Genomic DNA, 288,358 nt, shown 5'->3' with positions numbered 1-288,358 from the left:
AGTTTCCTACTCTCCTTTACAAATGTATGTACCTCCAAGGGTCTACTTCTTCAGTTGCAGCATTTTTAAAACAGCCTATGCTAGAACAACCATTTAGTCATGTCACAAAGCAGTCACTGGCTAAGCCAAGATCTGAACTCAGAAGGCCCAAATAAGAAATCTGTATTTAGTGTGTGTCTTTAATCAGCAGGTTCTCCAGCCTGAAAAGATAATACAGGCACAAGTAGTCAATCTGAAACTGACTGCACTGGAAGACCACAAATCTGTATTCTATACTGATATGGGAGATTATTACAAAAAATACAGTTTTTAGAAGTTGCTAATTTTAAAAGCTGGCTTTTGTTTGCTTTCTCTTTCAAATACCAAAGGACAGTCTTCCTAAACTCAACAGAAGTGGAACAGATTTAATCATGGTAGCAAATTGGAATGTATATTCTTTCTAAATCAGAAAATTCACAATGTTACTGATGGCATTTGAGACTTTGTTACTGCTTAGATTCTGTTGATATACACATGCTCATAGAGGCATGCATGCACATCACACACACAGAACTTGTATTCACATAGCATTAATCTTCAGTGTAGTAAGCACACTGGAACACATTACAGAGCAGTGTTGCTTTCCCAAGCCATGGTCCAGCTTTAAAAGGAACAAGCCATGATGAGCTGAACATGGTGTGCACCCAGAGATACCTTTGTTCCCTCTTCTAGATGCAACAGTGACAGCATTATAAAACAGATAGTTGCAGCAGAGATAGACCTGGGATAGCTCAAAGCCATCTTAAAGATGGCTTGCAGAGTTTTCTACCCCTTCTACCAAGAGGTCTCAGCAGTGGCCAGCAGCAGAATTATGAAGGGCCAGATCCATATTTCCCAGTATGCACACAGAAGAGGAGGCATATAATTGTTTGCTACAGTCATATATTGATTTATCCATAGGTATTTATAGGTTTTTCTAACCCAGAAGGTGCACCTTCATTCCTCCTGTCTAATATAGCAGCCACCTCCACCGGAACAAGACACAGCACAAATAGCAGCCCTTCTCGCAGTTAGGTGTGGTAAACATTAGGTGCAATAAGAAGTGCTGTTCACAGAGCTTTGTGCAGGTAAAGGTTCTTCATGATCTGTTCAAGTTTCCAGTTCAGGCTCTAGCTTAAAAAAAAGGTACTTTGTTTCACATGATGAAAGGTGCCCTACTTACTGAGAAGACAAGTTACTTTTTGCTCTTTTGATTTCCTGCCCGCCAGGATGTACAGATGGGCTTTTGTTTTGGTTTGGTTTTTTTTTTTTTTGCAGGGGGGGAGGGGGGGGGATAAAAAAGGACAGATGACACTGAAGTACAGAAGAGATTAACAAGGTCACTAGCTTGCACTCCTGGGTTCTGGTTGAAGGATTCCTGCCTCTTAAAACTGTGAGTAGCGAGAGATGACAGACTCATCACTCAATGAAAAGTGAGTTATGACTTTGCAGTATGAACTTACTTGGCTGCTTTCCATTGCCTTGGCTCTTCAGGATGTGAAGGCTCATGGGAAAGTGCTACTTCGATGTTTTGCTGAATTTTTCTGTGGAACATATTAGACATGAGGCGTATCAGATACAAGTTCAAAGCATCTGGGCTAAATTCACAGTTGGTATTGATGATTTTCTGCACTGCTTCAGGTGACATTTTAAGCAGGTTATTTAATGTGCTAATAAGCATATAACCAAGACTATCTGACTAGGAACAATAGGTCTTTCGTAAAAAGATGTAGAACATGGAGTCACACTAAACTTGACAGATATTAGGCTAAGATACACACAGAATTATCTAAGGACAATTGAGTAGTGTGCTAGCATCTTCATTATGCCAAGAAGACAACAGAAGTTGTGCTAATAATACAGAAATGTGGCAGGAGCTGCCAAAACATGTGTCATGTGAGCTGCAGGACGTCTTACATCTGACATGAAACTGGTCCTTGAACAGAGTAACTGCAATGCAATGTGGTGAAAAAACCCTTTACAAAACTGGCATGGAAAAGCACCATATTCGGGGGGGGGGGGAAGTTAATCCTGCAGTCTAGATGCTTTTTTGTCTTGTATTTTGTCATGCTATCTTTGCAAACAAAGGATTATGCTTACCTATATTCATATCCTATTGAGTATCAGAAAAAGGAAAGCAGATCATGCCAAGTAGTTTCTGGTTTGAAGAATAAAGAATAAATTTTCTTTAAGGCTTCAACCTCTAATTATAGCTGTGTCCCTTCTAGGGTTTAGCAAGTTTCTAGGGATAGAGAGAGAAATTCGGGCTTTTATGAGCTTTTGGTCTTGCAAAGACCTTCGTGGCATAATGCTGCTGGGCTCATGTCAGTCCATATAAACAGACGGAGATCAAAAAAATAAGGCAGATTTAATCTTCAGTTCAATTTGTGTCTTCCATAAACAAATTTGCAGTTTGCTGACAGAGACAAAACAACCTGCTCTCAAATCCCAACACCCTCTCAGTTCCTGGCTGACTCCTGATTCCTGTGCATCACGACCCAGAGACAGTAAGGAGAACTGACTCTCCTTACCTCCAAGAATCTATTCTGGGCTGGGATTTGTTTTCTTTTTTCCTGTCTAGGTGCCAACCTTATCATGTGAAGGGTTGGTCAGGATGCAGAGACATAATCCATGGATTCTATTGGGATGATGCAAGCAGGGAATCCTAGGGCACACCCTTCCAGCACCCTGCCATAGCCCTCCGGACCAGGCTGCCATCCACACAGGTCTCTCTCCTGCCAACTGTTATGCAGGAATGCTCACAGTATCCTTTGCTTTGGACACAGGTACCTTGGATGGTTAAGACAAGAAAGAAGCATCCTGGTTTGGTACAGCTGTTCACAGTTTGGCTATTTGCTTTATGCTCCATGCTATACTGCTGCTGCTATCATGGAAACATGACCTTCGTCAAATACATACTCTCTATATCTTAACAATTGCTACCTTGCAGGAAAAGCCAAGGAGTGTCAGTTAGTAAATCTGGTGATAGATGAGCAAGGAAAGAAGGAACCAGACTGTTCTGAACTTTAATGGCTGCAAAGGGCTAGGAAGTTCAGGAGGAGTATGGTCTGGGCATTAAAATAATCCTGCCTGATTCCCAAAAAACAGCAAATCTGTTGAGTAAAGGAGGTAACATTTTTAACTCTAATTTCTTCTGCCATAACCACATTTTAACAGCAAGCACAGCAGGCTTAACTATGAGGTCTGACAGAAATTTCCAGTTTTTGAAATCACAAGTTCCATTTTTAAAGCCTATATATTTCTTCACATTCAATGCCTGCTCGGAAAGCTCTATCACTGATATAGATTGCAGCTATACTGAATGGACTCAAGAGAGGTCTATGATTGGAAACAGCTCAGCCCCATCTTGTTCTTTGGCATACCTGCCCTTCTGGGAGGAAAGCTCTGAAATATTTTGTGCGGTGTAGGTGTTCCTAAGTTTTTTGCTATCGTTCCTTTTACTGAAGTTAGAGCACCAACTGCATCCACTGGAGCAAATTTGCTGGCTCCATTTCCATGGATCCCTGAGAGTTATTTTGCCTCATTTGATACTAAGCCTTCCTACCTCATGATTCAGGTAATAAAAGAACACTGGAACACATCACAGTTTACAAAAGAAAAAAAAAAAAAAAGCTAGAAAATGAAGCACTTTCTCTCCCATTCACTTCAAAATGAGAAAGACTGCTTTTAGAGGGTTGACACGGCTTGAAGCACACCTTATGACTGAGACTATACCTGGAAGGCTGTGGCAGTCACAGTCATGTAGAAGTAGTTAGTATAGGCTGTACCAACACAGACAAACTAAGTTTGTGTGCTTCAGATTGGCACATTTAGAAGGAAGAAAAGTATTCTGTACTTCAAAGAATGAGTAAGTTAATACGTCTATTTTGTGGTCTCATTAACTTTGAAAATAAAAGCTAACCTTTTCAGAAATTTATCAAAAGCATATTGTTTTCGTTAGGGTCAGATCTCTTCTGAGCTGCACGTAAACTCAGGGTAAATAGGAAGTCTCTTACTCACTCAGGTGATGGACAAGAACTTTGTCATGAGCATTAGCAAAACCAGCAAGAAACACGTCATAGTCCTAGTAAGCCATTGATGACCTCTAGCCCAAACACTGTAATTAAATGTATGAGTATGTCTCATTTTGCTGACTTTGTTGTGAATTAATTCAATGGGATTCCACAGAACTGTCTGTGAGAATCCACCAACGAAATGAATGTCAGCACAGATCATAAAGACTTAGCACAAAACACCCTAAAATAGCCCAAAGAAACATATGAATTCAATGACATTAAAGGACTGTATATCAAACACATTAGCAGGCATCCTGCTGCTGCGGCTTACAACTAACCCTTCTCTTCCCATTTGTAAAGTCTCATTAAAATACGTACTTCCTCATTTTTTCTGTGCCACAGGAACACAGGCCTAAAAGAGAACTTAATGTGGGACACTACAGGCCAAGTTCCGCTGACAACGTTAAAGTCAGTGATAAACCTCCCTTTGGCTTAGAGATGGAGAATTAGAAGCCCTAAAATAATATGAAATAATAATAGATCTCTCTAAAAACAACGGTGTTACTTCCAGTTGCAAAGCAGACAACTTCCAAGAGATTGGTTGATCTTGAAGTCAGAATATAGTGTTTAAACGTTTCTCTGTGTAACTGAAGCCTTAGACAGAACTGCTACATCTCTCGAGAACAGGGGGTTATATTTCTTTCTTCATCTGAAAGGTGATTTCATGCTTCAGGAAGTAAAGAAACTTTGTGCATTGACAAATGCAGATGCCTCCCATAATGATTGACACCAGAGGTCGTGCAAGTGGAGTTTCATTTCTATTCCCAGTAGATCATGCAGCCAAGCGAACGAACATCTCTTTAGGAATTAGAAAGTCAAAGTTTTGACAGCTCTGGCTTCCCCCCTTGAAATGGGTTCAGTTCAGAAGGCCTCCTTGAGGTCTGATCTGCTCCTCACAATTATCTTTTTTAATAGACAATATGAAAGCCAGTGAGACTTAAAGTGTACTGTCATATAGAGGCAAATTTCTTTCCCTGCAAAGGACATAAGTGGCAATGAAAGAAACTGACTATTACATACAGCAAGCAGCAAAACACTCTGTCATAAGGAAGTATTAATTTCATAGAGCTGTCAGAAAACTGTCTCTGTCCCAATCCTAAATGTACGTCTCAAAATGAGAGACCTTTTCCAGCTTATATCTGGAATAATAATACTGTTTGTGTAGAAGATAAGCGAAGTTGCTTTTGCAATTTGTGCTCTCTTACTAAAGAGGGAATTTTCCAGTACAATAGAAAAGCTATTGAGCTACAACCCAAATATTGTGACATATAGTAAAAACTGCAGCTCAGCATTTTCCCCTGCTGTGTATATTCAGACAGTTGCCTAAGTTCTTGAACTTAGGTATACAAAATGTAACACAGCATTGCAATATTAACAGGGTAACAATAATTAATCTGTTTTTTGCCTGATGGCAGGTTGATTTGGCCCATGCAGTCAAGTCTGTAAAATTTGAAGTAGAATATCTTTATGCTCACTTCTAGCCACACCAAGTCCAGCTGTGTCTTTGCTAGAACACTGCTCAATCAAGCCCATTATTGATCAATGGATTTTCTACTATAGTGCATGGAAGTTCCAGTGTGAAGTCCCCACATATGTACACTGACCTACTGGACAAATGGCTTTGTTTGCAAACCATTTTTTACAAAAGCCATCAGTGGCCCATTTGGCAGAATTTTCAGGAATCACCCTCTGCTATGCAAAATAGGAAAACTTTTCTCAAGGCACCACAATAAAACCTGATGCTTGCACTTAGCCTTTATTTGTTATTCATCTGTTTTCTTCAGTTCCTAAACTGTACAAATGCATTGCTTCTAACAAGGGATACCTTACTAGCTCTATGTTAAAGGCAACACTTTGTTGCAACTGCTACTGTAGAAAATTAGAAGCATGTTCTACACAACTATTTAATTCACTGAGTATCTTAGTATCATGTAGGAAAGTGTCCTGTTTTCAGCTGGGATAGAGTTAATTTTCGTCTTGGTAGCCGGTATGGGGCTCTGTTTTGAGTTTAGGATGAGAACAATATGTCGATGATACACTGATGCTTTGGTTCTTGCTAAGTAGTGCTAAGCTGTTGCTCAATAGGTGCTAAGTGGCGCTCACACTGGTCAAGGACTTTTCAGCTTCCCCTGCTCTGCCGGGGGCACGGGGGGCTGGGAGGGGGCACAGCCAGGGGGGTGCTGACCCAGACTGGCCCAAGGGCTATTCCATACCATATGACGTCATGCTCAGTATATAAGCTGAGGGAAGAAGAAGGAAGGGGGGACATTGGGCATGATGGCGTTTGTCTTCCCGAGTAACTGTTACGCGTGATGGAGCCCTGCTTTCCTGGGGATGGCTGAACACCTGCCTGCCGATGGGAAGTAGTGAATGAATTCCTTGTTTTGCTTTGTTTGCGTGCACGGTTTTTGCTTTGCCTATTTAACTGTTCTAATTTATTTTACTTCAATTATTAAACTGTTCTTATCTCAACCCACGAGTTTTCTCCCTTTTACCCTTCCGATTCTCTCCCCCATCTCACTGGTGGGGAGTGAGCGAGCGGCTGCGTGGTGCTTAGTTGCTGGCTGGGGTTAAACGACGACAGAAAGATTTGCCTTTTCTTCATTATAACTATTGTTTAAGTGAGAACGCAGACAAATCCATCCAATTTATAGCCTTTCTCTTCACTTTTTATTTGCATAGTCACTAACTTCTGTGCATTTTCCAACCCATGGAATATCACTGATAAGTTTTTGAAGTTATCACTGCTTAAATGATGGCAGTGTATTAGTGTATATAATAGAAACTTCTTATTTGATATGCAGCTGGTGATTGGGAAGAAAATATCAAAATGGTAATACCATAAACCAAGAAGAGTGTAGTGCCTGGAGAGAGACAGAGAAAGAAGGAATATCAACAGGAAGTCTAAACCCAAATAGAATAAAAATCAGCATTAAGCCTATAGCTTTCTGGGTGCAACAGAAAAATGACAGCAAGTATTAAAAAAAAAAAAAAAAATACAAGAAGAGCATAAGCATTCAAGCTTCATTGCCAAATATTAACTGACATGGGCTAGAAAATCTCCGTGTATAGGTTATCATAGTACTGTCCATCTCTCTGCAGCGTCTGGTCCCTGGCACTATCAGAGACAAGATAGCAGACTTGCTGTTTCCCTGAGCTCATCTGGCATTTTGGTGCCTTTTTCCTACATTCCTCATTTTTCAGCCAGCTTCAGCCAAAAGTATTTACTCAACCTTGACCAACGTGTGACGCTGATTACAAAGAGAAAGTCTACACAGAGAAAAGGGGGAGTTACTTAAAAAGAACATTCAAGTGACCAGACACTTAGCTAGTACACGATTCCTGATCTTACTCCACAGCTTAATTCACTACTCCTTCCTGACTGTCACTGTACTGGAGCTATGCAATGCAGCAAAGAAAACAATATACTGCACAATTCTGCTGGTGTCTCTCTCTGTAATTTCCAGGATTATATATTACATTATGGCAGGTAATGCTGACTGCTTTCAAAGATAATTCCTTGATGGCGAAGTCTGAGGAAACTGAGACTTTGACAGCAGGAAACCACCACAGCAAATATACATACAATATTCTCCAGCAGGAATTGTAAGCATTTAGTATGGCTGACTTGGGTAACTTCTTACCTAGTCTAATACATGTTACATCATCAACTCCAAAGTATTTTAACAAACAGGATTGAGACTCTTGCTATAGTGAAGTCTAGTCTGACTGAGAATTTGACCGAATACATGCAGAGGCAGATCATGGGGGATCAAGCTTCTCTTCCAGCTTTTCTGAACTTTTTAATGACCTGTCTTTGTAGCAGTGATTTTCCACATGAAAGGCACAATGTTTGGTGCTGTGTCCCTTGAAGCTTACCAAAGAAAACAAAATACGCACACAAACATGATGAGAGATACCTGAAGAAGGAAAAACAGGATTCCATAAAAATGAACCATCCTGGTTTTCATGCCTAACCTTTTCCATTCTTGAGTACAGCTTTGTTAAAGCATTTAAAAAATAATGAAGTCTGATAAATGGAGCTGTTGTTAGGATAGGACCACTACAGCATCTTTTGATAGTAACAAGCTATTAACATGTCAAAAATACGTTATGTTTAATTAATATATTCTTCAGACAGCTGAGGTCTAAATAGACCATATGTGCTGGTTTTGGCTGGGGTAGAGTTAATTTTCTTCATAGTAGCTAGCATGGAGCTATGTTTTGGAATTCTGCTGAAAACAGTGTTGATAAAGCAGGGATGTTTTAGTTACTGCTGAGCAGTGCTTACACAGAGGCAAGGCCTTTTCTGCTTCTCACCCCACCCCACCTGCAAGTGGGCTGGGGCTGCACAAGAAGCTGGGAGGGGACACAGCTGGGACAGCTGACCCCAGCTGACCAAGGGGATATCCCATACCATATGACGTCATGCTCAGCGTATAAAGCTGGGGGAAGAAGAAGGAAGGGGGGGACATTTGGAGTTATGGCATTTTGTCTTCCCAAGTAACCATTACATGTGATGGAGCCCTGCTTTCCTGGAGATGGCTGAACACCTGCCTGCCAGTGGGAAGTAATGAATGAATTCCTTGCTTTGCTTTGCTTGTGTGCACAGCTTTTGCTTTACTTATTAAACTGTCTTTATCTCAACTCATGAGTTTTCTCACTTTAACTCTTCCAGTTCTCTCCCCCATCCCACCAGGGCAGGGGAGTGAGCGAGCGGCTGTGGGGAACTTAGCTGCCGGCTGGGGTTAAACCACAACACTGTAGGGGAATAACAATACCATAAATACTATACTTGTACTGTAACTTAGACCAAAAATGTTTCTATGACTAGGAGTAACACAATACAGTCCTTCATCTTCCTCTCATTCCTCCACTTTCAAGGCAATAAAAATTAAGGAACTTCCAAACATAATCACTCCATCCTCACAGAGGCTCATACAAAACAACAAAGTAAGTCCTGCCTACCTATGAATGTGTGAGATAAAGTTTAAAACCTCACAACATGACTAGGCATTCAGAGGAACGGAAGTCTTAGAGGCTGTCACCAATGCCCTAATATCATAGGCTGCAAGAAAATGGTGAGAACGGGCTGAGATACCAGGTCTCAGGAGTCGCCTGGAGTTCAGAGTGCTCCTGAGCACTCACTGGGATACGGCATGGACACAGTCATCCAAAGAAACATGAGATTATAAGACACTTAGGTTGTTTCAAAAATTTTTTCCAAGTCAAGGAATTCTAAGGTGTGGAATCTGTCCTATACTTCAGACTCTCTAGATTTGATTTGGACTATTTCAAGCTAACTAGAACGTACACAAAATCTGGACAGTACTTCACAAGCATCAAGTAGCGTATGTCCAGATAAATCCATTCATGTACACATTTCCAGTACACCTTCATGAAGAATAAGACAAACACATAACTACACAGCACCACCGCTAATGAAAAATACCCCATCCCCCTTTCAAAACTTTCAGACCTCTTTCCTTGATTTGAGGAAATAATACCATCATTGCACTGATGCTGCTAAAAGATAAGCGAAAATACGTTTGAAAACTGTGAAGGTTCGCATTTGATTCTGCTGTCAATAATTTGCTGCAACTTTTTGGGAGACAGCCTGGACATGAAGTCAGACAAACACTATCTCTTTGCAGCCTTAGAAAGCACAAAGCATTTCAACACTACACTTGTAAAAATTTCCTTTAGCAAAAAGATGTTCACAGAGCCTTACAGGATCAAGACCTTCAAATCAGACTATCAAACAATGTGAGTGTAAGCTATTTGGTACTTTTAGCACTAATCAAAAGAAATGACTTACGAACAGTCCAAGCACAGCACTTATAGCCATAGCTAAGGGAAGTATTTTCAGTAACAGCATTCACTGTGCGAGCCACGAAGAGCCAATCCAACACCAGAGACAATCAGATCTTTATTCAGAGACCACTAAACAAGCCCTGCTCAGGGTCCCAGCCTTTTACAACAGAATTCAAATTGGATCTTTCTTCAGAGTATCAAATAGTTATTCAGTACTTCTACTTATGCAGACAGACAAACACATGTATGTATATCTTCTACACTTTTGTTTTTAGGAAGGACAGTGGTGAATGAAAGGAACAAAGCACAAATACAAGGAAACAAAATGGCTCTATAAAACACCCCACAGGAAAAAAAAAATGACCGGGATTAACACACAGGGAACTGAATAGCTCACCAAATCATCAGTCTGCGTTGTGGCTGAAAACCCTGTGTCTGAACAATAAAAACAGTAAATATTATTTATGTGTATAATATTGATCCTTTCATCCTGTTAAATCCTAAAGCACCTCACAAGCACTAGGCACAGAAATCCATGGATTGCAACAGCCATTGAAACAAAGCAATAATTCTCAATAGCTTAAGGCATTACTAAAACAAGAAAATACCACATTATCAATTCTGGAAATTGACAAAAGCACCAAGAAAAGGATTCGGTAGAAATCAGCTAAAAACTTTGTAACAGTGATAGCATTTTTTTTCCTTTTCCTTCCTTCATGTTTCTCTTTTTTGTTACTCGCTAATAGTCTTCAGTAAGATTCAAAATCAGACTCTCTTCCTTTGGTTTTTCCAGGGCACGAACAGAGAACATGATTGATGTCCTAATCACTTGCTTATAGCAAAATACTAACCTTCTGTATTGCTAATTTTGATCTGAGATGGAAAAAATCCAAATTATTAACACTTTCCTTTCCTTTTTCTTATTGTCCTATTAAAGATATTTCAGATTCCATGTCAGAGGAAGGAAGAAAGGAGATATGAAAGAAAGTGCTAGTTCATTAAAAAACCCTATCCTAAGCCATATTCTCCCTATAGTTCAGGAAAGGTGAACTTCTGTCAATCACTACAGGGGACTATAGGAGGAAAAAAAAAAAAGAAAAAAACAAAAAGAGCTAGATTTGAAGGAGTGCACCATAGCGTTGCTCCTGTCAGTGCTCTTCTTTCCTTTCCTTCTACTTTCTCTGTGTTTTACATTTTCATGGCCATCAAGAGGAAGGCAGGTCTTAAGGGGGCTGGTGGAGTACCTCAGCAGAGTGAAACAGAAGCTCAGGTCCCTGCCACCAGCTTCTACCCAAAACTATTTACCTCTGTGAGAAAAGACTCAGAAAAAGAGGGAAGGAAAAAAAAATTAAAAATTTAAGTGATGCAACAAAACAAAAAGAAGAATCAAAGGTGGATCTTGCTCTTTCTCATACTAAAATGAGAAATAGAGGTGTCCAAGCAACTTGGCCTTTCAAACCTTCCAAATACCTTAAACTTGCAAGTTAGCTAGTTATTGTTAAAACTAGCAACAAGGTTGAGGAAAGAATTCCCTTGTGTAATAGGGAATAATAGGACTTCTGCAAAAAAGCCCACACCAACTGCAAAGACTGAAGGAGCAATACCATGTTCATCAGGCTATCAGCTACCTAGCTTTACACAAAAGCATTTAGGCAGGTCCTTCCAGGCAAAAACATCCTCCAGGGAATTGTACAGATTTCCTTCCAAACTCTGTAGAAGCCCTTCAGCTGAAAATGAAAATGTTTTGGAGTTGTAAAATGCTTTAAGCTTTGACAGGGAAAATCAGCATAGAAGAGTATGCCAGCATCTGTCACTCATTCAGTGTAATGGTGCCATATGCTAAAGGAGGCCAGCAAAGCTACAGATTCATTAAGAAAGAAGGAACTTATGACAGCAGGAACCTATGTCAATAATTAGGTTGTTACTCACCAATCCTGTGCTCAAAGGCATGGAAGCCATTTTGTTTTTCTTGTAAGAGGCTACAGTTGCATTTTACGTATGGTTTCTATATCCCACAGCTTTCACAGCCTAGGGCAGATCAGTTTTAAGACACTGAAAATCCATGTTTTTCCAACAAGCCCATCATACATGAAAGACAAGAGCACGCAGAGCCATCTGGACATATATGAGATTTTAGACACAGAGGTCCACTCTTGACCCAGACTTACTCTGGGTTCAGGAAGACATATATTTACTGTCAATTTACGTGCTGTGCTCTCTTGCACATACACAGAAATTAATTACATCAGCAAGGAAATAGGTTTAGTAGTGGGTAGTCTCCCAGTGCCTGGACATATCTGAACTACACTGAATCAGAGTGACTCAATGAATCTTCAAACTCTTCCATATGCTAAGCAGTGAGCTTTATATTTAGGGTACTCTGCGAGGTAACTGGCTGTTCCTCCTGCTGGAGATGACCCAGTGTCATACAGAATACAGAAACATTCACTCAGGCAGAGCACAAAATGTTTCCCCTGATTAGTAAATAAACTGTGCTCCCAGGAGAGGAGAGACATACATTCAAGCCTGACAGACAAAAGAAAGAGGTTAAAATCTAACGTCTGGATAAGTTAGGGCTATGACCCCTTATCTAGAAAGGGGCTCTGTTACCTTCTCTGACAAACTACTGCAAATTTAGTTACAACATAATATATTTACTCCCTGATTACAGTGCTGACTAGTGTGTAGTCTTGGGATGGCCAAAATCACATAATCAACAAATTCCAAGCCATTTTGCTTGTCTCTATAATTTTCTACATTTGGCAGGCATCCATTTTTCAATATGATGGGATGCCCCTCAAAGACTAAAGAAGTGAATGGAAGAAGAAAAACCCTTCCACCTATTTAATCCTTTGATTTTATCTTTTTTTCTCTCCCATAGTCTTTAGGAAAGAACACAGACTAAAGAGGAAAGCAGCAATAGCCACAGGCAAGTACATGTCCCCATATTTTTGCAGGGTGGAAGATGATTGGGGGACTGTAGAAGTTAGCTATGGAATATACCCACCTGCCAAAATCCAGGTCAGCTCCTTCTCCCTGAATAGTTTTGCAGTCTGCACGTAGGAAGCTTTTAGCTGAACTTCATCCATGTTTTGTGCATTTCCAAGCTCACATACCCACCCATCTGGAGAGGCAATTCTAAGGGTAGAGCTGGGGAATGCCATCACAAGAAACTAGTCCTTTTTTTTTTTTTTTTTTGTATGACTGAACTGCTGAGAATCTGAAACACACTTTTATTGCAGCAAAGTGAAACCTAGTGACAGACGGTAATAATCACTTAAAAATAAATCTCCTTTATGCAACCAGCTTTTACATTCATTGAATAAATCATTAAATCTACAATATATTTGCGTGTGTTGTGCATTGCAGAAGCAGCACTGCAGGGTATTTTTCTTAAAAAGCTAATGTTCACTTACCTATCGTTACCACTAGATATAATGGGTAAAGTCTTAGTCCTTACAAAGTCAATGACAAAACTCCACTCCTCCTTCAGTTAGGACTGGGATTTCACCCCAAAAAAACTACCCAGCATAGATAATATTCAATTAAAAGTATACATTAAAATACCTCAAACTCTGAAGAGGTGCAGCTCATGAACTGATCATTGTGACTAAAGCTGTAAAATGGACCAACATAGACAAATGTAAACATACCAAGTTTGTATACCTCTTTGTATCACCTGTGACTACCTATGACATTGCATATGCATCTTGGTATGACAAACCCTCTTGCAACATATTCAACTCTACAGTACTAGGAGTGTGGGGAGGAAGTCAATGTATTTGAATTTATTTATCCAGTTCAGACTTAGGAATCAGCAATCTTAAGTAAAGAATCTTTATATATGAATTAATGGAATAATCCTGAAGATACATACACTTCTCTGGAAACTAGGTCTGGCTAAAATATAGCACATTTCATCAACCAATCATAAATCGCTCTACAAAAATGGGAATAATTTTCTTTATTTTGCAGGTGGCAACACTGCAGCTTACAAAGGCAGTTGCAGAGAAGCAATAGGACAAAAGCCTTTTCTGACTCCCTTTCTGCTCGGCCACATGATGTTCAATAATCATATACTCCTAGAAGTGGACATTTACAGCAGGACTGTCATGGACTGAGGCCATCTTCTTTCCTTTACACACAGTAAAAACAAGTTAACAGAAACAGAAATAGACTAAAGAAGTAAAAGATAAGGCATCTAATCAAGATACTACTGTAATTAATGTTTTCCGTATCCTCCTCTTAGTCCCTATACAATTTCCTGGAGGTTATGGAAAGTAACAGAGATTAGAAAATGTTGCATCTTAAAATATTAGTAATTAAGGTCATTATTACCTCATTATTTAAAAACCAAGTTATACTGGGACTTCTTAAAGTAGAAAAGTTTCATGATCTTCTCCCACAGAGGGAACCCTCACTTAAAGCTGAAAAAACACTACTATTATTACCACTATTACTTTCCACTGCAAATAGTGAGAGAGTCTGATATCACGAGGACTTACGTGATGATTCAGTTTCCTAAATAAACTCCTGCTAAATTTGTACTTTACTAGCCCACTCTCAGGAGCAAATACCTGTAACCAAGCACTCTAAAAGTATCATTATAGGTAGCATGTTGATCGTTGTCATATGAAAGCAATCCGTACAAAGCCAAAATGGGATACTCCTGAGGCAAAGAGTAAAGTGTCTTTAGACTCCAACTCTTTGGGACAAGGACTATCTTGTTTGTTTCAGTGTTTGTTCAAGTCTTCAACAGGGAAGTCTGCTAAGTACCTCTGTCAGTGGATAATGTCACAACAACCAATAAAGAAGGCAAAAGGAGGAGATAAGAAAATATTTCACTAAGTGCAAGAAAACCTCTATGTAGTGTGATCCCTTACATCAGTTTTCATCCTCTCAGAGGAAGAGATGAAAGGCCCAATACCTGAGACATTTCAAGGCAGCATACATAAAGCACTAGAAAGGTACAAGGCAGGGAATAAGTCAGTGTGGAAGGGACTTAGTCCACCCTGCTAGATACACATTTCTATTAATTCAAGGTTTCTATGATCATTACATATGTTAAAAAATGAGAAATGAAAATTAAAAAAAAAAGAAAAAATCCCGATTCCAAATGATATTTTAGTTCTAACATTGGGCCCATCACTACAGTACCTTTATTCTCCTTTCATCTGTGTTCAACACACAACTGCTAAGTATTTCTAAAAAAGGGTGTACTGTGAAAACAGCTAAGAGGCTGTGGCTGACTGAAGAACCAGACCATAAGCACAACACTTGCAGGAGGGAAGAAGGGGGAAGAAAGCAAAATAACAAAACGTAAAGCCTTGGACTAGTTCATTTTGATTGAGGTAAGGAATCAAAACAATAAGGACTTAATCCAAACCTCTTTAAGCAGGAAACAGCATTGAAAATCCCTGTAAAATTAATTTGAGTCAGATGAGTATTGCTTTAAAAATTCCTTTCCTGTATTTGTAAGGACAGGCCCTGCTAGAAGCAAAAGTGAATAGGTAATTCCAAATTTCTTTTTAACTTCAGAAAGTTTCAGCTCGTATCCATTTTGGAGACTGGAGACTCCAGTTTTAGAGCTAGAGTTGGATCTGTTTCTCATTTTGTCCTTATTTCTCCACCTAACCAAAGAAGAATGTCCAGATCACATCACGTCCAAGATTTTTTGCACATCTTCCAAAGCAAACAGTCTTCCACTGTCTTCATGTCCATGATCCTGTGCACATTTTCCAAAGCAAAACATTTTTCAAAGCAAAGCTTCCTCCTCATTCTGGAGGTACAATTAGATGCAGAACTCTGGAAGTATGGTGTTCACAAAGTCAGATGATGAGCACAAGACTGGAATGATACTGTGCTTACCCTAAGCAACTCACTGGACATCAGAAGAGGAGGACAGCTATCCCCGCCCCACAGTCATTGCAAGAAAATAGCTTTTGAAGGTAATTCTCCTTCCTATTAGCCACAAAACTGCTACCAAGGCCACATATGTGCAGACATATACTTCAGAAACACACATTCAACAACCACACATCCTTATCCAAGATGATGGAAATGCTCATTTTCTCATGAATAGGACCTGTAAATTACCCTGATTGCTGATACCACAGTCACTCCTGACAATATATTTTAAAAAAAATTAAAAATACAAAGTCTAAGGATAAGATGAAAGTGAAAAGGAAACAGTCTGTTCCCACAGACCAGAGCCCAGCAAGAAGATGATGAAGCCAACTGAAACACGAAAAGAAAATATACTCAGCAAAACTGATGAAGCAAAAGCCAGGGTAAAGCAGTTTTTTGCAGAAACTCAAAGCCTGTCAATCCCTAATGATATATGTATGTGCAAGCATTTACAAACACTTCACATTTCACATTGTCCTACATCTACACAGGAATGATTGCAACACAAGCAACATGCATCTCAAACCACCAGTAAACCACTAAAGGCAGCATTACCAAACCTGGTGTCACACACAGGTTTTCTTTCCTTCCTGAAGCCTCTCTCCTTCCTTACCCTTTGCTTTTGCTAACCCTGTTGTGGCGTACATCACTCATTTAATCAGGCAACAGGGCTCAAATGTATAGGGCAATGTATCTTTACTATCAAAACAGGTGAAGGAAACAAAAATAAAAGGTATAATATTCTGGAAGAAAATCTCCAATTACCATTCCCTTGAAAACAGAAGCAGGGGGAAATATCTTTAAAAACATGGCAGAGAAAATTGCCAGGTAGTTACTTTTCCTTAATTCTATGGAATTACACACATCTATGGCTCTCTAGTACTGTGTTTGAAACAGTTCATTGGCAAGAGGGTCACAATACTCTGTCAAAGATTATTCTCACATCACAAGGTTTCCTGCATATTTTACAAAGAAGATACACTGTGCTGCTTCCAGGGGCCTGCAGGAACCGCATAGTCACTTCAAAAACCGTTTGTAAAAAACAATTATATCCTGTAAGCACCCAGTAGCTAAATTTCTAACTCAGCCTCCTGGCACTATTATGTACCTTTTTCAAAAAATAAAAATAAAAAATCAATAGGGCATATTCTAAGGAGGCGCATATTCTGTTGTGAGATCTAGTTTATTTCAAAGTCTCCAGTATGAGGTCAAAACAGCAAAGTATTTAAAACAAAAGAGAATGACAGATAGGACCCTGGACTAGACCATGAGACTGTCAATTCTGCTGCCCCACCTCTGGCATTAACCAACTCACAGTGCTCCAATAAAGGGGAAAACATACCAAAACAATACTCATAAAGCACCTATAGAATAGCATAATGATAGAGATGCAATGAGGAAAAATTCTTTCCTGACCTCTGTGGCAAAGCAGCTTATATTCTCAAGTATTACATTTGATAGACTTTTTCTAGCTTGCATAACCACAAATTGCATTATTGTCCATAAAAATACTCTGAATGTATAATGGAAAATCCTATAGCAATTCCTAAAATAATGGGGGTTCAGCAGAGGCTTAATGGTATTTCAAAAGTATTTCTATGTAAATAGAGATGAGAGTACTTTATATTTAATGAGCTTGCTGCATGGCTTGTTAGCTATATTTTTTTCTTAATTAAAGGTGCAATCCTGCAAAGTGCTACACACTGACCTCAGACTAGCAAAACCTGTTCAGCATATTCTTAATCCTAACTAGTTAACAAATTCTTATGTATGTTTAGTGCAGCCAGGCCAGAAAGATCAGCACCACACAGGGCTGGACCCTAGGAAACTGGTTTGGCCTACTGAGTTTGTTTCTGCACAGCTTAAAGCAAAGCCTTGCAAGAAAAGGCCCAATTCATAGGAGACAGAACAAATGCCTATGGAAATATAAATAAAATGCAAGCGTCATACCATGTTGATGGTTTTTAAGTATATATCACATCAAAAAGGATGTTCTCCTCCAAAAATTCATCAGACAAAATCGCCACAACTGAAAAAGGCTCACAAGAGTCTTTGAGGCAAGGAGGTCATCAGAGTGCACAAGAGCCCAAGGCACTGGTTAGCAGTTACTCAACCATAGCTAATAAAAGATTAGGCATGTATATGAATTTAGCCAGACTGTAGGTACCTTCATTCAAATCTGTAGCGTAAAACTCACTGACCTTCTCCTTAAACCCTATAGCTGTTCTTTCTTACTTCAGATCTGCCCACATGGAGGACGGCCTCCACGTAAGCAGAAGAGAGTGCCTGGGCACTCATTATACAGATCACACTAGACAAGCATCAGATGAACAGTTTGGAGACTATGCCATAGGATTTCTTTTTCCCTCCCAAATACTTTCTAACTATAAAGCTACAGAAGCACATTCTCCTTTGTGCTTCTTCCCTTCCTACTGTTCTTCTTCATCGAGAGGGTGAAGAACACCCTTTTCCACCTCAGCAGAAAAAGCCTCATTTGAAGGAGCTTCCCTAAGGGTGAAAGAAGAGGGTTGGAGCTCTGCTAGGCTGTTATGGGCAGTAAGTATGGGTAGCCCTTTCCTTAAGTTTACAGTGTGGCAGCAATTGGGATTTAAAAGGCACGAGCAAGTCCTGCTCAGTTGTCTGAAAGGTTTATTCTTCAGACATATGATGAAGAAAAGGTTTCAGGTGAAGAACCCCAGGTGGACAGCAATGCCATCCTGCAGAGCAAGGCTCACTGCGTACTCATCTTTAGGATCTCACAGTGAGTGTCTAATGCTCCTCGGCACTGTGAAGGAAACCTCTCACAGGTCCAAAGGTCAGGCACCTTGAGTGATCTCACTCAAGGGTAGGAATTTACAGACTTCTTTTTTCTTCTTTAAATTGCTAATTGTTGGGAACATTTACAGCTGGCTCTAAATAAGCACAGAAGGCAAATGGCATTGCAAGCTGTGTGTTTGTCTTTGCACTGCAGAGGAGCAATGAGCAGACTGGCAAGTTTTTCCTAAGTGATCTTGAAATGGAATAACATTGATGCCACATGCATTATGCAGAAATGGATGGATTGATTAGTGGATCACACAATTCCAAAGACCCATTATACAGCTTTCTTTAAATAATTAAGCACAAGAAAATGTACTACTCTTGCAAAGCTAACCAGGATCACCTCGCTACTTAGAAGACTCGCTGTGTACTTCATTGCTAAAGAAAAAGCTAAGCAGGTTCTCACTAACTTGGGCATTGCCCTCAGTTTCATGGGCACTGTCATATTCCTTTAGGCGCATCCTCATATAGCATTGACAAGCGTTGGCTTCCCAGTGCCATGACTTTGTTCAGTGGGGCCTCTTTGCTTTCTCACAGATTTCGCAGCAATTCATTTGCTAGTGTGAGCAGGGAGTGCAACTGATTTGTTTTTCTAAGCATTTCCCAAAGATTCAGGGTTAGGTTTTGTGCTTTATTTCTTGGCAATAGCACTGCACATCAAAAAAAACCCAAGCAGTTGACAACAGAGAAAATATTTCAATTTGATATATTTTTTTTAACCAGAACTGACCATCAAGCCATGAGGAGTTATGTTCAAATTCAGCTGTTTAGATAATGTCCTTTTCATATCAATTTTGCTAAAAGGTTCAAGCATTGCCAAGTTTTAATAAGGGTATGTAGTAGCCCAAGGAATTGAATTATTTAAAGCTTAAAAGACAGAGCCTTTAACCAGCACCTTTCTGACGCCACTAGGTTTAAGGAAACCAGTACACATGAAAGAGTGACCCTGCTTGTCACTTCAGCAACATTTTTATGAAGGCATAAAAATGAACGGCACATTCTGTATCTTCCTAAAAGCTATTTAGAGGTAGACTAAATAAGTATTGCCATTTTTAAAGATAATCCTTCAGAAACACACACTGTATTTAGAAAAAATTCATCAAGCTATAAAAGTACAAGAACAATGAATCACCTGCATTTCACTAACCAACAAGTCTTTTAACAATCTCAAAGTACAACAGAAAAAAAATTACACGGGTACACCTTACATCTAAAGTGACTAATCTGACCTCTGTTAGCTAAGAAGATTTGGAGGGATTTAAAAGATTTTCTGTATTTTGGAAGATATATGTCAATGTTGAGAAGAGTTGGCTTCTGTGTTTTGCTTATATTTCTCAATTAGCTTTTTATGAACTTATTGTATATCAATGTATTTCAGTTTCTCATCACCTCCTAATCAGATTGCTATCTTGTCACCTGATACAGAAAGAAAATACCGGGAGAAATCCATAGTCAGAGCAAAGGGTCAGGTAGGGGTCAGCCCTGCATAAGTGATATATCTGTATTATTCATATCATGGCATGAGATCAACTTCAAGCAATGAATCTGAAGAGTCAAAAAACCGACTCATAAGGGAACAAGGATTTGATTTAATACAGCCAAGCAAGTTGTATTAATTGCTTAAATAACTACAACTGGCTGAAGTTTGCAATTTCCCATTACTATTTTGAATTTCAAGGAAAAAAGGCCAAATAAATTGTTTTGATGTTTTTGGCCAACATACTGTCTCTTTTTCATCCAGCTCTATAGAATATGATATTTAAATGACAGCTGCTCTTTTTCCTTTCTTCTAACAAACCAAGTGCAAAGATATACGTGGCTGGAGTCTGCATAGGTCACCCTTTCCTCTGGGGATTTTTATGCATGTTTAATAACCTGCAAGTAAACTATTTCCCATGGTTGGGGAGCATACAAAGGACACTTCTAAGGTTTCACCCTTCCATCAGCACCTATTTTCATGAAGCATGTATGAACTTAAATACCTTGGACATGTCCACCTCTCCATCAAATGTGGCTGAAATCAATCCCTAGGTTCAAAAGTTATGACACAAGGTGTTCATCTCTCACACACACACTCAGAACGGGACTTTAATCTCATTTCCTTAAGGATACACTGAAGACCGAACTTAAAATTACATTGCATGTATAACACCTGAGTACATCAGCCACAGGAGACTCTTGAGACTTGATGGAGGTTTTCTGTAGCACTACTGAAACAGCTTTTCCCAAACACAGTTGTACTAAAAGCATTTTCATTACTAACCCAGAGCAATCTGTTGTTAATATGCACTGCTGCAAGGAGACAACTTCCTAAGGGATTGAATTTAACTGTAATGGCAACACACCCGTGAGAAAGCAAGCTGAAGACTATCTCACAAGTTGCTTCACTGAATCATTTCCAGGATGTTCTTTTAATCTAGTTTTGGAGTCTTTTATGAAGGAGAAAGCTCTTCTCAACAGCAAGAAAATAAATATAACCCCACCTCTGCCTTCCCGCATTGCCTCACCAGTGACAACAAAACAGAGTAGCCACAGGCCATCGTTATGTTATGTTTACTTTTACAGAATGACATCACTGCAAACTGGAGATACACAGCGCTGAATCGATATCTCCTCCTTTTCTTTTTTAAAATTTTGTCTCATATTTGCACACATAATTACACCATCCACTTTAACAGATGTTTTGCTCCTGTAATCTGTGTGAGTTCTTGTTGTTCAGCAGGAGAACAAGGGACAGAGCACCCTCACCGTGTCACAGCAGGATCAGGTTCAGAGTGAAATTAAATTTGCCCATTATCCTTCCACTCCCTCCTGTGCTATGATGCATGTGCTCATTTCCTCAATGCAAAAGGCAGCTCTCCCTGCGTGGAAATCAATTTGATTGTAGGACTTTACAGACCTGTGCTGGAGGACTTAAACTTTTTACAGATTTTTACTCCAGAAGCATAAGCCAAGTCAAATTTCCCTTCTGTTTGCCTTCTGCTTAACCCTTAGTGTTTGCCTGCATACAGATGTGCCGATTTCCAGCTGAAGAAACTTCAGCTCAAGACTGCTCATGCTGCCAGAGGCTCAGTATGTGACAGTAGTAATTCTGACATATTTGAAAGCTTATGTTTCTTTATTTCAAAATGAATTTTTATTTAGAAAATTGTTAATTATAGCAAAAAAAGAACAACTCAAGACTTAACAATAAAATCTTGGAATGGAAACAAAACATTCGGTTGAGCAGAAGCAATTGCTTCATTACTATTTCCAGTTTAAGAAGAACAACAACAAAACCTCCAGTTTTGTTTTTTGTCCTGTGTACAGCCAAAATTTTTTTCAGGATGCCAGCATTTTTCCCAGAACACGAAAATGGTTTCCCATCCTCTCTGAAACACCACCTCTCCTGCATGCTCAAAGTTAAGCAGGTGCATGAAGCTCATTGATTTCCGCATGACCTGAGCACAGGTAGAATGCCTTGATGAAATGCATCCAAAATGCGTTTTCACAAGAATCCTGTGATTATGGAGTACACAGGCTAAATCACAATGAAATGACTGATGAACAAGTTAGCCACCAGCTTTACAAAGAAAACCAAAAGGTCAGTGTAAATTCCAGAGGTCTTTTATAAGCTGTAATTAATTATGTGTTATTTGATTCTAGTTACTTTCGAGAAACTAAATGCTACAGTGCCCATAATCACGCATTTCATATGTCGTTCACCTTTTAATTAAACTGGTCCTCTTGTAAGGTTATTGTTTTCCGCCCTGTGATCTCAGCTCCTCTACTCTCAAACTGGCGACCTCACACGTTGCTCTGTTCAGCTATATACAGGGAAAAGACGATGCCACTTAGAAAAGCATATTTGGTGTTTTGACATTGGATGAAAACCCAGTGTTTGGAAACTCCATTTCAGAGGGAACAGAGTCCCAGGCGTGGACAACTTCAACTGAAGTTTTTCAGCCAGCTCTAATACAAAATGCAGCTGGCTGGACTTCTCCTTTGCTGTCAGCAGGAACTCAAAATCTGAGCTGACAGAAACCTGTCAGGCAAATGAAAGCGAAAGGCACAGAGTTTAAGCCCATTCACCTCAGTGGTTCATGGAATAAATTTGGATAAGACAACACAACTAGCAACTTGTTGTGAGTAGTTACCTTTTGAAATCACTGTAGGCAGTCATATACATAGCCGGTTCACAGCCTAAAAAGCTCTTAGCCAGATATTCCTATCCTACTGTATCCATCACAATTGTTATTTGTGTTGTCACCAATTGAAATGAGACCATGATTCAGGCCAACCATTGTGGTGTTTGCTATCAGAATATCATCTCAATGACACCAAATAACCTGACTTAAGAGTGCAAGTCTTTTCTTTCCTTACATGTTTAAATAAAGAAAAGTCCCCACTGGAGAGCAGGAGGATGATGAAAACATGGGAGAGCTGAATGATCGCTTATATGTACAAAGAAATGTTTGAAGTCAAGGAGGTGTTAGATATGGGAGGCTTGATATTAATTTTATACTAGTAAAGGATATTGTTTCGTGTTTTAAACAGCAGTGATCTTTAATATTAGCAGGGAGTTTCCAGGCAGATGACAGATGGAATAAGTCTGTGCAGTGGGGTGCTACTTAGAATTTGGGGAGTGTGCCATGTCCAGTAACTACCAAAATCCACCTGTTTTATTTCCTGCTGCAAACTGGCCTCACAGGTGAACAGATCATCTTTCTCTGCAAGACTCCTTGACAGCACCTAAAGGTCATGTAGTGCTGAAGTCTGTGCAGCTCAGGCCTAGTTACAATTTTAAGACACTTTATTCAGCTGTTTCAAATGTTCATACCAGAGGAGAAAATCCAGTTTGCTGGTAGAGGCCCATTATAGCTAAGGAGAAAAATAGCATTGTGGGAACAGTGCCAGAAGAGGAGATTGGTGCTTATACAGATTTGGCCTGAGAACGTCAAGTAGCTTCTCTCACCTCCCCATCTATAATGCTGAAATGAGTGTTACCAGAATTAAAGGGATGCTGTGAAGCTAAATCCGCACAGGTTCTAAAGCACTTAGAGGACTTCAGCTGGAAGGCATGACAGAAATGAAACACTTTTTTATTATTTTTCTCACTCACTCAAAGAAATATCTGAGAGGAAAGCCAACCTTTTACAGAACTTATAAAAATATGAGAAACCTGACTCATTTCCCATTCAGGTCAAAAGGAGTGTTTTCCACTGGCTGCCATGTGAGCAAGATTTGGACTAAAAGGCCTATAACAATTCCTTATAAACAAGGTCCCTAACGAACCTTACAAATAGATGGCTGCTATTTGCCTTGGCTTTCACCCATCTCTCACCATGGAGACAAGAAGAGGAAGAAGATAATGAATCTGTCCAGAGATAAATGTCTGCATACTAATTTATTTTCCTTTGCTAACACTGAGAGCAAGAATGATTGGTAATTTTGTGGACTGAATTTTGTGGGTTCCTGAAGTAGAATCAGAAAGACAACACACCACAGGCCCATCTCTGTCTACAAAGAAGCTCCTCAGCTCAGAGATGAACACTTCAAATCACTTCTCTACAGTATCTTCAAGTACCATACTTCCACCTCACGGTACTTAATTGTTTTAACTCACTTTAGCTGATTTCAGAAGTCTGGTGAACTAGAGGGTGTGTTTACATTTCAGATGCAAGTTTATTTCCCAAACATTGTTCTGCCAGCACTGGAAACAGAAGCCCTGCTTTCTGGAAGTAGGCCAGCCTCTCAGTACTTCAACTCCATTCACAAAGTGCTAAAGGAGGTTCAGCCACTGCATATATTTGCTTTGAATAGCTTTGCTGCTTTTTCAGCTGAGAAAGACTTTACATGGTTCGAGTATATATCAAATTAACATACTCTGCATTGTCCTGAAAAGATACCCCTGCCCTGTCACACACATTGTTCTGCATTATCTAGGGAGTTTTTCTGCCTGAAGAAATATTTGTGCCTCCTACTTAGCTCCTACTTTAGCTAATACTAAAAATACCACTAGTTGTTACAATGGTATTAATTATTCCCTCTTCACCTCCATCACTCACCTACCAACACGACAAAGAAGCATCTCAGCATGGAATGCACATTGCCTATGCAGAATGGGATCCTCAAGGGTCCTCCAAACACCTTCTGGCATAAAAATGTCAGAACAGCTAGCCTGGATCACACCAAAAGCCCACCTAGCTCAGTTCCCTGAGTCAGTGTGGGGGAAAGGTGACAGCACGCAGGGATGGTCCAGCCAGGGGCACCGCCTGTCAGGAAAGCACTCGCAGCAGAGTAACCAGCTGGGATCAATCAATCATCTCTGGGAGGAGCAGCAGAGCCAAAGCTGGAGATGGAGGTAAATGAGTTGGGACATTTACGTGCTGCAGGACGAGGACCCCATGCCAACATGCTGGCACTTAGTGGGAACAGTCCTGAGAAGTGCTCCTTGTCCTAGAAAACAACAGTCACTGGGGTACTGACCCAGCAGCTACAGGCAACATGGCAGGGGAGAAGTACAGCCTCTGCCTCCTGGGTGAAGACAAGCAGCACTAGCCCTCTACAGAAAATGTGGAGGTGATCAGGACCAGTGCCAGCTCATGAAACCCAAAGACTTTCCACCACTTTTACATTCCCTCCTTTCCTCTCCTTTTACCTTGCTTGGGTGCAATCATATCACTCAGTGTTGCTCACATAATATTTTTGCCAAATAATTACAAGTTTTAAAAGAGTCACTAATAGCAGGCAGCTTAGAAAGAGGATAAAACCAGGGTAAGCATGTGATGGTGTTTCCATGGAATACTTCCCAGCCTTGAAAAAGCAGCAGCTCGACAGCAGAGTCTCTGAGCTTAAGAGCCCTCAATGGATATGCTTTCTTTCATGAATTTACCTAGCCTCTTCTCAGTCTGGTGCAGGTACCTAAATACATTTTAGAGTAAGTCTGTGTGACTAGTCATGATACATGGAGGCTAAGTGACACTTTTAAAAAAAAAAAAAAAATTCCTCTCTGCACCCAGAACTATGCAAAATGTCCCACTCAGGTCTCCCTTCATCAGGGTAAACCACATGGAGACCTCTAATATCACAGCAGGCAGAGACAGCCACTCACTGGGATATCACTACACAACACAGTGTGGCTATACCCACAGGTTGGATCCCTTCTCCAGCTTCTATGATTCTCTGTAGCAACCTAATTTTTACTTCAATTTGAGGTAAGACATACAGGAATGCTTTCAATGTTAAGGAAAAAACTCTGAAACAAAACCAAAATATCTGATTAAAAATGTTTCAAGGTTTGAGCTGCATTCTGGTTTTCCTATACTTAGCTATAAATTAAGTCTGCCTGTGAATTTTGCTACTTTAATGGTTCATGACTACACAATGTGTGTCTTGAATGTAGGGGAGAGAAAAGGATTAGTGATGAAAAGGAAAACACACATAACATTTTTCAGTGTCTTAAGTTTTAATCACCAGGAAACGAAAAATAAATGAGCTATGGGCATTGTATAATTGCAATAAATTTTGAGAAATGAGTAGTGTCCAGAGAAACCCAATTAAGTTTAATAATTTTGTGCATTAGGGACTGGGAGGATGGGGGGAGGGGGATAAATCTAACAAGTTACTGATGAATATAAAGTTTTCAACTGCAGAAAACAATGTTTAAATTAATATGACACACAGTGATACTTCTGGCTGCCTTTCTAATTGATTCTTCTTGTTAAATCAAGAGGAACTTGTGCACAATAAGCAGATTGCTGAGAGGCTATCCCCTACACAGAGATAACAGTTAACTTTAGCCAGGCACACAGTGGCTTATACATAAAAGAACAGTCTCTTTTTTAATTTAGTGGGACTTTGCTCATGGGTTTTCTAGTTTAAGGCCGTAACAGCAAGCAAAGACCAAGGGATCACAGTACTCTCCAAAACTCATAGCCACCAAAAGATGTAACCACTATTTGGCTCACACACATTACTTTTCCCTCCAAATGAAACCTGGAGCAAATGCCTATGATGCAATAAAAGGAGAAAGTCAGGTACTTTTTTTCTATTTGCTGATTAATTCTTATACACATAACAGTAAGTATCAAGCCAACAAAAAGAGTGGCTTACATTAAAGCATTATCCAAGCCGTTGCTAAATGTGAAGTATTTGATTTCATCAGGTTCCACATCAGAGCCTTGATTTTCAAATCACTTCTGGACTGAAAACCCAACTATGAAGGCAAGAGAGGAGCCTGGATGTATAAAACAATATGATCCCCTTACATGGAGACAGATAAGGAACTTCTGACCTCCATTCTACAAAGTTTGTCTTTGGTATTAAAATGAGCAAGTCCAATTGGCTAATTCTTTTAGCGAGTCTCCTAGCTCTCCAGAGTTTATTTTTTATTATTAAAGAAAAAAAGTAAAACTTCCGTCTTTTGGAATTCCAATAAAACAAAAGCAGAGTGTAACAATTCAGAGGTGTCAAGAACACTTCTGGAATATCACTCAGAAACAAACTGCCCTGTTCAACTCAGTGAGGTGTCCAGTGATGATAAATTATATGTCAGCACTCGTGATCATTTCATTCCGTGTACAGCAAAGGAAAGGAAATGCAGGTATCATGAGACCAGAACTGACAATCAGGAAATCTTGTGAAGTTTTATCATTCTATCTGCCCTGTTTACTGTCCCTAGTAACACAAATTGTCACTGAATACAAAACAGAAGATCATTTGCTGTAGTGTTATTTTGGAAAGCAACATCGACATTTGATTTTACCCTGGGCAAGCTCAGGAGCTTGGCAGAGCTCAAGGATATGGCACCTTCACAGACAAGAACCATGTTTGTGGGCACAGAAAACTACACAAAGATATTTTGAACATCTGTAGTATATAGCTGGTGCTACATCTCATTTCAGCAACTCAGGCAGAAATTCTTGGTGTAGGGGAATACACCTTGGAAAAGATTCCTCTCCTCCCCTTGCTCGACTTGCAAAGAATTTCCCATCTATAGCATGCATTTTGTCCTTCTTGGAATACTTTACTTTTTTCTAACATGTTTGTTTGAAGATAACACCACTAAGAAGAAAATTAACTCTGTCCCAGCTGAAACCAGGACAGTACACTAGTGAATTATGATCAAAAGTATATAAACAGAGGAAATAATTGGCTTTTTTTCCACTTTACAGAAGAAACAGCTGAGACCACCCTTTCAGCATATGGTATAGTATGCTACTCATCTCACCTTGCAGCTCATAGAACCTTGTATAGATCACTTTTTTAGCAGAATTTCACCAATAAATCACTGCAAATCATTAAGTTAATTACTCTTCTAAGAGAGATTAATGTGCAAGTTACTAGACCAAACCTGTAACTCAAACTGGCCTACTTCAAGAGTTACCAACAATCTGAAAAAAACTACTTATGGCAATATAGAGAAATCCAGAGTCAAACTCCAACAATTTCTGTCACAATGAGAAACTGGAAAGTTGAAGGCCCAGGAAGTAGAACACTTTCTTGGTGGTAAACCATTACATTTCGGTGCAACCCACAGGCCTCCCAAGCCACAGTCTCAACCCACATTGAATGTTGTCCCCTGACATCAGAGTTGCAGAAGAAATGAGCTCACCCCTTCAAAACCTGGAAGCGTTGCTCTCTTAACAAAGCAGGAGAGGCTCGTTCTTTTAGCCATGACTGGTCAAAGTTGCATCCCTGTCAACCCTGTAATAAACTGAATTTCATCAGTTCAGGTCCTTGCATACTCCTGCTGCTTCTTGATTAAAAGCTTGTCAAAAGGTTTTACAAGCAAAATTAATTTCAAAAACTGTTAAAAGGGGTGTAAGACAGGTTGTGAGGCAGTGCAGCTGCTCCAACCACTGGAAAAGAGGTCATGAATTTTTCCTGACCTAGGTGGGAAATATCTCTAGACCCAAGGGTGATAGTAATTAAAATAGAAGAGAGAATGTGTCTTTTAAAGATGAAGATTCCTTTTCACATCTCAGAGAACATGATGATTTATTTCTGCTTACCTGTTTATGAAATGCTCCAGGCAAAGCAATCATCATAAAAAAAATTAAAAATCAAAAAATAAAAAGTATGTTGATGGTGGTATCCAAACAAAACATTCACTGACTTAGAAGAAATAAACAGGAATCTTTATAAGAAAAATCAGGTAAGTGCTATTTTTATCCTTCCACTGAATTGTGCTTTACATGTAATGTTGGCAATGAAGTCCACATTGCTAAACTCTATATCCAAGTCATGTCCTTTTTCTGCATTTACATCAGAGAAACAGAAACTGTTAAGTATCTTAGTATCTAGGTATTCAAGACCTGTGAGTTCAGACTGCATGTAGGTGTTATTTTAAGCAAAATTGTATATTAGGAAGCTTATATCATTATAGCTAATTAAAAATAAGATTTTTGAAAGACTATAGGTGTCTCTTCATGTGTGGCAGGGTCCAGACCTGAGAAGAAAGAGGATGTCTGGTCAGTATAGGACACTAACAATGGGAAGAAGAGACAAGAGGAGCCAATTTCTTTATGGTGGAGCATGGACAAGGTATGCTGTGTTTTATCTTAGCTAAAATTAGAGACATTACCTTAACTATTCTCTTCTTTACTTTTATGGTCTGTAGTAATTATTTGGCATACAGGACAAACTTCATTTTTGCATGCAAGTTCAAACATAAAACAAGAGGGGAAGTTCCCCGTTGTTCAGCAAATTCTCTGCTTCCTATAGTTGTTCAGTGCTGGATTTTAATTGTGCAAGTTACAGTATCTTAACCATTTTTCACTTCACCTTTTATTTTATAGCTTCTGTTATGTGTTAAGGAAAATGTTCCTTTCACTGAAGTAGCAGCATACCAGCAGCTCCTGAAACTGCAAGATAAGAATTCTCACCTGACTACTCATAACAAATGAGACATGCCTTGCAGAATTCACCCATTTTATTCCAGGAAGAGAAAATGTGTGCACTGGGAGACAGAAACAGAAATGAGGAATGCTGGGTGACCTTGGGCAAGTCACTTCACTTCTTTGTTTCTCTTTGCTGTTGTTTTCCTTGCTAACTTTGGTCTATCTTGTCCAATTAAAGAAATCTGAAGCAGGAGTGCTCTTTGCATTGTCAGCATATCTAGTCAATAAGGTGCAGACCTCACTTGGATACAATACTAATAAGTAATAATCATGACAACAATTTACAAGTGATACCCTACATGTCTAATACTCTAGCTAAGAAGTGTTTCAATAACTTATTAAAGTACATGTGTAAGTTCACCTTTACAATGGGAAACTGATCTTAACTCTTGTCAGCTTTAATAGAACTTAAAGGCTTAGATTTTCACCCTGATGATTTCTCCTGGAAGGCTGTTGCAGAAGTCTGCTGCTCCATTGGTCTGAGAAAAACTCTTCTAATTACAAACCCAAATGCACTCTCAGACAACTCTCATCCTCTGCTCTTATGCCAGCAAGGTCTTCTCCTCTAGTGTTCATGCCTGTGCTGTACTTAGAGAGACAAATCACAGCTCTTCCAGGCCTATATTTTACTAGTGAAAGAGGCCAAACTCTGCTCTGAGTTACATGTTAAGCCTCCATTAGAACCTCTGCTTTGAGCTCTAATCCATCACCCATGCAATTATTATAACCTAATTCTGGACTTAAGCTCCTATTAAACTGAGTCAAAAACCTTTTAGTTCTGTATGGCCAGACTGGCAGGGTCTCCATACACTTCTCCCAAAAATAGAAGAAAGGGAACTGTATCCTTGCTCCTGAAATCCATTGCTCAGTGCTGTCCTTACCTGCCAGCACCCAGCACCCATCCCAGGAAGGGAGTAGAGAGAACAAGCTCCCCTTTCAGGATATGCTCTCTTCCTTGCAGCTTGGGATTGTCTGCATATATCTCATAGAATGTCCTGAGTTAGAAGGGACCCACAAGGATCATCGAGTCCAACTCCTGTCCCTGCATAGGACAACGCCAGAATTCACACCATATGTCTGAGGGCGTTGTCCAAATGCTTCTTGAATATTTTCAGGCTTGGCGCCGTGACTACCTCCCACTGGAGCCTGTTCCAGTGCTCCACCACCCTCTGGGTGAAGAACCTTTTCCTAATGTCCAACCTAAACCTCCCCTGGCATATCTTCCTGCCCTTCCCTCAGGTTCTACCATTGGTCATCAGGGAGAAGAGATCAGCGCTTGCCCCTCCTCCTTCCCTTGTGAGGAAGCTGTAGGCCGCAATGAGGTCTGCCCTCAGTCTCCTCTTCTCCAGGCTGAACAGACCAAGTGACTTCAGCCACTCCTTGTACAGCTTCCCCTCTAAACCCTTCACCATCTTCGTGACTCTCCTCTGAACACTCTCTAGTAGCTTTGTATCCTTTTTACACTGTGGCACCCAAAACTGCACGCAGTATTCAAGACGAGGCCACACCAGTGCAGAGTAGAGCGGGACAATCACCTCCCCCGACTGGCTAGCAGTACAGTGCTTGATGCACCCCAGGACACGGTTGGCCCTCTTGGCTGCCAGGGCACACTGTTGGCTCATGTTCAACTTGCCTGCATAACTATGTTTAACTGGGTCTAGGGTACAGAAGTTGTTGGGACTAGTGGCATAAAAAAAGCACAAAGAGCCAAGAAAGAAACTTCAGTTTAAAAGAAAATACTCTAATATGTTATATATTTGTAGTAGGAAGGATGACTTTCAAATGCCCATTGAAGGAAATGTATAATAAGATCTTTTCTTTCTCTATCCTTTCTATTGACAGCATATCACTTTCAAACATCCTAATTTTGTTGGGTGAAAATGTATGCCCTCTTTAATACAGATAAGTCATTTGCCATACATAAGCCTTGTTAATTTAGGATTAATGTTGCTGAAGTAATTAAAATGACCTTATGCTAAACACATGACTATAGCTTCGTACTGAAGTCCTACTGGTTATCTGTAGGGCTAACTTCAGTCCAGTGGTATTAACAGTTGGCTTGGCTGTAGCTTTATAGATTCAGAGGTCTCCAAGACCAACTTTAAAATAAAGGTCCCCGTTAAATCTTCCAAAGACAAATGAATGTCAGTCAGTTCTTCCCAGCCGCTAACTGTGAGAAGTACAAACTCTTTAGTAAGGCTTGAAGAGTCAAAGATCATGGACAGAAACCAAAGATGCAGAAATCGTGGTATGTTCCCCTCTAATTTCAACAGCCACCAAAAAAAGGTAAACAGAAATGAGTCAGTGGGTGGGAAAGGGACACTGAAATTGCTATCAGATAGGTATTGTCACATGCATTACTTTTGAATTTGGTATGAACTTCTTTGTCTCTAAACAAAAGCTCAGAATAACTGTCCACTATACTGAAGAACAGCACTTTCAGTATGAGAGAGAATTGTTTAGCAAGCAACTGCTGCCAGATTAATAATTTATCAAGTTACAAACTATGGTTATTTTCATATTGTTTCTCTATTAAAAAAAATCTACTGGGAAATTTACATAAAAAGAAACTTCATAGGAAACCAAATGCTACTGCATGGGCAAGGATATAAAATACAAAAGGTTGTTTTTTTCCATAACACTTTGGGTTGGTGGTCATTTAAAATGCTTTTCATGCACACAGCCAAAGATCAAAGTATTAATGGAGACAATTACAGAGCACAACTTGAGAGCACCATAGCAATCAGTTGCTAAGGCTAGAAAGTTTATTGTAAAATAGTGTTTACACCAATAAAGCCCTACTGATTTTCATATTGCAAATTATTTTGACCTCCCAGGCTACTACCTAGGATTACTGTATCTTCCCCTAGGAACAGGATCACTGTTTCAAAGAATTTCCTCTTGAAGATACAAACATCAGCTTTGTCCACTTTTGCAGCTGACACAAAGAAGTCCATTCAATAAAATAGTTCCTTTATTTGCATATGGGTTCCAAAGACCTTGTTCAAAAACAGCTCATAGTCTAATAAGAGTCATCTGCTTCTCTCCTGTTCATTAAATCTGTATTTATTCACTGCATACAGCACCTTTGTTCACCTTCTTGATGTCAACAAAGCTAAAGAGGGATGGACCGACCTCAAAAAGAGGCTACATTATTATAAATTTCAAAGCAGGGATATTTCAAAGACTATTGCCTAGGTTCACTTCTGATACAAATTCCAGACATTCACGTTGAATTTTGTAAGACGCTGCTATTAAGTCAAAACCAAGTTCAAAAGAAGCATCCCGTTATTTGATATGTATGCTATTTCTGATACAGGAGTCATTATTAAAAGAACTGTACCCAGCAATGCACTACAGAACAAGAACCAGCATTGTACAGTTTTGCAATTAAAAGGAAAAGGGGTTTCATCTTTTCCAGCAGTTGCCTGTATAGATCAAGGGAAACAGGTATCTGAGTTATGGGATACTGAGTATCTAGCACCTGACTGGCTGACTGGCTACAGAAATGGAGATGAAACCAGAATAAATCCTAGCTGCACAGAGTTCACTGCTTAGAAGAATGACATTTTTGCAAAGCACATTTTTGTATATACACATTGCAGCATCTATCAAAATAGTGCCGTCAAGTAGAGATATCCTCTTCACGCATGCACACACACACCCCCTGCACAATCCAGAGCCGCTGCTTATGGCACGAACTGACTGCTGCCCCAGGCCCAGAGCAAAACAAAACAACCTTGCTCCAGTGAGCCATTTCTGATCTGTACTTGAAATTCTCTGGCCAGGTTTTACAGCCATCCATTGCACTGCACTAACACAATCCTTAAACTGTAACAATCATTCCTAGTCCCCTTCAAATTCTTTACTAATACAGACATAATTAAACTGCTGTAACAAAGACACAGGCTTCTTTCTCACTTACAAATTGCCCTGAAGTATCTTGCAAAAATTGCTGCCCACAGAGAACACTACACTTGCTTTTCTTTTTTGTTTTTCCCCTCCACCATCTGACTTTAACACACAGGACATGTAACAATGCCTGGGGCATCATCCCTGACTTTGTGAGTCTCCAGGCAAGCTCCAGCCTCTGTGGTTGTGTTACAGGTGAGAGATGAGCAATAATAAAGGAACATTACAGTGTAGAACCTATGGGGATTTTGCGAAGAGATCAAGTAAATAACTTTCGTCAGAAGCTTTAGAATGAAAAAAACCTCCCTACTAAGCTTCATCTCATCAGATTTCAGGCTTGAATAAAATGTTCATAGTGAAACCAAAGCCTCCCCAAAGCCCATCTGGGTTTGCAGATTTGCTACAAAGTCATAACTCAGCCGAGACTGGTTGAAAGCCCAAAAGTATTTGAAAACACTTGGATGCACTTTCAAAGGACCCTGAGCTGATGGATGAGTTTGTGTCTAAATTTTGGTGAAACTTAGATATGTATGGTTTGAGCTGTTCAAAGATGGTAGTGAAATTACTTGATATACACTTGCACATCATTGTACCAAATATATTTGTACAGCTGTAAGGCCTTAAAGGTGGATATCGCTGGTAACATGAGGGTGAATTGCTTGCAATGAATATTTCTTCATATTTTCCTGTTAAGTATATTAATTTTTATCTTTATTGTAGTGTCACATAAGAAGTCACAGGTCAGGATCCTATTATTTTAGGCACTGCAAAAGCACCGATGTTCCTGCCTCACATCATTTATAATTTAAGTTGTGGAAGAACAGGATGTCTTTTAGAGTAAGTGATGCTGAATAAGTGGGCGTTTCGATAGTTCTCCATTAGGTCAGAAACTGCTATTGCAAACCTGCTCAACATGGATCAGTGTCTTATAAATGAGAGTGTTTGGGGGTTTTTAATTTGCATTGGAAAGCTTACAGTGTAAACAGATCTTTGTATGTTTTGCTCTTTTCTGCTTACAAAGCTTTGTTAAACAGTGTTCTGATTGCCCAATGCAAAAAGAGTTTTTAAAAATGTATATAAGTAGAATTCATTTTGAAAAAGAAGTGGTGAGGGTTTGGGGGTTCCGCCCCCCCCCCCCCCCCCTTTTGCTTGTCTGGCCTTATGATTTTTAAGGAGTTTGAAATCAAACTTCAACATACAACATTGCCTACTGAATACAGGCTCATCTTTAATGAGATGAATGTGCTGACAACAACATAACTTCCCTTGACAGAAATAGGTGTGCAACAAATCCCTAGAAATCATACTGCAAATACATCCCTAAAAATCCTTCAGATTTCCTAAAGCAGAGTGGAAACTAGAGATACACTTAAAATCCCAAAAGTAATGTGTATTGTCAGCAAACAGGCTAAACTGCTGCTTCATGGGTAATGCAGGTAAAGTGCCCTCAAAATGACTGCACCAGCAGCAAAAAAGTAGCAATTTTTATGACTTATGTCACATCACATCAAAACAGGTCAGATGATGCATTTTGTGGGGTTGTTTCACATATGACCCTACAAAAATCATATGTCAAATGATGGATAAGATGATTTCTCAGGAGGCAGTATGCTCCAGGTAAAGTCAGGATTAAAGCGAAGGGCCATCTTCAACAAAGTAAGAAATATGTGACAGGACGAGATACCTTTTTCATTCCTCAGTCAAGCATGCCACTATGTCAATAAACGGTCTAAAATGACACAAAATAACAGGAGTAATCAGAAGAGTCATCAAAACAGAAAATACCTGTCCTTTTTTCTCATTTTGGCTTGGAGTGGAAATAAGACCAAATCAAAGAAAATTTTGTCTAAATATTACTAGACCATTGTAGATGGTAGATGTAGATCTAGAACAGCCTATGGTTACACCCTTTACACCAAACTCTGCAATACGAGTAGGGCAAAGTTTGTAGGAAGCTGGTCCATTTTCATTAGACAAATATAATTTGTAAAGAACATACAAGTTTCAGGATACAAGCCTTCTTCAGTGATTCAGACCTCCATCCAACTTTCACTCCCTTTTAGGCCCTAGAGCATCATGCCCTTCAAAAGTACACTTCAGACTGAGTCAGTAAAGTTTAGAGGCATACAAAACCTTCACATTTAAAACACTGAACAAGAAATAGTGGCCTTTTTATTCAGGCTATGACCTGACAACAAAAACCTGGGCTGTTTTAACTACCAAAGCCATGCAAGTTAAATTCATTATTGTTCTAAAAATTAGCATCTCTCTCCATTTCAGTACACAAGGGCAATATTCTCTTCTAGTTCTGTGAACCAACAGCTAACTATCTCCCTGCAAGTGCAAACAACAAACTCTTTTAGGTGGATAAAACTGTGTTTTCATACAAGGGAACGCAAGCATAAATCTAATGTCTGAGAAAAGCCAATTCAACCTAATAAAACACTGAAGGAACAAGGGCTGCAGTTTAAATAAGTGGTCCTCACTCAGTCATTGCAATATACTCTGTCATCATTCACTCTAACATGATGGTGTTGCCAAGATGAAGCACCATCTTACCAGCAATTACCTCTGTTATAGGGTCAAACCATTTAGAACCTCTTACAGTTTCCCATCTTTAAGGTACCACAATTTAAGACTAGATTTTTAACACAGATAATAGACCTGCACAGGATCCAAGAGACTGAAAATCCTCCTTCACATCCTTTCCATGGGTCAGCAGCTGAGGAGGAGAGGTTGACAGGGGCAGGGGAAAGGCACACCCTGGATTATATATATCCTTTCACTAGACATTAAGGGGCACATTCACATTTGGGGTTGTGACAGGACATTCGTCATCCTGCTCCTTCTGGAGCCAAAGGACAGCCAATAATTGCTAGTAAAAGGGGTATCTTAGAGCACAAGGAGCCACCGCTCAAGGTGCAGGTGATACGTGTCCGCTTATTCAAGGTATGATCTAACCCACAGTATTCACTCTAGTCCTATTTACCTTCCAGAACGACACAGGTGATTCTTGCTCAAGTCTGCAGAAAACTACATGCCATACCACTAATGCCTTACAACAGTAGTGTTGGCAACAGTATCAGTTGTGGGATGCTTGTAAATGCAATGCTGGTTATCAACTCAGAGTAAGCAAAAAGAAATTAATCATATATCATACACACACACACGTGCGCACGCACACACAGAGCCCTGTGATTACAATGACGTGTATTGGACAGATGTGTTTGTTTCCCCAAAGGAGATAGATAGTAACACAAGACAGTTATTAAAACCACAGAAGAGCCAATTATCTTTTTATTACTTTCTATACAAAGGCCTTTTCTGTTGTTCTACCAGGTCCGTTTCATCTGAATGCACATGGAAACCGAAAATACTTACCTGCCCCTCAATGTCAAGGTGAATTTAATCAGAAAACTAATTGCTTTCACTTTTCTGTTATAAACTCTTCAATTTGCTGTAGAGATTACCAGGGTGAAAATTTTCTGCCAGCAGTGAAATCCAAAAGGAAACCGTCTGTGTTGTTTCTTGGAAGAAAATTGTCTTTAGAAAAATCCCGTTTCTTTGCTAGAGTATCAAGGAGAGATATGGTTGAAGAAAGAGATGTATAGCTTTTCAGATTAATCATTATGATGAATGAGAGAAAAGCTGAAGGCTATAGAAGATCTCCATAGTCTATCACTTAATATCCAATAATTACACCAGTAGCTGCCATCTTCACTGTTTCTATGTAGATTCTCTCCCTGCCAACTGTGGCCCCCAAAGAACTGACGTATAATAACCAGCTCTCTGCTCACAAGTCTTAAACTGCTGGCAGCTGCAAGAAACATGAATTACAACCAAAATACCATATTGAACTATTTCCAAACACCTTAGCCACCCATAGAATATTCACTGTTTAACAAATAAGTAAGAATTGCTGAAAACAAATCTTTGAAGTGAAATACTGATTTTTTTTTTTTTTTTTTTAACCTTAGAGTCAGCATTTGATACAGCCTTAGAAAAATGCACTCATGTCATGGTATCTCACGATTTCTTTTGATGCGTTATCACATCTTTATGGGGTGGTGCTGGTTTCAGTCATGAAATGCAGATTTGGAACACAGTGTTGTTTCTGCTTTGGGAAAGGATTTGAGATGACATTTGAAGAAAAGCACAGAAGTCTATAATGCTGCATTCAAACATATGATTTTTCACAGCGCTATAACTTCCTTGAAGTATTTTTTTCCTAAATCATTTTGTTACATACCATGTGGAAGATGGCGATCATTAAACTGTGTTAAGGAAACCCACACAGCTTGTAGGGCCTGTCACTACACGTCTCTGAAAGAGTTAGGAGCCCCAGATCTCACATCAGCAGTTCCACTGGACACTAAATAACAAGAGCATGTCTCACCGTGCATCTAGCATACCAGTGATTCAGAAGCGACAATCACACCACATCATAGACTGACGTTTCATAAACCAAACACTGGATTTCACCCAGAGAAGCCACTGTTAAACCCCTGATTCATGTTTACTTTCTAGGAGGAGGATTCCCAGCACCTTCTACAGCAGCATGCTCTAATGGTTAATCACTTTGGCTGTTAAATAAAACCTGCATCTTGTTTGTAATAAATCTGGACTTAACATCAGTTCAAAGAAAGGGAAATAAGAGACAGTGCCAAGACACTTGTGAGGAAAGCAAACAAGCAAGAGGCAATCTGGCTGCCCTGGCAGAATCTATTTTTCTTATGTTAAAAACAGAGAATTAGAGGTAATTCAGCTGCAGCATTATCCAATTGCAATGGCAAGATGAGGATGGTTTATGAACATCCATTGTACCAGATCTAAGTGGTCACGCTATTCAGGGAGAAATGAAAATTTGAATTGAGTAGGGTCCAGGAAGTCAAGTGCAGGAATAAGTAGAACTGAGAGCTAACTTAATGCAAGCTCCAACCTAATGAAAAGACAGATAACTGGAGGTAATGAAGAGACTACCAGTGGCAGGAACAAAAGGTTACACAGGCACATAAAAGGACTGTTTCTGTACTTTGTTGAATGTGAGTTCCACGGTGCTCAAAAACACCGGCAGCAACAAGGTAAATCACAACCCTGATGCCCAAGGAGCTCTCAGACTTGTAAGTCACACACACAGACTGTCACACAGAGAACTCAAATGGCTCCAGCTGACTTGCAGAAAAAGCAACAATGAAAAAAGCAACACACATTGTTAACAGACTGAAGGAGGACTATTTTTAGTATCAGTAATCCCTACTGACCACCTGCCTACACGTTGTCAGCTGACAATGTTCCATGCCTGCACAGAAGCAGAGTATCCTGTAGGGAGAAGACAAAAACAAATACTGGAAATGAATAAATAAATAAATAAGCAAACAAACAGATCGGAAAGCTGATAAAACACAAACAAAATGCGTGCAACAGACAAGGAAGGGAAAACATGAACAGGGGAAAGAACTAACACAGGAGCATTTTGCCAGCACAGAGAAAGCAAAATCTGTCAGAAAGAAAGAAGCAATGTTGCAAAAGCAGGAAAATCAGGATTTATAAAGGATGCCGAAGTAGAGGCACTGTTAAAGCCAAAGTGGAGCTGTTAAATGAACAGTCTCTACCTACATCCTTGCACAGAGATAGCCACTGACAAGCTGTGAGCAGCAAAGGGTTCCAGGACACTTGAAATAGTTTTACAAGGATAAAGCCTCCTATAGTCCTTAAAGAAGTGGAATTACCCATTCAATTTGTTGACAGAGGAAAAGGAGGAGTTCTCTAACAATGAGAGTGGCTTAGGGGAACAATCATGGAACCACCTGGAAACTCAAAGGAGGGCTTATTTGTTACCAAAATAGAGACCTCATTGCCATCTCATCTGAAGAAATTACTGTGAATGACAGGCTAGAAGCTCACATAGAGACATCTTTTAGTTACAAAGGACTTATGAGACTATATTTATAGCCCGATTTTGAGCATCTCTCAGAAAGCTACTGCCAGAAATGGTCTCATTATGCCACTGCCAAACAGGCGCACAACAGGGGAGCTACTACCCAGAGTCTCAAACTTAAGTACATGCAAAAGACAGCAGGTCTTCAGAGAACAGATGGGGGGAAAATGACAGGAATAGGAGCACAATTTAGAGTTTAGGTCCCTGTGAAGCTAACAGAAAGACTACTCATTTATTTCAATGGACTTTGGATCAGGCCCCTCACTTGTGAAGAGCTTTGAAGTTGAAAAGTGTTAGATGAGCCCTCAGAATTCTTATTAACAAAAAAACGTGGCTAAAGAGATCTGTAAGAGTGTCTTTTTAATTTGCTTGAAAAGGTCAGAAGACCGAGAAGAATGTCAGCACATAGGAGGTGATTTAATGGGATTTGAGGGGAACACTTCAGACACAAAGTGTGGATAACACATGAAAAAGGAGTTGAGCATTTGTTAGAAGAGTTTGTGTACTATAGACTCATCAGGACTATCTAAGAACTGATAAAAAAGCAGATGACGCTAAATCAGGGTGTTTTTCTAACTTATGAATGCCCTGAATGTTTGCTACCTTATCATAAATCAGGGTAAAACATTTTATGTAATTTCTTTGGCAGAAATGCTGGTTTAACAAACTTTTACTACCCTATCTGCCCCATCAGTTCCTTGACATCCCAACATCAGTCATATGTTATGCAAGCAATTTTTTCCCATGTGGGGTGAAAGCTACTGCCTGAGGTTTACAGACATTAATATTGGGAGGGCCTCCCTGTAATCCTTTAGCACCATCCTTCATACCTTATGACCAGTGGAATAATGCACACTCCAACCAGGTTAGTTATTAAAGAAATACAATAACAGAATTTGCAGCTGAAGCATAGATTAGCATCTTTCAAACTGTACATGCAGTAGGAAGAAATGGGTATAAACAAATACAGATATCTAAATAGCCAACAGCAGTTAACATCTCATGGTCTGGAAAATATGTTTCTCATCTCAGTGAAAGGATACTTACACCTAGTCAAACCTCTATTATGCCTATGCTACCTTTGAAGAAGTAAATAAAAATCACCAGGTCTCTGGGTTAGGTAAACCAAATTAGATTCCAGAACAGAAGGTCACTCCTACTATCTCACTACCTCAAACTGGTACCCTGTTGATGTCAGCTAATGCATTTTAGTTCTCCCTTGCAACCAGCAAGAAGTTCAGACACAAGTCATGCCAGCTGGCAAGCAGTAACTTCTTAAGCTAAGGCAAGGAAATAACTTGTGACTGTGCATTCCCTTACAATGAAATCCATTTTACTATTATAGATAAACCTTCAAACACAGAACAACTATTCACCAAATACGTCTGTCTTCCAGAATTTATTATTCCCCTGAGGAATGCCGAAGCTTTCAAGAAGTCTAGGGAGTTTGTGAGAACTGGCGACATGGCTATGTTTCAGTTATACCACAAATCATGCTGTAAGCAGACTGAAAGTTAACAGAAGTTAACCAGGTAGGTCTTCTGACATAGTAGCTGCATTATAACAGACTCCAATGGGTAAAGGCAACTCAAGCGTGGAGCTCACTTTATTTGAGTTTTGTGGAATGGGGAGATATTCAGCAAAGCAAACCAAGATGGGTAGAAGGTTAAATACGTAGAAGGCTTACAGATTGAAATACAACTCTACAGGCAAATCTAAGCATTGCTGCCTGCCAAACCTTGCTCCATAGGTGAGCTGCTGCAAAAAAAATGATGTTTACCTCTACACAAATCTCTGCTGAATGTTCCCATATGGTACTTACTGAGTGAGAAGTGACAAAAGTGATGGGTAACTTGCACAGCACCTTCTTCAAGGGTCTCTCTGCAGTCTGGAGTTAATTGCATATCCTGCAGATACGCTTCATGGTTTTAGAAATTTTTTTTTTTTTTTGCCTTTTTTAATAAAAAGAAAGCAATTAGGGCTGCAATCACACTATGTTTTCATTTCAGCTAATTTATCTAAGTTAAATTAGCTGTTATGCAGTTGAATAGGAAATAACATTGACACCATAAAAAGTGCAAAATAACTACAGAATGTTGGATGATAATGGTAGAAAGCAGTTTCTGTGGGCCTGGAATTTATAGTCACTAAAACAGAGTGAAATAGCAACTGACTAACTAAAATGTGTCAGCAAATCACCGACTAGGTAACTTCCCATTGTTCTATTTACCATGGCTGAGTGGAATTAACTGTGGTGGCACTATTCATTTATAATCAGCATGCCATATTTATTATACATAAAGCCTTGCCAAACATTCTGCCTTGCAAAAACAGAACAGATGCTCTTTTGAGGCTAAAAATGAAAAGATGAGGAAAACCAACCTCTTCCTAGAGGTGAGGAGATGTTAGCTGCAGGCCTGACATTACAGAATGGATATTTTTGATACATGGGGGTTTTTTTGATACACTTATTTTCATATATGTAGTCACAGAATCCAGAAGGAGAAAGAGTTTAAGTTCAAACAGAACTCTTAGCCTAAAAAACAAAACAAAACAAAAACAACAACAAACAAACAAAACAAACAAACAAACAACCAGAAAACATTAATACCATTCTCTCTCATTAGGCTGTCAATGTAGCACAAGGTGCCAAGTACACTTGCAGGGTGCTAGAATAACTCTTGACAAGGCACATTTCTGGACCTCTTTGGTGTCACCTTTCCAAAGATTTCTGCTCCTTCCAGTTTCTCCCTACTCTTCAGCAGTACTCTTCAGTACTCCTCCTGGGCTCATGCTCCAACATACATTCAGCAGTCCTAGACACATGGGGAGACTGAGACAACTAAAAGTGCTGTAAATCAATTTCTCTTATAGCAAAGAAGCCAAGACAGTACAGATGAGCCAGTAATAGAGTCTTTCTGTGCCTTATCACAACGAGAGACCTTACAAGATTTTAACTGTAGTCAAAGAAAGCTTTAAAAGATGGAGGCTATCACACACCTTCTGATGTAAATTTCTTGTTTTGGAGTTATTCTAGCCACAACAGTACTTTCCTATAAATCAGCAACTCTTTCCTCCCACAATGTCTGGTCCCTTCAAGTGCTCTCTTACAGATTTCTCTGGTGACATGGGTGTGACTAAAAAAGTCAGTAGATCAACAAATTCTGCAGCTAGTATTCATTATTTAATCACAAAAGCAGAGAACATGGCTTCCTCAAATAGACAAGAACATGTCACAATAAGAAAACTTCATTTGCTGTGACGGCTTACAATAGTGGAGAATACTGTTTAAGGAAAGGAAGCAAGGACCAAATGGGCTCTCATGTAGTCAATTGTAAACCTCTCATTTGCAAAGCCATTGCAGAAATAGATTTGTGCTGGGAAGACCAAACCTGGAGACAGCACTACATTTGCAGTGCCTTTTCTTGTGAGCGGATATAAAAGTGTCTGTAACATCTGTGCTTTCACTAGCATGTGAACAGGAGTGCCTTAGAGCAAGCAGACAATGGAGTTTGGCCACCAAACACCCAGAAATATGTCAAACAACAGGATGAGACCTTGCTTGCCCTCTACTTCTCAGACAGAATTGCAGGGCAGACTGGCAGGAGCTCACTTCTTAAATTTTCAAAGCAGTATCTCCATATTTCCTCCTATGTTCATTCCCACTGTAAGTGCTCCCTGTAAGATGCTACCAGACCATCTCACTGATCTGAGTTTGGTGAAGTGATCAGAATAGTCTCTTCAAACCTTTAACGGCAGGAAGGGGATAAATTCAAGAGATGCTGAGGTCCCTCCCTAGTGACTGCAGCCTAGAGGGAAGGTGGTAAATGGAAAACAATGGGAACTATTTACAACAGACATCCCACACACAGCCCCACCTCCTGCTGCTGAGAGAGTAAGAAGTTCAGGCCCAATAACTAGGCTTTTCCAGCCCTCACCGCTGAGGGGGTCAGCAAGGTTTCCTCCCAGTCAGTGCCAATGAAGGTTAGACAATGTACTCAGGTGAAATATTTCAAAATATTTCCCCGCATGTATGCTCAAAGCCACAAAAAAATTTCTAGGCACATACCAGGATGTTCATTCATAATAGTACTTGCCTTCTGATAAACTAAATATCCTAACCACAGTACTGGGCCTCATCACATCCACAGTACACAGACATGAGCTGGGTACCATACACCCTGTTCAAAGTTATTATCTCCTCACCTAAAAGTTGAAAACAAGCCAGAGAAATGCCTTTTACACCCCTAACTTCACCACAGCAATGGACTCACACTGTTTACTTCCAGACAGAGTTTGGATGAGTCTCAGTGGGCTTACTGTTTATAGAGAAAATGGCAAAGTTCAGAAGGTTCCTCATCCCCCAGACATTTATAATTATCCTGTTTTCTGCAGTTTGGTCAGATGAGGGATGAATGTTAGTTCTTTCCATCAGTTCTATTTTCATCCTAGCATCATTTTTTGGCAGTGAAATATGTCAAAATTGGAAACCATCCTGTGTCAAATGACATCTAATTTGCCCTAAACAAAGAAGAGAACTTGTTCACCTTTCCCACTTGCTTCTGCACATCTTGTCCTTACAAAGCGTCAAGAGCAGAGAGTTGTGCCCACTTATATTAGCTGAGAACCCAGCCCAAAAGATATACCTCGTTACCTCTCTTTTCACCTGAGCATTGAGCCAAACCTGAGCTGTCATCCACATCCAAAAAAGAAGCAGATGCTGGAGACAAGACCCTGTTTTCATGCAATCTTGCCTTTTTTTTTTTTTTTTCTTCTTCTTTTTCTTTTTTCTTTTAAACAAGGAAGGAATAACACCCCATTTTCTTGCAAGAAGAATGTATCCCATCTTATTTCTCAAAGGCATATTCCCAATGGTGGTAATGCTTGTTGTGACCATCTCCTCAGCTTTTCTGGTCCTGCTTTTTTCTCTCAAAATATGCCTCTCATGTCCAGCACTCCAGTCTCTCAGTTTGCTCTATTAATCCAAGGAAATGCCTCAATCCAGCCAGACTAACTTCTTTGCTGTGCTTTACCATTTTATGCTTTTGGCAGCAGCCTCTATTGTTTCAACCCTCACTAAATAAAGATGTTTTTAACTGCTCCCTCATTTAGCTTGAATGGAATTTCAGTTGTTATGCCCACCAGTTTGAAAGAGGCTCACAGCAATATTCACATTTATTAGCTGGAACCAATAACAAACTAAACACTTGTCATTTTGCATTGCCGCTCTGATCCTATTTTCTTTTTTCCTCAAAGAAGCTATTAAAAAAAAAATCAGATGCTAGAAAGAAAAGTTCAGTAATGGCTCATGAATAGCGATGTTTTTATTATAGGAGAGGTTTGAGGGGTTTTGGGTTTTCCCACACACACACGCACACCTTTTCTTATTGTCACTGAAATGGTTGACGGCTTTTTCCATTGTATTGATTTATTTTTTTATTCATTTCTCAGATGTCTATCAGAAGGCATCTGGGATGCTGCCAAAACACCAAAGAAAATTGGCCAAGAAAGAATAACAAGAAAAGAAGAAAAATAAAAAGTAAAAAAAAGCAAGATCCCCAGAAAAGGCCAAATATTGGAGCGCACAAGATCCAAAACAATTCCCTGCTCTACCACAGACCTCTTGATTGTGTATAGGCACGTCACATCAATCTACCGATTTTGTCATTCCATGGATATCACTCATTCCTTTTTACCACACAATCTGCCTTCCACAAGAAAGAAACCAAAATTCTTGGGAAAGGAAATGTAGAGAGCTTACCCACCCAGGGTTCAGTAGGAAATACCACATATCTTTCTTTTGAGTCTGCCCCACAGTCACTACATCAAAACGGAAAAGTTTGGCATTTGTATCCTAATTTTGATAACTAATTTTCCCTTTCTATAACAACTCTGTGCTGATGGAAAAGCAGGGGCAGGGTGGGAAGGGGAACACATCTTCCTGGAATTCAAAGCAAAATGAAAAACTCAAATAACTAAGGTAAAGGTGGATTTTTAAAATTCTTCATTGATCTCACACATTCCAGTAAAATAGTGTTTCTTTAATTGACAGCATTTCCTTTCTTTCTTTTTCTTTCTCTTTTTTTTCATCTGTGAAGTTGGCAGAACTGGGAATAGTTCTCCTGAATGACTGTCCAAATGCCTTCCAGAAGTATTTAGAGCAAGAAATACTATAGATTAATCTGTTTTGTTTAGTTAGGCATGAGAGGAATATTCCTAGCTTGATGTATTATATTTGTTCTCAGTGGAAAAGAGGCTGCTCCTGGAAATGGTAAACGAAATGCTTGTTTTCTTAGGAACCAAAGCCACATATAGCCCTACTAATCTGTTGGAAGTACATATTGTGCCCCAGCTGCTACTCTATGGCTCCTGAGGAAACAAGAAGCATACTAGGAAATGAAAGAGTAGTCAAAATAAAAAATAAACATTCTTCCTGAGGTATACAGTGTATTTAGGTAACACACATAATTATACAAATGCGAAGATGAGGAAAGCCCAGGGACAAGAATAGGCCAACAGCGTGGGATAATTCATAGCCAGTGGCCTGAGGGATGTGTGGAACATAGAAAAAGAGTTCAATAAAAAATATGATTTACAGACCTCATCTTTCAAATGCCAGCATTCCCTTCTGACCATGAAAAGCTGTGTGTGTGCACTCTCCCATGCACTGAAAGAGCCTGCGCTTGCACGTATTAGCATCTGTGCATGAACCAGCACTTGCTCCTTAAAATAGGATTAGATCTTGCACCATCAGAATTTACAGGTCCCAACATGTTCCTTTGATACAAATGAGATTCACATCACATATGCACAATACACTATGGAAAGCAACCACTTTGTTCCAGCAAAGACAAGACAAAAATGCAGGTTCTTTTGTATGTATACCTATGTGGACTCTTGCACAGAGCTTGAAAAGAGGTCTGGGTAAAAGTTTGCCAGCAAATATGCAAAATTATAATTCCTTTAAGCATAAGCATTTTCAGTCCATGCTGAAAAATGACAATGGAAGTGTTAATACTATCCTGTTTATAGCCAAGTCTCACTGTCTTAGGTTTTTCTAAGGGACCTATTACACTGGTATCTAAGTACCAGCAATGAAAACACCATTCTCAAATAATGTGAACAATTTTAAAGCCAATTTTCTTGTCAGTTCTATACAGAGCCAGTGTTCTTCTATAGAGCCCATAGAAAAAGAAATTTTTAAAAAAGCATGGAATTTATACTGTGCAAAAGGACTCTTGCCTCCTGCACACAAAAGGAGGCCAGCTCATATCTCAATGGCCAGTAAGCGAGTCTAGAAGGAGGAAAAAAAAAATGTAAAAGTAAAACTAAAAAAAAAAAAAAATCTCAATTCATATCTGCTGCATTTCTGCAGAAGGTGAGGGGTTTACCCCAAGTAATAGATAATTCTGTCCACTGTCCTTGCCTGATAGACAAGAATAAGTTCCCAAATAGAAAGTGCTACTAGAAGCACTTATCCCTGTCTAACTCCCCAGTTCACCGCACATCAACAGAAGCCATTCAGAGTGTCACCAAAAAGCCAGACCAAACCTGTAGCAATTTTACTGTTCCTCCCTGAGGAAAATACCACAGTTCTTCAAGCAACACTATGGTCTCACTATCAGGTTACAGTACATAAATTGCTGCATTTATGAGATTACCAGTCAAAGGTGTGGTCATTCCAAATTTCAACCCTGGACTGCCTTGCAAAGGATGGACCATTGGCCATCCATGAAGTGAAAGAAGAGGCAAGAAGTCCTCACAGGAAAATACAGACTCATGAAACCTTATCAGAGTTAGGCTGAGCTGGCTCTGACATTAAAATTGCCAATTCTGCAACTTTCAAGCTTTATTTTGGGTCTCAAACAAAAACTGAACTGGATGTCTTTACAAGGTATTATTCACTTTAGTCCCCACTAGGACATCCTGAGGACTTTTCTCTGATCACTCCAACTGCGGCTCTCTCTAACCTGTCACAGTTTTTAATTTAAAGGAATGTATTTTGAACTCATTGTGTCTGGAAACATCTGACATAGATTAAGCCATAACACAGCCTGCCAGCTGGCTAGAAAAGATCAAACCAACCCGGTGACATAATCTTAGCACCTGTTGCCATGGGACTCTAGTCACAAAAAAGCATGAGTGAAATCACTCAACATGCTTCATTTCTCTGAACTTGCACTCTGGCAAGAGGCAGCTAAATCACATGCTGGGAATCTGATCAGTCACCCTCCAGACCTGGACAGGGCCCCACAGAAGTCAGTGAGACACTACAAAGGCCCTCAGGCCCTGCCTTTCAAACTGAACATGCTCCAGGATGAAGGCAGCCATCCTACTGTTTACAATAATACCATATAGGCTTCAAAAGAACGGTGGTCTGACGTTAGCAGGCTCTGGAAACATGAGCTCATCTATCATTATGGCCATTAGGCTGAAGACACCTGGCTGAGAGGCAGCAGGGGAAAGGAGGCAAACACAAAAAGAGGGAAAAAACTGTATGAAGATTATCATTAGTACACAGAGGAACCAATATTTTAAGGTGTTTTGTCATGTGTCTGAGGTATAGAACAGCTGCTTAGCTAATAGCATTATACAGGTTCCTGACAGAAAAGAGCATTAGCAATATTATAGTGTAGGAAAGATAAGAATTATGGGCTGCATATTTTTTCCCAAAGACTAATATAATGAAAAGGGTTCTGCTGAAGCCACTAAGGCACCCTTCAAATCACATATATTATAAATCAGCAAAGCCCTGAGGCATCATGTTTATATAGACACTTAAATTTAAAATAAAAATACTCAATCTTCGTTTCTGAGTAGAGATTCAATTACTTTGAGCTTTAGAGTCTGAATAATATGAAGCATAAAACTAAGTTTTGTCCCCAAGGTATCTCTCACTTGTGGACCATTTAAATCACCTACTTGCATGAAGCAGACAAACAAATTAAGCCAAAAAAGCAACAAAATTAGTCTTTTATCTGTGAAATCTGATACAAACTGTGAAATAGAGAAACACGAAAAAAGCACTTGGGGTATGAAGCATCATGAAGCCCTCATCATCCGTACTTCTACCTTTTCCCTAATTCTATAAAGCTCTCCACAGAAAGGCAGGAAATATTTTATTACTGCAACTATTTGACAAGCTGGTCTTAATACCCTCTCACTGCCTAGGTGAATCACTGCCAGACTAGAGCATAATGAAATTTCAAACATAATGCAATAGAGGTTATTACGATGACAGCTAGAAAGTTCATTGAGACTGTTCTGTAACTGCAAGTTCTTTTTTTCCTATTCTTTTTTTTTTCTTCTTCTTTTCCTTTTTTAATCAAATTAGAGATTGGCCACTAAAACCTTGATTCTACAGCTGAGAAGAGGAGCACGCAGTGCTCCTACCACCTCAGATTAGCTCAGCTGAGTTCAGCAGAGTCCAGCACAGAAAAGCGCACCAAGAGCAAGTTAAAGGAAAGAAGCCAAAGGATCTGAACTTCCCTAAAAGTCTAGGTTTGCAGATCTGGGGGTTCCTCCAGTCCCTGTCGTATGCTGCTATATCAGCATGGTGTAAATCCAATTGCTTCCTTACCCAGCGCTTTTACAGCAAATGTTCAACTACTGCATTGTCAACTGAGGTAATTCTGCTACACTTGCATAAGTAACTTTTGTAGCTGTTATTGGAGGGAGAGGAAGATGGTAGAACTTTTTTCATGAGTAACTTTGAACCACGTAAAATCCACTACCCAGGCTCCTAAATTTCAACAAGGCTTCCACAAACATTAGAATAAAGCCAGATCACCATGGAAGGAGCCAAATTTATGGGTTTGAAAGGGTTCTCAGAGGCAGACTGATACCTGCCTGTTCCACAACCAAATGCAGATTCACTTACCTGAGTACAATAGCATCCAATGTCACTTTACACATCTCTGCCCATTACATTAGATACCCCCCTAGATTGTTGAAGGCTTATTTTTCTTGGCCAGCCAATTCCCTTTCATTCCGCAACTACTTTTTAAAGCTTTTCTATTTCTACATTATCAAAATAATTTCCTCACTGGAACCGACAGAAATAAAAATCCTGAAAGTAACTGCCTTTTCATCAAACCACACAAGACAAAATAATTGCAGCCCAAAGTTTCCAGCAAGATAGATATTCAACACATACAGGCTGTAAGGTTGAGCAACGCAGTTGTTCTCACCACTCCTCAAGTTTTGCAAGCATGGGGCAAACCTGTGTACAACATTACCTCTGCATGTCTGTGCTGTAAATGTTCCAACATACCTGTGTGCTCATTCCATAGACATTACAAAATCCAAGTCTGGTCTGGCATATGCTGAAGTCAAGAACCCTCAACAGCACTAGAGAATGCTGGACTGGGCCCAACACATATAAACAAATTTTTATATGTTTATAATGTTTATATAACAAATGTTTACCCTCTAGGTAAAATTAGTTCCTGGGGATTTCAGGTAGGGCAAAGTAATAAAAAAGCAATGGACAGTTCTGCCAGGACGGACTTGCAGGCACTGCCCAAGACCGCCAGTCTGGTCATTTCAGGAGCTGCCAAGCAGGCTCAGGTAAATCCAAACAAATATTGGTTGCCTGTGACCTGAGGCAGGAAATCTGCGCAAGACTTTGTTCTTGAGCATAAGTCAACAGTTTTCCAACCAACTTCTTGCACTATACCGGTACACTGCAATGATTGGAAAGGAACTTTCTTAAAAGTCTCTGTGCAGCGCTCTCCAGCTATAAAGGATTCTGCTAACAGTCCTCTGAGGCTAGCTGAATGTCACTTTATACTGCTTCAGAGGTGCAAAGCAGCCTTATCTGGACCAAAAGCATGGCCTTCAGGTTTCCACAGATAAAAGGCCAGAGCACTAAACCACTCTGTCTTGCCAGCCACTATAAAGAGCCATTTAATTTAACCAAACTCATTTAAAACAGAGATTGATAAAGAACAGGACCAGATTATTTAATAACAAAAATGAAACTACTCCTCTGGGTTGGATGACACTCCAACATGCTTGCAAGAGAGAGAAATGGTAAAATGTTTAATAAAATTTACAGCATTTCATTCAGGTAAAAGTTAGAGGATGCTCAATTTATGGGTGATGTTTGGCTCAGAGCAGCAATAAAAGTCAGGTCAATAAGTGAGTCTTTTCCCTAGCTTGGAAAAAATATTCTTACTAAACAAAGTATCACCATAAACCACATACAGGCAGAAGAAGGAGCCCCCTGATAGAAAGGCACCCACTGAAAAAACAGCAAAAGGTGGCTTTCTTTCAGATAGCTGGAAAATGTCAAAGCAAATCAAATTACTTATGTGATGTCTGTAAATAAAATATTGTCCTGGAAAATATGGACACTGAGTTGGAAGTAAGTCAGGAAGTCATTCCCTGGCAAAGAAGCTGGTCTTTTTAATTAAACACACTTAGCATGGTCATCAGCAAGCATGCAAGTCTAATTTGATTAAATGGAATGCTTCAAACTTAGGAAAATCCTGGAACAAGGAAATAGTAGCAAAAAAAGTAAATGAGCTTTAGAAAAGTGTTGAGAGCTTGTTGCAGAGTAGCCATGGAGATCTGTCTGTCTAATGGGGGAGAAAGGAGGTGTAGAGGACTTTAATGCAGAACTCATCACTGGAGCACGCTTATCTTTTATGCTTCTCAAACAATTTCTAACAAGGCACTGAAAAAGCCTGAGTGAATTGTAGTTAATACTTCAGTTAATACGGAAGAAAAACTTCTGCAAACTTAAATGGCAGCAATGTGAGCCCCAAGTCCTTTGGATTCTGTGTTATGGTTTGCTCTTTATCATGCTAGCAGCAGAATTACATTTAGGTCCCACACTGTATGAGGGACTGAATGTAACCGCAGTAAGAAATAGTCCTTTGGCCTGGAGAGGCGACAAACTAGAGCTAGAGGGGAAAAACCGGTGTGAAAGATAGGATTTGCCCTATTTTACAATTGAAAACCATGGCACAGACAGATCAAATGAGTCGTCCAGGGTCACATGTACTCTGTGGTATAACCAGAAGTGAAATCCCAGTCTCCTCAGTTTCATGCCAGTGCTTTAGCCTTAGACTATCATTTCACTGCTAAGAAATACAAAAGAATCAAGCCCTGCCATATCCCAGCAGTAAGCTAAAGCATCCCATTCATGTGACAGAGAGGCAAACTGAGGGAAAGGAGAACTAAAGGTAATGAAATCTGTCAGAAGTTCATTTGTTTTGAAAGGCAGGTCACTGATTTAGGTGGTTAACTCAGGAACCCACTCAAAAACTCTTAATCCCAGAACTCACTCTCAGTGCACTCTTATTACTGCAGTGTTTTGTAGTGCTGCTGTACAACCCCACTGTATGTTTTTTAATTACACCATCACTCTCTGCAGACATTCCCCTGGTTCCTAGGGCAGAATTACTTGAAACTTATTTAGTAAATACCCAATGCCAAGGAATAATCTATTCCATTTGAGCTGGAAGCAGAATAGCCAAATAGGAACATGACTCAAGGCTCCTCTGACTAAAGAGAAAGAGAACAAGGACATGGAGAAAACCACAACATGAAACTTTCTGGTTCACCTGTACCAAACACAAAACTAATTTATGAAACAGGTTGGTTGTAAAGATTTTATGCCAAGTGCTAGCAGCACTTTATTAGGGTCAGGCTGCAAGAGCAGTTATAATGAAGATGGGGAACAGTCCAAACAAGCATTTGGATAGCTGGGTAGTTACTGCTTTCCCTTCTGCCTAGAACCCAGATATAATTGTCCTGAAATGCACATGTGTGGAGGCACAGGTCCAAATTCATGTGTTCTTCCTCCCTGAGGTCATAACCATGCCAGACACCACATCCCTTGTACTACTGTATTTATCAAAAACATTCTTCCATAACAAAAAATGTCAGTTAAGTTTTTGGGCTTGGATTTTTTTTTTTTAAGCACCACAGAGTAAATAATGAGAATAACAAGAATGAACACAGTACAAACATTGAGCTGGATAGACCATTGCCTGGCAGCAAGCACAGTATGAGAGAAGCCTCCCTGGCTCTCTGGGAACTACCCTGAGGTTTGTTTGCATCAGCCTGCAATTTTGTATGCGTGCCCCAAGTCCTGCAGTTCTCAAGAAATTGCCACTGATAATTGCTGATTTATGACCATAGCCTTTGATGAACAGGTTCACTAGGCAAAGAAGATTTACTGTATGTTTCCTGCTTAGGGTATTTTTATTTTTAAGAAATCAAAGTAAAAGGAGGATATGGTTGAATTACAATCAGCCACCATACAGAACAATATCATTCTCTATCTGGTTTGCCTCATGCTGTTATCCAGTGGACTTCACAGCATACTGAACAGTCCCTCAATGTCATTAGGGCAAGTTGTGGTAGAAATTGAATACTTAGTTGCAATTTGGCAGGTGAAATATTGAGATTCCTGAAGAAAACAATGCAGCAAAACTGCGGCACTAAATACCAACTGCCATCTGAGGTAAAGACAATGTAAAGTCTGCCAGTTACAGCTGAGACGTAAGGTGCTTTATGAGAAGTCTGAATTCACATTGATTTGTCTTAGGATGATGATGCATGGTTTTTTTTATTTTAGTGATGCCATTAAATACAATCCCAAAGCAACACACCAGAATACAGCAAACAATCAGTTCACAGGTACCAGGTCTGGCTCTCTTTGTCCTAAAATGTCAGGAATCAAAAAAGGATATTAACTTTGGTTTAATAGGGATCCCAGACATGACACAATGAAGCTGTTGCTTGCAGATGTATTTTCTGAAGAGAAACAACAGAAAAGCTTTATATATAATGACCTCCTTCACTATTAATCCCCTTGCATTCACAAAATAAGTCTGAGTCTGCGAAAAAACAGAAGATGCCCCACTTACCCTAAACTTGAACCTGAAGCAAGCAGGATGTTCCTACTCAATACAGCCACCACCCCTGAAAACTTTCCAACTGATTACATTTGTACTCTGGGAAACACGAAGGAACAAACCACAATAGGCAGCTAAGCTAGAGAAAAATTACCAGTGATAAAATACGACAGGTGATCACTCTAATGGTCCAAGCTCTCTTGGCTACCACTTCTCTTCCGTTGTTCAAAACCACAGGAAGATTTATTAAGGAGGAAAGGAAGCTGTAACACCAAGTCCTTGAAAGGCAAAGATGAGCCAGTGGAAGAGATTTGGTGAAATAATCAGAAAGAAAGGGAAATAGAAATATCTAGGTGGGGAAAAGAGAGAGAAAATTTTCACTTGAGTATCAGCTTTTCCATTTAACACCACTAGAATGTAGAGATGTAAAAATCACTGATTTCTTAAAAATTGTCCACAGCTTGAGCGTCCCATGTCAAATCTAACAGTTGTTTCCTGCACACAGAGTCAGTGATGGTGAGATCGCTCCATAGTTACTCAGAGCCAAGGTGTCAGAGACTGCTGCTTTGTTCCACCCGCATGCATCGTGCATTGTACAAACTGGCTCCAAATGGTTCAGACCTGAGGTAGGTAAGAGATGTTTCCCAAAAGTGGAAAAGAAAGAACCACTTCTATGCACTTAACATCTAAATAACCTCGGGTTCAAGCAAACCATCTCATCTGGATTCAAGGACACTAGTTTAGAATAAAGCTTTCTACAGTCCTCATATTCTATTTATAAAGAAGGGAGCTTGTGAAGTTAGCTTTCTCTGAGATATAGGTTAAGAGTTGAATATAAATTCAAAACTACTCATTTTTTCACTTCCCTTTTTTGGTGTAAGACTATCAGAGCATCTAACACTTCAATACGGAAAATCTGTTTCATTTTGATATATTTCAGTATAGATTCAGAAATTAATATTTAAGCATAGAAGTTAGACAACACAACCGAAACCACAAATTCAAAATGAGTTAAAATCAGTACTTCAATTAAAGCTATTTTATTTGAATAACTATTCCAGTATTGTCATAATAAGAAGTGGTAGAACTGATCTTACACTTATTTTTTTAATTTCCAAACTGCAGGAAATCTTGATATTTCAGCTTTTCATTTCACATTGGAATTTTGTTCTGAAATAACAGAAGTTCCAATAAAAGAGAAGCTCTTATTCCTGAATAGACTGGATTCACTTTTTCTTGGGTAAGTAACATGCGCACAATTATTATGTTGTTCTGCTTTTCCAAAGACCATTTCTGACATCAGGTGTACATTATTATACAGCCACCCTCAGGATTTTGCCTTGACACAGAGGGATCCCTGAGCTAACTCAATTAGCACAACCTTGTGAAAAAGTACTCATTAAATATCACAAGACAAATATGGGCAGCAGAACTTTGCAAACAGTGCTTACCCACCCTCAGACATGGAACAGACTAGAAATATCCATAATGAAAGAGAAGACACTGAGAATAAGGTTGGATTTGTATATACATGTGCCATTCTTGCATTTCAGAGCTCCACTGTAAATACAGAACTCAAAGCCATGTAGGTGGCTACTGTTTTTCTGGTAAGTTGACTCACTCTTGTGTCAACATTTCCAGAAAAGACCTCAACTCTATGTTAATAAACTGCCACTGTGTATGAAGACATATTGCATCAATGCCACAAAAAGGTAATTTCATTAAAGAACACACTGAAAGACAAACCTAAATGATCAAGCATTTTCTATTAGTTATAACCAATTGAAAATATGTATCAGGTTTTATTTTCTGGAGATTATTTATTTAATTTAGTAATTTGATGGCTGGATTTTTGCTACCGTCCATTATGTAGTATATTCCTTTGTGATAAGCTTGTAATAAGTTATTTACAATCAGAAAAGAACTCTCAACTCTGGAATTTCAGAAAGCTGTCTTGATCCTTTAATCCAGCTGACTTCTCCATGTCGTAAAGTTCTCTTTACCAGATGAACTCTGACAACACTCCCTATGGATTTTATTTATTCCTTTCTGCTGGGGAAAGGGTCACCCAAGCAAGACCCTCCACTTACTCCTCATGACATACAGGGAAGAGGAGGTTCTGTGATACTAGGGAATGCAATGGCCAAATCCCAGAGTAGGAGATTTCCACAAAGCCTTATGAAACACATGAGCAATGACTATTCTTACCCTGCAACTCACACACACAACAAATAATACCTTATTCATTGAGTAGTGCTACCTGGTTCATGGTTCCACATGTAAAATAAAGCATCGTGCAGGCAGGTAGTGGCTCATCAGCATAGAGCAACCTGACATTTTAGGAGCAGATTTCTAAAGAGAAGCAGGAAAATCAACCTCCAGAAGGCAACCTGTCTTTATGATTAAAAACAAATCTTGGTCAGTATTTGTGTCTGTATCACATCAACTAAAAGAACCGTGTCTGCGTAGAGAACTGCCTACAAGTGCTGCAGTTTAATCATCTCAAAAAAACCACAGGTCAAAACATGCCTGGTTAAGTAAAGTGGGGCAAAACATCCAATATCCTTCACCCATTTCCTTTGGTCAGTTCTGGAAACAAATCAGCAGCAAGAGCTATAACATCCACATGCCACTTCCTCTCTCCCAGGTTTCACTGTCAGCTCCCCTGACCACACAAAGACCCACCACATTATGTACATACATCTATTTAAGTCTATCTTTGGAAATAATAAACTAGAACTCAGTTGATTAGTTTGTTCCTCACAAACACCATAATTAGGCTAAGACATATTTCCTGGCTTTGACAGATGAAGTACATGGCATGTCTGAAAGCGATAGTTACAAAACAATCATGATCACAGTTTACAAAAACTCCCTCTGAGGAAAATGACATTGACGGCTACCAAATGAAAACGATACAGGCCTGATTTGTCTCTCAGCTGGAAACATTTAACAGGAGAAGTGAGTGGATTTTTAACTAGAGTCTCCATTTGTGGCGAACAGGAGACACTAGATATAGACACATATAACACATATAACACTAGATCAGGAAGACAACATACCAAAAGCTACTGGTGCAAAGCAGTGATACAGTAACAAAAAAAAAAAAAAACAGAAGACAAATAAACAACCCCTCCCCGCAGATGATATATTAAGAGTATGGTAGGTTTCAAATTCCTTTACAGAATTCATAAAAATAAATCCTTTCAAGAAAACTTGCCCACTACTTCCCATATTTCCATAAGGGAACAGTCTCTTTGTGCATACGGGTTTGGAATGGAGACAGAATTTCTTCATTATTTTGAGATTAAGAAAACATAAGGGTCCATTTATAAGTTTTGTGGAATAATTAACATAAACTTGCTAAGTAAGTTTGTCATATTGTAAATACTACTACCCAGTGATTTTTTTTCTCTAGTTTTGCCAAGACAGCACAAGAATATCTGAGAGTCAAATAATGAAGATTTCCACTGGAAGCCAGTGAGCCTTGGGCCAGGGACCTGCATCCACGACATGGGCAGACCTTGGCCCCATGTTCAGGGAGCGGAAGACAGCACTGCTCTGCTGTCCTTACATGAGGTACATACACGTCTCAGGGCAAACGCTGATAACTCTACAGGAAAATGTACATACTAATGTGTGTTGAGACAAAAGCTTAAATGGATTATGGACTTCAGGACAACAGTCTCGTATTGACTTCTCTCTAACACAAGGTCCTGCTTCTCTGCCTGATAGATTTATCCTCTGGTGTTGACAGGGTTGGTCCCTCTTTCTAGTGACTACACAGTTAGTAAGTCAATAGGCTGATCTGTTTAAGGAAAATTAAGTAAAGTATCATAAGCAGGAATAATTTGGAAGGAAAAAATTCTTCATCTTCCAAAACAATGGCAGTGCTTCAGCTAACCATGTGAGATAGGAATGACAAAGGGCAAAACCATCCAAAGAAAAGTTGTGCATGCACCAGATGTCATTCTGCAGAATACCCACTCATCCTTTTTATTTAAGAAGCTCAAAGAAGCTATTGATTATCAATGTATCAAGAGCATTTTCTTTACATTTAAAAATCAAATGAAAATCGGGCCTAAAACATGAAGCCTTCCAGGTTGTAGGCTGCCATTCTCATCCTCTTGCTTCCAAAGACATTTACTCTCAGCTAAATATTAAATTATTGGGATTTAAGTATCAAGCCAAGCCGCAACATAGAAGTGCTAAAAGCAGTGAGCTGAAAGCGTTTTCTCTGCTCCTGAAGGATTGGAAAATGTTGTTGCATGCCATTTCAAGCCATTTCCCAGAAACATGTTGTGATCTTGTCCACCAGATCCATTCTCTTCCACACCTTGTTCCCTTTCATACAACTGCTAAGCCTCCTAACATGCTTTTTGACAGTACCTTTTTTGTTGTTTTTAAACACACATTTCATTTACCATCCTTAGTGTAATACCCTGCTTAGGTGGGTAGACCTGTAAAACTTTCATAGGCATCAGAGCATGTGCACTTAGCTCCCTTGGAAGCCTAGCTAAATTGAGCTAAGCCCCAGGGACCTTCAAGGAGTTCAAGAAAACACAGCTCTTAACTAACGAAAATCTAGATTCACAAAAGGTATTTAAGTGCATGCTAGAATTATTAAAAAGCACCTTGTCTCCTATTTAAAGTTCAGTGACTGCTTGGACACTTCTCGTTAATCATACAGTGTACCTCAGTGAGGCAATTTCCTCCCTTCAGGTCCAGAAGCAGAAAGCACCCTGGTGCCAAGCACAGCTATGCTAGAGCAAGGTTAAATGTCCAGCCAGACACATCTGTGAAAGATGCCCTTACTCACCTCGAGGAACGATTGCTCGTGGATACAGTGCCAGTGCAGGTACAGAAGCAAGGTGCTCGCCAGTGTAAAAACACTCACAGCCTCGTTCCTGGTGCTGGCTGCAAAGCCCCAGGGGACTGGCTGAGGCCACCAGCACGTACAGAGTGTCAGACTAAGGTCAGCATTGCGGGAGACTTGACTCAGCCTTTGGTGAAAGAGTGGCCTGTTAATTCCTGCTGAAGGCTGCTAAAGGTCACCGACACAAGACTTCTGCTTTAAACGTCTCACAGAGCAAAGGGTATCTTGTTGCCTCATTCAGTGCCCACAAGGCCCAGAGATCACAGTGAGCAAAGCCGACACACAAACAGGCAGGCAGCTGGTTTCAACTTTACACTAACTGTGGGGACCATCACTAGTGATTAAATCGCATAGCTTCATTTCTAAGGATGACTAAGGACTGGACAACAAATTTTGAGTTGGGAAACACTGACCAGTACTAAACAAGACTGAAAAAGAAGCATTTGAAATAACAAAAATGAGACAAAGACACAAGCAGTCTCAACCTGGGAAGGCAGAGAGTTTAGCAATCTGACAGAAAAATACAGACATTACTTCCTTCTCTCAGTAGGAAAATAATACTCTTTTTAAATATGCCCCAGAATTGCTGCTTTAAAATCCTCAAATAACCATAGTTAAAATGTTCCTCTCCAAAGATCTGTCATTGAGCAAGGCAAAATTGTTCCTGCTCAGGTTAGGAGACAAGAAAAAAGAAAAAAGAAAAAAAGAAAAACGAAAGATAAATTACCAAAAAAAGATAAATTACCAAAAGAGGAAGTTAGCTTTTCAGATTAGATACAAATCTATCCAAAAGCCCATTTATACCAGAGAGTAGATGTGTAGGGGGAAAGGTAAGCATGGAGTGAAACAGCCCCACTCACCTTGCATCCTGCACATAGTACAGATGATAGAAATACAACCCTGGAAACATCTACATACTCACTTTTGCCATTAATAAAATCTTATTGACCCTTTTTTCTACAGTCAGTCTACAGATATAAGGAGAGCTCATAATACTGCTTATCTTCATATTACATATACACTTTATTGTATATAAACCTTTGATCAGAATCAGGAAGAAAAACAAACAGCAGAGCCAGGCAGTAACACACAGGAAAGACAGACAGTAATAGTATGTGAGCAGCGGCAGAGTCCCAAGCCTAGCCCACCTGACTTGCATCTAAGCAATGCACCTGGGCAGTGCCGAACAGGCCTGGGATTTAGGATTTATGCAGGTCTAGAAGGAACGTGAGGAAAAAGGAAACTGTAAGGAACTCTCCCAAACCTCTAGTATCCTGCGTGAGATTTAACAGCAAATCACAAGCCTTCAGCTCAAGGAAAAAGCAACCAAACTTATGCTACTATCATCTTTCATACGCTCACATCATAGACACACTTTTGTGAGACTGAGCCTGTAAATTCCACAGGAGCCAGGAGCATCCTTCCTATCCTCTTACGGCTGGGCCACAGAAGAAAAGTCTGGCCTCAGAGCACCACCATTGATTGCAGTGCTTTGAACAGAGGCCAGTCTGACCAGGTGATCCAGTCAAGGGACTGACACTTCTGCTATGCCCAACACCCGCCCCCCAAATCACATCAAGTCAACTTCAGGTGCAGTGGTTTGCACCTTCAGAGACTGGAAAACCATACACACATTCTGAACTCTTAGAAATTCAGACTACAACCATTGCAATCTGAAGGCACAACCCACCACACTTATTCACATAAGCAAACCCTTACTTCCAGAGCTTGCCTCAAAGGGGTTAACCTTCTGTATGACAGAAGAAGACAGGCCCGAGTCTTAGATCATGCACAGCCCTAGCTGAGACAGCTTTTAATTTCTCAAGTGTCACAAGGGTGAAAAGAAACATCCCTTTCATGCAGACAAGAAGCAGAAGGTTATAAACTGTTCTGTTATACAACTACAATCAACACGCATCAGATGTGTGAAGCAGAGTGGCACTTCACATAACAATTAGCCCAATGGTGATTGCAAATATTGCGATTGCCAGAAACAGGAACAATAGTGAGTCAGAGCTTCTACTGCTGTGTATTGGCAGCTGGCACTCTCAGTGCAAACCGACAGACGTAATGATATGCTCTCAAACTTTTAGCTGTGAGCGGCAGTCACTCTTACTTCCTTTAGGGTTTTTACCTATTCAGGGCCATGGAGTTGCTGGCTCGTCAGATACACATGCCACCAAGCTCTGCTGAGAGACAGGAAGGATATCCAGGTACGTGATGCTACCTGGATCTCCCACAGTACAAGTCAGAACCCCACCAGAGTGAATTTAAGAGTATAAGGACTGTTTATAAGTGGATGTGACTGCCACAGAACAGACAAGAGAAACACACTATGGATTAAATCCTGCCACCGTTCCTAGTGCCAGCACTAAATACGTGCTCCACTGGGGATAAGGCTAACCTTCAGGCTTTTTTTAATCTCTCCCAGGTTTCTGCCTGCTAAAGAGGAAAATTCTCTCCTGCTGTGAGATTATATTAAGGAAAAGATCTTCTCTAGTCTCTTCCTTTGCCCCCTGAACACCAATGGGACAGAGAGGAAGGCTGAGGCACAGATCAGGAAATCTTTGGTCTGTTATTCCATTCCATTTTGTAAGTTCCTCTTGTTGCAGAGTTACTTTTCAGTCCTCGAAACTGATAAATAGCCCCATATGAAGGCCTAGATTTGCAGAAGCACTGAGCATCCACAATTTGGATCAGATATTTGAAAACAATAGTTTTGATAGCCTTGTCAAAACGTTGCAGCCCATTACCAGATTTCATTAATGAGCTTGGTCTGTAGGTTCTTGTGTCACGCATTCTGCTTCAGTTGAACCAATGATTTTACCTCCCAAACAAAATTCCTCTTCCTCCTCCCCTACCCTCTCCATGTGGAAGGTTCCTTACTGAAAGGAGCTTTGAATATCAAGATCTCACACTAAGTCCTGAACCTGAATCTGCAGGTGAACCTGAAAATATTTGGACCCTGACACTTTACAGAATGGTATGAAAGTGGTCAACCAGAAACAGGCAGTGTTAGCAAGAGAGCGCTGGCCCATTTGCTATTTTTCATTCTTTCTGTCCTTCAGCCTCAACATGAAATTTTTTGTTTCTTTCCTCTCCTTCCACTTCCCCACATTAGCAGAGAACTACACATTTCAAGACCAGATGGGCATTTAGTGCAACCACTGATTTCAAGGAAGCTAGCGTGACTTGCTAGCTGGTACAACGTGTTTTACACCCTCTTTTTAAGTATCTGGCACACCAGGGAGTGCTCAATGCTGGGAATCTGATTCACTAAGACACTGCTTCTGATTTGAGAGAAAGGAACAATGACAACCTTGTGAGAAGATTTTGTTTCTTTATCTTCTGTTTATGTGCTTTCCACAAAGGGAAGAGCCGAGCCTTGCGTTCTCAGACTGTGCAAGGCTAATGACTGCCACTGACTTGCATTATTCAACAGGAAGTACACCATTAGATTCTTATGTTCAGTTTGGTGTTCGCATCAGCATCGGGTTATCATAAAATATAATTATGTGAAGTTGTAAATGTGTGCTCATCTTTTCTTGACTGAAAACTGAGGGCAACACTAGCATTTCAGAATAAGGGTCAGAGCTCTCTAACAAAGCACAGAAAAATTTCTGCTTAAGCAAGTTCCCAGGGCATGTTCCCATGTGGTGGGAGCCAAAAAAATATCTATAACACCTGATAGAAAAGGACTGCAAAAGGCTACCTTTGAGTATTGAGGAACAGCAGAGTAGCACACAATATGACAAACACGGCAGCAATACAGGTATTTCCTAGCAAGTGAGTGCAAGGACAAGACAAGGAAGGAGCCTTTGCCCTTTACAAACCACCCTGGGCCAGATGCCAATGCCCCATCCAATGCCTTGTCATCCAGCTCCTCTCAGTAATCCTCAGCTCACATCATAGTTTTGTCTGTCAGGTTGTCCACCTGTAAAATGGGTGACACAGTGACACTGCTCCTGTTTGTTTGAAAACACTGTGGGTCTGACTACTGAAAGGTGAAGATGAAAGTGAGGCCTTAGCAGCTCATCACAGGTCTGGGTTTTATGGGTCTGGCCAGAGAGCCTCCCTGCCGTCAGGCACGACTCTGATTGCATCTCCTTGCTGTATGTTATCCTCCCTGAAAATAAAGCAGCATCTACCTCCCCCTTGTGGTCCACTGTAAAGAGCACCCCAGCAACACAGGTTACTAGGACAATCTGGTCCTCCTGCGTCTCATTCCCCACCAAAGGCCACCTAATCATATCAGCATTGCCATAAACTGGTTAGGCTCCAAAGAACTGTGCTTGCAAGAGTACATCTCCCTTTGGCTCACTGTCTCCTTGTCATGCGTTGCCCTGCTGAAGTGCTATGAAGGGGCAGATAAAGCTGTGCCACATAGTGCTGATGGCTTTAACACAGCATAGTCCTATGCTAATGGCTTCCTATAGGTCTAATTCATTAAAATAAATTGTCACATAGAGTCTTTATTATAAGGCTCCTATCCCAGAATAAATAAAGAGAACTTGAGACTAAAAGAGTGGAGCTTCAGAGAGCAAGCCTCTCCCCAGGGAAATCACATCCGAGGTCCAACAAGAGACCCTACTGATTTTCTCAGTGCACTCAGGCAGTGACCGCAGACCCAGCCATCAGTGTAGACTGAATTGCTCATCATTCCAGCCTTCACACCAGGACACCCTGCAAAGCCTGCAGGAAGCTGTTGATTGCTATGAAACCATTGGGACTTTCGTCAATTTGTAGCAAAGATTTCTGCTTATCAAGTGCAGAAACACGACAGGGACAAGAAGGGAAAGAGGAGAAGACTGGAGATATGTAATGTCCTTCAACTCCATTGCTAGGAAATAGCCCTATTCAGGAATTATTAAGGGGCTATTACAGGACTGAGACGGCTCATTAACCAAAGGTGCATTGGTCTGAGTCTCCTTTCTCCTCAGATCTCCTTTCCAAGTTATTCTATTTGTCCACTTGTTGAAAAGCAACACAGCTCTCTCTTCATCCCCTGTTAATGGTGGGTCCATGTTCCCCTTAGAGACTGCAGTCACTCAAAAAGGAACAGCAAAAAGCTTCAGGAATGCTCCTGTCTGTATTCTAGTGCTGGCATTATTGAATTAAAAATGAAGGGTTTCCCCTCACCCCCATCCCAAAGAGCTTTTTAAAGGTAGTCCCACAAAGGCAGATGGATAATGTGGAAGTATATTTTCCTTTCTGTGCTGTCTGGAGCATTATGTTTCATAAAGTAGTAGATACAGGATCTTTTTTTGAAGGACTGTAAAGAATTCTGTTGCTACTTTTTTACCTTGCTTTTCAGATGGCTTTTTAGCCTATAACTACCCCTGTACTGTTGGCACTATACCTCTCCAGATACGTAAGCTAGTTTAAAGGCAGCTTAGATGACATCTACACTACTGTAGCAGTATTATCATAAGACACAGAAGACATTTTTAAATTACCTTCATGCTTTCCCATACCAGGGCAGCTATTTATAAAGACACCCTGAAATTAAATCAGTCTAAGGATCTCCCAAATAAAAGGCTTCAGAAAAGAAAGTAGCAGTAACTACGTTTTCTCTTTTCAGTGCAAATGGCCACTGTTATGGATAAAGCATCATCCAGGAGAACCACACTACACCTGTCCTTGCTTTCTTTCATTTACAGATGCAGATATTCTTGTAATATGAAGGCATAGATGTTCCTATACAATTTTCATGCAGATGATGTCCCTCAAAAAACCAAAGAAGCCTTCTCCCAAAGACACCTGAAATAAAATCTGAGAGGAACATATATTGTACTGTAAATACATTTTCTTTTAGGTACACAATGGCTACAGGCCTCCCAGAACAGACCTGCATTTCATCTAGTCTGTCAGCCAATTTTTTACATGCAAGAACATGACTCCATATCTGGGACCAAACCATTTCCATTTTTGCTTTGATAAATTCCTTCTGCCTTTAACCAGGATGAAAATTAAGCACAGGAGTAATTACAGCCACACATGATTATTCTCATAATTACTAACATGTAGACAGAGGAACCAACCCATGGTTTATTAAAACCAAAGCAAAAAAGTCTGTGTTCATTTCAGTGGAATCAGAACTAGCTCGGTTATCATATTTAGACAGCAAGTCTCAAAATTCCAAAACAAAAAACCTTCTACTTATTTTCTGTCAGTTCCCAAATCATCTCCAACATTATTCTATGGACAGCAAATCAAAATGGATACTATGAAAGTTTCCATTTTAAGTGCTTTTACAGAAGGCTGGATTCTTCCCTCTAATTAATACATTCACCACAGGTAGAACAGTCACTGGTGTTCAGGGGTGCATGGAAACACATCATCAGCTGCTCTGAGATCTAGAAAGGCTTAGCTCAGGATCTGAAAAATCCTAGGGAGGGTCTTGAGGTTTATAAGAAATTTGTCCAACTTGCCATCGCATGCCAAGAATAGAAAGGAACAAAATATGAAATAGAAACACTGCCCCTTGGGATTCAGAACACATCTACCCGCCTCCATGATTCTGAGATATAGGTGAATAAGCACAGCTAATAAGAGGATATAAGCGAGGAAGCTTCCTCTCCATATACATCATTTACGCAGCATGTTCCCACCAACGTGTCGCTCTGCGGATTCCATGCAGTCAGAGCTTGTAAGCACCTCCTCATGAAAGACTCCATCTCCTAATAATGACTAATAAAGCTCCTGAAGGCCATCTCCCATCAACCAGGCTGCTAAATCCAGACCTGACTACAGCATTTAAGCGCATTTCACGTAAATAGCAATAGCAGAAACCCAATGAGATGCATCTCCCGTTTTTCTTTCTTTTGAGGATAAAAACTTTGTGGGAATGAAGTCTTAGCAAAACCTAGTATAAAATCCTGCCCCCAATGAGGCAATGGGCGTTTTGCCATCAGCTTGCACTGGGGAACTGCCACGATCTCATTTCTACTGCCTGACTCCAAGCACAGTGAAATCAGTGGGAGCCCTCCTGCTTATTCCAGTGTGTACAGCCTGAAGTCCCTAACAATTTGCTTTTTATTAATTGCCTTGTAGAGGCATGTTTGAGTTCACCTCTGAATAGCATGCAATAAGCTGCAGAAGTCCTATTCTTCTAGCAAAGATCTCCAAGGCTATTTAAAGAATGTTCTCTGATTTTTTTATTGTTGTTGCAAATTCCAGAAAAGAAGAGAGCTTAATAAAGACTATGTTTAAAATCCATATTTGCTCTTCACTATAAGAAACATTGAAAAAAAAATAAGAGTTCTTCAACATCTTTGGTTAAGAAAAATTGGACCGATTTTTTTTTTCTTTTCACCCAGGTCATTAAAGTATATTAAACTGATTTTATTTTGTTGGGCCAAATTCCAGAAAGGACTTATTATTTAGATTGCTTTAAAATTTTCTCAGGCTTTGAATATTTAACATAGTTGAAAGTATTCTTTTTTGTGACCTATACCGCTCTCTTGCTGCCTTCGGTGTAAGTTTACTAATCATTTTGTAACTAAGACATTGGGCATTCGTAGATTCTGCAAGCTTAATGCCCCAGTCTCGATTCAGAAAATCTCGAAGTAAACAACTTCAAGAAAACCCTGATGTCAAAGTATACACTTATAGAGTTCTCACAGAGAAGAAAATTATTTTCTTACTTAGCTCTTTATGAGATGAAGTCTTGCTATAGATATTGATGGATGTGTCGAGAACACTGCAGTAAGCATCCATTTTTCACTTACAGTGTTGGTTTCTGAGTGAAAAATTGAAAAAAGTTGAGATAATAGTTAGGCAAAAGCCTGTTGACCACCTATAACATTGCCTATAGACCCACTAACAGGAAGAAACCCCAGTAGTATTTTAATCAGTTATATGATTAAATATGCAAAGCAGACATCCTCATCAATTCAGTAAAGAATGGCAAAATGGATGATAAGAGAGCATAGACACCAGTCTATTTTTCTATTACTCCAGCTTTTCTTTTTAAAACAGATAGGACAGACCAACTGATTAAAATCCCTTTAATTTCCTCATCTTTTAATGGCAATTAAACTTCTCTAACATGAAGGGAACATAGGGAAAGGCACAAAGCAACAATGCAATACTAATTACCTAGCAAGGGAACAAGATGATAATGATTAACCATGAAATTTTTTATCTAGAATAAAAGGATTTTGAACGAAGGAGAATTTTGATTGGCCTCTGTGTGTGTGGCTTATTGATACAGACTGAAGGAGTCCTGCCCCAGCCACCCTGGGTATAGAGATGCTGTCATGGTACTGTTGCACAATTCTAGCTTTTCACAAAACAGAATTCCTATTTTCTGGTTGGTTGTGCATTTGATCTGCATAATCACCCCACAGCTATGCAAAGCTCCATGCTCTGAGCAGCTGACAGCAACATTTAATCCAAGGTCAGCGATTTCCTTTAATTATCGTAATTTTATTTCCTTTTTTTCAATCAGCCATACACTCTGCATGGCTCTCTGCTCTCCCTGCTGGAACAGATATGTTTCCCCAGCTTACTTAAAACAAAATCTAAAAACCCTACGACAACCCTGGGCAAAACTCTTCAGCAAATGACCCTAACTGTCCACAAGGTGCACAGGAGAAGTAAACGCACATACAAAAGAGGAAGACTTCAGCCAAACAGTTTTCACATGGTTATCCTTCCTGCCTTGTCTACCAGCATTCCCTGTTTACAGGCTTTATGGAGTTGACACAGAGAACTGAGAGCCAGGCTGCCTACTGCTGCAGAAGTTACTGAAGCAAAGAGGAACCCTCTAAGGTTTCCTTCTTCTTTCCTCCAAAACTGTCCTTAATAGAGAAAAGCACTTGAGCGGTTGCTATTCTAGAAGGTCTGCTTCTCTTAAACTCACAGATTATAGAGTTCTCCCTTAAGAGCCATTCTCCCCCCATAGCAGCCAGAAGCCTTCCCAAGCAAATGGATAACATCTCATCATACCTTCCCCATTGCTGTGATATCCTTCCCACTTTATCACTGGCAGGTTCCCGCCTGAGAGGTGACAGCAGATGGGACCTAGAGGGAGGTAAATGCATTTTCCAGCTGTATTACCTCCCATGTGGGCTCCCATTTGGAGACCCCAACACAGCCAGAGATGGGTGCTGTGAGAAGCAGCTCCCTTGTGCTCTACATAGAAAACGTCAGGGCTCCTGCGGAGGGGCACCATGCTGGGACAGGCAGAAGGAGAGAGTTTTCTCTCTTAGAGTTTATTCAACCCAGCATACACTTATTATTTCCTCAACAGGAAGCCCCTTCCAGTTATCATTATAATAATGCATGTCTCCATGGATACATAGCTTCCTTTATAATAATTCACCCATGAAAAGGCAAGAAAAACAGACAGTAGAGAAAGCACTGAGCTCTCTTATTTTTGTTTCAGTCTCAGTGAATAGGAATTCACTTCATGTTTTAGGAGTCATTAGGAGCCTAAAGACTGTAGCAGCTTTTAAAAAATTGGCCACTTAAATCTGAGTTGCAGTGATGTTACTGGTGAGACTGAGTAAAGATGGCCCTGCATAGGAATGAGCGAGTCCCTTCACAGAGTTAACCATGCAGCAAACACAATGAGAAAAATCAAAAAGGTCCACCTTGCAATCATAGCTCATGGGGCAATGCACTTATTCTGTCCAAGTACCCCTACGTTTCTCCATCTGGCAGGGATCCCAGTGCTGGAAGCAGATGGTGTTTCAGTACCCCACAGGGCAGCAAACGCATGTTCAGCTAAGACAGGTAGCTGAGGCAGCCTGACACCATCTTCCTTCTTTCTCCCAAATCCAAAGCCAGATAAGAAATAGCTGTGAATAACATGAAGCAACTCAAAATCTACTTAAATTTGCACTGGCTGCTACAGAGTCAGAGGGCTGACCAGCCAACAAACCTGCTAGGGAAAGAAAGCCAATAATCCAGGAGAATCCATGCCTCCAGATGATGGATTTTTAAAATGCCTCCAGAACCATTCTCTCACTCTGTCCCTGCAATAAACTCTAGATTTCTTGACTTGAGAGGGAAGATCCAACCCTTTTTCAGATTCTAATTAACCGAGCCCATCTTCTAATACATAACAAATATTCTCTCACTGCGACTCTTCTAACCAGATTTTACAGCACAAGCGCTTTGAAGTGGAAACCCTGTGAAAAACTAAAGGAGCATGATGTAAAATAATGTTATTTTATGTGAGGCAGTAGTTTCACATACACTTTAAGTTGGCTTAAGCTAGGACAAGCACCGGAAGAGGCAGTTCTGCCTTCCCCCCAGGTTCCAGTTGTTTGTTCCCAGCTCCACTCCTTCATCGTGCTGACAAGTATCTGTGTGGCGTGTGGGGAAGTAGATCAGGGAACTTATCTGAATGAAAACAATGTAGTTTACCAAAGAGGGCAATTTTGGAATGGGAAAAAGTAGCTAGGGGCATAGGGAGGGTTGAACTGCTGCTCTTGGCAGTCATGTGTGCTTATGCTGGCTCAAAGTGCATGTGAAACTACACTTACTATCATTTAGACAATTAATGGCATCGTTACAGGAATGCTAGCTCTTGGGCAAAACCCCTCTGTCCTGACTGTTCCCCCATTGAATTAGTGCAACACAGTTATTGACTGAAAACTATTCTGAAACATGCAGGTTCTTGAATGGTGCAAACCCTATGGAGAATTCAGGACCAGAAAGTGATGACAAGAAGGAAGGCACTATATCACATGGATAATTCTTTAACTAGGGTCAGTAAAAAACTTTTAGCTGAAGGAAACAGATGAGCTTTGTGTCTACGTGCGTATGTAGGGCTGGGTGCAATACATTCAGCTGGGTGGGCTGCAAAGTTTCTTCTGTGTCACAAGAGCAGGAATTAACGTGGTGGTTACAGCCTCTCTGCTAAGCCTGTTTGCAAATTCATGTGATCTAGCTACACACTTCCACAGCAGTAAAGCAAAGATCTGTGCAAATGAAAGATCAGCTTCCAACAAAAGCCTGAGCAGAGCTAATGAGGGCTTTGATCCTACAATTGGATCCATGCAAACATGCTCCATCCATGCCCAGAGGTCTGTTACGCACAAAAGCAGCTGGACTTTCACCACAGGCAACCACTACAAGAGCTTGGGCTTCATCCAAATAGCCATCAGGAATCTCCATGGGTGTATGCTAGGGAAAGAGTTTTTCTCGTCTTAATTGATATATTTAGGTTAGTTTCTCAAACAGGGAAAACCAGGCAGGAATCAAAATACCAAGTTTTCCAATCCCAGTAAAGAAGGAAATGTGCACTACTGAAAACAACCTGCACAGAACTGGAGCAAGGAGACAGGGCAAGGATGGAGACTTGGTTTTTGTTGATTTCTCTTAATTTTCTCTTATTTAGCTAAACCAATATTAAGTGTTGTACAGCTGCTATCCATTCCCTTCAAATTTCAAATTCAAATATTACCAGAAGTGAGGGTTCAACAGATTTCAGAGAATGCTATTTGGACATGGACATGTCAAATTGAAACAATGTAGAAAATAACTTTATCTGAACCCATGCATCTTTGAATGTGAAGACTAACTTTCAAAAGAATGAAATCACAGGGCAAAGCTTTATGGGGGTATATGCAACTAAATCAAACACAAGGCAGCAGTAGAAACGGATGGAAAAAATATTGATGGGACAAGGAAAATTACTTAAGCACCATGGTTAAATTTCAGGAGCATCAATAGTATGATGCCTATAAATAACATAACTGGGTTTCTTTAAATGCAACTTTAGACCTGTCTACAGTGTCTCTGGAATTTGAATGACATGACATAATCAAAGCAGCACACTCCAATTTGTTCCCCGGTTAGTTGCTTTAGAAAACTCAGAACATAATATATTTACCAGCAAAATAGCAAGAGTAAACAGCTTAGTTAACTCAGACTCATTTATCTTTTAATTAATTCTAAGGAAAAAGTAATTGTTTGCTGGTTTTCATTTCAGTTATTAAGATTTTTATTGTCAAAAAGTTCTTTTATACATATGAAAATATACCTGGACATTTATCTAGTATATTGTTATAATATTCAAATTAATAATAAAGTAAACATTATAATAAAAGCAAGACAACTTAGTGCCTGGAAAACCTTATGCTTTGTTTTTGACAGAGTTAAACTAGTGATGACAATTCATATTGTTTCTAATTTGCCTGACAATATTTTGTATATTGTCAAAGACCTAAAATAAGCCTAAGGAAAGGGAAGAAAAAGTATGACCTGAATACACCCTGCATTTAAAAACACAGATAAGCAACTGGAAACTTAAAGATATTTTTCTGAAGTAAGAGACAAAACAAAACCCAGTTGTGCAAAGCACAACGTTGTTTATATTTAAAAAAACCCCAAACAACAACAGGGGGGGGAAAAAAAAAAATCCAAACCCAAAAAACAGAAGAATCAGCCCTGTTTCACGTAGACTGGCTACAGCTTACAGTTTGACACCCAGCATTTTATTTTGCCATTATTTCTTAGATTTAGAGATTAAAATACCTATTTTGATGATCAAGTCCATAAGAAGACGAGCAAAAAGACATGGAGATTTTCTCTGACCCAAATCCCAGACAGTATCAATGACAAATAGACACTTCTGAATGTCTGTATAGAAACATCTATAAAATGAGCTAGCAGTTTTATTCTTGTTCCTCATTTAGAAGTCTCTGCATGATCAAAGCCATCCAGTGTTACTGGCATTAATTGGCATCTGTCTCAACAGAGAAGATGAGGATCGAAGTCCAAGACTGAACAGTCCTTACTGTCCTTTTGAGTTGATTTTATTGTTTCAGAGCCAAGGCACGTTGATAGCATCACCAGCACCATTACCTGCTGTACCACATTCTGTGGTTAAATGGAAGAGAATACAGTTTTTCAGCTTGGCCTTCTTCGTAACTCCTTGCTAGAGAAGAGAGGGGAGAGGAAATGCAAGAGAGAAAGAGCTTTTTCAAATTGTGTGACTCCTGAAAACTTGGTAGAAGGCTTGCTAACAACCAATGTTTCTGTGCTGAGTATCTCAACACTGTATGCTTTTTTGCCCCTCTGATGGTTCTGCAGCAGCAATTAGCTATCAAGCATTTCTGAGCTGCACCAGCCTCACTGCTAAAAAATGTAAAAACAAAAGACTGGACAGAAAAAGCTATGTACGTTTTAAGTTCAGTTAGATATCTGAAGAAGATGTTTACCAAATAGCAAAGATGTACTAGGAGAAACATTTAATTTTAGGTGTATCAAAAGCATTTTATCAACTAAGGGGAAACTGGAAGTACATTCTAGTAACATGGTACAGACACAGTATTTTACAGAGCGCTGTTTACTGAACACTCTCTTATATAAGAGGCTGATACAGTCTGAGACTGCTACATGATAAAGTCTCTTATGCAAGATGCTGATGGTCTAAATAAATTATCCAGGTTAGAAGCTAAACTTTGGAATCCAGCAAGGTATCTAATGAGCTACTGGCTCCCTGGGTGACTGGAACACCAATAGGGGAAAAAAAGAACAAAAAGTCAGGAACGTAAAAGAAATCGGCACAAACCAAGAGTGAAAAGCCAAAAAAATTCTTATGGAACTCTGAAACCATCTCTCCCACACAAAAAGAACCATTTCCCATGGACACCTTGTAACAGCCCTAATACAGTTGGAGATTATTAGCACCACAGTAATAACACACTGCCTACAGCTGCTATCCTTCATTCCCAAGGACCTAAAGCAGCCTCATTTATTACAGAATTTTCACGGAAATAAGAATAGATCCAAGCCTGCTGCAATCAATGGAAATACTTCCAAGAGCTCAAGAGGGCTTTGAATCAGGCTTATATTTCACAGCAAGTCCAGGCCTTTGCTTTACCAGATTCACTAATCCAGTTTCTGACTGACTTATAAAATATTCCTCTAGAGCAAACCGAAACTCACCTAAATTAAAAGACAACGAAAACTTTGGAAGTAAAAAGAAGCTGTTCTGTTACAGTGTGCCATTTACCAAGGGAAATCACCACCACAGGATATATCTCTGGCTCTATACCTATACCCCCAGGGAGAGACTGTGCAGGGGCACAGCACTCGCACCCTGGCTGCTGCCCGCGGGCTGGCTGGTAGCAGCACGGAGACTGGCGCAGGTGGGACACTACCACAAGGTACCTCCCGGCCTCAGGACATCACGCACTCCAAAGGGTGCGCACGACCACACCGACTGCTGCACTTGCAGTCTCATGATCTGGAGTGTAAAAGCCTGGCGTCGGGGCTTCCCTCGGCCGTGCAGACACAGCCACCGAGGTAAGAATTTATACTGAAGAGTTAAACTGTGTATAATACTACTTAGAAAACCTCTTATGGTTTTAGATAGGAGAAAAAAACCTGATTTTGTTTACTGGAAAGAATCACTTAGCAAACTCTGGAATATGGATTGAATGCTTACAGATGTAAAAATTTCCCCCAGAATTTATTCTTGCAGGATAACCACAAATTGGTTTCCTCCATATCCCATTGCCACACCAAATATTGCTCACTACAGAGTAACCTCCTGCTTTGCTTACAGCTCGAGGGGAAAAAAAAAACAAAAACAAAAACAACCAACAAACACAAACAGACTCCTTTTGGTACACTGCAAACACAAACTTGTGCTTGGGAAACAACAATTCTCATCCTTCTAAGCTTTGCACAGCTACAGTTACTTTCACTGTTTTTCTCTATCATATGGATTTTTTTTTTTTCTTTTTACAACATTAAAACATCCTAGTGTTCCAGCCCAAGAAACACAATAATGAACACAACTCTTGTTTCCAAAGACAGGAGGTTTCCAAAGTCAGCACCCTCGTTGTCATCTCGGGTGCTATCTTTTGCATTTCAAAATTATACAGTAAACAAACTTCTGCTGGACTTAAATGCTTATTTTCAACCACTCCAATATGTAGGACTAAACAGCATAATCTCTTATTAGTATGCAGACGTATCCTATGCTTTTAAGACAAAGATCCCTCTCATAAATTGAATTAGAGCAAAATGTTTACCCAAAACAAACACATGGTATACTTTAGATATCAATATCCTTGTACTTACTTAAGAAAAACAATACTTTACAACATCAGTAATAAGCTCAATGCTTCACTGTGCAGTGACCTTATTTCTTTCTAGTCAATACAATCAACATAAAATTCTGTGTGCAAGAATAACGCAAGATGGGCAAGCATTTGATCTCCAAAGTTGTATGTTGTGACAGCAATCCTACAGTTGGTTGGAAAAAATTCTGTGTACAACGGTGTTTTCCTTCTTATTACTCAAAAGCTATTATGGCACTTTCTTACACGCGTGGATATTCAACATAGGTAGAGTGATCTCCTTAGCCAAAGCACAGAAAAAGCTACAGGAAAGAAAAAGAAATGCTGTGATCTGCAGAAAGCATTTTCATAGCTCCAGTGCCAAACTTGGCTAGTAACTATTATCCACAGACTCTTTTGGAGGAGTGTATTCTTCCTTTTCCCTCATAAGTTGCATTACAAAAGAAATATTTCTTTGATAGCATTAGTGATAACGAAATGCCAGCCTGATGCTGCATCCTGGGTGAGGAGAATAGGCCAGCTTTTGTGGGGGCTGACACAATACTGCCAAATGCTTTTGGGCCACTTTGAAGAAGGGCCAGTTGGGGCTAACTTGAATGTATTCAGAAAACAAAACAAAACTTTATTTTCAGTTTGTATCCTTTCCTCTCAAACATCTTCATTCACTGCTTGGCTTGGAACACCAGCAATGCAGGGCAGGACTGCATGAAGGCAGCATCTATAAAAGAAAACTTATTACTAGTTACGTATTACTAATGTGATAACCAAGGGGTACAACTTCGCGCTGCACAGGGCTGTTCAAATTGTATTATAAAGGACCTCTTTAAGAGGTAAGAGACAAGTCTTGGCTCTCCCTCTCACTGCCTGGGCTGATGGCATCTGGAGACCACCAAGGACTTTTAGATCTCTCTGGTTTATACCCACCACCATTCTTTTAAAAAAAAAAATCTTTAATATTTCTGAGAGCAAATAAGCTTTTTGCAACAGACCGAAATGCCTTGGTATCTTCTAGGACCTGGAAGCATGGTGAAGAGCAAAGAGCTAGATGGAAACAGCAGGCAGGTGAAGAACTAAGGGATCTCACCCCTTCTGCACTCTAGAAACAAATTCTATTGTGCACAGCTCTTCCTAGTTCCCTGCTGCTCTGCATGTTGTCTTCCTCCAAGAATGACAACCTTACAACCACGTGAGCAGCACACAGATGGCTTGTCCAGATAGGTTCTCACGTCCACTCACAAGAACTCCCCCAACACAGATTAAGGGTCATGTTCAACATTCATTCACATCAGTGAAACTCCATTGATTTTGGGTGAGTGGAGAAATTTGTTCATATAACAACTTTACACCCAAGATCAAGGCAACTATAAACAGACTGCCTGGGTATCTGATTAATGGTAGGCACCATCTGATCTTAATTAAGAGTCAATCTGTTAACTCTATGGATTGAGAGGCTTACCTCCTTCCCTTGGTTTGACATATGCACCATATGGTTCATTTTCCAACTGGGAAACCTGCTCTATAAACCGATAGCAGTTCTCCCAGGTGAAATACTGTGTTTACAATTCTATGACATAACACAGCTAAATTACTTACATGATCAAACACTGAATATGGAGAAAGCTTTCCATCTATTTTCAGGTATGCACAGCCTATTTTATCAATTTCACATTATCTTTTTCAGCAGACATTTGAATCTGTTAACCTGCTCACCAGTGTTGCTAAACAGAGACAGAATAAGAAGTTTCCCCATCCCCTTCCTTTCTAAATACTAAAACATAGGTAAACAAGCTCAGGATTGAATTAAGTCTGGAAAGTCATTGTATTGCAAAGTTCTCATCACTGTTTAGATGAAAACAGAAGGTTTATGAAACATCCCCATCATTTTTCTTGCTGAATACAAAGCATTGTCTCATTTTAGGCATCCATATTTATTTAGTCTCTCTGTATCAGCACAGGAGACAGGTTGTTTCCTCTAAAAGACAGCCTGGAACTAGTTTTTATCCATTGACTTCAGCTGCGTTTAGTTCTGGGGCCCCCAACATAAGAAGGACATGGACCTGTTGGTGCAAGTCCAGAGGAGGGCTACAAAGGTGATCAGAGGGCTGGGGCACCTCTCCTATGAAAAGACAGGCTGAGAGAGTTGGGGTTGTTCAGCCTGGAGAAGAGAAGGCTGCGGGGAGACCTTATAGCAGCCTTCCAGCACCTGAAGGGGGCCTACAAGAAAGCTGGAGAGGGACTTTTTACAAGGGAGCATAGTGATAGGACAAGGGATAATGGCTACAAACTGAAAGAAGGTAGATTTACATTAGATATAAAGGAAGAAATTCTTCACTATGAGGGTGGTGAGGCACTGGAACAGGTTGTCCAGAGAAGTTGTGCGTGCCGCATCCCTGGAAGTGTTGAAGGCCAGACTGGATGGGGCTTTAAGCAACCTGGTCTAGTGGAAGGTGTCCCTGGCCACAGCATGGGGGTTGGAACTAGATGATCTTTAAGGTCCCTTCCAACCCAAACCATCCTATGATTCTATGACTTTACAGTACGGAAATTAAATGGCTAAAGTTAGCGTGCTACCTGAATCACTCCTTCTCTCACTTACCATAAATTACATCTGTGTGAACACTGTATGTTTCTTTAATAACTGAACTTTTTTAAAATAACAAATTATTTTCAAAGGGATCAAAATCGATGAAGTAGCTGTCCAGAGATTTAAAATGTCAATGCCACCCCAAATAGGAATGCTTTTTGGTTAGAGCTGCTCAATGTTTGAAATTCAAAATGGTAACACAATTTCTGAACTTTAAGAAGTTTACAAAATGGCAAAACTCTCTTACCATCCCCCCCACATTAAGAAGTGTGTATTTGCATATACATACTTTTTAACATATTTCAACATGGTGAATTCTGCACATTGAAAGGAGAAAGGGAAACATTACTTCCAGAACAATGTACTTGTCTGTCTTTCTGATCACTGCTACCACGATTCCTGCACTAGAAATTTCCATTCTGGCTATGACAGAGGTAAGTTCCATCTTCATCTCTGTACTAGTACTGTTACAGAGATTGTTAATTAGAGAATAATTTGCAATATGGATGTTTCTCTCCAGAAACTGCATGGAAACAATAAAACATTTAATTCAAGTTAATGAGCACTTGACAGAGTACAATAATTTTGGCTACTTACAGAAATATCACTACTCAATGTAAGGAAGAGCAGCGGGATCTCTCTCTAGAGCACCCAACCCTTCACATACATGTGAAACCTCAAGGTGAATTTGTCAAACAGGCTAGAAGGAGTTAGAACTGGCATTCCTGACTACTGTATAGATATTTAGTATATTTAAGGACCTCCTACCTCAAGTGACAAATTATCAGTACACTCCCTCTCCCCTGTCTAGCATGGAGGCAGAGACACTGCAGCCAGCATTTGCCAGATGAACTGTGTTATTTCACATTACTGAGGGGGTTTGTGTTCAAATGATAAACTGTGCTCCGTGACATTTTCTGTCATGGTCTTTGCACTAAACTGAGCTCTGAAGAAATCAGCTCAGCAGTAGCATTTGGAAGAGGGTAAGTTGCACAGAGAACAAAGACACAAATTACAGCTGAAAAGCTTCTATCTGTAAGTACCTGTGTATATCTGCAAAGCTGCAGAAAAGTTGACCAAGAGCAGCAAGAACTCTTTCACCAGCTGCCTCAAAAGAGGAGGCACCAGGATGCCTTACCTATAAACCAGTGTTATGGGGGTGTGCAAATGAGGGAGTACTGAGAGAGAAGGAAAAAATATTTTTAAAGTTCTGCCTTCCTTTTGTACAAGCTTCCTGCACTACCTGTAGTTTCATCACATGCCTTTTTCTAACCGTCTTTCAGTGATATTCCTTAATTACACAGCACAGTAATGAAATACACTCAAAATCAGTCAGAAATCTGCAACGCAAATAGACTGTGTACAGCACATGGGGAGAAGGGAATCGGCTCAGCTCATACTATTCAAACAAAAAACCACGCATTTCCAAGAGCTCTACCACTGCCAGGCTGCAGCACAGCAAGGTTTTCAAGTTAAATCATTGCATAATATGATGGTAATGAGTTTCTCAGCAATCATTATGTCTCTGTCAGATGGTAATATAATGGAGTATTTGTCTCTGTTCTTGGTGCGCTCAGAGAATATGCAGATATGCCAGTCCTCATTATATCTTGATAGAAACAAAACCCATTAGCACAGGTGCTATACGTTTTAATGAGGGAGACATGTAGAAACTAATCCAGGTCAATTATAATGAAATGGTTACACCTAGCTGAAACTGATAAAAATCTAATTACGTCCATATCAATGGACTGTTTCATAGATGCATGGTGTTGATCTGCTCATGGTAGGAGTGTATAATGGGCTTTCAACTAAATGACTCTAGGTAATTGGTAGGTAAGGAATGATGTTTGTATGGTAGGTGCTGTTTTTCAAGTGTATATCGATATGTAATGGAAAATTAATCCTTTGGGAACAAATGTTTTTAAACTGTTTTGTTTCTTACAGTCAAAAAGGAGAGGCTTCCAAGAAAAAGACAAATATTCTGTTGATAAGTTATAATGGAAAGAGTTTGCAGCTTTATACACGTCACTGATCCTTAAAGGTAAGAGTCACAACTGAAATCATAATTACAATTTTCAGCACCAGATCAGAGAAACCTAGAGATACTCAGACATCAACGTATTCACTCCTTTCAAACTGTACTATAAAAAAATGTAGCGAATGACTATATTTGGCCCATTGTTTCAAACTATCCCGCCATGCCAGGCTTACCCAGGGCTTGTCCATCCCAAGCCACATTTGGGACAGAGTGGAGGGTGGTTAGCTGTTAAATACAAGATAGGGAAAGTGTGCTCACCCCAGGCAGGGAGGATACAGGACAACAAGTTTCTAAACTAGCATCAACCCATTCATGACACTCACCACGTGGTCAGGAACCCCAAATTTAAACTTAAGAAGAGATTCAGCCTGCCCTCAGTAGACATCACTGTCATTAGCATGAGGCTTGCCTGACTATATTTTCATAGCTCTGTCTTAGCAAGCCCTGCAATCTGCTAGGCCATTATCTGCTTAAGACTACAAGGCTGGGACGATAAATGTCTCCAGGCTAAGCAGTAGTCTGCTTGATGTTAGCCTCCATGAGCAGTAATCAGAATATGTTTTGTCTTGAATAGGCCATGTGGAGAGGTGAAATGGCTGCCTAATTTTTTTTTTCTTTTTTTATGACTTACATCCTGAAAGGAAATACAAGCTCTGCTAGGAGACTGCTCCAAATGAACTCCAGATGAAATCTCCAACTGGCCCTAATTCCCACTGACTTCAGTGGGTGCTTTGAACAGGCACAAAGAATGAGAGTCTGATAGCTCTAAGCTTGAAAACGTATTCACATATGGCTGCCCCATTTGTTCCTAACTCACTGAAAGCAATAGAATTGCTTCCATGTTATACACGTGTGTAAGCATTTTTCCAGATCACAGACATAAAGCAGTAGATAAAAATAGTTGTAGAGCCTCATAACTTTGACAATTGTCTGTACTAGATGATTCACAGAATTACGTTCCTCCAGTCATCCATTTATGTACTTCCTTTACCTGCTTTAATCCTTTGCTTCTTATTGCCTAAAGAGAAGTTGCTTTAAATTTGTATTTTCAGCTCTTTTACCAGCTATGCTTCATAGAGTTACAATGTTAAAAAAATATTTACTCTTTCCATTTAGCGTACAAACCTATGCCTGATACCAAGTGGCACCAGATTTATTTCTGCCATTTGTATAGCATCTAAATACATGCCCTTTCCTTCTGTGGCGTAACTGGCAGTTTACTAAGAGGGCCTTCAAGGTTTCTCCAGGCACGCTATGTACTATTTCCCTAAAGGATATTGACAGGGAAAAGAATTGCAATCAAGTTTACATATTTCTTTGGAAATGGGTTATTTAAAATTCAAATTCACATTAAATAATAATAATTGTTGGAGTAGTAAAAATTCTCTTTTGCATAAGGGAATGTCATGGTTTAGCCCCAGCTGGCAACTAACTACCAGACAGCCACTCGCTCAATCCCTGCCCCAGTGGGATGGGGGAGAGAATCAGAAGAGTAAAAGTGAGAAAACTGGTGGGTTGAGATAAAGGCAGTTTAATAAGTAAAGCAAAAGCTGTGCGCACAAGCAAAGCAAAGCAAGGAATTCATTCACTACTTCCCATTGGCAGGCAGGTGTTCAGCCATCTCCAGAAAAGCAGGGCTCCATCACATGTAACAGTTACTTGGGAAGACAAACGCCGTGACTCCGAATGTCCCCCCTTCCTTCTTCTTCCCCCAGCTTTATACGCTGAGCATGATGTCATATGGTATTGGATATCCTTTTGGTCAGTCGGGGTCAGCTGTCCCAGCTGTGTCCCCTCACAACTTCTCGTGTGCCTGGCAGAGTATGGGAAGCTGTAAAGTCCTTGACTAGTGTAAGCACTACTTAGCAACAGCTAAAACATCAGTGTATCAGCACTGTTTTCTGCACAAATCCAAAACATAGCCTCATACTAGCTTCCTTGAAGAAAATTATCCCAGGCAAAACCAGCACAGGGAATTTGCTAGACAGGGATTTAAAAGTCATTTTTCAAAGTGGCTACAAATAATAGTTTCAAAGAAGCATGTTTATTTTCTCATATACTAGATTTCTTGTTTTCTTGCACTGAAATCTTACAGCTTGTTTTTTGAAAACCTGTCTTCATCTCAGAAGACCTGTCCTCTTTTCACTCAGCAAGTGTGCTCACAGCTTAGTGCAGTACTAACTTAAAGATACCCAAAGCAGCTCTATGCCAGCTGTGCAGTCAAACAGAGCAGTGGGCCACAAGTATCATGTCCAGAATAGGAAACAGCCTGAGCACACTGTGTTTGGTCCTTTCCATCATTGCAAGTGCAAGTCTCACTTCAGGTGGCTATGCTGTTCTGAAGCCTAATTCATTCAGCATTAGCACATCACCCTGTATGTGCTCTACTTCATGGTCAAGGAGACACAAAGTTATTGGGGAGGGTATGGAGGCTTTAGCTGCACTCATTTCACAGTCCCTCGATGCACTGCTAGCAATGTGCACATTCTCAGCAGCCAAGCTGGTCTCAGTGCATCAAATGTGAAAATTGCAGAGAAGCTCAGCTACTGCAGCAGGGAATCTACCCTGAGCTTTTTCACATGATGCAACAAGAGATCAAGAATAGTGGAGTAGAAAGACTGAGGGGAATAACCACAGAGATGAAGAGACATCCAACACTACCGAGTGATTCAATAGCAGAGCCAGCATTTAAATGGTTGCTCTATTTGCAACCAAAGACAAAAGAGGTGTTCCCCAGCACGTGGGGAGTTCTAATCCCATATAGAAACCAACTGTTTGACCAAGAACTTGTCATGTAGCATCTCTGAGCCAAATTCTTCTTGCTTTCAAGTGTTATACAGGGGCCATATTACAGGGGCAACAGGGCAATTAAATCTTAGTTGTGCTGAACATGAACATGTTGCCATTTGGGTGTCCATCAAACAACCATCATATGTCAGCAGAAAATTATGAAAATCACAACATACAGTAAACAAATTCCTCTCTCTCCTCTGAAATATTAACCTTCATTTACTCAGTCGTAATCACAGTAGTAACAATCCTCTTTCTGTGTCTCTGTCTTTCAACCTCCTAAAACTGCCAGAAAAAGACAAAAGCAGACTTTTTGCATCAGTTGAACAGGTAGCCAAATTCCTGCCATAATATGAACATGAAAAAAAATTATTGTATAAGACTTCATGTTGTCTACAGCAGAGAAAGCTATAGGTGAGACAAAAGTGAAGCCATGTTTGCTGCTTATATATGCTCGTTTGCTACTTATATATTCTCTCAAATTAACAAGAGATAATCTGTGGATAGTCTACTGCCTATTATATTGGTTTGCAATTTAAAATCAGATCTGGGGCTTTGCATGTCACTGGCTGAGATAAGATCAGGTCATTACATAATACCTGAAAGCCTTTGTAGAGCTGGATCTGTAGTGGCAAGCTTAGAGCAACACTGATAAATAAATCACTTCTAGATTTCAACAATCAGTAAATAGCCTTACAGATTTACTCAATGCCTTATTTTCTCCAGTCCAGTCAACCCATATATTAATTACAAGAGGCTCTTGTCTTTTTCACTCTTATTATTTATTTTAAAAAGCTTATTTAGAAGTTATCAAGAATCCATACACACTTATTCACCAGTGTAATTGCCTGGAAACTTTTCAGCCTTTCTGGTGTGCCATTTCTCACCTTGAAAGGGACGTTTGCATTGAGAGTTGAAAACAATTTTAAAACTCAAGGCTGAGAACACCCTGGATTGCTATTACTCATCTTTACCAAGCACTGACAGTTTTAAACCTCCTGAGTACTGAGATAGCTATGTAATTTCCTAAGGGAGTCAACTATTGTGCGACACCATTGTTTTCATGTGATAGCACTTTCAAATCATTAGTCCACAGAATTCTATACATATCTGTAAACAGGTATGATTTATAGCTTGTAGGATGGAAAAATCAGACTTAAAATATTACACTTTAACGAAAAAAATTGTACTAAAAAGCCCCTCTGGATTTCTGAGGAAAATGCATCATCACTTCACTATTTACATTGGGATAGCACAGACGAGGGATGAATAAAAACCCCATTGTGGTGGGCAGTATGTAAAAACAGAAAATGACAGTTCTTTCACAAAGAGCTTAAGCTCTACACTTAAAAAATATCTATTTGAGACATCACAAGGGACTGATAAGGCAAAAATCAAAGTATAACTAATTATTATATAAAAAATAAAATTGGATCCACAACCTTTTTTTTTTTTTTCTTTAAAGAAAACTAAATGGAAATAATCTGCTCTACCACATTTCAAAAAAAAAAAAAAAAAAGATATTACAAACAAAATAAGCTCCCTGTAGCCACCAAGGCTGGATCCACATGTGATTTGGGACAACGTTTTCCAAACTTTGGAAAAGGATAACAGATTTGGTGTGCCAAATCAAGAGAATACAATCAGGCACAGACATCAGACAATAAAATTTGTTTTAAGGGGCCCAATAGCCTTTCTAACAAAATAGGCTAAAACAAATCAAGAATAAACATGAGACTTCAGAACTGCATCACTGTAATTAATAAGGGGTAACTAATAAACAAAAGTTCTCAAGGAGCCACACTGCAAGCATAAAACAGAAATGCCAAGAGGTAATTCTGGAGGACAAACTAAACTCAACACTGCCTAAATCCTGCCAATATTTACTCAGGAGATGTTGAAAGGCCTGCTCCATTGAGATCTCAATTAATTTAACTAGATTATTATAATCCATCCTGCTTAAGTTATCCTTCACTTTTAAACCATCAGTTCTATCCCTAGAGTTTTCAAAGGCCCAAACCTGTATGGCACCCAGTGGAAGGCAGCTCTGTCGTAGGAACTCTAGATAGGATTACCATTGATAACTGACAGCAAGCACTAAGAAGCTTAGAATGAAGCATCACAACTTTTCTCATCTCTTTCATTTTCATATATGTACCACACAAATACTCCCATATAGTGTAGGAACACAATTAACTTAATTAATGCTACTTTGTCTACTTAACACTGCACTCAGTATGTGTAAGTATTCATCATTTTCTGGACAAATCTTTTCAAATTATATCTATCTGTCTTTGATAAACGCATCTCAGTCCGAAAATATTTTTTTATCTACAGCAAATTCATACTCTCAAAATACTCACTATCTTTAATCACAGTGATCTGCCTCCCCATCATTGTAGCAGGATCCATAAAAATATAGGTTTGTAGTAGGAACCATAAAAATATATGGTTTGGTATTAAGTTGACATGAAATGCAATGCTTGTAAAGTTGAGAACATCCCAACTGCACCCCACCAAAAAAGTTGCAATTCACTTTGTTTCTGGTTGAACTGAAAAAAAAAAAAAAAAATCACTTAGATTTTTACTATTTTTAAAGTTTGAAAATAACATTTTCAAAAGAACAACCATTGTATTGTTTTCTGAAAACAAAACAACTTCATGAAATTCGAATGAACTAATGAAATGCTTTGATGTTGGTGGCTCTGTATTTCTCACCAGTTTCTGCTGACATTTGGACCAGTTTTTACCTTGTGCGGTAGAACTTTATCCCCAAATATTTTAACATGTACCATAAATACATGGAGTGGGTGAACTCTGACTTTATACAGGACACAGTGGTGTTGTGATACCACATCTGAAACCTGACTGAGACAAGTACTGAAATGTACAGGGTCATAACCTTAAAGTTATCAAGTGGACATTCGTAGACTACTTTAAAGGAGTAGAGCTTCAGAAAAATACTACGTTATCCCATATCAATAACAAAACTCTTCAGGAAGAATACTTACCATACTCGAGACATCAGTGATAAGAAACTGAGCCATGGCGTATTCTGCTAAAAACAGTGACCTTATCCAAAAATTAATTTGTCTAAAGGACAGAAAGAGAGTATATGTATAAGGCTTAATCTGTCAAACCTCCATCAGTCTTTTTCCTCTTTATCCTACATAAAGCAGCAGACGAAAAAATATTCCCCTCTGCTGATGTAATAAAAGTGATTGTGTTTCACATCAAAAACATTTATTTACTGCATGGATTAAAGGATTAAATTGTATAGGAGTACTTTGTCCAACATTTTGTGCTTGTGCTAGAATTCAGCTGCCCTTAATCTCCATACCATTGACACAGTATATTGATAAAATGGTTTTCCCGTTATGGCTCGTTTGTTTGTGATGTATACAGAATTAAAGTAACAAAAATAAGATTCCTAGGTCATTTTCTCCAATGAGGTTAACTGCTCAGCCAGCTTTATTAACATGCCATGTATCTTCTGCCCAAGAATTCCTCCTTTCTTGCAGAGAAGATAATGGGAACACATTCCTACTGAACGTGTATGTTTGTAGGACACTTAAAGGCAGTCGTATAAAAGGAAGGAGCAAGGGCTCCTGTTCCCAGCTGTGGTACAGTGAAGTGAAACAAAGCCGTTAATGTCTTGACCAGCAATCTATGGCTAAATCAACTTTCTGTATGTTTCTTCTCTGCCCTTTTGAGATGTTCAGCGAGACGTAGGGGTGTTCAGAGTGCATGGTGGAAACCCTCACCCACTAGCTGCATGCATTCACACACCACAGGGAAGCTACGGCTGTGTTAACATATCTCAGAGCAGAGCCACATGGCGATACTAGCTTCAGTTCTGAAAGCATTACAGCCAAATTGCCCTGTTGCTTTGCCTTAGCTGATAAGCTCTACCCTTCATCAGGTTGAATTAGGTTGGGCAGTTCATCCGGTTGACAATGTTACATTGCTTCTGAGTCTGGAGGCAGCTCACGGATCTCATGCCGTGTTGTTCAAGGCAAAACAGATGTGCTGTAGTTTATAGACACCAAGATGGTTCATCTAGGTATGAATGGCCGTTATCTAGAAGGCCAGTTAAAAATGAGTAAACAGTCAAAATCACTGCTGAAAGAGCAAAAAGCCACCTGGAAACAAACTGTGCCACAACAAAACCCCAAATGTCTCCTTACCTAGGCCAGTGGCTATAGACTAAGATACACTGCTTCTAACCTCCTGCAAAAGACTCACTTTTCTGCCACACCTATTGACACACTAAAGCTCTGTTCTCCCACAGCTAAACATCTATTCTGCTTTCTGTATTTGGCTTCAAGGCAGGCTAAATCTTAGAAACATACCTAAAAAGGAAAAAGTTTAGAGATATCCATTCATAGACAAGAAGAATGAATTTAATTTTGATTGCTCACTGACTACAAAATATATTCTTCCTTCAAATTGTTCAGAAATTCATTTCTGAATGGAGTTTGAGTGAAATGAATCTACACCGAGAGTCAAGTAAACTAGGTTCAGAGTACTAATACCAATCAACAAGACCACTGTGACAATTTCCATGAGATCATGATACTTCCTAAGTTAAATGATCAGATGTTTTCTGTGCAAGGAGATTCAGGCACATCCCATGCAATGACCTATTATTCCTGCATCCCATCCCATATTAAAAATAAAGGGACCTATAACCAAACATATTGTATTCTCTGTTAGAGAAAGTACTGCTCCTTTGTTGGAAGAAGTTTGTGCATAGCCATGATAGGGTTTAGAACAGAGTTTCCAAATTTAAGAAGGCTGAGCTGAGCTGCCCTTGAGGAAGGCACAAAATTCCACTATTGTTGTGGAACCTTCTTGTGCCCCATCTCCAATAACAAGCCCTGTGACATATTCCACTTGTGGGAAATGCAAGTAAGATTTTAATATTATCGACCCTCCATTGTCTCTACACTCATTCCCCGTAATACACATCCATGCATCTGTGTTCACAACAAAATCTACGGCCTGGGTAAACTGTCCATGGCTGACAAGAATCAACTGCATGCCTCTTGCTCTTCTTTCACAAACAGGGACACAGTTCACAATGCTGACACCTAAAAAAACATCCATGACTGACCTTGGTGTTAGCAACCAGTTACAGAAGATGAAGCACTTTTCACTTCAGATCTATTGTGTCAGGCTTTCTGCAAATTCAGGCAGACATCACTGCATCAGGTTATATTTATCACACAGTGACAGTTGCCCTAAGAAAATACAGCTAAAAATGCCCACCTTTTTTTCCTCCTCTAATAAGAGGAGGTCATCCACATATCTTCTTTTCCCAGTAAGTTTCCAGTTCTCTGCAGCTTTTGCTTCAAGAATTGTTGACTTAGTGTAAGCAAATATGGTAAGCTAATGTAGTATTATTGCCTAATGATCATGAAAGAGGAAAATAAATTAAGAAGTGTCCCAATCACACTTTTATCAATCTTTTTATATTTTACAGGGCATGTGTTGGTGTGTTGCTGCTGTTGTTTAGGATTATGATGCCTTTAAGGTTTATTTTGTATCTTCAGGCTTCTGCTCTTTTGTGATTAAATGCATAAAAGCAAGTGGAATAATAATTATGTAATTTATGTTCATACACTTCCTCCCACTGGCATGCTGCTTCTTGACTGAAATTGTATTTGATTCATGAACAGCTACCTATTAAAGATGGCAGGGACAGATACTGCAAATCCCTAAGAGCAATCATGAAATAATGTTTCAGCGACACCACTGATGTCAGGTCCATTTGCACATTTTTATCACTGATTCATGTTCTGTAATCTACTGCTTCAACTGACAGCATTTATCCCTGCTAGTTTTGAATAATATTAAAACCATGTAGAGAGGTGAATCACACAACTCTAAGTGTGTAGTTCTTACCATTGATTCAGGCAAAATAGGAATATAATTGTTAACCAAATCTACAAATAGAGAGAGAAAAATTTTGCAACTAAGGCAATTAACTTGTGTGTTTGTGTTGCCTTCCACTCCAGGAAAAGTGCAATACCTCAAAAGTGCTACACTAACATGTATAAATTAAATGGGAAGAATTCTGCTAAAGGTAAAAGAGGCAACATTTCTTTACTATGTCTGCATCTAGCTCCCGGGTGATGAAACTAACCACAGCTGAATAGCAACATATTATTTACATAGCAAGGACACTTAAAGATGTGGTCACGCTTTGGGCCTCTCATTGTGCCAAGCACTGTTCAAGCTTTTCCCTTCATGGAAAAGGCAAAAGAGTGACAGGGAAATCAAAAGCAGACAGGAGTGAAGTAACTTGACCAACATGACAAAGTGAGTCAATGGCAGAATAAGAAACAGAAAATGGATCTTGAAATTTTCCAGCCTGTGCCCTAGCTAGTGGACATCAGAGTTTCTCTCGAGTCCTCAGATGTAGGCATTGTAAACTAAGTTATAATTCTTTCAGCTGCATTCCTCTAAGAATGACCTGCAGTCAATGGATAATACCAATTCTTCATCTACACTTAATTCTCCATAAATACAAGGGAGAATTTTAAGGCTGAGATCTGACAAAGCTACTTCGTTCTTTAGCAAATTCATGACTATTCTTTGCCTAAACGACATTTAAAAGGGAGAGAAACACTGAGAAGTTGAAGGTAACATTTCTCTTGCAAAGGAAATATATCTGTGCTATATCTGTGCTTTGTCTAACTGGAATCTGGAATGGTTATGTCATTAAGTAAATTGCGTGTAAGTTGCTCTTAACAAAACCCCTGAAATCTATGGTTCTCTTATTTTACAAAGACAGGACTGAAAATTGGTGAAAATCCTCTTCTCAAGCATTGCTTATCATGCTGCAATAAATACCAAGAGCTACACAAACACAGCCTAGCCAAGTATCCAGTCTTACTCAGCCACAGCCTAAAAAGTTACAAAAAGTTTTCCAGAATAAAACTTTCAGTTAAGAAATGGGGTTTTAGACACTAAATTCAGTTAAACTGACATTAAATCAGCCCCAGTAAAGAACAACTATTGCATCAATCTATGAATGTATTTCATGAAGAAGGCACGTCTGGGATTAAAAACACAGTTACCAAAGCTGAGATCTCGTTCCAGGTGGATTTGCAAAAAAGAGTGCAAAAAATGAAGGTGTGTGCCCTTGTATGTAACTATTACTACAGCAAAGCACCATTTTAAGGACTTCATTCAGGTCACAGAAAAGAACTGATGAATTGCATAGTGCACGTAACTCCTAAAAAATACGTCCGAATGAAAGCTAACCTGGACTTACTGGGTAACTTGCCCTGCATGAGTAATAGCCTGTTCTGAGACCTGAACACAGAGTTCATATCTGTACTGAACCATCCCACAGCTCTACAGCATCACATCTGTCACAAAAAGAATGAAACAAGCATTTTTGTGTTTTCAATAGTTACCTCATTCACAACATACCGGCTTAGTGAAACAGCCAAAGTGGAGACAAGCAAGTCATCATTTCACCCCAGACTTATTTTCTTGCAAAGCTGTGAAAGGCTCAGGAAGATTGAGTCTTTCTCCAAAATCACCGGACCAAAACCAGGTAGCAGATGGTCAGAGGAAGGGTCGCCACTATTTCAGTCCCCTAGGGTCTCTGTTTATTAAGTTTTTCGTTTTAGATCCATTTCCAGAATACAAAAGATCACAATGCATATTTTGACAGGCCTATTAAGAGGTTTTGCTGAAAGAACTATCAGAGCTATGGAAGACTGGACTAGTCTGCATGATAATTCTTGTGCTATACTGTCTTTAATTTACAGGTTAAGGATTAAATTATTGCCCAACTGCAGTCAATTAAGGACCTCTCATGAGCAGTACATCATGTCCTGAATGTTTCCCATTCAGTATCTATAGCTACACTCAGCAATTAAGACTACGTCTTTGCAGCAGGGATGGTTTAAGTTACCTATTGTCAGACTGGTTCCTCTATAACTCATCTAGTTCATCTGAATGCCATGTAATTCTGAAGCAGGGCTGTGGGATTCTGTGCAAGTGAAGCTCTGTGCCAACTGACACCCTAGAATTAGCTAGCTTGAATTGAGAGTGCCACCACAAGGGAAGGTGGGGTCCCTTAAAGGAGAATCTTGATTCCGGGCAACATTCAAATTCAAGTTAAGAGAGCACTCAAGATGAGCTATTTGCACAGAGAAACAGGTAAATCCTTTACCAAGGTATCATTCATACATTTCTGCATGCATTCTCGTCTACAGAGAAAACGACTGCAGTTACGAACCACACCCAGCAATACGCAGTAACTGCTTTCTAGAAAGACAGAATCACATACATCCACCCAAAACTTCCACCAAGAGTTCATATGCAATACTAAAAAAATACTATTTTCTCTCCAGAAATTTCCAAAGGCTAAAGCAAGAGCAACGCCATCTCACACAGGATGCATCTAGCTACACATCTGGAAATCAGATACAGCCTGCAAGGCAGATTCGTCTGACCCCACTTACTTTTTTTATTGTTATCTTGCCATCTCCTATGTATCTGTGCATGTCCATACATTTAGTCTGTGCTAGCTGTTGCCAAGCATGTGTAGTAAAAAGGAGAAGAGGGTAAAAGGGCCTTGGGAGATCACAGAATTTTGGACAATATGTCCCACAAAACGGTCTCAAAACTCATTTAATCCCAAGAAAATTGAGTTTGGATCGCCCAGATTGCAGTACCTTAACAAGAAAGATAAGAAGATTATTTTAACTGAGAGCAGCATTTTTCATCCACGGACTACAAAGCAAATGTTTTACAACCCCCTCCCTGCCCCCACCCCAAAGTATCAGAAGTATCAAGTCTTTTTTTTCCCCCCACTTACTTCATACTGGAGACCCCCAGTCCTCCACAGAATCTCAGAAAGAAAGATAGACACTAGTCCCTTCGCACGCTCAAGCTAAAAAAAAAATAAAAAAGTATCATAGAGTATATTGCATGAGATGTTAAAAAATAGCTTTTACAATAATGCAGGCACTTAATTTACAGAATTTTAATATGGCATCTTTCTCTACTTGATAACTGCTATTTTTTTATGACAGAAAGGAATGGGGACAGCTATTACACAATGAAAAAACATTTCAGTGACACCACCAGACCTCAGTTAAAAGTTCTGTGCCACTTGTATTGCTTCAAGGGACGGTTAAGCAATACTGATCCACTGTAAAGTGGTTTATGAATTGCTACTGATGAGAACTCTTGCTAAATAAGCAGAATAGATTCTTTAATGGCAATTTTTTACAAACCACAGCAAGGAGTGGAGCGAGACAATAATTAATGTGTTGGTACCAAGAGAAACAAAGAGCCTGCAAAGGTCTCTGTGCTTTCCCAGATAACAGACTGAGAAAGCTTCTTTAATATGGCTGGTACTGTAACGGTTCATGGAGGCTGGACTGGGGGAAAGCAGTGGTTGATTGATTAAGGTAAAATTCTGACAGCATCTTAGAGCCTGGATATTCTTTCCTAAAAAAAAAAAAATAAAATTAGGCTGCAGGCAGCAAACAAGGCCTGGTACTAGGGTGTAGGGCACATGAATTTTAAAATCCAAAGCTAATATCACTTCTAAATATAATATATGTCTATACCATGTTCCAGAGCACAAAAATCAGATGGATTGGAAAAGGGCTTTTATTGGCACTTCATTATGACAGCTGGTTTCTGGGACAGTTAGGAGTTTTCTTCTGAGAAATCCAACCGGCACCGATTAAACGGCAAGGTATGTATTCATACAAAGTGCTAAAGATGTTCGCACTGTTGAACACAACAAGAAATAAACAGCTTCTGCCTTCGTACATGCAAAAGACTACACTGCCAAAATACAGGACAGGGGAGAAAGCAACCACACTAGTTATTTCTCCTCCCTTGGAAATGCAGACATAGCAGAATGTCGCGAACCACCTGAAAATTTGCCATGACTGCAGAGTTCGCACCTCAGGACTAGACAAGGTCAGGACAAGTTTTACAGCTCACTCAAGAAAGATTTTCCAAGAGCCACATGCAGTGCTTCAGTGGAGTCAGAGGGAAAAGCATCACCTAATGAGGAAAAAAAAAAAAAAAAAATATATATATATATAGTAACTGCTTTTTGTAGCACCAAAATCTCCCTTAACAAGCTTTCATGACAATGTCTTCAAAGTCCTGGCTGTACGAGATCCAGCCATCAGAGTAAATTACCACAGCTAAAAACATTTGCCAGGCTGCTTACTGTCATCAGCAGAACAGTCTGGACTGGGGGAATTTCACTCAATTTAGTTTATTGCCAATTAACATAAAACTTTAATTACTGACTCAGGTATTGAAGGGGGGAAAAAAAAAAAAAAAAACCAAATCAAAACCAAAAAACAATGAAAGAAACCCTCAGGGAAGCACCTTTCTCCCCCTTTCGCCAGGCTCAGCTTCAGTCTGCCATCGCTCCTCCCTGCTTCCTAGCCACCGGTTCCCTCATTTTTGCAGTGGGTTCCACTCGGTGCCTCCCAGTCCCGTGGGTAAGGGCACGGGCAGCACATAATGGTGCCTTTCAGCCACTCCTTGCTTCTTTCTCTTCTCCTCCACAAGTCTTCACTTCTTACTGCTCCTCTGCTCTGCATGGATCACCCGTAGCTGGGGTCCCTCACGGCTGCCGCTTTCTCTCAGGCACAGGTGCGGCGCCAGGTGCTCCCTGAGGGGCTGCAGGTTCCCGAACCGGCTGGAACCGGCCGGGACCGGCACGGGGCCGTTTGCAGCCTCCTCCCCACAGGACTCTGCTCCAGCCCCTGCTGCCCAGACCCTGGCATTGGCGCCCAGTACACTTAGAGCTGTGGTGTTTTCCGTGGGGTAACTGAAAGAAATAAAAGATTTCTTAAAGTAAAACATTAGATTATAACAGCAAAGGGAGAAGTTTGAAAGCAGAGAGGGGATGCAACATGGCTGACACAGAAACAGCATTTGCTCTGCTCTTCTCTTGAAACTCTCAGGGAAAGGCAATGCTAATTTAGAGCAAATGAAAAGGCCACAGTCAAGAGATGAAATTCTATGTTAACAATTTCACAGACCTTTTTCTCCCCCCTGCATTTCAGCACCTTGAGTCCTCCTTTAAAAGAAATCCCACGTAGCACTACCATTTGACTAACATCCTAGAGTGAGCCCTGAGTGCCTGCACACATGGACGCTGAGGACCCTGACACATCCAGTGAACGATGATAAATCGCATGAGACACCACTTGTTTCACATGTGCTCTCCTGAACCTCTTAAATGTGAAATGCACCCACACTGAGCTGATTAAAAGCTCCTGTGAGTTTGAATTCTTCTCCCTGAATAGGTTTCTACACCACAAAAGAACATTTCATACATCATATTTGAAACAGATCAGAGCCTTAAAAGCAACTTTATTCTACTGCCATTACGAAACAGAGCTTTCATTGTCTGCTGCTGAAATGCTTTGAGTCATCTTCTTCCAGTAATAACTAATCTCTCGCTCGCTCTCTTTGTATCTGACAATTCACGGACAGCCCAATTACAGGAGAGGAAAGCGGCATACCAGTTTCAGAGGGTGGACTCAAACACCCAACTAATGTTAAATGATTTTGTTTTGGAGTATAATTCACTTCAGCAAATGAATTCTGATAACCTACTTCAAGAGCAGACTGTAATAAATGGTTAAATTGCAGCAGCATCGTCTAATAAAGACAGAGCCAAACAAGACTACAAAAATCAGGAGACTGAAAGAATACAGTATCATTTGAGAAACGTGAAAACTACTTATTCTCCATGAAAAATCCACAGCTCACATTTTTGTCTACCATTTTCATGCCAAATCTGCTTCTTAGTTCCTAATATTTCTGTCACTTGAGCAACCTACCATAAAGCCCACTTCACACCAACATGGGTATGTGTGCAGAAGTCTACCGACATGTGTATCTCTATGCATTTCATACAGACTTAAAATATGGCTGGCACAACTTTGGTGTCAAGGACTTGTCACTAGTTAGCCCCCATGAAGATCTAGCCAAATCTGTCCAGGAGTCTACGGGGGGAAGAAAGAAAAAAAAAGGAAAAAAAAAAAAACACAACACACAAAAACCACCAAACAAAAACAAACAAACAAACAAAAAAACACAACAGGAGGAATTTTAAGAATGGCATAATGCCCATGCACACAATTTCAGAGACAATTTTAAATTTGATCTCTCTTAATTCTCAAGCATTTGATTTTACAGAGTAATAATATGGGCTTTTTTGTGTAACATCTAATCTGAGGAGAAAAACCTTAAAGGGAACACTTAGAGTGAACTGACAATTAATGTATTTCACTTTCAAGTATCTGGTCAGCAAGATGTATATTGAGCATATATCTGAACTAATGAGACCGAGGGAACTGTTATCTACAATCATAAAAATTAAATGAAGCTAAGATACATGCCATGTGTTCTTGAAGATAATCAGGAACTTCATATACTGTACTATGTCAAACCACTTACCTGCTAATGGACAGTTGCTGATCATACAAGATATGTCAGAAGATCTCCTCCAGACTCTGAAGAATGCTCATGTATAACTGAAAGCTTTCAGGAGTTACCTCCTTGGAGCCAGTGGTAAAACTCTGGGTTAAGACTGTGTAAGCCTTCTCACAAAACAAGGTAAATCCATAGAACGTATTCATTAACACCATCAGGGACCTCACTAAAATAACTCTTTTCCCTATTAGCACTGCTCCCCCACGCCCCACGTTTTCTATTAGGAGTATAGTTGAATAAATAAGAGAGATGCCACAAATCTAAGAAGAACAAAGTTTGTCTCTTTTAACTTACACTCTCATTTTTCCATTATGATTTACATCATGAATAGAAAAGTGGCTGAATTATCTGATGATTTCCTTTCAAGGAATGTTGTCATCTCTCAGAATCAGACATATCTAAGACGTGCAAATGATTAAGGAAAAAATACTGCAGCTCTTCTCATGCATCATGTGCCGTATTTCACAGCTACAAATGTTACAATCGTCAATACAAGGAAGCCAACAATTCCCTTCAAGTCATGAAAGCACTAAGCTTAGTTGTGAATGACTGCATGTAGGGTATGTTGTGACACATGCGGGAAGTGTTATGTTCTATAAGAAGAAAGTTCAGATTCTTCTTGCCAACATGATTTTGATAAGGAAGCAATTCTTTGCCAAAAAAAAAAAAAGTTTGTTTTCCAAATCCTGATATAGTCCTTACCACTCATGTATTTGAGCTTCCACTTGTATATACTGGCATACAGCATGACTCAATCTATCATCCTCTCTTCAATATATAAGGAGCATGCAAACCAAGTATGGGAATAAAGGGGCCACGCTTTATTCATCATACAAGGAAACAGAGCCATAGTCTAGAACAAAAAGTATCTGGTGAGAAGTAATAAACTCTTCCTCCCAACTGAATCCCACAGCAAATCCTTTGATCCATGTAAGAACTGTTAAGCAGAAAGGCTTGATCCCCTTGATGCAAATACCTGCATCTCAAGTCCACAAACTGACCTGCTTTACCTGGCTATAGTTCAGGGTCAACCAGTTGGTTACCACTCTTTTTCAAACTTTTGAGGGCTGAATGCTTACCACCTGTTTCTGCTGGACCTTATCTGCTACTGACTCTTCTGGACCCAGGGAAGAAGTAGGCAGACACCTAGGAAAGTCATGACTTGCTTGATGAGAGTCGCTTTGCTCTTGCTAAGGTCCTCAAACCAAATACTGGAAAAGGCAGTAATGATTCAGCTAGGAAAAGCTGTGGATCATCTCGCCTAGGAAAGAACTGAAAAGAAACTTGCATGGGAAAACCTCTAAGTGAAATAATTTCAGAGAAACATATAATGCATTACAGTTGCAATTTAAGCTAGCAAACAAGTATTTCCAATTTGTTTTTTATCCCAAAACTTCTAGGATTAGATTATTACAACTCCTACACAGAATAAGCTAAATTTATCGCTGTTCCTTAATGTTGCGTTGTTTTTTAGAACAAAAATGGAACATTCATTTATTTTCCAGGCTTTTTCTCTAAAAATAAAACATTTTTCCATAAATTCTTTATTGCACATTTAATTTCATTTACGAGAGCTAAGGGTAAATCTTTCCTTTTCATTTACAAGTCAATATCTTAATTTCCATTTTCAAAATTGCATTTTACTTTTTCTGCTCTATTATAGTTATATCTCAAAGGGAAAAAAATGCATTTAAGTTTCAGTACGAGGTATCTTAATTTCTAATACTAGATGAGCTTGTTACTAGTCAAAAAGTAATGAACAGGCACAAATTCATAAATTAACCTAGCAAAACTATACATTTTCCTATATACTATGTTTCATTGGCACATACTGTAACATTTTTGCATAACTAACATATAGCAAAATATTCTGTACTAACCACCAAAGGCTTCATGCCCAGTACAACACTGGAATATCCCACCTGAAAGGTAATTAAGACTGAGCAAATAACTGATACATGAAGTCTGTCTGACACAACAAAGTGATGCCTCCCAGCCAAACATACAGTAAAAACCTATTTAACACAGCCTTCAAATGGGTTTAAACTAATCAGCTTAACAATTTTGCGTTCATATTACAGTCATAGATGCAAACTCTGTCTGTGCGTGTATTTATATATACACACATAGCACTTTCTGTCCATCAGCCTCGCTTCTCTCTGCCCCAGGTTCAGTGCTGCTTACGGTGTTAGCAGAACTGTCGTATAAGATGAACAGCAGAGAGGGACATGTACCCCTGCGTAACGCTGATGTTCAAGTCCACATCAATTGACTGGTTCTGCTAACGGCTGCAAAGATGAAAGAACAGGTCTTTTTGCAACTCTATAAAAGACCTATGGAAAGCACGTTACTTTGTTTTTAAATAATGACTTGACTACAGCCATACCTACTGCAAGCCTTGATCTGCAGGTAACCAATGAGTTAGATGTTGTTCATCTATTAGCTTGCAGGTGAGCTCGCCCACCCAGGAAAAGTCATCAGATTGGCTTTTAGAAATTCCCCTTGTCTCACAGACAGTACACTACTGAATGGTGGTGATTAACTTCAATTATGTCTCTCATGTTATCCTGAAATCTGTAGAGAACCTGTTGACTGCTTATAATAATAATTAAAAAAAAAAAAAAAAAGAAAAAAAGACAAACCCATCCTTTGCTCTAGCAATCAAGACCATCTTTGTTTCTGTGGGAGTAGCAGAAATCCCCTAATAGAGTCCATCTGCAGATATAATCTTGACCTCTGAGCAATTACTAAAAGCTGAATTTCTTGTAGACATGAAATACGACTCTTCTGTTTAAAGAAAGACTTTTAGAAAACAGATGGTTAACACATTAATTGACTGGCTAGGAAGAAAGACTGTATATTAAATGAAGGAATTCTTGTCATATACATAGTTCCTATTTGCAGCTCTTCTGTAAACAAATTCAATACCACACATGAGAACATCACATCCATGTCTCATTAATACAGTCATCACCCTTTAACATACAGGCTGTTTTCGTTTATTAAAGATTACACCTGCTTTGGGGTCTTTTCTATTTAGTCCATAGTATAATATTAAAAATATTCTAAATAAAATGAATACCATAGAGAGTTTTACAAAATATTTATTTTGAAAAAATCACTCTGTACAAATTTAACATTCTCAACACCAAAGTTTTATAAAAATGCTAACATAACAGAAAGACAAGTGAAACATTAAACTGATCTTTTCTTAAATTACAAAGAAACAGATTCATTCTAAAGAAGCTATTTTAATTCTAAACATTAAAAAAAGAGAACTTTATAAGATTTTACTTTTTTTATCTATTACAGCCAAACACATGTATCAAAGGATGACTTTTTCCATCCTTTTTATAAACTTCCCCTCCCCCAAACACCGTCCACAACTAAACCAAATATTCTAAATGGTTTACACTTTTACTGTACATAGCTTGTGCTCCAAGAAAAGCTAGCACAATTTGATCATCATTTCCTCAGTGCCTAACAAAAAGTCGCCTCTATACATTTGGTACAAAATTCTCTGTACAAACCAACTTTGCTCATGTAAATTTGAAGCAAACTTAAAGGAAGAGTATTTATTGGTGCCTTCAAATTGGTATAATGAAGGGACAGTGATTAAGTAAAATTCCACAAAGTAAAATTCAGTAACTGGGAATACTGTCTTTTTTTTTTTTTTTAATAATTACTATTGTATAAAAAAATTTATATACTGCAGGTTATTAGGAATGGCAGACCCTAAGTCTAACAGTGCTAATTTTATAGTCCACATCATAAAATAAGATTTTTCTGTACATTATTTAAGTTTCCTCTCTTCATTTTAAGCTACTTGTGAAAGCTGTTGTTGCATATTCAACAACCTTTCTTAAACAGGAGGAAATGTCCCTTCATGAAATTAAAAACAGTAAATTGTCATATTACTGTAAACACGATTAAAATGAAGACTGACAAAATGCAGTGACAGGTAAGCCATGGTCTGGACAGCTTTTTTCACATTTTCTTAACACAGTATATGGCTCACACCACAAACAGCAGCAAAAAAAGCTATTGAAAATTTCAAGTTACAGCCAGGGATGCCAGGCAGGATCCATACGACAGAGATTATCCAAGCTATTTGCAGCTGCTACCAGAGTGTTGACTTTGCTTTCTCCTCCTTCAAACTGAGCAAGATTATGAAGTCGAGTCATGATAGCAGTAACAGCTTTTTGAACTAGTGAAACCAGCTGCTGGCTATCCATATTTTCGGGTTGCCCAGCTGCTGAGAGTGGAGAGGAAGTATCCTCTTGTGTTTTTTTGTGCCATGCAATTATTTCATCCCGTAGCACAGTTTTTAGGATGCCATCAACCTATATGAAGGAGAAAAGTCAGACTATTATATTTAATCCAAAGAACCATCAGGGATTATAGAACTGTTATTAGATTTTAGTCAACGGCATTTTAACACTTTTGGTCCCTCATTGCAATCTCAGTCTTTTCAAGATGAGTGTGGCTTCCAGCTGTCTTTACTATTTCCTCTCAAGGTGTTTCTTTTCATAAAAAGCTTTCATTATGAAAACACAATACAATGACTCCTACAGAAAGGAAAAATCACATAAACTACAACATATATTAAGATCTTCAAACACAAATAGTCATGTGTATTCTATTTTTAAATGACTCCACTAAATTTATGACTTTTCCCACACACATGCTACATACACAGAAGTCTCGTTCAAAGATCAAGAGTGCTTTGCAAAGCTGGGGGTTTTTTTGCACAATGATTATGCTCTCAGGGAATACTGTTTTCTGTCAAACAGGGAAAGAATGCTGACTGCAACATACATACATATGTGTATTATATATATATATATGTATGTATATACTTATGTATATATAGGCCAGTTGTATCCTTGGATGGAAAAAAAAAAAATGTCTGCAACAAATAGTTTCCTGTTTTTTCTCATCACTGAGTTGAGTTACTAACATTAATCTGCCAACTCCAACTGTCTTGAGCTTCTAAAACAAGCTTTTAGGTATGCAGTCTGAGTCAAATTCACTGTTTGCACATAACAAATAAAACATTTTACAGCACCCATAGGTATTAGGCCAACATATACAAACACAGGTTAAATATATTTCATGGACATTTGTAAAAAAGATAAATGCAGAAAATGTTAAAAGCATTCCTCTGAAGTCCAAAAGACAAATAATCTAAAGCTGTAATTGCCACATGCCTGAACTGAACTGGGCACCCATTGCTCCAAAAAGAATAAATGGGCACCTGTGGTCTGATCTTCAAGAAATTATAGAATCACAGAATACATCATGTTGGAAGGGACCCAATAAGGACCATCAAGTCCAACTCCTTGCTCCTCACAGGACTACCTAAAACTAAACCGTATGACTAAGAGCGTTGTCCAGATGCTCCTTGAACTCTGACAGGCTTGGTGCCGTGACCACTTCCCTGGGGAGCCTGTTCCAGTGACCGACCACCCTCTCAGTGAAGAACCTTTTCATAATGTCCAGTCTGAACTTCCCCTGACACAGCTTCATTCCATTTTCTCGTGTCCTATCGCTGGTCACCAGAGAAGAAATCAGCACCTCTCCCTCCGCTGCCCCCTTTGAGGAAGTTGTGGACTGCGATGACCTCACCCCTCAGTCTCCTCTTCCCTAAGCTGAACAAACCAAGTGACCTCAGCCACTTCTCCTGAGTCTTGCCCTCAAGACCTTTCACTATCTTGGTTGCCCTCCTCTGCACACACTCTAATAGTTTGATGTCCTTCTTATACTGAGGCGCCCAAAACTGCACACAGTACTCAAGGTAGGTCCGCACCAAATCGATGTGGCAAGTCTAAATGGCCATACATCATTCAGATGTTGAAATTACAGGGTAAGTCTGCAAATTCGTTTGCACATATAGACATTGCTTTGTAAGGTAAGATGATGAATTATTAAAAAAATATTCTAACACAGCTTTCTGTACTATAGATAAAGGAAAAATCACTTGAGGATAATTTTCCATCTTTTAAAAAGTAACTAGCTCACACCATAGCTACAGTACGTTCTGTGCAATGTCTTTCTGGTGCAAATTGCTTGCCTAAGTGAAAGATGCCTCATTTTTGGAAAGCATTAGAATTTAAAAGGAAGTTAGACAATTTCTTTAGAAAACTACACCCTGCTAAGAGCTAGAATCCATCAAAGTAATAGTATATCTTTAGCATTCTGTTCCACTAACAAAGGGCCAAGACACATTTCTATTCACAGATTATTATGAAGATTCTAAATGATGTTGCATTTGTCATTTTACTATTTACCACAGCCAGAATTTGTAGAGATTTATGAGGCTAGAGCACTGAAACAATCAGCCTGAATTAACATGTCTGGACAAAAAATTAAATTAAGGATAGAATTACACCTATCTTCCTCCTATTCTTTCCAAAAAGGCAAACTGCAAACATTTCAGCTGGCCTTTGTGATGACCTTAGGGTAAGATTTAAAAACAAATAAGGACTGTTCAGTTTCTACCTTAACCAAGAAAGTGCTGTTTATTTTAAAAATTGCCAAATACAACATCAACCTTTCAAAAGCTATACAAACCTTAAAGTTTGGCTGTGCAAAGCAGCGAGCTACTGCAATCATAGATGCAGTCAGTGGACCAGACACCCCAATGGTGGTAAGAAATTCAGAAATGTTTGGTGTAAGCCGGAATGGAACTGGACGATTGGCATCCAAATCTCCAGTAGCATCATTAATGTCAAAGCGAAAGTAAGCTACATTTAGCTTGCCAGTATCCTGGATGTAAAAGCAAGATGGACAAAAGCAATTAAAGGAACAGATTTTCACTGATGAAACCAAAAGAAGTTGGATTTTTGTTTACTGTTAATAGTCAGAGTACCAATAATACTCCAGTAGCTTTTCACTCTTTCAGTCAAACAGTTCTTGAGAAAAAAAAAGTTAAAGGCATGCACAAAGTCAGGTATGTATTTCTCTCAAAATGTGTGTCCAAACCCCCTTACTAAATACACATTATTGTAATATCAAACTTAAGGAATAGATTCTTCTGTAGCATGGTCTATAGGAGTCATACAGATAGATAGATCTCTGTTCTCTATGCATCCCACCGCTCGGTAAGCATTCTCTATGCATTGTTCACTCTGGGCAAGCATCAGAATGCTTATCTAGAGGGATTAAAGAATCTTAATTGCCATACAGAGTATAGCCTTCCATGCATTAAAATGGCATTAAGACTTTAAGATATACCACCTTTGCTCTTCTAAGGTAGCAAGCCTCATTTTAAATGTTGGGTTAAAACAGAAAAATCACTATTAATAGGAGTTGTAGCTTGACATGATAGCAATGCTGAAAAGAGAATAATATTTGAAAAAGGGTATTCCCCTTTAAGAAAATGGAGCTCTAAATTTCTTTTTATAAATCTGTTTGACATAGAGGTATATTCAAAGCAATATATTTGAAGGAGGACTAAAAAGAGAGACTTATCAGTCATTTACATGAACAGTTCCAATATCTAAGAACAATGTTACAGACAAAGTTCTAAATTCTCACCACAGAAGGTAGAGTTGATGTCCACAGGGACTGCAGTTTAAATTACTATCTACATGATGTGCAATCACATATAAATGAAAAGCCTACTGAAATGCACTGTTAATTATATATGTTGAATTACCGTTTTGACTCATTTCAAAAGTACAGTCCAAATTTCCATTTGATGAAAGATGACAGCATGCATCTGGAGCAAACTAAAGCATACCTGGGCAATCTGCAGCATTTCGGGGTTGAGTCTATTTAAATGAAAGATGAATTCTGCAAAGCCAATTAAGGCTAACTGAATAGTGAACATCTTTCGAAATGTCCAGTAATCCGTAGCATTGGGGAATGTATGTAAAGCCCACTCCTTAAGCATACTGCGTGGCACCATGTTACTCTGTACTTCTTTAAGTATATCTCTGAGAACCTACGTATGAAAAATATTAGTTGAAAGAGATCATTTTTAATACACTTCTTAGCAACCGACAAATATGCCAAAAGCAACTACCGAACTTCTCTCCACTGCTGTATCCCATTTCAGGAAAAACATCCTGAACTTGGACGCTTTCAATCCAACGCCATTTCCTGACTTCTTTGTCAAAACACACATAATATTTTGTTAGCCCATTCTCTGCATAGCAAGAAAATATTCTTTATCTGAAAAGACTAAATTTTTAATAGAACTATATAAGCATGAGGACTGCAACCAGGCATGTCAGAAAACCTGAGGCTGCAGTTACATAACCTGATGTGAAGTATCTTCTATTCAAGACCTTCAAGAAAATTGGAAGTGAGCTAAAGAGACATTCAACTCACGATGCTGCACTTCCTTATGGGAAACTAACAGAACATACATACTTCACTATTTTCTAGCTTCAGTGCAAGCTGCATATGCATTTTGCAGCAACAAAATAAAATCCTTCATTTTAAGCATAATTGCAAGATTTGAAATTATACATAGGACCTACAAAGCATGCAACCTAAAGATGCCTCTCTGCATGAGTTCTTCATATACAGGATAAAAGGTGAAGGATTTTTATTACATAAGATAGGGAAAGACCCTGGGTAAAGTAATTTGTTACATGTATTATTACAGCAAAATTACCTCAAAAATACAAAAAGATAAAAGCTGAGAGCTGTATTCAACTGCTTCTGTAAGTGAACACTGTGCAGTGTTTTTTTCCCTAGATGTAAACATTTGCAAGCTACCAAAATATTTAATTACTGTAGCATATACTAGCCTAATTAATTAGAAAAAGAAATAAAGTTAGGATCTGTTCTATTACACCAGAAAGCATGATAGTCATACTGACTCCAATTAAATGGCTGTTAAAGAGTTTCATAACCTGAAGGAAAAATTCCCAAAATAGAAACAGATGTTACGTAACACTTCATTTTATTTTGTAACAAAGAAAGCCTGAAAAGATAGTTTTTCTAAATTATGTCTGTGATAGATGTATACCGTTGATTTTCTAATAGCTATATTTGAAATGGGACTGGCATTTTACATAAGAATTTGCATTAACCTTAAGATAAGAAACATAAAATAATCTTATTTATCAAAATTGGATTTTTGATGGAGGTTACAGAGAGAGGGAGCTTTGTTCTTTCTGAGTACTATCATTTATTAGGGTGAGAAACTCAACTGTTTCTATTCGAATTAGATGAAATTAATCCACTGGCAATTTTAGGAGATACATTAGAAGAACATGAGGATGGCTGCATCACATACCATGCTGTAACTGCTTATGTAAATTAGGAATGCCACTTCCCATGCTATCAATTAATTAGTTTCAAAGCACTATACAAAAGGGCCAAAAAAGCAATCAACACCTCGTCTGTTTTCAGCTGCAGTTACTCAAAACAACCTAGAGTAAAACCAATACAGCTTTTTTGAAGCTTTCCAAGATAATCTAAAATACCAAAGAGATATAAGAGTTCCCAAGAATACATTAAGCAAAAACAAAATAAACCCTCAAAATCAAAACACCACCTCTGCAAAATATATCTGTTTCACATCTAATGAGAGGTGAAGAGTCGGGGCGGGGGGGGGGGGGGATTGGACACAGTAGAGTTCTCAAGAAAAGCCCTTGATTAGAATTCATTATATATTCTAATACCTGATGGCTAGCTTGGGTCCCCCGTGCTTGGACCGTTGCCAGTCTGTCATAGTAACGAGAAATAGGGTTGTCATGCTCAATGCCTTTCTTGGCACAGCGCTGCTTGTAGATCTCCACCAGGGAAAGAGAAGAGGGATTGTCTTCAACCAAACGCATCTGTGGAGAAACCGCTACAACACGGGGGACTAGGAGAAGGGTGAGAGAGGATGGGGGCGGGGAGGGGCGGGGGGGCAGAGAAAGCAAAACAAAAATGAAACAGTTAATCCATAACCCAAATATTAAGAGAAGAATTAGCATGCAAGTATCAGCCCTTAAAACACAACTGTCATAATCAACTGAAGTGTATCAAGAGAAAATTTTTATTACTACACTGATACTAATTCACAAGCTCAGTTAAAAAGAAACTATGATAGCAGATTTTATCTTAACAGAAACATCAACTATATTAGCAAAAAAAATTGAGCACTCGTTATTTTTCATACTTTACTTGCAGAAAAGAGGGTAATACTTTTTTCAGATGCAAATGGGCTCATAATATCTGATTACATGACACTGGCATTATGTCAATAAAAATTACTCTGAAGAACAAAACTACTAAACTCAATAGGGCATTTAAAGTGATTCAGAAAAACCGGAGGAAAAAAATCTGAACATAGTTGAGGAATAGGGGTTTAAATGACGCTATCTGAAAATAACATAGGGAAGATGCAGCAAAATATGCAATAACACGAAAACTTAAGCCACTGAGCTTTTCCTTGATGAACAGTAAACTTGCAAAAACCCTATTTGCAGTTTCATAGTGCTCAACAGACGTATCATCCTACTGAGTCTTATGTGTATCCCCACCTACATCAAGACAGACAAGGCCTCTTCCATAGCTAGCTTTTCCAGTGACACTGTTTGTACTGTCTGACAGCAACCTCCAGTTACCACCAAAACTGTTCCCTCATTATTTCCCTCAGACACTATAATAACCTCAGAAATATAGGGAAAAGTTATTTAAATGCATTTAAATTGTTTCATGTAATTTCTTCAATCTTAAAGAAGAAAATGCATTCTGCAGAAGGGGTGTTAATAAGCTATTTCTTCTGGTCTGCTTCCATTAATCTCTGGCAGCAGAGAAATGAATGTTCTTTAGGTTTTTTCAAATAGCATCAAACCAGAAGGTACAGAATTATTTCCAAAACCACTGTAGTTTAAAAACAGCTCTTTGAAGGAAAACATGTTACTTTACTAATCATATTATACAGAGAATATATTTCTGTGTCAGTGGCCTTGTTTATCATCTCTTTCAAGGCTTTATCTACTGCATTTCCGTTATGTTGGCCTCAGAGTGATGCAAAATTGTCTTCACATATGTAGAGATACTATATTTACCCTTTGTTATATCAAATTCTTTGGCTTGTACATTTTGGTCTTTTTAAAGTTAGAACTCAAATATGCATTCCTAGCTCTCTAAGTGCAACTTGCATCATCTGGCTACCCCGAGCTCATGACAGCAACTTCATGTCAACAGATACTATTAGCCCAAAAAGGAGGACTGATAAGACCACGCTTTTTAAAAATCAGATCTCAGCACTTTTTAAAAGGACAACAGCAAAGTAGCAGCTTTGTCTTAGTGTCTTTGATTAAAGTTTGCCTTATCCAGAATATATTTCCTGCTCACCAACCAAGGATTATTAGAACTGACTAATGCAATGTACAGAACTCATTTATATGACGTTAGTAAGTGATGCATTGACCTTCTGAAATGAAAAGTATTTAACATTAATATGAAGTAGCTATACAGCTGTAAGCTGGAACTTGCCAACAGCCTTAGTATCTGGAAAACGCAAGAGTTTTTCTAAAGCATTTACATTAGTATTTGAATCACAAGCAGATCAAATATGTTGCCAGGAGAGACTGATATTCTGTGTTTCTCATTCCATGAATGAATTACTTATAATCAACACGTGAAAAAGCCAAATGCACGAGGAAAGAGAAAGAATTAAGACTGTGTGTTCAGCCTTCATTCACTGTTTCTGTTTTGAAATGCCTAAATATGTGACCTTTTTATTAAGTGAGTATTTTGGCAATTTATACACATAAATCATACTGGAACCCCCCCTTAACTCTCCTCATTAAGGCCTCCTTTCCATTATGTTTGTTAATTCTGTAATGTTTAAGCATTGCTAGATCCTGCTGTTGACAAAGTGCACTCTCCAAACCAAGTAACCTTTTATAGAATCACAGAAGTACGCTCAACAGAAGTCCTGCATCCAATACCTAGATTATGAATGGATTCTATTTGGCAACAACTAAGCAGTCAGTATATATTCCTGAAAACATCACCATGGTTATATAAAGTTACTTCAAAAATTACGAAGATATGTTCTCATATCAGAGAATTCAGAAAATATATATCAAATTCAAAGCTCTAAAAAAAAAAAAAAAAAAAAAAGGTCTTCTTCCGTGTTATGTGGAAGAGGTAAAAAATTCAATATATTCATATATTGCAACATGGGGAGAAAAAGTTCCGTTCTGTCCCTCCCCAACTGTCTCTAAATGCTTGTTCTGAAGTACATGTGTACATGTATCCATTTCCATAGCAACAGAGCCAACGGTCATGCCTCTGCCTTATATATGTTATTCACAACTGAATTTTATACCATAAATGATGCATGTAAGTTCTTCTAAAACACCCTACATCACATGCAATCAACCTTACTTCTTCAGAGGGGTGCTATAATGCCAGAAAAGACTAATCACCTAGACAGATGTGAATTTACCTTCTGAATATTCAAAAACTTCAGTATCAGTGATTAGTAGCTGTCAAAACTTTAGCAATTATAATCTTTGAGTATAACACATATTTAAAAATAATATAAAATCTCTCTTTTCAGTACCTGTAAAAAACAAATGTCTTTTTGTGGTTTCCTTCCTTTTCTCTAAGCAGGGGTTCAAAAGGCGAAGAAGTTGTAATACCCGCTCTTCTCTACGAGACTCTGTCAAGCAAGCATCATTCATTACCAGGTATGGGTAAATCTTTCCATTATGGCCTCGGATATAGAGTCTTCTAGCTGCAGTATTGTGTTTCTGAACTATCTCCACTCTGGGCATAAACCTATCAGGAAGAAAGGGATATTAAAGCACCTGAGCTAATCTCCTCTGATATTAAATCAGGATTTACAAAAGAAAAAAAAAAAACAAAAACAAAACAAAAAACCCAAAAAAACAAACAAACAAAACAAAACCACCAAAAGCCACCAAAGAAATAAGGCAGTGCAACTATATTACAAGGTACAAATCTATTATCCAGCTAGTCCATGGTTCCTATTTTGTAGTCAAAAAGCTCTCCTGTTTGATTTTGTTTGTTTGTTTTTAAGAAAATACAGTTCTTAAGCAAAATTAATCCTTAGATCAGACCTTTATCACTATTTTGAAGAACAGTACCTCTATTGACTACAACAGAAGAACCGATCTCAACTTTTATCAGCGTAAAAGAAAACAAAATATACTCTTCATCTAACAGTACAGTTGCTTAGTGAGGCAATGTAAAATTACCGAAGGAGGATACAATAAAAAAATAAAGGTGTTATACCAAAGTATGACTCTATATATATCATTTAAATATATGAAATGTACATAACATCTACTTCTGCAGAGTGGACAGATGGAGGAGGTTTTAATTTTCTTCTCCATTTTCAGAATTACAACTACCAAAGGGTATTTTTAGGTTACCTTGCTATCTTGATGTAATAATGTGTTGGCTTTGGCATAAGGAATTCTCCAGGTATCTCTACTTCTGCAGTTTGAGCTGAAAAATTACTTAGAAAGCGGCACTTCTCCTCTATGAGGAAGAACTTTGGAAGCTGTTTAGTTTTTGCCTCCAGAATTTTGATCCATTTCTTCAGTTTAGATATAAGATTGTGAAGTTTCATTGACCCTGGCACACTGAAGTCAAAGTCTAAAAGAAAAAAAACAAACACAACATATACACATACATCCTCAGCATTTCAAAGTCTATATAGCGTATTTAACTATCAAGTGTCTGAAGTTTGCGTTTTCGAAAAGGTTCTTTCAGCCACATGTCCTCAAGCAAAATACCTTAAAGAGTCCCACATACAGCACGCATACCTGTTATGTAGAAAAGCCTCACACTGGTCTTGAATACTATAGTAAAATGGAAAGCTACTACAATCAGCAACTCACACAAAAAAAGGAAAGCATACTACCAAGCAAGACCAGCAGAGAAACATGGCTATGAACCCTAAACACAAAGGAAAACTAGCAGGTTAGACAAACACAGAAAAGACACAAGAATCATTAAGGAAGAGTCAGAGCATAACTGGTATAGGATCATACGACAGCCATAACACAACAGTAGATGCTGGAGGAGAACAAATCATAGAATTCAATAGTGCAAACTGAACACACGTGTAGAGCCGTACTGCCTTTAAAAGGCAAGGTTGAATATTTCATCTCTATAGAAAATCTTTTACTAAAGTCCTAAAATTACGTATAACTTACACTTGTCAGAATCTGCTACCTCTTTTGCGTACACAGCTCTAAAATATTCTTTATTATTAAGTAAACAACAAACTTCCCAAGATTTTCCTGGTTTACAGTCATACAAACATTAGAAAAAACATACTATGAAAATTTTAAATACTGTTTCTGTATTTTACTGTCTATATACTGCAACCAGACAGACTGCGTAGAAAGCAAGCAGTAATAAACCAATTGATTAGATTAGATCAGATCATTTAGTGAAAGAGGAAAAGTAAGCTTATTTTACACTCTACACTATAATTTTCTGCCTGTTTCATTAGAAGTGATTTATTTCTTTAAAATCAGTGGACGCTTTTTACTTTTAAAAGGGATGAGAGAGCCTCAACTGAAGATACAATGTAGAATCTGTGAGCAACTTCAGGACAAGTAGTAAAATTGCTATTACTATTATTCTCCTATTCTGAGCTGCAAGAAAATTCTCTTTATTCTTTCCTGGCTTAGATAACAATTGCATGCCACCACAGGAAGAACAGATATGACAGCCTAAGCAAAAAAGACAATATTATGCGAACAGACTGCTCTTTGCTTTGCAACATAACAATATTGCAGCATGGAACTCTCTCCTCTAGCCCACATGCAAGTGAAGTAAGAACTTTCTCAAGGTCAAGACATGGTCTTCAATACACTATGCAGATAATTCTGTAACAGGAATCACTGCAATATCAACCATTTCCTCGGCCAACACCAATGCCATCTTCTCAACACTGCTTTCACTACAGTTTCAGAACACAGCAAATAAACAAATAAATAAATGTGTTTGAATTTCCCAAAAGAGAGAAAATGAATAAACCACATACACAAATGAAATTATGGTCCAGCACTTCAGTACCACAACAATGACAGATTAAACACAAACGGATAAGAAGATAAACTGTCCTCTCTGTAAACCTCATTAGTTATGGTATCCCAAATTGTACAAGTGAACTAACAGACTGGAATTTTTAAAAAGCATTTCTATCACAGAGTCTAAGAGACACCCTTTTAAGTTCAACATGTTACAAGTGAAAAAGCAACAGAAAGAAACAGAGAATGTCGATTCAGTATTTCTGAGATTTACAGCCAAAGCAGAACAAACAGAATCTTCATTATGGTTCAACACAACAGAAAAATAACAGTCTCAAAAACGAGTTTGAATCTTATTGCAGAATCTACATTTCAGTATGTTACATACACACAATATTTTCCTAAGCTGACAAAAAACAAAACCAAAACAAAACAATCATGAGTGCTGCTCAGAGGGGAAATTAATTTGACCACATAAATATCCTACAAGCATCTATCTGCAAGTATGCTAATAGTGAATTAAGTACATGCACACAACTATTACTGCATATAAAAGTTTTTCTCAAGCACAATTAAAACCACTGAAAACTCTGATTACCCACAAGATTTACTCCTACAGACAAGGTTAGAACATTTGTTTTTTTTAGCCAGAAGAGTTCACAGAATTCTATAAATACACTCTTGTTCTCCAAGTTCTCTTCTTTACATGTACAGGATACTATTACTAAATAAACCAAAGCAATCTAGGATTCCCTTCATTTTGCTATTCTGTTACTTAAACAAAATATCAGAGAACACATAACCCAACATATTGCTTTGTGTATCCACAATATACTGATATGCTAAAAGCTTTCAGTGGAAGCCTTAAGTCTACTAGTCCAAAACAGAGCAAAGAAACAACACATTCAAAATGCTTTCCACTTCTATCAGAAAAAAGTCTATAATGAAAAATACAGTTTCGTATTTATGGATGTTAGAAATTAGTGTAACTCTGTAATATTCCCTTTTCTTTTTCTACCTGGTATGGGCAGTGCATCTATTGCAGTATCACTGTAAAACACTCTTATTATAATCCCAAGCCTACCCTCTAGTGAGCAGTGGGAGTAAATAATTTCATGAAGAGTGACAAAATCATTGAATCATTTATCTCCTGAATCCCCGAAGTGCAAGAAAGTATCCCCCAAATTGCAACTAGTTTTTGTGCTAATGTGAATCACTAAAGTAGTAAAAATATGCATCAATATATATTCCTTACAAAAAAAAGTCATTCAGTTCACCACAAGAATAGCTCTAGTTTGTTGAAATGCCTATTTTAGAATTTTTGTTGTTTTGTTTCCCAGCAGCAGATGGAAAAAACAGAGAGTTCAATTAGTCTTTTTGCTCATGTCACAGAGAGCCCATCTGAGAAGAAAAATCACTTCAGCTGGAAGAAAGAGAAATACAAGACCAGACATTATTTGTGTACAAAGTCTCTCTGCTTTGCAGACATCTTAATCTATATAAATAGTATTTTTGTTTCAAACAAATCCACTTTTTCATTACTTACTACTGGAGAACATCTTTCTCAAGCTAACACACACTGGTCTAAAATACCTTACTACTTACACCATCTTTTCCTAAACAGAGTAGGAAGTTTATGCCCTCATCTTTAATGGAAATATTCACAGAAGACTGTGATACAGACTGCAACTGAAGAAGAACAGAACTGCTCTCCGTTCTCAATGTTGCTAAAGATTTTACAGTGTCATACAGGTATTTCAAACACACACGTTCATTCAAAGTCTTGAATGCCTCAAAAATTGCTACCTGAATCCATCCAACCCAGCACGATTGGCAAGTTCTTGCTGCTCTCAAGGAAAGGACAAACAGGGGCCACAATCTTCCTGCCAGTGAGACAGACCTAAAAAATCCTGATGGTTCTTAACACAACTAGATAACGCTTCATACTTTTTGAGTGAGGGCTGTACCATCAGTTCTCATGAAGCAACACAAAAAAAGAATACACTTGAGTTAGCAAAATTAGAGTACCAAACCCCCTGTCCCCCCAAGACCTTTGACCTACAGAACATTAACATGGAATTAAAAAACAAGCAAAGAAAACCCCTCCAAACTAAGACTTAACAGCTAAAAAAACTCTGGCAGAAAATAGTTCTAACCAGTTAAAAGTAACAGACGATTAATGCTTTTACAGTAAGCAATAGTTCATTTGCAAGCTTTTAAAGATTATTCTCACCATAGACAAAGCCTGATTACACTTGAACTTCATGACCCAAGGACCTTCAACTAAAGAGCCAGGACACCCGTCATGTAAGATGTCACTTAGGACTGAAACGAAAGCTTAGCTTCACAGAGCAGTTCAAATCCTTTATACATATGATACTGAAGAAGATCCAAGCATTCTCCAAGAGAGAGAAGAGCCATCTTGCTTTTGAAGTTATTATTCAGTCACTTATATACTCTGTACTTTCCCAAGATCTCTTTTTAATCTCACAAGAACTTTTGGAAAGCACCAACAAACATGAAAAATCTCAGTAACAGGTAAGCAGAAATATGAAGCAGAACTTCTGGTTTATCACTCAGCTCCAGAAAGCCAAGACTGCAAAGACCAGATCAAGGTCAAATACGATGCTAACTCCAATCTCTTGATCTGGATTTTCTGGATAACATCCTGTTATCTACAAATTTGAATGGAAGTAAAGAAAAGAGCTACCCAAGCGATGCTATGCTCACTCTTGATAAAATAAAAAACCAAATTCTTAAAAAGGTTGAAAAACAATAACAGAGCTCTTCCCCCTGCCCTCTCCCCACACTTCAGAGAAACACTAGGACTTCAAGAAGCTTCCTTCTGATTAGAGTTTCCATTCGCAGCAGAGAATTCATTGTGCTAGGTGCCAAAACTCTCAAGAAAATTATCTTGCCCTTTAAGGGTATATTTTGGAAATTTCCATTCGTATTCAGCCTCAGTGGAGAGATGGTTGCAGAAAGAAGCAGGATCCAAACTCTAAACTATCCTCTGCCCACAAAAGAACAATTGAGGCAGTTTTTCTCCTGCTTTCACTGCTGAGAGAGCTCTCAAAGGGAGCATTTCTCAGCATTTGCCTGTTCTTTGATGTCAAAGGTTTAGCAGAAAAGGAGGGAAGGAACAAAGAACAGATGGTCAAACAACTATGCATTTGAAGTTCCAGGAAAAAAAAAAATTCAAAGGAAAACTTGGTTTTAAAAATATATATATTAGGATGGAAAAAGATGACCTATCAAAGCTCCAAGGGTCCAGATGGCTGCAGACAAAGTATTTAGAATGTAAGAAATGGTGTGAGAGTCCCCAGCGGCTCCAAACTGGCATCAAGATGCAACTCAGACATTGGTGGAAGAGATTATGCAACCAAACATAGTTGAAAGTGTCTATAAAACATAGCTGTCAACATTAATCTGGAAATAGCTGAAGAAAATAGTTTACTCCAAGACATCTCCTCAGCTTGGATACTTTTGAAATGGAAGGCAACCACTGTAATTATCTGTCCATCATCTAAATGCAACTGGTACTGAGAACAGAAAAACAAACAAACATGAACGTTCTAGTGGGACAAAAGGACACAGTAGATATGACTTACAAACGGTTTCTCATAATGTTAGAACAGCCTTTGCTGTCTTTAGTATAGTAATTACAATCCTATTATTTGTGTACATTTTACTGTTACTGCAAAATTAATAAAAAACTTATTTTCATTTTCTGCATAATGAATTAAATTACAAAAATGCATAAGTATATCGATCAGTTTAATTTCTTCTGTTTTCACACACTTCATTTGTGAATTAAAACACTGAATTTATTAGATTAAAATAAAATCAAATCTAGTACTAAGCAAAATAATTATTTTAATCCTGTAGACATTCATGTTTAATCATACTTGAAAAATAAAACATGAACTCTTCAACAAAAAAATACACAAAGTAATTACTTATTATTAAACTGAAGTCTACTAAGAAACACTTCACATTTTATGACTTCACATGATTTTTATGTCCAGGCCTATGTTGTTGTTCTTTGTTTTATATGTTGCTCCATATAATTCTTTATAAATTATATGATTAGACAGCAAACCTGAAAACATTAAATGTCATTTACATATCATAAAGACATGCAAAAAATACACAACAGCATATAAAAACTGAAAATCCTCTCCATTCTTTATTTTAACTAAAAACTGTAACTGAATTGTAATTAAACTTTCTTAATTTTTTCTCTAGAAATGTGCATTTAGTTTAGATTTTGCAGACTTGAGTCAGGTGTTGTATTTAGTTTTCCTTTACACCTTCTGAAACATCAGATAAAAAAATGACTATACTACTATTGCAATGTAAAGACATATAAACCATTAAAATTAAAAACAAGTCTAAACTTGTATTATATGTATTTTTTTTTCACCTGTAAGCTTCCGTCAAAGACACACAAAATGTGTCTACTTCCATTCCTCTGCCTAGTACACTTTATCCATTAAAAATGTAATCATATGGTTCAGGGCTTTCATTGTCTGCTGTCATGCAACTGTTGTGCCTCAAAAAGGACATCATGCAATACATAGCGTGCACAAGATATACAGGTCATATCTACAACCGAGTTACTTTCACAAGATTCCCATCAGTTCACTTATTTTCATAACATTATCAATAAAATGCTTGAAAAAACACCACAACTCTACTTGTCAGACTCTGTAAATGCTCAGTAGCTGTGTTGACCTCAAATAATTTTGAGTTAAGGCAACTTTATGTAACTTAGAATTGTAAGAAGAGTAACTTTTCAATGCAAGATTCGCTTTTGCAGAGGAACCAGCATGATGTGGAAAGGGCAAGTTTTGTAAATCATTATAAAAGCTAAGATGATACAGAATGTATACAGAAAAGTAGATTCAGAAAAAGATGAAAACCCAGGTTGTCACAAAAATTCTTTCCAGCTTGAACAGCTAATAAGTTTGAATTCTTCTGTTAAAAAAACACCATCTATATTTAATTATTCATTTTCATCTCATTCTACAGTTATCTTTAAGGAGAAGCTGATGTAGTTTAGATGGGAATTTATGCAAAACTCAAAATCCTGGCAATCGAAAACACTGCATGCCAATCAATGTCACCTTCTGTCATATATAGCTGCATGGCCTTAACACTTTTCACCAAATATATCAAAACCACACTCTATTGTACACAAGCTTTTCTTAGAATTTTAAATCAACATCATATACTCAAACATGTAATTCCACTGATAAAGAGAAAATGAATGAAGCAAAAAAAGCTACTTCCCTTAAGTATCTTTTTTATTAGATCTGGTTAAAGTTATTGATTCAATTTACCTAACAGTGATGTAAATTTATGTAATAGGATTTTTATAATCTAATTATCCAAAACACTAAAGTAATCTTACTCATCAGAAGTAGGCTATTTTGAAAGACTTCATACAATATTGTCAGTTCGGAGTTCTGGGTCGAAAATTTCATTAAATTCTGGCATCACCATAAAATAGAGATCATTATTGTCCCTCATCTATAGCAGGTAGTTCTATGCAAATTGCAAAAATATTATAGTGATGTAAACTGATTAATCTTTAAACACATATGTGATTTGACCAAAGTTTTAGGTAACAAAAAATACAACAAATATACTCATTCTCTAAGTTGAGGTCTGTTTTTCACTTGAATTATCCTTATTACTCCACAGAAGACTGGAACAAACTATTACAGGTTTTTTTGAATGACAGAAAGGTGCTGTTTTCTATATTTCCTTCTCAGGAAAAATACTGGAAGAAGAATAAAAAAGCAGAATGCCCTCACAATTGAACTTTAGGGGGGAAATTTTTCCAGCGATTAAAAGTAACATTTAAAAAAACATTTTAAACATTTACCTGTTGTAAATTGCCCTTTTAACTTCTGGAACACAGGATCTTGAGCTGTTGCCTGTGCTCTCCTAGCTAGTGACTCTGAGGCTGCACTAGAAAACATGGTGGACACATTAGAGACATTCTCAAGACCTACTCCAAAAGTGCTGACTAACTTCTTGACAAAATTTAGTGTATGAGGAGTGATTTTGGCATCTGAAACGGCTCCACTTTTCTCAAAGGCAACTGAATAGCACTTCGCCAAGCCCTGCTGAAGTTGTCTAAGAACCTAAGGATTAAAAATAAGACAAAATAGTTAGCAAGATTAGGCCTTCTGATTTGAAACTAAGTACTTATTCCCACACTGCATTTTATGTAGTAAAGTTATCCTCTCAGAAACATTTACTTAAAACTATATTTTTCAATTGCATCAGAGGGTTAATCAGAACAACAGCACTGATTCTTATTAGCACTGCAAATGAACAAACTGAGCAGTGGAAATGCATCAAAGAGTACTCCTTGTTCTTTCAACAGCAGCTAAGTTTTAGATTTTGTATTTTGTGATATATTAGAAAATTATGTGATATGAGGAATCCTTCAAACAAACACTGTGCTAGGTAGACAGAATAGCCTGACACTTTGAGACGCAAATAAAAGTGGAGTGGCATGTCCATCTGCTCTCTGTTATAATTCAAACTTTGGACAATAATCACCACATGTCACAGACCACCAGATGAAGAAGGAAACTGGTATCTGTGAAACTTAATGTAAGAATATAAATTTTCAGTTAGCACAAGCAACAACTTAAATCCTAGAGGCATTTACCACGTTAATAATTTTGGGAAACCTCTGTATTGCTTCCAGAAATAACCAAGCTCCTTAAAACTCCAATCAGAACAATCACTTCTACAAATATATCAGTTTACTAATCAAAACAAATAGCTATGTTTTAATGTTTAAAAATAATTCTAGATAAATATTTTGCAGCTAACTTTTCCTTAGATGATACATACATATGAAGGTGTATTAAAGTCAAATACCTCTTCATGCCAATTCTCTCTGAACCAGACCATCTGATCTACAATGCCTTCCAGAGAAGACAAAAGTGTTGGATGTAATTCTCGCTGCATATGCATAATTCTGCTGCATCGCCACATTGGTGCAGTGGCTCTGATTGGCCCAGGATCTGAGGCAGAGTGGGACTGATTTCCAACTGAACTTGGCTGTTGTTGCCCAGAATCTGGAAAGCAGAAAATAAAAAAAATTTAAAAAAAAAAAAAAAAAAATCACCTTTCATAAACTTGATACATGCCTGCATGAAATAAGTTGTTCCAAGAATTTGCTTTATATTTGCATTTTAATTATTAAGTATTAATCATGTATTACCTATTGAATTCCAGAAAATTTGATTTTTAGAAAGAAAATGGTTTTTAGAAAGAAAACTCTGTTCCAAATGCTGTTCAATGGTACAGACTCCCAAATTTAGAGCAATACAAACACTCTTCAAAAACACACAGGAGGTGTAGCCTTAGCTTTTATACTTCAAGAGCATTTTTTGGTAGTAACTGGCATTGTTTCATATAGGACCAAGTTATTTAAATTTGGGGATTTTGCTCCCCTCCCTTTAGGGGAGATCTCTCACATAACTGAAGAATAAACATGCTGGTGCCAACAACACACAAATTGTCATAGAGCGTATCTTTTAGTACAACTCATCTCTTGCATTACAACTACATCAGTCAGTGATTAAGCAGAGAGTTTTGCTTTATCAGATGACCCCTCACTACTTCACACAACCCACCGACAGAGCAGTAGTTTGTGGCATAACCTATAGGAAAATATTTTACTGGTTATCACTAAATGGGTATGTGGCAATACAAAGAATTTGGCACAGAAACTTTGGTCTCTGGATATGAATGTAGTGGATGGTGTGTGGGCATCTTCTCCTCCTCCAAAGGAGCACCCAAAGAAAAATAAGACATTATTTAATTAGTGCCCTTCAAAATTTTGTGCAGAAATTCAGTGAACCAATTCCCAAGTGAAAAGGGCAATTAAATAAACAATGCACTTTGTAACAAAGAATACAGAACAGAAGGGAGGGTTCTTCAAGTAGCTCTCCTGGGATTCCCAGGAAATTATGAGGGACAAAACAACAATTAAATTCTGTGGAATCGTTTGACATAACAATTCTAAATAGGATTTGTTCATGGAAAAAAAGATGTTGTGCAAGTTGCTTAATGTTCTCCCCACCTCCTAAACATTTCTTCAAAGCTAAAATTTATTTTGTGTAAACTTAGATGCTCATTTTACTTGAAAATTCACCATAAGAAGTTATTATAGAGATGTTAAAGTACAGATTATTCAAAGAAAGCAGTTTACCTCACTTGACTTACATGAACTCATGTTTTGTTAAATTATTCTTAAGAGTCATTTGAAAGGAAACTGAATGTCTTGTGGTTCATGCTTCCAATCAAAATTATACTAGAACATCTTAGAAAACTATGACACTCTTCTGTATTTGTAATCCAAGAATTTTCTACCTCTCCACTAATTTTTAGAGATAAAAATCCAGTTAAGAACACATGATTCTCAATAATTAAGGTGACATAAGAATGAAGGAAATTAAACTCTTCTTGGTGAATATTTTATTCAAGAAAATTCAAGACAGCTCAAGCCATCTGTAGATTTAACTTCACAGAAACAAATGAATGAAAGTAAAGTTTACCAAGAGTTTTCTTCCTTAGCCTTGATAAGTTGGTATGTTTTCTAAAGAATCTATTTTCCCAGTAAAATCAGGTAAAACTCAAAATAATAGCTAATTTACAAAGAGCTGAAACAATTTGATAATTTTCAAGCTCACCGCTTTTGTAGCGCTCTCGTTGTTCTATCTTCAAGGTCAAATAAAGAGTCCTGATAGGGAAGTAGACAGCTTGGGGATAGACTCTTCCCACCTATTTGGAGATACACATATACACATTTCTCAGTTAAGGAAAACTGACTATAGGTCAGATCAACACCTACAGATTCTCTTTGTAAATGAGTGCAATTCAGTAATAATCAGCTCCTTGTTTTAAATAACAGCTTATGGAAAACTAGGAAATTAAAGCTTTTTCCAGTAACAGAAACACAAAGAGGATGAAATGATAACTCCCTACACACACTGTTAAGGCATTGCCTAATTAGGGCTTCCAGATCATATTGCCTAATAAACCTGAAGACAGCATAATGCCAGAGTACCAGCTGGGCCAGTTCAAAGATCTTACTCATGTACATAATGGAAGAAAAACAGACATAATGACAGCAGTTAGTCTTTAAATTAGGCCACAATTCCCTGTGAGCCCCATGATACTTGATAAGAAGGCCCATTAGAGAGTAACTTTACTCCACCTAATTGTGGCACTTAATGTAAGGGGATACCAATTTCACCCAAAAATAAATAAGATTTTATGGCTTTCATGAGAAAAAAAAAAAAAAAAAAAAAAAAAAAAAAGCTCAAGAGATATTAACATTCAGCATCCCCTTTAAAATCTGTAAATCTCAGTATCTATTAAAGGAAGGAAAGAATGTGTCTAAGTACTACCCACAATAGAGCACATCTTAAGACATGATTAGAGGCTTCTCCAGCCACAATTTTACTAAATCATGTATTCTTCCTCCATCCAAATGGGTATGGTAAGTGGTAGAAGTTTTGCAATGGCATTTAACTGTTCAGTAATATGATATTTATGGCAGATTACTAACCTGACGCACATATGCTTCATGCTATAATTCAAGAGTAAATTATCTGAAGACAATTGTAAGGTTTAGGTTCTAGTACTTCTGCAAACTTAAGAGTTTTAAATTAGTGACATAGAAAATTTGGTATTTTTTTATTTTCTATTCCCTCTATGGACCTGGAGTTTAAAGGTAAGATAAACAAAAATATTTGTGATATTTATGAGCCTAAGCTCCAACTACATTAGGACTTCGGAGTAGGCACTCAATTCTAAAAGTTTTACACACAATAAAAAGTGTCTACAACTCATTGAAGTAAGTTTTTTCCTGTCTGCTGTCAGAAGACAGCTGAGCACACTGGTGTTGCAAGACAATACCAACCTGTATGCATCAGAAATTTTGCCTTAACTACTTTGCTTCCTTAAGCTGCTTGGGTGCATGGTCTCTTCAAAGTTTCATTTTATTTTTATGGAGAGAGAGGGAAGGAAACATATGTATACATATGCACACACATACTTATCTAGATTTATGTACACAAGTATAATGCACACGCAAACACACATGGACATAGTGTCTCTCTACAAAAATACATGTTCTCAGAGCTTTGAAAGAGCAAAGATAAGGGATAGTATAAGAGGAGCTGGGTATCATAGAACCACAGAATATCCTGAGTTGGAAGGGACCCACATGGACTATCAAGTCCATATCTCAAAAAATCAAGAGTGAAGGGAAGGAAAGAAGAAGAATACTGTGAGGAATTCAGCACAACAGCTGTCTTTTGCCAGTTTTCAGGAACAGTGGAGCACTGCAGACAGAAGCAGCCGGAGGTACAGGCTAATGTGAGAGCTTCGTACATTCACCTGTACGTTAACAGGACTTGACAAGTGTTTTACATTAACCTGAATGAACAAACATCGAATGCTTCCAGGTTGTGTGCATGCTAAAACAGAGCTGAAGTTAGACCATGAACAGTTAACATCTCTGAAAACACGATGTTTGAACCCTGTTCGCACTAAGCCATAACAAAACAGTATCTAAAAACACATTAACAGAAAGAAGTCACTTATTCTCCCTTAGTCTACAGACATGCTTAAACCAACCTCATACTGAGAAACAGGTATATGTTCTATTCTTAGAATCTGCTTCAGAGCAGACAGCAATAGGCAGTAAAATCTTAAAATCCCAAAGCAAAATTAATCAAAACTCATATCTGTCAGTTCAAAGGTACAAATCCAGGAAGGCAGTTTCTTCATCAAATTCCCTAAACCTTATCCTTATTTGTCTAATCATTTGTCATGCTAAACTTCAAGTGAGAATTTACAAAGCCCTGGTAAAGATTTCTGGTGGTGACAGACAGAGCCTTGTTTTTTAAAATCAAGTCTAATAAAAAGCAAAGCACTAATGAAATAGTTTGCCCTTTAGTCACTAAAGCTAACAATTCTTTATGCCTACTGCTTCGTTACAAGCATTTAAATATGTATTTCTAAATGTGTTCTATAATGTTCACAAAAATGTAATAAATAGAATTCCAGAGCAAAAGCTATAATGCCTCATGCACATATGGCATACAATTTTACTGGATTTAATCTCATTAAGTAACACTCACTTTGAAATTTAAAATATTCTACTTATAGAGAGAAATTAACATTTTTTAACTCATCAACAGTTGCAAAAAATAGCATTTTTAAAGCTTAGCGTTTTCTTAATTGGCTTTGAAAAATATTTGTATCTCATCTTGAAAACGGATTACAGACAATAAAGAATTAGTGATCACCTTTTCTGTACCTACCTGACTAATGAGGTTCAGAAGGAGTTTGCCCTCTGAGCCAACCAGGCATGTCAACAGCTGTGGAATCCAGGCCAACCACTGAATGGGTGGGACACCGATACAGTACTTGTCTACAGCATCTGCTAAAGTGTTCTTATCGTCGTCAAAACTCAGTAGCCAAAGAACCTAAAAGAGAATTTCAAGAGGACATCTCAGGGCTTAAATTCAAGACACGTCGATCATATGATGCAGAAAAAATACCCACAGATATTTTATTAATATGATAGTGGAGTCCTTCTAAGTGTCAAAGCCTCCTCGGACACAAGAAATTATATTCATTATGCCTGGCCAATGACATTTTTTCCCCTAGAAATAATATTTAAAAGATGTCAAAAACAAATGTAAGCGTACTACTTGCTATGAAACGAGACAGAAAAAAGGCAATGAATATAACTGCATTCCACAAATTCTTTGGGTTTTTGGTTGGGGGAGTGGGTGGAAAATGAGGCATGTTTATAGAACATAAAATATGCTATTCAGATAAATTAACTTTGAAGTGAGAGCTTGAGTATTTTTTTGGGTGTTTTTAATTATTTTAACTGTCCACCCCTAATGATACTTTTTCTACAATTTAATTTAAATGCAAATATATTAAGCACTGACTAAAAATCACTAACAGTTATGCAACCAGACAGGGAGAATAATAAAATTCAGAGTGCTATGGAGACCATCTTCAATCTAAAAAAATATTTGCTCTATTTGTTTCACGTTCAAAACAGATTGTCTTCCATAGTCTGCTATCATTTTTTAAATTTTCTTCGTAGGAGAGATTAAAGTAAATATCCCCAAACTGAGAAATACATAACGCAAAGAACTTTGGCTGAAATTGTTGAATTAGAATAAAAACTTACAGAAAAAGCCTATTTGGAATAAAATGCAACACCAAGGTAAAAGTTAATATGAAGTATCCATAGCATTGATAAACAGACATCAAATTATGTTACTTTTTAAAGCACTAAAGGATGTCTTTCTGCAGATATTTCACTGCACTATATGTTAGAAACGCTGAATGTGATTTGTCCCCTTTCTCTCACAAAGAGGTTCCACACCTTAAAAAAAAAAAACAACCCAGATATCCCAATGAAGTAGAAAAACCCATGATGAGTTACACGCAATGACCCAACAGCAACCATATGCAGACTTTCAGTCTAAATTAAAGCTTTCCATCAGTAACTGATATTTCTCTAAGTGCACAAATCTGAGCATTGAACCCAGCATCTCCCGACCTTTTCTGAAGGGGTGGGAGCTCCAATTCTTTTTTAAACTTCTAGATCTTACCTTTGCTAAGTATTTTCTTGATTTGCTTTCATTCTGATGACGACATGCATGCAGGTAGCAAGTAATAGCAGACACACCCAGGTGAAGCTGACGTTCTTTCACAAAGATATTCTCCAGGTAATCACCCCACATTGCCCATGCTTTCACTAGCACGTCATGCATCTGCACAGCTGCAGAAAAAGCTTTGTTTGCTTCTTCAGACCTGCATTGTGACAAGTAAGAATATTAGTTTCATACTAACAAAAAGTTACTAAATTATATAAGAGTCAAATTTCTGATAGGGTACTCAATTACTTTCTTAAGACTCGATATTTTTCCATTAAGTTCTCTAGTAAGGTCTCTTATGACTGTTTTCTCTTAGCTTTCCTTAAAGTTCATGCTTAAATGCTCCATAATGGAAACAATTATCTAAGTGTCTGAGATCTCCAGATACTTCCTGAAAAAAACTAAAAAAATTCCAGTGCACAGCAATTGCAACCCAAGCAATGATACTGGGAGAAAGAAGAATGAATGATAACACAAGAAGAGCAGAAGCAAATGTATTAAAAAAAAGCTTCTCTGCTGAGCAAAAAAGGGAGTAAGAAAAAGCAACATTGGAAAGATATTATATTAGCTATCTTTTAGAGGACTATGTGTTACTCAACTGTTCTCCACCCAAGTTATAAAAAAAATTTGTAGTCAACATTATCTGGAAAAACTCGGTTCCTCATCTCCACAGCTTTAAAAGTCTATTTTTCAACAGGAAAAGTGAAGGAATATGAAGGTTATTCACACAGTTCTTGGTAACCAAAAGATTATTTGTTTGATACTTCTGAAGTCTTCTCTAGGTTTCCTCAAGTGTTCCTAGTTCAAGATTTGGCATGATTCATCCCAGTATATATACAGCCCTTGAATCTATGCAACTTTTCAGGCATAAATTAAAGGATGAGAAAACTCACATACACATTACTGAAATGCATAAACTTTTAATGCATTCCAGGATTTCCAGGGAAGTGGTTGAGTCCCCAATCCCTGGGGGTATTTAAAAGATGAGTAGATGTCGTGCTCAGGGACATGGTTTAGTGGTGGACTTGGCAGTGCTAGGTTAACGGTTGGACTTGATGATCTTAAAGGTCTTTTCCAACTTAAACGATTCCATGATTCCATATTAATAAAGTGCTCCAATTTTCTCTTACAGAATAAGCATTGAAATAAACAGTACAAAAGTAACACAATGCTTGTTTGAGTATTTTTTAAAAAAAATTAACTGTCAAGTATTTTTTATATAAAATATTAGCTTGGAGGATTACAGTGATAAATTAAAATTACTAACTATTGAGGTAAAACAATAAAAGGAAAGCAACTTTGTCTTTCAAAGTATGTATTAGTTTCTATGTTACACGAATACGTTACTTGCTTTCAGAAGCTTTCTGCACCCTGGCTTGAGGTTTTGAATTGAATTACCACAGCAGCAACCCGATAGATGACTTTGTATCACCACTTCCCCTTTATAAAAAGGGGACTTTTCCAGTCAGTTTTCTTCCCTCCTTCTCTACAATCCATCATTCTTGACACCTGAGATGACTTTTTTAAAATGGTTTCTATCACCTTGCTCAGCAAATGGGCAGCACAGGGAGATGCAAAAGCAGAAGTGACCTTTAACTTCCAGTTTAGTTGACACACAGGTAATCAGTAGTCACACACTCTCAGGTTCAACACTGCCATTGTTCCTAACTGCAGCCTTCCTAAATTCCTGACCTCAGCTGCAGTGCTAAAAAAACGCCTGTATGTTTTTTGGCAAAATTAAGAAACTCTAAGTACATCAGAACCATCTTTTAAACAGAAAACTTTATCCATTCTATCCTGAAAGAATTAATAGAGACAGTTTAGATGCCTTTTACTTTATCTGCATGAATTTTAAAAAAATCTAAAATAAAAATTAAAAAAAAAAAAAAAAAAAAAAAAAAAAAAGATGTGGGGAGGTACAGTTCCTTCTCTTTATACCTCAACTGAAACTAAGCTCACTTATGGCCATAAAAAAAAAAGACCATTGCACTTTCCATCAAAGTAATTACATTCTGCCTATTTGAAATTCTCTCTTGTATCCAAAGAAGAAGATATTCATCATTTCCTGACTTAAATTGCTATGTGAGGTTGCAATGTACAGCTTAAAACCTGATGGATTTCATTCCGTAAGTGTCCACAGCGTAGTGGTAAAGGTATTATTCCACCCATATGCAACGTGTAGCAATACTGCCATTAAATACCATGCATACTAAAAGCTGTTGAAATCTGAAGGGTTTTTTTGGCATCACCAAACAAAATTTGACTGCTGAGATATTTGTTTACTGAACTAAAGAGAGATCTTCCTCAAAATAGCAAGATGCCTTTCAGCATAAAGCAAAAATACATAAAAGTAATTGTGTGAAAGCAAGGTTTGCACCTAGGTGTTTAATTGCTGCAACGCAACATGTCTCCAATGCACACCACATCAGTCTCTTCAATTCAATTATTTGAAATGAATGTTGCATTTCCATATTGCATGGCACACCAGATTTGTCTAAGCACTCTGAACTATGCCACACATTCTCCTATGCCTTGACCAGTTGCAGCTATTGCTGGGACATACACAATGAACAATGAAACAGAAATGAAAGAAACAAAGAGGTAGGCTGATTCTGTGTAAGTAGCTGTAAGTTTACAGACTGAACTTTTTCTTTCCTTAGTTTTATGTGCGATATTTACATTAAGAACACAATTAAAGCAACCTCCTTTTGTCAACTACACTAAGACATCAGTTAGACATCAGTTTGTCTAAATACTCACAGAACCGGGGGGCAGGGGTGGGGGGAATATCGTAAGCTGCAAAGCTTTCGACAAACCTATTCTCCCTGGCTCTTCCCATCTTATCCCTTGAAATATAAAACTTTTAAAAAAAGGTCTGGTGCAATATTTGCTGTAACTATTTCTTTCTTACAATACTTAGAAATATGACCAACCATTACATATTCACACTGCAAAGGAACTCTCACATATACTTTTACTTTCTTATACAGTTGTGACAAATTTTAGGCTGGTATAAACATATGGAACAACTTTTCTCCTCAAATACTGTCTTAAACTACTTCAGCTGCATTTTTCTCAGACGTGTGCTAGTGCCTCTTCCAGCCAACATACTTACTTGTTTATCTGTGCCAAGAACATTCCCTTCAATGCATAAAACTCAGCAGTCATCTCCTTGGTGAAGTACTTCAGATTGGTTGATTCAATAACTTCAAGACCCTGTTAAATAAGACTTAGTGAGAAAAGCCTTCTAAAATGGAAGGTTTTATTAAAAAGTAAGTGCCATAAAAAACCAGCCAAAATATTCTCTTGAAATTTAAATAGCATGAGTTTCTAGTATTTAATTTTCATTTTAAAAAATCTGGACTGACAACAAATTTAATTTTCCACTGGCCTATGAAAAACTATTAGATACTATAGACAACATTCATCAGGTGATGAGTTATCTTTTCCACCTTGTTTTTTGATCTTATATTATTATTATTTATATTATGTTATATTACGTTATTATTATAAGGTCCCAGTTTGCTGGCCTTATAATTATCTGTCAGTGGGTTTTGCCTACAATCACATTTTTTCCTTTCCTTTTAACACATACGGTTTCACGTCAGTATGCCAGCATCCATCATTCATGAGTCAGACACTCAAAACTGACTTAGAGCTTCAGTGAGTCTTGCAATAGTGTTGTTTCTTCCTATTGAAAATTATATTTGCAAAGTCCCTTACGTTTATCTGTCTTGTAAGATTTCGAAAAACATATTTCCACTTTACTTTTTATTTGGCTAATTTTTAATATATTCACAGAATTCAGTTCAAAGAGGACAATGACTGCTTTTGGCTAACAGCATTACTTAAACACCACTCTATGAATGGTATAACATGGCCAACAAAATTCAAACCCTGTTCTGTATACAGGCAGTTTATTTAAATCAATGTTATCTGATGGCCCTTGTAATCCTTCAACTTCCAACAACAACTTCAGAGGTAAAGCTACCGTACCTGCATACATTCATTTTTGCCCATGACTCCAGCCAGCTGAAGATAACATTTAACTTGCTGGCGAATCTTCTGAAAGCAGTCCACAATGGGCACAGTTGGAATTGTATGAATGCGACTTAGTATATCCAGAGCTACGTTGACCAGCCCTTGTTTTCGAGCTATCTTTCCATATTGGATAATTGCCGACGCAGAAGCATGAACTCCCAACATAGCATTATTGGAACTAGGATCATGCTGAGAACTATTTTCATATGCAGTTACAATGGCTAGAAACAAAACATGAAATGTTTCAATATAAATGAAATTATATATACAGCAATATCTTACACAGCAATATATATGAAACAATGACTTAAGAGAATGAAACACTTAAAATGGAAATTTGATAAAAACAAACACTTGTCAAAATCAATAACATTCTTGTATGTTTAAATAAAAAAAAAAATTTTTTTAAGAAAACCTAACAAACAAAAACAAACAAAACCAAAAAAACCCCCCAAGAACTTATTTCAAACAATGTGTTGTCTGGAAAATTACATGATGAATGCATGCTGGACCAGGCAGTTTTACCCTGGTAATGATGTTGTCTCCACATGAAAATGCTGCTCCAGTGGGATAAATCATCTGACACAATAGGTAACCTGTTCCTCCAAGTCTTTACAACAGTCTTCATATCATGTAAGCTGTTGTTCCTCCCCAGATTAGTTGGTTGCAATCCTGCATTTATTTGGGCTGCTTCTTGAAGTTCAATTATTTGCTGTGCTGCCTAGAAAACATTAAACATAAATTATCATAAAGGACAGTACAAAGAGCTGGCCAATTTCACTGTTAGAAAAAGATCTCTATGAATGATGCCACCTTTAAATGATCAAGCAAAGATAGAACTATTTATGCTGTTTTAGAGACCTGTCTATTAGTTGCATAAGTGGCCTTTAACCAATCGCCAAACATTAACAAAATTGCAAAAAAAATCCATTAGATTGATTCAACACTTCTGTAATTGACTGAAATGTTGAATTCATCCACTGAATCACCAGCACAGAATTTATATCAATGGGTCACTAGTCTTAAAAAACAAACAAATTATTTTAAAAAGTAAATAAAGGACCCATAAAGTACTTTCTTACATGCTTGCAAAAGGTCCCTGCGTAACTTCAGGCTCCCCTCTTCTCCAGGGATACAAGTATCCCAAGTACAAGTATCAAGCAGTTTATTTCATGCACACCTCATTCTGACAAAACCTAGATGCCCAAACATTATTTGGTTGCAAACAGACATTACTGATCTATACTTAATGTATTCTTCCTATAATACTATGGGTTTGCTTGCTAGGTTTAACTTTGGTCAACTATGACATGTCTTTCCTTGATAGTATTAAGATAAAAATTCCCTCATCCTTTCTTTTATTTTCAACTGCAAATGCCTTCACAAATTATCCCTCAAATGGTAGTGTCTTGCTTTTAGGAAGCTTTTTTTTGTTTGTTTCTTTAACAAAAACAACAAAAAAACCCACCCCCAAAAAACTCAAACAAACAAAAAACCCCAAAACAAAACAAAAAAAACCCTGCACAAAAATACCAACACCAAAGGGAAGATAGTTTACTGGAATCTACACTCTCTATTCACCCCTATCCTTTTCCCCACACACATCTAAACACAGGCTAGAATTAAATTCTAGCATACAGGTTTGGACTTAGTACAGCAACCCTAATTGTAGAAAAGCACAAGGAAATATATATATATATTTTTTCCTGTATATATATATTTCCTGTATATATATATTTTCCTGTATATATATATTTCCTGTATATATATATACACACAGTGTGCTAAATATAAGGATGAAGTAAAAACACTGACCTTAAACAAAACTTTTAACAATTAAAAGACAAAACTTTTAACAAAACTTATTGGTATAAATTCCCTGGTCATGATCTGACTTCTTATTAGAAACTTGAATGTACAGAAATACTATCTACGTGCTCCTGAAGGTGTTACTTTAAGATATTCTGTAAAGACCTTAGGTTTGTGAAGTTACTTAGGTTAAGGATGGTTTTTCACTGACATCTACTATCCTCAAATTAATGAGAGGAACAAACAGAAGATGGCAGTAGTCTCTAACCCACTAAAAAGCAGCAGACATTTTGTTAAAACTTCAACAACCTGAAGAAAAGGCCCAGAAACTTTAATGGAATTTAATTACCTGTAATACAATAAAACCAATGTAGTATTCTCTAAGCTACCTCTTGGCAGATAACAGTTGTATTCATTGTTCATCAACCAAATAAAATAACTATTTAAAAAAAAAAAAAAGGGCAGTCCAAATTTAGAGAGTGAAATCTCTTGAAACAAAATAAATTAAATAAAGTAATATTTTCCTACAATCATCTCAGTATCAGCTCCCACAATAGCTTAACCTTCATCCTACACCCATTCATCACGTAAATTTAATTTTCTCACAGGTATTTAATCACACACTATCTGATATTAAAAAAAAAGTAATTACTGCAGTGCAAATTCATGGCTGCATTTGTACCTCTGTCAGTCATTGACTAATTTATCACTTCTTCATGAGGGATATATACATATTAGATTATTTTAAAAGCTTGTTTTCATTGATATCTGAAAACATTTAAATACTTTATTTAGCAATACTAATCCTTTCATACCGCAGATACTGCCAGTCTTAGGGGAGGAAAAACTTGAAATATCAGTTAAAATTTAGCAGGAAGGAATTAATTTAATCAAGGCAGCTTCAGTTGTATTGTATCAGCTCAAACAAATGAAATATTGTACCTATTTACTTGACAAGTTCCTCTCAATATGGAGAAAACTTCCATATTTATTCACTTTATCTGATGCATCAGCTCATATTAAAGTATGGAGATATGGGCTGCTGTGTAAGCTCTACCCACAAGTACAGTCATTTTAGTAGAGGTACCTTAGATCACGCAGATCGAGTTGCTTATGAATCACACCAGGCATGACACACAGGGTGAAACTACCGATCTTAAACAGAATTACAGAAATCACTATATCAAACAGAACTCAGCAAGCAAGATCCTCGCACTTCTACAGGTAAAGTTCATTCATAGTTCTCTGAGCAATGGTCCAATCAAGAAATGCATCCCTGTTACGAAATTTCAGATTGTGTTGCACTGAGATATATTCCAGAATTTCTCCCCTGGAGATGAAAGGTTCCCTCAATAGTAACAAGAGCTAATCTTCATCAGGTGCATGCTTATCAGGACACCTGAACAGGGACAAAGTCAGCCTAAATGACAAATGAATGGCATGTTTTGTCCAGATCACATACTGTGTAAGTGTTGACGTTTCATTCATTTCAAAGGAAACAGGAGTCCATTTTTGTTATGATGAAATATGTATAAAAGTTGCAAAGGACACAAGCCATGCATTTTTCACCATGTAATACGTGTTAATTCATCTCATGTAATAATTAAAACTGCATATTCTATATTATCAGAGCTGTGCCAGCTGCTTCACAAAAATATTTCTGGAGGTCTGAAAAGAATGGTCTCAAGTCCTTACAAGCTCTTCCTGACAGGACAAGAAACAAGTACTTTTCCTTAATTTTCTAAGTGGGCCATTTGCGAGTAACAGGTATGCTAAAGAGAAAGGCTAAAAGCACAGATTTAAACACGTCTTGTCTTGAAACTGAATTGCCAACGTTGCATGAAGAAAATAAAAGATACACAAAATAGAGTTAAGAAAAAAGTAAATAAGTAGAAAAATGGCACAAAAAATGTTAGCTTTGCCCATCCACTGTGTATGCACTGGGTTATCCAACTGGAAAGTTACTCATCCTTCATAGTCAAGGATTCAAGCATGTATGCAAGAGTTTATTTGAACATCAGTGCTGTTGGAAGTCATGTGCAATATACTGCAGTAATTTTACACGACACTATGAAATTCAAGTTACAAACTTCTGTTTTAAATGTTCTCAACAAAGAATTAAGCTGCTTAAGATTAGGTAATACTCAACTTTTGGCAGGGTTTTTTAATTTGGTTTTGGGGGAGGTGTTGGGGGTTTTGTTTGTTTGTTTTTAAAGTTCTTGTAACCCCAAATTCATTAGCTGTCCCTCATTTCATTCTGGACAGGACAGACCACTGCCTCATTGCCAGAATTCTGCACCTACTTTAGGAGCAAGCTTCTCTCAAAACTTTATGCTTGCTTTGTCCATTTTTGTCCAGAAGGCATATAGAGCTCTTTCAGATCACAAACTAGTAAGGCTATAGGGCCCCATCCACTTCTGATTCAAGCGGTCCATTCCTTCTCAGTTCAGCAAAAGGCCCCTGACAGAGGTTACCACTGACTTAAATCTTCCAGTTGACCTACTCACACGAGTGCTCCACAACAGACTGGAATTAAAATGAACCAGTTAGTTGGAAACAGTAACTTTTCAATCAGCACAGCTAAATTTGGACAATGTGCACCCACATGTAGACATTAGCATTACTGAAATATGGCCTTCCACTCAGACCAAAGAAATTTTCTTTCGTGTAGCTGGCATCAGATTAGACGAGGGGAGCAGAGCTAAGTCTTCTGAACCCACAACATCTCTCAGTCTGTGAAGCAATGTGATTCAACATGAGCATTCTTTTTACAACATTACTACAAGATTTTAATGCAATGTTGAACAGAACCTGCCAAATGAGCTAGCTGGACAGCTAATAAAGTTGAAGACCAATGCATGAAGCTTTGAGGTATACACGTTAGTTTATCTAATAGAATCCACTCTCCTTTTCAGCAGAACTTGTATACAATGAGAAATATGATACACTTGAAGACTAGATTCCTTCCTACTTCCTTCCCCTGATGCAAATCAGAAGATTTAGCAATATCGTATAAAAATGACGAAGAAAAGGTAAGGCTCACATTGGCCAGAATCTACAGTATTTTTCCTAAAGGTAGTAGTGCTTACCTGAAAAGTCCTTCGCTAACAACAGACTTTTACAGTTTTTGATTCTTGGACCTTAATGCTTAAGCCACAGGGATGTTCAGAACTTTCTCAGCCTGTTCAGAACGCTACTCGTCAAAGAAACACCAGCATTTCTAAATATACTTTTCCCTTACAGGGCATTAACAGTTAGCTCAGATTTTAAAAAAAAAAAATTATACCAAAAAATATAGGAGTACATTACAGCTGACAAAATTGCATACCACATTTAACACATTTAACTGAAAAGAACACTTAGGAGGTTATTTCAACACTTCTGCCAATAACATAATACAATAATATACCCACCCAAAACAGATCTCACTTCAAAACTCACTGAATGTTCAAGATCTCCAAGTACTGCAGTGCATTATGCATTACCCCACAAAACAAGCTGAGCCATCTGATCAATTTTTAAATAGCTACCTCTGTATGCCACAAACAGAACAGACTCAGGTAAACTATAAAAACTTTAAAAGGAATCCAAATCAAAATGCACATTCTGCAACTTTTAACAAAAAAATACTATTACAAAACCCCAATCAGTACTATACAGTAAAATATTTTATATTCCCAGTTACTAAAAATTCCTGAAATCTGCTACTGGAAAATAACCGGCAATAAAAAAAAATGTTTCCTTCTTACCTGGAGAAGGGGAGTATGAACATGCGAGACCACGTGAGGAAGCCTTCGCCATTCTCGAATAGCTAAACTACTCGCCATCTCTACCAGGCGCTCAATGAAGTTAAGCTGTTGCTCTTCTGGGTGGCAGATTGCTAAGTATCCTCTGTACATATTCACTTTCCATGCCATCTCTTTTGGACAACTCAACTCCACCTGGTCATCAAATGGAAAAAAAGTCTAAAGATTATTCATACTCAAATGCAGACTTTTTTAATTTTTGTTTTTAAAGCCTTCTAAGCAAACACTCAGTTTTATTTTTTATAAAAATTATTTCAATTTCTAAAATTATCAGACTAAAATACTAAAATTTCTGTCATTAGAGGAGTTTCAGCTCTCTTAAAGTTATTGGCAAGGGCAGGCTAGCAAATAAATTGCAAGTTCAGCATGAGAGTAGAAGTGCCTGCATACAACGTGCTGTTGGGGTATTTTTACACCGACAACTGTAGTGTAGCTCAGGGAGAGCTGAGCAAGCTGAAAGCAGTCTTGCAACAGGAGCATGAAGCTTGCTGTGAACCAATTCACCCTGTATAAAGAAAAAAGATGCTTCTCAGCAGATAACGCATACTACCTCTGAAATGCTTCAGGGGCTCCAGAACAAGTAATGTCAACTTCTCACTTAAAAGGATCCCATCCCTATATGTCAGCACATTATGCCAGCATTATGCTTCCTAACTGCCTGCTCTAGGACATTACTAAGTTTATGAGAATAAACAGTTAATTTTTAAGTCATCTACAACTAATGTTCCCATTTATGTCAAAGTGATTTCTGAGTACAGGTGCAAAGTCAGGTGCTAAATCATTTAAAAAGTAATTTAAAACCATTTTCTTAAAATCCTGGAACAGTAGAAATATGGCAACTAAAACCAGCAAAGTACTTGAATTGTCTAGCAACTAAATTCTGTGAGTATTTTACAGTAAACTTGCACTTAACCAGTGCTCACTAGCTGACACTGCAGGCCTTAACCCTAGAATTTTTTCACTTCTCTTTCTTCCACTTTACATCAAACCCTTTATGGACTGATACACAACACAGAAATCCCTTTGCATTATCTTCTTGTTGATATACTGTATCTTAACCATTACAATTGTTATTTCTGTTATCCTCAACTGACTTTTATGCCTGAGCCAGCAAAGAGAAACTGCCAGGTAGCAACCTTACACAGTGAAAATAATCTCTTTCTTTATTACATTATCTACTGGATCATTAAACACAATGGCAATGTGAGCAAATGGAAATGAGTCTTGGGTCCTATCAAAGGCCACTTGCTATTTTAATAGCTCAACTTCAATAGGTAGATTATTAAAAATGTTTCACAAAGATTTACGAAAACTGATACGCATTTGCCATCTTTTCTGACCTCTCTTGTGAGTCAACCATGGAACTTGATAAAAAACAGCCACATTAAAGAATATCAATAAAATTGGAGTAGCAAGTATAGCAGCATAGAATCAATTATTCTTTCATATCCTAATATTTATGCAAGCATGTCCTGACACTTACAAGAATCTGAGTAGAGCCACAAAAGCCCCATTTATGGCTCAGCAGCATCTTCTCCTTAGTCATTTAGTAAATGTCTCATTACTGAAAATATCTCCTTTAATATACCTGCAGCTAAAGCATATCAGCAGTTACTTGTGGTTGTCACTTCTACTCATCTTGCAAATCTCCAAAACCAGAACCTGTCACACATGATCTACTGCATTCTGTCTGAACTCAAGGTTTATAATATACTGTACAATACAGTTCTTATTTTAGGTTTTAAAGGTTTCTCAAATTATATTATTTCTATAATTAGCCACTGAAGTTGCATACTTAAACAGGACAGAAAATACCAATTGTTATAAGAACAACACAAGTTAATTGAAATGTAAATATAACTTGTAAGATTATTTTTGTAGCATATGCAGCTTACTACTTACAGATTCAGCTTCACATGCACTGATAAATGACAAAATCCATCTTTAGAAATGCCTATTTAATTTGAACCATCAGTACGACAAATATTGAAAAATTCCATTTCAAATGTTGCAATAGTTGGACACCTTTAATTTAGGTTCCATCAAAAGACAACACTACCTTTAATTAATTAAACAACTTTTACTGTTTTTGTAGTTTAGCCTTTAAAGCAAAACATACTGATTGTAACCACCTATTTTCCCTTCTGACAAAAGAAAGTGTTACAGAATAACAAACATACTACATTTAAAAAATGTAATATTCAGTCTGATTTTGAAGAAAGTAAGAGAGACATACAACTGCATACTTATCATGCAAGACTAAGCTGTCACAATGAAGCATGCTGTTAGGATATTTTGTATACACGAACTTAATCCTGCAAGATATTGGAATTAAAGGATGCTCAGCATTTTTCATAATCATGTCTTATCTTTTGCAAATATTATGAAACTAGACAGTCAACTATCAATCTGACACATAGTACTTTTAAGCAGTAGGTATTGGTTCAAAACTTAAAAAGTGCTGATGAAACAACAAACTCCAATTAAGTGAGAGACTAATTCTTCTGGCTGTCTCTCCACAATAGGAAAAAAACACTGCCTAAGGCTTTGCTCAGAGCTTTATCAGTAAAATTGTATTTTAAATATGCAATTCACCCCCTTATTCCAAACTCTGGCATCTTTAGCAGAGTAATTCCAGTAATGTCACACTAGATAGCAACAGTGCAGTGAAGACCAGCAAGCTCCTTTCCACTTGTGATTTAATGCCGTATTCTAACCTTTTGGATTTCAGTTCTACATCTGGTTTATGCTTCTACATTAACTAATCAAAGATGAGCAACTCTACCTACCACGAAAAGAGGGTATATTTCCTTAAAACTAATTAAAAAAAACCATAAAAAATAAATTAAAAAAAATTCAATCTTTTATAGAACAGTGATATCACATACAAAGTTAAAACAAAAAAAAAATCCCAGAAAAATCTACTGATGACTCCAATACAAAAGTCTGTCATTTATCCCAAGAAGCCCGAGATGGCTGTATAGTCTGACATTTTATAGCAACCTCAAGAACAATAACCACTGGCTTATTTACATGGATAGTTCTTAAAATAGTTGGGAAGAAGATGCCTAAGAGAGGATAAGGAGGAAATTACCTAAATATGGCCATTTTTTTTGCACATGGAAGAACTCCTCAGAATTTGCTCTCAGATAAAAGTATCTACCTACATATTTTCTGCTGCACCTTTTCAGAAAATGGAGGGTCCTTTTCAGCATGTTTCCCTAGCCATTTAAACTTTATTCACACACATGCACAAAAAAAAAGTTTATGAACACTTAGAAAGAAAAAAGATCTTCCAGATTTAAATCTTTCAAAATGTTATTTTCTGTATGTACTGTGCCCCCTGCCTTCAAACTGTTCTGTAAGAGCCAAGACTTTACAGAGCATTCATTCATCAAGCACATGGATAGAACAGAATACACAGTCTCATGAGTGAAACCCAAGAAAGGACAAAGGGAAGGTTAAATGTTTTACAAGTGCATGTTGTTCAGCAAAATGAATTACAAGCAGAACACAATAATGAACTCCATAACGAATCAGGAAGGTCAATAGCAGGAAAGTACAAACAATACATATTATCCGTTACCAAATGAAGATGATAACTGCCTCACTTGCCATACGCAAGTTCTTCAGGTTCTAGCAAAAGCAGCTAAGTACTGTGCTGGTTTCTAAAACCACATATAACAGGCAGGGCACATTTATGCTACTTCAGATTAAGAATAAGCCCAGAAAGGCTGTGGCACCTCAACTCTCAAGAGATACTAAAACTCTACCAGACAAATCAACCTTATCTACTTGAGCCCTGCTCTGAATGAAGCATTGGACCAGATGACCTCCAGAATTCCCTTCCAACTCAAACTATTTTATGGTTCTGTAGACTTTACATTAAACTATAAAAGTATAAGCTTCTGAGGAAGCCTTGGAACATCAGAAAATTCCAAACTCAAGTTTTCTGATTCCACAGAACATCAAATAAGGAACTTAAAGAAGTCTGTACAATCATCATGATAATTAGTTCTAGCACAAAACTTACCACAAATTATCACAATTTGAGAGGAGATAAAAATACTTTTAAGTGAAAATAAAAAATAAAGCTAAAGACTGTAGATTTAAACAGCGTCACTTCACAAAAGCATACTCTTTCTTATAAGTGGTCTCGGTATTGGTCTCAGTATTTTTATTTGTATGCTTTCTAGTATGAAGATTATACACAGAAAAAATTGTTTGGAGAACACATTTGAAAGTCAATCATCTAAAAGCTAAGTGTGCCCTTGTGCTTATGCATTATGATTCTATTTACTTTATAAATCTACTTTTGGAGAACCAAAACTATTTTTTCCCCCAGAAGTAACCTATCCTTTACTGTAATCCCAGTGATCTTGTTCAAGTCCAATCCCCATCTCTCTCCCTGTCAATCAATCCAAACCCAGTCTCCCGTCAGCCAGTCTCACTGATGCACCCTGCAACATTCAATTCAATGCCTCTCTCCTCTCTGCCAGTTTTACCGAGTCCTTTATACCTTCTCAAAGGAAATCACTTTCTTCAGCTTCTTGCTTCAGTCTATTTACCCAGTTAACCCTGCCACTCCTAGTCAAAATTTTTACTCCTCCAACCTCCTTCATCCTCACCTCATATTCTTCTCTTATTGCTTCCCAATCTCAGGCTCATTGCCCGAGGTTCATTACCTGGTCTTCTTGTCCCTCATCTCTTTAGATCTCCACTTTCCAGTCTTGACCACACTGGCTCCAACCTCTGGTGCTCCCAAGATAGTTTAAAATTATATGTAATGGATCGATTGCAAAATCAAATGAGCCTTATTTTAAATGGGACTAAAGTAGACTCAGAGTGAGAATAAAGTTAGAAATCTAGCAGTTTATTTGCAGTAATAAAGTATTTGAGAAAGCAAAAGAAGACAGATACAGGAAGCAATCCCCAGGCATACAGTACAGAAAAACATTGCTACTGAAAGAACAACAAACCTTCTACTACACTTCTGCTAAGCATGGCTATAAAAACCAAAAGAAACAAGAAAACCAGCATGTGCCAAGGAAGTAATCCCAATACATTTCCCACCACATATAAACAACTTCAAATTTGTCACTGTCTTCATTAAAACAATAAGTACTGGTATAATCTGCAGTGTACACTAGCCCCACCAACCAATCAACACTGAAACTGAGACTTTATGTGTTGCTTTTTCCGGGATTTTTTAACAAGGATCCTGAAACACAAACTTACAAATATTCCTCAGATACACTAAGGTATTTAATGTAAACCAAATTTAGCTGACAAGTCCCTGACCCTCACATTTTCATACATGTCTTAATCCCCATTCCTGTGCTGTGGAGATGAACAGAATAAATTGTGTTTAGCAGTTACAAGTTTGGACAGTAGAAGTTGAGAACACTTTGGCTTTGCCTTTCAGGTGCTAAATCAAACAAAAACAACAGAGGCAATGGCCTATTGCCCTTTTACACCTGGAAGCATAGTTACATTGCCCACAGACAGGGAGATGATAATAGATGTATTTTCATACTTTATTCCCTTTCACAACAGGAACATCTGTTCCTGTGAAGGTGTAAAATACAAAAAATGTCCCTCCCCAATATCACATTATTTTAAATAATATCATACACTTGCAAGGGTCCCATTTTAAGTTTCTCCACATATCCCTGCTGGCACACACTTCCGTGGCAAGCATTTGTTGCTTTTTAATGACTCATTACCATGCACCATATCTTTCACCTGCCCTGGCTAAATTTCTTACATGGTACAGCTTTATAAACTGATAGAAAAGAGAATTAAGTTTGTCTGTTGAAATGACATGCTTCAATTGCCAAAATACCCAGCTGTGTGCTGGGACATTAAAGAAAACTTCCAAAGAGCAGTTCACTGTGGCTGTGACATAAACTGTAATGCTGACTTGTTAGAAATGTAATCACTAAAATGAACAAAGAAACGAAACATTAGCATAAAAAGACCCTCACTCACCTGCACCAGAGCCTCCTTCATAGCAGTCCAGTTTGAGACCCTCCATGCACATTCCAGTACCAGGTAAGGATTTATATGACCTTTTGACTGGCCATATTCTGTCAGAGGTTCCCACTGGTTCAATTCTTTTGAGCAACTAAGAAAATCAAAACCGTTGTCAATTTGGTTACCAAAAAAATAAAATTTCAACAAAAGTGACTATAAATGTCGTGTATCAGAATATTATCTGCATATTTGTTTGTCTATGAACAGCTTTGCAAGCACTACAAAAGTTTTATCCAGATGGGAAGATTTTTTTTTTTTTATATTACCATTTATAATACATTAATCTGTGAACAGGGAAGAGTTGCATTTTGTGTCTCCCAGAACAACCATTTTAAATAGGAAAAACAAATTTTAGCTCCAGTCTGTTTCCACCAATAGCAAATTACATTTTTACAACACTTCAGGCATATCACTTCTCCGGGTTTGTTAAGGGAATAAAAAATAGCTTTTTTTATTTCATTAAGTTTCCCTTGTATCTGAGCTAAGTCCTGAGCTAAGTTTATTCTCTTAATGAATGCTTTAAACCAGCAGGGTATTTTACTTCTATTGCAGGGTAAAAATACTTGTTCCACATCAGTTTTAAAATCTTACCGAATCCAATGGTCTTCCCAGAGCTGATACTCAGGAAAGATCGAAGGGGAAGCATTGTTCCGTTCATGCTCTTTTTTAGCCTTTTCCATTGCTTTTTCATAAGTTTCTTGTGCCTAAATAAAATTCAAACCATTTTATTTTTCCATCTGCTATATACACATTAACTCAACCTTCTTTTCTTCTAAAAAATGGCAATAAGAAAACTTCTATAAATTCTAAGCTAAAAAAAAAAGCTATAGTCATTATTTGGCAGCTTTACAAATGTCATGAAAAAATATGATGGATGTGCTCAAAAATCTCACCGTATCTAGGTATTACATGGCCTTAAACTACTACTGTGGCCAACAGAGAAGCTGTGGCACTTTCTATTTAGAAGACTGAAGTTGTTTATTAATACTCAGAACATTTGCATGCTGACCAGAATATTCATCCTGACAGTAGAACTACTGAAATCATTTCTAATATCAAGAGTGTACCTGTTCAAAAAAGCCATGCTGTTCATAGGCAATAGCTGTTGCTGTCTCAGGGAATTTACAGCGTTTTTGCCATAGTCCAGCCCACATATCCTCTTCTTGTAACAAAGAATAGAGCTCAGCAAGGGAATCCAGTATTTCCTAGAATGTTAAACATACATATTTCTCCATAGTCAAGCTGTCATTATAAAGCACAGTAGATAGCAAAACCATATGTTCTACACTGAGGTAAATTGTGAAAGACATGGAAATAGAGAAGTCTTTATATAAACTCTTTATAAAACTCTAGAAGGCAAGCAATTAGTAACAACCAAGTTCTGAGAAGAACAACACTGCATTACATGACAAAAAGAAAACCCTATGGCTTGTACATTGATTCTTGCTTGTCTTCCCTAATATATCAGATAAAATCATAGAAGACAAAATTGTTTAACAAGCCAACAACTTGGTCTTCAATGTAAAAAGATTCTGTAACATTTAGCTTCCTCAGCTGATCACAAACGTGCCAAGGTAGATTATAACTACCTGACAAACCACTAAACACAACAGCACCTGTTTACAGGGAACTCAATTTTGTTTAGCTAATAATTCTTTAAGGTCATATACCAACAGACTTGATTAGGGAAAGCATACTCCCTTTGAGGGAGACAGAGACAATACAGACTTCTATTCAAGATTTAAAATTAGGGGCAGAAATTGTTTCATCTAGTTCTACAGTGCTGCAGAGCAGCAGTGTCAAAAGCAGATAGAAAAGAGGGAGAAAGAGAGAAAAATATGAAAATATCAATGACAGTTGAAAGAAAAGCATGAGAAGTAGGTGACACAAAGTAGTCAATGTTGCAAGTGTCTGTATTCACAAATACACAGGGACAGGAATTCCTTCACTGAACTTTAAAAAAAAAAAAAAAAGACACTACTTTAACAAGCTTCTAAATACAAAGATTTAGAAGTGATTGACCCTTTGCACTCACCACTGGTGAGGCCGCACCTCGAGTACTGTGTTCAGTTTTGGGCCCCTCACTACAAGAAGGACATGGAGGTGCTGGAGCCTGTCCAAAGAAGGGCAATGAAGCTGGTGAAGGGTCTGGAGCACAAGTCTTATGAGGAGCAGCTGAGGGAGCTGGGGTTGTTTAGTTTGGAGAAGAGGAGGCTGAGGGGAGACCTTGTTGCTCTCTACAACTACCTGAAAGGAGGTTGTAGCGAGGTGGGGGTCGGTCTCTTCTCCCTAGTAACAAGCGATAGGACGAGAGGAAACGGCCTCAAGCTGCGCCAGGGGAGGTTTAGGTGGGATAAGAGGAAAAATTTCTTCACTGAAAGGGTAGTCAGGCACTGGAACAGGCTGCCCAGGGAAGTGGTTGAGTCCCCATCCCTGGGGGTATTTAAAAGATGGGCAGACATGGTGCTCAAGGACACGATTTAGTGGTGGACTTGGCAGTGCTAGGTTAACAGTTGGACTCCATGATCTTTTCCAACCTAAACAATTCTATGATACTATTGTACTACACTGTCACTGTGCTTTTCACATTTCATAAAGTATTTCAATTAATATAACACTACCTGTTGAGGAGGAGTTATGCTTTCCTGCTCATAAAATTCTGTTGTCTGTTTAGGCTTAATTTGTAGACTCAGTCCTTTTTCAAAGGCTTGATGTTCCAGCATCAGTGTAGAACGAAACCAGAGATTGTGAGTTTTACCCAAGTATTTCAGGACACAAGGTCTGATGGGAATGGGAGGAACACACTGTGACATTGCTTCCACAAAGCAATTCAGTGCACTCGGCTGGCAATCTCGCTGTACTTGATGGCTACCACTGCACAGGAAAGGGCTTATTTCACCTGCTAGAGCCTAGAAGAAAAAACATAAAGGATAGTTATCTGTTCATTCAGATTCTTCAATTAGAGAATTTAGATTAAAAATCTTGTTAATACAGGGAACAATAATTCGATAAGTGTATTTCTCTTTGTAAATTGAAGGGCTCTATTTATTTCAAAGGGTGTACTGACAGAGGTATACAGCGTTCACTTGTCACAAAGAATGGCAAACTTCTCAAAGCCAGTGAACAAGCCATTTATCACACAAATACATTTTCCTGAAACACCGGTCATTTACAAAGAGGAATTTTTAAGTGAGGAGAGAGATTCTCACATGTTGTTGTCTGTCAGACAAGATTTTCCAAAGTCGTGAAAAAAGCTGTATCCAAGTCTTCTCTGCTAATGGTGTAGAGATATGACATAATTGAACAAAGGCACTCAGCAACGCTCCAGTCTAGAAAAAGAGAGATGTATATAAATGGGAAAAATACAATTAATACTATGGAAAAACAGTTCACAGTTATACAATTGTTTAAGCAGTAACGCAAATGCCTCTTCCAACCAACATACCAAAAATACATTTCCTTTAGCAATACAGACTACTGTAAGAAGAATTTAACCCTATTTTCATGTTGATTCAGACTCTGATTCATTACTGGAACCATTTTAAAAAAAAAAAGGAAAAAGGAAACAAGTTGATTACTTTGATAATAGGAATGATCAAGTTAATTGGATAGAGCTGTTACTACTGTGAGAATTATTTCAACATAGCTTCCAGCTAAAATTATCTTCTTAGTAATTATTTAAACATAAGATGACGATACAGTTTTTTGATCCTATACCCTGTCTTTGCCATCACCATTTTCTTAACTGAACAGATAAAATACACTTATCTGCAGATAAGGCAGAGGAGGATGAAATTTAACTTTGTAGGAAAGGGATACAGTAACAACTAGTAATTAAGTGAAGGCTTAAGAATTTTTTACTCTATGCAAATAAGAAATTACATCAGATTATAAGAGATGTCTATAGAAAAACACATCAGATAATAAAAAAAAATCAGAACTATCAAAAGTATGAGATTAAAAAGAAAAAGAAAAAAAACCAGGTCAGTTTGAAGATTTCAGTATTGAAATGATTTGTCAGGAAACAAATAGCCTGTACCAACCTTCACTTCTCGAAGAGAGTCAAGGAATTTGTCATGCCGGTTGGTCAACATGTGCAGCTGATTGCCAATGTCCTTCTCGGAAAGTTCCTTAGTTTTAGGTGTACTGGTCTGGTCTCCCGGAGCCAATTCAATGTCTATTTCAACATCCTATACAGAAGTAAATAAGAGCATACAGATATTTTCTAAATACTTTTGCTTCTTTTCCAAACAAATACAAAATACCGTTCCAATCAACTTATTTCAGGTCTCACTATTTATTTCTGCGAGTTCTTCAGGTTCAGATATAGAATTGCTATTGTGCTATAGTAAAGAAAAGGCTAAATGAATGAATGCAAGTTCTGAGAAACCCATGCATGGTTAAACTACAACGTATTAAGCACAAGATATACTGAACAATCTGTGCACATCATCTTCAAGACATATTCTCCAAACTTATTTGATAAGAAACTAGGAAGAGCTATATTCCATCAAAAAGATTTCTTTTTCTACAGTATTTTCTGTAACTTACCTCTTCTTTGGATTCACTGTTTTCCCTTTCACGAGGCTCTTGTTTGACGTGGGTTACCATGGCAAATGCTGCTCTATCATGACTGTCAGCAAGGTTGATAACATTGGTGATAGAGGGCAGCATAGCACCCTGACAGCTTGTCCCAATTGTAGTATTTCTCTCACACACTGCCAACAGGAGCTAAGACATTAAAAAGCAAGGAGAGTTTTTAAATATACATTTACTGGAGTATTTAAAGGAAAACATCACTATGGTTTAATATTTATCGACAAGACAGAAGTTGCAATAATATGTTCAAGGCCTATTTATCACCTTTATTCAATAAATACAGTAATACATTTTCATCTTAATCTGATCACATTTTGTCAGCACTTTGAAGTTCATGACTATGCTTTCAAGATTGTTTTTCAAACCTCTCCTGAAAATGCTGAAGAATAGGAATCTTCTATGCCTAAATTCTCTATTTTGTACTTTTTAACACGTATATTTAGTGCCCTCAGGCTCTCCTCATTACAACAAAAGTCCTCCCAAAAACCATGTGGAAAAAAAACCACAATGCTGTTTTTTATCTCTCTGGAAGGAGTTCTAATACTTTTAAGAGTACAAAGTTATCCTCACAGTCACTTTAAACTCATGTTTTAATATGCAAATTCCTAAAAAAAAAAACCAAAAAAAAACCCCACAGGTTTGGTCCCAACTTGTTTTAAATAAACCAACCAAAAATGCAATTTCATTTTGCAATTTCATTTCAATGCAATCCCACCTAAGAGCTGTCATGCCACCAGAGCAGACACTCTAGCCTTAACGGTTTTCTTGAAATCATCTACTATAACAATTCTTGTATTTTTTATAATCACCATCATTTATAAGAGATGGATTTTCTTAACAAGTATTAACCTGGTCATTAAGCTTTTCGCAGAGAAAGTAGATTATAAAGGTTGATATTAAATCCACTTTCCAAGCATCAGCATCTCATGGTTTAGACACCGTATTTACTTTTAAGCACCACTGGAAGCATCTGAGGCAGCAGACTTGGTATTTTTAGCTTTGATACAGATAATACACACTACAAGACATGTATTGCATGATGCTTTTACACACAGTCAAGAAAAAAGGGGAATAAAACATATTTCTCTAATTATAACTGTATTCCTGATACAAATAAATTTCCCTACCTCAATGCACTGTTTTATCCAAAAGTGATTTCCCATTGCTTCCCAGTTTTGAGAACAGGTCACATAAAGTAGGCGCTCATAAACACGACGTTTCATAGAATTGTCAAAGACCTCAAAAAATTTGGCTCGTATGAGTGGCTGGGCACAACGCAAACCCGAAAGAAATGCTGGCTCAAGTTTAGCAGTAAGTTCGCTACCAGAAAGATTCTCATCCCTAAAACGAATAAAGACGAAATGACAGACACTAGAAAGAGAAGCCTTTTAGGTTTTGTACATAAAATACTAAAAATCAAAAGAGATGACATTCTGTAGAAGCCCACATGGTGTGGCATGCATCCGGGTACAGCATTTTGAGAGAAACAGCAAAGAAGATATTGCTGCTTGTTAGAAAACTGCGCCAGAACCATCGTAAAAACTCTTTCAGGATAAAATCTTATCATAATTGTGAAACAGTTTCAGCCACATCTGTACCTCGTTTGAAATGCCAAATTATATTCATTTATAAAAACTTCTGACCACCATGTCCACACCAGGGCTTTGCACAATTAACCAGAAAACAGAACAGCAGCAAACAGTAACTCAAAATAATGTGAATCATCAGCACAAAATTAAATACCTGGCATTTTTTTTATAAGGTAACTATTTTAATTATTTCATCATGTTACAAAACTTGCCAATTTAGCTAGCAAAATACTTCTCCTGAAAGTATAATTTACAATAAATTTCCAAGGAAAAATAAAAAGTCTTTATACCCTACAGATGTGAAAAGACAGATAGATTTCAGCTGTCACCACAGTGTTTAGAATACAACCAGCTACAAGGATGCCCTGGTATCTTGGGAAAGGAAGAGGCTGGGGCAGTGGAGATATTTTAGCACAGCCACAAAGAAAAACCTTTACTAAGAAACTTCTGTTTTCAAATTGTCTTCCATAAACACGTATTGTGGTCTCAGTGAAATTAATTGAAATTGCATTGGGGGGGGGGGGAATCACTTAATTCAGGCCTAAACAGATTGATGGCACTTTATAAAGGTCATATATGGTACAAATTATGAACCCACAAGCTGCAACTAAAGATTAATTTCTATAATTACCTGTAGACATAGTTAACAAGGTCTAAGAACTGGGCATTTAATTCAAGGTCTTCTGGAAAACGCTTTTCAATGTAAGTCATCATTTTCACTAGTAAAATGGACTTCTCCCGGAGAGTAGGTGTCTGTGTTAAAAGACGACATGATTAATTTTGTCAATTCATCTTAAAACATACAGAGAACTGGCACATTTAAAGTACACCTCAGCCACCCTTTATATCACTCTTTCACTTCTGAAGTACTGAAAAATAGCTTGGTAGAAGGTCATAGTTCTTAAAAAGAAAAACAACTCAAGCATTTATCCTTCTAATATATGCTAGAGAATTTTAAAATCATGACTAAAAAAGGTTTAAGTTGTTCAATGATTACAAAAACCTAATGTATATTTTAAAACGTGTAGGTCCGTTTATACAGCACTAGATTGTCAAGTACTCAGCTCTTAACAGAAAATATGGCAAATTGAGGAGGCCACAAAACATTACAGGAATAACATGATTTAAACCAGGATTAGTCACACTCCTCCTGAAGAATCTCTCTATCCAAGTTGATGTGAAACGTATTTTAAAACTTTTACTTTGAAACAAGTTCGCAGCAAAACAGCATTTGAGAGCAAACACCGAATATAAGCCTATAAGATGCTAAGAATCTTTAACTCTAGCTACTTTCACAGTGGATGTAAAAATATTCCAAACCTCATCAAGGGCATCTGAATATATATAACAAAGCTCTCTGTCAAAAACTGATAAATTGTAACAGTGCCTTATAGTTATTTAGTATTTTAGAGCAATAATGATTTTATTTTCTCAATTTACCTGATTAGCTGCCATTGGGGAATTGTTTTTCACCCACTCTTCCACTATTTTTACCACTGCACGAAGAATTTTGGCATCAGTAGATTTTTCAATGAGAGATGTTAGAATAGCTTGTATAAAATTCTTCCTCATTTCCATGCTCATCACAGCCAGGCGAGTTTTTACAAGATCCAGGCTTAGCATTACCAGTTCACTTGTACCTGCTACGGATGCAAAAAAAGGATTAGAATTGTATATACACCTATAAAACGCCTAGTAAAGAGATTTTCAAGACAAGCTACTGTAATTTTAAAAATAGCAACAACAATATCTGTTACCTGGAAATATAGCCCTAGAAATAATGTTTTCAGAATTACTACTTTCCATTCCTAAACAACTGAGACAGACTCCATCCAAAAAAACCCAAATCCATTCAAAATCCTAAAGGCAAGCCTTTGTGGTTTCATTTCAGTAAATCTTTGGTAAAAGGTATTACAGAACCCCAGTACTGAAAAACTGCAATTAAACTTGTGAAAGAAATATTATATGATGCAGCAGACCTATTCTGTTCTGTTAATTTCCTGACTTGCTTATCTGTAAGTTTAATAATTTTCCAATTGTTTCTCAGTGTTAATAAAATTTGCAAGCTTCTCATTAACCTAATTAAAATATGGGCTGAGAATCTAACAGCAGCAATTCTTTCCAAGTATTTTCTTCAGTAGCTTATTCATTAATAAATTAGTGATCTTTACTAGCACTGAATTTTCTTCTACAAGAACATCTGATTTTTTTCAATGACTCATGACCTAATTCATTTGATGACAGACAGAATTGTACAGACTGAAATAGATGCTATTTTAAGACAAATACATCAGCTCCAACAACATAATTTCAAAGAGTTGTTCCAATATTATCAAATATGAAGGAGTAAAAACAAAGTGAAAGCACAGAACAATCAAAAAAATTCAGCCCCTCTCCCCTCAACATTATAAACTCTTGAAGAATTTCAGTATTTCGATATATGCTGTAGCTCAAGAAATATTCACTAACCATTCACTGAAATGTTTGGGTTAATACTGAAATTCATATATTGGGCAGGTAACAGGAACTCAAAGTGCATTTTTATCCTTCAGTAGTTCAGTAATATTTCTCACTAATGTTGAGGTATTTTTCAACACGTAATAACGCACACAAAACTCTACAAAATCATTTGAAAACCTTTAGGAGTAAGAGATTTTAATACTTTACAAGACTTCTAATCATTACCATCCTTAAACTATGTTATGTAATACCTGTATTTGCTTCTGCTGTTCCTGCTGTAGCCTGCGGGTTTAAGTGTTCCCTGACCATCTTCTGCAGAGATCGCATAAAAACCGAAATCAATCTGTCAATATAGCTGGGATTGTTACTGCATGCAGACTTCAGAATCATTAAAGTACCTGCAGATACAAACAATACTTAAGGACGTAAAACTTTTATTGACCATGACCTGAGTAAGACATAGGTTTATAATGTGGGTGTTCTCGCTCTATGAAAGAACACAGGAAAATGTTCTAGCTGTATTTTGTCCTGCCATGAAAGAAGTATAGGACTACCCGAGTTACAGACACTAGAAGTGTGGACAAATTTGAGGAAAAGTTTGTCTCAACTTTAGTCTTTAGTCTGAGACTAAAATGTTATTTGTGCATTAATCAAAATATTTGAAAGTTCTCTATGTAAGTGTGTGATGGAGGGCAAGGGGCAGAAAGGGAGGACAGAAAAAGAAGGATTAAGAGAAGCTACTTCTCCAAGAAAAAAAAAAAAAAACCAACACCAAACAAACAAACAAACAGTTAACCAGGCAAAATGAAACTACTCCTAATGTTGCACACTTGCTTTAGTAGCAAAAAGTAGCAAAAAAAACTTTTACATTAATAGGCCTAGGTTTAGTAATTAAAAATAAAATCTAAAAAAAAAATTACATCTTGGTTTTCTAATCTAGAAACTTTATGAAGTTTCATATATCAGGTACTGTAGATTGGAAGAGTTAACACTATTGAAACCGGTAATTTCAGCACAGTTTATGAATGCACAGTGCCTACAAGATCACAGTCCCTTCAAATTACACAGTTGTTAACAATGCCTATCCTAATACAAGCTTATCCATATACATGCAAACCAATCAGTTTTAGCAATATTTATGCTTTAAAATACTTAACTCTTTAAAAAAAGTACATGCATCCTGTCAAACTATATCCTCTAAAATACTGCAGCTATCCCTTTCCTTACTGCAACTTCATAATCCAAGAAAAGCCTACAACAATATTTATAGTAAGCATGCTTTGTTCATTGAATGGCTGCTTCAGAAGTTTTTATTTCTTTTCCTGCTCATGTGTGCACAAAATATGGCACACAAACTTCAGCCTTTTAAACACAGAATTAATAAGATACGCACCACCTGATGGTTAGATTGTAGTGCTGCTTTTAAGTGAGCTCTGGACACAGCGTAAGGAACATCCTCCTTGGTTAGTTTGTTGTAAAGCACATCCTGACATCTGACTAATAGGCAATTCCCAAAGCAAAATTACAACTATCTACACAGATCACAGAGTTGAATAGTGAAGGACATTTGCCATTTAAATCAGCAAGTTTTCCAAAATTGTGCAATTTCAGGTCTGCATTACCAACACAACCAGTTCTGGGCCAAACTGTATTATTCCCGTATATCTTTGTAATTGTAATATGTAGCTGAACTCTCTACCAGTTAAGTAAGTACAAAGAAGAAGAAAAGAAGAACATTTCAGCTCTTCAGAATGGTATAGGCTAAAAATTCAGATTTGCTCACTCAAGAAAAAATAGTATTTTTGTAATTTCTTACTTACTGAGAATTCAAGATTTAAAAATACATAAATCTTTCTGCACTATTTAAATCAGCTGATAAATGAGGCTTTAAAAACAAACGAAAAAGAAAGTATAAGGCAATAACATATAAGAATGTTTACACAGAGTCCTTGAAATATCCTACTGCATCTCAGAGTAGTACCCACAGAATTTTGGTTCTTCCAAATAACAAGTTTCCAGTAACTTCTACTTTATATTTTGTTTAATCTGAATGCTGCATCTTTTTCCTATGCACTTTGAATGCAAAGGCTTCCATGTAGCACAGCTGCAGCCCCCCACTTCCAGTAATTGCTCTCAAGTCAGCTACTGGGAGATGACAGAATGCAATGAACCCCCAGTCCCTTTCTTCACAGATGACAGACATCCCAAGCTTGTCTCTCAAGTTAGCTCCAAATGCTTCCCACAGCTTCCTCTGCATGATATCAGATTTCAATTTCCTTCCAGAAAATAAAAGCTCATGACAAAGATCATACTCATTAACGGGCACTCTACATACGTCTGCTAGAGATGTGGGAAACTTACCGAAGAGCTGAGAAGGGTTAGCATTAGTGGCCTTTTCATAATTAGTAAGTCCTTCATAAATAACCTTTCCAACTGCAGCATAAAGGCACTCCAGCTCTTCATACTTTGAAGCTACACTTGAGGTACCTGCAGAGTTTAGAGAGTTGTGTTTACTTTTGGTACCATTAGCCACAGAACAGGCAAGGAACAGTTACACTGTGAACATACAGTCATCTATACCATCATCAGAACTTTATCTTGCTAATAAACCAAGGTAACAGAAGCAGATCCCTCATTTATAAAAACCTCTTTATTGTACAACCAAGGTGTCCTCTATAATAGTGTACCACTACTTCTAAATAGCTCATTTTGATGAGAGGTCTTAGATTACTGATTTTTTTTTTTTTTTTTAAAGAAAAGATCAGCTAAATTAGGTTATATTAAGACACGGCATATTGCCTATTGTCTTTCTTTTTTACTCTCTATCTCCGTTCCTTGTTTTAGCAAAACAGCAAAGCTTCACAACTAAAAAATTTGAACTTCTGAAGCTGAAAAATTTAATTGCAAAAATACATTAAATTTATAGCATGCATTCTTGAACCAAAGTTATGACAGCCACAGGTTATTAAGTTTTTATGTCAATGGATAATGATGTATTCCACATGATTACTTATTTCAGCTTTTCTTTTTTTTAAACAGAGGTTGAAAGTGCAAGCTAAAATGGACCATTAAATGCAGGAATCATAAAACAGAGTATTAGCACATTCCAAAGAGTGTCTTCACCCTGCCCTCAATCACTTAAGTTATGCAGCAATAAAGGATAAAAAGAGGAAGTAAATACCACATACTTGGTTCTGTAGGGAAAATACCCATCAAGCGAGAAAGCAAACTGTGGACCGCTCTCAAAACCTTGGTGTTTCCACAAGTCATACAAGCTGCTACACCTCGTTGCAGGGGTTTGAAGCTGCTAAGGATAGCAGGGGGCTGCAGTACAGTTAACAGGAAACTTAAGACCTCTAAGCCAGTGCAAATGTTGGCAAAGTTGGCCTGATTGGGTTGTTCCTAAAGAGAACACATACAAAAATGCAGTGAGTGAGGGAAATCACGCAAGTATTACACAGATTAGTAAGTCCAGATCAAATCTGTTGAAAACCTGTAATAAAGTTGAGGTTTCTACACTAGCAATGTTTCATGTCAATCTTTTGGATAAGTCATGCAATATAAAACTGTAAAATACAAGACACTATAAAATCTTTAACCATAAAAATGTTACTTAAGCATTTACAGTATGTTCCTTCTGATGCTTTTTTGTGGTTCTCAGTTTTGAAAGTTGCCCGCAACCTTGCTGGTAAGAAATGCTTTCAACAGAGGATAATGTTTTATTTTTTTGTCAACATCTTTCAGAGACAGGCCTTCAGTGAACAGCTAAAACAGCATATTCTATATGATAAGTTATAGCTTAAAGGTTAGAAAAGGGCATATTCATAACTAAAGAAAAAAAAAAATTAAAATAAAGTATTCCTAGACATATCTTCATAAACCTACAAAACGATCATTAAGATAGTAAATTAGTCTGTTTGCTGCAGAAGTTTTATTCTTTTTTCTGAACCTCCTGAATAACTGATGCCACATAGCACAAAATTAAAATATAAAATTCCTGTTGCAGGAATTCCTTGTATTAAGTAAACATCAACCACATCCACCTTCCTCGGGTCTGAGGGGTGGTACAGTGCATTTGTTTTGAGGTTGGGGAAGGAGAAGTGGAGTGGCCTAGGTTTTGATTTTGGCTCGCTCTTAGATGCGGTGCACTTTGTCCACCTTCCCCAAATTCATGAAAGATGATAAACTGAAAGATTTGGCTGAAAGGCAGAGGAAAAAGATAGCAGTTCACATTCTGGAAGCATATGAACTCTCTAAAGTTGTTTCTACACCTCTACCATCTTCCCTTCTGTTCCAGAAAGGGAGGGCAATGATGGTCTGTACATAACATGCAGCTCTTCTTCAGCAGCCAGCACGTAGATACTCACAACTTTGTCTTCAGTGCAGAGGAATCACTTAAAGTCATGATTTTCCTGAAGTCATACTGCTGTTATTACACAGCCTCCATCACTTGGCACTTAAATAGCTTTTCAATTGTGTAAGTGAGGAAGATGAGTAGGAAGTCATCCTTGTGCAACAATGGTTGAAATTGACTGCAGTTCTTCCTGTTGTAGGCTATCAAATGCCATCAACAGGAAAAAAATTAAGAATTTTTATGGCAATTTTCACTCAGGTTGCACACTACTTGGGAAAAGATGAGTAAAGCAACAAATATTAGCTCCCTGGAGCACTATCAACACTTGTAGACCCAAAACAAATGGAGCCACATCAAAAACTCTTCCAACAGAAGGAGAAAAGGATGAAAGCAGATACTTGCCCTTTCGAGGACCATCTCTATAAAGACACCAGCATTATGAAAGTATAGCCCATTTAGATCAATATTTGGAAAAAAATGGGCCACAGTGAATTTTTGTGTAGCATTTTAAAGTTTCCAACAGTAGGATATATTATTCTTTTATTCAAAGAAACAGAAAAGTGACATCAAGAGAGCTCCTAAAAATTTAACACAGTAAGAGCTGCTACTCTATTAAATAGTACGATACAAATACAATAGGTGTAGAAAAACTTACTATATGGCACAAAGCATACAAATAGCATACAGATGATAAACAAAATATGTTGTATCATCAAATACAGGAAGCTAGTCTTTCAGTGAATTCCATATTACCATAGCATATAAAATCAATTTGTAAAACTTCCTACTAACAAAAAAATGACCAAAACAAACAAAAAAACCCCAAACCACTACGCCATCCAAACAAGCAAACTACAACCTATTTCAAAATCAAAGTAATACAGAAAGTTACTCCACCTGCTCCTAAGTCTATTTTAATATTTTTAAGTACTGCAGCTATACAAATAACAACCACTGATGCAATTTACGTATTTAACAGTTTATGTATTTCACTACAAAGAAGAAAATATTAAGACTGTAAAAATCAGTATCCAGATGTTGTTAGTATTCAATCAAATATGTGCTAATGAAACCTAAAGACCTACAGGACTAGAATGTTACCTACCACAGTCATTAGCAGCTTATCAAACCACTGCAACTTCAGTTCCGATTTTGGCCACATGTCTGGTCGTAAAGCCGTTTTCAGAAGGTTGACACAGCGGCGAGACAGCAATTCCCCAGGAGATCCAGCAGTGTTTGAGTTGTCATTTACCTAGCAATTAATCAGAGTTAACAAAATGACACCCTTTTGTAACCAACTCATTAATTTATTATGCAATCCAAGCAAGCATATAATTTCTTATTTCTGAAATGGATGAGCTTAAGTAGTTTTATCAGTATAGTCACAGAGTATTTAACTGCATAAAAAGCTGACAACTAATAGTAAACATCACAACCAGTGTCTAAACTGCTAGCTAATTACCCCAAATCACCCATCAAAGGTATATTAAAAAAGTTTAATCCCATACGTTATTGCTACAACTCTGAACATGCTCAAGATGGTTAATCTTTTCTGTTTGCAAGGTATCCATAAACATACATAGCTCTTTACTCAATTCATCTTTATACTTCAAGAGCATGTCTATTCTGTGCAATGGACTGAGGTATATAAAACCCCATGTTACTTACCAGCTGAGTCTGCTGCAGAAGCAGAAGCCATAAAATTTGTCAGCTTTGAGCTACACCCAGCTAATTTTCCCCACTCTAGGAAAGTTATTTCTTAACAAAATTTGCTGAAAAGCTTTAGTTCTACATGCTGCATGAAAAGAAGTAATTCCATGTGTTTGATCTTGAAAATACAATTACAATCGTTATCCTTAGATACATAATTGACACAGTCTTTCCCTATTAAAACTCTGTAAATATTCTTCAGTTTTGGGGTAAAATATTCTTGCCATTAAATCTAGGCAATAGAACAAGCATACTTTGCAGCATCAGGCAAATATATAAATGAATTACAAAAAAACACCTAGCTCCAGCCAAATTCTACTAGTCATGTTTATTTCAATCATGTCACTCCTGATATAGTACTTGCTTGAAAAGAAAAAGTAAAGAACAAACAAAATGCTAGAAGCGATCAATAGCACAGTAAAACGGAAACTCTTTCAATTTCAAAATCTGAACTGCAACCATTCACATTTAAAATTTTAATTTCAAAGCACTCCCTGCATCAAGCTATAAACGTACAAAGCCAACAATAAGAAGCTAAAGCATACCTCTTCATGTATAATATCCATCATTTGTGAAATGAAAAACATGCAGAAACTGGTTATCAAATTCAATTTCTTACCTCCTTAAAATAAAAACATTTTACTTCTCATACAATTTCACATTAAAGTTTCTAACCTTTCAGCAAAAGAAAGTATACAAACACTAGAATAATCCAAGCATAAAAAGATTCTTATGAAAAGACGGGCTTATGGTTTTGGCTACTAATGCTGCATTGGTATTTGCATATCAGAATAAACATACTACCTGGCAAGCAATTCTAATCAAGAAATTCACGACTGTATCTGTATGCTGCTTGTCAATTGGCTTGGAAAGAAGTGCATCAGCTCCTGGCAAGGACTGGCTACGTCCAAATACCTGCATGTATACAAAACACAAAAACAATAAGCAACATTGAAGAAGGATAACAACAAGCAGAACAGATTTCAAATATTTTCTAGAAATATAACCTTCAATTCAGGGAGTTTTGAGGTATGTGGAAAACACAAGTAAACTAAATTGCAGGTTATAGTTTCAGAGCCTCTGAACAAAATTTGAATTTTTCTTACAGCACTTATTGCTCCTGTAGCTGTCCTGAATCGTTTTACTTCTTGGCCAGAATCAACAGACAATCCTCTTTTAACAGCAGATGAGGCAGAACTTGCTCCTTCTCCACTTGCACTTGAATCCATATCTGAATCTGGCTGAAGTATCAGCAATGTGCATGTTAAAAAAGCATTTAACTGTATAACAGTTCAATCTTTACCAGTTTATTTAGACTTCCTACCTGCTGGTCTTTAATTCTTTGCAATTCCCATTTAATAACTACTTCAGCAAGATCCACAGCTAATTTTCTTTGCTCTATCGTAACACTGGGAGTGAAGCCCAGTCTCTGCATGGCACTAACCATATGCTGAACCAAGTGATGTCTCACTGGATAATAAACCTGAAAAGATGGTTTCACAGTTGTGTTAGCCATTAACCAAAAAAATTCTACACAAAAACTACAGAGTTGAAATAAAGCGAAATGGTAAAACAGTCTTTAATCACAAAGTTGGCTAAATCTGTATCATGTTCAAATTTTGCAATCGAGAAAAGTAACTGGTGCTTTGAAAATAAAATTTTGGCTACAATTTCCAGTAGTGACTACTGACTTCATGTACCCAAATGAAGATGTTCTTTTGAAGGTACATGATTTTTCTCAAGGATGAATTGTTCCAATTTTTTGCCAATCCTTTTAGAGGGCTACAACCCACATTTGAACACACTCAAATATTTTTTCAAAAAGCATTGAGGCATCGATTCCTGAGAAGTGACTTAAATGCATATTACCTAGCTGCCACTTTGGATCATATTTTAATATGCATTTTCAAAAATGCTCCTATATTGACATTCTGCAGCATTCCTCCCTTTGTTTATTGTTTCCCAAAATACATTAGCTGGAGATAAAAGTTACCTAGTTAACTCCACAGAATATATAAAGTCAAACAAACAAGTATTACTGGAGAAAAGAATATGGTTCTGCACTTTTTTTAAGCAACTCCTAAAGAATCTTCACAGCTCTGCTAAAGAGCACTGCTGATGCATGTGCAATGAATTAATCTCGCAGACTTTCACCTAACATTTTGAGTTCTAACTTCAATCATGATAAAGCTTAATAAGTGGTTTGCTATTTAATTTTAATAGCTGTTTTCAGTTTTAAATAAATATCGTTGCAGACAGCTGATGCCTTTTGAAGCTAAACCATATAAATCAGATCACGTTATTTCCTAATCAAACTGCAGTTTACCTCCATAACATCTGAGATACAGTGACTACCAGAATAAGTGGTACAAGTACCTTGAAATGTTGCACTATCAAGTGCAAAATATGTACTAGTTGGGGAACTGTATGACCCTCTTCCACAATGATTTTTCGTGTCCAGTGAGTCAGCATCTGATGTCCATCCTCCATTCGAGCAGGCACAGCTGGAGTCAGAATAGCCATCGCTTGTCTGACAATAGCTCGGGCCTCCATCGCATGAGCTTTTAGAAGACTGTGAAAAACCTAAACAGCAAAGTTTCTGATCAACATTAATATTACACATATTTACAAAAATAAAGCATTTATAAAGAAAGAGAAACTACAACATACGTTTTCTAAACAACGCGATTTTCTCCTAAAGGCCCATAATTTGCTAAATATATGATGATACTTCATCATCAGAACTATACAGCACATACTTCTGTCTCCTCTACGTTCCCTTTTTCTTCCTCCCTCTCCACTGTCCAATTTGAAGTTTTCCTTTGGTCCCCTCATTCTGTCTCAACTGAAATGTCTGTCTCTCTTAAATGAAGAAACATTACCAATTTTGTTAATTCAACCAAAAGGACTTTTCATTGTCCCTCATTCACCCTCTCCGTTTTCACTTATCTTCAAACTTCTTTCAACACTCTCCTATACCCAAATAAATTTGTATTAATATTTGGCTTGCTGCTTCTGTCTGTTTGTTGCATATGAATTTAACCGTTACTTGTATAGTAAGTATCCAAAACTACTGTGCACCCTCTACTCTGTATTTTAAAATAAAAGAAAGCAAACTACAGAACTTATCAACATCCCTTAAATGTATGAATACAAGCCCACAGTCAATACCTGCAGAACTATCTTCTTATGTATGGCAAATTTTGCAATGATGTGTGCCAAGAGCAAATGTCCACTGTATTTGCATGCTGGGTCCACACATGCCTTAGACAAGAGACAAGGCCAAGCAAATGTCATTAGGCGCCGCAGTTTGCTGTTCCGGTTTTTGTTGTTGTCATGAATGTGATGTGGAGCGTGCTCAACCAGAAGCGTGGCAAACTGCAAGAGATATATCCTGAGAGAATCCAGCATATCAGCCTGCTTTTCCGGATCAAGTACCTAGTCCCAAGGATAATCAAAAGAGGACAGGAGGAAGGTGAGAAAAAACAAAACAAAACAAAACAAAAATCAACTTTATTATCTATAAAAGCAAAGTCCTAGTTTTTTTGCTTTTTGAGTGTTTTTTTAAGAAGACTAATAACTATAACAACATTTTTGATTCTGTTTAATACCCACAAAACAACATCCTGAGGTGAGAACTTTTAGATAATGAGCACATCTAAGAACTTCTAAACTGCTAATCTACTAAAAAAAAATTTAAAAACCAATCGTCATCTTCAGCAACATCTATTTTATAACTGCTAACTCGTTCAGTGAAACAGAAGTGAATTACAAAGTTACCGATGTTCAGTCACGGTGAGCTTTGCTCATGAAAAAGACTAGAAATGGGCTTTATATGGCTGTAATCCCAAGGACAGACATTCAAGTCAAAGAGATATCATAAACTGAAAATTGTAGTCCAATCCTACTGATAACTGATGGATCTCACAACAGTTCAAAGTTATGATGTGATACAACTGATCACAGTATTTAGGAATACCACAACTAATTCAAATCAGGATTGAAAAGCCAAATGAAAGGAACAACTTTTTGTTTAAATTTTCAAACACTTTAATGTAAACAAGGATTGTTACCTTTGTTATAAAAACGCTAGTGATGCTTTCTGGATTATCTCCTTCTGGGTTTGGGGGTCCCAACAGCTGTTCACCTTCTCCCTTTTCAAAACTGTACAAGAAAGCAGGATTCAGGATATGTTGCAGCACCTACAGAACAGAAACAAAAGAACAGTTATGCTCAACTATTGAATTCTTCTAAAGGCAGTCAATATTCAAGTAGTATCACATGCAATCCTGCATGTTAGACACACTCACTGCATTACAAAAGGAAGCTATAAATAAAACCTTAAGAAACCTTAAGAAACACATACACACAGATTTTTTCCCCCCACTTTCCCCTCTTTGCCCCTTCAAGGGCAAAGATTCTTAGAAAGTGTAAACTAAAGTAGTCAGCACTGAAAGCAAGATGAATTGCTGTCTCTGTTTATTATCGCTCTTCTTCAGGTATGATATTTTCACCTAAATGGCTCTGCCAATTATCAAACTCATTGACATTTAAGTAAGCGAGTTTTGTTGCCCTAGTTCCCAAGAAGAAAATTAAACCTAAATACCAGGCGGCTTTGATTTAATTGCTTTAGTTACCTTGGCTTTGAGCTCATCTCCAAAGTTTGGGTCATTGAAGTCTACAAACCGGAAGAACAAAGCCCGTTTTTGGGGAATACTGTAGTTTTTGGGGATCTCTTCTTCCATGTATTCCTTTAAGAACGTCATATTGCAGAGAAATCGACCCGTAAAAGCCCGAAGCAACTGGAAGAGCAACTCTATATCACCATAATTCCTTCTGTAAAAACACATAAAATAAAAAGCTTTGTGAAAAAATACCTAACTAAACTACTATGCTGATGACTTGGTGAAGAAACTAATCTTAGTTTTAAACGAGCAGAGTGCCAAGAGCAGGCAGTAGCAGATGCATGGTTTTAGAACTAATGGCAGTAATACGAAATATAATAAACTTTCTCTTCAATACTGCAAGCCATTTTTAGTACCCTTGTATACCTTTACAGTATTTTCAAAATTTAAAACAAACAAAAAAAAAGTACGCAAGCTATAGGAAATAAATGTTTTTACATACTTGCAGTAATTCAGTAAGCAATATGCTAATAGCTTAGGTTCTTTCCAATTTGTCGCAGCCATATTCTCTTTACGATGTCTCTCCTGAAAAGCTTCACTCACCCATACACGTTTCAGCTGATTCACCAAGGAATGCTGGTTTGCTAACCAACATTCCTCATTCTTAACAATAATACTTATGATCTGTCAAAAGCAAAACAAGACAAATGCACAGTCAACATGCAACAGATCTGTCAGTGGAAACAATAGTTCAAAAGCACTTCTTTAAGGTCAATTAAGGGTTCTAAAATATTAAAAAGAGTCAAAAATCAGTTTAGATCAATTTTTAAAGGAGTTTTTTTTTAATAGTTTCTGTTGCTAGGTTTTCCTCTTGTATCTTGCTTGATTAAAAAAAGTATAGTTCATTTGAGTCTCTTTTCCCTTCCTAGAGTGACTCTGACTACAAACACGAGCTAAAATACATACACACACACGTATGTAACAGGCCTGTAGCTAAAGAGGTTTTAACTATCTAGTGCAGAGACAAACAAGGATAAATTAATACCTTGATAGCCTGAAACTGAAGATCGAGACGCATTGTGGTAGTGCTTGGAGAACCAGGTCTAACAGCTGCTTGGGTACCAACAGGCAACAGTAGAGTGATAAATCGGTTCGGATTAGCTGCCAGTACATCTCGCAGAGGTTTGGCATCTTTATGTTTCAAGAAACTCTGAAGAAGGGGAAGAAATAATTTTAATAACAACCTTTAAAGGCAAAAATACCAAAAGGCTATATCATCCTGTAGCTTTTATATTTCTTACTAAAGTTGCAGAGGCTGTATTTCACGTATATAAAAATAACCTCTACAACTTCAGTAATAATCCTACATGATCTGGAAAGGTATAAAATCAACATCTCAGGACAAACAAATACAAAACGGAGAATAGGCACCCTACAATCAGAGTAAGACCATGATTGAGGACTACAAGGTCATACAGGGAAAAAAAGATGGAAAAGATGAAAAACTTTTCGTTCATCAGATTTGTGAACGTGAGGGCTTTTACCTGCTCCCATCCCCACATGGCTTACCATAAACATTCTGCTCCACTGTGGATCATTTAAAGTGGCTTCCATCATGAACAGCTCCACAGTCTGGGATGGATGACGTGTCAAAAATTTTATCAGTGGTTCCCTGAATGGACTGCCAGCCTGAAAGATTCATAAAGCTTAAATTAAAAATGCAGAGTACAGAGTATTTTCTACTAATTTACCAGCACTCAGAAAAATAGATTTGACTTGGCATTTATGCAGATACAAAATGTTCAGAACTTCTATGATGAGAATTTATTGACAATTTCAAAACTTCACTTCTAAGAGTCTAAGACAAATGTTAACACCTCCTAAAAGGCTTGAAGAGCATATTTATTTATTACATCAAATGTTCCCACACCATGTTTAAAATACTATAACTATTATATGCTAATGTTTAAAAATACTATAAAGCAAAAATATCAGCAATGTTAACTTCCACTTGTACCTCAATTAACATTGCTCGTTCTGTTTTCATAACAACTTCCAGAAGAGGTTTAACCAAAGTCTGTGGGGCAGCTGGGATCAGATGGAATAAATTTATAATTGCTGAACAAATCTTCATTTCCTACAGGTAAAAAGAAACACAAATTAATATTACCAGCTAAATACATAAAACAGTATTATACATCCTACTTTTTTTTTTTTTTCCCTCTCTACATTAGCATAGCCAGCAACCAAATGCAAAGGGTTAACATATGTACAGCATCTACTTACCATGATGTATGGAGAAAACCGCTCTTGTGGAAGTCTGCCCTTCTCCCTTTGTAATATCATGGTTTAATTTTATTTTCTTTGTCAGTATAGTGGTGTTTTACAGTTCAGAGCTAAGCACTGTGTAATGATAATGGTGATGGGGGAGTTACGGAGCGCTCACTGTACTACACCAAGTGGCTCATGCATCAAAAAGCCAGACCTTCCTTTCTAAACAATTTCTCATATATACCCCACAACCCCAGACTACACATGAAGAAAAAGACAGACAGCTTTCTCACAGCACCATTCAGCATATCTTGCAAACAGCTGGTTACTTCAAAGAAAAGTCAGCTCTGTTCTCCCACTAGATATTAAATTCTTCTGAAGTCCAAAATAATTTTGTGTTTTTCTTTCATTGTGTAGTTTAAACGGGGACTATATTTCAGTTAACTATAATGTAGATTTCCTTCAGTAACAAAAGGGAAAGGAAAAAAACAAAACAAAACATCCACCCTCACCATCCCTCTAAAACCAATTTCTAGTACACAGTATGCAAAAGAACATTATCAAGTGCATTGCATTTCCTCAACTGAATTTAAACAAAACGTATTAGGTCGCACTCCTTTAACATGATCTGCCTAGACAGACCCCCACAAGACTACTCTCATGGATTGAAGTGCAGGACTGAGAACACATAAAATCTTTTGAAAGCGCTTATGCCTTCACAGAAACTAAAAATCCTGCTCTTCCTAGTACAAACATGCTTAACATCCTTAACAACGTTATCAAAACAACTCTGCCACAGACAAACAGAAGACAATTCACAGCACTGCACTCAAAGGCACAATGCACTCTGCCCAAAACACAACAATAAAACTAACAAACCACAATTTAAAAGAAAGAAAAAAAAATAAAAACAAACAAAAAAAACCACAACAACAAAGAACTTCCTGATGCCTCCACTGAGTTTCTCACCTCTACCCCTTCCGCGGCAGGCTGAACCAAAACAGAAGTCACAGCATGAAAAGAAAAAGCCCACAAAAATATCAAATAAATGAACAAATCAGTATATGCTGTTCTTCAGGCTGCAGTCAGAAACTGACTTCAGTAGGGTTATTTTCTCATCTCAGACTGAAAGAATGGAGACTATGAGTATCTCCCATGCTCTGAATTGCTCTCCTAAGAATTAGGATGAAAAGCATCCTTTTTTTTACTTGTACATTGTTTACACATAGCTTCTCAAATATTTGTACTAAATAAAAAGATATTAGAGATAATTAAGTCAGGGAAAACAATATTTTAGCATCTTCAAAGACAAATTTGTCCAGCATCAATTATGAAACCACTTTCAATACTTGAACTACCAAACTATAAAGTCCTTCTAATAGGCTGTAATGCAGAATTTCCACCATGGTGCTACTGTTCACAAGAGGGACAGTCAAAGGCAACCATCTATTCAAAACTTGTTTCTTCAATTACCAGACATGATCTAAAAAACCATGCCTTTCCTTGGGGAGGCAGGGAAGAGAGGAAGAAAGGATTTAAATCAAAGATGTCGCTTATTGGGCCAAGGAATTAGATCTTAATCACTACTTAATGTGTTATGTTTTAACTTGTTCATTTATCTGAACAGCCAAGTCACAGTTCAGGAACACAGCAGGACTGTCATCAAATTATTCAGGTGACCAAAGAGCTTAGTTATTCTGGCATCAATGTGGATCTTTACAATAGTTGTTAATTATTATGCAGCATTTTTAACTGAGATATCTGAAGTTTTTAGTTTGTCTAGAATTGCCATTTACATATGAAAACTCATTCCATAGGTAGACTTTTGGACTGTTTCACTAAGAAGCCTTGCTGACTAGCCACTATCGGCACTATGCTGGAGAACTGCATGACACCATCAGCATCACCATCAAACGGCACCTTCATGAAGTGCTGCTGGAAAAAGATGAAGAAAACTCTTTAGGTCAAAAAAGTCATTTTAACAGTGCTCTGTACCGTTTCAGCTAGCAAACGTAAGGCTTTCCTGACCAATTCCATTCTCCACTGCATGTTTACCATCTCCTAGATCTACCCACTCACTCACTCAGTCTGAATGATGCAATCTACTCCAATAGCACTCCCCAACATTGCTCTTAAGTGAATATCTCAGATCTTGGAATCTCACTATGGTCAAGAACAAATCAGAATAAGTGAAAGTCCAGCTACAGTAACTCTGAGCACCAGTTTCAACATCCTGGGTTTTCCATATTTAGAAGATACAATTACAGCAACAGCACACTGTACATACGGACAGATGAACACAGACTGCCATAGCAATTGCATAAAGACCGCACTGTCTGTGCCTTCCTTCAGTTTCCTAGACTTTTTATTTTTAAGGAAACTTTATAGAGCAATAGCTGGGACACACACACACACACACTCTCTCTCTTAGTATTTCGATCAGCTTTGCAGTCACACAATTCTATTTGAAAATGTTTCAATAGACTTCTCTCCTCCCTGAAGATGTGACAGTAGATTCCTTCTCAAGTGTCTGGTATGTACCTCTCCCTCAACATGCATAGTTTTTAAACCAACACTAAAAAAAAATTACAGGTTTAGGAGACTAAACACACAACTACATAGAAAACATCAACAGAAAACATTAAAAGCCAAAGAATTCACAAGTAAATGTGATTTAGGGACAACTAAAAACTGTTCTAGAGGTGCCATATTGTGGTTTGAAAGACTATTGCTATAAAAAGATCTGCAAGATATCTGTAATCATCACGTTTGAGGAAAAGTGAATCCCAAAAGAAGAATATGAAGGCCTTAGGACTACTCTGACCTGAGTAAAATATAAGTGTTTAGCTGAAAATGCACAGTTTTTAAGTTTAAACATAACAAATTCTACTCCATTAGAGAACTAGGTCAAATACAAAGCAATGACTGAATTCAGATTTAACAGCTCTCTCTGCAATGACAGGAAAGAGTAATGAAAAGCCATTAAGCCATTTCCATGTTTTGAAGGAAATAAAAAGATAATCTAATTTCATTCTAATTTAAAAAACGAAGAAATTAATAAAATTCCCACCAATTTTTTCCTAGTTGCAATAATAAATCTCAACACTTAATATAAGTTATTAATAAAATCTTAATAGAATTATGGTACTTCTGGTAATCTACAAGAAACAACACTGAAGCAGGAATTCCCTTCAGTGCCGTATTGCTAAGAGCACACAGTATTGTCATTACGCTGTATAATTTTCCATTTATAAGAAAATTGATTGGCTTCCCATAGTTCAATATTGAGGCCATTAGTTTGGCTAGGAGACAGATTTTAATGTGATCTCAACTGGTAAATATTGAACTTCTTTTTTATAAATTATATTTAAAATTAACCTGGATTATATTATTATTCTGTATAATTTTCAAAAGACTATGTTATGAACATCAAACACATTAGTGAAAAAAGAGGGATTATGCTGCTAAGCTCATCAGACATTCCAATGAAGGACAGATTTCTAAGCAGAATATCCTGAGGGAAAAAAAATAAAAATGAATGAGCTGTTCCCACACCAACCTGCATAGAATAGGCTTTAAAGTAACTGTTACCAGCAGATAAGAAGCTCCTCTTACTAAGATTTGTAACAAATATTCAATATACATAGAAGTTCATTAGCTTGTAACAAAACATCCGTGTGTACTCGGTTATGGCAACATTTACAACTGAATGAGTTCTGTAATTCCAAAACATTAATACTATTTATTTCTTGTCTTCCCACATAGAAGCATTCATTAACTTACATTTCCATCACTCCGTTGTCCACCTTTGTGTGTAATAACTACAACTTCCATCCATTTACGCAGGTGTTGCTATAAAGAGAGGATAATTAGTATTATTCTTCTAATTATACTGTTCCATTTTAGCAAGTGACAGCATATGCTACAAAAAAAGTAGAGGCAGAAATGATTGTTTGAAGGAAACAAAGGGAAAAATGATTAGTTATTTTCATTCGCTCAGATTAAAGAGCTTACTGTTGCTACAAGTCCTCTCCATATTCAACAAAGCAGGGGTTATAAGAGTACATACATTAAAAGGCACAAAAATCTGAAGTCTGATAGGCTTACATTTTTTTAATGATATGCTTGATATGTATGCATTTAAATATTTATATATCCACGGATATTTAAAGGATAAAGAATTCACATACACAGTTTAAAAACTGCAAATAAGAAGGGCAATAACCTCCACCATTTTATAAATCAAGAAAACATCAAAACGGACTTAGCCCAATAGGAAGTAAAACATATTTTCAAGAGTTCTCTTAGTATACTATGCTGCTGGCACCTTGCTTGAAGATAAATTTGTCCAAGCAGACCTTAGCATAAGTAGGTATGTCTTCACTAGAAAAGAACTTTCTTCACTTTCGGGTTTAGTAGCTCTTTAGAAATTATCTCAAAATTTTTAAAGATTTTTTTTTCTATTAATTGTGAAACAAAAATCTTTTACTTCCAATATATACATTGAGCCACTACTGAATTGTTCTTTGACTTTTCAACAATACAAATACTAGCTGAAAGAAAATTTCTTCTGGAAGAGCTAAGGAAAACTTGAAACAGCTTACCATCATCTGATCACAGAATTTATCATTGAAAGAGTTTGGAAAAAGTCTAGTGACAGATGTCAGACGATTCACAACATTCAGTGTAAGACTTCGATAGTCTCCCAACATCATAAGCAATGGTCTCATGTGCGTATGAATTTGATCAACTTCTATGGTAGCTCCTTCCAAGAACTGCAAGATAGTACAGGATTAAGATACAGATGGAGAGGAGAGAGACTTTCATGCAAGCATCTTTCTTAAAATAAATTCTGCTGACTTGGTTTTTCTTCTTTTCTTTTGCACTTTCAGAATGCAATAGCTTAAATAATATTTATTGCTGGAAATATATACAGTGACAAGATGGATTTGGGAAGCACTTAAGTATTTCTGACACACAGCAGGATATTCCATAAAACAATCAAGTAGGAGATAAATAATCAAGTAGGAGATCTTAATTACAGATGGACTGAAAAACTGCCACAGCTATAAATTAAGTATACAGCTATGGACAAACAGTGTCATTTTTTCACAGGAAAAAATGATCAGAAAAATCTTACACCAAATGCATAGGTCAGAACAATCCTTATTTGCTCCCTCTTACCTCTCAACCCAACTGTATTGTCAGCAAGCCATAAAAAATAAGTACATTCGCTTTCATGACCAGTGACATGAAGAGACAACATCTGACCTCTAATCAGTCAATGGCCTAAACAAATGTAAACCACCAGTAATACTATAGTTATATTCCCTGTTACATGCCAACCAATCTACACATCATTACAAAGAAACTATAAATATTTTTATTAGCATTTTCTATATTTAGAAGAATGGTATTAAAATCTTGCTGAATCAAAATTAGGCATATCTACCGGGCAACAAATCATGATGAGAAAATATCCTTTTCCTTGTCCTTCCAGGTTTTTTACACCATAACCTAGCATCCACAGAGCAGACAGTGTAGTGTAGCACCACGTAAGGATACTAATTCCAACCTTAAACAGTACAGCCGCAGTCCTGTTCCTTAAGGTAACTGCCATACTGTGATGCAGAGTCTAACTCTGCTGTATTGCTTACTTTTCCAAAACCAACTATTGGGTCTCTACCACTTCTTTTAGGAACAAAGAAAAGACACGAGAAAAGCTTTTACAATAAAGCCAGGCATGCACATTTGCAAAACTGCTGGGAAGGACTGACACTGTTTATTTAGAAAAGAAGATACATTTACAAAGACCAGACAAACAGAAAGACCAAAAGACTGGACAGACAGAAAGACTGAAAGACTTACCATGATCCTTGTCCAAGAGCTTATAATGCTTAATTTCAAACAAACAGAAGAATTTTTTATGGCTAAGTTCAAACCCCCAAAAAAACACATCTGACACAAACTTAATTATATTGGTGTCACTAACAAAAACTTTAACAGAGCAGCCATTATTTCCTGTAGAGAACTTTCCCAAGAAGCTTTGTAACAAGGAAGTAAAGCAAAGAGAACAATGGCCTCAAAAGCAACATTGCTTTAATACACTAACCTTTCTCATGCATGCTTCTCCTGCCTCCTGCAGTTCATTATTTGTTGAATTAAGTGCCTTGAAAAGTGCAGCAATGATCTTCTCTCTGGACTGAGGCAAGTAATTGCAGGCAGCTAGAGCATCTGCAAATAGCAAAGTAAATTTGTTCTCTTTGTTAACTCAATTTCAAAAGAGAGGGAAAAAAACACCCTAATTCTACATTTCTTCCCTTCAAGTTTCTTTTATTTCATCTTAAATTACAGACAGCTAAAGCATAGCATGCTTTGCCAACAGTAACAGGCATCATAAAACAGTAAAAGAATGGAAATTCTATTAACAGTGTTCTAAAGTTTTCCTAATGCTATATAACATAATTAGTTTAAAAATATTTTGGGTTCATTTCAGAAACTAAATTCGTAGTCATTAAGAAAGCAGTGATACTTTCCCATTATTCTCCATTAAACTGTGACCTCTAGAGAGCAGTCATCAGTCTTCAAGCACTCAAGTTTTCTGCTGATCTTGGGAAGAAGACTGCCCATTGCTCACAAGGACACTTATCTACATCAGATTTTGTTCAGGAAGTTTTACTTACTTAAGGCTGCAATCCGAAGAGGTACAAGTGATGGAAGACTTTTGTAACAAGGTAGTTTCATTAAGGCAGCATCTTCAGCCTCACACAAATTCAGTAACTAGGAAGAAAAAAAAAAAAAACAAAAAACAACAAACAATCATTTTAGCACAGCATTGTTAATCACATTTGAAATATTATTACCAGTTACCTTTTGAGTCTTGTTTTTTCAAAGAGCCACGTTTATGCAAACGCCTCCAGATTTCACCAACAGGCAAAAATTCTACTCAAAATTAGGATATAAGTTCCCATGAAAATGAGTGGTTAGCCAGAGGCGAGAGAGCCCATTAGCACTGCCACCAGAGAAAAGTCAGGCAAAAGTTAGCCATTTTGCATTTTGTTGGCCAATACCTAGCTGGTGTATTTGCAAACAGGCTGCTCATATGATAAAAGAATAAGTCTACAGAAAAGCTTGCCTCCTGAATGGCAGTAATAATAATGAAAATATTGAGGAAAGGGGTAAGAGAACAAAAAGGAGATTAATAGGGAAAAAATGTGCTGAAAATGTCTTCAGTAATTCTAATGGTCATGAGACACTGCCCGGAGGGACAGTTCTTTCCTACAGAGCTCTCCTCTTTGCAGGCGAGTATTTTCAATATATGTATACGGTTTTTGTTAGAAAACACTGAACAGGTTGAAACAAAGTTATGCAAGTTAACCATGTCCAGGTTGCTCCTATATCCAAGAACGCTATTAAGATTCAGACCTTCACAATACCAATATATCACTCTCACCTTTACAGACATTTTTTGATCTATAATACTTTGTTTTTGTCTTAAGGAAAAAACAGAGGATCCTCTGCATTGACACCTATACCCCACAACTGCCTTGCTAATTGCAACTACTGTTGGTATCAAAGACCTTCTGAACTTAGGTTTGGGCAAGACAGCTAGGAAACCAAGGGACTAGACAGTTTCTCTAAGTTAAATCTACACACTAGTTTTATATCTGATTTTACTCGAACTGTTAGGGACTCAAAGACCTTAACAAACAACATCTATGTTTTGGTGGTACAACAGTTTATTTAATAGATATACTGTGCATAAAATAAGACCTAAACATGAAAGTTAGCACTACTAGACTAGGAGTATAACACCAAAGTTCATTTAATGTATTTCACACATATTAGAATATTCTGCTTAGCTCACAGCTATTATGTTGTAGGTAAAAGCAGACCTCAGTTCACATTTCAAAAGGTAAATTCTTACATTTTGGTGAAAGTTTAAAATGCACATGTATGTATTTTTAACAATGAAAGTTTTAACACCGTCACTATTTAAGCATCTACATTCAAAGATGAGAATGTAAAAAGAAAGTACCTCTGTGTAGAAAACCTTGTGTTCCACAACATTTAGATCCATTGTAAACAGTCGGGGTTGCAGGGTTGTGCAAAATGTATTTCCCTCCATCAGGCCAATCTGTGCATTTGCAGGTTGATGCCTAAGTAAATGCTTTTTAGGAGGAACCATGTCTTGGAGAACCTACACGATGTAATTTAGATTACTGAATTAGCAGCCTATTCGAATGACCCCACAGACCTAGCCACTAAGACGACATCATTAGTCATGGCTGCATGTTTCTATCCATTTGCTAGTGTGGCTCCAGATGTACCTCTTTAGAAATCACTAAGCAAGAAGAAAAGTATTTCTCTGAACTAATTTAATTCACAGTCAGTTAGGAACACAACTCAGTATCTGTAATTATTACATATTCTTTGTGAACAGATCCATGATGTTTAATAACTCCACATGTTACAAACAACAAAGAAATTCATAGACATAAGCATTTCAAATGTTCAAGTCATAAACAAGAATATTTTAAGCTCCTAAAACATCAGAAAAACAAAAACATTCATGTAAGTTTTTTCCATTACACCAACTTCTCACTCCCCACCACAAACACCTTTAGCAAAATAACATATCAATTAGGGGGCTTCTCTCTATGTTCCCAAACTACAATAACGACATCTATAATTTCATATGTTGTGGTGGCCCTTAGGGCGTATGTACGTTTACTTGTCTTTCAAGAGAATTAATGCTATTAGCTTTAAGGAGTATCTAGCAACAAGTTATCTTTGATCTTTATAGTCTCTTTCTGGATAGGGAAAGGCATAGCAATATGCCTCATATTTAGATAATAACACAAAATTGAGGTTCAAAATGCAGTATCTACCTGGCCTAGCCTACGTCTGGTGGTAGGACGAGCAGTCCATAATTTCAGGAAGTAAATCAACCTGAAGACACTATAAATACTGGCTAAGTAGTCAAGCACAGCTTGTATGAATCTCTATAGTACTCCAGCCACAGTGTATTTCAGAACAATGAAACCTAGCAAATGACAAACATATGCTACCAAAGCACTAAGCACTTAATTTACTAACGTGGGAAAATGTACTCAGAAAAGCATTTTGCAAATCCAAACTGGTAAACAACTTTAAACTCACTTTCAGTAAGTATTTCTGCTTACCTCTTTATGTGGCTCCATAATCACCGTGACACTTTTTCCAGTGACCTGTGCAAGTACCTGCAACGAATGCATGGCCTGTTTTCTCACAGTAGAGTTTGGAGACGTTACTTCTCGAACGAGGTCATGTGTTACATGATGGAAAGACTTTTCCTGTGCTGCTAGGATTTCTTCTGTTTTTTCTTCATCTTTTAAAGGAGTTGCACATCTAATCAAAAGCTGTTCTAATGTGGTCTTTGCCATAGCAACTGCTCCATTGGAAACCTAAGGCATCATAGATTATTTTTATTAAATAAGTACAGAACAAAGATCACAAATCTACACACTACTTGTCAACGAACTTAGCATTTGATTTTGATGAATCCTCTGCAAACAACTAAAAACATATAAAGCTTAAACAGAACACATATTCAACTAGTCTTCCCACCAATCACTCCAGAACTGAGTTGCAATGCAACACAATTTTATAAACGAACTCAATGTTAGTCACCTTATGATTCACAATTGAGAAAAGGTCAAGCACCTGATTCTCTAGGTATCTGTAACTACATACAGCTTTTTGATAAGATTAACACCTTTCAAACTAAACACAGAAAGAAGAAAAAAAAACAGTGGTTTTTATGCAAGTGACAGTGAATCTAGTGTTCTTTCACTGATCTGAATGCAACTTGTACATTTCTACTCTGAAAGAAGGAAGTGTAATTCCAACAACTTTGGCAAAGTTATGTGGAAAAAAAACAGACCTTGTTCCTAACTTCAGGTCTTGGTTTAAGTTAAAATGACTAAAATTCACTTGTAATTATTGCAGATATGATACATTCTGAAGTTAAGTAAAATCAAGATAGCAAGAGTTTAATCTGTGTGAATTTAAGAACAAAAGTTTGTTTCCCCCATACTATTTGATATAATTCATTCATTAAATACCTCTCCAGTTAGATCCATCATAACAAAGAGAAGTGCCTTCAGGAAAGTCTGCTGGTTCTGGAGCACCCAAATTAGTGGCAGTCGTTCCATAAGAAATTTAATTGACACAACACCTCCTAGTTTAGCATACCAAGCTTGTTCGTAACAGCAAGCACATAAACGTTCCACAATGTACGAAAACAAGGGAAGCTGACAAGCCTGGAAACAAAGAAATGTATCAGTTTGCTTTTTCAGCTCACTGGTAGCCTCCAAAATTCTAGAAGCAAAACTGCACTGGCTGAAACTAGATCATTTAAATACATTTAAAAAAAAAAAAACAAAAAAAAAAAACAAAAACAAAACAAAAAAAATATATATATTACCCTTTCCTTTGAACCCAAGATAATGCTTGCAACATCAAATATCACTGCTAGAGCCACCTCTCCTATTTTGCAGAGTTCCTTCTCCTCATATGCCATGCAGATTGCTATGGCATCAATAAGCACCAAAGGATCCATGCCTTTTGACCCGTTTTCTTCACTATGAAACATGGCTGTGCTAGGCTGGCTTCCAACCTGATAGCACTGCAGCAAAAAAGGACCTGTAATTTGTATTGGGGAAGAAAAGAGAGAGAGGAAAAAAAGATAAAACAATGGATATTTCAATATGAATAGTCTTTCAATTAGATTTTACTACTCCTCTGACTAGCTGATGGCAAAACCAGTAAGCACTGTATCTATTTGCATATAAATGGATTGCAAGGCATTCTTCACTCTTAGAAGAAAAGATTACATCTACTTGAATATTTTCTTCTATGCACTAGACTACGCACTGCAAGAAGATTTAATTAAAATGAAGAATCATAAAAATTCAAGTTATATTAATGTGACAATGAAGAGTGATATGCTTATAGTATGTCTTTTCCCAAATTATTTGTCATACAGTCCAACTCCAGACAAAAAGTTTTCTTCATAGATACAAGACACTGCAGTGCTCTAACATTTACTTAGTTCTTCTGATGGTCCTTCAAAACCGCAAATGGAAACAACCCAATTAAAGACCATCTGCAAAAATAACTGTGTATTTCAAGTTGCACAAATGCTCTGGAAGTATAAACTGTTCCAAGCTGTAATTATTTCATTGGCTGTAGCATTTTAAAAGTATTATTAGGTAATTGATTTGTTTTTTAAAACTTGCTTAATAATTTTTTACTGCTCAGAAGAATTAAAACATAATTCAGCCATCAAACGAAAAACAACTTATCTACCCAGAAGCAACTGCAATATCATGACTTTTTTCTTAGAACAAATTACTATTAGAAAAAGTATAAACTTCTCCATGCCTCTCATGACAGTCCACACAATCTCTGTTCCACTTTACTTACCACATTGCTGAGCAACTGCCACCATTGTGTAATGGCGGATTAAGCTGGCTACAAAAGGCAGAGCACTAGGCCTCAGATCTTTGATGACTGCTGACATGAATGCCCCTGTCAATGCCTGCTCAAACGTTTTACGAGCTGGAGTATCCTGAGCTTTGTATCGATGCGAAATAATCACACTGGGTATGGACTTCTCAGTAAAGCTGAAAGACAAAATTAAGTTCATTATAATCCTAAACTGCAGTACTGGCAGCTCAATCATGAGCATTGTCAAGTACTTGATTTAAAGTTTGCTCTTGATACCTAACTCCTTCTCCACCTCCCATTGCCCCCTCATTTTGATAGAGCTAGACCAGTTCACTCAGTCTGTATTAATTTTGTCAACCACTGGTCTCAAACATGATGGATAGCTCAATTTCATCAGGAACATTTAAAGCCAGTGGTTCAGAAGAAGCCACGTATATTACAAATAATAGGTATACAGGCATCACACTGCAACTCAATTACAGAATGTCATTTTCAATATTTTGACATTTTTCCCTTTTTTAAGATGACATTTGATTTTAATCTTGTGAGACTGAAATATTATTTATCAAATCACTGCCCAACAAAACCTATTCATTGCAAAGCTATATTTATGTCAAGTCTAACAAGTCCAAATTATAAAAGCTACTATATTCTTCAGCTACATTTACTACACTACAAGAGTTGAAGTCAGCACCCACTTTGTGGGCAAAGATGTCAAACTTGTCTAAAAGCAATAAACTCATTAAGTATCAATGAGTGACATTGTAAAAGATGTAAAAAAATTCAATAAAAAGCCCCCACACTAAGACAAACATATGTTAAGTGTGTGACCATGCTATAGTTCAGTCACTAAATGAAACTGAATTTTGTATCTCTCTCACTTTAGTAAAAGTTAGATGTATATACAAAACATCACAATCTAAGTTAATCTTTAAAACACAATTAAGCACCAGAATATTCCAACTCTTTAAATATATTAAACTAAAATTAATTTTTAAAAAGTCTGATCATATGTAACAGATTATACATCGGACTATAATTAGCGGAAGAAAACTAAAGTATGAAACATTAACACATTATCATTAAATAATATGCTGACAAAATTCCTCTTGCTGAAAAGTCCTGCATTGATTTAAAAGGAAGCATGATAAACCAGCAGGTAAAAATCCCATGAAGAATACATTGCCTAGACTAACCATTGTCTCTAAATTAGGTTGTTCTAAGGACACTATAAATTTTACATACACATTTACGGTTAAAGAATTGTCATACTTGGGATGTGCAAGAAGTTGGTATAATGCATGTTTATTATCATCCAGGCTCATCATAGCTACTAGAAAACACTTGATTACTTCCCATGCTTGCCTCCGATAATACGGTTCTGTGTTAGCACTCTTCAAACAGTCCAGAGCAGTCTCAATTGCCTATAATGAAAAAGATAGATAGTAACCAAACACTTCTTATTCTTAATATTTACAATAAGGTGATTAATCAAGGGAACTGTATCTTTAATACATGTTAAAAGTAACTTTAGAAGTATGTACAATTGGGACTGCCTAAGTTAAGAAACGCAGAGAATGCCTGACAGAGTGGACTTGAAACTATTACGGTATTTGCTGTGCTTTTTACAAATGCAAAGTTTCACAGCAGATCATTTATTTCCACAGTCAGAAAGCATTTGAAGTCATGAGTGAGGTACACCTTCATTCTCCCTCTCCCCTCTCAAGAAAAATTTTCCTCATCTTCCCTCCAGCAATAATTGCTGTTCCTAATCCCTATACATTGTAGGTACACAATGCCTTTAGACACATATATAAATGGTACCAAAAAATGTTCTATGTTACTAATTACTTTGTAGTATTTTCCATGCAAATCAAGAGCTACATCATACATGATGAAATATCCCTGTAAGCAACTTATAAGCACCATTTACTTAATGGAAATAGTACTCTTGTCCTTTGCAAGAAGATTTAACACATTTGAGAATAACTCAAATAATCTCTTAAGATATGAACGCGATGAAAAGAGGGGGTACATCGTTTTGGAAAATTTCTATTTTGCAGATATATAAACACAGCTAGATACTTTCTGTCCTTCCCCAAAAAAAACGAAAGGAAGAAATTAAATGAGGCCGGCATTATGTAAAAAAAACATGTAAAAATTGTTTTGGAGTGCACAAAATAAAGGAATTTCAATACCTGATCAACTGTAAATAAAACCTAACCATCCATGCTTAAACAGGATTATGCAGAAAAAGGCTCTGCTACAAAGAAGTGGGCATTTTCCTTCTTTGAAAGGAAAACTATCTTTCTACTTACTGACTTAACTAGCTGTCATCCCACCACTGTCTGAATAACCTTACCAGCATCTCAATGAAAATAACAATGAGTTTTACACAGCCCACAGGAGACTACGAAAGCACTAAAAGAAAACATGGATTTCTCATTTTCAATTTATTCCACTTCTTTTTCCTTTTAATTTGACATTTCCTTTTTATAGATAGAAAGTATTCAGCAGATAACATTGCTTCTTGGTCAACACCAAGAAGCTGAAGATCGTTCCATATCATTAACCAATACATTAGATGCATAAATACTTTGGAAAACTTGGTTTGAATTAAACCTGGCATGACAAGAAATGTCAGCAGTTACAGTATTTATATGTATTCAACTCATCAGTTTCAGCACAGAGAAGAAATCAGTAAAGCTATCTGCATTTTAAGAATCATTTTTCCAAGTTATTTCCAAGTTATTTTTAGCCTGTTGGCTATATGGAGGCAAAGAGAGCCAGCTGCCTGTAAAGAAAATTGTTTACCTGTTACCTGAAATTTGTTACCTGAAAAGGTAAATTGTTACCTGAAAAGGTAAGTATTAAAACTCTACAGGCCAAATTAACTCAGAATCCAGCTTCAGTATCAGATCCCAAGACATAGACACAGAATAGATTGCTGTAATTAGCGTGAACTAATCATTTGTGATACACTGAGATTGTCAGATGAAAGCCAGTACAAGTATAAAGTGGTTTTGCAGCTATGAGAAGTACTACACCCAGCCTAGAGACAACAAACAAAACCAAATCATTGGAGTCATTAGAATAATCATCATTGTAGAAATTCTTCAATAAGTTTTTGGTACACTTCAAAAAGAAAATAGGGATGTTTTAGAGTAGATTCCCGCTCCTAATCTAAGCAGTACACCTAAAGTTAGGAAGGGGGAAAAAAAATGCACAAAAAGCATTTACTTATGCCAGTTTAGCTCCCTATCCTATCACTTTGTAAAAGCAGAACAGCATGTTTAAATATTATTTTGGGGGTGATATATAAAACAGTTTAAAGAGAAAATAAAGAGAGAACAGATTGGCGAGCTTCTGCTAATTTTGCCTGTCAAAATGAAGCAAGAAGTTAGTGTAGGTCTACCTGCCTTATACAGAGACTCTCAACAGATCAGTACGTAGTAAAAAAGAAAAAACAAAAAAACCAAACAAACAAAAAAACCAAACAAAAAACAAACAAAAACAAACAAACAAAAAAAACCCCAACAAAACTCTGCAGTGATTTCTGAAACAACGTTTTGTCCTTTACCTGCCAAGTCTCGCAACTCAAAAACTACTTGAAATGAAAAAAAAAAAAAAACCAACACATAAGTGGGTTTAGATTCTGTTTCTACATTACAACATAAATTAATTAGAAATCTCTTTGTCTAAGTGGAGGAATATAAAACAAAAATCAGACATGCAAGAGATCCTAAAACTTAATTATGTAAATTCTATAATGTTAGATATTCATTAACTCATACCTGGAACTGGCAGACATACCACATATTTTACCAAGGTTTTACAAGCAAACAAACTTCCAAAAAATCTGTAATAAAGGAAAATTGAGTAAGACGGCTTCTCAGGACAGAAAATAACTTGAGCCCTTACCTTTTCCATTGGGAGCTGAATGGACGCTTTACAGTCTGAAAATTCAATTGTAATACTGGGTCCTTGGATTTCTGTGACTACATATTGTAGTTTCTGTGATTCCTTTAACATCTTCCTGTTACTTCCACCAAATTTACCAAGTACACGATAAGCCACATGAGAAATGCTGTCTGCAGGATTGCGCAGTGTCCTCCACAAAGCCTGTAAGTATTTTAAATATTATGCGGTCAGACCAGTCTCACTTCAAAATTTTTCAAGTTGTAATGTAAAAAAAATGTCAAGAAAAACACTTATTCTTGTATCTGAGTAATTGATCCTGCATAACTTCTAGAAAATACCTATCTAGATTGAATAAAAGCAGTCTCAGTTTGCAACAGTTCAAGTGCTTTGTTACAAGGTTGTCCTAAATGCAGTTTTAGATTAGATTACTGTCATCAGATACGAAATCTTTGCCACGCTGAAATGTAATTTCATGTTTATGACTAATACTAGGTAAACAACATCATGAATTTAGAAAAAAAAATTTAAAAATTAAAAAACCAGGCCAGTTAAGGTGGAAGTGAATTAACCTCTCAAAGAGCTAGTTTTGAAATATAAAAGGCAAATAAAGTAAATACTATATTTAGAGGATTAAGTATATGCAAGCACTGTATTAGGGGAAATAGCCACATTTAGAACATTGTTCTGAATTTTAGCGACATCATCTTCACTGTATATATAAGACTTCATATAGCTGTCAATCATAATATGCTGAAGGTAATTAGCTTTTCTTGTTTTTTTTTTTTTAAATTAACAAATTTTAATCATTTTCTGTACCAACTCATCTTAAACATAGTAATATTCTTGCTATTGAGTCCCAAGACTTAACTTTAACCCCTTAATAGGGGGTATAGAAGAAATAATTAATTCACTTTTAAATTTTTCAGAGTTTTCAATTTAACTGGCCTTTTACATACAAATCAGCCTGGTATGGTTCTCAGGACAGATTTTTCAAGTTTGTATAACCAAAGGTTCACAAAAATTTCTAGTAATATTTAGTGAATCAATGACCTCTTGTGGTCTAACAGGAAACAACATGTTTACCTGCATTAGCTCAGCTCGAACTGGCTGAATATGATCATACAGAAAGTCTGGCTGCAAGTTATCCACGCACAATTCAAGAGTCCTTAAGCCTTGGCTGACCAGGGTCTGAGATCCATTGAGAGCCGACACCAAGGGATCCATCAACATTGGCAGATAAGGCAGTAGTGAGCTCAAACGAACTGGCACAGTGAGGCAGAGCTCTACAAACAAGTCTTTCATGTGTTGTTTATGAAGGCCACTTTGCAACATATTAAGTCCTGAAAATCATTAATAAGTTACACACTCAAAGGAAAAAGACAGTCCACAGTTTTTTGTTAAAAATTGCTATTTCCTAAACTCAGAAAAACCTGACATTTTTAAATTCTGTAAAGCTTATAGCTCTGTAAATAACGTATTTACAAAATATAATACCATTCATAATTATAACTTACATCTAAAGATTTTATGCAGTGAATGTTTTTGTAGGTACATGCACATACAAAAAAAAAAACCACACTATGCATATTCTTAAATTTAAATTAGACTCAATAAAGTAGCATTTGAATACAGTGGATGAAAATCAGAAAAAGATAATTTGACTCAAACCTCAGCCTTGTATCAACTAAAAAAAAAAAATCCATACGGAACAAATTGTTTTTAAAATATCTGGACTCCTGAAAAGAAACATTAAATGAGTTCAAGTACATTCACTGTCTCATATAGACTAAACACATTGCCCAACGTATTTTTCTCCCCATCAAGATTTCATTTATTCCATAAACTTAGCTAGCACTTCTATACTGACATGTATTTTACATAACGATCTATAGATAATGTACATATTTGCTAGCTACAAAAAAAAAAAATTGCCCCTACAGCTGTAGATGGGAACCACAGGATTTCACGTTCCCAGAATTGTTCAGATTAACTTGTCCTTAGGTTTAAGTAGCTCTCCACATTTCCTTGCTCATCCTCAGTATCTCTGGAACACAGTCCTTGCAAGCACAAACGCTCTGTTAATCAAACCGATTGTTATTTCCATTTCTTTTTGCAAACTGACACTACTTGCATTTATATTTATCATGCACTTGCAGGTGCACACACATGCTCTCAGCTGCACATCAACCAGAGCTTCTCGGTTATGTTCTTCCCACAAAACCAGTGATGGCCTGGCAACATTGCTTCTCCTACTACTCTTATCCCTCAATGTTTTATGCTAACAAAGTTATCCATAGCAAAAAAAACAAATGAAAGAAACAAACAAACAAACTCCAACAGCCCCACAATGAAAAGCAGAAAAACAAGCAGCAGAAATTGTGAAGCAGCCAAAACTATGGAGCCTGAAGCAGCTGATAGTAAATGAAAATAAGCCACATTCAAGATATTTAATCAACTGCTAAACTCAAAATCAAAAGCTACTTATCAGGGTTAGGGCTTTAGTTTTGTTTTTTTTTAATTATGTAACATAACTTTATTACTACCATTTACATTAAAAAGATCAGGAACTGGGGTGGGGAAAGAAGGTATTGTTCTACCTTGCAGTAAGTTTGGTAACAGCGGCAAGAATTCTTGATATAACAGATCATGACTGCCTCCTCCAATAGATCTGAACAGTGCTCTGAGCAGCAGGAAATAGTTATAGGGCTCTTTGGCAGTCTGTGCAAGTTCCATAGAGCTGTTCACAATCTTGTGCAAATGTGGCTATAAAAAAAATAAAGCTTGAAGATTAATAAAATATCAATTTTATCATCATTGTACTGTACAAGAGTTTAGCATGAGACAAGTTTTTCAGATCAAAAACCTTCTGCTATTCCAAGTACTCTGACACCACACTAATTTTATACAGCTGTTGAAGAACTGTCAAAAAGTAAAACTGCGTTTGAATAGTATCAACAACCCAGAGCATTCTTTAATTAATTAAACCCTGCTTTCATATTAGCCAATGATCAAGTCTGCTTGATCCTCCAAGCAGCAACTGTATTAAAACAAAAAGCCTTCTGCAAATCTGACACAATGAAAAATATTTGCTCCACAGAACCTAGGGATGTGTAGCAGAAATCAAAAGTTTCAGAATGACAAGAGAAGATGTTTCACAATATTAATTTACTCCTAATCTAATTGCATCACTAATTCTTAATTTTTGTGAATGCTAAAGTTTCACTTGAAAAGCAAACTTTTACAAGTAAAAAAAATGGTTACAAAATCAGTGGCCTTTCTAGAGCAGAGAACATTAACAGTTTGCAGGAATCATTAAAAATAGTTGATAAATACAAGGATTCTCACAGATCAGGGACAAACAGTGACAATTCTGGATTTTATTAACATCTAAAAGCTTTCTACATTACTATGCAAATGCTGCAAATAGCCTTCATCATTCAATTAAATTGCCTACCCAAGGCCCGTATCATCAATCCTGCCGAAACAAAAAAAAAAAATGTAACAGAAGCGTGAAACTGTGAAGGTAGTAAATCACAGTCTTTAAATTGGATCTCCAGCTTATAAAATCCAAATGACCTTGATTCTGATGACAAACGAGAAGAATTTAAGCATGATTATATGAATATTGCTTCATATTACTTTTCTCTTTCAAAGAATGTGGAAAATTAGTAGTCCCCACTCTGTTCTACCCAGAAAACTGATGTAACAAATCGTTAAGCACAGAAACCATTATCACACAGTTACCGGTATCAGAAATTTTGTTTATTCTAAGGTAGAAGGAAGAGAAATGGAGAAAAATTATGAGAGAAGAAGCAGTGTTCAATTAATATCTTAATGTTTTTTCTGGATACAGGCAGCTGTTACTTTTATGAGAAAAGCATACTCTTGCTTCAAGCTTAGTATTTCTAGACCCACTGAATAATGAGATGATCTCATCAACATAAACAGATCCTTGGAATACATAGACAATATGCTGTCAACAGAAAAAACAGCATTCCTTAATCCAGACTTTTCAAGAACACCTCTAACTCAAGAGGTACATGTCGTTGAATATGACATGAATGAACAAGATACACCAACACACAAAAGCAGAAGTCTTAAGTTAATATGGAAATAAAGGGGGAAAAATATGCAAGAAGATACGCATATCCTGACCATGAAGGTACAGGGGTTTAAAGCAATCCTAATCAGACCACAAGCATGTATCAGTCATTTATACTCAGAATTAGTACATCACTTTATAATTTCAAATATGAAGCAAAACACTCACAGAAACTCTCTCTTATAAATAAGGCAATGTACTTGGCATTTGGAAAAAGTGGAAATGTATCACTAATAGTGGTTCAAACACGAAAACACTATCAAATGTTAGCGTAAAACTCTAAGTTTCTTCAGACATCTGAAGAATGTATTGAGTCAAAACAGATTTTTTTTGTTTTTAACACAAATGACCTTTACCTTCAGCATTTGTTCATTTTCAGCTGCAAATAGTGAAACTGAGCCAAAGACTAACTTGAACAGCTTGAGATACAGATTGGAGAGTTCCACGTTAGAGCCCATTTCTGGCAGCCGATCCAGAAGATACTCAACCAAAATTGTTGCAAAGAGGGCAGAGGTAGTAGGGTTTGCCAAGAAGGAATTGGCAACAATCTATAAAAGGAAACCACAAAGGAGTTATTGTTGCTGTAATGAAAAGAACAGAGGGGTAAGTGCACTACTCATTTAAAACAAAAGAACTAAGACAAATTTCTTTCCCCATCTCCACTGCTGCCCAAGTGACTCAGGTTATCCTTAGTGGAAAGGGGTGGTGAGGCACTGGAACAGGTTGTCCAGAGAAGTTGTGGATGCCCCATCCCTGGAAGTGTTCAAAGCCAGGACGGATGGCACTTTGAGCGATCTGGTCTAGTGGAAGGTGTCCCTGCCCATGGCAGGGAGGTTGGAACCAGATGATCTTTAAGGTCCCTTCCAACCCAAGCCATTCTATGATTCTATGAAAACAACCATGCATATAACTTAAGCATTCAAGTTTAAAGTTTAGTTTTAAATGTATATTATAGGACTTATGTTCTGTAAAACAGTAGGTCAGAATATTAACACAACCACCTGAACAAAACAAGAACTCCACAATGTTCAATACTTTTCAAGAATAAAGTCCACTCGTATCTTCTAAACTGAAGTGCTCATGTTTTATTGCATCACTTAGTCTGCAAAGCTTTTGATAATCCATCTTTACAAAGTATTTTTATAGACTGATTAAAATATTGCATGCTAATTTCAACATTATTTATAATTCCGCTTCGGCCTTATGTATGTACTTCAAGGCATAAGCTATTTTCTACAGGCTAATTTTCTAATTATCAATTTAAAAAGTAAACAAAAACATAATACCTGAAGAGCATAGTTTTTTGAGATTCTCTCCACCATGTAAGGAACAGTAGTTTGAAAGATTTCCTTAAAAGTTAAAGGGTTCATCATTGTGAACACACCAGCAAAATGCTCCAGAACTTCCTTTTCCTCTTTCATTCTGACTGTCTGACAGTTTGCTACTCGAACGTATGTCTGTCCATTTCCTGCTATTTGGACCTATAGCAATTTAGAAAACACGTATATTTGTTACAGAATTTGAGTAACTTTTTCCCCACTATTCTTAAAGTACCTTTTGAAAAAAACTGGATTTTACAGGTTTCACATGCAAGCCCCACACAATTAGAAGCTGGGCCCAAGGGCCAGCAGTGACAATAAAAATATTAAAATAGAATGTTTTCATCAGATTTTAAAACCATGAAGTCAGGAGTGGAAAAAGACAACAGCAGGAGATACCATAGTGTATTTGTAAAGTTACTTAATTCCAAATCATGTACATTTACATTTCACCAGTACTTTGTGTAACTACAGAAGATAAACATAGCCATGTGAATGCTTCAACTGATAGCTAAACTCTCTCTTTGAAAGAAAGATTTAATCCACTACATTAAAGACAAGTATTTTTAGTCTGACCTGCCTGCATAAACACAGACAAAAACAGCTCTTAAGAAAATAATTTGTTCCTTGCAAGTGGTAAGTACTTTGAAATTCATAAGATTTCCCAATAGCTGTGGTCCTGAAATTAAAGACTTAATGAAAATATACTACACGTGAAATTTGTGTTTTAGCTGACAAATAAATCCTTATTAAAAGATCTAACACACAGTAACTGTATAAACAGAAGTGCTATGTGGCCTGATACATACCTGATAAATATCTAAAGCTTGCATTGCGTATTTTACCAGTTTTATATAGATTTGAGTCTCCTTAGGCTGCAACTGCTTATTGGGAATGAACTGTGCTTCTAAAAGAAGATAAAGAATAAGACAGTAGTTAACCATTAAAAACACTATTTGCTTTCATGCTACAGAGTTTTAATTGTAGAATTACAAAAGATAAATGTAATTAAATATTATGCAGCTTTACCACCAGGAGCTTTGCATGATGTTATGCCCCACGTGATTGTCTTGACACCACAGACCAACGTTTTTACTAAGCTTCGGCAATCTGTGACCTGAAATGTCTGTTTATCTTCTTTTTCTTTCTCCCCTTGTTTTTCAAATACAGGTACTGGCGCAGGGGCCACTGGAGTGGCTGGGGCAGGAGATGGAACAGGAACAGGCGCTGCATTTGCTGCTGTCGGTACTCCAGGTAATGCGGCTTCAGCAGCCCCAAGTTCAGACTGTGGCTTGCATTTTTTAAAAATTACAGAAAGCTGGTATCGTGCTATAGTGTGAAATTTCAGAACAAAAACCTAAAGCAAAAAGAGGAAAGGCAAATGAAAGAGCAGGGAGGGGGAAGAAAAAAAGAAAATAAGTTTCTTCTTCAAAAATCATTCTTAATTTAATAATACTAATACTTCAAGTCAGCATACTGAGATCAATAAAACTTACAACTAAGTATTTCTGAAGTCATGCAAATGATAGCAAACATTTTTAAGTGTACTTACTATTTTAAGTTTGCTTACTTTTAACAAGTTCCAAAAGTAAAAATATTTGCTGAAAACTAGTAAAACAATCAACTAAAAATTGATCTCTCTACAATTCTCCTTAATTTAAAATGAAAAGCTATTTTAATTCATTTTTTAAATAATTATTTAAATTTTTAAAATAATTTTTAAAATTTAATATTCTAAATATTTACTATTATGCATTAAAAGCTCAAGTTTTTCAGATGTGTATATATATATATGTAATGTATGTCAGATGTATTAAAAGATGTATACATTATAGGTTTAAGTTTTAGTTTTATGCAGCATATCGGATTTAGAAAGCAATAAACAATCCTGCAGAACAGTAGTCCGAAGATTTCTGCCATTTGGCTGATACTACACAAGGTACATGTTGCATAAGGTTTCAGTTTAAAATTTTCTGTACCTCCCAGATTTTAAAGTCTTCATCTACTCAGCTTGCTCAGATATTTCCCCACTACCACCACAGTTCTGTATCCTCCCTTCTTCCCTAGATATATCTTCTCTGAATTCATGTATTACAAATTTTAATTTGATAAACAAATGACCAAACAACTGTGCTACATTACAGATTTTTTTTAAAGTAGTTTATTTGGAAGACAAATGCTACTTCAGTTTGAGAAACCTGGAATAAAGAACCCATTATAATGCATAACATCAAGATTTTTCACTTGCACTGTCACTTGTATTTTGTATTTGGGATGAAAGCCATGCCCTAAACTACTGCTACCTTAAGGAAAAAAAAAAAAAAAAAAAACAAACCAACCAACCAACCTTCAGGGGTAATACCAAATAATCTGGAGATTACTAAAATGACTACATCTCTTCCCCAGTGCATTCAGAACCATGACAGTCTGCCCATGACAAAGAAGAGTCAAAGGAGGGGATCCACTACATTCAGAATTCCTAGATCTCCCTTTCCAAAACAAGCAGCCATACGGCTTCCTCAGTTATCTTACAAGTTTGTAACACCAGTTTGACTTAGATTTCAAGACGTGCTCTCACATCCCAAATGAGATTATTAAACCAGTATTTACCCTAGAAGTGTTTTACTCTACAATTGAGTGCATCTTTGTGTTGTGGCAGCAGAAACACTAGGCAACCTTTTTCCTTTAACAACTTGGCTACCACAAGCAAGTAGTGTTTCACTTGTACTACACCATGGATGACAGCTTTTAGGGTGCATCCCTGATTTTTAAAAATAACAAAACAAAAAAGAGCTCACAAAAAAGTCCTCCATATAAAGAAGATCCTTAAAAAAGATCAGTAGATCTTGAAAGTGCAGATATTTCACATTTTACAGATTGTATTGGGCTATGCCAAGGACCTGCAAGACAATACTCCTTCAGGATTTAAAAAACCAACCAACCAAACAAACAAAAAAACCAAACAAACAACCAAAAAACCACCATAAACATAGCCAGAAGGCATTAAAAAAATACCATTTTTACATACCCTTAAGTGGGGGGAAAAAAAAAAAGAGATTACTACCAAAATTTAAAAGAAAATTAAAAAAAATAATAGTAACAGTTAAGCTACCCCCAGCATCATAGACATTCAGTTTCTTGCTCTGAAACAAGTCACTGAATGAATAAGCTGAGTTGGCAAAGCATCTCCATTGTATTTGAAATATTATCCCCGTTGCATGGCATGTCAAAAAGCCCTTCTCTGAAGTATTAAAATGAAATACAGTATGCAGACTGTTTCTACATGTTCTCATTTCTGAAGAAAGGAGAAAGTAAAATGTGATTGACAACATACTATAAAATAGGATATTCAACTTATTATCAAACGTTTTAAACAAATTAATACCTCCAGCATTCTCATAAGAATATCTCTACCATTTCCATTCTCCTGTTCACTCTTAGACCGGATACAGTCTACCAAATTTAGCAGAAGCTTGCAAGACATTGTCTGGATACTGCTAGGCAACGACTCATCATCAATGTTCTTCGCAAACAACTGGACAGCAAGGGAGAGATCATTGAGTGGTAAATGCTGACGGACATGATGAACCAGGTCTGCCAGTGTACTATATGCAAGTGGTCTATCAGTAAAAACAAGAAATGAAGAAAACACATTGAGGATAATTATAATTGTTGTTAATTGGACTTAACCAATAATCACTCCCTGGAGCTATTTCCAAGATTCTAAATTCAAATTTTCTATTTTTATGTGCAAATCCAGAGTTCACAAGGCTTTTTCAATTACACAAGAGAATTATAACCTGTATAATCTAACCAAAGATGCATTAATCTGTCCCACAATACTAACATTACCTCTCTGATCTTTCCTCCCCCATAGCTGAACATCCCCAGCACACTGTCATGAATATACAGTTAAGAGAAAACTAGCATGTTTTAAGCCACATTTTAAGCACTGTTGGTAAGCTCTTACACAATTAATCATTGATGATTCATGATTTCAAAAGCAGTTACAAAACCTGATAAATTTTTAAAAATCATTTATTTTCAGATACCAGGTTTAAGCATGTAGTAGAGCGAATACTTCTAAAACTAATACATGTTGTCAATAAGGTACAGTTGATAGTTAAGCAAGATGAAATAATTCTCCTAGTTCACATATTTTAATCTGGTCAGCAAAAGCACCTAAAAACTAGTAGACCATTGAAGACAGAGAAAGTAAGTATTCTCCCCATTTATTTTTTTCAGTTGCAAATGAATAAGCTTTAAGGTACTTATTGACAAAACAGTTTAAACATCATTCAGATTTTACACTGGACACAAGATTTAGGCTGTTTTGTAAAATATTGGGAAGGTATTGAGTTGATTTCACTATGACCACTGTTTTGATTGTTCTCTGCAATTCAAAAAATAACAAATATTTTTTTTATTTCAAGAAATAATTTTCATTCACCCATTTATCTCTTTTTGCCCTACGCTCACGCCACCATGCTGCGCCATCAAAGTGTTAAACAACAACCACTCTTTACAGCAGCAGAAGCCTTTCCAATATTAGCATCTAAAAAAATTAGTTATTTACAGCAAAGATTTAGGACCCTATACAGACATTGTTGTAAATATTAAGAAATCTTGAAAGAAACCAGCCCTGGCAGGCACTCAGATAGCTATCCCAAATTTTCTGTCATACCTCAGCGTCTCTCGGGCAGTGTATCCAGAGCCAATTAGTATAGATTCATCAAATAGCTTGTCCATACATGGAATAAATTCTACAATTTAAAAAAAAAAAAAAAAAAAAAAAAAGAGAGAGAGAGAGAAAGAAAAGAAAAAGCTATACATAATGATTGGCAAAGGAAATAATCAAAATAAGATAGTTAAGCACTAAACCACTTAACTTAGGTATTTAAACCCAAGTCAGAAAGTGGTTTTACTACAGAATTCGTTCCTGAAGCTTATAAAAGGCCGTATCATTTACAAGGGAATTTTCAATTACCCTCTTATGACTATGAACTCCACTGACACTTGCCCCTTGAGTAACATTACGGTACACAGTCAAAGCCACAGCACTGATACAATAAAAACAGTTACAGCTGGAAAGAGAAAAACCCCTTATATTATTTTCAACTTTGCAGAACTTTTTAAATGTAACTAGTGAGTTACTGGAAAGGACAAGTTTGGGTAACACAGTACAACACAACTCTATTTTGTCTGGCATCCTGTATCAGGAATAGCGTGGCCAGCAGGACCAGGGAAGTGATCACCCCCCTGTACTGAGCACTGGTGAGGCCGTGCCTTGAATCCTCTGTTCAGTTCTGGGCCCCTCACTACAAGAAGGACATTGAGGGGCATGTCCAAAGAAGAGAGAGGCGTGTCCAAAGAAGAGCAACAAAGCTGGTGAAGGGTCTGGAGCACAAGTCTTGTGAGGAGCGACTGAGGAAACTGGGGTTGTTTTGCCTGGAGAAAACGAGGCTCAGGGGAGACCTTATTGCTCTCTACAACTACCTGAAAGGAGGTCGTAGCGGGGTGGGGGTCAGTCGCTTCTCCCAAGTAACAAGCAACGGGACCACAGGAAACGGCCTCCAAGCTGCGCCAGGGGAGGTTTAGGTTGGATACTAGGAAAAATTTCTTCACTGAAAGGGCAGTCAGGCACTGGAACAGGCTGCCCAGGGAAGTGGTTGAGTCTCCATCCCTGGAGGTATTTAAAAGACGGGTAGATGTGGTGCTTAGGGACATGGTTTAGGGGTGGACTTGGCAGTGCTAGGTTAATGGTTGGACTTGATGATCCTAAGGGTCTTTTTAGAACCTAAACAATTCTATGATTTTATCTTATCATACAAGCTGTATCCCAAAATATAATGAAGAATACATGCAACTTGGGGTCCAGAGAACAAAAGGAAGATTTCAGTAACAAAATCAAGTGACAAAGCAAGACCAAAGAAGCATTTTCTTTCTAAATATAGAAATCAAGAAGTTTATGGAATTGATTAGGTAACTCCACCCTACAGGCAGATGATGGAAATGGCAGGAAGGATTAACTGCTCCCACCTCCAAATAATACAACAAGCTAAATCTTATTAACGAATAAGCAAAAAGTCAAATAAAGAGAAAGAGGAGCATCCAGCAATCTTCATTCTCCACAGATTTCCAAACAATATTAAAGATAAAAATCCAGCATTTTCTGAATGAAATCTGAAATGGACACGGAATCAGTGAGGTCCACTTAAATGAATGGGACAATGTGGTAGCCATCTTTGCTTTTAAGAGAATGCCACACTCTGCAAAAATACAGAAGAAGAGAAAATGAGCACATTGGCATTGTTTTTTGAGGGGGGTAGAGATCTGGAACACTTACAGTGGAAAAAGCAAATAAAGAATGGGAATAAACATTTTAGAACAACCCACTATTTTACAAGGCAACCACCACAGAAGTTGTGACGTGAGAATAAATTCAGTGATAGCCAGCAAATAATACTGTGGAGAAAAAAGCTGAGTCAAAAAGATGGTTGGAAAGGAACTGCCTTTGATCAAGCCACTCTGAAAAAACGAATTAGTCTTAGATGCACTAGTGTTAGCAGAGCAAAGAGATTAAGACACAAACCCCAACGATGAAAAAAAGCAAAGGAAATGCAAATTGAAAAACACTAATGAGTCTCTGTGTCTTGAACACATTTAACATTGATATTCCTGTGTCGTGCTATTACTCTTAATGTGAAGTAGTAAGAGAAATTAAAGTAAAGCAAGCAATAATAAATTGTTTACACTGGACTACTGATTGAATGCTCTCATCATTAAACTTCGTAACATAAGAATATTTTACGTTGAAGCTAAGAAATGTTCACAATGTTCAGTCATTAGAATTTCAGAAACACCATACAAACTATTCTAGCTTTTTGAAATGGACATCTCAGTTAAAATTCTCAGAAGAAATGGCTTAATAGGGATGAAAACAGTTAAGTCTTTAGATTCAATTTGATTTCTATCTTCTAAACCAGTTTTTAAAACCTCTACTAATATTTATGTGCATACCACATTTTGCTGATATGAAATATTCTTAGACAGAGGCCATCTTTACAGTGATAACAGCGGAGAGAGTACGTACAGTTTCACCTCTGCCCTCTCTTTTAGGAATCAGAAACAAAGTTGCACACAGACCAAATGCATCACAATAAGATATACAGCATTATTCGTCAACTCTCAATCTGAGAAGACTCAGTTTGAGGATTATTTCACTGAGAACGGTAACGCCAATGGCAAGACCCACAAACATGAAACACCTCCCTCAGCACCCGTTCATCCAAGTAAGTTGAACTGCAACGTCAGAATGACCGAAGCCTTATCTTCTACAGATCTCCACATACTTTATATCCCACTTCTCTTCCTCACACTCCTTATTCCTCCTGTGATACCACGTCCCCTCTTCTCCTTAACGTTTCTAAGCATTTCCTCCCTAAATCCACTTTGGGGCTTCCAGGTAGCCAAGAGCAGGGCTGGAGGGATGCATTAGCAAGAGGTATGCCAAAACGCCAGCCAGCTGACAAAGGGCAATGAATTGCTAAGCTCACACTGCTGTTTATTCCTCCAATAGAGACACTAGTGTTTGGGCAGCAGAGAAAACTCCAGTTAAAGTTCACAAAGGATGCAGAACATCCTGTCTTTAAGGCCTCGCCCCTCTGTTGAATTTTGTTGAAACGGGTCAAGTTCAGAAGTTATTAAGGAGAGACTGAGAAACATAGAACAACTAAGCTAATTTCTTTAGAAAAATAGCCAAAGAAACAGCTTTCCATGTGACCACAATACTAAATTCCAGAACTAGGAAACACGCTATTTTTTTTGGCGAGCTAACAATACCTGTAAGACATCATGCTGCCCCATAACTGTTGTTAGCAGAAGGAAAAGAAAGGGCACCACACAGTAAAGATGAAAAGACAGAAGTTAATATTTTACAAATATTGTAAATACTTGTAATTTACAAATTACAATCTCCAATTTTGCAATTCTGCCAGAACAGAACGTATCCACCAAACCTAGTTAATTCAGGCAGACCAAAAATAGCTTTCCTCTGCTAAAGACAAAAGCCATGAGCTGAATCAAACATGGTATCAGGTTTTGACAGAACTACTTCCACTCAGGTTACCAGATTAATATTTTAAAGTATCCATACAACTGTAGGCACAAACTAGCGAAAGTGTTTATCATCAAATGGCAATTACTTGGAACAACAGATATTTAGAAAGCTAGAAAAACCACTTATTCAGTATGCCATCTCATTCAGACGATTTTATTTTTTAAGGAAAGAGAAAAAAGGCAAATCAAAAATCACACCCACTCCCAAAATAATCAGAAGTATGTAATAGTCCAAAACAAACAGTACGCAATATGCCTCAAATACACAAAAACAGTTGAGATCTTTCCAGTTTATAGATACATTTTTAAAAAGTACTACATACGGCTCCTCAAGTCTGTTGTCAAGATGTGCTTAGCAGCAATCAGAAGCTCTTTCCGGAGGTGTGCTGTTTCAGCTGGACAATTGGAGAGCAACTGCAACATTCCTTTTACCATTTGCTGAGAATATTTAGCCACTAATTCCTATAACAAAAAATAACATGAAAACAGTTATTATGACATTCCATTTTAAAGCTTTGCTTTACATTTGCAAAATAACATGCAATTAAAATTCACTTGTTTCTCTTCAAGAAGTCTACTTGTAAGAAGAAATACAATAGCCATTCCATAAATGCCTGGGGCAGGGGGAATGACACATTTTCACTTTGCATTCACATGAGAACACTTCTGAAAGGACAGCCAAGTATAGCTCTGTCTTCAGATTTGCCGGACAAATGCTCTTCTCTCCAGTCCCTGATGCACTGCAGCCATGCTGGTCACTTGCCTGCCATAAAATAACTAGAGATCTGTTGCACTAAGAGTAACAAAGTAACAAAAATGCAACCTACCTGGTAAATTCTTATGATGTAAGCCAAAAAAGACAGTGTTTTAATTTGAGCAGCAATAAAATCGGCATACAATTCCTTGTTGTAAAGTTTATGTTGCCTGAAATTAAATTGAACAGTGGTTACGATTTTGTTCCTCCTCTTTCATACCTTCGTTCAGAAAATTCACAGAAATTTCAAATTACGTCATCTTGTAATGAGGTTCTTGCCATAAGTGAATAAAATCATCACGGGATAGCCCATTTTCAACAAGCTCTCTGCCATTCAAATTCCCAGCATCTTATGCTCTAAGCAGAAACGCACAGCCCTGAGGCAGCCATACAATTTCCAACCTTCTGCAGAAAGCCAAGCCAATACATCAGTATCAAACATTTGGTTCCTTTCCCCTAACTGTGGCAATTTTTTTCTCCAAGCAATATTCCCTCCTACAGACTTGTCTGTCTCTCTCAAGCTTCAGCCACTTATTCAGATCAACCAGGCAGACAGGGAAAGACAGAGATCTTACTCCTGCTGCCCTGGTCAGCACCACTTGCTGCTCCTTAGAAACATCTCTCCCTGGAGCAGGAAAAGCAGCACCCATACCTGCAACATCACAAGGCTTCACCTAAGCTATACCTTGGAAGAGCAAAAATCTGTCACTGGTGGTATGGTAAAGATTAAACAACAGCAAGTGTCCTAGCTAACATGGTCTCCATCACATACTATCCGTGGTAATGTGGATTTTTGTCAGAAACTCTATTTTAAAAAATGCATTATCAAATAATAAATTGGGGTCTACTTCACAACTATGGATTTTATCAGTGACATATAATGGAAATATTCAGATTTGCCAATAACTTCACCTACAAAACTTTGACAATTTTAAGTCAAATAATCATTGCTACTTTTGAGATTAAAAGCAGTAAGACTTTTAAGTAGAAGCAAAAATCACAGGATATAAGACAAAATATTTGGGGCAAAATTGAATGGCAAGTTTAAGTAGTTTGTCGCAAATATCAAAATACTGTTAAAATGCTCCTACCTTGCTTGAGCAGAAACCTGTATTATAATAGTGTTCATAATCAAGGGCACAAATTCAGCTACTACATTATGAATGTTCAATTTGTAGAGCTTAAAAAAAAAAAAATAAAGTACTATTAGAGAAATTTGCAAGTCACACTCACAGTCAACTTATTCGAGGGCTAATCAGCAAAAAATGAAGAAATCTCAGCGACTTAGTTTTAGATGATATTTTAATCCCAAAAATACGTTACATTCATTTTTACTAATATGTTAGCCAGTAGAAGTCATTCAGTAATAAAAAGTATTTACATGCAAAATACTGGAATATACCAACCTGATACATAAGAACAACAATAATAGGTAGCTCAGCCAAGACCTTTAGAGATAAAGATCCTCTGGGAATTATAGAATGCTGAAAGAAAGAATACATGTTTTATAAACAGTTTAATTATTAATTCAAAAAAGTATTTGAAATACATTTTTAAAGAAACTGTTCATTTTAATAGCACTATACTTAGCAATAATGACATTTTAAAAGCACAAAACCATTTGGTATTATATTAAATAAAAATCCTGTAACTACAGCTGCATAGAAAATATCTGAAAAGTTTCAATCAGCTTCTACAAATAAATCTGGATAAGAAAAAACACGCAAAAAGAAAAAGCCTATTACCTTTACCTGCCCTTATGATTTGGGGTATTGTGATACAGTCAGTCTCATAGTTAAAGAGCAGCTAGAATACTCACTGTTCTTGTTTCACTATCTTCTCGCTCAGGGTTTACTTTCACCACAATTGTTGTAATCATGCCAACCATTTCAGGAGTAGGAACGGTGTTCTCTGGAATTACCTGAGGATTCTCAAAATACCGATTCTACAAGCAAAGAGCAGAAGAAAAATATAATAATGCTAGTAATCGTCAAAAGGCCATTTACCTCATTAGAATTCCTCCATATAATTTTTCCCCACAACTTATTGCGGATGGTTTTTTCTTCTCTGCACATGACGCTTACAATGCACTATCTACTAGGACTGCACACATATCCCGCAACCTTTCACTCCCACTACAGCAAGAACCAGAAAAGCATCCCCAACCAAGGTGGTTCTTTTGCTAAAGAAAAACATCCAAACAGATACTCTGTATCAGTGAGGAAGAGCAGGCAATGCCTCCACAGAGATAAAGCACATTGAAGAACTCTTATCTGCTAGAAAGTACATCACCTTACCCTTCCCTCAAAAAAAAAACCAAACAAAAAAAAAAAACCAAAACCAACACATTTGGCTACGTGGACATAGCTGTAGTCAATTGATTAGTGCTTTATTACATAAGTTTACCTCAGTTTTCTCATACCAGTAATAGTGTGCTAGAAACAGAAGGTTTTCTAATTCAAAATCTAAATTTCTCCGGTTTTAGACATATTTTTGTTAAATATTTTTATTAAAATCATATTTACTTTGTATCACTAGATACAAAAGTAATGATGTTAATATCTTCTAGAAACAAAATTAAGAAAGAAAATCTAGTTTTCTGACTACAGCAAGGGCAATTTAAAAAATAAAAAGCTTACCACTACTTTTGGAAGTTCCTTATAAATCTGCTTCACAAAGTCCAAAAAATGATGGATCTAGGAAGGAAGAAGTCGGTTTACCATAGAGAAAAAATTTCACAACTTTCGAATCTCTGTATTAACAGTACAACTACATAAAATCTTTCGTCACCACTAGAGTATATTTTTCATTATATTTAAAAAGAATCTGAAAGCATTCTATTTCCTTCTGTGCTGCCAATATTAATTCAAATTGTACTTGCAAAGAATCCGGTTTACCTATCATCTCAACATAGTCCCAATATAGCATTATTAGAAATAATTACTATAAACCGACCAAGTCTTCCTAGGAGAAAATGAAGGAAAGAAAGCAATGGAATAAAAATGCAAACTTTCAAATACTCCTTCATGAGTCACAGGAGAGAAGCACAGGGGTAGGGGGAAAGCCAATCATAATATTCCTTTCCCAGCACTTTCCCTTCACAAACTAAAAAGGCACCAATTCTCTTCCCTTCTGTGGCAATTTTATTCCTTAGTCTAATCATACTGTCCATAAACACTTAAAGCAAAAACAAATAGGCTTTAACAGTTTGGTTTTTCCCAGGGGTGCTAGCACTATGCAATCCTCTTTTAAAAATTACTTGAAGGTAAAAAAAAAAAAAAAAAAAAAATATGGTTACTACAACAGATCAGCCAACATAAAAGGACAGCAGGAAAAAACAAACAAACAAACCCACTTGAACAAAATGACAATTCTGAAGAGCCTGGCAGTAAGTTCTATACCATATAATATGGTCTATGACTTACTTCTTGAGTGATTGCTGGTCGGAACTGTTTGTGCAATTCGATAATTATTCTTAAGCAAATCAGTACATTTTCTTCATTCTCCGTCTGAAAAAGAGAGAATCTTTAGTAAGCCTACTGCTGCATTCTTCAACTACTCCGTAGAGTACTTCAAAACACTATAAAACTATACTCATCTCAGATACCTACAAGCGCCCCATTAATATGAATTTGCATGAGCAAGATGCTTTTCCTTTGATATAACTTTACCTTGCAGCCTTAGAGCATGGCTAAAATTAAAGTCACCCCTACTGGAACAAAAGACAGAAGTTTCAACCACTCTATACCATCAGACCTGTTTCTAATGCCCCACAGACAGAGACACACGAGTGGGGCTATTTACACACCGAGACACCTCCACATACAGCAGCTTATTTTCTGTGGGCTTCAAATGACAGTGTTTTCAATTTCAAGTAAGAAACAAAACAAAATCTCTAGAATAAGGTATCTGCACTTATAAAAACCAGAAAAGCATTCATGAATGAAGTCTTGTTTAGCATGAGATAGCATGCATAGTTCCTTGCACTTGTAACATCCAAGCTTCTAAAGGGCAGACGAGAACATGCAGAAAACCTGTAGATAGTAAGATATCACACTGGTGAAGCCTAAATAGAACGCACTTCCACTCTTGCTCCAGAAGCACAGCTATTTAAAATCCTACCCCCAGTAACTTTTTGAGATGAAGAAAGAAGAGGAAAATCTTTCTGTAAATTTGGAACAGTTTTAAGAGGGGGGAAAAAATACCTCTAGAAATCTAAACATCACAGACAGGATATTTTTGGTATGAAGACGAAGATGTTCATTTGTTGGTATTCTGTGAATTATTTCAAGCACTAGCTTTCGGAGTTGCTGGAGAAAAAAAAAAAAAAGAAAAAGGGAAAAAAATAAAGACATGATAGAACTTTCTAAAAGCCCACAAAAACAACAATTGGTTGCAACATCTTTTCAGCGTAATACTTCTGCATGCTTAAAAAGAAGAAAAACCCACTTTACTTTGTGCAGACATATGCTTATATACAAACACATAATGCTTCCTACTACCCATGTATGTGAATAAGGCAAATTTAACAAATTTACAGTTGAAAAATGCAAGTTCTCACACTTTAAGGAACTCAGTTTTAAGTATTTAATGACATAGATTCAACTTTTGCCTTTCATTCCACAGTAAAATCAGTAATTTCTAGCAATGTGTCATTTTTCAGTGAGAAAGCCAATTCTGTTGCACCTGGTTTTTCCTCATTTTTCATAGAAGCACAGATTTGCAAAGTTTATAAGTAACTTACTTAGAAACTAGACTTTTTCGATTTCTCTCCAAATGACAGATCTATTTTTAACAACAAAGTCTATACATTAGTCAATTCATTAGTTTAATCAAGTACTTCACCGAACGAGTAGTCTGCTGCACACATTGCAAAAACGTAAGAGATGTTCCACACAGTTTACCTGTGCTGGCTTCTCCTGCAGAAACTGAACTTCTCCATCCTGTAGAAAGGTGAGAAACCTAGGGATGATATGTTCCAGGAACGTAGAATATTGAGGGGATGATGTCACATTCTAAATAAGAACAGAAGAAAGAGAAAGAAAAAAAAAAGGGAAGACAGATATAATAGACATTACACAGATGATATCAAGTTACAGTCAAAGCCACTATTAAACGTTTTCAGTGACTTTTTAATAGATTCAGTGATTACGCATCTGCTGACACACTACAGAGCATTATTAGTGAAACAAACAAAAGGGAATACAAATGAATATCTTTCCTCCAAACCCAGACTGTAATATGTTTTTTTTCTATTTTGACACCGTCACCTCACATAGAAAATAAAAATCAGCATAACACAGAGCTATTTTAAATGGGGGGGAAAAAAAAAAACCAACACTGCAGATGTTCTTGAACAAGAAAGATTAACAAGCACACTCACATTTCATGGCTCTAGGATTCCCAAGACTTTTCAGTCGCTGTTAAATTAAGATTTATTTCTGCAAATATGTGTACATGCATATATCAGCTAAACTGAGCATTACTTTCCACTGTGAAAATGATCTTTCACTACTGTCCCCTTGTTGTAAAGCCAGAAGAAATATTAGATGAGCAAGCCTCCTCCATCTGCAACTGCTGCATCTGCCTTAAAAAAAAAATATCTAACTTGGCCACTGTGAGGTTTATTTGGACACTCAGCTGTAGTTTATGTACGTGTTGTAAGGCAACTCTCTCAAGTATTTGTGATACAGAAGCATACCAGTCTGTTAATAAAGGTACAGATAAGAACACAATATTCTTTTGAAAAAAATCTATGTATGTATTTCAGGGGCCTGTTCACATTACTTCTTGAATAACACACAAGGTATATATAGCCACTTCCTTTTATAGATTTCCACTACTATTCTTTACTTTGCAGTAAGATTTCAAAACACGCAACCATAAATCGTATTACACTAGGCACTGTGCAAACAGAGTTTTTTGTTATCTCAAGGGCTTTCAAGAAAGCAGACAGACATCATAAGGGCACAAAAACATTTTAAATGCATGTGCTGGTTTTGGCTGGGGTAGAGTTAATTTTCTTCATAGTAGCTAGTACGGGGCTATGTTTTGGATTTGTGCTGAAAACAGTGTTGATGATACTGGGATGCTTTAGTTACTGCTGAGCAGTGCTTACACAGAGGCAAGGCCTTTTCTGCTTCTCACCCTGCCCCACCTGCGAGGAGGCTGGGGGTGCACATGAAGCTGGGAGGGGACACAGCTGGGACAGCTGACCCCAACTGACCAAAGGGACATCCCATGACATACGACATCATGCTCAGCGTATAAAGCTGGGGGAAGAAGAAGGAAGGGGGGGACATTTGGAGTTATGGCATTTTGTCTTCCCAAGTAACCATTACACGTGATGAAGCCCTGCTTTCCTGGGGATGGCTGAACAGCTGCCTGCTAATGGGAAGCAGTGAATGAATTCCTTGTTCTGCTTTGCTTGCATGCACAGCTTTTGCCTTACCTATTAAACTGCCTTTATCTCAGCCTGCAAGTTTTCTCACTTTTACCCTTCCAATTCTCTCCCCCATTCCACCGGGGGGTGGGGGGGCAGTGAGCAAGCAGCTGTGTGGTAGTTGCCAGTTACCACAAAAATGCAAGACATGATATTATCAACAGCAGATTAGCCTGCATCTTCCCTTCACCTCAAAGGTCTTCCAAAGAAAGTCTGTCTGTATCTTCTCCTCCTCCATCTCCCCTATAGTCTTTCCAGTTTTGAAAGACTCTTAACCTCCCCAACTCTACGCCATAAGAATGGTCCCACTTTGGAGGAAGAAAGGAAGGGAAGTTTCCAACAACAAATAAAACAGGTATTGCTGCATTCTTGGAAAGTGGCTCACAAATCCATTCAAGGAAAAGTATACCTTCACAAACCCAGCTTAAATTTCTGAAAGCACCTTCCCAATATCTTTGCTAAACAGCAAAGAGCAGAAAATCAGCAGTACTCTGGATATCTATGAATTGCTGTTCTGAACCCCACAGGAAACTAAAACCCCCGCTACTCTAACAAAGTTCAGAATTACACTGCTGGCACAAAACAGCAGCAGCAGCAATGGAGGTTGATTCTGGAAGCTTTTTCTCCTCCAAAACAGAGACTGAAAGACAATGAATACACTCCTCTCTCCCTATTTAGAATACAGAATCTGTATGAAGAAATAGAGAAAGAAAAAATTCCCCCTCAAAACAAAATTTCTGAGACAAAAGATTCGAAACTATGAAACGTTTCCATCCAGAAATTGGTTTAGAAGAGCAACATCCTCTGCTAACCCAGAACAACACCCTGATAACCAGCGCAACAGCTAGCACTGTCAAGTGGTTAACATTATGGTGAAGCACCTCAGTTTTAAACCTCACTTCGAGAAGTCCTCCATAATCATCAATTCACATTCAGTTCTACCCCCATATTGGGTTTGCATGGCAAGGTTTTGGCGGGGGGGGGCAGGCTATAGTGGTGGCTTCTGAGATGCTGCTAGAAGCTTTCCCTATGTCCGATAGAGCCAATGCCAGCCAGCTCCAAGACGGACCCACCGCTGGCCAAGGCCGAGCCCATCAGCGCCTCTGTGATAACATATTTAAGAAGGGGGAAAAAACCCTGAGCAACTGCAGCCGGAGAGAGCAGTGAGAATATGTGAGAGGAACAACTCTGCAGACACCAAGATCAGTGAAGAAGGAGGGAGAATAAATGCTCCAGGCACCAGAGCAGAGATTCCCCTACAGCCCGTGGTGAGCAGCCCGTGGTGAGGCAGGCTGTCCCCATGCAGCCCATGGAGGTCCATGGTGGAGCAGATATCCACCTGCAGCCCATGGAGGACCCCACGCCAGAGCAGGTGGATGCCCAAAGGAGGCTGTGACCCCATGGGAAGCCCATGCTGGAGCAGGCTCCTGGCAGGACCTGTGGGCCCATGGAGAGAGGAGCCCAGGCTGGAGCAGGTTTGCTGGCAGGACCTGTGACCCTGCGGAGGACCCACACTGGAGTGGTCCACCCCAAAGGACTGCACTGCATGGAAGGGACCTACACTGGAGCAGTTCATGAAGAACTGCGGCCTGTGGGAAGGACTCACATTGGAGAAGTTCGTGGAGAACTGTCTCCCGTGGGAGGGACCCCATGCTGGAGCAGGGGAAGAGTGTGAGGAGTCCTCCCCCTGAGGAGGAAGGAGCGGCAGAGACAACGTGTGATGAACTGACCACAGCCTCCATTCCCCGTCCCCCTGTGCCACTGAGGGGAGGAGGTAGAGAAATCAGGAGTGAAGTTAAGCCTGGGAAGACGGAAGGTGTTTTTAAGATTTTATTTTATTTCTCACTATCCTACTCTGATTTGATTGGTAATAAATTAAATTAATTTCCTCGAGATGAGTCTGTTTTGCCTGTGACAGTAACTGGTGAATGATATCACTGTCCTTATCTCGACCCACGAGCTTTTCGTTACATCTTCTCTCCCCTGTCCAGCTGAGAAGGGGAGTGATAGAGCAGCTTTGGTGAGCACCTGGCATCCAACCAGGGTCAACCCACCACAACCCCTAACTAGAGAGACATCCAGATCAATAACACAGCCAACAGAATCTGAATGCTGTAACTTTCAACAAGCAACTAATTAATTAATGAAAAAAAAATATTTTTTCACTTAAAGAAGTGAAAAATAAAACCTGCTGAACTTCATAGGTATTGGAAGCTGAAGTAGGTGATAGAGAAGAGTTAATAAGGAGACCATGGAAACAGAAGATGAAAAGAAACCACCTAGCATAAGAACATGCAACAATACTGTCCACAACCTCCAAAGGAAAAAAGGAAACTAAAACTATACTACTGGCTCCTCTTACTCTCTCAAGTATTTTCCAATAAGTAGAACTGTCCTTCAGGATAAATCAATTCATCATCTCTTTATGTAGGATCATGCTACAGAACCAATTGAGCTCCCAGAGAAGAAAGCTACGCCATCCCGAACATTATCAAACCAAATATTGAACAAGTACTTCCCTACTCAAGACAAGAGCAAAGAGAACCAGCTAAGCCTTCAGATTCCAAAAAGATTGCTAGACTAAGCTGTTAAAACTATTCTTTTACTCAGATAACAAACTGTTTCAGAGATGCTAGGTCAGCTTAAACAGATACAAAACTCCACAAAGATATTTTTAGATAGCCATTCATGGTAATATGAAGCTCTGCTCACCCCAGTCGCATATAGATGCGGAACTGTCAGAGATATCTACTTTGCTTATACACACTAAGCAAGGATTAAGCCTTTTAACCTTTTTTTTTTTTATAATACAGTTACGCCAGCTCTAAACTTATTATTCCACTATGTTAACCTGAACTAAACAAAAAAATTCACTGGACAGGAAATTCCACCAGTAACTCAGAAACAACTAAAAATCAGCACAGCCTTCAACATCCAGCACCTGTTGGATGTAACTTTGCATAAAGCTTACTTAGAAATATCCAAAGACATTAAACAGGACTAGAATGTGTACTTATGTTTCCCTATCATGGACTAAGCGAAATCACTTCAAATAAACAGGTAAGAACAAAATATATTATAGTAGTAGCGCTTTTTTTAATCCCAACATGGCTAAAAAACTAGATAAAGAGAGAATTACAGTGATTCTAAGATCTTGAACTTATTCTACAAAATAACAAGTTCTCTATAATTTCAGAACAGACACATAATAACTAAGTATTCAACTAAAGTATAATTTCTGCTAACACAGGATTGGTTTAACTTGTGTCTCACTTTTTTTTCTGCTGCTCATTTAAACCTGATGGTCCATCACTATGCAAAAGATGTCACTGGAGCCATCTCCACTCCTGATGTCAGATTCTCCATCTGACAACTCCTCCCTCACTTCTATACTATGGAACTACTCAGAGGAATCAGAGGGGCCTCTGTTTCCTTGTGCTTGTGAGGGCACAATACACATTTGAACTAAATAAAAGAAAGCTTTAAATACAGAGATTTCATATCATTGAACAAAATGGAAGAAAAGTCTATTACTTCACCTTTATTTAAATGCTTACTCAATAAAGATTAGAGAATGAAAGAGCCCTCCAAGTCCAAATGTAGAAATTCTTCAATAACCTAATTCCTAAATACAAACCTAAATCAATGACTTGTAACAATATAAATCATAAGTCACAAGATACTAATATTAATATTTTAACCACGTAACATCAGAAATCAAACCAACATACATAAGATTGCCATTTCAGAAGGTTGGGGCTTTTTGGTGGGGTTTGTTGTTCGGTTTGTTTTTTTTTTGGTTTTTTTGTGTTTGTTTTTTTTTTTTACCTCAAAATTCTCACTGACTTCTTGCATCATTTTCAGTTTGGTTTCGTCAGCTGAAAATAGAAATTCAAGCAAAAAAATTAAATGTAAAAACTACATCATGAAGGAAAACACCAGGCTTATGAATCAAAGAAGCAATCAGATCTTATCAGTTTAGCTATCACTGCCCAATTATAAGGCACACAATTCTCACAAACAACCATCACACAACTGCACACGCACACAGCTCGCTCACTTTGGCTCATGCAAGTATTACTCATCACTTTGCTTCTTCAAAAATCAAAATTCAAATCAAATTCCAAGTGAATTCAACACATGTTTATCAACTGTCTAAACAATACTACGTTTGTGAAACAAAATACTGAAGAACTGTAACTTTCAACAGAAAAAAAGTATCTTACGTGTATTGACGTCTGTAAGAGCAGCCACAAACTGAAGGTATTTTTTCATCAAAGTGGTTTGGTCCACCACCGTAGGCCCTTGTGCTGAAACGAATGCCATCTCGGAGGAGGAAGGATCAGCTTTCAGTACATAAAATCAAGACCAACACACCTACAAAAAAAAATATTTATTAGTTTCTATGGCTGGTTAACAGCAGCTATCACATCACCTACATCCATTCTTTTGACGTATTGAAGAGGACACATCTTTTCCAAAAAGCACAACTGCCACGTTTAGTTAGGCTTACAAATATAATGCCTAGCATGTACAGCATTCAATCATTCAATATCACAGGAACACACTTTTAGGTACAAGTGGTTCCTGGGCCTTTCTTACCACAGCGCAAACATTCACGCGTTTTGTTTGGTTTCGTTTCTCCCAGAAGCAGCAGCAGGCTCAGGGATGCTCCCGGCGCTGCACACCTGTTATCCTGCCTTCCCACCCGGCCAGATCCCAAACTTCCAGCTACCCTTGGACGCACCCCGGCAGGACTCGCTCCCAGAGGTGCCAGAAGTTGTCCTGCCGCCATCAGCTGCCTTTCTTGCTTGTAAAGAAACCTGAAATCAAATTCAGCTTGAAAGACCGGCGACCTCTCTCCTCGCCTCGGCGCTTTCCTGTCAGCTCCCCTACCCAGCCCGCCTCAGCCGAGCCGCCCTTCGCGGCGCCCGCCGCCACCAACAGCCGAGGGTGCCCCGCAAACACCCCCACCCCGTGCCCCCGCGGCTGCCCCAGGGCCGGGGCGCTGCCCGCAGGGCCCCGCGTCCCCTCACCTTCCCCGCCGCAGCGCTGGCCGCCGCCGGGTCGCTGCCCGCTGCCAGGGCGCCATCACGCCGACCCCATCCCCGCCGAGGCGACCGCCCTGTGAACACAGGCGCCCGTCAACGGCCGCAACGACGCTTCCCCCCGTCCCTCAGCCCCCCCAGCTGCCAGCCCCAGCCCGAGGCCTCCGAGCGCCGTGCTGCCGGGGCTCCGGCCCCTTCCTCCTCCCCGCCGCCCGCCCGTTCCGCCCCACCGGCTGCGCCGCGCCGGGCCTCGCCTCCCGCCGCTTCGCTTCACCCCGCCCCCGCGCCCAGGCCCGGGCCCCACCGAGGCGCTGCCACCGCCGCCCCCGGCGCCCCTCACCCCGCGGCTCACCGGGCTCGGCCGGCCTTGGCCCCCCAGCTCCCTCCTTTGTTGCTCCCGGAGGCCGGCGGCAGCGCATGGGCGCAACGGAAGCGCCCGAGCCCAGTTCCGGCCGCCTCCTCCCGCTACCCGCCTCCCGCGCATCTCCCGGGCGGGGGCGGGCGCTGAGGCCCACGGCACCGCCCGCTCCCCTCACCGCGGCCCGAGGCGGGGGGACCCGCAACCCCCAGCCACCCCCTGCCCCGCCCCGCCCCGCCGGGGTTCGCCCCAGCTGGGAAGGGCGCCCGCCAGCTCCCGCCGCCGCCGGGCCGCGCTGGCTGAGGCCAGGCCGGCCAGCCCCGTCCCTCCCCTCAGCCCCGGGGTCTCCGCTAACGCAGCGGCCGCCGGGCGCGACGCCGCTAACAGCGGGCGAGGAGTTACCGCGGGCAGATGCGATCGCTGTCGGTCCCCCCGGCAGGCCCGGGCCCCTGCCGCCGAGGGCCGGGCCGGGCCCGCCCCGCCGCTGCAGCCGCGGCTGCCGCCCGGGGGAGCGGCGGCAGAAGCGGCTGCGCCGCTCCGGGGAACCGGGAGCGAAGCCGGTAGAGGGGCCTGGTCCGTACAAAAAAAAAAAAAAAAAAAGCAGTACTTCAAGTACTTAAAAAACCTGCGTTGCGTTTGTGAGAGCCGCTCTCCTGGCCCATCCAGAAGCTCCCATTGCCCACTTCGCCTTAGACTCCTTAGCAGGAGCCGCCAGCCCGGACGCTGAGCGAGCGGGTAACCGCAGCCGAACTGCCCGCGGCTGCGGCGTCCTCACCCGCCAGAGCCCGACAAACGCCTTATCCTTGCCGTGTCAGCCACCAACCCAAAACACAACTCTTTCCCAAACGCTCACCCGCTCCGCAGATGGGCAGCATTTGTGCTTTTTATGTATGTTTTTTTAAATCCCCGGCGGTGTTGCAGCAGCCCGTTACGTTGGCAACCCAACCCCGCAGGAACTTCCCCCGGAGCGGCCGGTTGGGCGCCGCCGCGGGGGAGCGTCCCGGGGCGCGGGCGGAGGTGCCGCAGTACCGCCGCCGGCCTCGGGGGCAGCGCCCGGCCCCCGCGCCGCCACACCCGGCCCCGGCCCGGCCGTGCCTGCCCATGGCCCCCGCCGCCCCCGGCATGCTGCGGTTGACCTGCGTGGTGCTGCTGCTCGGCCGGGCCGCCCCGGCGGCAGGTAAGGGGCCGCCGGCCTGCGCTGTCATCGTCGCCGGGGAGCGGTTCCTGGGAAGCGGGCGAGGGGGCTGAGGGCAGCTGCGGCGGCGGGGCGAGGGGGGCAGACCTCAGGCGTCAGCTGCTTTGCTTGTGGGGATGGTGGTGCTTCCCTGCCCGGGCTTGCTGGCCATGACAGGGGACGGAGGCAGCTCCGGGCACCCTCTCGCCTCCCCTGACTTTATTCTCAGGCGCTGCGACCCTAGTGCTTGCAGTGAAGCTGGGGCATCCCGGGCAGCCTGGGTTCTGCTTTGCACTTCCTAACCCAAAAACTGCATTTCTCCTTCCTCCGCTGACCCAGCGCAGCGGGTCACAAGGCACCTGGGCAGCCTCTTGTCCCTCGCTAGGGTAGCCTCGCTGTGCTGCATTCTGCAAAGAGAGATCCAAAAGGTAGAAGAAATCCCAGAATTGGATGAAATGTCTTGCTCCGCTGGTGACTCACTGGGTGACCTTGGGTTAGCCACTTAATCTGCAACTGCTGCAGCTATTGGGCTTCAGTACGGCCCTGGTTTGTAAAGCACTGTGATAACCTTCAAGGAGAAGTGCTAGATAAATGTGAGGTAGCTGGCTGTTTTTTTCCCAAGTTCTGCTGAAACAAAGCAGAGCGTAGCCTGAATCTTCTAGAGACCTCAAACCTGTCTGTGCCAGATTTCATCAGATCACAAGCATTTCTCTATTAACTCAAAAATCTGAACTCAGGGCCCTTCCTTGTGTTGTGGAATGGGAACAGTGGAGGTCTTTCTCAGGCAGTAATGTTACAGTTATTTCTCACAGTCCTTTTGCATCCAGATTTGCTCAGCATCTCCGGTCTGTGAAATAAAACATGAGCACTAAGTAAATGCTTTGGCTTCTCCTTCCACCCCATCCCAAGCTGATGGGTGCAGGAAAGGCAGCACAGGGGTTAGCTGACCCCAGTGCTCCCTCCGTATTACAGGTCATGGATGAGTGAGAAATGCAGCTTCTGAAGCTCAAAGATTCAGGTCCCTGTTAGCAATCTGGCGGCTGCTGAAAGAGAGGAGAAGGAAAGTCACCAGCATGAGAACCCCCACAGCTCTGCTGCTGTGCCCAGCATTGCCCCATTGCTCACCAGTGAGAGGAGAGCCAGGCAGAGCGCTGATGCAGGGAGGGAACATGCTCCGTGTTGGAGGCAAACAACCAGATCCTGTTCCCAGCTCTGCCCCAATTACAGCTTTCAGTGGTTGTTGCCTTTCCTTTTGTTTTATGGTTTTGGGGTTGGTGGGTTTTTTTTATTTTTAACATATGCAGGTCACTTAATCTTGTTGCACTGCTATTTTTTTTTTAAATTGAATGTATCCTTTCCATAAAACCTAACATCACTCACACCCTGCCCGTTGCAGTAGTTGTAAGAGCTGAAGTAAGTAGCTTGTGTAAATGTGGCAGAGAAGATAACAGCGAGCGATCCAAAGCAGCAGGATCGCGGTATCACAGGTCCTGCACTTCTCACGCTTTGCTGTTTCATAGAATCATAGAGTAGTTTGCGTTGGAAGGACCTTTAAAGGTCATCTAGTCCAACCTCCCTGACATCTTCAACTAGACCAGGTTGCTCAAAGCCCCGCCCAACCTGACATTGAATGTTTCCAGGGATAGGGCATCTATGACCTTTCTGGGCAACCTGTTCCAGTGTTTCACCACCCTCATCGTAAAACATTTCTTCCTTATATCTAGTCTGAATCTACCCTCTTTTAGTTTAAAACCATTATCCCTTGTCCTGTCACTACTGGCCCTGCTAAAAAGTCTGTCCCCATCTTTCTTATAAGCCCCCTTTAAGTGTTGAAAGGCTGCTATAAGGTCTCCCCAGAGCCTTCTCATCTCCAGGCTGAACAACCCCAGCTCTCTCAGCCTGTCTTTATAGCAGGTGTTCCATCCCTCTGATCATTTTTGTGGCCCTTGTCTGGACCTGCTCCAACAGGTCCATGTCCTTCCTGTGCTGAGGGCTCCAGAGCTGGACACAGTACTCCAGGTGGGGTCTCACCAGAGCAGAGTAGAGGGGCAGAATCACCTCCCTCAACCTGCTGGTCACGCTTCTTTTGATGCAGCCCAAGATACGGTTGGCTTTCTGGGACACGAGTGCACATTGTCAGCTCATGTCCAGCTTTTCATCCGCCAATACACCCATGTCTCCTTCTCCTCAGGGCTGCTCTCCATCCCTTCCTCCCCCAGCCTGTATTGATACCGGGGATTGCCCCAACCCAGGTGCAGGACCTTGCACTTGACCTTGTTGAACCTCATGAGGTTCATATAGGCCCACTTCTCGAGCTTGTCCAGGTCCCTCTAGATGGCAATCGATGTGTCACTAGGGCATGGTACAAGTTTCATTTACACTGGGATTTTTGTTCCTTTCCTGGAAAAGGAAGTCAGTGGTGGACCATAGAGAAGCAGTAGCTGGTACTGAGGTTTTTCTGTTCAGTTAGAAGGAAGGTGGGGACGACTTGTGGGTCAACAGAGCTGACGAAGGAATCTATTGGATGAAATCTTACCTGAGTTTGAAAGTTCATTTTTTTAAAGCAGAGATTAGAGCTGAGCTTGACTTTCTTCCAGTAGCTGGAAGTTTAGTGACCATGTTAGATCATTAGTGACACTGAACCTACAGCCAGTGCCCAGCTCTGCCTGTAAAACCTCATCAAAGTTTTTGTGATGTTCTACTCTATGAACATTTTTAGGACCCGGTCTAACATGTGGTTTAATGCTCTTTGTTTGAACTCATATATACATGCAACAGTTTCTGTTCCAGGTTTTTAAATGGTTAAAAAAAAAAAAAAAAGGTGGTAAAGTTTTTGCTGGGATGAGTGTCATTGTGAGTCACATAACTACAGCTGACTAGTTAAAATTTGTAAATAAATAAATTAAATAAAAAATTCAATACAACAAGGTTTGGTGGTTTTTGTTTTTTTTTCCTTCTGATTTCCACAGAGGAGTATGGTCTGGAAATAACCAACAATGGTCCCATCACAACAGGAGCTCAAGCTACTGTTCACGCCAGTCTAAGTATGAAGAATGACAGTATCACATCAAACTTGTATCACTTTAACTGGATTTATGCTCCTCTGATTCTGATAGAGAAATCCGAGCAGCGGTTTAACTCCGTAATTAATGTGACCGGTGAATTTCCTGGGACTTTTCCTATATCTGTCTGGGTGACTCATAGAAACTGTTGGTTATGTCGGCCGGTTGCTAGAAATGTCACCGTGCTTCAGATTACAGGTAAAATGGCTTTACAACTTCTATGTCTTCAGGAAGTCAGTTTGTATCAGGATGCTTGCTGCCTTTGGTAGCATCAGAAAAATAAAAGCCAGGCGTATGTACGGTGTCTGCCAGCAGAGTTTGATTTGTGTAGCCCTTTGATTGAAGGTGGTTTTGGATGGCACTGTACTAATTGGGCCATGCTGTAGTCTACCTACATCCAGGACGCAAGTGTGATCCTGCCCATGTTTTCCTGCCTCTGTCACTTAGAGAAACTGAACTAGAAACCAGATGCTTCAGTAGCTGCAGTTCACACATCAGCGTTGTTCAGTGATGTCCAGACTCCTAAAACAATGCTTCCTGTACTGCTTCCTGGCATATCTAGTGTTAAAGTTAGGAGGGCCAGCAGCAGTGACAATGTACTGATTTTCCCTGTTGCATGACACAGCAAAAACTTAGGCCATCAGCACAACAGAGCCATTACATTTTCTTTTAAAGTTCTGACTGAGTGCACTGAAATTGGATCTGAAGTGATGGCTGCATTTCCAAATATTGCTAAATGCAATTTCAGCTTACGGGGAATATTCATAACCATAAGCACGCATTTTTTGACAAACTGACCAATGGTGCAGTATGGTTAACCTAATCTCTGATACAGATATCATCTGACAGCTTCCCACAATCCCTTCTTTCAGAGACTACGTCCCTCCAACCACGTATCCCAATGCTCTACTTATATACTTCAAAATAGACCCAGCTCCCAGCCAAAGATAAGGACATGCATGAGGACAAAAGAGCTAACCATAGGGCATAGCTAACATTTTGGGGAATAGCTATTGAAATTTTTCTTTGAGAAACACCAAGCTTTATAAAAGTATACATGAGATCTTTTCTCTCTTAAGAACTGCTGCCTTGCTGAATATCTACTTATTCCTTTCTCACTTTGCACTGTCTTATATTCTCATGCCCCTAACAAAAGGGATAGAAGCTTTCTATAGCTGAGAAAGGCAAGGTCCCATTGTAGCTTTCTGCCTTCCCCAAGCAAGAGCACCCAGAGGGGCTTCACGGGGGCCCAAAGGTAGCTGCCAATAACTCATAAATTACAACTCCAGTTAGTAAGTCACCAGCCCCATTCTGAAGCAGTAATTGATTCTTATTCGTGCATCATCAAGAGAATAGTTAACCAGATGTAATGAATTTTTAACAAGGTGAGAGTCTGTTACTGGTAATTAATATCCCATTAATTTTATAATTAGCTGATAAGTGTATCATCATAATACCTCTTTATTCATAGGTTAGAGAGGTTTTTTTAGATCAGCCTTTGCCAGTCCTTGTAAACAAACTTGAGCAGAGGATCTCTCGCAGACATCAAAACCAAAATTTCACCCTTTATGTATTCACAATATATAGCACATCTGTTATTCACGGTAGTCAAATTTTCATTTCTGTGGACATAGATAAATCTAAAAAACAAAAACCAGCAACATAAAAAGCCCACAAACCCACCAAACAAAAACCACCACCCCAAACATGAAGGGCATGTATACTGGTTTGATTCTGAATCCCTTGATCTAAACATTTGATGTTAATCCCCGTTCTTTTTGAATCAATAGTAAAAAATTGATATTCACTTCAATCAGTCCAGGATTATTTCTCTTATTTCTATTAGAAGCTTTATCATGGCCCATTGTATAACCCTAAATAAGTAATTTAATCTCTCTGCCTCACTAACACATGTAACAACACCGAGTAATAGATATAAAATACACTTAACCACTTGGACTAGGACACAGAAAGACTTATGCGGTACATTTTAAATAATGTTTTGATACTCACACAGAACATGCTATGAAAGTGATATATGCTGTCATTCTTTCTCCACCTTATTATTCTGCAGAATTCATAACCGGGAATCTCACCATTGCTCAGATAGAAGACAGTAGATTTATCACGCGTGGTTCTAGTTCTTCCACAGGCGCCGTGACCCGGATTTCTTTCTGTCTTCATGACCCAAGTCATTACTTCAAGTCAGCATCATTTGTCTACAACTGGGATTTTGGAGATGGGTAGGTGTGGTTACTTTGTCTGCTTTAATGAGTATTCAAGATGGCTCTGATTCAGATGCTCATCTAGAGAACAATCCTGATTAAATCATGGGACAAAGCATACACCTTTGTGAGTTGGTACCTTCTTAGCATGTCAGCCAGGTGAATTAGGAAAACTTTAGCACAGAAGTCACTACATGCTCACAAAAAGTTGATGTTTTAAAGACCTAAATTTCTTGTTCAAATATATGCTTAGGTGTATTACTGTGTGTGCAATGAGGCAAACTGAACTGAATGAACTAGAAAAATTAACATTGTAAATTGTTATTTTAAAACATCATTATGCCAGCAGCTCTCCATTAGCAGGTTGTTGTTGTTGAATATGTGAATAATTTGTGCACTTAAGGAAACTGGCAGCAATATACTGTCTCGTGGTTGGGCAGTAAGTAGCTGTTACTATGGCCGGCTACCCATAAATATACCACAGCTTGGGTGAGGAGATTTGAAAATGTATAGATCTCTCCAAAAATATGGAGGTGCACGTTAACACACACCTAATGCTTACCTAATAACAAAATGGAGGGGGAAAAAACCCCAACATAGCTCATAACCATCAGAAATAAAACCATGGGTAGTATCTAGCCCTTAAGCCACTCTGCAGTAGGGAGGAAAAACACCATTCAGTTATTTTCCTTCTCTGAGGACGAATATATGCCCAATACAAATAAGGGTATACAAATAGAAATGTAAGCTTTAGTCTCTGAATACTAAAGTTTTTGTTTCTTTCTTTCTCCCCTCACCTTAGTTTTTCAGTTAGCTTATAATCTACCTGCTATAAAGGTAGTTTTCATAATTTACTGACTATTCCTATTCCATTTTGTGAATTCTTTTAGCGTTATCTTTAGTTTCTTCAATTAAAAATGCATAAATATACTCTGTGTCTTATACTAATTGTAGTTTTATTGGTAATGCCACAGACATTAATCCTTATTGATATGCACATAAAGCAGAGTTAGAATCACAGCCGACTGTGATTGTCTGTAATGTCTATAAATGTCACAACATTGTCTATAAAGAAAATATATTTGAGCTTGCTCCTTTTTAATTCAGATATATGCAAGGACTTGGTAAAAGGCAATTTTGATTCTAAAGCTTTTCATGTTACACATAGGGTTTATCGGATTACTAAGGAACCCTTTGTCTACTATAACTGCTCTACCATGGGGAATCGCACGGTGCACCTGAAAGTCATAGCTGAATGGGAGCAAATTGGAAGCATCATACATGAAAGAGAAACGGTGCAGAAAACTGGTGATTTTACCACTGCTCTGGAGCTGTTAGGTAATGATAAAACATTTTGCATACTCAAAACAGAACTCGCTATATATGTACAGATACAATCTAGCCTTAATGTGATAATACAACTTCAGCGTTGTTTCACATGCAAGAACTGGTCAACATTATTCAATGAAGAGTTTCCATTACAAAATACACTTTGCACTGTACAAGTGCAGAAAAAATGGGGGGAAATATATAAAATCTTCTGCTTCTTTTTCATTTACCAAACATTTCACTGTCTTTTGTAAAAGTCTCACATAAACTTAAAACTTACAATAAAATGTTTACCGTAACTTATGGAGGATTTGTTTGTTTAATTTATGCCAGCTATGCCTGAAAAGTACCTTAGTTAAAATAAGCATTAGGAAAGTCTCATTGATTTGTTCAGCTTCTGGAGTAAATAAACACATAAGTAAAAATGTACAGGATTAATAAATTAGTTGATTATATGTTAAAATCATAGAATCATAGAATACCAGGTTGGAAGGGACCTCGAGCATCATCTGGTCCAACCTTTCTAGCACAGTCTAGACGAGATGCCCCAGCACCATGTCCAGCTGAGTCTTAAACGTGTTCAGCGTAGCGGAGTCAACCACTTCCCTGGGGAGATTATTCCAATGATTGACTGTTCTCATGGTGAAAAATTTTCCTCTCGTTTCCAAATGAGAATGTTAAAAAGAAATCACAAAACATTCAGAAAACTTAAAACAACTCTACCACTAGGTTTCCTTTTTGAGTGTAAGGCAAGTATTATTATTTGTGTGACTGATGGAGCTAAAATTCGTGAAGACTATGAAAACAAACCTTCACTGGAAAACCAGCGAATTTCAAGTTTACATGTGGAGTGTGACATGCTTTTTTTTTTCCTTCCTCTCAGATGCCGTTAAAAGTATTAATGTAGTGGGCTCCAGAGAGACGCACGTAATGGAAAACTTGAGCTTATCTCTTCATATCAATGGCACGTAAGTAGCAAACACACTTTCTTTCCCCAAAAATCATTGCCTATTTAAGTGTTTTTCCCCACTATTTCCTTAAAATAGTCAGTTGCACCCCACAGAACTGTTTCTTAAAGCAAAAAAGAAATTTTCTTTGAACAAAATACTGTTGAATATTGCTTTTTCATTACTTGAAATACCACGAACTCTAAGAGCCTGCATCTTCACAGAAAAGTAGTATGTATGTATGTAAAGCAAATGTTATTTTTATATCTTTGTAAAGAGATGTTAAAAGAGAACTAGCCAGAGAAAGATAGTGGGAAAAATTACATTTTAAAACTTCTTTTTGAGTTTTTCTCCCTGACCAATTTCCCCACCATTGAATTAAACCGCATTCAGAGTCCAGGCACATGGGAGTAATGGGTTTGGGGAATAATTTTGGCAAAGTTAAGATTACCACAAGATGAATAAGACAGAGAGGCTCCATGCAGTGAGGATTATAGGAATATAGGAGAGTCACGAGCACCTTGATCCTAGCACAAGCTCTCTCAAGCTGCAGTATTTAGAACACATCAGAGTTTTTTTGTATGGCAGAAGCATTTTAAATACCCTTGAAACACTCAGGAAATCTCCTTCACCATAAAAACTCCATGACTACAGAAGTCATTTATTCTCCAGAAGAGTGATACTTTCATGTTCTCATACTGGGAGCTGTTTAGGCTAATGCTGGATTTAAAAAAGGAAAAGGAAAAGGAAAAAAAGGAAGAAGAAAAAAAAAAGAAAAAAAACCCAGCAGGGCTGCTAGTAGGGATGTAGGATGGAGGGAGCAGCACCCAACACAGAGTCATTGCCAAAGGCATAAATAGTCCCAGTAGACAAAGCAGCACAGTTTGCATTCAGAAAGCGAATAGCACATTGGCAGGAGTGGAAACTGGAGATGGCATACAAGTAGCTATGAACAGCCAAAATCATTACAGGCAAACCTGAGATCCCTAAAAGCAGGCTTGGTTTTAGGATGGACAATGTTTGCCAGACCTAACCTCCTAGCCACAGGACTGGGACTGATGCAATAGGAGTTTATGGGAGAGGAACAATGACAAAGGCTTGAGAGAGGGGTTATCAAAAACAAAGCTAGAAAATGAGCTAGACACATTGCTGCTTTCTTTAGCAGAGAATGTTCCAAAGAGATAAGGAACAAAATGCTAATAAGATGGGGTAAAGAAAAGCTCTATCTGTTGTCAGAATCAAAGTCCATAGTGCATAAGGTGAGTCCAAGCAAAATCAGTTGGAACAAGGATCTGAAAATGTAAATAAAAGGCATCAACTAGACATGGTGAGAAGACACATGGCCATAAAGTGGATTGCACCTAGATGGCTAGATAGCAAATAAAAACCTTTCTGTTATTGTAAGGGAGTACTGTGATCCTTACAATTTATTTACCTTTTCCAGCCATTAGTCCATTGTACAGAGCTCATTTTACATTCTTTCCAGTTTTGGTTGTGGGGTTTTTTTAATCAGAAGAGTCTTGGGCGTACTTCAGTAGCACAGACAGCGATCTCCACTGTGTGAAAAGGACAAAGGAAAAACAACCTATACTCCCTCGGAAGGATGGGGAAAAAAGGTTCCTTTCATCTTTATTGGAGAAGAACTGTAGGGTTTTCTACACACAATGGCCTGCCTATGACCCACACAGGTATTTAGCTCTCAGCTGAAAGGCTTGCTTTTATGGAAGCATCACAAAGAACTTTTTCAGTTGACAAATGCTATAAACCAAACAATTATGCAATTAATTACTTCTCTATTTGTATTTAGATTAACTTCGTTATTTTAAAAATTACTATGCTATTTTAACGAAGTGATTCATCAGCTCTTAGCTGAAATTTTTTGCAAAGTTTTCACCTAATTTTTGTTTTCTTTTTGTTTCTGTCATTTCAGCCCACCGCTGGCATTATGCTGGCTTATAAAGTCTGAGTGCATTCCACTTGAAGGTGAAAAATGCCATCTGGTGGTGATTAATGGCTCCTGCTACAATCTCAGCCATACCTTCAGCGATGCTGGACAGTATTGCCTCAGTGTCAGAGTGGAGAACGGTGTGACGATGCTGCAGACATACCATGAAATAAAAGTGTGGCCAACAGGTGAGGAGCAGCTAGTCTGAGCAGCATGGAGATTCCCACCTGTCAGGGAACCGAGAGTCTCAAACATGTCAGGGACAATTACTAGCCTACAGATGAGGTTTCTGGAAACTGGTATAGATCCCTGAGAGCATAGGAAGCATGAAGAGAAAGGAGAGCCTATAACGTGCCTACTGTAATTGCTCTGAGTTTCTTGCATCCTGCTGAACCCTTAGTCTCAAGAGCATCTTGAAGCTAATGAGTTTCCTGGGAAGGCTGAGTTACTTAAATTACATATTTTTCAGTTTAAATAGCCTGGCTCTTGTAGCTAGAGAGGATAACTAGGAAAACATATGTGTCTGTAACACTCCCTTAATTAAGCAGTCTCAATTCTTCTTTTTGTTTAGTTTAGTTATTTTTTTTTAAGGGTAGATTTTTCTAGGCCTCCATTTCATTACAGGTTTCTGTCCCCCCAGCCAGCAATCCCTGCTGGCTCCCCCACACATGCTCACACATGCCCTTCTTGGGTCCCTGAATCATCTGAGAAAGTGGTTAGGTGGCCAAGTGAAGAGGACCTGACCAGGGGACAGCCAGGCTGTGATACAGGATGGTTATACCACCTCACCATGGGCCAGCACTTATATACAGACAGGGCAGCTCACTCCAGAAGGCACTGGTGTGCAACCAGGACTAAGTGTGCAAATCCTCTTTGCTGGATGCTGGTAGCTGCTGTAAAGATGAGGTTCCTTCCTATCCTCTCGGGGTACCACAAAGGTACAAACACCCTGGGGAGTTAGGGCTAACGTATGTAACTGTGTGGGTTTTTTTAGGCTGTTCAAGGGAAAAGAGGAGTAAAAAGGGCAAGACCCTTACAACCTCACAACCCCGCATTCCCACTTCTAAGATTTCGGAAGGACCTGAAGTGCTCTGGGCTGAAAAATTTATTCCCTGTTAGACACACGTCCTTTGTTCTAAAAATACAAAAACTTTTCCTAAAACATTGTTTCCTTCTCACTGTTGCCTCTTCTCAGTGTATTGTATCACTCTGGGAATGTGCCCTTGTGCTCTTTCCTAGGGATCCACCCGGCTTTCTTTGTCCTGCTCTGCATCGCTCTGGTTTCAGTGATGCTAGGACTGGTGCTGTACACGACCTTTCGAAGTAACACACAGCAAAAAGATCTCGTGGAGGTATTCAGTTACTCTTACTTTGGGCTGGGATAGTAATTAGATACGTTTCAGCCATGTCCCTTCTTTAATCCCCAGACAAACAGAGCGGGAGGGAGCAATTTCCCTGGTATGTCTGATCCGTTCCATGGAAAAATCTGAGCAGTGTAGGCAAACGCCTTAAGCAACAGGCATGCTTCTGGCTTGTTGTGGAGAACTGTAGCTATAATTCAAGTTGCCAGGGCTATCATGGGCAGTTTGTTAATATTCCCAAGCAGGTACTTACATCAAAGTATCCCTTCCAGAGGATCTGCCTCATAGCGGTCACATGAAAGAAAGCACAGGGACAGTGAGAGAGGATACAGGATAGTAAAACCGGGTGGGTACGTTACCTAAAGCAGCACTAAATTGTCACCTGACCCTAGTACGTGACCTTTATCTTCCCAGCTCCCTTCCATCTCTGGTGTAGCTTTCACTTGCTACATTATCGTATTTGTAATAAGCATGAGCTCCTACATCAAAAGTAGCTTTCGTGGCCCTTTGGAAAGTACCTAATACACTTTACATCATGCCACACAATATGAGTAATATACCTCTAGAGAGACTGCCTGTGAGCCAGGTGTACAGCAGGTATAAATCAGAAGTCTATTTGAAGTTGGTGACTGACTGAAACTGGTTGAGGACCACGTGCCATTTCTGGTCCAAAGTATTCTTGCTGGACTCAATAGAGCCAGTAGGACCCAAATTAAAAATGATCTCTTTGATGTTCCTTTTCCAGGTAGCTGACTTCGACTTTTCTCCACTGTCTGATAAAAACTTGTCCTCTCATTCGGAGTCAGGCTGTGGCCAAATATGTTGCAGATTATGTTTTCTTCGGTCATCTCAAGAAGCTGACAGGGAGAGTCATGAACTTCTACATTCTTTTTACAAGCCAGTCAAAACGTACACAGTGTGAAGAGCACAATTGCACTTTGGATACACTAACTGCCGAGTTTAACTTCCTCACTTATGATGAGTTAAAAGCCCAGTGCTGCATGAATGGTTTGGTTTTGTCAATGCAATGAGGTTAACCACTTTAAGTCCAGCACTTGAGCATTTCATTCTCTGAACTAAAAAAGAGCAAGCCCTGAAACACAGTAAAAGTATCTTTGTATTTTTAAATTATATGGGTGTGTACATTTACAGCTGTAAATGCAGCCTTTTATTCTTATGAAAGATTGTTTTATGTGCAGGTTTGCTAAACTCACTACCTCTTGTAATTTCTCTGTTCCTTCTGCTGTCTGTTTCAAAGAAGAAAATGCTTAAGAGAAACATACCTTTCTTTCCTATGTTACAACAATATTACTGGAAATGAAAGTCACCCAAAATGCTGTTGAATGTGTATTTGTTCTAAAAAGGAACTGACTTGTCCAGGTTGAGAACGGCCTAGGTTCTTCCAATGAACCAGGCTACCTAATGATGTTGTCTTTTTTCCTCCTGTCTTAAAAGACCCGTTTTTTAACTTAATGGGCTTCTGTGGGACTGTAGTAGCTGGTGACCTGCTCATGGAGAACTAGCTGCTAGCAGTATTCTGGTGGGATCGCAGCACGTGCTGTAGAAGACTCCACGTTTCCAGCACTTTGTGCATTAGTACACCACTCTAATCTGTATAAGTAGCTTTTTTTTTTTTTTTTCCCAGGCAGTTCATTCTTCTTTTCTTTCTTAAATTACTACCCAGCTAGTCACCAAACCACCTCTTCCAAAAAATGCAACAACCAGTAGCTCAAAGCTGCTCAGCAAAACATATTCAATTCAAATTCATAGTCAATGTTCAACGCTGCATAAACTCCATGCCTGTTGTAGACTATCTTCTACTATCAGCTTCCTGCTCAGCCAGGCTTCGCCCCTCGCTACGAGGCATTTCAGAGTACCCTGGAGGCTTTTAAACAAAAATGCCTTGGTGGCCATTTCTTTTTTTAAACGTGGCACACCTTCCCCACCTCTGATTTAAAGCCTATGGGTATCGTGGGCTTGGGGTTTTTCAAGTACGTCATAATTTCTCAAATGCACTGATTAGTAGATAATTGAATGTGAGCGGATTTGCCATGAGGTTTTCAGGGTGCTCATCTCACACATTCAACTTCTACATTTCCTCAGAGAAGCCCAGAGCTTCAGTTCCTGTGTGAACAAAATTACATGACCTCAGAAGGGCTTTATTAATCGACTTGATACATTCAAAATAGAATAGGATCACCTAAGATAACAGATGATCCAGTAAAACCAAGTTTTTGTCAAAAAGTACTTTATAGGGCAGAACTTCTTTTCACTTTTTCTTCTGAAGAGAAATTGTACTTATAAGCAAACTTGTTGATTAGGAGTGGTGTCCTTCGTATTCATTCTCAGTGCCCTGGTGTCAAACTCTTCAGTCATATTCAGTCACTGCTAAAAATGTGCCTCTCCTCAGCAAAGAAGCTATTGTTCTCAAGAGCTTCCATTTTATTGCTTATTCCTGAGATCCCAGCCATCTGAGCCACTGCCAAAGGTATGTGACTTGTTCTGGGATGTTAGTGTGTTCTGTAAATGGCTACACAGTCCTTGGGCACTGGAAATAACAGATTTCTGATGTGAAAAATGCAACTCAGAGTGCCGGTGGCCCTAGACAGACTGCACAGTGGATCTCTGCAGCCAGAAGTTTAGTTTGGGCTGCTTCTTCTTGTATCATGTTGGCGACAGACATGCGACCCTTGCTGCTATAACACACCTAAAGACAACCCCTTGGCACACTAATGAATGTCTATAAAGCCCTTTCTTCTCCATATTGCACTCCTAGCAAAGACAATAACCATAAGAGAGCAGACTCAGAAACAGGGGTCATTTGGGTTGGAGGAAGATCATATCAAAGGACTAAGACCTATGCTCTGCCCCATTTTCCATTAACACCCAGCTGATTCGAAGGGTATCACAGAGTGTTAGGCCATGAACATGGCTTCTTTGGTTTTGTGCCTCTGTGCTCTCCCCAGTCTGTCCAAGCGGAGATACAATTGATCATGCTAAACCTGGCTAAAGTGGATATCAACCCCCAGTGAAAAAAAAGAGGGACATGGAGTTAGTGATATAAAAAACAGGCCTAAGAAAATCCCCAATTTGCTATTGAGGAAAACAGAACAAATGCCCTTCAGAAGAACACTGGCTCTTATTCTCTTCCTAAAATGAGCAAAGGATGGCAAAGGAGTCAAATGATTCAGAAAGGTGGAAAAGATAAAGTGCTGCAAACTGGAAAGTCAACACTATCAAATAGTGGAAGATACTATTCAAGAGCAGATGGAAAAGAATAGAGGTTAGAAAGACATCTCTTGCAAAAAATAAGCTGTGGAGAAAGTACACTTAAAAGGGCATGTCAAGAAGCAAATTAACCAAGAAAATTTAAACAGCCTTAAAAAATTGAGGCACAAGTATGAGAAATATTCACACGAACATGTTCCCGAATCCAATATGAAACTGCTTCCTGCATAAAAGACTGATCTGTGGGTTCAATAAATGCCTCTAAAATTGAAGACAAAAGGTAATTGAGCGGTTCAGGATATGGCAAGGAGATTAGTGGGACGTAACAAGGATCAGCAGGAGGATTCATTTTGTTAACCTTAGAAATCAATGACCTGGAAAAAGGAATGTTCAGCAAAACGATGGAACTCACTGATTCAAAACAAGAGTCCAGTGAGTGCAAAGCCAAAGAGCGATTAAATTCAGGTGATAAGCCAGAGTGTGAGCAGATAAGAAGTTTATGCAATGAGGATTATTTACAAGGAAATGCATTTGAGGACAAAAACATTCTGGAAAGGCATAGTATAAAAACGCACAGTAAAGCAAAAGAACTTCTGTTATTCTGTCATATAAACAACGGTACTAGTTTGTGCAGTAGATGTGGGGACAAATTAGCCCTTTATCTTAATAGCAGAGCACAAGGCTCAGTGGCTGAACACGTCAAGGCTGAATTCTGTCTTTCATCTCTGGCAAGTAGGTTACACAGCCCAAGCCGTGACAACTCTGTATTTGCAAGACCTCTATTGCATTTGCTGGATGCTGTAGGAATGGAAATTGTTTCAGCAAGAGGAAGGTGAAGAACTTCATATTTAAATGTTCAGCACTATTATTAGATAATCAGCCAACACTTCACCTTGATTTTGGAAAGCCAGTGCCAGTTTCCGTGGAAACTGAAGTGCTATCCTGCAGCTGTCACAAAATTGTTTAAATCCTGCAGATCTCAGCTTTGACAGCCCACCGAACACTACAAATGTGGCTTTTTAAATTGCAGCCACCAACGTGGGGAACGCAGAAGTTCCAGAAACTTCTTGGGCCTCATCTTTCAGAGCTGGGTATGCTCATCGCCAGTATGCGTAATTCCTACAGCAGCGTGCGTAAGGGGAGCAGTCGCAGTATATAGTGGGTTTTGTACAAAATACCATAGTTGCACAACAACTGACACAACTACAAGAGAAAATTATACTAGAGCACTAGTGAAAGACTTCTCTGGTCCCACGACTACTCCAGCCAAGTAAATTTCTAATACATTTACTCACAGCAGTCCTGGGAGGCAGGGAAGTGATATTATCACTATTCACAAGAAGCAAAAGGGAGCCATACAGAGAGATGGAGCTTGCTCATGCAGAGGCAGGTATAGATACCTGCATAAAATTAAAGATGAAAAAGATTAAGGAACCATGCAGACCATCTACCTAATCTTGGTTCTTTTTACAGTCCGTGGAGCGAGGTAAGCACTACCTTCAGGTTGCCTTTTACAGACACCAACTTAGATATCATGCCTACCTACCGTGACTGTAACAAGGAGCCTGGGCATAGGACATGCAGTGTGGAGTTGCGATTTGTGGACTGCACAGCAGGTGTCTCCCAATGCACAAAAATATTTCCACTATATTCACACCCCCACGATGGCAGGCGTGAGCCGCTGATAAGACTTTCAGTGAATATTTTTATGCACGCCTCGCTGTGGCATGTAAGCTAAATGCACAACCAGATTCAATAAAAGATGCATAGTATTCACAATACAAGTACCATAGTTTCGGGCACCACCCCAAGCAGCTATGAGAAATGACTCAGTGTCGATCGCTACACACAGAAACACTTGCCCTGTGCGGGGTGAGCCCCACATATCTTGCTGGAAGGAGATGGATGGACAGACTGAGCAAGTTGTGCAGGCAGTAGTGCTCCTGGGAGAGAGCGTTCTGTGCTTTATTCAATGCACTTGACACAACACCACCCTGTTCCCCAGTCCCTTATGTCAATGGGACACATACTGCGTGATTAAAAACTGGGGGGACTGAGCCCATCCCTGTGAATGAAAGCAGTATCATTTTCCATAAAGGACAGTAACTGTGAAGTTTCAGTCTACAATGACTGATCTTAAATTAAGGAAAATGAAGAAAGCAGCCCACAGTACAAACCACAGCTGAGTGTGAACATTGCTTGAAATCACTTGGAGGTCTCCCTTGCTTCAGTGGAAGGTCTCAGAAACGGGGAAGCAGAAGCAGCAACAAACAGGCACATTCTGGTTTAATAGCTCTATAAGCTCAGTCCTTCCTGGTAATATGAATTAGGACTCTGTCATTTAAAGCTTCTTTTCAGCTACAATTTAGATACAAAATGAGAACAGACCACAGCAATAAAAGGTCTCTTATCTGATCAACAGCATGTACTTAATAGCAAAAAAAAAAAAAATTATACCATAGGTTTTTAATGCCTTTTCAGTTTCCTGTCCTTAATCTAGTCTTCTTTCATTATATGCAAAGGACTTATAATATTTTTAATTAAATCAAAAAGGAAAAAATAATCTAAAAAATCCAAATGCACTCACTAATTAAATAGCAATGCCCTTACTTTCATTCATGCAATCTTGACAAATTACAGTCTTCCCATACTAATTAACTTCAAGTTTAATGGATTTCTCTCACCACCCCAAGCTATGTAACAAAACATAACATGCTCAATTTAACAAAAATAAGCCAATATTGAAACTGGCTGCTTTGATTCTGCTTCAGCAAAGCACTCAAACACATGCTTAAGTGCAAACACAGGAGCAGACTTGGAGGAGCAGCTCCTTGAGGTGGTGGAAAGGGTCTGAAGCCTCGCTTCAGTGGGAGAGCCCAGTTCTCAGGACCACATCAAATGGCCTACAGCGAGCACCTGCATCTGGAGAGCTGGTGTCTAATGCAAAACCCATTTCTTAGCCCACTATCAGATTTTTTTCACGTGCAATGAATTCACTTGCAATTCACACTTGCAATGAATCCAGAGCATTTCCATGGGTCACAGGGGGCAAACAGGACTGGTTTATGAGAGGCAGCGTGGCATGTTCTCTGCCGCCCCAGGCGAGTGCCCTGTGCAGGAACGCTGCAGCCATAAAGGCAGATCTGCGTTTCTGAACTATTCCCAACAACACGCAGAGCAGTTCCTGGGAGGCTCTGTATTTGCATGTTAAAGTGTTTTATTGTATTTCATTAGACCATTAAAGTAAGGTATTTCTGTTATTAAATAATCTGTATGCTTGTGGAGTTGATCAAGGTTTTAAGAAAGTAAATTTGAGTGGAAACATTGTGGGAAAATAGGAGAGCTGTTAACCAAGGTGGTATCAGAAAGTGAATGGCAGCCCCTGATCCTGGGGGACAGAAGTGGGTCAATATAGTCCCCCGAGCCACCAGGGAAAGACTTGGACTTTTGTTACAGCTTGAGTTTTGAATCTGAAATTATTCCAGGTAGACCTACTTGTGATATTTTGAGTTCTTACTTGTGACTTTTTTCTCCCTCTAACAGCAGTAGGATAGTAATGGTCTACCCTGTCAAACAAACGCAAGGTTTCACTTCTGGATAAAATTATTCATACTCGGTAAGATGAGTGTTTCATACCACAGGTCCACCTCCACAAAAGGAGTGAGGCATCCATTTCCCATAGATATCTCACCGCAGATAGGAGTTGCATTCTGAAGAACCCTTAAGACTGATCCAGGCCATGCAGCTTGGATGGGGACGGGGGAAACTTTCAGAGGCAAGTGGATTTGCAAACAGCCATTATTTTATTTGGGTTTTATTCTCTCTGTTTTGTTCTTTCCTTCCCTTTGGCTTGGTAATAAGTAGTGGGGAAAACCTGCTTGCAGACAGGAAGACACCATATAATTAAAGGTAAAGTATTCTATTTAGTTCTTTAGGAACGACATCCTTTTTTGTAATACAGTATGGGAAAAATTAGGTAAGCCGTGCATACATTTTTTATGAACAGGAGGCCCCTCAACTATTACTAATGAAGTACAGAAAGAAAAGACAGGACTCTCAGTAGGGAAATATCATCCATTAAATGCCTCCCTGGGGAACAAATGACACTTACAATTGAGAGACACTAATGCCTCCTACATTTCAATTGGTACCAGCAGGACGCCTATTTGTAAAGATTTGTGCTGCCTGTACTCTGTTAGTGTAAGATGCCACATAAATATTTTCTGACCTTTGCAGTAGATATTACCTTTTTTTTTTTTTCCCCACAGACCAGCAGCTTGATTTTACTGTTTAAAACCATTGATCCTGCTGAAGAATGAGCACAAGAGCAACCCTGTGAGTGTGCATAGGCCCACTGAAGTCAATGGACCTGCTGAACATGTGTTCTCAATCTTTTCTGATCAGGGCTTTAAATACGTCACCCTTTACAACAAGACTTCCATGGTTCTTTTTGTAAAAGCGTACCTGCCTTTTACTAAATACCTATCATCAAAGATCAAAAGGCTTTTGAAATATGTCCCCTAAGAAAAGGAAAAAATGAGAACTTACTTAGAAATTCATTCATTTCAAAACTGATTAATCAAAGGCAGCTCTTTGATCAGTAAAGAAAGTCCTTGGTTCCAAAACAATGAGCACTTTAATAGGGAATGATTACATCTCTCCGGGTGTATCGTCCTTGAGGCACATATTGGGCTCTCACGGGTGTCACCGTCAGGGCTGCCCACGACTCTGAGGCACGTCTACTTTTCATTATTGTACCACTTGAAAACTCAACCGCTCCATCCCATTTACTAGCTGCTGCCTCCGTTTGGCTTTCTGGAGTATGTGGTAATGTTTGCACTAGGGCTCCCTGTGTTTTTATTTTTTTATATATATACATGTGTGTATACACACACACAGACTTACACATGTATTTGTGCAATATCCACTGCCATTCAAATGAGAAATGTGCAGTGATTCCTTCCTGCAGTGGATTTTACATGACTCCTATTAAAAAAAAACAAACCTGTAGTCACAAATAGCAGAGATTAAACAGCAATGTCAAGGTCGGAGAAGAGAGATTACAGATCCCATATCCGCCGATGTTTGCAGCTGCTGACAGTCCTGTGATTTAAAGAGCTGTTCTCCCACGTCATCACAGGACAGGCAAACGTCTGCCACAAATAATCATCAACAGATCCTACCCTTCCCTGGAGAGCTTAGTTTGGATCAAACTGGAGCCTGTTCAAAACTTTGCATGCCCGTTGCAGAGGTGGCCACAGTTCAGTGACAGGTGAACCGAAACTGTCCTCCAGCGTCAAGAACTCATCAGGGTGTAAGACGCAACGAGGACACTTACTAACCATGCTAAACCAGCAGGGATTCACCCCTTGCACGCCGCTCGTTTTGAGTTGCTACAAGACGATGTATTGTCAATGACTTCAGGAGGGTCACAGTGGCAATAGGAAAGCAACGGATACGTGGTTGTTATCATTAACAACCAGCATTCTGCTGGTTTTCACACCACAGACAGAACACAGACGTGAAAATTATGTAAAAATAAAATAATTCCTGGGGACTGACTGTCATGGAATGAGAACCAACTTCAAAGCAAGCTTTTAAATTAAAAAAAGAAAAAAATATCAACAATATCAGGACATTACAAAGGGACTTTCTGTCCAGACAGAGACGGAAAAAGGCATAGCATCCTTCAGGGAAATATCAAAGTGAAGCAAAAAGCATAAAAAGTATGAAGCAATTCTATGGTTTTGGAATTGTCTGGGTAACATCTGTGCTTCTGTAAGACGTACTCCTGAGAGCCAAGGAGAAAGACAACAGTAATCAAGGCCTGTGTACAACATTAGGGGGAGTTTTCAGAAGAGGTGGGTATCGTCATTCACTGGCAGTGACACACAGCAATTTAATCATCCTCTTAAAGTCAGAAAGCTAATGCACAGCGAGAGGGGTGTTAATTCACAGCTCGTTAGTTGCTCCGCACTCATTTTTCAGGTAGATGCTCTTCCATGCAAGGTGCCATTAGCCTCAGAGGGCTGCCCTCCTCCTGCTCCAGCTGTGCCGTGGGAGCACTCACTAGCGCTCGTCCCTGTCCCTGCACTGGATCTGCCACATTGAGCACGCCACGGGAATTTCCTAATTCACATCAGCCAAATCCCTGGGGCCAGCTCACACCAACCACTCGGCCAGTTTGCGCCAGCCCTACTGATGCGGCCTGAACCAAAGGCGTAAGTGCTCATGCAAACGCCTTCTGCCGGCAAACAGGAATGGGCAGCAACCTCTGGCAGAGAAGCACTGAGGAGCATCTGGATCAATAGCATCTTCCATTGGCTCAGCTGGACCTGCAAAAGGACATCTGTCCAGGGCCTCACTGTGCTTTCTGAGTAAAGTAAGCTGCTTCACACAAAAGAATTCAGGGCATTAGCTGATGTGCTGTCAGTTCACAGCCTGGTTTACTTGCTATTAATTGTTTACACAAGCTTTGAGCCAACCTTTCTGTTTTCTTCCCTCTCTCCTTAGCACAGAAACTTTACTGTCAGTAATCCAGGCAATATAGTATCTCCTGGGTACCATGAACATACAGAAGTCTCCCTGCAAACCCCAGATATGTGGCCGCTGTTCTGCTCTTTATTAACAGTAACATGTTGCAGTGTTTGAGCCAGCAGAGAAACTTGAAAGAAAACAGAGCTGAGCAGCTCTGTTAGACTCAGTCAGCAAATGTACAGCAGATTTGTCATTTTACAGAGCTGCACCTCTCTTCTATCCCAGACTCTTTGGGAGACTTGAAATACCAAATCCCATGCTAATATATGTTGGTCTGACTCCGCTGTGGTCAACTGTGGTTTACACCACCCACAAGTCTAAGAGAAGTTCAACGCAAAAATGTTAAAACTCTTAGAGGATCACAGAGTCACAGGATAAATCAGGCTGGAGGGGAGCCCAGGGGGTCTCTAGTCCAACCTGCTGCTCAAAGAGTGTCAGCCTGAGGTCAGACCGGGTGGCTCAGAGCTCTGTCCAGTCAGGTCCTGAAAACCTTCAAGGACAGAAATTGCACAGGCCTTCTGGGCAGCCTGCTCCGCTGCTGAGAGTCCCCATGGGGAAAACAGCTTTCTTTATACTCAGTCTGAACTTCTCTTGTGTCTATTTATGTCTGCTGTCTCTTATCCTCCCACCACACACCCCAGTGAAGAGTCTGGCTCTTTCTTCTGGAGCCTTTATTGTCACAAGGCATTTTCTTCCCAGGTGCAAGACTTCGTATCTGTCCTTATTGAATTTCATGTGGTTCCTGCTGGCCTTTCAGCCTATCAAGGTCCCTCTGAATGGCAGGTCTGCCCTCAAGCTACAGACAGGTAGCACCCAGAATTTGGTGTCACCTGCAACTTGACAAAAGCACGCTCCATCACCCACTCCAGGTCACTGGTAAAGGTCATAAATGGGATAGGCCCCAGGACAGACCCCGGAGTACTGCACTTGTTTCATGCCTTTGAGTGTGACCAGGATCGATGAGCCAATCAGTTTTCTAATCCATTGAGTTGTCTGTCCGTCCAGAATGTAATATCCCACACTAGATAGAGGAGTATTCTGGGAGACTGTTGAAAGCCTTGCTGAAGTCAAGGCAAATGACACATACTGTTCTTCCCTCATCCACAAATCCTGTTGTTTTGCCATTGAAGGCAATCAGATTGGTCAAGCATGTTTACTCTTGGTCAACCTATGCTGACTGCTCCCAATGACCTTCTCCTCCCTGTGTTCACAAGTGTGTCCCAAGACGAACTGTTACTTGATGCAAAGGCTATGGAAAATTCAGACATTATCAGATATTCCCATTCAACAGCACCAACCACAACCAAGTTTAGAAGCATCTGCAGCCAAAGCATCTTTGTTTTAAAGATAGATACTATGCAGCAGATCGGCCATGGGTTGGCTGGTGCTAAAGTGAGCCCTCTCTTAGCTGAGCAGGACCTACCAACTAATACGGTCCAGTCATAAGATGTGAGGAAACACTTCCATCAGAAAATCAAACTTGAAAATAGTTCATGATCAGCACTAAAACCAGTAGATTAGGCAATGAGTGCATTTAACCAACTGCTTCAAGGAGAGATATACAAAATCTTTTTTTTTTTAAATCTTCCTGTTACCCTAGAAGTTGCTGTTTCTTATACGACAGCCCAAATTTTGATGTATACTGGGACACATTCTTAGTGCTGTGTAATTTTTAAAACAGATGGGGCTTATTTAGTTCCAAAGCTCTTGAGTATGTCATTTTTAAATACAAATCTGGAAAATTTCCACCTAATTTATGCCTCAAAGTTAGTATGGGTTCACAGCAGCTGGATCTGTTTCGCTAATTCATGCACTCTGCAAACACAGCCTGTACCTACATACTCACATCTGTCTTCAAGAGGGATACAGACCCATGAAATGCAAATGTTTCATCAACATGCATGTGGGACAGCATTACTACTTGCACAAGATTTTACTTGGGTTTTGAGGCAGGCTATGCTATTACGGGTTCACATTCAATTCTTTATCTATGCTGCACACGCCACGCTTCTGTAAGACTGTTGTAGAATTTTTTGATAATTTACTATCTTATTTTAAGCAAGACTATTTTTTATATTCCTTTAGCATTATAACCAAGTGCCTTAGTACCATCTGTCGAATTACTCACTCACACAGAGCCATAAAAACATTCTAAAATAATCTAATACGCCTTTTATTTGCTGGTGAGTGCCACAATTTAAAATATTTCTAATTCAGATTTGACATGGCTACTAATCAGCACTCAGTATCAGAGAACAAATAAGTATTTTCTCTTTCTAACGGTATGTAACTTTTCAAAAAATGCAATGTATATGTTATCAGCCCAGCACTGAGTCTCACAAGTCATGAAGTTTTGGAGCATGACATTGCATTGTTCGGATGTGGGAGAGCCTGTGGAGCCACAGCCACAACATTTTAAATGTGATATATTTTTTAGCCTAGAAACACTGGAGATATATGTGGCTATATATTTTTTTAAATTGCTTCCTTTCTCCTGAAAGGGAAGAAAGATTGTTAAGTGGTTTTATTGTGGCACAGAGGGAATCACATTGGCTCTGAGAGGAAATAACATTGCAATCAAAAAGCCTTCAAGAGTGCATCAAGGATCCAGTAAGCTGCACTGAAACTATTCCTCGGCTTCCCTCTGCGGATTCAAGGAGGATGAGCTTTGGTGCTTGGAGGAGTCAGAGACACCAAGAGGGGAGGGAGGAAAACAAGGGTCCTCGCATTTCAACACCTTAAATTTGGTTTGCCTGCAAACCCACAGAGCATTCTGAAAGCTAAAGCACTGATAACTACAGATTACGTTATTCTCCTCTCTCTAATAACCTTAATACAGCATTTAACACTAGGTTCACTATCACAGCCTAACAGAAGACTGCCACACAGACAATCTGACAAGGAAACAAGTAAGTGGCTTTATTTTAGGTGGCTTAAGCAGAAAACGCACATTATACAGCATTTCTAGCTTTTCTTGCAAAACTGTGCCAATAGTGCCTGGACATTTTCAGAAGCTCCGAGAGCAAGCAAGGCCGTGCGTGCTACTGAAAGCCAATGAAGCAGGAGGGGTCTTGCTAGGAACAATCCTAGCTCTGCTTTTGAAAGTTGTCCTTCTAGGTTCCTGCTTATCAAGATGGCTTTTATGAAGTCAGTAACCCAGGACTGCATCACTGCCAGAATTTCACTTATCTTTAATGCACCTTTGCAGTTCTTTGTCATTGTTGTGACTTTTATAACTCTGTTATAAAAATAGGTTGCCAGAATACCATGTTAGCTGTATCTTTTCAGGCATTTGGAAGCACTGCAGGTCTGCCAGTAACTCAGGACAAGTAGCACAGACGCTCTTAGATCACAAAGCTCTACAGACATATAGTAAACATACATGTGTATCCAAACATTTATAGGCATATGATAAAGTGCACATTCCACCTACCCCTGACTACTCCATAAGCACTACAGACGAACTCTCCCAGTCTCTGTTCTAACATTCAAAGGACCACAGAGATTTTTCTGCAATACTGTAAACACTATGGGCATCTAGCAAGAATATGAATTTCCAGCTTTCTACACACTCTGTGCAAAGTCTCCATTAAAAGTAGTCACCTTAGGTCCCTCTGTCTCTTGTCCCTGGCTAACTCAGCTATGCTACTACCTCAGAAACCTGTAGGAGTTATAATGGATCCAGACAACGCAGATGGAAATGGTAGCTAAGTAAAGCACTTCACTTCAAAACCTACCTCATCGCACAGGAAACGCCTGTGTAGACAATCCTTAGTCATCATTGTTTAAACCCAAGTGAGGGATTTTCATACACTTCCTCCTCGCTTCTTCATATGTACTTTCCTTCAAAGCCCAAAACAGACAACATTCACAGATTTGACACATCATTGTAGTCACACAATTTCTAAATAGTCTTGTGTGGTTCAGAAAAAATTAGATTTTCTGAACTCATACTGATGTCAAAGGACTCAAAAGACAGGAGGCTGCTGGTCAGCGAGGTAAACCAGGGGTGGCAAAGAGGATAAAGCTGGTATTTTGAACAGCAAGCTGCTGGGCTGGTGCTGGGCCACAGTGGGGAACCACATCACCTTGAGAGGCACATGTGTCAACAAGAAGTAGTGGTCCCTAACCCCTCGTTCCCTTATCTGTTGTCTCAGGTGAGCCAGGAACTGCAACCTGCTGCCTCCCCAAGGGCAAGATACTACGATGAGCTGGATCAGCAGCATGTTGAGTTTTGATTGGAAACATCTCCCATTTATACCAGGTCCACTAACATGCTTAATGTCCAATTTGCAAAAATACATATGTATTCTGAAAGACTGCCCTTGACAGGCGGCCAGCTCTTGTGCTGAGGGATGCAATCCAGAAATCCAGAGTTGCTAGCCTCTATATGGCTCACTCTCTCTCTCACAAAAGGAGTATTTCTCTTAAGAATAGAAGGTTCCTACTGAAACTGTATCTGTTATGGAAAACTGCCATCCCTCCTAAGGGTCCTGCCTTATGGAAAGCCACAGCCTAGATCTGTATGTGACCAGGTCACATCATGCAGGGATACGTGCACCACATCCAAGTGGTGCTGATGGGAGCTGGCTACAGATTGCTGCCCTGGAAGAGGGACTTCCCTGTTTCTCAGTCCATGTAAAAGGACTGAGCCCTGGGGCTCTATGTGTAAAAGGATCTGCCTGTGCTATTTGAGCTACAAGCAGAATCCCAGCAACTCAAACATGGGAGTGTGTTTTGCCTTTGCATCAAGATGATGACAGTGGGCTGGGCTGTGTTAACCTGTCTTACGCTAGACAGGATATTTCATAAGCAAGGTGAACATCGAGTACATAGGGACAGGCTGCAAAGCCCTCCTCTATTTGTTATGTAGAGGCTTCCCACACTCCATACTTTAAACAAAGATGATATTTTCCATTGTTTGAAACCAGTCCCAAAGATGCTCCTCCACACTAAATCTCTGCCTGTTTCCAGTACACCACCAGCTTTTGGTTTTTAGCTTGAGATGGCGTGAGTTTTGTGTGCCTTTGCAGTTCTGTTCTCCAGTGGGAACCTGAGAAGTTGAAATACTGCTGAGAAGCGTGTCCTCACCGGGGTTTCAGCCCAGATTTGAAGACTCATGACATTCAAATGGATGAAAGAAGTTTTAGAGAAGCGTCTGAACTTCGGGTTACTCGTCTGAACTGCACTCAGCCACCAGCCCCTAAGGAGTTCACCCATCATTTTTAGAACCTTATTAACTAGAGCTTAAGGGAAATAGCTATAGATTTTATTCAGCAGGGACATTCTGCTGTGTGGAGCAACGCTCTCTGCATTCATTTCCTTTTCTACAGTGTTTCAGTATTGCACATTATTTAGGTATCAGATCTGAACACAAATAGTTGTATAATAAAAAACAGTGACTCAACAGGTTATTGCCACAATAACTCCTACATCTCCGCTGCGTACAGAGTTAGCTTGGTTGCTTACCCCACTTAGGAAGTAGATGTAGGTAGTACCGTTCCTAGTCACTGCTAATCACTGTGCGCCATTTATCATGCACTAGACAGAAGCGCACGTTGCTCAGTCAGTGTGCTATTGAGACCATAGGGCATACTCCAAACTGAAGGAAGGGAGAGGGAAAGCAGACCTCTGCTTGTAACTGTTACCAAATCCTTCATACACCTCTCTCTAATTTTGCTTCTCCCATTCTTTAGTTTGCAATTAAATGCATAGCTTATGCAGGGAAGGTAGAGCAGGTCCTGTCTCTTTGCATTACAGCTTCAGCTATAGTTACAGCGGACTGGAAAAGACTGCTTTAAGACTAGGAAATAACCTAACAGCTTTTCAGTAGAGTACAGTCACCTAACTCTCCTCTTCTGTTATAGCATCAAAGTCACTGCAGTTTACGTTTCAAAGACAAAGAAAGAAAAACAAACAGTGAGCTAGGGAGGTGGCCAGCATGCAGAGCAAACCTATGTGATCTGGCAATTCTCCTTCTCTCCCTCTCTTTCCAGACACCTCAGAGGTCCCTCCAAAGCCCCAGGGAATTACACAGCCATGAAAAGGAGCAGGACTGAATGCACCATGTGTCCAGGCAGCACAGGCATCGCTGAAATCACTCTGCACACAGCCATTTCTGTTCATTTGACTTTTTAGTGCTTGTGACTCCCCTTATAGGAACTCATTACAGCTCATTGCAACAGCAGCCGCTCACCCTGTCACATCTCATCGCGCGCCAGAGGAGGCTGCTCTTTCATCTCTGTAGTTTTTTAAGCTAAGCTTTAGCACATCAGGGGGAACATCTTTGAAATCCTCACTGATTCCCACTGGAAACGGTGCCAAGCGAAAGAATCATTTCCCACAGAGGTTTTCCTTCCCCAGGGCCACAGGCAGGCTCAGCTCAGCCCTGCTCACAATGTCATCTAGAAACAAAACAAGCCCAAACCCCAGGTCTCCTTCTCTTTCAGCAATATTTTCTGGGTCTGACCAGAGCCAGAAAACTCTCCCACCCCAGCCCCAGCTGAAGGCACAGTGGTGGCAGAGGGCAGCAGCAGAGCTACCAAGGCAGCTCTGACAGATTTTGAAGCTCATTTAGCCTCAGCTTGGACATTTTAGCCCAAATCCTGTGCCAGAGCTGGGCAGGAGAGGTTTATGGTTTGGTACTCTGGGCTGGAGCATCCCTGGAGTAGGGCAACAAATGGTGCCCCCAGACACGGGCGCCGCTCTGTGCACTGCTCGTTCCTGGGACACGCCGGGCCCCAGTGCTGGAGCAAGTCTTGCCTTCACCTGTCATCTTGGTACTTTTTGTTTTGAAGCAGCATTGGGAAGAAATATTCAGCTACAGTGAGGAGCCTTGTCTCATTATCTGTGTGGCCTTTTTGATGAATTATAAAGAGCTCATGCTGCTTGCTAAGCATGTTACAGATGCCATGCCACAGGCAGGATTTTTTGTATTTTTAAGTGAAAGAAATATTTTCCAGAGGTTTGCTGTAAATTCTAGAATGATCTTTGTGCAACGTGAAGACTGGGTTCTCTTGCCAGCTTGGAAACACTTGTACAACACTCATGCCAAGCATGTACTCCAGATTTTGGTTTAGGGAATGCATGATCATTCTCTCTAGCATGTCTACATAGCCTCGTAGTCAAACCTTTCCCCCCTTCCCCCCCACCCCCAATCTTTAATTTCTCCTCAAAGCATTCCTGTGAGACAAGACATTTTATGATCCACCTTTTTCAAAGAGAAACTTTAAGATTTGTATGGATCACAAAGAGATTTAGGTACTTAAGTAGAAAGTGGAAGCCTAAATCCCATTAAAATGAACTGGAGATAAGCCCTCAATAGGACTGAAATGCTTTAATACTTCACTAAATTTCTGCCTAAGTGATTTGCCCAAGGTCATGCAGGACATTTAGAAAAACAGCTCCAAACTCCACAGCTTGCTCAATAATTACTCTCCCTGTGAAGGATGGAAGTTTAGTAATTTTGCAAGGTCATTGGGGAAAACAAGACACACCTATTGTGTTAGCTAACTGCAATAGGCAGCAGGTACCTTTGCCTGGACATAACGTATCAATGCAACTATTCTGCTTCCCAGCTTGTTTGGAGGTATCCTGGAAATCTCAGCACAGGACTGCATTGTACCCAGCCAATGTCACCTAGAGCAGGGCAGAGACTCGAGCCAGAATCCCATGAGTTCCACCCAGTTCCTTAACCGCAAGGGCAGTCCTCCCCACGTCATCCCTCTTCCCTCTGGGGGGGTCAGGATGAATGAACGGTGCTTTTTCAGACACCACAGAGAGTGTTTGATGTGGTGGGGCCTGAATTGACTCTTTCAGAGTCCCTGAACCTCTTCCATCCTCACAGAAAAATAAAAATCTTCAGATTTTTTGTTTTAAATTCAGATCTAGTTACTGCTGAGCTCTAGAAGCAGCATGTGCACACAGGAAGCTTTATACCTCCCTGACTGGTGTCAGGCAGAAAGTAAATTATTTATGAAAGCACTCCATGTGATATTTTATTTTGGATTTAAAGAGGCAGGAGTAATGGGAAGGATAGTTTTAAAAAAAAAAAAAGTTAAAAAGGCATTCAAACCTGAGTCTTTTTAGTTTTGCTCAGGATCCACTCCCTGCTAAGACTGGCTGCACAGAATCATAAATATTATCTCATCTCTATTTACATGGATAATCCCATTCACTTCAGCGAAGTTGGTCCTAATTGCCACTGATTTATACAGGATAAGAATCAGGATTTGTCAAAAAATATCTCTGGTGCCAGTGCTTCGGGGCTGAGTGGGTGTTTGCAAACGCAAACCCACTTTTCCTCCCACCGTCTGATCCACTTGTAGCTTTTCATTTGCCACGCACAAAATTCCTCAATCCATTTCTTAAATTAGCAGTAGCCAGACAGCCCCAACCACAAAATAAAATTACCTGAAATACTGTGCTGCTGCAGAAGGACTAAGATCCCCAATAGTGGAGTAAAACTGACAGTAATATCCCAAAGTTTGCTAGGTGTCATTTCAAATAAAATATTTCTAAGTGATTGTGGCTTAGAACAAAGCCTATCACCTTAACCATCACCAAAGGTTTAACCTCTAAAAGCACACTAAAGGCAGGTTTTTGAAAAGGACAGAGCAGAAGTCATTCCTTGAGATCAAGCCCTCTACCTGTCTGGTACTTGCATATATAGTCAGTCTGGCTGGAATTTCACAGAGGAGTTAAAACACCTCAATAGCTTTTTAGCATGTCAGGGTCAGGCCACTGAAGCCATGGCATGAGCATGTGCCTCACGGGATACATGATATGAAGTTGTGCATCAACTTGCCCACGATTTCAGGAGACCACTCCAGGGAGCAGATTCCAGTTTGCCTCTCTCCTCATTGACATGATAAATCCATATTTCAAACCTGGGTTTAGATCCTTAAACCATGTGCTTTTGCAGGATTCTCCCTCAAGTCCATGGTTAAGCAGTAGGACTGTGCTCACTACTGACTGCAGAGTTACAGCTGCCCTCAGTTCTCATGAGATTATGCTGTCTTCAATAACGTCTTCCTCTCTTTCACTGTCCTAATCCAAAAATATCACTAAAATGTAAGGAATGAAAAGAAGTTGAACTGTACGTCATTATACACCCTGCTACACTTGGCAGGCTTTACACACACACAGCAGCAGTGCAAGCAATACACAGCCTGGAGACACACTTAAAGTGTTTCATCTGGTCCCAAATTCTGGACCAATCCAAGGCTGGTAACACCTGAATAAAGGCTCCTGGGTCAGTATCTCATGCAATGTTTGAACTGGCCCCACCTTTGGATTTTAAACCTCAGAATCTGTGACATTCACCTTGTTCAGACAGATGGGTTTGTTTCGAGGCTTTCCCACAACACAATTAATACACAATTATTCAAGTGTCCCCGGGAAAACCTAAGAGACTGGCATCTTCTTTTGGTCATGAGCACCAGCATCAGCAATCACTGTGCTAAAAAGAGCTCCTGCCCTTGGCTTGGATTCGACTTTCATTTCAGAATGAGTGGCGCAAACCACTGTGCAGAGCTTGCAATGTACCCAGCAAAGTTATTTCTTTTAATACAAAGCTTCTCCAATCTCATATCGAAAAACAGCTCTATATTTCTCAAGCTACTTTGATAAATGAGCTGGTGCTGAATTTTTCCTGAGTCCAGAGGACACACGCGAGCGCAGACTCTGCCGCACAGCAGATAAATGACCCACTGGCCTGGCAAGGGCCCTTTCAACCCCACAATAAGATGAGCTGCCAGGGCTGGAGTATCTATCCGTGATGGACAATCCAGCTGGATTCTGAGGACACTGATAAAAAAGCCATATTTCCTGCCCATTCACCTCTACTGTCAACCACTACTGACTCTTCAGTGTCCTGATCATTTACACCCTAGGACTGCACACAAAAACTCTTTCTTCCCCTTAAGAAAGGCTGAAATAAGATTTTATTAACTTTTATTTTGAATTTCCACACTGTCACATCCTTTAGTGTCCACTGTGATAACTGAACTGAGACTTCTACACTCAGAGGCCCAGAGCTTACTTCCCTGCTGTGTTTTGTGTAGTCATGCAGACATTTACACTTTTGATGATTTAGGGCCATTTATTCCATCAATGTGGATATGACACTTTGGGCCAAACCGACCCCAGGGAGGGCAGGCAGAGCATTCAGCTCTTCCTTCTCTACAACTTACCCAGCTACCATAAGGCAGATTTGGGCATGCTGGCAGAAATATGAAATTTCTACTGTAAAGGCAATTTTTTTGTAACCCAATAGCAGCTCATAACTGTAAAATTGTGATATAAATCCAGTAAGAAATAATATTTTAATTTAAAAAATCACTAGCATTTAAAATAAGATTCTTCCAGTTGATGTGCATAGATTTTTCTTCCTAGTTTCTTAGTTTATTTCAGTAAGATGGTGTTGCTGGGCTCAGATCCTGAATATGAAGATTTTGACATGCTTGCTCCTTTCTCTTTTTTGAAGCTGCATAACAAATATTACTGATATGTTCCTGCCACCATCTCAGCAGTCAGGCCACATGATTTCATGTCAGCATAAAAACAAAAAAAAGGAACACTAGAGATAAACTTTTCTGTAACATTTCAGCAGCTGTTACCATAGTAATAATTCATTTCACCAAGCCACCAAACATCATTTTAAGGATTTTTCCAAATGCCCATAGAAGAACTAGCAGCCATCAATAACCTTTTTCTATAAAGCATCCCAAAATTGTCACAGACTTTTTTCTTATGTTATTTGCTGAAAGCAGAAACAAAACAATGAGGGCCAGAAATAACTCCTCTATTAAGATGGATGGACGCGAGGAGAGGTAGACATGAAAAAAAAAGCACTGCATCTTTGTGTGCCCGGGGCCTAAGCTTCCCAAACAGTCAATGACGCCGATTGTCAACTTGAGATATGTCAGCGCTGAGGCATCCAGGATCCTAAACAGGAAAAGCTTTATAGATCAAAGCCAACTCTTTTAATTGTCTGAAGGGTGTCGCCTATGGGGCAGTATTTTGTAAAACCAAGCAATGTAATAAAATAATAGCATTTTTCACTGCTGGAAGTTTCTAGGCAGGTTTTGGGGCACATTGCTAAGCAGAGCACAGGGTAGAGGAGATCTGCCACTCACCTTGTTTCCTAGTGCTGCAGGGGCGCAGATGCAATTGCAAATAGAAACATAGTCCTGGTGGCAGAAGGACTGAGATCCAGTTATGCCATTCACCTGCAGCCACAGAAAACTGAACCATCTACCCAATGGTTTTTTTCCTAAGCTCACTGGGATTGCAGGGTTAGAGAAACAGTGGGGTGGGAAGCAGGAGGATCCACAGTGCCTAACAATACTTGGGGAACACATAGGAAAAATTCCTTCCCAATTCTGAAAGTGGCGATTCCTTTAACTTTGTATGTCTGCAAGAACGACCATAGTTTACCGGTCTGTCTCTCCAGCACACCAAGAACCATCACTGAAGTCCCAGCACCTACGCCTGGGTTTCTTGAACCCCTGTAATACAGTTTCTGTAAGCTCCTCCTGGGACAAAGAATTACAAAAGGGAGTTGCACCTCCTCAGTTTAAAAAAATGGCATACATGCACACTCTTTCTCAAATATTGGTTTTGTAATGTTCAGAAAAGTTGTTTTCCCATAAAAGTTTACTTCGTGTGAGCTCCAGGGCAGAAATATGTAGAGTTAAGTACACTCCTAATACATTCCTCAAATACAAAGCACTCTCATTTTTCTCTTATGTTCAAACACCATGAGCACAATAGATCCTGGACTACGACTGCAGTACCTAGCAACTAGCAAGATACAAATAATAAATGGAAATATTCAGCAAAGCTCTGACCTTAGCAAGAACTTAAACGTGCTTAAGGAAAAACACTGCTGAATCCAAGCCATGCTCAGAACCAATATTGTTCTGATCTGTTGTCAGAAAGTATTTTTTTTAAGCATTCCTGATATCACAGGAGTTTATATTCTGGAACTTGCAGCATTAGTCATTTTTCTACATCATTTGAGGCACAGCTTACAGCAAGCTGTCTCAGTGATCTTTGTCTGACTGTCCAAGTCTCCTTTTTCATCACTTCAGACTCACCCTTCTGAAAGTGTGGGAGTGCAATGGCTTGCAATCGCCAAGATCGTGCACGCGGAGAAGGTCAGCAGTGCGAGCAAATGGCTAATTCCACCATATGCGCCTGGAGTTACCTGCTGGGAATGAGCAATCCCGGAAACCAAATGCACAATTAGACCTCCTGTTGCATGTCAGCCTCTGCTGAAAATCTATAATTAAACTGATACAATGATAATGAATAGGAGATTTAAAAAGCAGATTCAGGAACTGCAGAGACATAGGGACGTGATTAATTATATGAGTTTTCCCACTGGGTATTACAAAGCAGCTTCCACTGGCTTTGTCTAAAATGACAGAGCTGAGAAGGCTTCCAAATCTGCACGGTGCAGGGCTCATCCTGGCCACAGCCCAGCCTTGTAATATGGGACCGGGCTCTGCTGCCTTTCTACCCTCTGCCTTGCTCTGTACAGAAAGGAAAAAACGGCTCCTGTGGGCTGCATGGGAGCCGGCGCAGCCATAATAAACCCTAAGTTTGTGCATAACTTTCTGTAGGATCAGGGGTTTACTGTTTTCTATATCCTCACAGTGGGGCTGCTTGCATGGTCAAAAACTGAGCATTAGAAGGGCTCATGAAAACAGTCAATGAAACAGAAAAACAGACAATTTCATTTGTTAGACTAAGAATTTGTGCAATTGATAGCAAAATATTCTTTTTGCATCTGGGCAGGTTTTACATTTTCGCAAGGGTGTGTTGAGATAACTTTCTAAAAGGAAGCATCATTCCAAAGCAGGAAACAAAAATGTTTCACATAAAAACACATAAAAATTACTCAGTTCTCAGGCGGCAGGTAGAAGGCTGAATTTGTTTCAAACAAGTTTTCAGTTAAACCAAAACTTAATTTTTCTGTCAAACAAATTATTAGCAAAAATATTTATTGCCCAGATAATTAAACTCCGGCAAGAGTCTCTAAAATTACAAGCATAAGAAGCACCAGCCAGGCTGTGCGGCTGCAGGCTGGGACAGACTCATGATCTCTGCAGAAAAATGCAGATAAGAAACCTAAAATCCATTTCAACGGGTGGGTCACACACATACATTCAGCACTAGTGCCGGTTAATTATTCACAAGCACTTCAGTGTCCATATAACATTAATACTGTGAGATATCACTGATTTTGTGTTACTTTAGAGATACAATATTAGACAGCAAGAAATAGTATTTGTAAACTTCAAGGCAGCTTGTATGCAATACTATTCTGTCAAAGATCCTTTTCCGTGTCAATCATACAGCTTCGGGATAGGGGATAAGAAAGTTTTTTTTTACGTATTCGTTCATTAGTGCTTAGCTTTATTTGAAAAATGCATCCTTCACAATGTGTCATGTTAATATGCCATAGCATTTTGAACATTATTGTTTTTATGCTTATTAGGCATATCCTGCTAGAAGAAAGCATTTTAAATTAGATTAAATCTTATACATGTTTAATGCGGTGTTCTCACAACTTAAAATGCTACTCTATTAAAATAGCAGAGAGAGAAATTGACTCACAGAATAAGAATGTGAAAAGAATAGATCATGAGTGAAATGAATAATAGATTAACTGAATAATCATATTACTTCCTATATGAAGAGTATAAATCACAGCAATCTAATGCTGTCACAGCAGAAAAAGGGAGAGCAGGCTTTCCAGTACATAACTATGCTCATTATCCAATATGAAAAGTAAGAGGTAAGTGTGATTAACGTTAATGAGAGGCCATTTCATTGCAGCTGATGCCGGGTATCAATCCCAAAGCACATTGGACAAGAATGCTCTTCTGGAGATCCTCTTTCCAGTCTGTGGAAAGTCATTCCACCCTCATTCATCCTTAAACAGCCGTGACTCCAACCCTCAGCAAGACTGAAAGAACAATCTCACGCACCTTACTGCGTCACTAACAGACATTAACTTTCAGCACCATCCTTCAGACAGAGTGCCCACCAGGACTTGACAGCCCTGAACCGTTCATAGGAAGACATACTCTGTATAACTTTCAGTAATGAAGACAAATCATTAAGAAGCCAAACCAAAGGCTACCGACAGCAGTGGAAAGATTCCCAATGATTCAAAAGGGATTTGATTCAAACTGCAAGTCTCCATATACATCCTCACAATACAATTTTAAATCACCAAATTTATATATCTTTTTTATATATATATATATATATTTGATTCATTCACTTATATAATTGTTTGAATCCATGCCTGCAGCACTAGGTTAGAGATCACAGTGATAATTAGATGAGAAGAGCCAACATTCCAGTCACGATAAAGCAGGGCTCTTACTTCAGCCTATTATCCAAAGCCAATACACCAGGGAGTTCGTTTTCCTTACCGTGCAGGATACACAACCTTAAGATACTTAGCTGAGTTAGAGTCCCTAGCGAACTTCAATGACCCTTAGCCAGCAGAGGCTTAGTGGAGGACACTGAAGGCACAGTATAGGAAAACAGGAATTATGGGATCCGGAACCAGGACTCCTCCACATGGAAGAAGTTTCCCTTTAACAGCGCAGCTCTGTGGGCCAGCTGCAACCTGTTCATGATGCCCTCCATCCATCCATCCATCCTTTCCTCCCTCCCTCCCCTGATGTCCCCTGCTCTGCCACTTCATCCCTTCCTCCTCAAAGAGCAGAGAAGTCAGCATCACTTGGAAAATGGGATTTAAATACTAATTGCTATAAAAAAAATACACAGGGCTGAACAACATGTGCAGAGAGACCTGCTGGCTCTAATGCCATTCACCACTCTGGCATTACCAGCTATTCAATACAAAGCTTACAGAAGAGAGAGCTGATTAAAATGGCAACTGGCATATACAAAACAGGAGTTGCCACCCAACAGGCTGTCTGTTAATGAGAAAGTAACATTTGTTAGAAGTTTCTAAACTTGACCTTGTCGACATCAGATTGAAGGAAGAGGATACAAAACAGGAATAGCTGCTGGCATTAGGAGCTGATTGTCAGCTGAATTCAGCATCAGAAGGGCTCGCAGTCAATCTGCTCCATGCTCACTGAGCGCTTTTAGTAGGATGTGTTTAGATATCTAGCGACGTGCGTTTTGAGAGGAGGAAGAAAGCAGGGAGAGATATTGCACAAATGTCAAGTATAAGACAATATCAGCACAGACAAGTAGGGCCAGATTCTGCCTTCCCAGCTGTGGCTCCGCAGCAGGAAAGGGGGAGAAGAGAAGCTCAGTGGCAGCAGACCTTAATCAGGGACACTCATCAAGTCTGGGGCTCCAAGAAATTTTCTATGGAAGTAAGAGCTCTCTCAGGCATTGAAAACCACATTGTGAATGCTCTGTAAGCCTGAGCTGGCTGTTGTCAGCCTCACAGATACAGACTGTTTGTGCTTCAGGATCCCTTGTGGGGAGGTTTATACCTCATGCAGCACAGCAAGGTGACCTCCCTCACATCTGTCACATGAAAAACCATGGTGCCCTCCCAAATTCCAGATAAGATGCTCAAGAGAGAGACTTCTGGGGGGCTGCTTCAGGAAATGACGATTGTGGTGTTCAATCTGACCACACTCAGCCACTAAAGCATCCTTCATGGTGCATGGCCAGGTGCAGTATGGAGGAAGTAAGGTTGTCTCTGTGTAGATCGGTTTGACTTGAAGAACCTTCCCAATCAGCCACCTGGAGTCCAGGATCCCTCACCAGGCCCCTGCGCAAGACCTGACGTCTGTTGCATAAAAAAACGTTTCCATCAATTAAGTGTCAGTGATTCAGAGCTGTGACAATGCAAACTGACTCAGTAAGGGACTGATAACGAATGCAAACTCAAACTGCCATGTCCTTGCAAAACAGCAAATTTTTAGCTTTACAGATAGCTGCATAGCTCACTGGACACCCATGCAATAAGAACAAGATTGTTCTGGCAGCTTGAGCTGCCAAATACTACCCAAAATTGCTGCCACAGCAGGAGCAAATTATTTCATAGCAATTAGTGCAGCAGTGGCTTTGGATGCAGATCTAGGAGCACATGCTGGTTTTATGCCAGCTCTCAGCTTCTCACAGCAACAGGTCTCATAACTCAGCACCCCAAACAAGAAGTTTTATCCCTATGATAGTCTCTCCCACATATAAAATTACCATTGCAGAAATATATTCCTACTGTCAGGAGACCTTGTATAGCATAGTGTCCTAAAAAGGATTATAACCAAATCCTATTTTCCAACAGTGTAGCTGTAGGAATCTAAGGATGCAAGGAAGGTTTGTAGAAGGAGGAATATCCTTTATTATGCCCATTAATTTATGTAGAAAAAGACCAAGAGATATAGCCTGAAGAGCATGGGTACTTCTTCAGGGCTGAAATGAAAGCAAGAAACTGAGAACAAATTGCTTAGAGTTCAGCTTCATTGCGTTAATTGAGAAAAGGATAGAACAGAAAACAGTCTCTGCAAAGACTCTGGACCACGAAGATACAGGACATGATTTTCCAAGTGCTGTTCAAACATATTGGTAAGACTGTTGCTGATCCAGATCTTGCAGTTTAATATCATACTATGCAAAAAATAATAAAAAAGATATTAAAAAATGAGGACAGAACAGAAAGGAGAAAAGTAAATGTGACATATGTAATTTTATACCTGAGGCTTTAAAAGGACCATTGCCCAAAAACTGACTGAAAAGAAAAAGTAGACAGGATGAGAATTGGGAGTTCTTGGGGAAAACTTCGTGAGATGGCCAAGAGCCACAATACCACAATTAAGGAAAAGAACAAGTTTGGCTAAAAGCACATTCTCATTTAGTGCAAAGTGAAGGAGGCAATTAGGAACACAAAGCCAATATAAAATGACTGAAAAGGAGCAAATCAATAGGAATTACTGTAAACAAAATTAGAAAAGATGAAATATTTATTAGGAAAGCTAAAAAGGACAGAGAAAAAGCCATCGCAGGCCTGGCTGAGAACAAAGAGTTTAAACAGAGCAAAAGAACCTCAGCAACACAGCAGCTATACAGCTGGCAAAGTTTTCAATAGTAATGCAGAAGAGGTAAAATTGTTCAATACATATTTCTATTCCATATATGAAAAGGGCAGTAGGAAAATTAAACACCTTCCAATCCTTGAGTAACTAAAGATGATGTTAAAGATGTAGGAATAAACATTTTAAGGCAGTTGAGGAGAGCCTGCATAGAGGAGCTGGAGCAGAGTTAGAGGAGATCTTAATTTTTAATAATCCTTGACATCTCAGGGAAATCCATTCATTTTCACCAAGCTCATTTAAAGCTAAATTTGTGCTTATATATCTAGGAACAAGAAGTGTTCCTAGGCACAGCTACAGAATAAGGGACTATAACCTAGAAAATGATCCTTCGATGTATAAACAAGTAAACAACAAATAGGGAGGTAAATTTCCTTCCATTTTCAGCACTTGTGAGACTGATGATGAAATATTCTATAATCCCCTGGTACCCCAATTTTAAAAAATAACGTTGAAAACCAGGAAACGTGCAAAACCACAGAATTTCTTAGAGGATCAGAGAACATGCCTGGTTTTGTAAGACAAAGAGCTCAAAACAGAGACCAAGAGCTGCCTGGTTTACAATGTACAGAGAGCTCAGAGAAGGAGAGGGAAAGGCAGAAGGGGAATAGTTCTTAATAAAAGGTTCCTTAATCTAGATGACACTAGGCAAATTCAAAACGGTGCCCTGCAAGACATGTAATATAGAGGACGATTAAATGTTTGAGCAAACACCAGGGAAGCAGTAGATTGTCTCAGGGTGACACAATGTCCCTCCCTCACATGATGGCGAGGTGCTGAAGGCACCAGGTGTCAATCAGAGAGCAGCACAAATCCTGCAGCTGGGCACACCACGCTGCACAACTGCTCCCTGCAGCCATGTTTGGTGGAGAAGGAGACAAGCCCTGCAGGGCTGAAATGAAATGGGCTGCTGGTCTGCTGCCATAAAGGTTGCTTAGGTATGGCAAAGCCTTTGGGCAGCCCTTTTCTGATTCAACAGGGCCTCATTTCAACAGTTAAGAAGATTTTGTAAAGGGCGGTACCGAAGTACGATGAAGTCCATCAATACCTTTGTACTTGCAATCAGCAACATGTCTCTAAACAAAATAAAGCCTGAAAACTCCCTGAGTCCAAGATTGCCTTTTGGTATTGTGTTTGCAGAGTAGGGAATCCTGGCCCATTACAATGGCATTGCTATCACAAATACCCAAACCAAAAACTAAAGAGAGGAGAATTACAGATGTTCTTTAGAAGATGATGAGGCATGAGTCCATTTGTGCATCTCTGTTGAACTCAACCTGAGAAAGCAGCTGGAGGCAGATGATTTGAATACAGGAAAACAAATCAAAATGGATCCAAGCCACAGAAATACCAATTTGCTATCTCCTGAAAAATAACTTAGCAGAGCAGGACACTAACAACCCTTCCCCGAGTGCTAGCACAGCAGCGTGCTGCTCATTTATTCATTTCCTGGCACTGGGGCCTCAGCCTTCATGTAGGTCTCTGTCTCCTGAAGCACCTCTCTGCTTTTCACCGGCACTGGGCCATAATATTGCTCTTTCTTACAGCTGCATCACGTTGAAGCAACTGCATTAAGTCTAGTGCTGCTTTCTGTGAGGCACAGGCAATAAAAAGCCACATGAGTTACACAAGCTTAACAACGTGTGGAATTGGTTACAGGAAGGCAAAGGACCCCAATCATTTGCCCTTACAAATGGGAAAACAACTAGGCTTGACTGAGTTTCTCAGGTTAGGATGTAAGCGCTTGATTCAGCAAAGAGGATACACAGCCTGATGGCATCATGATTGAGCCCCAGGCAGCACCACCGAGTATTGGGCTGCCTGTGATGAAACAATAAAAAGCAAGCAGAAAGCATGTCCTTTGTGCATTGAAAATTATATTTCACGTTTCATTATTTATAGCAAAACTTTCTCCCATCCTGACAAATCTGCAGGGCATTTCTTAGTGCAATTTTTTGCATGAGTTGGCAGGGTTCTGCCATATTAGCATTGATACAATTACCCTTACATGAACATCTCCCCAACAAATTCGGTCCAAGGATGAAAGACACGGCAGCTTTCAAATGTTCTACCTTGTAAAATTGAACTTATTAGAAAATGTAATCACCCTCTATCTAGTCTGTGTCTACTGGATATATTTACGCTCCCAAGAGGGGTTAAAACAACATTTTTAGCAGCTGCCTCAAAACGCGAATCAAATCTTTGTGAGATGCTACATTGATTTGCATATTATTAAGCATGATCCTTCCCCTTCACTGCAGTTTTGCTTCACAGTTTTGTTCCTGCGTGAAGGTTGCCACTAGCTGCACGTGTGACGCTTTCCCCTGTGGCTGCCTATCGCTAGCAGAAACTACGACGGCGCCATGCTAATGAGTCCCAGGGAGACAGTAATGTAGCTGGAGTTGCCATTTTAGCTTTGGCAGAAAGGGAAAGCATTAAAATGCTTCTGGCAACTTTTGGATCTGCTAAAATTTAGTCAGTTGGAGAGTGTTTACACAATGTTAACATTGAACTGGGCAATTTCTGGCCCCAACATGTTACATTTTTATTTAATCAGTTTTGCAGCAAACAGTGTCTGACAAAGCAACGCAGCGGGGTAGGCTTTAGGCGTTTGCTAAGTAGGGCACTGGGCACTTTGTCTACCTCCTCATCCCTTCCACCCTTCTGCAAAGACATCCTGCAGTATTTACCCGTAAGACTCAGATGGGTCTAAATAACGCCCAGCATAACCCTTGGATGTCAGACTGCAGCTTGGGGATGGGCTGTCGGACAGAGCATGCACCCTTAGGAGGAGAGGCTCTGGACAAGGACATGTGACAGCAAAGAGTTTCAGCTACAAGCCAGGAGCATTTTTTCCTCCTGCTAGGAAACTAAGAGCACTGAAGTGAGAACACGAAGGGCTGACAAGCTGCACACAGACCGCTAACGATTCACCAATGTGTGAATGAAGTGAAGGCTCACGCCAGACCAGAGGGCATGCAGCTGCTGCTCGGCAAGCTTTGCAGAGAGTAAGCCCACACAACGCGGCGGTGCTGCAGCTGAGGTACAAGGTCACACTTCTGGAACAAGTAAAAGCTTCATGTTAAGTGGGAACAAGAGGAGCTGTTATGCGTATCAAAGGCCGGATTCTAGTCTCATTGGGGGGGAAATCCAAAATAACTCCCTGGCAGACAGACCATCATGCTATTCCAGCCGATGGAGCACTTCTATTACCATAGTTAGTTTTCCTGCTGTAATAACAGCAGAGGTCCCAGCTGTGATGTAGGTCCCAATTTGCTAGCACAAAAGGTCATGCAGCAATTGAAGACCGTCTCTCCTGAGCACAAATCTGGCCCCAGACACCGGGCTACACCCCCAACAGGTCCCCTCTCACACCATGATACCCTTCCACAGGAGAGGTAGACCCGTGCCTTAGCTGAAATTTCTGTTAATAGTATTTACCTACCTTACAAAGCTGTTGCAAAGCTTAATTAATATTTGTACTGCAAAATGCTTCAGGACTGTCAGATGCCAGGCACCGGAGAAAGCAGAATGTTCCTATCGCAGAGAGCACAGCTTAGCTTTGGCAAGCTGCACTGCTGCAGACTGAATGTTGACTAGTACAATTTTGTTGCAGGTAGGAACAATGAGATACACAGTTTATATGCACATATTACAGGACTATAAACTCAATTTTTCTTTGCTGCTTGTAGGCTGGTGCCCTGTCCTTTGTACATCTGCAAATACTTTTATGATATGGCTTCCTAAATAATGACTTTCAGTCCCTGCATTACCTGGCACAAGGCCTTCAGCCTGTTGAATAGTGTATAGCTGGAGCCTTCTGCTGCCCGTAACTCCCAAGACTGTAACGACAACAAAAGTTAAAAGCTGCTTAATGGAGACTGGGCAGTAACAAAATTGATTCAGAGCTGGAAAATTATATAGTTCACCGCCTCCAATACTGCAAAGGATGGCATCAACTATTGAAAAGTATTTCTAGATGCCATTTAAGTGGCCAGTAAACCTCCATGGAAATAATCTCTCAGAGCACGGAAATGGAGACTTCATCTAGATTCCTCTATTTTCCCATCAAACTAAGAAAGGCGAGCAGTTTCCCCAGGAGTCTCTTCTATGCCATCACATAACATTTTACCTGATAAAAGCGAGTATTACATAGGCCCAAACCTGGAATCTCTACAAAGTCTGACATGTTTACAGTTCAAACAAAAAGCCAGCTTAAAAACACAGAGATGGATTCTGGTGAATCTGCACACAGTACTGATGTGTAAAGTTGAACTTTTTTTCATGTTGGAGCTTTTTATCATCTTTTTCTCCTATCAGTCTTTTGAGGGGAAAAATGAGGAGCAGAGAAAGAGAAATGTGATTCATTTTTACTAGAGTGAAGCAATAAAGCTCTTGTGAAGTGTGGTCACCCCTGTGCTCCATTTCAACAACAGCAATAACATCTAACCTGCTGCTCCTGCTGCCATGCTCTTACCCTTCACATGCTAAGCTCCTTATTTTTAATCACAGGCTCCTATCGCATTTATAAGGCCACGGAAATTATATTTTTTTTCTCTTCTTTTTTTTTTTTTTTTTATCATTTGCTATGATAAAGTGAAAAGCATTCAGTGAGTCACTGATAGATCATCATCTCTTCCATATGCAATAGGAGACTGCCACTGGGAGATGTACCCCTGCAGGAACAGCAGTCTGTCAATTCTGCTTTGGAAAGCCTATTTCACAATTCTCTTTTTCCTATCAACTTCTCATTTGCACTACATAAAAAGGAAGCATTATAACAATGCAATCACTAGATAAGTCAGCAATAATGTTGTTTCAGTACTGCAGATTATATACAGCGGTGATAAATAACTGCAGTATGCCACTGCACCAGGCTCCATCCTACCTTACCTACACCTGAGTCCTTGTCCTGATGCAGCTGCCAAACAAAAGTCAAATAAATCAAGGGCTGTGACCATGGGCTTACTGCAGGGCAGCCCTTTTCGGCAGCGGTCCCTGGGGGAATGGCGAGTCTCTCCCCACCACAGCCAGACTCCTACAGACCACTTTCACCAAGGGGTTTAGCCATGTCTCATCCCAAAAGAGCTAACAGGGACAAGATGTAGGCTCAGAGAGTCTTTTAAATTGCTGCATCTGCTCCACCTACACACATCACACATGGAAACTCACCCTAGCAAACCCAAATCACTCAAGATCACCACCAGCAACCGGCTATACAACTTTGTTATTCTTGCTGGAAACCACAGATACACCAAGTCCAATCTCAGCAGCATCACTGAAACTGGGAGAAACCTGGAACGCTGAGAGAAACCTGGAATGCTGAGAACCCACTGCTGGAAATTGGTTTTACCCTTTCTCTTTGCCTTCCTCTCCAGCATTTCAGGCGGAGACGTCACTTCTGTTTCCAGAGCTGTTTATCAAAGGGTCTGAAGTATTTCTGTGGGTGACACTGATGTTCCAAGGTGCTATATTGCTCCTCTGTAAAATCCCTTTCTCAGTGTTGCTCAAGCTCATACAGTCTGGCATTACCCGCTTTGTCAAAAGCATTGTGCAAAAGTATTAATCCTCGAGCTGATTCACTTTGAGCAAGTGCCTGGAGGAAAGGCAGTGATTATGGGAAGGAAAGCTGAGTTTCATGTTTAGAAAGCAGCTCTTTTTCAAGCCATGGGGGCATCAAACAACCCTTTTCCATTTGTGGTTTCTAGGCCACGGCACTTTTGTTTCAATTCCTCATATCACTTCACATACTTATCTATTTCGTTTTTAAGCTCTCTAGAGACAAATATTGATAGTATGAAAAAAATCTCAATATTGTGAAAATTTTCAATTATATCTTGTTTTATGAGTATTAAATGCCAACGATAACATGATCTGATTTCTGGTAATAAATATTAACTTTTGAAAGTTAATTACCATGGCTTTTTTTCAGTGTCTACTTTGTTTTCTTTGAATCAGTCCCTTGGTTTACGAGCCTGAAAACTCAGTAGTTCACATTCTCCTTTAGCAAAATCAGTAGATCCTCAAAATAAATGGAAACGATCTAGCCTTCTTAAATTTATTCTCCCACTATTCTCTCACAGCCTATTATCTTATTGGGAAAAAAATCTCCACTTCTTCAGCTATGGTATACAGACTTTACCATAGCACACGTGCTACAGACTTATGGCAGACGCCCTCATGGGTTAATGTATACTACAGTAACTCAGCCTTCTTGGCAGGCTCTCACCTAGCAGAGGGTCCATACTCGAGCTTTCTCCCTCACTGAGCACAGGACTTTGCACTCTTGGAAATCTACTGAGAATTTTTAAAAATGATTGCTGGCTAACTGCATTGATTTTAACCTTGAAATCCGATTTGTTCTATTGCTACCCAAAGATTTGTCTTCCGAGATGGAAAGAGATTCAGTCATTTCTGTGCAAACACGGACACATGTATCCATAACCAACAAGGTGATGAAGCTCCTCCAATGCCTCCCCACCACAAATACTCTCCAGTTTTTGCACTGTGTTGAGTTTCCTTAGCTGGGAGGTGTTTCGTAGCAGTCATGGGAGACCATTAGGGGTTTAGAGTTACACTTCTAGGGATTCTTCGTGAAGCCACAGAAAAGAAAGTAACTTTCTTATTCCTGTTCATTTACGTTATATTGCAGTTTCTTCTTTTTTTTTTAATCTTAGCTACTCAATTCCTTACATAACTGATATTTATGCATTTTTCAATCAGCTCTAGTTCTGTGTATCCTGTTATCAATTCTGCACAATGCTGAAGAGATTTCCTCCCCACTGCCACCACCACCTGTCCCCTCCAATTAGTGTCAATTGCGGTGAAAATCTTTGTGGTATTGAAACTATATTAAGACACATGTACATCTGTTTAGAAAGGCAGATTTTCTTTCCGCAGGAAAAGCTGCCATTTCAAAATCTGTTTTTATTTTGAATTGGAACATAAAGTCAAAATTTTTATTTACCTGCAGAATAAGAATTTTGATAAAATAATTTGTTACCAACTAGAAATCTTTCAAAAGTATCAATACTTCACAAAATAACATTACTATTATTAAAGGTTCAAAGTATATATTATATTATTTAAAATATAAGTTGGGATAAAATGCGTGAAATCAAGAAAATAAAAAATTGATTTGTATTTTTTCTGTTCGTTTCTTATCAGAATTCTTGGTCAAATATCAACATGTTCTAATTAATATTTAATCCCCATCCCCACCCTTCAAGCTATATTTTTTAGAGGAAAAACTGTTCCACTAAAACATTTCTAACTAGCTGTAGTTTGGGTATCCTGTTACCAGGTCCTCACATTCTCCATTCTCCCCATTACAGTCTATCAAAAAGACAAGCTGTATTTCATATCTTTCAGAAAAATTACTAGAACTACATGTTAAAATAAAAAATGAAGGAATTAATTAGATTCTAGTTATGGCCAGTGAGAGTTAGACCCTGTCTCTTTGGACAACCATGAACTAACAATTATCTGAATATCTCCGGAGTTTTTTTCTTTTGTGAAGAACAGCTGAACCATAGTCGATTGCTTATGAATCTGCTTGATGAGATTTTTCTCATCAGTGGGCAGTTTCTTCAATACTGAAAGGTTCACTAACCATTGGGATAGGAATACTTGTTTTTAATTTCATCTCCTCTGAAATGTTCCTTTTTTCAAAACAGTAATTAAGCTGCTACATATATCTGAAAACAGAAACAATAGAAATACGTACTGTGACAGAACTAGAATAGAAAAAGAGGCAGTTAAGATTCTACTGAAATAGTGTATAAAACATCTGTTTGTTTGATAGATTTGTGATGAAATACTCACTACAGAGTCTGAGCAGTTTCTTTCACCTGTAGTCCTCTACAACATCTATAGATGCTCCAAGCATTTGAATACATGCGACACGTAGTAATATCTGTAGCATCTCTTAGTAACTTATTAACCCCTATGTAACTTCTATGAAATGTTAATAAAAACATGATGAAATGATCTTCAGGCAAACTTTTTGACTGCTTCCATATTAGGTTTGGTTCCACTGATCAGGAATTAATTTGGTTCTTCTTTGGCAAATTACTTGACGGTGCTCTAAGGAATAGACATCATGGTATTTTCAATTATAAGAAACGTTTCATATTTCTCTCTTCTGAAGAGCAAGATCAACTAGAAATTCCTCACATCACACTGTGCATCACCCATTTTCCTAATCACAAATAACTTGCATAAAAACCAGAGTGATCATTAATATTTCATCCACTGCATATTGCTTTCTGAATTTTCTACAGATTTTTTAGCACCCAAAAATTCAGGTGAATGAATTCCTGTCTGTTAAGATTTATTCCTTCACTAGAAAATTAAAGTAATGTAATTAGAGGAAGTGAGAAAGCTTTTAAAAAATGGTTAATTGAAAAGCTAGTTACCACCACAATGAATTGCCTAATTAAAATATTATCATGCACAGAACTAAGGAAATCAGTTCATGCCAGGCTACAAAGATACTTTCATCTTTGATAGCTATTCCTGCTGAGAAGAAGGAGGAGACTGCCACTATTATCAATGTGACATGAGAAGCATAAATCTCTTTTTAAAAGCAGTAGGCCCGAGTAAGTCTTGTTCTCATACAAAAATTCGTACCCATATAGCCCCAGTTAATATTTAGACTGTGTCCATATTCTGTTAATAGTTTCCTTCATCGACATAAACAACTAATTTACGGTATTATTTTCAGTAATACATTTCTTAAGGGCCCTGCAGTGAACCAGTTACTCAGTAATGGGAAATCTAATCAACAGGCTACCTTCAGAAATATTTGCAAACCATGCAAATTAATGTAATGTGAAATCTCCTGGTTTGCATAGTGGTACCAGGGGACACACACATCCTACCGATGTTATTGAGGTTTTTTTTTCCTTCTAAGGATCAGAACAATCACAGGAGTAATTTGGAGCTCAGAAACAGAACTGAAACACTTTCTCCTGTCTTTATAATTTTCATGCATTGCTCAGATTTTAAAAACTCATGTTTCAGAAAGCAGTGTTTTAACTGCTTGCCACTCAATTTCAGCTTCCTACTAAAGCTGAAAAGAAACTTCTATTTAGGAAAATGGGAGGACCTAAGTATTACTTTATGGTTAATTTGTTCCTTTTATTTCCTCCTCTTATTTAAGCCAGATGTTACCTATACACAGAGCAAGAAGTGGTCCAGAGCTGGTTAACAGGAAGATATATCTATTCACAAGCGTATATCGGAGCAGAAAATGACTAGACTTTTCTGCCAGATACTATATATGCCATACAACCAGCTATTTTCAAGCCCCCTGTTCTTCCCTCCCAAACCTGAGCAAGGCTTGCTGCTGTTACCATGACTGATGTACTGAGCAAACTTCTTTTCCACCACCAAAACCAGTTATAACTCTTAATAAGTGTTTCAAAGAATACTGGAAAAAGTATTATCTGTATTACCCACAAGGAAAGTTAAGCTGTAAAAAAAGGAGAAAAAAAACAAACAACAACAACAACAACAAAACCATTAGAAATGTGCAAGATGTTCAGATGCAGCCAGTTGTTTAAGTCTCACTGTCGAAGGAATCTCAGGCAAAGAAACTGTGTCAGTAAGTCAGCTTGTAATTAAACACGCTAAATGCTACAGCAGTCATGGTTCGATTTCCTCTAGCCTGGGTTAATTTTTTTAATGCATCTGCCCTGTGATTTTCTCTGTTGTCAGTTAATGCTTACTCTTACAGACACTCTGACTGGGGAAGAATAGATCCACCACAGCTTTCTATGATTTGTTTCTGGATTTTCACAGTCAGAATTAGCAGGTTAGTTAAGCTGCCTAAATTGTACCACTGAAATCATTGCTTTCAGCAGCTGTGCTTCTCAGCCGCAGAGCTCCTGGGCAGGGGCTGAGCTTGGTCTGGGGCCGCTCTGAGTGCTTCCAGCAAACAGCCAGGCCCTCTCCACTCCCGCTGATGTCTACTCAAGCAACATTTACTTTGTTTCAGTCATTAATTGAGTTTTTCTAAGCTTGGACCCATCTTCAAGCTAAACTGCTTATAAAATACAAAGCATCTCTGTTCTGAACTCTTCCACCGATTTGTTCAAGATGGTAGAAAATCCAAGAAGAGAAGAACTAGGTAAAAGCAGTGCAGAAAGGAGGACACACATAGACCGTCCAACTACAATTAAACTGCAAAACATGTATTTTGCAACGGATAAATAGAAAACAATGGAAATAAAAAGCCAAAGAGAATACCTTGCTTAAAGGAGAACACTTCTGCAGCTGAATAATCCCTAGGACTTCATCTCAAAATAGATCTAGGAAACAAGATCAGACTGAAAAGAAAAAAAAAAAAAAAGCTTTTATGCTGCAACACAGCAGAGACTTGCATCCACAGAGGAGCTTGCAAATGAGTAACAGGAACCATCAGCTGGTCTTGGCCTTCCAGTGCAAACAGATGCATTGCTACCTGAAAAGCTTCCCTATGCTGTGCCTCAAACACAGGTCACATCTTTCACATAAAAGATCACCGGTCCTTCAGCACCCAGAGATTCCAATTATCACCTAGCGTTCTAGTGCACAGCAATATGACAGAAGGAAATGACTGACCCCTCTATTCTGAAGTGATAGAAAATACTTATTCTCAGTGCTGATGACTGCAGACCTGCTGTGCAAACTGGTGTAGTGTCCATATTATTCTTGCACTACCCAAGAAGTCAACATCTCAGCTGTTACATGAATCTCTGCCAAGTACTTCATCCAATCTCCTATAGTAATTCATGAATATGCAGCAGCCAAATCTCTTTTCCTTTTGACATTATGAGGCGACAGCAAAGGAAAACAAGGTTTTGCTCTTATCATAAGACTCTTCACAGAAAAACAGAACAAAACTAGAGATGTCCTTGCACAGGGTTGAAAATTCCATGAAATTTCATTTTTACTACAGTTCAGTTACTACTAAATGAAAAAGAAATTAAAAAAGAAGTTCCATTTCTGTTAAAATGGAAATTAAAAATATTCTAGTGCGATGTGTGCAAAGACATGCAGAAAAAGAATGATCTTATGGTGAAGGCACTAGACTGCACCTGCAGAAAGCAGAATTAATTCCCTGCCCTGTAGAATACTACATATATCGTGCTGGGTCTGATCCAGAAACCTTTGAGAATAGAAGGAGCCTACATATCTAGCAGGAAAGAATATAACTTTGGATTTCACCATTCCTCTTCTCCTTGCCCTGGTGCAAGTTCTTTTATCAGGAGGAAATGAAAGCATTAAAATGTTAAAAAAATACAACACAAATAAAATTATGCTCTTTTTTTTTCCCCGAGTAATTCTAAGTAAATAATGTGATCATTCTCACTTGCTAATTGGTTTAAAAAAAATCTAATTACAATGGACCCTCACTAATTCACATAATGTTCAGGATAACCATTACAAATTACTTGCTAATTTGCAAAATTCAGCAAGGAAACTCACAGAAAAAAACATCAGAAAATGTACTTGCTTCATTTAGATTGTCAACTGTAGTTTATGGTTTCTTCAATTATTTACAGTGTGATAATACTTCCTACTATACAAACTAATGTATCACACTACATTTTGCAAGAATAATGAAATATTAACTTTGTAAGAAATTTCTGCTAGAAAGGGACTGTTAATAGGTAAAAGAAAAAGAACTGTGTGTCTATCACAGAGTTTATGGGTGGATATCATGTAGCACATCTTCAAATGGGAACTGGAAGAGCAAATTCAGAACCCAGCACAGCAGCCAAATTTCCAGGTACCCTTATGCTGAAGAGAGGTTGTCAGCCTTCTTGTACAGACTTATTTTCCCTATGTGAAAAAAGTAACTAAATGCCAGTAAACCTTATGAGACCCAACAAAGAGGAACTTTAGGTCATAGTTCGAAATTCAAAGATATAGCTTACATTGAGGATTTTTAGGATGTTTTTGTAAGTGGAATGTATTTGTAGATTCTCATCATCCAAGACACATCATGAAATCTGACTTGAACCTGGAAAATTTAATTATTGGGATGTAAGAAAAGCCAAGACTCTGGAGAGACCCATTAACTTATGAATCTACTCTGGCTGAGACACTGGTGGGAATTTGTTCGTTTTTTGTTTTTTGGTTTTTTTTTTTTACACTGTATTCTTCTTACACACACACAAAAAACCCCAAATACTTCTTGGAAAGACTCAGTGGAGACTGAAGTTGTTCATACTCAAGTTGCTTAGAAACTTCATTCATCCTGAGCACAAATTATACAAGTACAGTTGGGACCATCAAGGCAGATGATTAAATCTCTGAAGGGTAATGGACATATTCCCTTTATAATACTCCCATAAAAAATAGCCAGAGCAAACCCAATATAAAGAAACAGATATTTAGTCTTCAGTTACAGAAATTTATATTTATTTCAGCTGTTCCACAGTTCTCACACACATTTCATTGGAGACATTTCTTTCACAGCTATCTCCTTGCACCTCTAATCACTTGTTTACCAAGAAGGAAATAAAATCAGCATTTTGAAATATCAAAAGAAAACATTTAGACTTTTCCCCTCTTTTTGTCCGGCAAAAACTGTTTCCAAATAACTTTAGTAACCCAGATCCTGCATTTTGCAAGAAAAACAATATTGGTAGCTGACATTTTACCAAAGAGGTTTCTGGAGTTATTGTATATTCATCTCTTCTACTAACATTGTGAAGGCAATGAAGATGGGAAAGGCAGGCACTTCTTGGTCACTATAGTGGTACAGTGATGGTACAACAACATAGAGAGAAAATACGATTCAACTTTGCTGTTCTTACAAGGGTTAGGACATAAAAATGAAAATTATGCAAAACAGCAGACCTATATTTCCTTCATTTTTCAAGCCTTGATTTGCATTAAGTGGTGACACAGCAAATGTCTCACTGATCGCATTTAACCAGTGAGCAACAGTGCAATGGCTCAGTAAGAAAAGACTTAACTACAAGTTATAGCATAGTAGAATTGTCATTTGATTCCCTGGAGTAAGAACAGAGAATTTCAGATCCATAATATTGGAATAAAAATAATAGAGCAGACAGAAACACAGTTACAGCTGATTTACTGACAAAAATGGTGCTGTAACAACAGGACTAGTTTGATTCTCCTACTACTCCAATGCAGTCCAAGATACAGACAGTTATTCTGGAAAATGCGTAGTTAGCTTTTAATTTATATCAGTAAAAAATTACATTAGTTAAATCTGAATATTAAACCTTTGCGCAGAAAATATATGCGTATAACTTGCATCAAAACAACAACAGAAAACCCTCTGAAACTGCTTTGGTGCAAATGTGTCTGGGCACAAGTGTTGGAGGACTGTGCTGAACCAGAAAGACTCAGCAGCCCTCAGGGGGAAAGCACGCAAATACAGATTTGTAGTGGAGCATCAAGTCAAATTAATGAGTCTCTGGATGGTCAAAAGCAGATCTACCAAGTTAAATGCAGTTTCAGCACAGCCAAGAGCAATTCCTAAAGGTTAGCACTGTACCTTCCTCTACGAGCGTCCTCCCTCACCAAGGACTCTCCTGGGGTCACAGTGCTTACAGAGCCTTGGGACAAGGAGTAAACCCATCCCTGATGACCCCATTGGCTGGGGGCGGAGCAGGGGGAATAAAAATAAATAAATCAAAATGGAGAGGAGTCAGCAAGAGCTGATCAGATCAGGATTCAGCTGTGGTGCCTGGACCATAAACCAAACCCATTCTAAATGATGAGAAAAGTAGAGACTGCTCTTTCATTCACAGGCAGAGCATCTGATTTTGTAGCTTCAGAGTTGGGGAGCAACACAGCACTCCAGCAGTCCGCGCATTAATGAGGGATGGCGGCACTTCACGTGGAAGACTTGATAGAGAGGGAGAAAAAAGTTTATCTCACTCCAGCTGGCTTTTCATTCTACTGCTCCTTCCTGATAAGGCTTATTCATTTCTACCGATTCCAGACAGCAGCTGAAACAAAAGCTGATACTGTATAATTGACAATGGCTGGCACATACAGATGACAGCAGCCTGCTGGGTCACTCTAGAGATGCTACACCCCTACAGGCACAAAGCAAAGGCACACACCTGCCCAAGAGTCTTCTATCTATGGCTGCTTTCTTCTGGAAAAGTAACCACAGCTGAGAAATTGAAAGGTAAAGGTTAGCAGAGGTTGATTAGATACCCATTTAAAGAAGAGAGGGCAAAGAGTTCATCTGTAAGTACCTCTCATTTGATTTCTGTCCCAATTTCTTTCAATATTGTCATTTTCTTTTGACGTAAATGCTTCATAAAAGATTAAATGACCTATATAAGGGCCAAATTAAGGGCAGACCGTGCACAGAAGTCTGGAGTACTCATATAAAGTAACTATACTTTACAGAGTACTTCCTACAAGACATTTCTGCCTACAAGTCCTGCTGCGCCTATGTCCTCAACCCATCACAACAATCTTACCATGGAAGCACCTACCTACCTACCTACCAATCTCCCCTTATTATAGCAACTAATCACCTAGCACTTATCATCACAGATGCCTATGACAGACAAAGAAAACTATTCCTGTCTTTGAGAGCTAAAAAAAGACAGACCAAACCTCAGATGCTTAAGTAAATACACAAACATGTTTCTTTGCAAATCAAAAGTAGAAAAGGTTCAGAAGTGTACACAAGCAGATGGGTAGGACCCTCGTGTCTGGAGGTACAACTCCCAGCTCAATACAATATTCCATGGGCACTCACACCATGACTGAGCCAGGCACTGCACCGAGGTAACCAGAGCAAGCACATCTACAGGGTTTCCACATGGGGGCTGTGAAGGCTTCTTCATTGCCCCTCATCTTTCCTTTTTTTGTTTCTTTGTTACTTGCAGGGGTTTTTTTTCAGTTCCACATACCTATCCTGCCCCAAGCTTTTATAGTAAAAACAATGCTCGCTTTCATTAAACTTTTTTATTTTCAGGCATTTCACTGTTGCAAGTTTGCAGCATGTTTCTTACTCTTTTTTTCTCCCACATAAATCTTTCAGAAACAGCAGAAGACTGTTGAGAGCGTGACAAATATTACTTTCCAGTCTCTTTGTTCTTTGTGGATTTTTTTTATCACTTATTTCATTTTGCTGCAAACAGCACCTTTGTACCTTGGACAAATTCAATAACCATGACTCAATCTACAACCCATACTGAGCTGTCTTCTGTTTCATCTTGCCTATTAAAATCGGCACATAGTGTTTGATGAGTGGAGAGGGGCCTGATTCCAGCTACAGAAACTCTAACTGAGTGGAGGAGCACACAAGAGCCATGAAAGAGCCGCTGTGTCACGTAGGGCTGCGCACGTCAGTCTGCGCGCCTTTCAACACGAGCGCTTTCTTTGACACTCTTTCCACCTCTGGTCTCCGAGAAGCCTCTTTCCGTAATTATGCATCCCCTTTTAACTTTTTTTTCATCAATGGGGAAGGATGACTCTTACTGCCTGGTGCTTTCACAGCCCGCTGTCCCCCGGCGCCGGTCATGTCACTTGCCTAAGTGACAGGAGTGATATTTCACTATGGCACAGGTCCTGTTCTATGCATTAAATGTCAGCAGTGGAGTGGCAACCGGAGGGGAGAAAGAGCACTATGGTTTTTATTACCCAAAGCCATCATCTTTTCAACATCATTCAAAGGGGTACTTGAGGGCTCTCATTTTCATGGAGGTGATTATTTCTGCTGGATTCAGTCCTAGATCCTCTTTTTTTTTTTTTTGGCAGGGGTCAAATCCCCCAGCCTAAACCGTGCAAGTACTGGAGAGAAGCCCTCCCTACAGACCTGCGCAGGTGCTTGCAAAGAGAGCTGTAGGCAATAACGCCACATGCTCACATTCTCAGCAAATATCACCGGCTCTTTCCAAAAGCAATTCTTTGCAGACACTCCTGTATTGCAGTTTAGCATTTTTAACCATATGGATACTAGCAGGTCTTACAGTGCTTTTCCAAAACCTTCCCCTTAGTGTCTGTTTCTTGCCTTAGGGTCCCAGGAGACCGCAGGGAGGGTCATACAGGCACGGGGCTAACAGACGCTGATCCACATTTACCATTCTGCCGCGTGCTTGCACACACAGGGTCATGGAAGGAGACCACTTGTGAGCGGAGTCTTTGGTGGAAGAGGTGCAGCAGCCCAGATCCAGTGCCTGCAACACGCACGTTTACAGCTACACGCTGCACACCCCTACACACTACAGCGCTGCTGTAGCCAACCCCAAGTTTCAGCTGCAATTACACAGTTACATACCTCATATCTTAGGCCAATGCCAATACAGCTAATTTAAATTGGTTAGTCATCCTTCCTGTTTAAATAGTACAATTTAGTCTTCAGTATTTACAAAGACTAACCACGCACTTACAGGAAAAAAAATAGATGTTATTTTGGTTTTTGTGTAATGATAATAGAGCAAGTCTAAACTTCACATCGGTTCCATCTGCAAGTAACACCTTTACATTTAAAAAGCCCACAGAAAACTTAAATATGAAAATATGTGGTGTTACAGTACTATAGAGAAGCTGAAAACACACTGTTGAAGGAAGTTGCATTTAAATAAACACGAGCATTTTAGGTACTAATAACCTTACTAAAAACTTTCCATCGCAAGGACAGACGTACACTAGCAAATAAATACTGAATGAGTTCAGGTGTTTGGAGTCCCTGGCTGGGCAGGGAGAGGTGAGTAAAGTCTTCAAAACCTGATTCAGAAACAGGTAAATATCATTTCATTGTACCCTCATCAATATTTCTGCTTAGGAGGAAGAGATTTTAATTATCACAAAGGAATATCAGATGAGTTTCAGTAGGATTTAGGCACTAACTCCTAATACCACTTTTGACTTTCAATGGCTACATAAATGGTTCATTCAGCTTTAAAAAGCAATTGATCATTTAAAAAAAAAAATCTCTCATCACAAGCAGCCCAACACAAAAATGGTACTATCTTTAATTTTCATGTGCCTATTGTGTTGTGGAGAATTTCTGCTATTCATCGTTACACAGCATTTGGTTCTACAGTTGACAATAATCAAATAATCCAGATGGTTTCAGTAGGGGGAGAGGCCAGAACTGTTGATAGCACACGTCTGTTGTCAGTAGTGAAAATGTGACAGTTTAAAACTTCCAGCACCTTTGGTCTGGGCAGGAGAAAGGTAAAGCAATAGCAGCCTGGCTGCTAGAACAGTGCACTGTGTCATGCCAGTCCCTCCGAAATCACAGGTGACACAAGATACTCAGTGTATCTCTGAGCCCCAGTTAAGTTACCATTACATTTAGGGAAAGAATTTTTCATGTTTATATGTATACAGTATCAATTATTTCTGTGGTATTAACATTGCAGCTTTGTGGCTTTATAATGCTTATTATAAAAACAAAATAATGGTGATAGACCAGCACAGCACTAATGAAAGAATAAAGAAATGATAAAAATTGGACACCCCCCAAAAAAAAATTAATGTTTTCAAAAATCTTCCAATCAGTGAAATCTGTCAAAAAAAAAAAAAAAAAGGTCTGCTAGCTAGAATATATTTTTAGGTAAGCCTAATATATACTCAGATATAATAGGTATCTCTCTTGAATTATAAATACTGTTTAGAAATCCAGGAAAGGGTATGTCCTTTCATGGCGTAGGAAGTTATTGTTGTGGTACCCTAAACATTACAGTAAATATTCCACAAAAGAGTAATCAAATGCTACTTGATACTCTGATTATTATTCCTTCTAAATGTTAATGCATAAGATTTTACGGCAGACTACAGCTAAAGCTGCAGCTGGAGTATTTCTACAGTTCTGCAAAGAATTTGAGTCCTTTCAAGAGGTATCAGAAAACATAAAATCTACCTACCTAATTTCTAAGAGTGTGTCCAAGAACTGCTGCAGCGTGTAAAGAAGAGAAGAAAAAGACAAAGGCACGCAGCTAACGACACAAAATGAAACAAGAAAACAGGCTATGTTAGTAGGAAGGGGAAGGTCAAAGCAAGTCAGTCTGCTACTCAGCGGGATAGAATGTCTCAATAAATGATGCTGAGCAGACCAAAGCATTTACTCCCTCTTCTGCCTCAGTCCTCACTAAAAAGGTTAATTGTGATCAGATAGATAACAAAATTGATCCTGGCTCAGAGAGATGAGTGTATGAACTATAACAAAAATCAGAAGAGATCAAAGAATACTTGGCTAAGTTGGAGGTTTTTATATCTGTTGCTCAGGGGAAAAAAAAATCAAGGGAGTATTGAGGGAACTGGTTGTATGGTTTTTGGAGCAGAAGTTGAGATAGGTGAGAATCCAGATTGCTAGAAAATAAGCAAGGGAGGATCCAGGGATTTATACATCATTCTGCATGCAGAGAAATACTGAAATAAATACCCTGTAGGAAACCAGAAGATGACGTGAAGATGAGTAATAGCCAATGTGGATTTGTGAAGAACAAATACACGAAGCAAATGTAATTTCCTTTTCTCTGACATTTCTTAATGTTGTTTTCCTTGACAGTTCATAAACAACCCTGGGAAATACAGTCCAGATATGCTTACTGTAGACTGGTCAAGAAAACAGACTGTGAACAATATACAATTGAACTGGGATGATGCACTGAGCAGCTCTTTAGCAGATGCTGCCATTCAGGGCTTTTGTGGCAAATGGATACCTTGGAGCAAGAAATACTTCCCAACATAGATTCCTTGTCAGCACTCAGGAACTCAGGAACACTTTATTAACTGGTGAATGTGCTTTCAGATTAATTGGCTGTCTTATTTTAGTTGTTTGGCTTCTCTCAACACGTGCATTTATGTCTTCATTTGTGAGTTTATTAGACACATGTGGAAGAGTTACAGGGAGATCTCTCAGTACAAAAAGCTCCAGTTCATACAGCGTGGTAACATTCATCATCTTTAAAAAACATGCAGTGTTTCAAAGTCACATGCATGAATGTTTTCAAACATGTGATGTCACATGACGTCATCTGTTTTGATGTAGGTTCCCTAACTGCAGTCATTAGGGAATGCAGACCAAGAATGGAAGTCAGAAAGCTACCATGGAAGTCTGCCATGCAGTCACTCTTCCAAAATAAATTCATCTGATATTATCGCGACATGATCTCTGGGGTTGTTGAGTACCCTACACTCCTAACAAATTTAATATCAGCTTAGGACACTCGGTAGCTCCCAGACCTCAGGATATGTGACTCATAAGACACAGTGAATGAGTTTTCCAGTTCAGCAACTGCATTAATACTTCGTGCAGTGTTGGCGAGTTACCTGCAAAGTGTATCATCCTATTTGCAACAGAGTATGTAAAAATGACAAAGCATGCCATGACTTGATGCGTTTGCTTGCATTTCATAAAATGTGTTCACTTGAAGGCCTATGCTCACAGCCAAGTTGCTGTGTGGGCTTGCCCCTCTGGAGGATGCAGACCTGCTCCCGGCACTGGCAACACCTTCTTCCATGAACATTCCATAAGTGAGGAGGCAGTGTTGCAAGCCTCCTCAAACCCTGCTCTTAGAGATCTCTGCAGGCTGCTCTCTGGCTTCCTCTGAAAACATTGGTTAAAATTTGAATATTAAGCTCGATTTATTTTTCTATTTAAGTATTTAGGATTACCAATGCTTTACAGGTTTTCAAAAAATCTCATCCTCTAGATATACTTTTCACAGTGGAAACTGCTCATCTCTGTTAGATTCATTTTTTTTTTAAACCAACTTCTTAGATGAAGTAGCATTTTCTCCATTAAGAAAACTAATTGAATACAGTTTAAAAGAAGTTTGGAATATTTATACTTCAGTTTCCCTATAGTATAATTTGGCATACACACCCATAATTTAGCCATCCTCTAGACCTATTTCAGAAAGTTTTTTCTATTCACTATGCAGTATTTTACATAGTATCATGTATCATTGTATTGACACATTTTCTATTGTTATACTGGTACTTAATTTTTTTTTTTTTCCCTCGGAAAATAACAACTCAGGGTCCCTTTTCATCACTTCACTGTGGCTTCTTTAGGCTAAATGCACTCAATTCTTTCAGTCTGTATTTGTGAATTCTAGCCCTAACCATGTCCTTCCAGATTGATGCACTTGCTCTTCCTGAACTTTTGAAGACCAATTTTATCTGTCCTCAAAGTCTCAGACTCCTTTTTCACAGGCTTTCACATAAAATGACTCAGAAACATGGAATGAGCAGAACTTCCAGGTTTCATTGTAACACCTTACAAAATATTGAATCATAGAATCATTTAGGTTGGAAAAGACCTTTAAGATCATGGAGTCCAACCACTAACCTAACACTGCCAAGTCCACCACTAAACAATGTCCCTAAGCACCACATCTACACATCTTTTAAAACCTCCAGGGATGGTGACACCATCACTTCCCTGGGCAGCCTGTTCCAGTGCTTGACAACCCTTTCAGTGAAGACACTTTTCCTAATATCCAACCTAAAGCTTCCCTGGTGCAACTGGAGGCATTTCCTCTTGTCCTATCACTTGTTACTTGGGAGAAGAGACCGAACCCCACCTTGCTACAACCTCCTTTCAGGTAGTTGTAGAGAGCAAGAAGGTCTCCCCTCAGCCTCCTTTTCTCCAGGCTCCAGCACCTCGATGTCCTTCTTGTAGTGAGGAGCCCCAAACTGAACACAGCACTCGAGGTGCGGCCTCACCGGTGCCGAGTACAGGGGGACAATCACCTCCCTGGTCCTGCTGGCCACAATATTTCTGATACAAGCCAGGATGCTATTGGCCTTCTTGGCCACCTGGGCACACTGCTGGCTCATATTCAGCTGGCTGTTGACCAACACCCCCAGGTCCTTTTCTGCCAGGCAGCTCTCCAGCCACTCCTCCCGAAGCCTGTAGCGTTGCATGGGGTTGTTGTGACCCAAGTGCAGGACCCAACACTGAGCCTTGTTGAACCTCATACAGTTGGCCTCGGCCCAACGATCCAGCCTGTCCAGGTCCCTCTGTAGACCCTTCCAGATCATCACTGCTGCCCAACTTGGTGTCGTCTGCAAACTTACTGAGTTTGAACAGGTTGAACTCCAAATGAGCAGATTGCCTCCAAAACATTACTAGGAGTAGAGAAACAATTAAAGACTGTAAGGCAAATGAAGCTTTATGGCTGGTAAAAGTGGACTATAACGGTTACAAAGCAGTTTGAGAGAAAAAGTATTTTCAATACATATTAAAATAAATTCAAACATGTTTCTGAATACCGATATCTTTCATTTGTAGTTAGACATGGAAAAATAATTTCTATTTTATTACACAGCGAGGATTTTCACATAATTAGATTAGCTTTTTTCTCTATTCAGACTTCCTACTAATTGGTAGCGTTGGATATTCCTAAATGAATAGCATCAATTTGCTTCATATTTATCAGGACATGATCATATGTTTTATGCTGGGAACATTCCTCTTGCAAAACAAAATTAAGTCCCAGGGACAGGTTAATGGAAGATTCGCCACTGACTTCAAAGGAACCAGAATTTTACCCACTGATCGAATGCAAAATCCTCAGAGGTTAATGAGAGTCTTTCCACTGACATCAGTGTGGTTTGAACAACGGTAAGAGTTGCTCTAATTCACTACTTCAGACCCTGATGAAAACACTTAAGCATTCCTCTAATTGTATGCTCCAATGCTTTCCTAATTTGGTCCATATTTATCAGTGATAGGGAAGGGAACCAGATTTCCTTTCAACCATCTTTACTTCACTCTATGGGCTGAATATGAGAGTCGATTCTGGTCGTATTATATTTTGGTAAGGTTGGTTAGAAAGACATCTGGGAACTTTCATTCACAAGTGCTTTAATCTTGTAAGAAATTCCTCTCAACTTAGTTATCTAGTTTCTAACATCCTAATTCCTGGAATGCGTCATTATATATGCTAAAATAATAACATATCCCTTGATTATTTCTTTTAGAAGGAATTCTTGCAGAACTGTCAAGGCCATGTAAGAATTAGCATTAATTACCCTGAGGCATTTCAGACCAACACTTGTTAAGCAGATCTATTAAAACCAATGATGAGTTTTGAGTAAAACCTATGAGACTTATACATGATCCATTAAGTATAAAAGTTTTAAATTGCTCTTTCTCCCCCTCCCACCCAGCCCCCAATGAATATAACATTCTCAAGATTCAAGTAGGACAGCACTGACTGGGAAACATTATCATGCTTAACGACTAGCATGCAAAAAAAAAATAGAACTGAACTCCAAAATGTTTTCTTACAAAAATTATGTTCAGGATCTCATTATAGCCATGCAAGAGAAATTGCTATCCTGTTACTTATTTGTAGGACAGTAGTAACCAGAAGTCTCAGTCATGACTGGGAAGTTTGCATTACCAGGTATTTACACACATAAGTCCACGTCCTTATCATTTATGATCTATAGAGACAAGATTAAGGACCATTATCTGTTTTCTACAGAGGTGAATCAAGAGATAAAGAGATCAAGTGACCCTCTGCAGGTTGCACAGGAAGACCCTGGCTGAATGAGAACACAAATCTTCAAACCCAGTCCCAAATCCTCTTAATCACAACAGTGTTCATCTTCAATGATTTTGTTCCCAAAAGCTTGCAAGAATAAGCCTGCCCAGTAGCTGTAAAAGACCAAATATTTGAAATACTGCTGAAGGAGCAGAGCCAAGTCATGAAACCTGCAGAGAATGGTGCCACTCACTCTCCAGGGTAGCAGCAGCAGTGTTTGCTCTGATGGTAGGCTCGATCTCTTCCTATAATTTCTATTTATTTGTAAGTCTCCAACGTTCTAGGTACCCTTTACAAACACATTGCTTGGACACATCAGATCATCGATACAGTTTGATTAAACAACATAGAAGTGGGGAGCTTTGCAAAGGCTACTGCCTTTGTGCCATTGTGTGCCATTGGCACGCAATGTTTATTCTTTCCCAAATCAAGGCAGTAAGTGCACTGGGAGAAACTCAGCAGGGCCTGGAGATGTAGCTTCTGTGAATGAAAAGCCTCCATTCAGCCAGGCAATGTTATTTTGTCCCAGCGCAAGGCAACAACTACCAGCTCCATCTGAGTTCAGAAACCAGCAGAGACAGTACCTTTCCCAAGGGAACAAGGCCCCGTTTCTGCCCTTCTATTCAAGTGCTTCCCACATGCCATCTGCCAATGGTTGCTGAATCCTGACATAATATTTTTCTGCTAATGATACAGCAGTGTTACTGCAATTGTCCTTTTAATTCCCAGAAGTAAGAGGATTTAAATGGCAGTAGTGACAATCTCTATCGAGAGCATTTCTGAAACATATGAGACTTCTTAAGGCAAGACTAGAGGAAAGAAATGTCTGTAAAGAGAAAAATAATGCAAAAATTTTACTGTAAACATCATCCTTGCCACCTCTGGTTCTGCCACCCAATGTGGCAGACAAGTCACTGGCAGCCACTGGAAGAATTTAGCTACTAGAGAAGATAAGAAACTTCCATTCCAGGCAACAGCAACAGGTACTGAAAACTCAACATTGAATTTCAAGAAGAGTTGTGACGGCTGGTCTCCATCTTACAGGGTCATGTCTCATTGTGTGCACTGAGACATCTGACCTTCGTGGGAGCTTCTAGACATGCCTGAACCACAGAGACAGAAATGCAAGTCATAGTCAGCAACTGCACAACATAGCGAAGTCAATGAAGCGACTACTCCACTGGCATATCTTATAAGTCACTTGGGTTATATTGCATTAGTCACGCTCCCGAGCGTAAGTTGGTTTTCTTTTAATTTAGAAAAACTATCACACTTATTCCGTTGAGCAGGAGGGGGAAGCGTTTCTGCCCTACTCTAACCTTATATAGTGATAGGCAAAAAAACATAGCCATATGTCTGGGGGAGGCAGTTGGTAGCATGTGGGCTGTGCTGAGTGAGTATTTTGCTGGATTTGTGAAGTCCTCAGGACACTAGGCTCTTTGGGCCCCCTCCAGTAAGAAATAATTGGAGAAGAACCCAAGTGCATCTCAGAAACTACTTTTTTGGAGCTTCAGTGGTACAGAAGTGATGTTTGGGGATTTTTATTCATTTCTCTAGATCCAGGTCTTTCCAGGGATCTGTGCAATATTCCAAAGGACTTGAAGACAAACAGTTCAAAATGCTAGAACATGACAACCCGGTTTCTAAATATAGTGCCAATTATGATAAATGTAGCAACATTTGGAACAGAGATATGGTCACAGAATTCTTTTCCAGAAGCTGGAGAAAATGTGAGTTTCGGAATAGTGATATTTATCTCTGTACAACCAAAAATAATCTTTTTCATTTATTGGCCTCCAGCTAGAAATCAGATACTTTTGAGTACCTGGGCCTCAGCACTGGCTAAATGAAGCCTAGAGTAAGGTAGCCCAGTGTTTCCCGCACATGCCACCACGGGCACTCCTGCACCAGCCACTTTGAATGGCACCTTAAGAGCCACATGCACCGAGTGAGGTGCTGCTGCATGCACCGCTGCTGGTGGTTTCCAAGCTCACCGAGCTGGGAAGCCCAGATGTAGGAAATCAAACACTGAGTACTCCACACATTGGCAGAAGAGAGCTACTAAGCATGCCAATAAACACATTTCCATTTTGAACCGCTGGGATTTTTTGCTTTGCAAGCACAGATTACACATATGGGGAAAGCACTAGTCTTCTGTTCAAAGTTATTGTTCAATAATTAACGAATAAAGCTAAATTTTCTGTGTATAATGAAATGGAAGTGTCATTTAAGCAGACAGCTAATTGTTCTATGGTGTCACTAGCAAGCTCTTCTTTGTGCCCATCGCATCCTGGCTTCAGGTATATTTTCTGGTCACTCCCATTTATTTATTTTTCTGATAATACAGCTCTGCAAAGATTTACATAATAGCATGAATGTTTGCTGGTAACATAAGCCCTGTGTTTCACTGCAATACCTCAAGCAATTTGCTGACAATATTTTTCTGCAAAATTAGATATGGAATTTGGAGCAAAAAGCTGCTGCCTTGACAGACACAAATTCCCTTGTTACTGAACAAAGGGTTCCTCTTTATTTCGTGGCAATAATGAACCAAGAAGCTTTAAGGGAGGGAAATAACATTGGAAGATTAATGATGATGAACCGATTTGGAAAAACTCCAGCAGAATTGAAGCTTCCTTCCCCCCCAACCCCCCCCACCCCTTCCAGTATTATTAACGCAAAACAAAATGAAAAAAGCATCTACAGAAAAAGGCTAAGAACTCCCCCAGGAAGATCTGAAACAATGAACCAAAACAGAGGATATGAGGACGCACATCTCTGAGCAGGAGGAAAATGCCCAGGTGGATTTCAAGGCTGAGAGTGATCTTCAGACAGCTGGAGAAAACATTTCAAGCAGACAAGGTAGAGACCTCAGCTGGAAGAGCTCAGCGTGCCACAAAGTGCCTTTGCTTCCTTTAGAAGATCCGGAGGATCCATGCAAAGGTGGTGGAGCAGGACAGGGACACAAGAGCCCAGCCCAGCTCTCTGGAGTATTGGAGCTGCTACTTACAAAAAGGAAAATGGACTTTAGAAAAAAAACAAACAAACAAACAAACAAACAAAAAACTGGTCAACATTTTCCTTTTGAAGCTGAAATATGCCAGCACAGTTTTCTATTTAAATTCACTGTAAAAACACAAAGGTGGTGTTTTGTTTTTTTTTTAATTAGGCACAAAGTTACCTGTATGTACTTAATACTTACTTTTACAGAAACACATACAAGATACACAGAAACATATACAAGATACACAGAAACATAATTGCCACATGTAAGAATGATGCTATTGCACCAAAATCTGAAGAGGAGGGACGGCAGAACAGAGCCAGGGCTGTGAAAATGAATGACAGACCTATCCCTTGTCCCTGTGCACAGCCCACAGGAAAAAAGTTGCCATGAAGAGCATCACTACAAGAGAAACCATAGCACAACTTTCTTCTCTTCTATTTTTCCACCAAAGCATACACTTTCCTGTGATTTGCAGTTTTCTTTTTGCTCTTTTTGCCCCCCATCTCTCCCACAGCCTGGTGATCCCTGTGTCTCCCTCTCAGCAAAGCCAGCTCCTCCTGATAGACCCTCTGACTGCATCATGCAGGTTCACAATGAATCCTTTCTCCTCATCTGTGAAAACTAATTTGAGGCCCGTTTTCCTCCTCAGAGATGCCTTTTAACAGAATTCAGAGCTATCTGATATCTTCAGGACAGGAAGCAGGCTGAACTCTTCAAGCCAGAATTCAATGCTATTTCAAAGCAAGTATGTTCTATTTGGATAATTTTCTCCCCTCAGGAAAATATGTCAAAATAGTTAAACTCGTGAAGGAATCCCCACAACTTGGGTTTCAACGAAACAGTGTTTTTCCAGTCAGCTCTGCTGCCAAGACTACACTTACTCCAATCACATGCTCCTAATAATAAAGCAATTGAGCCTTCTGGAACAGACACTTCTCTTATTCCACATGAAATCTCACATCAGACCTTTTAAACACACCTTGTTCTTATCTGCCTCCAAAGCTCCTCTCCTTACACCTGTAAAATCCTCAGATGGAGTTTTCTCAGGTAATGGGGAAACAGAAATCACCAGGTCAGACAGGTTTGGATACAGACAAAATTTCATTCATGGTGCTTGGCCATCAGTACCCACTCTCATTCATACCTTCACACATCTCTCACCAGAACAAACAAAAGCTGGAATAATTGTCCCTTCATTTAGCAATATTCCTAGCAAGGCTCATATATTTTTACGAGCTTTCCAAAACAGAGGTGCTACTCAAAAAAGCAATAACTGTTTGCATCTCATGATGCTTTGGGATGCCTTCAAAGGAAATGGGAGATAGAAGACAGAGGAGAAACAAAAAGAAAGTATAACCATTTCAAGATGTCTCCACAGACTGTCATTACAGTATCATTCATCCAATGCCAGAATCATACGTTTGCTTTTCCAACTACTGTTTCTATACATGGTGGTACCTGAAGGAATTATGTCCTAATATTGGAGGGGGCTACTGCATCACCTGAGTACACTCCTGCTATTTTTAGTTTCACCATGATCATTCATTTATGCTGTGACTTCAGCAAATGTACTTACCTTGCGTGGGGATATTAAAAATATCTGAAGCATATGATAATGGAACAGTTTCTATTACCAGAGATTTTCTCCTGACCATATGTTATAAATTCCAAGTATTTATCGCATTTTCTGTAAAATGCATTAGCTAAAGAGAACAACTAGACCAATTATTACATAAAATTTTCATTGCAAAATCACCTGCTATGCTATTAATGTTAGTGATGCCAAATTATTCTGTGTAATTCAAAGAAGATCCTTCCACCCACAGAGGTAATACCTTAATACTCTTCTTTAACTACTTATTACTGTTGCTCATGGTCATGGATATTTAAACAAGATTATATAATTACATGGATATATTCCCTTTTATTAATTGTGACCAGACACGTATTACAGATACCAAGATACGTAGCCAGCTAGCCAAAGTCTAATTAAACACTTGCTATCTAATCATTTAACTGTTGTGGAATAAGTTGGATAGTGCAAAGCAGTTTGATGAGCACACAATTGAAAGCAAAAGCTACATAAACATGAAAAATACAGAATAAAACAGCAAATTAATACTACAGAGGATCGCATGAATCTATCACATAGATGTGGGTAGAATTCAGAAAAATGCCCAAGCCAATTTCTTGCTAGAAAACAATGAGAAAACCAAGAAAGTGAGGTAAATGAGGACCTGTCCCAAGCATGCAGAAACTCTGAAAGAGCATCAGAAAAAGAGAGGGCAATTTTCTGCTCTTGTCTGTCCTTGCCATTCCTCATTTCAGAGTCCCACTTCCTTCTGCACTGTTCAGGGGATCAGGGAAAAGAAAAGAAAACATGCAGCGATGCAGATATCACAAGATACACCAACTCATCTGTTTTGGATATCAGGGAAGTCTCAAAACAGTAGCAGAGGAGGATTAAGATAGGGAAAGGCTTGGCATAAACCACAGCTAATTAGAAACACAGCAGGGAGAGCTGGTCATACATAATTAACTTGCTGAAATTCATAGTGCCAGAGTGCTATGAGCCAGGAGTCACAGTCCTACCGCTCCTCAGTTTACACCAATCAAAGCGGGAGGGCATGATCCTACTACAGTTGCTTTCTCCCTTTGCAGGAGAGAATTGCAAAAAGTCAAGCTGAATCAGATCTTGCAAGAGACTTTAAAACAAGTAACTAGAAGTCTTCTGGCATGCAGGTTAAAAGGTGAAAAAAGAATAAACCCCAAACCTGCCATCACTGATGAAGTTTATCTCAGGAACAACACGGTCTGTGCAAGGTTGCCAGCCAAAGAACAGCTCTCTGAGTGGTGTTACCCACCCAAATTAACAACAAACGAAGTTGTAAGAGCTCCTGTAAAAAGGTTGACGTATTTGAGAGGCATCAAGGTAGCAAAAGATTTTGAATTGTGACAATTTGGGGCAAAGACAGGGATGAATGAAAATTGCACTCTGAAGTTACAGCTCTCAGCAGGTGAATTTTTGCTCATCCTCCATAACTTTCCCCCAGTCTAGAAAGTTCAGCTTGAGCTCTTAGATTTTGTTCTTGGCCCAACTCCTATCGATTTCTTCAGGTTAAGAGAACACTTCCAAATTCTCTATTGAATAATCACAGTTAAAAAGAAAAAGCATTTCAGGAGCAGCTTCGTGCATACAGTGAATGGGAAAGAGCAAATCAAGCAAAGATAATGATGTCTTGCAGGAGGTCAAGAAGTGTAGAGATACACAAGAGAACTGCAAAAAGTCAAGCTGAATCAGATCTTGCAAAAGACTTTAAAACAAGTAAGTAGAAGTCTTCTGGCCTGCAAGTTAAAATGTTAAAATAAAACAAACAAACAAACAACAACAACAACAACAAAAAAAAAAAAAAAAAAAAAAACCAAAAACAAAAACCACACACAAAAAAAAACCCACAACACACACAAAAACCCCAGGGATGTTAGGTAGCAAAGACAGAGATGGGAGATAACCCACGCATAGCCATTCAGTCCCTCCTGCTGCCTGGCCCAGCTGCTGAGGAGGCACATGGATGGCTGCATTGGAGTTGGACTCGATGATCCTTGTGGGTCCCTTCCAACTCAGGACATTCTATGATTCTATGTTGCTTTCCCCAGCCCAACCGACCACAACACACTGCTAAGCTCAGGAAGGGGCCACGTTCCCACTGACCCGTCCTATGCTGGCCTGAATTGGAGTAAGTCCCACTGCGAGTTCTCTGGAAAGTGAGAAACACCTTGAATTTGAGTGTAACTTAGACAAATGCAGAACAAACGGCGTGGTTGCTTGCACGAGCAGCATGCCCGGGTCATTTACCCAGGAGTCCTTTCCTCCCAACGTTGAGAAGTGACACCTACAGTAAAGGCAAAGAAAGGCAAAGAAACTGGACATCTGAAGTTTCACCTAGACACAAAATTACTGGTGTGCTTTATTTATTTATTTAATGCAGATATAAGTCTACCATGTTTCAGGAGACAAATTGAACATGACAAACCCTCCCCTGGACTGCAATTAAAAGCTTGTTATGCCTATATTGTTAAAAGACGTGCTGGTGTCAACCATTCACATCTCAGTGCAGTTCACACACACAGACTTGCACTGCACAGACTACATAATGTCAGAATAAAAGTGTCCCAAGTCTCTTATGTAAAAAAGAGCTTCTAACCTACCCCTGGCTAAAGGCAGGGCAATAGCAGTTTCAAATTCTCTGTTATGTGCTGCCTTTAATTCTAGTCCTTCAGCAAATTTTCTTTAGTCGCATCCACTATAAAATGCATGGCATGTTCCTGAGAGTCTTTCAGCTCAGCTGTGCCGGCTCCTACTGCATCAAAAATAGAACCTGAAGTAACAGAACCTAAAAAGATATAAACCTCCTTTATTGTGTCTACTTGACTATATTAGCAGATGGCCATGCCTGAGACTATAAAATGCATAACAAATATTCTCTTTACAAGGGGGAGGAGTGCCTTTCAAGATCCACAGCATTAAAACAAATAGCTTCAGTGTACCACCAGCACCAATGCCTTTGGTAGGAACATTATCTCAGAGAGCTTTGAAGTGGCCGACTTCCCTGGGCTCCCCTCCCACCCCAGCCCACAGCATCAGCAGGCTCAGCTATATCCTAGAGCATCATTTAACTTGTTACAGAAGAAACTCGTTCTCCCGTGCAGGCATGCACATGAGCTGCACGCACATGTGACAAAGGAGACACGTGGCTCTTTTTGCCTGTGAAAGCTGTGCATCCCCGCTTTGCATATGTGTACACTCGTGCAGGAGACTGACCCTGCGATGTGGATGCTGGCAGCTAAGCCACCGGCAGGAGGGAGGGGACGTCTCCAGGACACAAGCTGAGAATTTGCTTTCAACCGCTGTTCAGTTTATTACCAGCTCTCACTGCTGCTGTGCAGGATATGCCCCCGAAGGAAAAAGGGGCAGCTGCTTGTGCATGGAAGCATGTTCCAAATCAGACACAAAATAAGTGTTTATAAAAATAGTACAGACTTCACCTAGCTCATGCCAGGCAGAGGCAGGATCCTCTTGGGACAGGCTTCGCTTTCAGCACCCACAGCATCACATCTCTATGTGATACTGGTAGCATTATATATTGAAACCATTATAACGAATGAGATGCTTTGTTAGCAAAGGCCAAGGCAGGGCTGGGCACCATTGGCAGCAGCAGAGGGGACAGGGAGAGTGGGGAGAGCAGCACAGCTTGGAAATAATTCACCTTTCTTAATAATGGCTTAGTGTGAGATAAGTGTAAATTGGGTTCCTCTTTCCCCAGCTACGTACAAAACACCACGGAAAACCCTCCATTTCATCTACAGTGGCTACACAATTATTTTGGCTGTCAGAAATAAATTAATTTAGAAATACCGCTACTGCATTTAGTAGCTGTACTTTGAGCTTAATTCATTAATTCTACCCTAAATGCCACATTCCTTCCTCTAACTACATCTCCCACAGTCCATCTCATTTCCATCAGCTGAAGAGGCAGCATGCAAAGGGAACACAAGGAGTGGAGCGGGGCAGTAAAACAAACAAACAAAAAAAAGCCCAAGCTGCAAGTCCTTTGAGGGATTTCAGGTTTTTGCTGAAGTATTCTGGGAGTTAGAATCATAGAATATCTTGAGTTGGAAGGGACCCATAAGGATCAAGTCCAACTCCCTGCTCCTCGCAGGACTACCTAAAACTAATCCATATTACTAAGAGCATCGTCCGGATGGTCCTTGAACTCTGACAGGCTCTGAAAGTTGTCCACGAGCTTTGATTTAAAAAAAAAAAAAAATTATTTATTTAAAGTGAAACACAACAGCAGCATTGGGGGGGGGGGGGGGGGGGAGTATTTCTAAAAACTAAACAAACCCATTTCTGAGGAAAAACTACAATAATTACATGATCCTACAGACACCAGGAGACACAAGACCAGCCCTCCTCAACCCCTCAAAGCAGCCAATCCACCAGTAAAAACTTTTCTCTACAAGGCTCTTCAGCACCAGGTTCATTTTACTATCAAAAACATAAATACCAGCTTTGATGGATTATTTCAAACAGATATTAATGTCTACACACCTCTCTGTATATTGGCACTTGGCAAGAGCACAGCTTCTTCATCCAGCTGAGTAAGCCCTCAGGGCTATTATATTATGAATTGACCTTTGAGTGCCATGAGAAATGTTACCGTCATTCTTTTCAGGGGTGTTTGTTTTTTTCCAGGAGGGACAAGGAAGGGAGAAAAATCCATTCTGAAGCAGTAAGGTGTTTTCACAATATAAATGCATCTTGATGAACGGAATTTTCATTACAAATGTGTCTGACCTTTAGTAAATAGACCTGCTCCTTTAAAAGCCTGCTCTGATATCTATTAAAGACAAGGGAAAGACTTGCAGAGGTTTCAGATGTAGACGCATCAGACACAAAAAAATTAGATAGCATTGGCTCTTCAGCTTGCTATTTAAGACATTTTCATTAAATTTTAATATGTTCTTAAATTTTAATATTATACAATCAGTATGTAGTAATTCAATGTCTCTGAAAAAATTAAGTGTCAATAAAACCTATAGCAGGCAGATAATTTTCCAGATTAATTTTGTTCTTATCTTTTTCACAAGACTTTATTAAACTGTATTCCTCTCTTTTTGTTAGCTATTTTTATGGTAAGTAAGGCAAAAGAGAGCAGAGATACAAATCAGTTCTTGCAACTCTTGCCATGCTGCATATCCAAAATTTTTGCAGAAACACTTTCTTTTTTATCTGAGGTGTTTGCATGCAAAATGGATTTATGCATGCAAATGCACCAGACAGCTGTCAGTCAGTAGGAAGGAAATAAGATCTTTTGCAAAGACATTTGTAATTGTAATTGTCAGATTTGGCAAAGGAGGGGAGTTGAGCATCATCACATCTCCACATTGTATACGATAGCAATACAAGTAATTGCTCTGTGTTTTTTATTCAGGTTGCATGCAGAAGTTCCATCCCTTTAGCTGGAATTAAATGCATGCATGCACTGAAGAAACACTGAACCCCTAAATACTTAATCTCAATAACCAGATATTCTCAACTGATGTGCCAATTTTCTGGACAAATTCTTTGTCACTACTGAAGTATCATTAACTAACACATTTTGCTGCCTCCCAAAGCACAGATTTGGCGAATGAGTAATTCTACCTCTTTGTGGCATCCAGAGATCTTGTTCAAAACATTGACAGCTTTCACATAGTCATTCCCACTGAATTGCAATGTATTGCTCTTTAAACAGCATTTCCTTACCACTAAGAAATATTCACGAAGATAGGCTACCTACATAAATATTTAAGTTGGTATTTTATATCTCCATCCCTATATTAACCAACCCAAAAACGTTGTTCCTAAATTACAACTGTAAGTAGCGCTGAAAGTACCTGAAATCCTGCATCAGCCTGCTATTGCTGACAATCAACCTCTACTTATAAAGGGGCACGGTGTTAGCATCACTTTTCATTATAAATCCCAAAACAGTAGAAGTACACACATAGCTAATATACCTTTTATGTAGGGATAACAAACCACGGATAGCAGAAAGTTTCTGATGAGGCTTTTTACCTCCATTAGACACGTCAACTTGCTAAATTTTTTCAGTAGGACTGATTGCAGATTTATAAATCTCCATTACGAAATATTTATTTCATCCTGGATGAGTCAGTAATTCAAGTGGGATGGTGAAGTCTGAGCAACCAACACTGCAATAACAAACAGGCTTGAACAGCAGAGGGGGGCAAGGCACAGCCTTGAACCAGGGTGTCTGAGCCTCACACCTGCATTTTGCTGCTTGGCGATGTCTCACCCTTCTTCCACTGCCCTCTAGTGCTCCCCACTGCTCCCAGAAAAGCCCTTTAAGAGGCCTAATCAAAGAAGGATATTGGGAGAGGGGTGGAAATCACTACGAGTTTTTGGGACAGGAAAACCCTTTCCTACTCAGCTCCATATTAAGCTCAAAATTAAGCACTGCATCCAATAAGCTGTCCCATAGGTGGTAATAATGATGCTATTTTAGACCAAATTATTCTGCCAACCATCCTGGAGCAAATCCAAATTAATTCCACTAAACGCAGCTTGAGTTGTTGCAGATCTGCGACAGCGCAGTGAGAGTTTCACGGACCACATGGTACCCGCAGACCACGTACCAAGCACAACAGACCCAAGGCTGAGATTCAGCAGGTGGGGGACCACAGCAGAGCAGCCCTTGGAGCAACATGTGCTCTCTCAGCCTTGTCACCTTCCTGGTGTAACCAGGGGTACAATATTTTAAAAAAAAAAAAAAAAAAAAAGGCAACAAAAGTAGTAAAACAAAAAAAACCCACCACACACAGATTTTCCTTGCCAACTGTCAAAGCTGCCTCTTTACCTCTGCACAATTACTTTGCCTGCACATTGGGATTAGGAACCATCCATCGTTTGAGAGGAGGAGACTTTGCCAGACCTTCTCTACCTCCTATTTGCCAAGTCTTCAGATGGGGCTTACTGGGAACAAGACTGCAGGGGAGCGTGGTTTCAAAATTGCCTCATCTGAGGAGCAACAGCCCATTTATTATTGACCTGTTACATGACACCCAAGAGGAGCATTTCATCTTGGAGACTGCAATCGCTCTCTTTGTGCAAGCCACTCAGCTCATCTCCTTAATGCCCATGCTGCCAAAGGAAAAGGAAAAATACCTCAACTCTCCCACCAGAGCTGAAACTGCATCGGTGCAAAAGCCATTGGGAAATTCTCCAAGCCCTTAAAACTTTATCTTGGTCTTCAACAATATATTTTCCTTTTGAGTATTTTCTGACTTGCCTGCTCCAGTCAAGCGCCCACACAGAATGATAATAAGGGAGCACAAAGAGGAGAGTGCAGAAGCAGGGCAAGTCTGTCCCAGCATGGAAGGAGTGAGGAATGAACCTGTAAGCTGGAGTCAAGCCGGATGTCACAGGCACAACTTCGCCCATAACTTGTTTTTTCCAGACTGTGGTTCATCACATGAGACGAGAAACTCTCGCACCAAACCCCCTCCTCAGTCAGGAATATCCAGTGAAGATACCAGAGACTCTCTGTGCTAGTGGATATAAATGCAGATATCCCTTTGTGAAACAGAGACTTGTTTTCTGTGCAAATCAGAGTGTAGTGTATCAAGGAAACAGCTCAGATATTTTTAGATGTGAAAATGCATCAACACAGTAAACTGGGACACAGAAAAGAAAACTAAGCCAGTGTCCAGCAGCATTGCATTTTGAATGCACTGATTAAGGAACTGTATTAACTGAAGTGCCATTAACTCTGCTCTAGCTGACACTCGTAGATGTGTTCCTGACAAGGCTCATCCTCTTTACAATGACTCGGTGGTTTCACTATGTATCAGGCAGCCGCCTCAGTAAAGGCGGCCTAGCTTAATTCAAATAAAAGGCAAAACTCTCAAACAATATCGCCTATAAAAGTTGATCTTACTCCAGAGCAAAATCTACACTGCTTGAGTGTCAAGCAGACCAGGGTCACCCTCAAAATGGCATAGCAAAGGACAGCCATCAATCAGCACAGCACTTTTATTTTTAAAGTGTCTAGGAAAAAAGCAATTAATGGTAAAGTCCATATTTACTGCAGCGATTGTAACCAAACTTACTACTGTATAGGACAGCACTGTTATTTGTTTGGATACAATTAAGTTTTAGCAAAGGACTGTTAAACACATTACAAATTTCATTAAGCCCAATCCAGCAGATGTTACAAACTGTATTTCAGGGTTAGTGACATGCTCTGAGATTAATTTGGCTCCAGACACGAGGACTTCATTCAGCTCCTACAAAACTCTGTGTGATTGGAGTTAGGGCCCAGTGGGACAAGGGTGGTCAAGAAGCAAACAAAACCTCAAAAAAGACAAGAAAATACCTGAAACTCAGTTTTCCAAGACACTCAGTACTCACTGTTCTCGTGTCAGCTCCTACAGACATGGCTGAGGTCAGTCAGAGCTGCCAATATTAATAATCAGAGGTTTAACTCATGTGCAAGATCCCAAAGGGCTAGGGACTCCTTGTTTCAAGGGATCTCCACAGCCCATAAGTTATCACCAATTTAGGGAAAGGCAGAACGCTGAGGCAGTCAACAGTTGCCAGCGCAGCTTTCTCCTGGTGAAATTAAATGCTGGGCCACTGAACTCCACAAGGACCCTGGTTTGATTTTAATGCTGACAAGATTTTACCTTAGGGCCACTGAGCAAGCACATTTGGCTACAGATAACTAGACACACAGGAGATTCCCAATGTACAAGTAATAAAAAAATAACTACATAGCTCATTTTAATTATGCCAAGTACAGCATGAACAGAGCACAAAGAAACAAGCACAATACTATGCTATTAAAATATACAAAGGGCAGACAAACAGAGAAAATGGAAGAGGAGCAGTAGTGAAACAACCCAAACATCAGCCTCTTTGAGAAAACATATTTTTATACCTCTCTAAATTAAAAGGTGTAGAAGAAAACAGAAACCTTTTCCCCTCTCAGTGTCACTTGCACTACAGTAACCGTGAAATCTCACCTCAGATAGAACTGGTATTTTTACTAAAAATAAGAGAATATAGACTGTAATATGATCATCCAGGAACAAGGCACTCAATATCTTCTGTTCATTTTCCAAACGCACAAATTTTGCTCTCCAATTCATTCTTTTCAACCATTAAAACAAGCAATCTTATGACACAGCATTTGGATGACAGTTTGTTTTCTAATGGCTTTTAAAGCAATAAAATCTTTAAAAAGATCAGGATCCCTTTGATAGTAAATGCTCTCCTCTAAATTCCCTCACCTGTCTTCTAGTCTTGAAACATCATTGGATCACTTGGGGATAGACCGTTTTGACAACGATTTCATTGACTATGACAGTGATTTCACCAAGGAATTGTAACAATTGAGATATTCCTAATCAAGGAGTGGGAAATACAGCTGAGGAATGGCCTTGCCTCATCCTGGTCTCTTTTCTGCACTTTGCTGTTGGTGCTGGGAGCGGGACTGGCAGGAGCTGCAGTGGCACAGCCCTGGCTGCTGAGCTCCTGCCAGCCAAGGGCACCAGTTTGCTCTGGAAAGTGTCCATGCAATGCTACTCAAATTAAAAGCTGTGCAATTTCCTCCACAAAATGTCACTCAAGTCTGTGGCTTTCAACCCCATTTCAGACCCACACATAAACTGAAATGTGAAATTTCACTGAAATAAAACCTGGGGAGTTGGCCAGGCTTATCTAGGAGTGCTGCAGCCAACTAGGATGTCCTTGAAGCCCAGCAGCTCATTTTTGTCTGGAAACTCAGGAATAAGCACACCAGATGCTCCAAGCAGCAGCTCTAGGTTTCTTTGGGGCCAACACAAACTCAGATGCTATAGAAGTAACAAGCAATGCCTTTACCCAGATTACCAGCATCGCAGGGTTCAGATACCTCTGCACAATGTTTTCTGCTGCATGCACAGGGCAGGCTCTCCCGGGTGCAGCCACGTCCCCTTCACCCCAGCTGTGGTCCCCAGCCCTAACGCAAGTGCAGCGGTGCCTCGGCTGCAGCAGCTGCTCACGGGGGATCTCCGCAGGCAGCACCAGCTGCCTTCCCCTGGCACGCGCCCACCCACACCTCTCCTACCTCCCTGCTGGAAATCACAGACTGGACAATACCCACTGCATATACAAATACCTCCAACACACAGTAAAGACTACAGAGCTTCCTATCTGTATTCTCATGTAGCCCGTGCCTAGAATTCATTCAAACTGAATTTCAGTTTAAAAACTCTGCTACATCTATAAATATCTCCTATAGGCAGGCAAAGACAACTACTTTTATGTTCTTACAGCCCTTTTTTCTCTAGTTTGGTTCATGTAGAATATCATTTTAGACGTTGCTATTTCTCTTTTTCCCAACTGTAAATATTTGGTCCCATTTTCATTGCATCTTGTCCCTTATCTTGAATATAATATAAATAGAAACCTGCACAGTTTCTCCATTTACAAATATATCAAGATTAATTTGCATGCTGAAAGCTTAAATCAAATATTTTAAACTGGACATGGATAAAACAGTAATCCACCGCTGGGCTGAATTCCAAACAAATAAATAAAATAGACTTCACATCAAAGCAATAAACAATAGCAACGCCAATTACTCATTAGAATTCCCACTTTGCAAACATGACTGACAAACACTTTCTAAAAGCAATGAAAATAACAACAAAAATCTCAATCATTACTCCTCAAACTTTCCTCCTCACCTAGCCTACGTTGGTGTGCGTTTCCCAAATACTTGGCGCCCTGAAGCACTTAGGGGTTAGAGTTCATTTAAATACTGACATCAGCCTATGTGATGGGAAAGGAATCAATGCATTTCCATTTAATTTCTAATTCACCTGTAAGACAGCAAAATGCCAGGGCTCATTCTTCTTCTGAGCCGTCAATGGTATTGCTTTTAAAGTTGTATCTGTACCTGCTGCAAATATCCACCTTTCGGTGGGGATGGACGGTGAGCTTTTTAAGTGCTGCCCTAAGCAAGCTATTACCAACCCAAGAGTCATCGTGACTCACACACATCCCCACGTCTGAGTCACAGCTCCTCCTCTGCTCTACTACTACCTTCCAAGATCCGAGGGAGGCAATTCACTCTCTAACAGTAATTACGCCCGCCCGGAAAACAGAGCGGCTCAGTATTGCCAATCTGTAGTATTCAAATATTATGAGTCAGACACACCCCCCCGAAGTCATGTGGCTGGCTTAAAAAGTCACATCGTTTTAAAAATATTAAGTTTGTGGGAATCTTTTTTATTCACTTTCTGATTGTTATTTTTAGCTGGTTTAAAGCATGCTTTTCTCTCCCACCTCCTCTCTTCTCTGCTCTCCTGCAAAGTGAAAGGCGAGATTCTCACATATTGACTTTATTTCATGCTTCAGAAAAGACACTTCATAATACACCAGGCAGGTTCAGACCACGTGAGGTGGCACCATTGGGAGCAGAGGGCCACCTTCCGTGGTCCAACAGACACGCTTCAAGCTAGCACACCAAAAATTCGCTCCAAACTTAACATCTTTTGTTCTTCACCCCTCTCAATGCTCTGCTGAAGGAATAATATTTAACTGTAATAGCAGGGAGCATCTCTATCTATATCAAGGTTTTGTGGAGAATGGAAGAATTTGTTTCAGGCCCCCAGAAGCAGGAATATGTACTGAGCAATGACCGTTACCTGTGAAATCTCACTTAAATCTTAGGGCTTGCACAGGTACAATTTAACTTTTCAGCAACAATTCCTCCCCCTGTGCTTTCTGCTTGGGATGGCCACTGCACAGCCAAAATGCATTAGAACAGGTTGATCCCAGAAGCCCCATGGCCTCCCACGCGGTCACTTACACCACCGAGTGATGTTGTTAAACTGCAGCTACACAAGCAGAGATCAGGATCTGCTCCGCTTCCATGTAAAACCCACTCAGCCTGCAGATCCTCATGGATCAGCTTTGCCAGCTCCTCGCTGCCACCCAGCGAGGGCCGAGTGGCCAGATGGGATTTTTGGCCTACAGCCTCAACTTTGTCTCCAGCGTACTGAAGTCAGACCTAATTATACATTGGGGGGGGGGGGGGTATTCAGAATTTATATGTACGAGGGGAATGAGTACCCAGAAGAGCATCTCTGCAGTAGGTGACTGCCTTTTTGAGTGCCTGCCTTTAGGGCTTTTCTACTTGAAGACATGCATAAGGCTTCTTGTAGCCTGGTAATGAAAATCCCTTCCCTTGCTGCTCTGTAATATCTCCCTATGTGGCAGAGCTCAAAGCAAACCAGCACTGCCCAGGGCTTCATGAATACTGTAGCCTTGATCTCCTCATAGGTCAATACTTAATGTCAGAGAGGCTGCACACTAGCATGAGGATCCATCCCTACCACCTGCAGGACTGGGACACACATGCTGGCTGTAGGGTTCAGGTAACGGAGCTCCGGCGTGACTTCATAAGGAAAATATAGGCAAAAGCAAGCACAGAAAGGGAGGCAAGACATGTTGATATTGTTTCCATTAGAAAGGAAGAAATCCAGTATTCTCTTGAAGTAGCATTTCTTTGCTTTTTAAACAAAGCCAGCAACTACAGAATCATTGCTCTTTTTCTTTCTTCTAGTGCCCACCAGTATCCTGAATCACTTAGTCCTGAAATCCTGTTGTGGAGGTGGATTGAAACCTTTGGTCAGGCTAACTTTCAGCATTTAAACAAACAGTACATACAGGGGCTGTGTAAGCTGCTTAGCAGCAGTTCCTCTTCCTTTCCATTCACAAGAAGGGTACAAAGTAGTACACAAGAAGGTTGTCCTATTCTACAACCTTCTTCTCCTAGGAAAGGGGCAGTGCCTTTGAGTATAACACCATTTTCCTTATTCTAAATAAAAATCTTCACCAGTTGTCAGATGAAAGCAGCTCTTTCTCTGTTTCATTATTGGAATCACAAGACAACCTATTCTTTCAAGAGTTTTACCCCCAGGTTAGGGCATCCCTGGCTTGTTCATCCTAAAGTTTTGGAGGCCTTCCACTACTAGTAGAAGAGAAATCATATAAATAGAAATCAAGAGAAATCATGCAAAATGAAGGAAAAACTTGCCATAGTGCTCTGTATACCTATATGCTGTCACAACTGAACTGAGCACTCATATGTAGTGATACAACTAATACACCAGTCAAGACAGACCACTCTATAGAAAAAGCAAAATATTATACACTTCTAAAAAATAATTTTCCCCACCAATGACATTTTTGAAGGAGCAAACAAGAACAGCCTAACACTCACAAGTGCTTAACATTTCATAACAATGACTCCTATAAAAAAAATTTTAAAATCATGTTGCAACATGAATATCAATAGATACAGCCACCAGCTCTTCCAACTGGACTTTTGTAGTCATTGTACCAGGACACATCTGTGACTAAGTTGTAGTGAACAAGATGTTCTCAAATCCATGAGTAAAGAAGAAAATCTTACAATAGGGTAAACATTAAACCTATTTGGCGGGCAGTGATGTGTTGCTGTCTGAAAATGAATACTGTTCTCCTGTATTTAATCCCCAATGACTCACACACTCCAGTATTCTTTAACAAAGAGTATGTTGGCAATTTTTAGCCCACCTCCCCAAGGCATTATCTTGTTGTCAGGAGGTTACCATAAATCCCAAGCGTCCAACTTGCTCTCATCGATGTCAGAAAAAGTCCTTTGAGACTTTTTTTCCCCTGCAGGGAACCCTTTGCGTCCTCATCCTAGAAATCCTTGCATCTATTCTTCAGCAGTATCAGTAAAATAATAACACTGAAATGGTATAGTACATCATATTTAATGTGCCTACCGAGCCCTACATGAATCAAGCCACCGGCTGCAGTCAGGCTCCACTCACAGTGCATCAGCGTTGCTTGTAACTACCATAAATAATCTAAAAAAAGTACTTTTGTCTGTAAAACTTTAAATCCAACCATAAACACCCTCACCTTTGATGATCCATCCTGATTCCCACCATGCCTATCACAGAAGCCTGGCCTAGGTTGCGACATGTGGAAATAAAAAAAAAAAAAACAAACAAAAACAAACCACCAAACATTTCATGTTTCAGTGTGTTGTTGCTTCCTTTTCTCTCCAAGGGGTTGCACAAGGAGGGAGGAGGTCTAGCTAGCTCACTTGCTTCCCAATGGGAAGAAAACAAGCTGAAACAAATCAAGTGATTCTTTGGCACAGTTCTGCTTATTTACAAAAAAAAAAAAAAAAAAGAGAGAGAGAGAGAGAGAGAGAGATACACAATCCTGCTTCCTCAACACGCAAGAAAAAAAATAAGGGAATCTGTTTTCTGTTCAGAAATCGAAGACTGCCTTCCCAGCGAGTGCTAGTCCCATTAGGAGCTCTTGCTCTTGGCTTTCTCCCAGGCTAAGCACTGCTTCTCTCCCTTTTTCCAGTGTTTTTCCTTAATTCTTACTTCTCAAAAATATGGAAGGATATAGCATCAACCAGCCAAACCAGAGTTTGCAATTAATCTGCAGGAAAACCTTTGTCCACGCAGCCCAGCTGCTCATTAGTTTTGTGCAGCTCATTGCCTTGGGTACCAACTTGCTGTTGTTTCATCTATCACCACACAAAGGACCACTTAATTGCTCTTTCTATTTACTGTAAATGAAAGAGGTTAGTATATCCATCAACTTTAACCAGCGTTGCAAATGAACAAAAAATACACCCTGTGTAACAGTGGCCATTAATACCTTCAAGTAAAGCAATATTAAGCCCTTTTTCATTTTGAAAGCATTAACAACACAATCACCAACTAATTTTTAGTTATTAATGTTTCAGTCCCACAAGACTGTCCCACAGGGGCCCAAGGTTTTACAGCAGTTATGCATACATGTAAGTTCTTTGAGGGACCTGGATACAGTACACCAAAACCAACACCACATTTTTATGCTGCACAGCATTTCATAATATAATCCAAATGTCAGTTAACTACTTGGCTTTGTATATGACACTTTTAAAAGACTAAATATTCAAGAACATGCAATTTGTTTGTCTGGGAAAATATGCCACAAAATCTGCATGTGATAATTTCATCCATTTTGTGTTATTATTTTTAATTGAACAAAGTTTTGCCACTTTTCCAAGAAATATGTACAAAATAAATCATTGTACCTGCATAGTTTATGCAGGCAATAAAATATACACTGCTTAGCATTCGGGGCAATAATATATGATATGAAATGAATACAAGTACCGTAGAAACTTCCACCTGTAGCATATAAATCATAAAGAAATCTTATGATCTGGAACTTGCAAACAACTCCAAACTCAGAGAAGTTCCTCATGTACCATGGATGAAAACATGGCCCAATGAAGATTTTTTGCTCTTATTGCCAGTTTTTCGTGTCCTTTTAAGCATTTAAGAATTCTTGGATTCTCCAGGCCTATGATCACGTATGCATGTATGTAATTTCCTTTATTCAGATATCTAAAGGAAAGTATACCCGAGTTTGCATATCCTGGACTCCTCTGGGTAATTCCTATCTGAAGAAAAATTGCCATCGGCCGCTTTTCTGCTTGCAAACCCCTGGTGCCTGGCCAGTCCGTTCGTTCCCATCCAGCTAGCAAAAGGAAAGCTTGATTTTTCAGGAATGAACTTTCACCAATCGTAGCCTTACCATAAGCAAATGCTCCATCTCTTCTCTAAGAAGAAACTCAAAGTAGTAAATCATTCACTTAGTTTCCAGGACACAATATGTATGACAGCAATGAATGATTTGATCTTCTGTCTGAACTACGGACAGCAAGTCAGGTTTGAAGTGCCTTGAAAGGCTAGTGGCAAAGTTTAGCTTGGTTCAAATTTTGGTCCCAGTCGGACTTGGAACATATACAGGACTACAGGAGGGAAGCAATGGCATTAACGCAGACCAGAGCCTGGTCTGATGCCAGCCTCTAGGCTTGTTTCTCGATTACACTGTGCCACATGTCCTCACTTATCTCAGTGAGGTATGGGTGCAAAACATCACCATGCTGGAATTTTACCCTCTCAGTGTAAAATTATCAAGCAAAGAAAAATTCCAGCATTTTAAATCTCTCACTTTCCCAAATACCTCATCTTCTTTTTTCCTTTTTCTCTTTTTAAGAAGGAAAGAGAAAATATATTTTAAAAAAAAAAAAAAATATCTGTAACATAATCGAAAAACAAAGCAGGCGGAAAAATCAGAGCAGTAATAGGATTTCCTTGGAATAAAGCAGGTGAGATCTGGAAATCCACATAGACAGGGTAAATTTTTTAAATCCTTAAGAGAACTAAGCTTAATCTGCCATCCCTCCGCCTCTGATCTCAGTCCCTCGTTACTCTCAGTGACAGCCACTGCAAGAAAGTGTCATGAAGATACAAAACATGAACCTATATTGATTTTTCCTCTCAATACCAAGAGTATTCTCTCTAGGATAAGGTACAGAAAGACACATGTAACACCAATAATAGGTTATCCAGAATTCAAATAAGAGGCATCAAAACTGAAGACCAGATCTTCAGCTGTCAAAAATGAAAGCCAATATATCCATGCTGATTTGCAGCAGCCATCAGTCTAGCCCTATGCAATTAGTCCCAGCAGGGTCTTTATAAATATTGGTTGTTAATTGAATAGACCTATAATTTGTATTCCAGTTTGATAGAGAGACATATGTATACCTTTTTCTTTATTTTTTCTTTAACTGTTCCCACTTTCCCAAAATGGAGTCCTTAGAATTATTACATACAAAATATTTTTTAGTGAAGAGAAATTTGAAAGCCAAAGCTCCACTTGGATTCATTTGTCAATGCAAATTAAAAATAAATCAAAGCTCAGCTATCATGGCAGTACTCAGTTCAAGAAAGCCTCCTTTTTGCTTCAGGTTGTATTCCTTCTTTATGCTTGTGGCACATGAAAGTTGTCAGTTAAATTACTGGCCTCCACATTGCCTTCTCTAAATTTTGTATGACTTTATGGCTGATTTCCTGAGTAGCTGCAAGTCCCTCTTCCAACACAAGAAGAGAAATCTGGTGGTTTGCTTTATTGTGCGTATAATTCACAGTTTATTTTTCTTCATTCAGTAGATTACTTTAGGAAAAAAAACTTAGAGAATGCCTTTTCAGGGAAGACAATTTCTACTAACGCCTCCTCAGTTTTTCTTTTACAAGAGAGACATTAGTACTATGTCATATTTAACAAAGCACTTTGTAAGCATTCATTAATCATGTAGTGCCCCTGAGAGGCACATTATGTAATGTTTAATCTGCTCAGCTGAGGCTGTAAGTACAAGAAACCTCTCAAAATTTTATCAGCTTTACAATAAGAAGAGATGTATTTTAAGTACGACCAGTGCAAGCAAGCAAGCAGTCACTCTCTGTCCTCAGAGGGAGCCACCACAGCCAGGTCCCTTCATCAACAGTAAATTTTCCCCATTGATTGTAACAGAGCCATGTTTAAGTTCACAGAAAAGATGCACTTTTTGCTTCCAAACGCCACTGCAGATTTTTTCTTTTTTTTTTTCACATGCAACTTCTGGGTGCCCAAGGGTTGATTTGCAAAGATACTGACAGCTTTCCTTACCAGCCAAGTACTTCCTAACACCATAACACACGGGTGGGTTGAAGATGAGTCCCCGAGCAGCCAGTCCTCCCTGCAGCCAGCTCAGAGATCACCAGCTCAGCACTGGTGTTGCTCCGTATTCCCTTTTGTGGGTATTGCATGAGAAATAAGACCTCTGTGCAGAAAAGGGACACTGAGGTACCCATGACTGGCTCTTCCATGACCTGCATCTTTCCACACTGCCAGTAGAAAACATCTCTTCAAACTAAACTCCCCTAAACTCTGCAGCAACCCTCTTATTCCCCCCTTATCCTTATGCAGGATCAGCCAGCCCTGACTCTCTGCACCAACGTCAGTGCAAGCTTTGGAGAAAAATCCATCCTCAGAAAACATTAAGTGGGAAAAAGTGGCAGCCGTGGGCTTCAGACAGAGGCTTTGCATTATGTGTGTCAAATAGGGTCCAACAAAGACGTTGCATTAATTAATATTTTGTTTTAAAGAATCGTTACTTAATGTTCATATACAGTGACTGAAACAGTAAAGGCAGAGGAACAGAATTTACTGAACAACTCATAGGAACGGTCTCCTTTGGTTTTTTTTGTTTTATATCTTTGTTTTAAATCTGCATTATGAGTGCAGAAAACATTTTATACAATGGTATAAAAGCCTCCATAACTATTCATAATTTGGGCATGAAAACCTCTTTCCTTTTCCTCCTTACAATCGGCAGAAAAATTCTAAATTCACAAAATCCTTGCTTCTATCACAGTCAACAGATACTTTGAAATCCTCCTTGACAGAGGAATATAAATTATATTTGTATAGCAACTTGAAGGAAGTCCGTCTTTGACAGCACCTCTGGAGAGGATTCATTTGTACCATCGTGGCCACCTGGATCCACTAGTCCAAGACACAGAGAGTTATCAGTCTCACTTAGATATGGCCCCTCTCTTCCTGAGGCGAATGCAGTAAATAAATAAATAAAGAAGGATCACCTTTGTAACTCATAGAACTACTGAAGCCTAAAATTATTATTATTTTCTAGTACAGAGGCCAGCTCTAACCAATTTCATCAGCACATACTAATGAATGAGGGTTCAGCTCCAAGTCTACACTAAATCCAGTGGAACTACTCCACATCAAGTTGGTATTCAGATGGATTTTCCTTCAAGAACCAGCTTCAGCAGAAGTTTGCTTGAGGGTGTCCCTCAATATACGTTCATTCCCCAGCAGCCACCGGGGAATGAACACAAGCAGCAATTGAGGAAGGAAGGTGCAAGTGAAGCATAGAGGTAGGCTGGGACAGGTTCAGCAGTAATGGAAGCGGTGCTGCAAGGAACGGGGCAACTCGTTCATGCAGACACGCCGGAAAAACCAAAGGGCTCAGTAAGTTGTCAGTGCTCCCCGCAAAGGTCCCAGGAAACAAGCAGGTCCCACCGCAGGCAAAAGTAAGGAAGGACCCTCGATCAGGACCGCATGCCACCAGAGCGAAGAGTGTCAAAGCAGCAGAGCCACCCTTAGGGGCTCATGGAGATGAAAGAGGAGAGAACTGCAGCAGCATCTGCAGGGGGGACAGGACTGCCACAGGGCAGGAAGCACTAAGAAGTTACAGCCAGTTCCCTCCCTCCTTCCATACACTTAGCTAGTGTTTTCTGCCAAAAAAAAAAAAAAAAATTGAGACCGTGGCTCAAGAGAGCTATGTTTCCAAATATAGATGCATGTGTTTCAGGATCACAGGGTGCTTTTAGTTATTGTATTTTTCCAGTTATTAATGGAGAGATACTGATCTGCCTTTTGATACAAACAGATCAAATTTAAACCATTCCTGATTTAAAAGTGGACAGCTGCCCTCATTCCATAGTGCATATAGCTTTCTGGGAAAGAAATTACCATTTCTAAGCTTTCTCTTCATTTCTTGTATTCCCCTCCCATCTCCCAGTTATCAATATTTCAGTTCCACTACATGAGAAGTTTCTTTGCCATTTGTGTTTCCTCTATTGCCATGGATCCCTATGCAGTCTTTAAAACTTCCATTTTAATCAGTTCTCTATTTCAAAATGTCTTGCTTTGTAGAGTACAAAGCTTTTTTAAACATTCATTTTGTAGATATGGACCTACTTCCCTGTATTGCTTTTATTATTACCTGCTACATTCAGGCAAAAGTTGAACAATAGAATTAAGCCAGCAAGACAACAGAGCTGTATATTTAAAGCATGCTATCAGTCCTACCAGACTTTAAAAAAAAAAAAAAAAAAAAAAAAGCAGCAGGTTCACACTTGTGAGCTAGTTACAAGGGTTTCTGCAGCTCTCCTTCTTGAAAGGATCTATTTAAATGTTGTATGACATCTATTTTCTCTCTGGGAAAATCTTTGTAGTGTTTCATCTTTCTTTGCCATCAAAAAAAGAGCTGGCTATACTGCAACCCACTGGAAATTGCATATTCTCAGGCTCCCTGGCAGCTGCTGGCTGGTTTCACGTTTTCTGACATCACTGAATCTAGCACCTCTTTTTTACCATTATTCAATGAAAAGTTCAGGGAAATAGCTTAGTTTTTGCTAGGCTTCTTGAATTCTTACTGTTCATCCATCACTGCAGAAATGTGTCCTAGCTTGCACACAACATGAGGGAGTTGCTGGCAATTAGCAAGAGCAGGTAAGGAGGACACCTGAGCTCTAATCTCAGCCCTGACACTGGCACACAGCAACAGCACATTCTCTGGGGAAGGTCTGGGAAGTGTTTCTACAGTGCCAAGGAACAAGTTGATAATTTTGTTTAAAAGAAAAAGAAAAAACTGAGGGGGGGAGGGGGCGGGGGGGGGGATTGCTTAGAAAATGTCACAGGAACACTGGCAAAACATGAATCTGGAGTGTCCTCTTTTCGGAGCACGTCATGTGAGGTCCTTGGGACCAGACATAGCACAATGCTGACTCACAATTATAGCACCTTTTCAGAGAAAAAAAAAAAAAAATGATGTAGCAATGTACATAAATATCTCTGTAAATTCTAGAGGACGCGTGACTGGCACCTATTCGTTTAGCATAAACAGCATTTGCCCACATTACAGTTCAAGCTGCCTTCTTGTTTAAATAATTTATAAGCCTGAAACACAGGATGACTTGGGGAACAGAGGTTAACCCGAGTTTAAAGCAAGATATGATTCTTTAATGCTGGATAGTGGAGAAGAGGAGTACTTATGCCCAAATGCATAATATCAAATCACAGGGGCACTGGGTGTCAGCTACAGACACTCGGTTCAGTACCACTGAGCAAGTTCTGCACTGGGTAGAAGTACACGTCTACAGGGGCCGCAGGATTATACTGTAGAAAGCAGCTACTGCCCTTCTTCCTCCTGCTCTTTCTTGGTGTTCGGCTGGACACAGCTGCGGAGAGGAAGGCTGCACCCCAGGGAAGCGTTTCTGAAGCTGCACAGCCTGGAGCCTGCACCCACCAGGTCACGATGACTGGCACTCTCACCCTGCTCCGAGTTCACCCCCATTCTTCACATGCTTACACGTGTGAATCAGAAATGCAACCCACTTGAAGCCTAAGGCATCGTGTTAACATGAACATGGTGGGGAAGAAGAGGCTGCGCCTCTGCCCTGCAGGCAGCCCCCATGGTGCCTGTGGCTGCACTGCCCAGCAGGGCAAGCCCGAGGGCTCCCACGCACCTGGGCAAGGCTGGACCCCACTTCAGATACAGGTGTCAGAGAGCCCCAGCAGTGGCATCAGCCATTCATTTCCACAATCACTGTTTTTTCGTTTGAGAAACACTTTCTTCAAAGCACTACACAGCAAGATTTTATAAATTGGAGCTATGGGACCAGGGGATCTCTTTGGTCACGGCAGTAGTGACAGAATACAAATGCGTCAGCTTCCCTGAGAGCAATTCAGGTATCGGCGAAGGAAAATTTCGGCTGGTGTGTCTGCTTATTTATTCCCCTTCCCTCCCTCCTTTTTTTGTGTCGTTTGCACAACAGAACAGAGTGTTGTTGAACAGAATGATATTATATGATATAACATGCTACAATAAGCAGTCTGCAAAGAAAAGCATCTTTGCTTTAAAAGATCACTTCCAAATTGTGTAAGATGTAGCAGTGGATATGCAGGAGCAGATTAGCCACTGGGAGAGAAAACCAACACACTTCACCTAACTCAAATTACAAATAAACCTTTCATCATTTCATCTGATGTTTGTATATACACACACAAAAGCCTCACAGTAAACTGGCATGCAAAACCTTCTATTAAATATACCAGCACTCAGAAAATAATATTTCAGACCATGGAACAAAGGAGGCAACTAGAATGAGGAGAAACAAGTCCAATTTCCTAAAGCCTGCCTCATTTCTGCCTTCCCCAAGAGCAGCGGGGACAGACTCCATCTCCTGCTCTGGGAACCTGCTGTGTTCAGCAAGGCTGTTCGGAGAACACCACTGCCCTGATTTGGGTGATATCAGTCACAGAGAAAATAGTTAAGTGCTGTCATGGGCACTATGAACAGGTTGGTCTGCAATAGCAAAGGGAAAAAGTCCCATTACGGGCTGTCTCAATTAAAGCAGGGCTTACCAGAAGTGAACAACCAGTTCCCAGTTGTACAAGACACCGAAAAAGAAGGGGGTAAAGTTCAGTGAAGCTTAACTGCAAACACAGGGGAGACCCTGCAGAGTTTATGGGTCTGCTCATGGGCAGCACCAGGGATTTGTTGTTCATTCTTACCCTGAATTTCTCACCCTACCCAAAGAAGAGTTTGCTCTTACATTATGAATTAAGGATATGTCAAAACTCCCTGTGTGTGCTGAAGGCAACCAGGCCTCCAGATAAACGACTGAGCAGTGGACTGGCACTCCTTGGAATTAACGCAGCTGAACAAGGGCTTTGTTGAAATGAGAAAGCCTAAAAGAGATTTGCTCAGATCAAGATTTAAGCTTTGTCAGACATGTTCACCATGGCTCGGAACTGCCCAGACGAATTGCAGTCAGCAGGTAGCTGTGGTGATTAGAGAGAGAGAAGGGGGGGGACAACAAAGAACAAGCAAACAAAAAACCAAACAGGAGTTTGAAAGCGAAAGCCTCACACTGCCGGCATATTCAGATCGAGCAGCTGTGTCGTGCGGCGCAGGGCACCTCTCCCCGCTTTGCCCAGCCAGACCCACCGAGGGCCTCTTTTGCCAG

The 288,358-nt window shown here is 39.0% G+C and overlaps 2 protein-coding genes across 9 annotated transcripts; one reads left to right on the top strand and one right to left on the bottom strand.

The window, feature by feature from the left end:
* Positions 1-96,369: 96,369 nt before the first annotated feature.
* TRRAP (transformation/transcription domain associated protein) lies at positions 96,370-200,572 on the bottom strand. 8 transcript variants are annotated; one of them, XM_082312335.1, is made up of 72 exons: positions 200,505-200,572; positions 199,282-199,370; positions 198,472-198,622; positions 198,074-198,123; positions 192,708-192,818; positions 192,009-192,113; positions 191,229-191,312; positions 190,443-190,499; positions 189,623-189,748; positions 189,210-189,287; positions 188,895-188,983; positions 187,877-187,973; positions 187,373-187,511; positions 183,616-183,694; positions 182,317-182,551; positions 179,961-180,288; positions 179,741-179,838; positions 178,899-179,093; positions 177,969-178,160; positions 176,108-176,273; positions 174,594-174,850; positions 173,511-173,711; positions 170,835-171,013; positions 169,566-169,765; positions 168,565-168,782; positions 168,203-168,400; positions 167,282-167,542; positions 166,135-166,296; positions 164,780-164,876; positions 164,209-164,330; positions 162,701-162,871; positions 161,880-161,948; positions 157,843-157,962; positions 157,395-157,514; positions 156,871-157,035; positions 156,328-156,509; positions 155,838-156,036; positions 155,274-155,402; positions 154,372-154,638; positions 153,577-153,783; positions 152,525-152,683; positions 152,307-152,441; positions 152,005-152,115; positions 150,596-150,742; positions 148,325-148,538; positions 147,498-147,623; positions 145,388-145,534; positions 144,117-144,319; positions 143,308-143,429; positions 142,215-142,428; positions 141,040-141,219; positions 140,532-140,678; positions 139,698-139,817; positions 139,110-139,397; positions 137,556-137,693; positions 137,080-137,192; positions 136,444-136,579; positions 130,396-130,587; positions 125,330-125,558; positions 124,793-125,058; positions 123,912-124,012; positions 120,752-120,953; positions 119,435-119,599; positions 116,792-116,882; positions 114,972-115,171; positions 113,959-114,220; positions 106,452-106,677; positions 105,617-105,834; positions 102,732-102,916; positions 100,835-101,038; positions 99,664-99,858; positions 96,370-97,433 (listed from the first exon to the last, which is right to left on the bottom strand). In XM_082312335.1, the coding sequence occupies exons 3-72, from the start codon at positions 198,569-198,571 to the stop codon at positions 97,149-97,151; spliced, it is 11,574 nt and encodes a 3,857-aa protein (XP_082168461.1). In that variant the 5' UTR covers positions 198,572-198,622; positions 199,282-199,370; positions 200,505-200,572; the 3' UTR covers positions 96,370-97,148. The 8 variants fall into 8 exon arrangements, with proteins under 8 accessions (XP_082168461.1, XP_082168460.1, XP_082168463.1 ...); XM_082312334.1 differs by lacking the exon at positions 200,505-200,572 and adding an exon at positions 199,646-199,717; XM_082312337.1 differs by lacking the exon at positions 200,505-200,572 and adding an exon at positions 199,646-199,717 and having other exon boundaries at positions 125,363-125,558.
* Positions 200,573-200,752: 180 nt separating this feature from the next.
* TMEM130 (transmembrane protein 130) lies at positions 200,753-212,616 on the top strand (the record flags this gene model as incomplete). Its single annotated transcript, XM_082311920.1, has 8 exons — positions 200,753-200,828; positions 203,795-204,085; positions 205,962-206,130; positions 207,281-207,450; positions 208,325-208,409; positions 210,319-210,521; positions 211,573-211,685; positions 212,440-212,616. 8 exons carry the CDS (start codon positions 200,753-200,755, stop codon positions 212,614-212,616), a joined length of 1,284 nt encoding a protein of 427 aa, XP_082168046.1.
* Positions 212,617-288,358: the final 75,742 nt, after the last annotated feature.

This window comes from Platalea leucorodia (genome assembly GCF_965183815.1).
Source record: "Platalea leucorodia genome assembly, chromosome: 5".
NCBI lineage: Eukaryota > Metazoa > Chordata > Aves > Pelecaniformes > Threskiornithidae > Platalea > Platalea leucorodia.
This window is presented reverse-complemented; position numbering and strand designations above follow the sequence as displayed.

What these genes read in the sequence shown, in the direction of transcription:
- TRRAP (XM_082312335.1), bottom strand. Translation starts at nt 198,571, where the DNA reads ATGGCATTCGTTTCAGCACAAGGGCCTACGGTGGTGGACCAAACCACT. An exon ending in ACTCTCTTCGAGAAGTGAAG is followed by an intron (nt 139,818 to 140,531) that starts GTTGGTACAGGC and finishes CTCTTTTTCTAG; the next exon opens with ACTGGAGCGTTGCTGAGTGC. An exon ending in ACGAGAGCGCTACAAAAGCG is followed by an intron (nt 115,172 to 116,791) that starts GTGAGCTTGAAA and finishes TCTGCTTTCCAG; the next exon opens with ATTCTGGGCAACAACAGCCA.